Source organism: Manis pentadactyla, chromosome 2 (genome assembly GCF_030020395.1).
Source record: "Manis pentadactyla isolate mManPen7 chromosome 2, mManPen7.hap1, whole genome shotgun sequence".
NCBI lineage: Eukaryota > Metazoa > Chordata > Mammalia > Pholidota > Manidae > Manis > Manis pentadactyla.
In genome coordinates this window covers 157938188-158226545 of record NC_080020.1, presented here as the reverse complement: position 1 = coordinate 158226545, position 288358 = coordinate 157938188, and the positions used below count along the sequence as shown (strand labels likewise).

At 43.4% G+C, this 288358-nt stretch overlaps 8 protein-coding genes and 1 long non-coding RNA gene across 15 annotated transcripts; 4 read left to right on the top strand and 5 right to left on the bottom strand.

Annotated features, from left to right (window-relative positions):
* The first annotated feature begins 16031 nt into the window (after window positions 1-16031).
* Window positions 16032-31197, top strand: IL1A (interleukin 1 alpha). 2 transcript variants are annotated; one of them, XM_057497009.1, is made up of 7 exons: window positions 16032-16053; window positions 21975-22029; window positions 23034-23082; window positions 23947-24169; window positions 26063-26236; window positions 27580-27701; window positions 29859-31197. In XM_057497009.1, the coding sequence occupies exons 2-7, from the start codon at window positions 21983-21985 to the stop codon at window positions 30048-30050; spliced, it is 807 nt and encodes a 268-aa protein (XP_057352992.1). In that variant the 5' UTR covers window positions 16032-16053; window positions 21975-21982; the 3' UTR covers window positions 30051-31197. The 2 variants fall into 2 exon arrangements, with proteins under 2 accessions (XP_057352992.1, XP_036760935.2); XM_036905040.2 differs by lacking the exon at window positions 16032-16053 and adding an exon at window positions 21314-21371.
* Window positions 31198-36457: 5260 nt separating this feature from the next.
* On the top strand, window positions 36458-69681 carry CKAP2L (cytoskeleton associated protein 2 like). Of its 2 annotated transcripts, XM_036905041.2 has the most exons (9): window positions 36494-36598; window positions 38234-38300; window positions 39738-39789; window positions 45634-46877; window positions 50145-50352; window positions 63275-63430; window positions 66161-66224; window positions 67504-67693; window positions 68475-69681. In XM_036905041.2, the coding sequence occupies exons 1-9, from the start codon at window positions 36562-36564 to the stop codon at window positions 68698-68700; spliced, it is 2244 nt and encodes a 747-aa protein (XP_036760936.2). In that variant the 5' UTR covers window positions 36494-36561; the 3' UTR covers window positions 68701-69681. The 2 variants fall into 2 exon arrangements, with proteins under 2 accessions (XP_057352991.1, XP_036760936.2); XM_057497008.1 differs by lacking the exon at window positions 38234-38300 and having other exon boundaries at window positions 36458-36598.
* Window positions 69682-73761: 4080 nt separating this feature from the next.
* NT5DC4 (5'-nucleotidase domain containing 4) lies at window positions 73762-104849 on the bottom strand. The gene is given in 19 exon segments (XM_036905037.2): window positions 73762-74295; window positions 75379-75456; window positions 76718-76894; window positions 78023-78083; window positions 78458-78509; window positions 79189-79359; window positions 79466-79532; window positions 79747-79842; window positions 80452-80484; window positions 80791-80874; window positions 81111-81164; window positions 81359-81452; window positions 81707-81764; window positions 81852-81943; window positions 82111-82206; window positions 82340-82457; window positions 82543-82616; window positions 103077-103316; window positions 104139-104849. Coding segments are annotated over 17 exon segments (1404 nt in total). The 5' UTR covers window positions 82562-82616; window positions 103077-103316; window positions 104139-104849; the 3' UTR covers window positions 73762-74241.
* Window positions 104850-126115: 21266 nt separating this feature from the next.
* Window positions 126116-140221, bottom strand: SLC20A1 (solute carrier family 20 member 1). The gene is made up of 11 exons (XM_036905042.2): window positions 139942-140221; window positions 138952-139558; window positions 138675-138815; window positions 138401-138486; window positions 134149-134245; window positions 131649-131768; window positions 129918-130187; window positions 129241-129799; window positions 128437-128622; window positions 127794-127878; window positions 126116-127055 (listed from the first exon to the last, which is right to left on the bottom strand). Exons 2-11 carry the CDS (start codon window positions 139289-139291, stop codon window positions 126894-126896), a joined length of 2046 nt encoding a protein of 681 aa, XP_036760937.1. The 5' UTR covers window positions 139292-139558; window positions 139942-140221; the 3' UTR covers window positions 126116-126893.
* On the top strand, window positions 139527-187409 carry LOC118922371 (uncharacterized). Its single transcript, XM_057497528.1, has 6 exons — window positions 139527-139551; window positions 139661-140234; window positions 140337-140815; window positions 141067-141242; window positions 143796-143883; window positions 187344-187409. The coding sequence occupies exons 1-5, from the start codon at window positions 139527-139529 to the stop codon at window positions 143820-143822; spliced, it is 1281 nt and encodes a 426-aa protein (XP_057353511.1). The 3' UTR covers window positions 143823-143883; window positions 187344-187409.
* A 6870-nt stretch (window positions 187410-194279) lies between these two features.
* CHCHD5 (coiled-coil-helix-coiled-coil-helix domain containing 5) lies at window positions 194280-198265 on the bottom strand. The gene is made up of 4 exons (XM_036905046.2): window positions 198128-198265; window positions 196933-197073; window positions 196685-196850; window positions 194280-194452 (listed from the first exon to the last, which is right to left on the bottom strand). Coding segments are annotated over exons 1-4 (333 nt in total). The 5' UTR covers window positions 198130-198265; the 3' UTR covers window positions 194280-194428.
* Window positions 196944-201231, top strand: LOC130682544 (uncharacterized). 2 transcript variants are annotated; one of them, XR_008995758.1, is made up of 3 exons: window positions 196944-197075; window positions 198136-198375; window positions 199051-201231. It is a non-coding gene; the product is annotated as an uncharacterized LOC130682544 (long non-coding RNA). The 2 variants fall into 2 exon arrangements; XR_008995757.1 differs by having other exon boundaries at window positions 199031-201231.
* Window positions 201232-216471: 15240 nt separating this feature from the next.
* Window positions 216472-244248, bottom strand: POLR1B (RNA polymerase I subunit B). Its single transcript, XM_036905044.2, has 16 exons — window positions 243647-244248; window positions 240874-241041; window positions 240475-240621; window positions 239197-239329; window positions 238133-238269; window positions 237177-237400; window positions 236205-236376; window positions 232531-232702; window positions 231481-231762; window positions 230500-230633; window positions 226819-226989; window positions 226073-226229; window positions 223357-223553; window positions 222677-222930; window positions 220243-222078; window positions 216472-217596 (listed from the first exon to the last, which is right to left on the bottom strand). Exons 1-15 carry the CDS (start codon window positions 243821-243823, stop codon window positions 221196-221198), a joined length of 3408 nt encoding a protein of 1135 aa, XP_036760939.2. The 5' UTR covers window positions 243824-244248; the 3' UTR covers window positions 216472-217596; window positions 220243-221195.
* Window positions 244249-253579: 9331 nt separating this feature from the next.
* On the bottom strand, window positions 253580-281696 carry TTL (tubulin tyrosine ligase). 4 transcript variants are annotated; one of them, XM_057497007.1, is made up of 7 exons: window positions 279842-280046; window positions 278178-278256; window positions 272106-272338; window positions 266033-266168; window positions 264839-265108; window positions 260334-260477; window positions 253580-257118 (listed from the first exon to the last, which is right to left on the bottom strand). In XM_057497007.1, the coding sequence occupies exons 1-7, from the start codon at window positions 280017-280019 to the stop codon at window positions 257013-257015; spliced, it is 1146 nt and encodes a 381-aa protein (XP_057352990.1). In that variant the 5' UTR covers window positions 280020-280046; the 3' UTR covers window positions 253580-257012. The 4 variants fall into 4 exon arrangements, with proteins under 4 accessions (XP_057352990.1, XP_036760944.1, XP_036760943.1 ...); XM_036905049.2 differs by lacking the exon at window positions 279842-280046 and adding an exon at window positions 281677-281696 and having other exon boundaries at window positions 253732-257186; XM_036905048.2 differs by lacking the exon at window positions 279842-280046 and adding an exon at window positions 280462-280730 and having other exon boundaries at window positions 253732-257186.
* Window positions 281697-288358: the final 6662 nt, after the last annotated feature.

Sequence of the window (288358 nt, the reverse complement as noted above, 5' to 3'; positions counted from 1 at the left end):
GGCCATTGGTTTCTTCAGTGGTAAAGGCCACTGGGGTCCTCAGCAGAGCAGGTCACTAGGAACTGTGGTCACTCCTGCTGCACGGCTGATTCTGGTAGGCCCTGCTCTTCTTCCTTGTCCCTAGACATCTCTATACATCTAGCTTTGCTGGTCTCTGGGATGAAGCCAAATTGGGTCCTTTGTGTGGTGCCCCAAAAGGCTGGGGAAGCTGGCTGCTGACCCTGAAGGGATTGCTTTCTAGCTGAGAAGTTCCCTCTAGGCCCTGAGCAATGCTTGCTGAGGGGATGGGACGATGAAGGCAAAATAAAGCTGTTCTTCCTTCCCTTTTTGTGTAGTTACTCTGTTTTTTGTTCCACTGTGTTGCTGAAGGGTCTTAAAGAGACTCCAGAGCTCTCCCAGACCTGTTTTTTGTTCATGGATAGCTGTATAATTGTTGATCTTTGTTTGGAGATGGGGACTGGGGTCTCCTACTTTGCCATCTTAGTGACATCACCTCAATGGTCCCATTTTTAGATGAGGAAATTGAGGCCCAGAGAGGAAAAACAATGTAATAAAGTTCAGAGATTCATTCAATAATGTTCACTGAACCAACCATAGGACAGACAGTGTTCTGAGTGCTAGAGACACAGCACTTATTGTCTGTCTGGGGAGACAGACAACAAACAAGTGAGAACACAAATTGTTTCAGATAGACGTAAATGCTATGATGGCAATAAAACAGAGCGGTGTGATAGAGTTGAGAATGGGGTTCTTGAATAAGTTCATCAAGGAAGGCCTTTCCTAGGAAGTGATTTAATTAATATCTAAATGACAGGAAGGTACCAGCTTGGAAAGGGAGAACAATCCAGACAGACAGAACTCTAAGTGGAAAGCCCTAAGACAGTAACCAGCTGGATGAGTTCAAGGAAAAGCAAGGCCAGTGACGCTGGAGCCTAATGAGAAAGGGGAGACTCAGTGGTGTGTTAGAAAATGTTTTCACGGCTGGCCCTCTGAGAAAAGACAAGAAGTCTTGGTTTGTAGTATTTGCCAATTTCCAAGCTACCAATGCGATGTCACTAAATACAAAGTTGGGAAGAGATGCACACTGTCAGTTCTCATGGGCATATACGAGCATCTCCAGCCCACCACTAAGAGTGGTATGAGATGAAATTGAGAAACAGATAAGGGCCACCATCACTCAGGTTTTGTAAGCCATAGTGAGGAATTTGGATCTATTACAAGGTTATAGGAAAACCACCAAAAGAATTTAAACAAAAAGGAACATTACCAGGTTTATGTTTCTAAAACATTACTTTAACCACTATGGGAAGAATGGACTATCTAGGAGCAGAAATCATCCACAGGGTGATGGTGGCTTGGACCATCGTGTATCCAAGCTTCTCCAGTGGAAGATGATGACAGAATGAAGACTTCTGTCAATAGTTCTATGTAATGGCCTTCCTAGTGGATTGGTTGTGAGAATGAGGAAAATAAATGAATCAAAGATAACTTCTTAGATTTTTCATAGGAATAACTGGGTAAATCTTGATACCATCGATTGAGGAAGACCATGAGAGGAATGGGTTTAATATAGTGGTTAGTAAAAGTTCTCTTTTGAATGTGTTTAGTATGAGACATCAATTGGATATTCAGGTGAGGGTGTTAAGGAGTCAGATGAATATACAAGTCTGAGGCTCAGAGAAAATATATGGGCTGGAAATATAAACTCAGTACTGGACAGCAATCAAGAGGGCAAATGAAGCCATGGGATGAAATTAGACCACCTGAGAAGAAGGTAGACCCAGAGCTGAGGCCAAGAAATGTCAACATTGAGCAGGATGAGCAGTGGAGCCAGCAACGGTGATGGAGGAAGGCAGCCTGGGCCAGAGGAAAATTAGGGGAATACCAGGGGACGAAGATGTCACAGAAAACAAAGTAAGAAAGCATTGCAAAATGGAAGACGTGGGCTCCTGGGCCAGTGCTGGTGTGAAATTCGGAGGCGAGGACGGAGAAGTGGCCACTAGATGAAGGTCATGGTGGAGTTGGCACCAGAGTCTCAGAGGAATGGGTCTTCTGGACCCACTGGAATAGAGAGAAGGAAGAATTTGGGTGATGCAGATGTGGAGAAGGCAAATAGAAGAACAGCTCTCTGGGAAGGAGCACAAAGAAGTGGGGTCAAAACACAAAGGGACATGGGGTCAAGGGAGGAGTTCTTCCCAAGTGCAGCCTCGGGCATGTTCACAGTCGATGACAGCAGGAGAGGGGGGAGTGCATGATGTAAGAGAGAGAAGGGTGCTGAGCAGGCAGTGGGACAAAGGCCAGAGCCCAAGGCAGGGTGGAGGGTCATCCTCAGGAACAGCGCCTCCACCACCACGGAAGACAAGGCCAGGGGAGGATTCGTAGAGTGGTGGGAAGAGGGAGAGAGATGCCCGATTGCTCCTGTTGCCTCAGTAAAGAGGAAGGCAACCACCATCATCTGTGCCTGCGGGCGGGCGAAGGTGAAGCCACTTCTCCCTCCTCTTCAGCCTTCCCCCTTTCACCCACCAAGTGCAGTCACACTCAGTGCCCTGAGCTTCTCCTCCCTCTGTTGGTACTGGTTATTCTGACCCCCTCTGGCTCATAATGCTCTCTCTCCTAAGTAAGATGTCTACATCTTAAACAAAGAGTCTGGAAATATACATTAGTCACTCCTCTCCTGCCACCAAAATACGTGTCTCTATAACAGAAGCATCTCAGGCTGGCAGGGGAATTTTTTTCCTCCAGAAATTGTAGAAAGGCCCATCCTTGGATCTGATGCCATGCTTGTTAACATGAGCTGTGATGAGTGACATACGAGACTCCAGCATGTAACTCACAGGTGCTCCAGTACAGCCATGTTTCACCACCTACCCTCCTTCTGTAGAAAATGAGCTTTGGGTTATCTGCCCCAAAGATCGGAACACCCCAGAACCATGTACGTTCCTTGCAACTCCTTGGAAGTGGCAGGTTGGAATTCAAATAGTCTGTGGAATGGCTGCCCACTTGACATTCCTCTCTGTTTATTGTGATTAGTGGATGGAACTCAACAGAGACACCCACACATTTCCCTTTCCCAATAATGACCTCAGGGACATTTGTACCTGCCATCCCAGAGAAAGGTAAGACAGGCCTGCAAGCAGACAGTGGGCAGAGGCTTATGTCTGAAAAATGGATTCTTTCCCCCACAGATGTTTTCCTGTCACAGTCGTGCTCAGGGACTGAGTGGGCAGATGGGTGCCTGAGGCACGTGCAGGGAATTCTGGTGCCCGCTGCTGCCTTGGCTGCTGCTACTGAGTAATCACTCTGAGTTCACTTGGGCCCCACCAGAGCTCGGCCTCCGCTCCCCTAGGAATTCCCCAGAGCAGGGAGTTTGCAGTCATCCTGATGGCGTGCTGTTTCCAAGGCTGGAAGCTGAATGTTTGTAGAACTTCCTTTGCGAGAAGAAATGGTGACCTTTAAACTTTCATCAAAAGAGAAGGAAGTAAAATGCCATCATAAGGTCCCTCACTCAACACCATCCAGCAGGGCTAAGAATCTCTCATCTTTGGTGTGATGTCAGCAGAGTCCCTGAGAGACAGTCGGGCAGCGGCTCCATGGTTGCCCGGGACCTAAGCCCCGCCTGCCTTCCCTCCTGTCTTCTGCCCTGCACTCTCAGAAAGCCTTGGATTCCATCTTCTAAGGTTAGGGATCAAAAAGACTCATCAGTAAGAACTCTGTGGTCCCTACCTAAGCCTATTTCCCAAACCTTTCCCAGGGTGTGTCTCCATGCCAACTACCTCATCAGCCACTCAGCCTTCCCTGGGTGAAGAAGGAACTTTCTACCTGGTCACAAAAAAAAGGTCCTCCTTGGACTTCAGGCTGCTCCTTATCAGCAGAGGCCCTGCAGGCTCAGGCCTCCTGCAGGTCTCTTTCTTGGCTCCAGGCCCTGAATCCCTGTGCTCAGAGGCCCATCCTTCACTCCCTCCCTCTCTCCCTCCCCTCCTCCCTGGCAGGAAGGCCATCCCTAACTGATGCCTGGGTGTCCCCACTGACCTTCACATTCTCCAGAATTGAGCTGCAGCATCTCTCATTTATTCTTGCAAGACATCTCCCTTACCTGTGTGCTGGCACATTCTTCTCTGGACACGACAGACTCCCTGAGAAGCTTCCCCACAGTGGCTGCTGAAGGATACAGAGGACAGGAGGGAAGGAGGGAGAGATGGTGGCAGGGAAGAAAGAGGGACAAAGGGAGGGAAGGAGGGGACACTACTTACTGAATACAAAATGTAACCAATATACTGGGCAGTCTGAACTTAGGGAACTGAAGACAATAAATGACTTGATTTTCCTCCAGCAACTGCTTCATCTGTGCCCTGTCAGACCTCTCTGACATCTCCAGACATCTCCAGAACTTTCTGGTGAACAACCTTCATATACGAACAGTTTCAGATTCCAGAAAGAGATGGCAGATATGAGTTTCGCCACCTAATTCTATTCCTTTCCCCAAAGCCTCAGTAAATAGCAGTAAAGGGATCTTAAAGTCACAAACCACAAGGATGGAGAGAACAGGAAAGCAGGCAACAATGATGGCGGGCAGATGAATTTTTTTTTTGATCAGTCAGGCAATTCCCTGGCATGCACTTCACTGAGTTCACATTCACAATAGAAGTTTGAGACAGAAACTCACACAGGAGTTTTTTAAGAAAAAAAATATTTTTTTGTAAGCTGGGAAGCACTTGGACAAGTGGAAGCCGATTCTTGGTGAACAGAAGAAAAGCTGAGAACCAACCAACATCCGTTCCTTTGAGAATAGGAGGGGAGGGTTAAATACAGAAGACTGAAGCTGATAAAGAAATAGAGAGTATAAGAAAAGTACATATTGTATAATTCCACTTCTACAAAACTCCAGAAAATGTAAACTAATCTATATGACAGAAAACTGATTGGTGTTTGGGAATGAAGGACGGAAGGAGAAGGAATTGCAGAGAGGTCTGAGGAACCATAGGAGGTAACGAATATGTCCGGCATTTTGATTGGGATGACGGTGTTTGAAAACACCAATTGTACAATTTGAATATGTGCAATGTATTATATGTCAGTTTCCCTTAATAAAGCTATTTTTAGAAGTGTTGGCAGAGCTGTGAGGAATTCTCATTTGTTGCTGACTGATTCAGTCTTGTTGAAGAACAACATGATAATCATTTAACATGCCGATAATAATAAAAATGACATTAATGGGGGAAAAATAAATAGTTATATCCATAGATCAGTTTTCCCATACTAGCAGAAGAAGCAAGTTAATTCTGTAAGATGTGTGAAATAAAGGGTCTTTATATTAGGGGACACCGGGCACATTTAAGGTTGGGAGAAAAGTAATTGAAAACAGGGTGATTCATGAAAGCATGATGTGTGCTGTTGCAAATCCCAGCCCTTCTCCCCACACCATTTTCAGAAGGATACTTCACTTCAGGAAGGGGCCTCAAAGAAGCTTCTCTGGGCGATCAGGCCAGCGTTAGGCCTTCTCCAGCTCAGTGGCCCTGCAAGTCATGCAGTGATGACGCTCTCAGCCAGCATGCCTCACCCACATCCTCAGACCTCCCAACCAGCTTTGGGTTTGCCCACTCTTACATGCAAGCAGAAAAGCTGGGATTACCAAACATCTGCAGAGAGTTTCTAGCAAAATGGACATAAACCAACAGAAAAAAGTAGGGGAAATAGAGACTATGCAAAGAGAAGGAAACTTAAAAAACAAAATAAGGATTATGAATATGCTCAGAGTAGTAATGGAGTAGAATCATGAAATGATAACAAAATAATGTGGAGGGGAGAGTATGGGGAGTATTCAAAGAACAAAAAAATATAATAAGACAAATGAAAACTTAATAAAAGTTAAGCAAGTCACCCAGAAAGTAAAGCAACAAGATAAAGACTTGGAAAATAGGATCGAATTCGTAAGAATATGAGAGGACAGATCCAAGAGACTCACAAGTTGAATGTAGAGGCTCTAGAGGAAAAAAAGAAGAGGAAAAAGCAGTGAGGAAAGGCATTCAAGTAATCAATGAATAAAGTTTTCAGAACTTGAAGGACATGAGTTTGCAGACTGAAATGGCCCATTGACAGTATGGCAGCGTGAATAAAAATAACCCACACCAGGACATTTCAGAACACCAGGGATAAAGTGATCACCCCACAATATTCCAGACAGAAAACAATAGCCCCAGGGAAATAGTCAGGCATTTGAATGGTGTCAGACTCCTCAGCAGCAGCATTGAAAGCTAGAATAAAATGGAACAATGCCTTCAAAATCAGGGAGAGAATTAATTCCAACGTAGAATTTTATATCCAGCCAGATGTCACAGTAGAATAAAAACATTCTCAGACATGCAAGTTCCTAAAAATTTTTTTACTTCTATGGCATCTTTTCCCAAAAAGCCACAAAAGGGAGCAAAAATCAAGACCGAAGAATACACGGGAAACAAGAGGGAGGTCCAGAGCAGGAGCAGGAAGTAGGGAATCCCAATGGTGAACAGAAGTCCCATCAATAAAGGGAGCCACCAGTCCATACTGGAGTAGGTTGTAAAGCTTTAGGAAATATGCTTTCTCTAAGATAACAGAAATTGCCTAATATGTCTAAAGGTCTTAATACTTAAACAATTAGTGAGAATCTAGAGTTGAATTAATGATAATCGGGTGGATTTACTGTGAAGCTAATCAAGCAGAAATTTCAGGATGCTTCCTTTCCAAGGCCCTGTGCCTGATTTTGTATTTTTATCTTACATTTGTTTTCTTAAAGAGGGCTGCTGATAGACAGCCCTACTGATAAGTCTATTAAAACTAAACAAATGAGAAAAGATAATAAGTATCTCAAGGGAAAATGAAATTTCAGACTGGGAAGGAAGAGTATCTAGTTTACTAAATGGCTCAGCTCTGAATAATATTTACATTTTCATAATAATATCAACACTGACCATCAGTCTAAGAAAATCAGAATGTAACTGTGTTAGTAGAACCAGGAAATGGGTAAGGCGGATGTGTGTGGCAGAGGTTGGGGCAGGACAAAGAACCGACATCTTCATTTTCCAAAGTGGGAAGATAATTGTTCATGACTAAGACTTAAATTTCAAGAATAAAGCAAGCATGTCATTATGAAACAAGGGTTTGTTCTCCAAATGGGAGAGATGGAGCAAGAGGACAGGAATCAGATACTTTCTGTAACAAATTTTGCGCAGCTATTTGACTCCCTACATGTAGATCTTTGATTTTTTTTTTAAAAAAAAACACAATAATAAAACTGCATGATTTTTAAAAAGTAAGTTTAAAAGGAAAACAAAAGCAGTCTAAACCATCTCATTTCTGAATTAAAACTCACTTCCAGGTTGATCCACTCAGTCAAAATCAAAATTTCAGTCTCACATGTGACCATTACACCAATTCCTTACTCTGAAAAGAGTGATTAAAGAGAAAATAATTTAACATTAGCCTGCCTCTGTGCATGTGTGTGTGTGTGTGTGTGTTAAGCAAATATGAAGAGACATCCAGAACTACTGGTTTATGAAAAGGAGTACGCAGGTGCTCACTCTGCCAGTGTTTAAACTTGTCTGTGTGTTTAAAATTTTTCAGGACTGAGAATGGAAGAAGGGGAAGGAAAAACTCCAGTCTCACATCTAATTCAGTGTGTTGCCTTCTGCCCCGCCTGACCTATGGCTCTGGGAAGGGGAACATGTCTGGCCCTTCATTCTTTCCTCCTTCCCCTCCCTTTCTGCCTTTCCCTTGTCCCCTGATTTGGATCATGGAACGAGGCAGGGGGATAGAGGGAAAGTCTTCCACACCTGGGGCTGGCCAGCGAGACCAGCCTCCCCCAGGGCTGGGATGCTTAGCTGAGGCCTAGGTGGTACTGGTGCTTGGCAATACCTAGTCCAAGCAGGTCAGACCAGTGGGTGGGGTGAGCCGCAAGAAGTCATTCATTGCATGAGCTGGTTGGTATGGGGTGGGAAGGTCTGCAGAGGAACAAGCTGTGAGGAAACCCTAAGGCATTCTTCCCCAGTAGATGCCTCTGCTCAGCACAGGAAATCAGAGAGAAAGGGGCTTGGAGGAGTTCGTTCTCCAAGGACTCTGAGAGACACAGATGTAAAAGTACCCAGGACACAGAGGGAGGCGGTAGGGACTCGTTCTTCCACAGATACAGAACAGCCTGGTGCCTGTCCCCAGGCACACATGTCCTCAGAGGACAGGTGCTTTGGGAAAGCCAGGCCTCTGGCATGGACATCAGCCCTCTCTGCTGGTCCCTGGAGCAGGGCCAGTGCTGTGCCCTCACGTGATATCCCAGGAAGCTCTCAGCAACATCAAGGGTGGTCCTAGGTGGGGACTGTAACTGCCAGACTGATTTGTATGTGATGGCCTAAGATGACTCTAAAATAAGCCACGTTGAGAACTGCAGGGTGAGATTGTTGGGCTCTTGGGCAAAAAGGAACAGGAAGCAGGGAAATTGGAATAACATGGTAACTACAATTCCTACCTTCCACACAGCTGTGAAGCCCAGAGAGTCTCTGTTTTGTTTTTGTACAAAGAATCTTTTAACAGCTTTATTGAGATAAACTTACATACAAAATAATCACACAAATTAAAACTATACAATTTGATCATTTTGACATAGTCATACACCAAAGAAACTATCACCACATTCAAGATAATGAACCTATTACTCCCAAAACTTTCCTCATGCCCCTGGGAAACCCCCTCTGGCCCGGCCCCAGCACCAGACAACTCCTGCTGTTTTCTGTCCCATAGATTATTTTGCTTTTTCTATCATTTATGTAAATGAAATCATATAGTGTGTGCTCTTTCATCTGGCTTCTTTCAGCATAATTATTTTGAGATTCATCCACACCACTATATGCATCATCAGCCCGTTCCTTTTTGTTGTTGAGTAGTATTCCATTGTGTGGAGACACCAGAGTTTGATGACCTGTTGATGACACTGAGTTGTCCCCATTTTTAGTAATGACAAATTTGCTATGAATATTCCTATAGAAGCATTTGTATAAACTTATGCTTTTATTTCTCTTGGGTTAATAAAGACCTAGGAGTTGAACGGCTTGGTCATGTGGTAGATATATGTTTAACTTTTAAGAAACTGTCAAATCATCCCACAGTGTGGTTGTACCATTTTGCACTCCCACCAGCAGTGTATGATGTTCCAGCTCTTCTACATCCTCATCAATCATTGGTATGGTCAGTCTTTTTCATTATGGACATTCTTATAGGAGTGTAATGAGTCCCAGAGAGTCTGGAGTGACATTGGTATGTTCTTTGGCACCCAAAAAGGTACCAAACAAAGAGGAATTACTTGCTGCTTGATCAATCAGTCTTTTACAGTAAATGGAATTAGTTACTAACTGGTAGTTCCACTGGGTTAAACTTTGCCAATCAAAGGGCACATACACAAACACAGAGCCAGAGAGGCACAGAAGACAGAACAGGGGATCAGAGAGAGGTGCTTGGCTCTAGTTTAGGCCTATTACCTAGTAATATATTAAGAAGCATGGGCAACTCACTTAACTTCCAGGGGCTCAGTTACCTTATCTGTAAAATAGAGCATTTGAATAAATGATTTGTCAAAATTTGTGGATGATCAAAATTACATAGGTCATGAAGAAGGTCTTGCTATAATGCATAACAGAAATTTCATTTCTGTGAGAGATGCAAATTTCCAAATATTGTAAGGACTGTATCTGATGCAAAGGAAGGGAACTTGAATATTTATGAGTTTTTATTTTTCACCAGGAAATTCACATTTTGTTTGATTTGCACAACTACTTTATGAGGAAAGTGTAGTTACCTCCATTTAAAAGGGTAGAAAACCCGAATCTGTCTGACTCCAAAGTCCAGGTTTTTCTTACTACAGTAAGACTTGAAACAATTAGTTCCCTATGGATGCATTAACCACTCCAGGCCCCTAACATGTGAACTCTGTCACCCAAACTGAACAGAGTTGCCATCTCATAGTAAGTCTCCTCTATCATCTTTACGCAACAGAGACCAAGTTATTTCTGGAGACAAAGTTGCTGAGGGTTTAAAAGAAAAATCTGATTCACCTCTGCTTCCTTGGAGAGCAGCTAGAACCCAGTCCATGAGTAGAGAGGCCAGCCCACACTGTCTTTCACACCCAGTGTTCAGGAGTCAGCCATCCTTCACACATGGAGCCTGCCCTGAGGGAAGTAACCAGCCCAGCGGAGTGAGGGACATTCTCTTGTTAGAGAAGAGTCGGGAGCACAGAAGAGATGCCAGCACATCCCCAAGGGGCCACCTGTCGTGTCAGAACTCCTGTGCATCTTTGGGGGCATGCCTTGGGTAAACAGTTGGGACTCACAGAGGAGCTTACAGATTTGGGTTCACCAGAAGGGAGAACATTCTAAGAACAGAGCTGCCCAGATGTAGAGTGGGCTTCTTTACAAAGTTACAGGTGTCCCATCTCAGATCACCCTCACCTTCGCAGGAATGTGACAGAAGGTACTCACTCCAACCCTGAGGAAGAGATTGGACTAGGAAAACAGCTCCTAAATTCTAGAGGTAAAAGGTATAGCCACATACTAGGAGTTTTCTAAAGCCTTGATTTAATGAAAATGAAGAGTTGAAACAGGAAATGCCAAACTAGACCTACTAGAGATTGCATTAAGACAATGCAAATAGACAGTAATAAAGTAATGGGTTCTAGGCATGGCTCAGTTATAATGGTGAGGCTATATGAGGTCATGGCTATGTAGGAACAGTTCCTTAACAGATATTAAGTAATGCTGAGCATTAGGCCAGCTCAGGGGGAGAACGACAGACTGGAAGGACTTTGTAAACTGGTCTGCTACCTTACAAGCCACCAAGTTGTTCAGTGAAAAGGGAAGGACCCACCCACTTCAAGAGCCCAGGAGGAAACGTTCTCAAGAACTGGGGGTCAGAGGAAGATCTAGTAAAGTTTTCATAGACAACTGGGAGAGGCACTTTTTTAAATGTTTTGAAACATGTTTTAAATATGTCTTAGTTTAACAACAATAATTATACTTGCTGTGGAATTTTTTAAATAAAAATAAAACAAAGCACGAAGAAAAAAATTTAAAACATCTATGATTCCCACCCCCTAATATATTCCTGTTGTTGATATATTGATATATATCCAGACAGTCCTTTGTGTTTTTATAAAATGGAATCATAATATATATACAGCTCAGTAACTGAAACCAGACGGAAATGGAAAACATATACCCACATCATCTGGGTCAGTGAGTTTATATTACTTTTTAAAGAGCTCTTAAAAGCTAACAATAGAAGTTGAACAATAAAAAGTTCAATTAAAAAAGGGTAAAGGTCATTAACAAGAAATGAATGACTTTTTTTTTAAGCAAAAATAACCAGCACTGGTAAGTATGGGAAAGTAGACATTTTCAGACAATGCTAGTGGCAGTAAAAGAGGCACAGCCTTCCTGGTGGGCAATTTGGCAATTGAGTACCATAAACCCTTGGGCCCTGAAATCCACTTGTAGAAATTCATCGTAAGGAAACTTATCCCCCAGTATTATGTAAGTATCTGCCTTTATTTTCTGGTAATTTTATGATTTCATTTTTTTGTGTTTAAGGCTTTAACATATTTAGAGTTTAATTTGTTATGAGGAAAATAATATAATTTTTCATTTTTTATTTTTCCAAGTGGTTTATTGGTTCCCAAATATCGCTTATTAATTAAATGCACACATTGCGCCTCTGATTTTCAATATCGGAAGTTTGGCTTTGAAATACAATCCACTGTCCTGCAGGCCACAGTTGAGGAAATCTTAAACTGAGAGAAGTTCCTGTTTCCTCCCTTAAACCTATGAGACAATGATGATGTCACTGTTCTCACTTAGTTTCTATGAACTCCTTTCCAAACTGTGCAAGGGCACTGGTTCAGTTCTATAGACATTCCCAGGGGGGCACAACTAATGAACATGGGGAAATCTGGGAAACACTTACCTATTTGGCAAAGCCTCCCCTATGTGGTGACTCAAACTGTCTAGAATCGAAATCATCTTTTTCCTACCCAAACCATTTCCCCCTCAAGACTTCTCTATTTCTGTTGCCAGACTCAAGGTCTGGTGTCATCCCAAAACCCTCATTCTGACCCCCCTGCACATGCTGAATCCTTGGCACCCCCTCTTCCACCCCGTGTGGGGCTCTCAAACCCGTTGCCTCCATGTCGGCGCCACCAGAGCTTCCCTCAGCCCAGGGCGCCTTACCTTATACCCTGATGAGCAGACTAATCTCCCAGCTTCACTCACTTCCTGTGCTAATCTGTTGAGTTCATCACTGTCAGAATCTTCGGTGTCACATCATTGCTCTGCTCATACGCTCCAGGGGTTCCTCATTGCTCATAAAAGAAAGTCCAAACATTAAACTCAGGGAGACCCATGGCGGTGTGGTCCCACCCCACCTACCGCTGCGGGATTTTCTCCTTACTCTCACACAGCTGTCTGCCTCTGAAATATTTTGTTAAATAGTTCTCTGCTCTTCTGTTTCTAGTCTGAACTGGCTTTAGGGCTATGAATTCAAGTACTGAATAAAGTCTTATGATGCCCGATCTTAATTTTTAAAATTTTAATTTTTTTGCATCTTAGTAACCATGGATTTACTTTACTCAGTAGTTCAGTAGCCCTTGTAAACACAAAATTCTGCAGCCCAGGATCCCTTAAGGCCTTGTTTTTTCCAAGCTCTTCTTTTCAAAAATATAAATGTCTACAGGTTGCACCACATTAGGTCCTGAAAATTAATTTGGTGTCAAAGGTATTACCAGAACACTTTCCTCTAAGTCAAGAAAGAGCTGGGAGCAGAATAAGACACTGGGTGGCTGCAAAGAAGGCTGGGGGGAGCAGTGAGGGATGCTGGAAGGGAGTCCACGGTGATCTCACCTACACGGAAAGGTGTCGCACGCCAACCCTGCTTCCACATGGTTGGAACAGAGCCACCAGCTCCCGGGTCTCCCGGGCCACCGCACTCCGTGTTTCTTCCCACACTCTGCCTCTGCTCCCGGCCACCTTGCCTGCCCATTCCTGAGCGCCTCCTGGCTGGTGTGCGGGCCTCCCCCTCGCAGCCCCTGGCCCTCTCGCTCACTGCCCAGACATCCCCGGCTCAGCACTCAACTCACCAGCTCAAAGCCCATTGTCTCTTCTGAGCTGGAGACTCAGGCACGCAACCCCCCTGGGTGTGCCCCAGAGGCTCCTCACAACCCCCGCCATTTTCTCCAAATCTGCTGACATTTCCCTCAGGACAGGGTGCTTTGGTACTGCTCACTGCTCCTTCCTTATCCGAGTGGGCACTTTTCTCTGAGCCACTATCTACCTCCTACCCACATCTAACCAAACCCCAAGTTGTGGTGATTCAACCTGCTAATAAGTCAAGTTCATTCCCTTCTCTCCATCTCCATTGCCACCACCCATGTCCAAAGCCAGCCTCATCTCTCACCTGCATGATTCAATAGCCTTCTCCCCACATTTGCTATCCCCCCTTTAGAATCCATACAGATCTTCTAAAAACAGAAACTTAATTTTGCTACTCCCCTGTTTAAAACACCTCAAAGCTTATTTCAGGATAAATTCAGTGTCCTTAACGCATTGACAAGGTTGCTCATGACCAAGCCAGGCCCACCTCTGCAGCCTCATCTCAGGCCACTTTGCCCCCAAAACTGGGCTTCAGCTACATGACCCTCCCGCAGTCTCTCTCCCGCCTGCGGCCCTTCTAGCTTTGGGGCCTATGCGCATGCTGCTCCCACTACCTGAGGCATGACTCTCTTTCCCACATCAGCCTGCACCTTCACCGGGCTAAACCCTACCCTGCCTATCCGTTATGCTGCTTTGTCAGAGAGACTTTCTGTGACCTTTCAGACTAGATAAGGTTCTCTTCTTTCCCCTGCATGTTTCTCCATAACATCCCATAGTTTCTCGACAACCATCATGACTGTGCAAGATATGGCTTCTCCGCTAGCAAGACGTTCCATGCGGTTAAGACCTTATTTGTCTTAATCACCACTCAGTCGAAGCATGTTCCTGGATCAAAGTTCCTCCTCTTCTGTGAATGAATGCGTGAACTGATAACGCTTAATGGTTCTTTCAGCCTGCTATACCCACTGTAGACAAGCTTGCGTTCTACTTAGAATTCCTTTGACTATAACCTGATGTTTGTTTAACCACTTTGAAATTGCCTGCAGCAAACCCATGCTTTCCATTCTCTGCCAAGGAGGAGCCTGGAGCAGCAGAGTAAAGAAAGGTAAACTCCATGGATAGAGGAGGGGGAGTAAGTCCCAAAGAGGGAACAGCCTGAGCGAAGCTCAGAGATGGAGAATGTTGGTCATTTTGGAAAGGGAAGGAAACTAACACTACACTGAACACTCTTCAAACACAATGTCATTTAATCTTTCCAAAACCCTGTGAAGTCACAATTGCCTGGTTTTACAGATGAAGCAGCCAAGCTCTACAAGTTAAGGAATGTACCCAAGGCCACACAGTAGGAGACATAGACATGAAATGTTATGCTCTAGGTCTTTCTTTACCCACCCTATTTCCTCAGCCTGGAATATCCATTCTCCACTCTGCAATCTAACTCTTCAGGACGAGGTATAATGCAGCCTCCATGAAGTCTTCCCTAATTCTCTGTGTTAGTTTCAGTCACTCTCTTCCCATCTGTCGGTTTCTGTCTCTATTACAACACTTCTTTTATTCTGCTTGTACTGTAGTCATCTGCCCAGGTCTACCCACAGCTTATTAGGAGAAGTGGAGTCCTTTACCACCTCTATTCTCATGTAGGAACACCTTCTCTCCTCAGCCCCCCGTCCTGCTCCTGAGCCCAGCACCTCTTGGGTCTACTCTTTCTCTCCCAAGAGCCACAGTGCCTTTGAGTAACCCAGCAAGGGAGATAATGGCCTACTAGGGATAGCACTAAAACCCTATGGAGGGCAGAGTGCAGAAAAGGGAAAACTAAGATCATGATTTTTCCTCGGATGTTCATTTTTTTAATCAAAATGCTCCAAAACATGTCCAGCCTTTCAGACTCAGAGACATTAACTTCCTTTTCTTGAGGCTAAACAAGGGCCCAGATGGTCCTTTGTGTGTGTCAAGCTTTCTAGAAAGCAAGCCTGAGTCATCACCACTTAGATGGAGTAAAATTGCCATTTCCTTCTAATTTATTAACAACTGTATATATTTCTGTACTAAAAAAGGAAATTGTTTCTATTCATACCCAGAGTGACAAATCAAATTTGCCATTGAAGTAATGAGAAAGCATGTGACTCAACTGTATGTGTGACAGAGAAAAGATTCTACAAAAAGGGTAGTAAAGCATGAGTCCAGGCTGGGCCCCACGTAACCAGACACAATGTTTCAAGAGGACAGAGGTACCACGAAGCAGACCATGGTCGTGTTTGGGGTCTGCATGAAATATGCAGTGGACAACCAGGCCTGGGAGAACCCCAGGAGTCATCCAGTCCCATCCCTCCCTTTATCGACAAGGAAAGGCCTGAGATGTGTGGAAATTGTCATAAGCCACACAACTGATGGGGATCAGAGCTGTATCCAAGTCTCCTGCCTCTCCAACCACACTGTGTGCCCCGCCCTGTTCCACAGTTGCCCCACTCAGGAGCCCATCCTCCCAGCAGCCGGGCATTCATACCAAAAGGCAGGAGGAGACAACTTTGCTATGGGCATAAGACCTTGGCTAGTGACTGTGCGCCTGCATAATAAGGCAGCCTCACATGATGTCAGATGCTTGCATTGACGTTTATAAAAAATGTTTTGAAAAACTGTAAAGCACTATATTAATACTTAAGTTTTTTAATGTAATTATCATACAGTTTGTATCTGGGATGTTCACTCAGCCTTATTACTGACCATTTTATTTTCACAGCTAATATATCTTTATATCTGGAATTGGAATTTGGCAAAATGCTGAATGAAAGCAATCTGAGGCGGTCCTGGATTCACCTTGCTAGAAAATTCACCTCCAGAGAGTGGAGAGCATGACAAGAGGAATACTACCCTAGACACCACTCTGCCCACAGAGGAAGTGGTATGTGAAAAAGGAGTTCTGAGATAAAGTGTGTCACCTTGCAGTTTGTAGTAGAGAAAGGAAGGATTATACCTCAGTAACAAACTCTGAAATCTCAGTGACCTAACACAGTGAAAGATATTTTCTCATCCACACAGTCTAATGCACGTTGTTCTAGTCTCATATACTTGCAACCACACCTCGTGCATTTGAAGCTCCACCATCTGGAATATGTGACTTCCAAAATTGCTGCATCAGAGGAAGTGGGAGATGACAGAGGCACACACACATATGGGTTCTCGATTACATCAGCCTGGAAGTGTAACACCTTGCGGACACTTCCTGCTCACAGTGCATTGGCCAGAACAAACCATGCAGGCAATGTAGACCAAGAGATGAAGACAGACATTGATCAAGCAATCCCACTAATAAGCAGATGGGCATTTGGTGAGCACGGTCTACTACACATATGTTTCCTAGATTTCAGGAATGCAAACATTGAAAAGCTCTGAGTATCCCATTTGCATTAAAAAAAACCACGTATGCGTTGAAAAAAGAAAGAATGAAAGAGAAATATGCCAAAATATAACAGTTATTCAATTGTTTCTGGGTTTTATTTTCTTCTTTATGTTTCTTATATTTCCCCAGCAATATTTCATAACCATGTTTTCAAACCCAAAAAAGGAATGGAAGTTATTTTTCTTAACTGAGAAACAAGTTCAGACCAGAGATAACTATGACTCCAATGAGGAAAATGACTCAAAAGAAAAGGGAATTTCTTTAAAATGCACTTGTGATTAGACAATCAGAGTTAGCCATCAAGAAAAGCAAGAGACAGGCCCAGACATGACTATTGCCAAACAGGAAGCTCTCTCAATGAACTCTGATTTTTAAAGGGCATCCGTGAGAGACACAAAGAAATACACAGGGCCAAGGGAGAATGCAAAGGGGTCACTGCCCTGTTAACCACCATCCCAAGAAAAGAAAGGGAATTTATAAACCAAAAGCACATACATTGGGGAACAAATGAGCTGAGGCAGAGAGGAGAATCAGAGCTCACAGGGAATTTGATGGCTCAACATGAAGCTGTCGCTTCCAGCTGCAGGCTTCTGCCAGCTTGAATTTCTCCAAGCCACAGCCATCGTCTGCTCTCTGAGTTCCTGGAACACTTGCTCCCAAAGTGGCCTGGGTAAAGACCTTAGTGGATCTGCACAAGGCCATGGCTGCCTGGCTCTCACCTCACTCCCCACCCTCCTCTCGGTACACCCACGCCCCCACCTTTCTGGGCTCAGCCTGGATCAATGCCCTACTTTCACTTACTTGCCCCTGGCAGCCTTTGCTCAGCCAGAAATGTTCCCTCTTCATTCCCCGTGGTACTTCCCACTCCCAGCCTAAGACTAGCTCCTCTGTTAGATGCTCTTGCCCCACTTACCTCACTTTATACTCATCCACTCAGTTAGGGGATTAGTGACAGATGTGTTCACTGTCAGCTCCCAGGAGAAGAGGAACCTAGCTGGTTTTGCTCGCTGAACGGGGACTCATTGTTTTTAACTGCTTGTTCACCACGGGTGAGACCCCGTGGGGGAGAGGACTCCTTCACCTTACCTCTCTTTACTGAAGAGCCAGCATTGCTAGCGAGTAGGAGGTCTTGAACTAGAAATCAAGAAACAGGGAGTTTTCATTTTTGTTCCCGCTCTCAGATGAACTCTCCATATAACCTTAGGATTTTGACACTTTCCCTCTTTGAGCCGGTTTCCTCTTTTATTAGGTAAGAGTTTAATCTAGACAGTGTCTGGGGTGCATCCTTCTCTAACGTATCATTCGAGGTCCCTCAGTAGACTAACAACAGAAAGCAAAAAAACTTAGCCCTTAAATAGATAAGAGGAAAGGAAGAGTTTGCACTCACTATGGAAAGAAGACACCCGGGGCTGACTGAGGCTGTGCTTTGGTGTCTAAATCTGATTTCAGTTTCTTGGTCGCCCTGCAGCCTTGGACAGTTTGCTTAATCTCCCTGGACTCTGAACTTCCTCTTCTATAAAATGCAATAAGAACCCTTAAAGGTTTCATCGAGGATTAAGTGAGATAATGTATTATGACACCTGTAACATGGAAGATTATGCTCCATGTTAGGTCTTTTCTACCTTCCTACTAACTTTCATGGAATTTAAAAGCAGATTATGACCAAATATGGTATGAGTTGAGAAAAAAGACTCCATTAACTCTGTCTGTGATGGTTTATGCATGCTTTATTCCTCTGAAGAGACTTTCCACCACCTAAAAAGAAATAGTCATATCCCTTGAAAACTCAAGAGTTGTGTTTCTCTCTTCCTTCAAGCAATCCTGTCAGATCTAACTATGTGCAGTAATTTTTCAGGTTGATTCCAAAGACATTTCCAGATGTTTCTTGTCTTCTTGGCACAAGGGAAAGAACAGGCTAAAGTCCACACCCAGAATCCACCACTGACCATGGACTCAACCCCTCAACCCTCTCCCTGTATGCCCCAGAATGAAATGGGATTGCTCCAGAAGAGGAAAGGAGATAGAGGCAGCATATTGCAAGCCATTTCTGGTTCTGTGTTGTTTTTTAACAAGGAATCCTAGAACTGCCGTTGGTCGGGTATTTGAGATGGCGACTATTCAGACCTTTACTGATGCCCTATTTCAACCCTATCACCTGGCAGTGGTGGTGAGAGACTTGAGCATCTCTAGGCAGCAGGAAAAGAAGATTGGACTTGGAATCAGAAACCTGAGTTCAAGTGCTGGCTCTGCCCATTTTGTGACTGTAGGTTAGTCACTTAACCTCTAAGGGTCCTCAGCTATGGAATGGGGTGGCAATTACCACCTCTTGTAGGTAAAGTGAGGAGCCAGTAAGACAATGCAGTCAGAGCCCAATGTGACCGTAAAGCACTTTCTAAATGAAAAGCATCTGTGACTCTGGTCTCAGGACCTCCATGCCCATAAAGCTGATCTATTCACCTACCAAAACAGCACACCTCATCCTGCACACCTAGTTTTGTGAATCATGAAAGTAAGATACTGATGCCTAGCAAAAGTCCTGGCACACAGCAAGGGTACAATAAATGTTTTCTGGATGATTTAGATGAAAATGACTAAAGAAGGCTTTTGAGGCCTCCTCAGAGTCAAAAGGAAGGTGCATGAAGCCACTCAAAGCCCCTGTCACAGGTCAGCCCCCCAGCAGCCTCTGGGCTCCAGTAGAGCCCCCCTAGCATGTTCCTCTCTCCGCTCTTAGAAGCAGGCGGTCTGGGGATGAGGCTCACCCAGCCCTGGTTCACACTCACAGAAAAGTAAGCTCCCCAAAGCAAAACAGGACTTCTTGCTCTCTAAGCCTCGCCCACAGTGTTCTTCCTTTAAAAACCAGTTTCAAAAAAAAAATACCAGTTTCCAAGAAGGTCATGATAAGGAAAACATTGAATTGGCTATCTAGAAAAGATCCAAACTTTCCTCAAGAAATTCAGCATCCCCATCTGGGGAATCCCCTGTGGAGGAGGAGTGACATAGTGCAGGATGGTGTCACCCTAATGCTAGAACCAAGACGTGTTCCCGTATTGCCAAAGAGGTGCTATACATTCCGCCCAGGGCTTCGGTGGAGGCCTTCCCTTGAAGGTGTCCTCCCCATTGAAGTTTCCAAGCCAGTATTTTCATAAGAACTGCATTTTCCTCAGTGAACAGAGGTGGTACCATGATGACTATACAGGATCCCCAGTGACAGAAGCTGTTATTAGTGCTGATATTATTTTTGTTTACCTGCATCTCCATAGCAGTCCATTTTCTCAAAGTGCTTCACAATTCTTTCTTAATAATAGTCTTGACAAGATCTCCTGGAGGCAGAGGGGGTGACCAGGACTAACATTTCTGTTTTTCTGTTTTGCATGAAGGGGAACAGCTTATATAGAGATCTGGCCGCCATCACCCTCATGCAAGGTTCGGTCTAAGACACCCGAATTCGGCCCCAGTCTGGCCCCACGTTTACATTGCCTACATCCAGGATGCCAGTTATTTCTCTGGCTCTTGTTTATAACTATTATAACACCAGGTCTATGACCAAGAGAAACTGTGCTGGGCAACAGAATCAGAATCAGAGATTCTGCACCTAGGATAGACCCGAATGATCAGGTAACCAGCACCATTATTTACAGTTAAACAAGACTGGAGAGAATACTTTGATCAAATCCACTCATGCCGCTTCCCTCCCAGTTCTGAGCTTTTTGGCTTTTTGATGCCATGTTTCATTATGTTGCCTCGCCTTTCCCTCCTCACCTTCTTATGTCTTCCTCTACCTCTTTTTCTATCCATTTCCTGTACTGAAAATTTACGTGGCTTAAATTCCCACCAAAAAACCTGAAACATTTGTCTTCCAAGAAGAACCTGGTGCTCTACAGCCTGCGCTGGGCTAGCCTCAGGATACCTAGAAAGTCTTAGATAACAGCAGCCAGACAGCACCAAGCACTGTGCACGAGTCCCTTTTTCCCCCCTCGGTCCTTTCTCGAACCCAGCTCCTGGCATGTGTCAGGGGCCCATCCCTCCCTGAGTCTGCACTCCTCACACACCTAGGGTTTATCCAAGGGAAGACCCGTCTTCTCTGGTGGCACCGGCAGAGGGCCCTTTGCTGTACATGGCCAGCGCAGTCATTTCTATAGGAAATGGATTGGCAATGTTCCACAGAGAGAAGAAGATCAAGACTTCTGTTACTGAATATCACTTTTTTCTCCTCTGCCCTGCGCAAATCAGGATGTTGTGGTTAAATACTCATAGTGATGTGTGCCTATTCAAGAGATGGATCATCTTCCCGCAAGGGCCCGTGCCTTACCTGCGGGAGCTGCCAAGCATTCCATCAATTCACTCATCCCTGGGGTGCCAAGCACAAATTAAGCCAAAACACAAGGTACAGCTCCTAAGCTCCTCTCCAACTCCAGCCGCCTATAATCCTGATCTCAGTTCTCCCTTCCTCCCTCACTATATATTTATAGAAACTCAAGTTTCCTGCTCTTCTTCCCTTTTTCTAAGACGACAGGTTTATAATTGTTTAGAGCAAAGTCGTAAAGAAATGAACCAAGTCAGAAACTCCCGGAATCTCTGCAGACAAAACTGTTATCAGATTCAACACTATTCACAAGCATATGATCTGTCATTATTTTGGCCAGCATAACACGGGAAGAACATAAGAAATAAGTGTACAGAACAGAATTCTTCCCTGTAAATTCCCCGTGACGCACACGTGGCCACGCCTCCTCCAAACAGGACAAAAGGCGAAGAAGCCTGCGGCGGCTCAGTATCCGAGCAGAGAGGGAGTCATTTCATTGACGCTTGAGACAGCAAAGGTATTGTCCTTATCACGTCATTGGCTTTTAAAATATTTTTTGTATTTCTTCTTTTCTCTCCAACTGCCTTCTCTGAAGCTAAAGCCTCTTCCTTCCTTTCTTGTCTCCGCCTGGTTTAGTGTGTGAGCTAGAATCACAGTCAGATATCAGAAAGTGATTTTTTTTTACTGTTGGGAGCTGACGGGCAGAGGAACTGGTTTTCTATGAGGAAACTGATGGGTGCAGCCGAGCCTTCCCCTGAAGGGAATCTCTATTATCTAACACTATTAGGAGAAAACTGGAAATGTCCACCTCTGTCTCTCTCTTGCATCTGTGTATGGCAAACACATCATTCTCATGAGGGTTTTTTATAACTGTCATTGAATACCTACTATGTGTACTGCGTTGGGTAGAGGACATAAGGGATGCCAAGAATCTAAAAGAAGTTCATAATCTAGTCGAAGAGGCAGATACATTTGTAATTAATTCAAGAAGAATGGGGAAAAGCTGCATGCGGGCTGTCATTCCTTAAGATTCTCAGAAGCACAGAGAAGAGGCATTCCGTTTGCGGGCATCTGCTCAGAGGCAGGCTGGGCTGACAGCCGCTGATGTTCTCTGTTACAGAAGTGAAGATGGCCAAAGTCCCTGACCTCTTTCAAGACCTGAAGCACTGTTACAGGTAGGAAATAGGTTCTTTCTCTTGTGGTTTCATGAGGGGATGAAGGTGCATGAGAACCCAGCTAGGAGTTACAGTGACCAGCATGGGCCCAGATTGGCAGGGGCTTTAGAAGAGTCCTACATCTGGAGTCAGGGCAGGTGCAGCAGACACCCAGGGAAACTAAGCATGCAGCATGTTACACTGAGATGAAGGAACAGGGAGACAACCATGGTAGAAAAAATGGTTGCTAAGGTCTGCTGAGTCCTAGTGAATTTGAGCCTGTTATTTAGACATGGCTTTAGTGGGCTCACATGCTCTGATACAGTAATGGGTTTTAATGGACTGTCAGAGAAAGAAAAACCATTCTTAAGAAAACCTGTTCTCAGTCTGGGATAGAAAACAGCTCTGCAGCAATTTGAGCTTATGAATATACAAACACAGTCAAACCTCATTCAGATGTAGGAGAAAAGTAAATGAATAAGAAGTTCAAATCATACAATACTCCAAACAAACATGGAGTTCCCATTACCTGTTAATATACACTAACACAAACTAGGCTACCAAAGTGTCGCCTGGATATTTTGCCAAGTATATATTATTAATCTTTTTTTAGTGAATACATGAAAGCAATGGGTAACATAGGATATGTTTGGTTAAAATTAAAGTGATCACTTCAGAAGTACTTCTCACTTGAGGAGATCAACCTTTTTTCCGAAATTCAGTTGCAAGTCTTTAACTTATTAGCCAGGCCCAGTCATTATAGATAAAGCACAAGTAAAGTTCAAGCTGTGTCCTGATGATTACTAACTCCAAACTAGTAAGTTAGTAATGACCCAAATGACTGTATGGATGTGTGTGCATAGAAGTCCTTATTTTCCAAGATGACAATAGTGGCCGTGGGTGTGTGTGTGTGAGTGTGTACAGTGTGTGTTACCCAAAGCTAAGGTGGCCATTAAAAATCATGATGCCCAGTGACTGTAGTGACACAACAAACAGAATTACATTCTCATTGTCTTGTTTGATAGTGAAAATGAAGACTACAGTTCCGAAATTGACCATCTCTCTCTAAATCAGGTAAGCAAATGATCCTAATTCTTATGGGATTGCTATTCTGACACAGTCTTTTCTCCACATGAAGAGAAAAGCAATGGTTTGAATCCTAGAGGCTTTTGTGTTACGGTCCCTAGAGGCCCAGAGACATGCTTTTCTTCATTTTAAGTGAGACCCAGTGGCTCCCTGCTCTGCAAGAATGGCATTCTCCATGCTCACCAGATTTTCCCAGAACAGAGCAGAACTGTCCTCAAACCTGGAGTCTCCTGGTGCAGCTTCATCACAATTTGGTTATACTCTCCTGAGACAGCCCCTTCAGGCCAGTTCGCTGGGGTCTGCCTCCTGCAGTGATGTGCTGTGATCACCCTCTCTAACACCAGCTCCAGAGATTAGCATCGCCCTCCAAATGGAACAGCCCCAGAAACGAGGTGGAGGAGGCAGGCAATGGAAAGCTAGAAGTCTGTAGTCACATCAAGCTGGGGTTTTGTGCTAGGAGGCCATAAACAAGTATTATAGTTACTGGCTCTAAAAGTTGTCCCAACAGAGTATTTCTAAAATGTCTGCATGTGTCAAATGGATATTTACCCTTCGGTGGGGGAACTGGAAGGCTACCACACACTAAGATCACTTGAAATCCTGTTTCATTGCAATATCTCAGTTTTGAGTCTGCACATGGTTGACAAAGTCTGTCCTTTCAGGATTTCCCAGGAAGGAAGGAAGGAAGAGAAGGAGGGTGGGAGGGATGAAGGAAAGGAGGGAGGGAAGCAGAGAAAGAGGAAAGGGGAAGGGGGGGTGGTACTGATGAGACCAAAATGGAAATCCTTCTCACTAAGTCTGTTGAATAAAACTCCTGTTGAAAGGGCCTCATTCCATCTTCCTTCCTCACAGAAATCCTTCTATGATGCAAACTATGACCCACTTCATGAGGACTGCAGGGATAAATTTAAGTCTCTGAGTACCTCTGAAACCTCTGCCTCATCCGAAATTACCTTCAGTGAGAGTATGGTGGTGGTGACAGCCAGTGGAAAGGTTCTGAAGAAGAGACGGTTGAGTTTAAATCAGTTCATCACCAACGATGAACTGGAAGCCATTGCCAGTGACACAGAAGAAGGTAAGGGGTCAAGTACAAATAATACCCTTTTCATTCTTACGCAACGGGCACAACAGAGTATCGGGGGTAATGAAACCTAGCATCAGAGTAACAAGAGGGCACCCAGGCATTAGTCTGGTAACTATAAGGAAGGTAAATTAATTTATATCCTTCTTCAGGCCTAGAATACTTGCTCACAGACTCATTTCATGGCCATATCGTAAAGGCTGTATGACTTTTAGCCTTCAGGCAGAAAGTGGTCATATAGTGTTGGTAGGTGACAACTTACAAGCTGTGTTCCTCCTCCTGCTAATCATGGCTCCCTGGGCAAGTCACTTAACCTTTCTTGCTTCAGGTTCCTCTACTGTGAAACAGAGATAATCAGAACCCCTGCTAGTGAGGTTAAATGAGTCAGTACTCACAAGCTTCTGGACTAGAATAATGCCCAACACATAGTAAATACCCAACAAATGTTCACTATTGTTGTTACTTCTGTTATTCCTACCACTACTGCCTCTCTTCATACTACCAGCATGGCTGGTTTCATTCTTGGCTCCATTATCTCTAAACTTGACAACAGCCCTACATTCTCATTTTCCATATGAGGAATCTGAGCTCAGTGAGGTAGTAACCCTGCCGAGTCACACCGGTTTCACTGAAGTGCCTAAGTGGATAAACCTGAAAACAAATACAGTCTGACTATAAAAATCATGATTTTTCTCCCATGCCTCTATTGCTCAAGCCTCTACATGAAACACAAACCCAACATTTTTAATGTAACAGCTTTTTAAGATAATAGCTAATCACTAATACATGTTCACATAGAAAATTGGAAAACACAAGAAAATATAAGAAAGAAAACCCAAGTTGCTCGTACTGCCACTAAGAGCTCCCCACGGCCAGCACAGTGGTTTGCCCCTTAAAGTCCTGCATGCACACACATACTCCTTTGACATTATTAAGACCATACTATATAAAATTTTATATCCAGCCTTTTCACTTAGCAGTATATCAAGGGCATTTTATTTGTCACCTTCACTGCTTTTCATTCACTTTTTCTCATTAAAATAAAATTGATATGAAATATTGGTTTCAGATGTACAACATGGTGATTCGACAATTATATTCATTATGAAATGCTCATCGTGGTAGTTATAGTCTGTCACCATGCAAAGTTATTACAATATTATTGGCTATATTCCCTATGCTGTACTCCTATCCCCATGACTAATCTATGTTATAATTGGAAGTCTGTGCCTCTTTATCCCCTTTATCTACTTCACCCGTCCACCCACCCCCTCTCCTGTGGTGACCCCAGATTGTTTGCTGTGTTCATGAGTCATCAGGCATTTTAGAGTGCCATTTTTTTGCCATCATAACTAATGCAACAATGAACATTCATATCAATAAATGTTCATTCTTGTCACCATTTATTTCCTTAGAATAGATTCCTAAAAGTAGAACTACTACCGATATATACAACTGTGAAGAAGGCGGGGAGACATTTAGAGCCTTCATTCTCCATGATGTATAATTCTTAATGTGTTTGGGTTTTTTTTTCCCAGTGTGCATTCATTTGAAAATATAGGTGGGGGATACTAGGAGTCTTCCTGATTTCTTAGAAACCTCCAAACCAAAACTGAGAAAGTTGCACAAACAATCTTGTTGTTTGGTTTTTTTTCTTTAAATACTACCTAAGGAGTTTAAGTTTAAGAAGAAATAAATAACTACTGGGATAATCCTAGATCCAATACTGCTGCTGACTGGGTGGCTTCACTTCTCTCTCAATTTCCTCACCTGGATCAGAATATTCTTAATGTCCCTTCCTAGCTACTTTCTTTGTTTGCATTGGGGAAGATCTGTCATCTGTGTTTGTACCTAGACATTAATCTGAGATTGTGATAATGGTTTTAGAAATCATCAAGCCAAGATCGGCATCTTACACCTTCCAGAACAACGTGAAATACAACTTTATGAGGGTCATCAAGTCCCAATTCATCCTGAATGATGTCCTCAATCAAAGCATTGTTCGAGTCACATGGGGTCCATACCTCTCAGCGACTGCATTACAAAACATGGAAAATGCAGGTGAGTGGATGTCTCTGTTATTTATTTCTGTATTTCTTTCAAGCTTTCTGATTTCAAAGAATAAGCCTCTCTACATTCCTGGCTTTTCACAATTCTTCTACAATAAGATGAAGCACATCACCCCTGGTTATGAAAAACAATGAAAAACCAGGCAAGAACAGAAACTGCAGCCAAATCTGGAAGCTCCACGAGAAAGGCTTCTGGCCTTGGAAAGCACTGAATGGGGTGTAAAGCTTTCCGAGGCAGAACCTCCTTTGGTTCTCTCATTTGTGCTTATCCTCGGTTTTAAGGATGAGGAGATTGAGTCTCAGAAATATGAATTTACCCAGAAGCTGATGAGGAGCAATCACTGTCCGTGAGAAAGCCTGAGGACCAAACAGAAATAACGCCCAACGAGAAAGAATCATTATCTTTTTTAACGTAATTAGGAGCAAAACAGCCAGTCAGCTGCAACATATTCCGAAGGATGAACTTAGTCTCCCAGAAATTTTGTCACAGAGATCCAGCTGCCATGGTGAACATATTTTAGCCTCAGGCCGTGTCATCAGTATACAAAATTATTTTCAGAGGTCCAAAGAGGCTACTTTGCAATAGACGAACTGGGCCCTTTCTCATTGGAAATAGTTCAACTAACATGCTTTCCACTCTATGACACTTGTACACTGGTTTGTGCTCTATTTTCCTACTTAATATTACTTCATACAGTTTTCCCACACTTTGACATCGCATACATATTTGTCATTTTCTGTGGCACTGGAATATTTCATCATATTGCTATGCTGGTCCCTGTGTTTGCTTTAAAAATCTCTACTGCAAATATCTTTGTACATACAATTTTTCAGCTAGGAGATGATTTCTTTGGAGCATATCCCAGAAGTGGAACTCCTGGGTTCCTAGGCATCAATAATTTTGCAGCATTGTTCTCTAACTTCTTGAGCTACTTTTCATTACCACTAGCAATGTGTAAGCGTATCAGATTCCTGAAAGTCCTGCATATTAGGCCATTATGAACTCAGCCTCACAAATAAGCAGGGTCTTATCCCACCAATGTAATTATAAGGATTCAACAGACACTCGGCCCTGGAGCATTCATTTAACAGAAAGCTCTGAAGAATTAGAGCCAAAAATTCTAAAGAACCAAGTATTTAGCTGCCTAGCCAATGTAGTGGACATTGTGAAGGATACAAAAATGTATCAAATTCTATTCTTGGTACTTACACCATAGCTGGGGACCTAACTACACATGCCCATGCATGCATCCACACCCAAAATATCTGCATAAACACACTTGATTTTAGACAAATACAATGCATTTACTTTTTTTTGGCTTTTCTCTTCACCAGTGAGATTTGACATGGGTGCTTATACATCAGAAGATGATTCTAAACTTCCTGTGACTCTAAGAATCTCAAAAACCCAGCTATTTTTGAGTGCTCAAAATGAAGATGAGCCCGTGCTGCTAAAGGTCAGTTGTTCTTAGTCTCCAACCTACCTTCATGTTACACCCTGTACATTTGTTAGTGATCCCAAAGGGCAGACACCCCAGCAGGGTAGTACAGTCCTATTCTCTTCTTACCACAGCCCTCACCTGCCGACATGACCCCCATCCTTCTCACCTATCCCCAGAGGCAATTCTAGGCAGGGTCTGTGCAAGAGGGAAATGGAGGTGGCAGGAGGTAAAGGTCAACTACCTTCTTCCTTCTTTTTCCTTTCCTTGCCTAATCTTATTCACCTCCCATCCCAGGGCATCCATGTTTGATCAATACTGGCATCAATACTGACAATACTGGCATTAGGACAATGGGGCCTGAGCTGACACTCAAATAAACCAACTGAGATCAAAGAGGATTAGTCACCTGCTAAGGGGCACAAAGCCAAAAGCTGGGTGCCAAGACTCAAAATCCGGCCTTCCAACTCTAGGGCCCCTCCTTCAATGGGGCCAGCAAGATCCCTCATCCCGGCCCATCTCCGCTACCTCTCAAGCATACAGACACACACATGCCCACTACAGCCTTCAGTGCCTTCACCACCGATAAGCAGGTGACTCTCATTCAGTAAATAATCCAAACCCACCCCACCTGAGTAGGATTTATGTGGATGCATGTGTTTCTCTCCTCGAAACAAGGGAGGTGAAAGTGACGTCCACAGAGTAGGGCAGTAGCTTCATTCATGAATTCATTCAACAAGCATTATTCATTAGGAGCCTTCTGTCTTTCAATCAGTGTCAACAGCCATGTGGACAGAGGCGAGCCAAAGTCCCTAACGTTACAGAACTTAGTCCTGTGGGGAACACAGGCAACAGACAAGCCGAACAACCAGCAAAGAGTGCCAGATGCTGTAAAGCAAATGAACAGGCACTAAGATAGAGAAAAAGGGGAGAGTGCTCTTTAGGTAGCGTGGCACAGCAGTGCTCCTGAGAGGTGAGAGCTGCTGATAGGAGGGGGCATACCAGGCAAAGGGGCAGGCTGGGCATTCTACTCGAAGGGATCTGATCGCATCTAGGCCCTGAGCTTCCAGGGTTGAAAGGCCAGCTTCAAGACCAGAAGGAACACTAAGAGGAGGACAGATCAGCAGAGGCTAGTTTGCAGAGCCTTCTATTTGGATTCCATCTGAGGGACAGTGAAAAGCCTTACTTAATTAAAGGGTTCAAACAAGGAAGTGCCATGACTTTATGTATATTTTCTGAAATGGAGAAGAGATCAGCAGGAAGACAATAGAGAAAGCAAAGAACCCAATTTGGAGGTCCTAACAATTGGGGAGAGTGGGGAGGGTGAGACAAGTGGAAAGAAGTATTTCAGAGACAGGACCAACAGGAGGAAGGGGAGAAACTCCATTTACTGAGATGGGAGAGACTAGGAGAGGAGTAGGCTTGGGAAATGAAATCCATGTTGACATTGAAAACCCCAAGGAAACCTCAAAAGGATATTAGTTGCTTTAGATTAAAAAGAGTAGGGAAGCATCCCAAGATGGAATTTGAATCTTACTTTGTGGAAGTGTTTGTTGTTAGATTTTATTCATACTTATGGGAAAGTATAGTCTGAAGAGATCACAATTATCAAAACTTGTATTGAAAGGATTCGACTGCCAATCTACCTACAAAGTCTGTGTGTGTGTTTGGGGTGGGGCGAGGGAGGAGGTTAATTAAATTAACCTTTACTTGCCAGCTTAAACATGGAGATAAACATCTCTAAAATGATAAATTATTTTCCCAAAGGTATGATTTGCACACTTAGAGGTCAAAACGTTTTAGAGGTCATAGAACTGCCAGTACTCAAAAGGCCTTATGGCTACGCTGAAGGCAGGACAAGACCCATGCTTCACCCCACCTGCCAAGTACAGTGAGACACTAGTGCCACTGGCAACCTTCATGACTAATTTGGATTTCTCTCCAGTTAACTAAGGAAATAAACTATGATGTATAGGCTGGGCCAGGCATCTAATTGGCATGTAATAAGTGCTCACTGAGTGAACAAATGAATGAAGAGCTTACCTCATCATATTGCAGAGTCATAGTCCTTAAATGCTATGTTTCTCACAAAGGCCAAATGCAAAGGGATTAAGCTTTAGTTCTTTTTCTATCATCTCCTTGTTCTCTAACAGATCTCTGTTGTCCTTATCATAGGAGATGCCTGAGACACCCAAAACCATCAAAGAGGAGAGCAACCTCCTCTTTTTCTGGGAGAGGTATGGCAAGAAAGACTACTTCACATCAGTGGCACATCCTAAGCTGCTTCTTGCCACAAACGAAGGAAAACTGGTGCACATGGCGAGGGGGCCACCATCCATCACTGACTTGGAGATCATGGAAATGTAGCCTTGACCCCGCAGTCTACTTACTTGGGAAGTGTTGACAGTCTGTATGTACCATGTACATGAAGGAGGCAAATCCTTTCCTCTTAGTCACTGCTGAGCATGTGCTCAGCCTTTGTAATTCTAAATGAATGTTTACTCTCTTTGTAAGAGAGGGAACAAGGGCTAGGAACCAATCCTAGCAAATAATGCTCGTCATGTAAAGAACACCCTATACTTAGCAAAGTTTCTGTTATTTTAATTATTATTCTTCAAAACAATCTTGGGAGGACCAGATCTACTGACTAGAGCCAAAAAGACTCTAGACAAATTACAGAGGAGTTAACTGAGGCTTGAGGAAACTAAGATAGGACCACATTAACAACTGGAATGTGGAGCTGAAGACCCAGGGTTTCATTCCAACTGCTTACCTTCTTTTAAGTTGCTGATGGACCTTTAATCAAATACTGGAAGTTTCTGCGACCTCAGTTTGATCATCTTCAAAATGGAGGGAATGATATTCATATCCCTCCTGCCTCAACAACTGTTCACACTAATCACTGAGATAATTTTAGTAAAATGCTTCTTGAAGCTGAGCCTCAAGAAGGCAAAGCACGAAATGCTATTTTAAGTTATTATTTATATATATATGTATGTATTTATAAACATATTTTTAAGATAATTATAACATATTATTATATTTATTGTAATTCCTTGCAATCTCTGAGTGTGCCTGGACATCCTCAACCAGAGCGGACAGGCTGAGTGAGTTAGATTTAGTTACACTAAAGGCACTGTGGTCCAAGCTGTGCTTTTGTCCACAGCCCTGAAGCTGTATTCCAATAATTATAACAAATTTCTAGTAATACTATGTTCATTTGAGCTGACAATTGGCCAATCTCTCACTCCTCTGCTTTTAAATTTGCTTTGTCATTCTTGTGTCATTCAATTTCACCTGCCATCGAGTCCTACTAGTTAAAATGAGATGAACTTAATTTTGGCAACCATGGGACAACTGTTATCTAAACTTTCTTGTTTGGAATGGAAGCAGTGTTCCTTCCAGGTTCTAAAAGTTGTAATCAAACCACAGTGTCACATTACTATCAACAATAAGGATTGAGACATTTATTATCAATCATAACTGAATAAAACACACAAAAAAATGAATCTGACATAGTTATTTGTTGTCTTAATCAATATTTTACTGCATGGTACTTAGGAACAAATGATCAAAATTTACATAAATAACTATAATTAGTGCTACTTTATAAAACCAGACCAAGATTTTGTGTCTTTTCTTTCCCTTTGACTATCTTGCCAGTATGCATAAATGGCACTGTGATCAGAGTCCCGGGTTCATTTAAAGCTCACATTATACATGTACAACACATGTGCTCATATATCCATGCAAACTCACACATACAGAGCCACATCAAAAACTAATGAATCCATTTGAAAGATAAATTGAGTTGGAAAAAGTTGAAATGAAGGGAACTTGGAAGTAGATGTGGGAAATAATGGGGATGGAGTGGTCCAGATGACTCTCAGTTTCCTGGTACTGGAGAGTGAGTGAGTGGTGGTGTCTTCATCAGTATTTTTGGTAGAAACATGGAGTTCTTCTCAACTTCAGGATGAAGTATAATGAGTACCATTTTAGACATGTAATTTGAGCCACTGGCAGAACACCCAAGTGCAGATGTGTAATGGGCAGATGATAATGTGTCTGGAACTCAGAAGTTAGAACTAGATGTATATTTGGAAGACATCAGCAGGTTGATAGTAGGTAAAATTCCAGAAGTGACACCAGAGAGAGAGAGAAGAGAAGAAAAGCACATGGTAAACCTGTTGGCTGACCATGCAATCTCAAGCTCCCCTTCTTGACTAACAGAACCCTAATTTCATTCACAAGGAAATATGTCTTGACCTAAAGAATGAATCCAGTCGGTCTAAGCCAGTCATGGTTTTCCTATCCTCACATGATTGAATCATGTTGAGTTTGTCCTGTCCAATGAGATGTCAATCTGCTGGGAGCAACTCCTGGGAAAGATTTTCTACCATGGTAAAAGGTAGAGCCATAAGGAAAAGAGTCCTTTTCCTCCTTCCTTCCTGCACAAGACATGTTCTATGAAGATGTGAAGCTTGGAAGTATGGTGACCAACTTGCAACCATTAGGGAGACACAGATACACACTGCGGAAGGCAGAATGGAAGGAGAAAAAGAACCAGCATCTCTGATGACATTGTTGCACTAAGAAACATTATTATGGTTTTAAGCCATTTTCATTTAGATTGCTATTAATTATAGCCAAACTCAGCCAACTGACAGGAAACACCACAGAAAGAACAGAGAGTAAAGGAAGAAATCTGGTCTCTTGTTGGTTTCACCCCATTCTTTCTAGCTGCCATGATTTTCCTAGAGTTTCCATATACCAAGTCAGGCTAGAATAAGACTAAGTATCTTAATATTTTGAGAAAATAATGGAATATAAAACATTGAGCAAGTAATATAAATTCAAGGAAACTTAAAAAGTATAATAGCTGCTCAGTATTTAATAGTGAAATGTTGGATCCTTCAAAACATAGCCTCAAAGTGTTATTCTGACAAGACCAGCTTTGCATATACTCTACTACCCACTTTCCCACTGCCCCAACAATAAGAGGGTCACCACAATGAGGTTCAACAGTTTTAACACTGAAGTTGTTGTCTATTTCTTACAGTTTCTATTAATTACAGTCTCACTCCTAGGTTTCCAAATGGATGTATTGTGGCTTAATGTCACTAAATATTTAAGTCAGATGGATACCTCCCTTTGTTCTGATCTATACTTATCAAGAGAATTTCAGAGAGTATAACCTGTTTTCCTGCATATCCGTGTTACAGAGAATGGGCTAGCTAGAGGATGTATCAAGCATATTCTGCAATTCTAGCCCTGTTGTAAATTGAAATTGGCTTTCTTATAATTCAATCTCTTGTGTCTACAGAGAAAAAGAGAGCAGACTTTGAAATCAGTCCTGGATTCAAATCTTATTTACTTTATAACTCTGGGCTATAACTTTGGACTATAACTTTCTTTTAATGTCTCCATCTCAGTTTCCTTACCTATAAAAATGGAGATAGTAGTAACTACATCAAAGGTTTGTTGTGTTAAACGAGATGAAATACAGAAAGAGCTCAGTATATCAACAGAGATTTAGAATGCTCAGTTCATACATTCATTCACCTAAGAATAGCTGCTATCATTTTTACTTAGTGAATGTGTCCCTGAGAGACTAATCCACAATCAAGATACTAATTAAATCAAGTTCCTGAACCCATAAAGATTCGAATCTAGGTGAAGGGAGACATTCTGCAAACCATCAAGTGAAGCTTCTTGACCAGCCAGTCCACTATCGTTGGTGACTTCAATCTAGACAACTTCTTTCCAACTTCTACATTATATTTCATTTTGATCTCATTCAATATTCAAAGAATGTAGGAGAGTGTGCACAAGTGGCTCTGTTGCTCCAAAGAACAAGGAGCAATGAGCAAGAGGCTTATTTGAGCTCAAATGCTTAAAGATAGAGTTGCCATATGACCTAGTAATAGGTATATACCTAAGGTATATACACAAAAGTGTGGAAAACATATATCCACACAATAACTTGCACAATTGTTCATAGCAGCATTACTCACAATAACCAAAAAGTGGAAAAACCCAAATGTTTATTAACTGATGAATGGGTAAATAAAGTGTGGTGCATTTATACAATGGAATGTTATCCAGTCATAAAAAGGAATGAAGAACTGACACGTGTTACAACATGGTGAATCTCAGAAACAGGCTAAGTGAAAGAAGCCCATCATAGGCCACATATTGGATGATTTCATGTATATGAAATGTCCAGAAGGGACAAATCCACAGAGACAGAAGTAGATTAGAGGTTTCCAAGGACTAAGAAGAGGGAATGGAGAGTGACTGGCTGCTAATGGGTAGGAGGTTTCTTTAGGGTGATGAAAATGTTCTAAAATTGGATTGTACAGTTTAAGAGAATGAATTATATGGTCTGTGAATATCTCAACAGAGATGTTATAATTAACTAGGAAAAAGAGAGAGTGACGATTGAGTTCCCAGAAAGAAGAGTATAGAAAGGAATGAAGAAAAAAACAGCATGACTGACTACAGTGAGCAAGGGGAGAATAGTAGGAGCTGAAGCTAAACAAGCAGACTAGGCCCTGTGGGGATTTGTAGGACATTAGCCTGCAAGCAAGAGAAGCCACTGAAGCCACAGGAGAACTGTGGTGGAGAGTTTGATTGATGAGTTGAGAATTGTGAAGCCTGCCTAGGTTTCTTTCCACTCTTTGTGTTTTACAAAATAGTCCTTCAAATATTCCAAGAATGTAGAAGAGGGTGCAGAAGTGGCTTCTGTTGCTCCAAAGAACTAGGACTAATGAGCAAGAGACTTTTTTGAGCTCATGATCCCTCCTCAGCTAATGAGGTCAAATCAAAAACATAGATTCCATACTGAAAACAGTATGGCAGTTCTTCAAAATATTAAAAATTAAATTATCATATAATCCAACAATACTACTTCTAGATGTATAACCAAAATAATTAAAAGCAGGGACTCCAACAATAGATGTACACTTGCATTCATCTCAGCGTCATTCACAGGAGCCAAAAGACGGAAGCAAACCAACTGTGACAGATGAAGGTATAAACAAAATAGGGCACATAAACATCATGGAATATTTTCAGTCTAGGAAGCTAATCTGAGACATGCTGCAACATGAATGAACCTTGAGGACTCAATGTTAAATGAAGTAAGCCAGCCACAGAAAGACAAATGCTATCCCATTCCACTTCAATGGGATTCCGAGAGTCATCAAAATCCTGGGCAGCAGATGTATGTTCACAAGTCCGATGGCAGGTCCAAGTGGGCCAGTTGGGATGGGAAAGCACATCCACAAGGAAAGACCCAGAGATGCCAGATGAGACAAGAGAGTTTCTTGGGACTCATACAGGAAGACCAGGAGCACCAGCTGGAGGAGACTGCCCATCACTATCACAGACAGGAGAGAACTGCTTACATGGGGTGAGGGGCACTGACTACAGGAGTGCCAGGGGTGAGGGGACAGTGACTACCTGTGTGCCAGGAGCAAGAGGACACAGACTACCTATGTGCCAAGGGGTGAGGGCATTGGGGAGGAACTTGGTTCAGTCACAGGGAAATCAGACAGAGTGAGACATGAAACCAAAGTCAGGAAGGCAAAGTAAATTTTATTTCACTCTGTACAGCTTAACAGAGTGGGCCTAAGATTAGACAGGCAAGCTGTTTACTGTGAAGCTTCTTTTTATGGGGTTTTTGGCAGGGCAGAGACATGCTTGATTGACAATCTGTGGCCTTGGAGGCCTGGTTAATTGGTTAAAAGGAGACATGGGCAGCACTCTGATGTTTGCTGTTCCTGGTCTCTGATGTTTTCTTTATCTGGGGGAGTGTCTGTGCTTGGAAGCTTCTCATCTGGGAAGCTGTTTTTCATCTGGGGAGTGTCTGGACATTCCAAGTCACTCCTGGCCCTTGAAACTTCAACTAATTGACTCTGAGTCCTTTCTGGCTCTCTGGTTAACTCTTTGAGTTCCTTTTAGTGGGCTTTACTGGCTTTATTCTCTTTCCACCTAGCTCATATCTGTCTTTCTGCCTAACAAGGGGACAGCCACTACCTGCATGCTGGGGTGAAGAGGCAGAGACTAGTGTCAACCAGGGGCAAGGAGACAGACCGTGTGCTGTGCGAGCAGAGCCCCAAGGAACAAGACCTTGGTCAGGAGTCTGAGTCCCAAGGAGGTGTTTCTGTGAATAAGGGGCCCAGGCCGTCCACAAACCCGACACTTAGCTCGCAGCTCCAGGGAGGGACTCTGGACCCGCCGCTCCACCGTTACAAGCGGCGGAGCCTGTTCCCATCAGGGACCAGAGGGCGCAGGGCGGGGAGGGAGGCCAGTGAACGGGGATGAAAAGGTTGAGGAGCTGCATGGCGACGGAGTTTGTACACTATGTATTGCTGGATGCGACTGCACCGCACGCCTGAAAAGAGTAAAACGTTCAGTTGTATTTTACACAAAACTCAAAACAGGACCCACAGCGCAGCACTGAAAGCCTGAGGGCGGAGACCGTGACCTGCAGCTCCGCGCTGGCGAGCGCCAGAATTCCCCCGGTCTGGGGACCTTATTCTCCGTAGGTCGGTGGACCTTGGGGGAGAGAGGAATAAGGGTACGGAGGGTGAAGCTTCCCCACGGGGTAGCCCTGGCGCCCTGAGCCTCCGCCCCGCAGGCCCCACCGCCTCTCTTCACCAAGGTGGTGCAGTTCTTCCAATCCACGGGCCCCGGGGGGCGGGCTCCAAGGGGAAGACCAATCGCAAGCGCCCCTTACCTTTGGTCCCGCTCTCCCGCCCCTCTGACTGGCGGGTTTCAAACCCACAGGGGCCAATGAGAGCAGGTGGACGCACACAAGGCTCGGTTTCAGCTGCGAGCGCGACCTTTGAAGAAAAACTGTTGCTGGGGAGCAATGGAGAGGCCGCGGCTAGCCGCCGCCGCCGCTGCGGGTGAGTGAGTCCTCGGGCCCTTGGGTCCAGTCGGCGTCGGAGTGCGGCCGGGAGGGAAGGAGCCGCCGATGGCGCGCTTTCGGCGGAAGTGGCCCCGCCGCCGCGGCGTCTTCAGCCCGAGAGGCGGTCCGCCAGAGCGGGGTCGTGTGCTGTGCCGCTCGCCTCCCGGGCGCCTTCCCTGCGCTTGCGCGGCGGCGTCGCCGAGACCGCCTGTCACCTCTCCGGGTACGCTTGCCCGGCTTCTCCAGAAGGAAGCCAAGCGTTCCTGCGACCCGGATTTGTCTTCAGGCAGAGCCCTGGGTCGCAGGGCTGCGCGCCCCGAGAACTCTGACAGCTGCTCCGGGGCTGGTCTGACCCTAACGCGCGTCGTCTCTCCGGTCCGCCCGCTCCCTGGGGGCTGACGGCTAAGGGTCCTGCGTTCTCTGCCCCTCGGATGCGCCCGGGGCTCTTGCTGCCTGGCATATTCCTCCAGCTCAGATGCAATCTGCCCCGAAATGCACGCGGTGTTTCCACATCTCCAGTGGGAGCCCCTGTGGACTCTGCTCCGGGTCCTGGGCGCTGTCCCGGCACTCACACCGCATCCCTGAAGACCGGCATTGGTGTCCGTTTAGAGGAGCAGCAGTCGCAGGGTTTACTGAGCTTCAGAGGTCACAGGGCTGGGATTCCAACCCTGCCTCAGACCACAACAGCCCCTGGGGCTCACACTGCCTGGCGTGCCCTAAAATGTTATTCTCCCCACGTGCCCTCCTGATGCATCAGAGCTCTTTATCAAAACACAGGGAACTCAGTGTTGATGAGACTAAGAGTAGTCTTACACCCCTATAGTTTTTTTTTTTTAGCCATTAATGAATTTTGGCTTTTCCCAGCCACCTACTCCCCTCACTCAGTCTCTGCCTCCCAATGCCCATAATTCTTTCTGTGATCCTCTCTTATGGCACCTCGATTTTGCCTTATATTGTAATTATTATTGTTGTTTATTTTATCTCCACTACTAGACTAAAAGTACCAGAGGACAGAAATAACTGACTTTTCATCCCCTCGCAAATGCCTTGCTTAGAAAATCCCCACATAGACAGATGTTTGCTGTGAACCCCCTAAACTGGCCTATTTTTCCTCAGTCCCAAAGGAAGCCATGTAAGGGTTTGTGGACAAAAATGATGATCCCTATCAGAAAAAACATAAGACCAGGCCTGGCTCACCAGCCCAGGTGGACCAGTAACAGAATTTCTTTGTGCCAACCAAGCCTTTATTTTGCAGCTGAGAGCAGTGCTGATGAGCAAGGGCTCTGGGCCTGCATGAACCTAGTTTCAATTCCTGGCTTTGCCACGTATTACCTAGTAACTTTGGACACACCATTTACCCTCTTTAGCTTTCCTACTGAAAAGCACCACATGGGACTGTTGTGCAGATTAAAGAAACTGATGTCAATGCGAGGAGCTTAGCAGAATGTGGCATATAAATGATAATATTGATGTTGATACTAACCTGGAAGCAAATTTGTAGGGCTAGGGACTTTATTCCATTATGGTCCAAAGCCAAAATCACTACAGAAAAGTGTCATCTTTTAGAATATAACTGAAGTGGCTAAAACCTCAAGCTAAAGTTCTGTTGTTTGTGTGCTTGCCTGTTTTGCAGAAGAGAGGCAGAGAAGGCTGCAGGAGTACTTGGCAGCCAAGGGCAAACTGAAATGCCACAGCACCAAGTGAGTGTGTCTCCGCGGTCATGCAGGTTTTGTTGCCCTAGTTGCTAATAGCAATTTAAAGCCTTTTCAAAACATAGCTCTTTTGTTTGCGGTCTGCTCAGACTGCCTAAGGGACCCTATGATAATTCAAAAGGGCATTTCAGTCCAGGCATGACAAAAAACTCTGGGCCTTATCTAGTACATTGGCAAAGATTTAAGCATCGTTATTGTGATAGTCTGCAAAGGAAGGAGGAGAGGGTCTACAATATCACCTAAAATGCTGGAAGCTTTTCCTGTTCCTTCTGATTTTCTGGGGAAAGTGATTCTCATGAAGGCATTGTTCAGTAAAGGCGCTGAATGACCCAGACTCTCCTGTTTCTTGCTAAAGCAGAGAGCCGGTTTACCATTCCTCCACGGCTCACATCAGCATGGTCCAGCCTGCCCATGCTGTTTGCACATTCTCTTCGCACTTACTCCTGAGGTGGACAGAATGTGACTGCTTCACATTTATCTTTTGTCGACATCTTGCCATCTTGGTGGTGTTATTTATCCCTCTTGCTTACCATTTATGTATTTTCTCCCCCAACGTATTGCTAAACTTTTATTTGAAAATAAACTTTTACAAAATTACCTTTTGCCCTTTACTTTAGCTTCTTTTTACTTCGGGTTTTTTTTTAACTCAATCTATTTCCTTGATTAAATAAACAATTCATTTATCTGACGAATATTTATTTAACATCTATAGGGTATCAGTCACTCTTTATTCTGGAGCTATGGTGCTTAAGAAGATAGAGATCCCTGCCTTCCTAGGGCATGCATTCCAGATAGGAGAAGCAAACAATTCATGATCAAAATACTATTAGTCTGGCAGTTGTCCTTGGTCCATATCCGAGAGTGAATCCTTATCAATTCTCCTCTATTTAGCTACCCTTTTTTGCATTTTGTCTCACTAGTGAGGTATCATATGTGCCCTTGTTTTTTAGTTATATGGCTTTCTTCACCCCTGAAAATTCACTATGTGAGATACTTAAAAGAAGGACATTTTTTAAAGAAGCATTTATCTTATTTGGCATTCTATCTCTAGTGTCTAGCACATTGCAGTGTTCACAGAATGATGTTTGAAAGAATAGGACTATGTAAATATGGAGAAAACACATATATTTAATATTGATAGAATGCTGTTTATACAAAGGACATCTCTGAAAGAATCACCAAAAATGTGGGTTAGAGTGGTTGTGGTCTCTGAGGAGGAGAATAATGGGACTAAGGAAGACGTGATGAGACTTTTATTGAATATAATTTTGAATTATTTTACCATACACAGAAATTCTAATGATTTAATATTCTAATCGTAAGTCTATTCACAACAAAAAAATCATAAGAATTTTTAATCACTATACTTCCCAAGCCTTGCTGACCCTTCTGTAATGAGAATTAATCTTATGTTGTCTTTTACAGGCCTTATCTAAAAGCCAAGATTAATTGCCCAAATCCTCCACCTTCCAAATTGGTAAGTAGAAATTAGTCTTTTAAAAAATATCTGTTTTGGGTGATTAATAATAAAAATAAAGATGTTAGCAACCTAAAGAACATGTTTTCCAAAGGTATTTCTTATAAAAACAGTTTGGTTTAGTAGGAGACAGAATCATTTTTTTGGAAAGTGTAACATATTATAGTTCAGTTTTGTTACCAAAATAAATCTGTAGGTGCACTTTGGTCCTCTTAACAGCTAGCATTTATTGAATACTCACTATGTGTCTAGTGTTTTTCTGACTTGCATTAACTCTTTGAGTCCTTACAACCTTATGAGGTAGGTACTATTAGTAGCCATATTTTACAGATGGGGAAACTGAGTCACAGGTTAAGTAACTTCCCAAGGTCACATAGTTATTAAGTGACAGAGCTGAGAGCCTGTCTTCTTAACCACTTTGGTATGCTGTCATGAAGTTAAATAGCTCAGTAGTCATTAAAAAGAAAACACCTATGTTGGGTCTTCTAAGTTATTTAACAAGAATATGCTTCCTAATCAGTTCAGTTCAGCTACATTGTGGATAGACTGGTAGGTATATCCTAACATACTTAAGGTTTCAATGGGAGAAATTAGCCTTCTGAAAGTGGCACAAATTCTTTGTTTATAATAAAATAATCACTAAAAGAATCCTAATTTTAATTTTTAAAACCATAGTTTTATCTAAGTTCTATAGAATAACTGAAATAATGTTGTGTAAAGTGAGACATTGGTACCAGTTTTTATAAGTTTCAATGATTCAATCACTAAACACATACATATATATATACACAACAGCTATATGCATAGGCATATATATGTCATATATGGACCATATACTTTATATATACATGTGACATAGTTGGACCCTGGAGGATAGAAAACATATATAAAGCAAAATTGGTACATGATGTGAACAGTTGGGAATCACTGGGTTAGACTTGTGCTTTATGCAGAGTGAACTAGTATAGCAAGTCTTAAAGGAAGAATCTGAAAAAGACCCTTGTTCAAAGCTCCTAGAGGCTTCTATGGAAACTGGCAATACTGATTTCAGTAAATCATCTCTTAAAAGAAGTGATATCTACCTTATCTGTTTTACAAAGTTGTGAAGATAAAAATGTAATGGGTAATGCACTTTAAAAGGCAAATAATAGTCATTAGTGCAATTGCATAATGCTTTACAATTTAAAAAACATTTTTATACCTAACTGTAATAGCTAACATTTAAGCACTCATTTTCTTCAGATAATGGACAAAAAAAAACACTTTACCACAAAAGCATGGCTATATGATTTAATGTCCATATACCTTTGAAAGTAAAAGGAGGTGCTATTAATAATTATGTTGGGCCAACAGGCATGAATCCATACTATCTTACAAAAACCAGGACATTATGGCACTCTTCCTAAAAGGTAGATATCATTATTATTTTGTTATCATTATTAGTATTCCCATTTTACAGATGAGAGGACTCAGGCCCAAAGAGATTAAGTAAGCCAAAATTATACAGCCAGGAAGGGTCAGTCAAACCCAGGACTTGAACAAAGCTTTTCTGGCATACTCTTACTGCAGTGTTACTACTCAAAGGAACAACACAAAGTTTTTCATTTTCTGTTCCTATCCTGGAGTTTTAACATATTGAACCAAGAGTTGAAAAGATTCCTTGAAACCATGCTCTTAACATTTATTGAGAAACAGTAACGAATAATAGTTAAAAATTGCCTAGGTTCAAATCCTAACTCCTTCATTTTCTAGCTAAGTGGCATTAGGTAAGTTATTTGACTTTATCTGGAATAAAACAGGAATAAAAAGCATATCTCATATAGTTGTTTGAAAGAATTGAGTTAGTGCATATTGAAATACATCTTGAAATGTCTGCAGGTTGGGATATATGTTGTTTTAGACATGCATAAAATATCTCCAGTGGGTATGCATGGAATCAATTTCCATATCCTCAACTTCCGTATGTGATTTTGCCTAAAACTGGTCTGTTATAGAATGTGCCTCACATACAGTTTCTCATTTGCCATCTCCCTTGGCACTGTGTTCTTTCTTCCACTTTTCAATTATTTCTTTCTCTGCTTATTTTAGACAAACCACTCACCACCCATCCTATCCCTAATTTTAATATGGTGCTTTGCCCTAATTTTAATACGATGCCTGCCCTCCAAGGCACAAAATCAAGGGACAATTTGAAATAATGGTGTTGATGTGGAGAAAGCCTTTCATAGTTCAGGTGGCTTCTGGTTCTTTGCATTCAACACTGTCATCTGGTAGGACATGAAAAATAATTTTCTGCTTAGAGATCACTGTTATTTTTAATATAAGCTTCTGGATGAGTTCACAGAATTGACTGCTATGCTCTAACAAGACATCTTTTACTCCCTTCTACTTATTAAAGTGAATAAATTTCCTCAGTGTTTTTATTTGAAAAAGAATAAAATTGATGGAAACTTCTGTCTCATTCTAGAAATAAGTAATATAATGTTGCCCAATGATACATGAAGTAATTATGGGGGGAGGGGAGCTCCAACCAACTCATTAAGAGATACATTTCTACTTCTTTATGAAAAAATATTTTAGTTTTTATGTTTTTAATCAAAATTGGTAACATTTATCTTTGCTGAAATACTTATGGTTATGGTAAATACAAATTAAAATGAATTTATATACACATATTTGTTGAGAAGTATGATAGGATAATGAACTATAAACTTCCAAACACAAAAATCTAGGATACAAATTTTGTGGTGAACAGGAATGAAAATAGACGAAGGAGAAAAGGAAAGGTATTATATTTTCAATTGTTAAAGAAGAATGTATAATTTTTTTAATGGGTGTCAAGTTTCATTTTATCTTAAAATGTCAATATTGATAGTGTGCCTGAAATTACATCTTTTGCAGTCATCTAAACTTAATGAAAAATGTTAGATGTTAACTTTAAAACATATGAAAGCGTACAGAGTTCATCAAAATTATTTTGGGAGTACATGAACAAAAACACTCAAAAAACACTGATAAAGATGAGCTCTATAATCTCTCCCAGCTCCATTATAGCCCTTATTTCATCAAATCATAATTTGTTGTGTACATATCTTTTCTGTTAGAGCCTCGGGGCAAGTGTCATCTTGCTTCAGCACAGTGTCTAGCAGGCATTCAGTAAATCTCTCTTGATTTAAGCCCCAGTCATATCCTTTGTGAATTTTTCTCCCTTCTCTGGCTTCGTATGTCCAGAATGAAGGAATCAAATTCAGTGAATCAGTTGTTCCTTCTTATACATTTTGTCTTTGTTTTTTTAATCAAATCAATCCATCAGTTCTGTGGTGAGTTGTCAGAGAGACCAGGAGTCAGAGACTAAAATTCTAACTCCAACTCTGCCTCTAATGCCTTGCCTAAACTTGGGCAGCTCACTTTCCCTCTCAAATGAGGGGTCAGTTTAATGATCTCTAAAATCGCTTCCAGCTCTAATGGTCTCTATTTGCATGTTGATTACAGGTTCTTCTGCTAGCCTGATGACTCTTCTAAGCCTAGTTTTCTCTCTTGATGAAGTGCTTAAAACTACATGGCGAGTCTACCACCTACAATAAGTTAGCAAGGCCAGGCTGAACTAAAAGATATAAAAACACTTCGAGAGAATAATTGCAAATTGTATATATGATAAGATCTAGTATCCAGGATATATACAGAATTCTTATAACACAACAATTAAAAGGCAACCCAAATTTAAAATAGACAAAGGATCTGAATAGACCCTTCTCTGAAGAAGGTGCACAAATGGCCAATAAGGACATAAAAAGATGCTCAACATCATTAGCCATCAGAGAAATGCAAATAAAAACCACAATAAGATCCCAATTCACACCCACTAAGATGGTTATAATCAAAAAGACAGATAGTAAGTGTTGGGGAAGATGTGGAAAAATTAGAAGCCTTATACTTTGCTGGTAGAGATACAAAATAGTGCAGCCACTTTGGAAAACAGTTTGGCAAGTCTTCAAAAGTTAAACACAGAGCTACCATATGGCCCAACAGTTCCACTCCTAATACCCAAGAGAACTGAAAATATGCTCACATAAAAACTTACAGCAAATGTTCATAGCAGTATTATCCATAATAGTTAAAATATAGAAACAACCCAAATGTCCATCAGTTGATGAATGGGTGACCAGAATGTGATATATCCATACAATGGGCTAGTTATTTAGCCATAAAAAGTAGTAAAGTGAGTGTGTGGGAACAAGAAGTATATGGGAACTCCCTGTAATTTCCACTCAGTTTTGCTTTGAATCTAAAACTGCTCTAAGAAATAAAATTTTTCAATTGAAAAATAAAATAATGAAGTACTGATACATGCTACGACATGGGTGAATCTCAGAGACATGCTAAGTGAAAGAAGCCAGACAAAAGGCCACATATTATATGATTCCATTTATATGAGATGTCTAATCTAGGCAAATCTATAGAGACAGAAAGTAGGTTAGTGGTTGCCAGGGTCTGTGGGGAGAGGGAAATGGGGAGTGACTACTGGCAAGTATGGGATTTCTTTCTGGGGCAATAAAAATATTTTGGAATTAGATAGTGGCAATGGTTGTACAGCCTGTGACTATATTAAAACCCACTCAGTTGTACACTTTAAGGTGAATTTTATGGGATGCAAATTATATCTCAACTTATTTAAATGTACAAAAGAAAACAGCTAAGGAAGAGCACATGTTTGGAAACTTTCATATCAACACCTCTGCCTCTTCAGTAAGCAGTAATTGCAAGATGAGAGGTGGATGTAAATGTTAGGGCTCAGGAATAACCCCCTCACTAACCATGTATGTATACCATCATCTCTCTGCCTCCCATTCCAACCCTCCCCAGCCCACCACTACCACCACACACACACACACACACACACACACACCCCATTCCAGGGCAGACATCTTTTGTCCCTGGTGCCAAATGGTTCTGGTTATAGACTTCCTTTACACACTCACAATGCTTATTTAGTAACTCTGAACAGTACTGTTGAATTAAACATAAGAGTGGTAACTAGCATTCCTGAATCTTCCCCTGGAGACATATATTCTGCAAATCTCTACCAAGTTCTCCTGAATAATTTTGCTTGCAGTACAGATGCTCTAGAATCCACACGGCTTGGCCCTATTATTTACCATATCAATTCTAAACTCCCCTCCCTAGTTTTTAAAGTTCTCTGTAACCTAATCCTTCCTTTCTCATCCAAAATTAAATCAGATGACTGAAACATTTTCTTGTTAATAACATAGAATCTAACCTTGAAACCCTTGCCTGACTTCACAAATATGACTGACTTTTCTACTGAGATGTTAGATGCTTATTGAAAGCTATTCCACAGTCTCTCAGGCCTGCCAGCATCTACCACCTATCCCTGAGCCAATTTCCAGGTATGAGACCAAGGTTCTTGAAAGACTCTGACATTTACAAAGGCAGGGTTATTTTTTAAAAAATTAGTGTAGCAATAGAAAGTACTACTAGGAGGAACTTGGTAGGTACAATTTTATTATGTATGTATCTTTCCAGAGTCCCTAGAAGGACACTTCACTGGGGCATAACGGGCATTCGGCAAATACTTATTTGATTAAGGCAAATTTATTTATTAAATGACAGTTTTTGTATGTTCATTGTATCTCTGCTTAATTCTATCAAGCCAAAAGATTCTGATATATTTCAGATAGGAACTCCAGTAATAAATATCATCTATTAGTGAGCCTTTATTTTCTCAGGATTCAACTTTCTTAAATGAAATAACTCATTTTTTTTTTAAACAGTGAGCTGTGATTATAAATTTACTTTTTTTGACATTTTTCTTTGTCATTTTAGGCTGTTAGACCCAAAAAGGATGTTACCAACCATGTTGCTTTGCCCATCAATGCTACGAGACCCATCAGCATTAAACCTCAGCCCAGACCTACCAGCATCACAGGGTCCCAGAAGCCAAAGTTGGAGCCCCCAAAACTTGTGGGCAAGAGGCTGATATCAGGGTGTGTTTCTTCTAACTCAAACTGTAAACCATCCAGCAATAGTCAACACCAGCAAAAAGCTAGATCTTCCACAACTGGAGAACTGTTAAGAAAAACTGTGGGGTCACTTAATATAAAGGAATTGAAAACTAAAAAGCAGCAGATAACAGATCGAGGAAATACTCAGTGTACAGACTCTGTGGACAATGCCCATGTTGAAAATGAATCCTTGAATAGCTTTCTAAAAGAGATGAACAAAGAGAACTTGCCCCAAACCTTTCCAGACTCTGAGAGGAAGCCAGATTCTGAAGTGTGGGCCCTAAGAAAGCCAAAAACTAACTCTTACAATCAAAATAAGAGTAGTCTGGCTCCTAAACAAGCCTTGGGCAAAAGTTCAGAGAATAAGGCTGTTCTGAAAGACAGAGTTAATAAACAATTTGTTAGAGAAACACAAATCAGGATTCCACCAGTAAAGTCCCGGCAACTCCCTAGAGGAACAGATCTTGCAAGACCAGGAGAAAAACCCCCAAAGACAGATCCTTTTCACTCTGTTAATAGAACTCAAACATCGAAGAAACCAGTGGTCAAGGACATAAAGGAATTAAAGGTTAATAGAGGTAAATATGAAAGACCAAATGAAACTAAGTTACAATCGTGCATTGTTACTGAACAGAAAGTAAAAGGTACCAAGCCCCGGACACACCCTGGTATGCTTCAGGGTGGAAAAAACAACAGACATCTGAGCATTAAGCAAGATCAGAAATCCACTCAGACCCGTTTTAGACCGAAGACATCATGTGTACCTCAAAAATCGAAGGCCATAAACCAAAGACCTAATTTGGCAGTTAGCAACTTTAACTCAGTCATTCCAAGCACCCCCAGTGTAAGAGCAAATGGAACAAATGGGAATCAATGCAACAACAGCTGTCAACAAAAGCCGTGGACTTTGGAAGCCAAAGTGAAAAAAGCTCTTCCCCAGAACCATTTTCTAAACCAGACAGCTCCCAAAACTCAAGCTGGTAACACAACCATAAATGGAAGACCAGTCCCAAAGGGGACACAAACTAACCCAAATACTAAAAAGACCACAGCAGAGGATCGAAGGTACTTTGCTTTAATTTCAAACGTTTGTAATTTAAGATGATTAGGCAAATTAGTCATCAGGAATACTCAAGAAATAGGCCATAAACAATGGCACTAAATAATTGTTAGCTACAACCCTGAGAAAATATCTGGAGCAACTATAACAAATATTAAGACTTGACAGAGCTGAGTGGACATACTGTGTTATACATTATTCTCTAAATTTCTTGGTGCTTGAAATAATTAATTTTCTAAAAAGAAATCGAAACAGAATGGTCGAGTAGGAAATAGGGGTTGCTGATGTTGACTATTCATTCAAAAGGTACCCTTCCGGGACTGAACAGCAATAGAAGAGGGCAGGGTAAGAGGAGATAGAAGAGTGAGTTTACATAACTAGTAAGTGGGGAGATGGTAGTCCCTTGACAAGCAGACAAGTGGTTAAATCCAGAAAATGTATCAGGGAAGCAGAAACAGGAAACTTTGATGAGTCTGAGCAGGCCAAGATTTGGAAAGTAAGCTAAAGCAGAGAGGAGCAGTCAGTTTACACAGAATTCAGAAGGTAGAAGTAAGCATCTCAGGTTGCTGGTGGTTAACATTTAACATCTGTGATGCTTGAAACTGAGCCAAAAGATTTCATGTCCTTTCTGCACAGGACCAGACATAATCTCACAATGTAGTGAGCCTCCCAGGAGAGGCACCTATATATACTTGGTTGGAGTAGAAAATAAGGAGATTCCTGAAAAGGATGAAAGGAATGTGTAAAATAAGATGAAAGCTGAAAGGTATAGCAAGGTAGAGTGAGGGCAGGATTGATTCTCCAAGTAAATCCCCCAGCACCACAGATGAGCTCACTGAAGAGACAGAAAACAAACAACTTACTTCAGGGTGATGTGACAGGGAAAGTGAGGCTGGGATGACTTCTTTCTATAGAAGAATAAGGGGAAATTCAACAATGACATCTGGGCTGGGAAAAGGACAGTGACAGGAAGGATGAGCCTTCTGAGCAACAGGAAAGCTTGAGTACAAAGACCCTGAGCTGGTGAATGAGGAAGTCAGGGTCCCTACCCTGAAGTTCACAGTCTAAACCAGATAAGAGATGATGGACTGTAAGGCAGCGTGTGGAGTACTGACCATGTTTGATTACAAAAAAGAAGGAGTCTGGAGAGGGACATATCACTCACTTGTTCCTCAGTGCTCCTTGAAAAACTACAGCAGTGTGCCAGGCACTGGAGGCAGTAGTGGGCACACAGTCCAGCCTCTGCCCCTGGGGCACCTTTTTCCTTGTGTGTACAGAAGTCCTAGAATAATAAAATCATGGTATTGAGATTTTGGGAATAAATTGACTTTAGAAAAAGCAAGTTCCCTCTTCATTTATGATTAGGAGGAAGGCTAAGGAGATGCGAAGAATGCCGGGAACATGGGGGAAACACATCCAGATGTCTCAGCTTCTATCATTGAGCAGGGATGTTAAGTGAAGGTAAAGAGGGAGCAGCAGTTGGGGCTGAAATAAGCACTGAATTGATTGTGCTCTGGAGTAAAGGAGAGAAACAAGAGTTAATCAGTTATTGAAATTCTGGAAAAAGCAAAACTATAATGACAGATAAGAGATCAGTGATTACCAGGAGCTGATGATGAGGGCAGAGTTGACTCCCAAGGAGCATGAGGGAATTTTTGAGAGTTTTGTATCTTGATTGTAGTTACTGTTACATGGCTTCATGCATTTGTCAAAATTCACATAACTATACACTGAAAAAGGGAAATTTTACTGTATGCTGTTGCACACTTGTGTGTGCCAAACACTGTGCTAGGCACAGGAACATCCAAGATATCTGCCTTTATAGAGCTTGCATTCTAGTGGAGAAGACAGAAAATCAAAACATTGATTAAATACATCAGAATAATTACAGATAATTGCCTCTCCAAGCATGTGTCATTTGAGCAGAGAGCTGAAGACTGGTAATACAAGACCATAAGGCAGGAATGCGCTTGGGCTAAGTAGCTGAGATTATGCCAGTGCTCCTGGAGGGTGAGCAAGAGGGACTGCGGTATGACGTGAGGTTGGAGAGGTAAGCGGGTCATGCTGCACCTCAGCCATGGAAGACATTTTGGACTGTATTCCAAGAGCCAAGGAAGTTCCTGACAGTACCTCAATCTGGTTTACATTTTAAAGATCACTCTAGCTACTGTGCATAGGATGAATTTGATGAGGGTTAGAGTGGAAGCAAGGAGATGAGTCTGGAGGCAGCTGCAGTATTTCAGGTGACAGTGATATGGACTAGGAGGGTGGTCGTGCAGGTACAAGGTATACAGACTCCACAGTAATGTTGGATGTTGGGAGGAAAAAGGATTAAAGATAACTCCTGGTTTTAAGCCTCAGCAACTGGTCAGGTTTGGGTACTGTCTACCAATATAGGAAGGCTGTTTGGGAACTGATCTGGAGATGAAAATTAAGAGCTTTGTTTTGGCCAATATTAAATTTGAAATCCCTGCCAAACATCCAAATAAAAGATATCAACTAGGCAGTGGGTTTTACACAGTTTGGGACTGTAGGGAAAGATCTGGGCTGAAATGTGCATTTGTGAGTAATAAACATGTCATTGTACATAAAGAAGCTGAAGCACCTCCATCCAAACACTTGGGTCTGTGTGTCTTAGTGCCCTCCAAACAGTAATCTTTGGACTGCTTAGAAGCACAAGGAGAGAATGTGACAGTGGGAGAGAGTGAGGGTTAGCAGTTGGCACCCTCAGTGACCAACTACTTAAGAAAAGAGCCCTGAAATTATTGAGCCTGTTTAGGACAGTAGGGGGTCATGTGTGGTCTGGAGAGGGCTAAGGAACTGGGCAAAAGGTGTCACTTTGAGTAAGACCCGATTAAGGGCAGAATGCAGGTTTGGTGGGTCTGCTTGAGTGGCAGATATAAAGTTCATAGTGAAGGAATGGAATGCTGAGTTAGAGATCTCAGAGATGGAGGAATGTCTTAAGAAAGCAAGTGTCAGAGGGAGCATACAGGTGAAATGAAATTTTGAGAGGAAAACAATGAAAAATAATCATGAAGTAAGGAGCTTGAGGACTGAGACACCTAGTAATCCCCTGGCATATGCATTCTTAAGGGTGGGGCACTAGTGCTGCCATTACCTGTTTGTACATTGTTTTTTAATTCCATTTGCCTGACTTTGTCTGTAGTTGAAGGTGGCTAGTGATACTCAATCTGCATTAGCATATACTTTAGAAATTTTGTCCAAAAAAAAAAAATGCCTAAAGCCATTCTCCCTCTTTAATTGCATAACAGGAAACAACTGGAAGAATGGCAGAAATCTAAAGGAAAAATCTATAAACGACCTCCTATGGAACTTAAAACAAAAAGAAAAATAATAGAGGAGATGAATATTTCATTCTGGAAGAGTATGGAAAAAGAAGAGGAAGAAAAGAAAGCACTATTTGAACTGTCCAATAAAATTAACAACACTCTGACAGAATGTCTGCAGCTCATCGAAAGGGTAAGTGAATAAGCTCCCAAAGATTTGTCCCAGAGTCTTAAGAGTTTTTAAGCACTTTTCTTAGCTATAGTATAGGGTAGATAACCTCTGTCTACACAGAAATTTAGTTCCTCTTTTTAATGTAGAAGAATAATGCAATAATAATAATGGCATGCACTTAAATAATGGCTCTTGTATGCCAGGCACCATTCTGAGCACTTGACTTACATTATACAATTATCATAATGACCAGTACTCTGCCTACTTTACAAGTGAAAGAGACACAGAGAAGTTGGGAAATAAACCCAAGCAGCTTGGCACCAGAGGGATCCAAAAGGGACTTTTGGCTTCTTCCTGTATCAAGGTCCAAACAGTACACATATGACATTTGAATGCAAAGCTGAAGTCAAAAGGCAGGGTCACATGTAAAACTGGGTTTATCCTAAAGACCTTGGGTAACTGTGAATGTCACCTGTCATCTAAATTCTGCAGATAAGGATAAAGTAGGTGATAGCAAAGAGTATGACCCTTAGGAGATTCCTTGAAAGAAAAAACAATAAAAACAACTGGATCGAGAGTATGGGATTAAAGATGGCAGCATGAGAGGTGAGACAGAAACCTCCCAAAACCACATATAATATGAAAATATACTTAATACAACTAATCCTAAAAGAACCGCAGGAAAGAAGGCTGCGCCAGACTACATACACCTGAAGAAAAGAGCAGACCTTATGGAACAGGGTAACATACCAAAGCTGTGATCTGGCAGGACCCAAGCCTTTCCCCCACCCCAGCTCACCAGTGGGAGGAAGAGAAACGGATCGGGAAGGGGGTGGAAGCCTAGGACTGCTGAACACCCAGCTCTGGAGATCTGCTCTGGGAGCTCAACCTACATTGCATGGTGTTCTGGAGTTTTGTGTGGCTGGAAAGCTAAGACAGGCGGAATACTTGGAGAGACTGACATTCCAGCCACGTGTGGAAAACAGGGATCCACATCCAGCTGCCCTGGGACAAAAGAAAGGCGGGCAATCTGAGAGACTTCCTAACAGTAAGAGGGCTGCTAAAGGGGCAAGGATTGCACTAAGCTTGCGGCTCAGAGAAAGGATAGGTGGATAAAATTGTCAAGGTGCACTCTGCCCAGCAGGTTGAGAATTTACAGGAGCTTCAAGTGCTCCATCCCCTTGGCTGGCTACAGAGCAGCTCTGGGGCCCCCCACTGTGATACACAACCTGCTATGCCTTCTTCCCAACCTGCCAGCACCGGCTCACAAATAGGCAGTCCCTGCCCTGGTGTCAGGCCAGCCAGAGGGAGGCCCTGCCTATGGAAGCTACTAACCCAAAGCACAGAGGCTTACACGTGTGCATTCGGCCCACTGGTTCTGACAGTGGAGACAGGCACATTAGCCGGGAAGCCAAAAACAGCTCTTTCCATCCCCCAGGCACCAGTGCCACTCCCCTGCTACCCCCAACATCACTCCAGGGGCTGAGCAGTTCCAGAGAGTAGAGCTTCTGGGCACTAGAGGGCGCCACAGACAAATATGAAATGTCAAGGTAACCTGGTTCAAACCAAAATCCCACAAACACCAAAAAAAGAACCAAGTGACACTGAACTCATCAATCTTCCTCAAAGAGATTTCAAAATAAAAATCATAAACATGCTCATGGAGGTACAGAAAAATATTCAAGAACTCAGAGGCAAACTTAGGATGCAGATTCAATCATTAAGAAATTTAGTATTTGAAATGAAAAAAGGAGGGATTTAAAAGTTGATTACATGTAGTAGAAGAGACAGTAAATGGAATAGAAATTAGAGAGGAGGAAAACAAAGAAGCTGAGGGACAGAAAGACAAAAGGATCTCTAGGAATGAAAGAATATTGGTGGAACTGTGTGACCAATCAAAATGGAACAATATTCGCATTATAGGAATACCAGAAGAAAACGGATAGAAAGTGTCTTTGAGGAGGTAACTGCTGAAAACTTTCCCAGTCCGGGGAAGGAGATAGTCTCTGAGGCCATGGAGGTGCACAGATCTCCAACACAAGGGACCCAAGGAAGACAGCACCAAGACATATAATAATTAAAATGGCAAAGATCAAGGATAAGGACAGACTTTTAAAAGCAGCCAGAGAGAGAAAAAAGATCACAAAGAAAGGAAAATCCATCAAGCTGTCATCAGACTTCTCAAGAGAAACCTTACAGGTCAGAAGGGAGTGGTACAATATATTTAATGCAATGAAACAAAAGGGCCTCGAACCGAGAATACTCTACTGGCAAGATTATCATTTAAATTTGAAGGAGGGATTAAACAGTTTCCAGATAAGCAAAAGCTGAGAGAATTTACCTCCCACAAACCATCTCTACAGTGCATGTTGGAGGGACTGCTATAGATAGAAGTGTTCCTAAGGCTAAATAGCTGTTAACAGAGGAAATGAAACCGCAGAAAAGTAAGTAGAACAATTAATTACTAAGCAGATGCAAAATTAAATCAGCTACCCACAAAGTCAGGCAAGGAATAGGCTAAGAGTACAGAATATAATACCTTGATACCTAGTATATAAATAATGGAGAAGGAAGAAAAAGACAAAAGAAAAAAAAAGAACCTTTAAATTGTGTTTGTAATAGTAAGTGTTGATTTAGACTGTTAGATAGTAAGGGAATTACCCTTGAACCTTAGGTAACCATGAATCTAAAGCCAGCTATGGCAATAAGTACATACCTATCAATAATCACCCTAAATGTAAATGGTCTAAATGCAACAATCAAAAGACATAGAGCCACTGAATGAATAAAAAACAAGATCTGTCTATATGCTGCCTACAAGAGACTCACTTCAAACCCAGAAACATACACAGACTAAAAGTGAAGGGATAGAAAAAGATATTTCATGCAACTAATAGAAAAAAGCAGGAGTTGCAGTACTTGTATCAGACAAAATAGACTTCAACACAAAGAAAGTCACAAGTGACAAAGTAGGACATTACATAATAATAAAAGGGTCAGTCCAAAAAGAGGATATAACCATTATGAATATCTGTGCACCCAACACAGGAGCATTTACATACGTGAAACAAATACTAACAGAATTAAAGGGAGAAATTGAATGCAATGCATTCATTTTAAGAGACTTCAACACACCACTCCAAAGGACAGATCAACCAGACAGAAAATAAGTAATGACACAGACACTGAACAACACCTTAGACAAGATGGACCTAACAGACATCTACAGAACACTCCACACAAAAGCAGCAGGATACACATTCTTCTCAATTGCACATGAAACATTTTCAAGAATAGATCATATACTAGGCCACAGAAAGAGCCTCAGTAAATTTAAAAAAATTGAAATTGTACCAACCAGCTTCTCAGACCACAAAGGTATGAAACTAGAAATAAATTATGCAAAGAAAATGAAAAATCCCATAAATACATGGAGGCTTAACAACATACTCCTAAATAATCAGTGGATCAGTGACCAAATTAAAACAGATCAAGCAATATATGGAGACAAATAACAATAATAATTCAACACCACAAAATCTGGGATGCAGCGAAGGCTGTGCTAAAAGGGAAGTATATTGCAATACAGGCCTACCTCAGGAAAGAAGAACAATCCCATATAAACAGCCTAAACTCACAATTAACAAAACTAGAAAAAGAAGAACAAATGCCCAAAGTCAATACAAGGAGGGACATAATAAAGCTTAGAGCAGAAATAAATAAAATTGAGAAGAATAAAACAGTAGAAAGAATCAATGAAAGCAGGAGCTGGTTTTTTGAGAAAATAAACAAAATAGATAACCCCATAGCCTGACTTATCAAGAACAAAAGAGTCTACACACATAAACAGAATCAGAAATGAGAAAGGAAAAATCACTATGGACACCACAGAAATACAAAGAATTATTAGAGAATACTATGAAAAAGTATATGCTAACAAACTGGATAACCTAGAAGAAATGCACAACTTTCTAGAAAAATACAACCTTCACAGGCTGACCCAGAAATAAACAGAAAATCTGAACAGACCAAATACTAGCAAAGAAATTGAATTGGTAGTCAAAAAGCTACCTAAAAACAAAACCCCTGGACTGGATGGCTTCACCATTGAATTTTATCAAAGATTTAGTGAAGATCTAATACCCATTCTCCTTAAAATTTTCCAAAAAGTAGAAGAGGAAGGAATACTTCCAAACCCATTCTATGAGGCCAGCATCACCCTAATACCAAAACCAGGCAAAGACACCACAAAAAAAGAAAATTATAGACCAATATCCCTGATGAACATAAATGCAAAAATACTCAACAAAACATTAGCAAACCAAATTCAAAAATACATCAAAAAGATCATCCATCATGATCAAGTAGGATTTATTTCAGGGATGCAAGGAGGATACAATATTAGAAAATCCATCAACATCATCCACCACATCAACAAAAAGAAGGACAAAAACCACATGATCATCTCCATAGATGCCAGAAAAGCAATCAACAAAATTCAACATCCATTCATGATAAAATCTCTCAACAAAATGGGTATAAAGGGCAAGTACCTCAACAAAATAAAGGCTATATATGATAAACCCACAGCCAACATAATACTTAACAGCAAGAAGCTGAAAGCTTTTTCTTTAAGATCGGGAGCAAGACAAGGATGCCCACTCTCCCCACTTTCATTCAACATAGTTCTGGAGGTCCTCACCACGGCTATGAGACAACACAAAGAAATAAAAGGCATTGAGATTGGCAATGAAGAAGTGAAACGGTCCCTGTTTGCAGATGACATGATATTGTACATAAAAAACCCTAAAGAACCCACTCCAAAATTATTAGATCTAATATATGAATTCAGCAAAGTTGCAGGATACAAAACTAATACACAGAAATCTGTTGCATTCCTATACACTAGCAATGAACTAGCAGAAAGAGAAATCAGGAAAACAATTCCATTCACAATTGCATCAAAAAGAATAAAATACCTAGGAATAAACCTAACTGAGGAAGTGAAAGACCTATATTCTGAAAACTACAAGACACTCATGAGAGAAATTAAAAGATACCAATAAATGGAAACACATCCTGTGCTCATGGATAGGAAGAATTAATATTGTCAAAATGCCTATCCTGCCTGAATGTAGATTAAAAATGGCGGCGTGAGAGATGAGACAGTGGCTTTCTCCTAAAACTGCATATAATATGAAAATATAATTAATACAACTAATCCTGAAAGAACAACAGGAAAGGACTGCACCAGACTGCATACACCTAGAGAAAAAAAGCAGGCCTCTTGGAAAAGGGTAACGTACCAAAGCAGTGGCCCGGCGGGACCCAAGCCCTTCCCCCACCTCAGCTCACCAGTGGGAGGAAGAGAAACCAAGCAGGGAGGGAGTGCCGGCCTGGGACTGCTGGATACCTAACTCCAAGATCTTCTCTGGGAGCACAAACCTACATTTCATGGTGCTTTCATGATACTCTCCTGATTATGAGGTTGGAAAGCTAAGACAGACAGACAGAATTCCTGGAGAGACTGAGATTCCAGCCGCTTGTGGAAAGCAGGCATCCATATCCGGCTGCTCTAGGACAAAAGCTTATACCTGTGTGCTCGGCCCACTGGTTCAGGAAGTGGAGACAGACATAGCAGCCGGGAAGTAGGAAATAGCACTTTCCTCCCACCAGGCACCAATACCACTCCCCTGCAACCCCGACATTGCTTCAGGGGCTGAGCAGCTCCAGAGAGTAGAGCTTCTGGACACTAGCGGGTGCCATATACAAATATGAAATGCCACAAGAACCTGGTTCAGAGTAAAATTAATATAACTCCTGAGAAAGATAACATGGACCTCATGACTTCCTGAATGGGAGTTCAAAATAAAAATCATTAACATGCTCATGGAGGTACGGAAAGATATTCAAGAACTCAGGAATGAATTCCGGTCAGAGATCCAATTGTTGAAGAGCACAATGAGGGTATTAAAAGTAGATTGGATATGGTGGAGGAGACAATAAGTGAAATAGAAACTAGAGAAGAGGAATACAAAGAAGCTGAGGCACAGAGAGAAAAAAGGATCTCTAAGAATGAAAGAATATTGAAAGAATTGTGTGACCAATCCAAACAGAACAATATTCACATTGTAGGGGAACCAGAAGAAGAAGAGAGAGAGAAATGGATAGAATGTGTCTTTGAGGAGGTGATTGCTGAAAACTTATCCAATCTGGGGAAGGAGATAGTTTCTCAGGCCATGGAGATGCACAGATCTCCCAACACAAGGGACCCAAGGAGGACAACACCAAGATATATATTAATTAAAATGGCAAAGATCAAGGATAAAGACAGACTATTAAAACCAGCCAGAGAGAGAAATAAGATCACATACAAAGGAAAGTATAACAATGAAGCAAAACTGAAGGAACAAAATAGCAGCAGACTCAGAGACTCCAAGAATGAACTAGTGGTTACCAAAGGGGAGGGGTGTGGGAGGGTGGGTGGGGAGGGAGGGAGAAGGGGATTAAGAGGTATTATGTTTAGTACACATGGTGTGTGGGATCACGGGGAGAACAGTGTAACAGAGAAGGCACATAGTGGATCTGTGCCATTTTGCTGCACTGATGGACAGTGACTGCATTGGGGTATGGGTGGGGACTTGATAATATGGGTAAATGTAGTAACCACATTGTTTTTTCATGTGAAACCTTCATAAGAGTGTATATCAATCATACCTTAATAAAAATTTTTTTAATGGCGATCCTTCCTAAAGCAATCTACAGATTCAATGCAATCCCTATCAAAATACCTACATCATTCTTCAATGAACTAGAGCAAATAGTTATAAAATTCATATGGAACCGCAAAAGACCCCAAATAGCAAAGCAATCCTGAGAAGGGAGAATAAAGTGAGGGGTATTAAGCTCCCTGACTTCAAGATCTACTACAAAGCCACAGTAACCAAGACAATTTGGTACTGGGACAAGAACAGAACCATAGACCAATGGAATAGAGTAGAGAGCCCAGATACAAACCCAAGCATATATGGTCAATTAATATATGATAAAGGAGCCATCGACATACAATGGGGAGATCACAGCCTCTTCAACAACTGGTGTTGGCAAAACTGGACAGCTACATACAAGAGAATGAAACTGGATTATTGTCTAACCCCATACACAAAAGTAAACTCGAAATGGAGCAAAGACCTGAATGTAAGTCATGAAACCATAAATCTCTTTGAAGAAAACATAGGCAAAAATCTCTTGAATATAAACATCAGCAACTTTTTCCTGAACACATCTCCTTGTGCAAGGGAAACAAAAGCAAAAATGAACAAATGGGACTATATCAAGCTAAAAAGCTTCTGTACAGCAAAGGACACTAGCAGAATGAAAAGATATCCTACAGTATGGGAGAATATATTTGTAAATGACATATCCGACAAGGGTTAACATCTAAAATATATAAAGAACTCACACATCTCAACACCCAAAAGACAAATGCCCCTATTAAATAATGGGCAGAGGATATGAACAGACAATTCTCCAAAGAAATCCAGATGGCCAACAGGCACATGAGAAGATGCTCTGCATCGCTAATTATCAGGGAAATGCAAATTAAAACCATAATGAGATATCACCTCACATCAGGTAGAATGGCCAACATTGAAAAGACGAGGAGCAACAAATGTTGGTGAGGATGCAGAGAAAGGGGAACCCTCCTACACTGCTGGTGGGAATGTAAACTATTTCAACCATTGTGGAAAGCAATATGGAGGTTCCTCAAAAAACTAAAAATAAAAATGTCATTTGACCTGGGAATTCCACTCCTAGGAATTTACCCAAAGAAAATAAGTTCTCAGATTCAGAAGGACATATGCTCCCCTATGTTTATTGCAGCACTATTTACAATAGCCAAGATATGGAAGCAACTTAAGTGTCCATCAGTAGATGAATGGATAAAGAAGGGGTGGTACATGTACACAATGGAATACTATTCAGCCATAAAGAAACAAATCCTACCATTTGCAACAACATGGATGGAGCTAGAGGATATTATGCTCAGTGAAATAAGTCAAGCAGAGAAAGAAATACTAAATGATTTCCCTCATTTGTGGAGTATAACAACAAAGCAAAACTGAAGGAAGAAAATAGCAATAGACTCACAGACCCTAAGAAGGGACTATGGGTTACTAAAAGGGAGGGTTGAGGGAGGGTGGGTCTGGAAGGAGGGAGAAGGGGATTGAAGGGTATCATGATTAGGGCACATGGTGTGTGTGAGTTCACGGAGAAGACAGTGTAGCACAGAGAAGACAAGTAGGGACTCTGGCATCTTACTGCACTGATGGACAGTGACTGCAATGGGGTATGGGGAGGGATTCGATAATAAGGGTGAATGTAGTAACCACATTATTTTTCTTGTGAAACCTTCATAAGATTGTGTATCAATGATACCTTAACAAAAAAAACGGTTAAATAAATAAATAATAAATAATAAATAATAATTGGATCGACTTTTATACTAAGGTTCTTGCCTGAAGCAAATCCAGTTCTGTCTTTTGGCTGGTAGTGTTGGACATCAAAACAAAACAAAACAAAAAAATGGAAATCTTTAGTTTTGGTCTATCCCAGCAGTTTTGTTCACAAAATTCAGTTAAACATTAACTATGTCTCCTTCATGGACTTAAACTTAGTTGTTTTTGTCATCATCATTGCTCCTTCTTTTGTTTTCCTTGTATTAAAGAAAATACATTAATACATTTTTATTGTTAAAAACATTTCAGGCAGCACAGCTAAAGGACCAGCCCTCCCATGGAGCAGGTGCATGCACACACAAAGTTATGCATCCCGGGCTTCTCCCTGGAGGTGACCACTATTACCATTACACTTCCAGGCAGTTTTTATGCATGTATATACAAAATAGGTACACAGAGAAACTAGTATGTAGTTTTGTGAGTTGCAGTTATTTTATTTCAGATTTTTATGTGTGTTCTTTGTCTCATGTTTTCCTAGTATTGCTATTATGCTGGCTTTGTCAAATGAGTTGGAGATTTCCCTTTTTTCCTACACTCTGAAAATAGTTCTGTGACATGAGAATTATTTTTTTCTTTGAAGGCTTGGTAAGAACTTACCCATAAAATCATCTGGACTACAAAGGATAGTTTTGTGTGTATCTTTTCTATTTTTTTCCTGGGACATTGATCTATTTAGGTTTTTATTTCTTGAGCCAATTCTAGTAATTTTATGCATTTCATTTAAATGTGACTTGCTAAATATTTCTCTATTAATCTTTTTAAAAAGCTGTCTTTGAGGGTTTATTGATTTTTTTTTTCTGGCATCAATGTGTATGTCTATTTTTATGTTTATTGTTCTTTTTCTAGCCTTTTTAGCTGAAAGCTTAAATCATTTATGTCTGTCTTACATTTAATGCTATAAATTTGCCTCTGAATTTAGCTTTGGTCATATCCTTCAGATTTGACTAGGTTTGGCTCTGTATCAGTTAGATCAAGTCAGAGAAACAAAAACTTCACCAGTTACCTCAATAGAAAGAATGCAATAACATGAAGATTGGCTTCACAATGTCATATGTGAGTCCTCTACAAGTGGACCCTAATAGGAAAATTTGTGTGGAAGTAATTTACTAGGAGGAAGCTCCTAGGGAAAACTAGGAGGGATGTAGGGATGTGGGGCCAGGAACAGAAGGAGGCCAAACAGGCTGTCGTATTGAGCAAAATCCATGGAGAGTGACTGGCACAATCCCACAGGAGATGCCCTGGAGACAGTGTGGGTCAGACCTCTCAGAGTTGTCCTGATCAGGGACAAGGGAGCTGTGGTGTTAATAGTTCCACAGTCATGGATTAATGGCTGCCCTTGGGGTACAAAAATTCCCAAACACTCTGTCTCTCTGAATACTGCAAAGAGTTGCAGGTGCTTTGTTGGGCATGAAAGCCCTTTGTGAGCCTGTGTAGACTAAAATGATCTTCAGAGAAGATATGGGTGCCACACAAAGGGCTGACAGCCAAACAGAACCTGAGGTAACAGTGGCAATAACTTCAGGAAGCAGCTAGCATCCATTGGTCCAGGAGAGCAAAGTGGTTGGGAGTATCAGAACTTAGAAGCTAGGCGAGACAGACCCTGGTGGGAATGGGACGCCAACTCTAAAGAGGGCATACTACCCCACAGATACTGAGACCTTAAGGGCTGCAAGTAGGGCCCCGCAGGGCTGGGGATCTGACCTGGAGAAAGGGATGCTGCCCAATTGGTGCTCTAGCCTCCAAAAGCCCAGTGAGGTGGGATCTGTGAATGCCGGGGGAAAGGAGGCGAGGACTACCCGCTGCTGCCAGAGCGAGGGACCGATGCTGAGGTGATGGAAGCACATGGGAGAGAGGAAGTCCCTGCTCTTCACCAGGCTGCAGTCTCCTCTAGTGCCCCATCTTGGTAGAGCCCAGCAGGGAGCTGTTGGGAAGGCAGAAAGTGATTTACAGAATTCTAGCCCCAGAGTCACAAAGCAGAGAGGTTAAGAATAGGTGGGTCTGGAACCGAGACCATTAGCTTTATAACTAAAGTGTTCTCATCATTGTTCATTGTTGAGATTTCTACTCTAAGTTCTTCTTTAACCCAAAAGTTATATTAGAAGAGTATTTTAACTTCTAGATATGTAGGGTTTTTTTGTTTTTGTTTTTTTCTGTCAATTTCTTATCATACTGCATTGTGGCTGGTGAACATAGCTTGTATGTGTTCTACTTGATGAAATTTTGAACTTTTCTTTCTGGTCTTAATGTCTGATCAGTCTTAATGATGTTCCAAAGTGTTTGAAAAGAATATGTGTTCTCTGTTGAAGAGAAAATTCTACATGGGTATCCGTTACAACAAACTTAGGAATTTTAAATAGCACAATTATTGTTTCCTTATTTAATATATTGCTTTCTGAAAGAAATATGCCAAACACCCACTGGCACTGTGATTCATGATTGATAATCTCTCTCTGTATTTCTGTCAACTTTACATTCTATTTTTCATGACTTGCTTTGATTTCCTTTTGCCTGATGTTAATCTTGCCACACATGCTTTGTTGTTGCAATTTGTCTAATCTTTTTCCATCCCTTTATTTTTAAAAGTATGCCCCATATAAATACATACAGTTGAATTTTTTTAACCAAATCTAGAATTCTCTGCTTTTAAAAAGTGAATTTAGCCCATACACATTTATTGTAATTACACATTTAAATTTATACCTGCCTTTTTTTTTTTTGTAATCCAATTTATTTACACTCTCTTTTGGTTTATTTTCCTTCATTTCTGTGTTTGGTCCCATTTTCTTTATTCCATAAAGAAAGCAATAAATTGAAATCACAAAGGAATGTGCTAAGCTTAAGTTGAAACATGTCATGCAAGTTAGATTCTTCAGGTAGTTACTATTGTCTCAAGTTTTCCACTTGAATTCAAAAGTATATTAACTAGTAACTTTGTGAATTTTGAATGGCAAACTTTCTGAGTTCACTTGACATAAATGTCACTATTTCTTCCTTGTGCTGGAACCATAGTTTGTCTGGGGGAAATGTCTAAATTCAAATTTTCCCATAGAAAATTTGAAGTGCTGTTTTGTTTTCTTCCTTGCATCTGCAGTTGTTGATTTAGTAAACTCTCCTGTCAGTCTAATTCCCATTCGTCTATAGGTAATCCCCACCCACCTCGTCTGAAAATGTTTAAGATTTTCTTTTTATCCTTGGTTTTCTATGCATGGTTCTTTTTTCATTCCTGCTTGGCTTTTTGAGGACATTTCAGTATGAACACTTATTTCTTTGTTCAGTCCTTGGGAATTGTCTTCTATAAGTCTTCAAATGTGTGTTCAACTTTGCTTCCTCTCTCTGTTTTTTCATTCTAGAAATTCTCTTAGAGGCTGTTGGATTTCCTGAGTGATAAGTGCATCCTGCAGAGCTCCTCCTTTCCTTTCATGCTCTTCATTTCTTTGTTCTGTTGCACTGGGTTCTGGGAGAATTCCACAGCTGAATTTTCAGCTCACTGATTTACTATTCAACCATGTCCATGCCTCTCTCCTGCCATTCTATTGATTCTTTTTTATCATAGGTAGTTCTGGTTTTACGATAGCAATATTCTCTTACCACTCTGAAGATACTGACTGAAGTACTCTTAAAATGTGTTACTCTTTGCTCTTCCAACCGTTTGCTCCAGTGTTCATTCCACTAGTTGTTAGGTTTATGCCTCTTTCATGTAGTGTTAGTTTTCTCAAACATTGATGACTCTTAATTGTGAGCTTACCTTTGTGTCTCCGCATCTCAGGAGGAGTAATGCTGCCTGGCTGAATGTGCCAGTTCCCCATAATCCTCCTGGTCCATGTCACCTGCACTGAGTACGAGCCAGAAGGGGACCATCAATGGAGCCACTTTAAAGTTCCTTTTTCTGCAGCTTAACCCTCTTTATATACACCTGCACAGACACACACACACACATATGCACCCCAATGACCCTTGCAAACCTGTGCCATCCTTCATAATTCTGTTAGAGTCATATGGAAATTCTGGTCATTATTTATGTTAATTGTATGTTATTTGAATACACTATGTTTATATTAGTATGAATACGTAAGAAACGTGAATATTGATTACTCTAGGGTTTGGTTTGGTTTTGGTTTTGGTTTTGGTTTTACATAAAAGTACAGACCATATTCATTGCCTTTAGTTATGATAAACATTTTTCTGTTTATTCTCATGTAACTCTTAAAATTTAATTATCAGTGTTAAAAATCATTGAAATCTACTATTTAAAAGGTTGCATTTTATTATATGTACACTGTACATCAGCAAAATTGAAACTTAAAAAAGATTTTTTAAATTATTGATCAGACTGATTTCTCCATACCTGCTATAATAAATATTAGAAGACAGGAGAATAACAGTGAGATGGTAATGATTACCTCTGCATACTTTCTTTCTTCCAGGGTGTACTTTCTAATGAAATATTTACCATATTGTCCAGCATTCCTGAGGCTAAGAAATTTGCTAAATTCTGGATCTGCAAAGCAAAGTTGTTGGCAAGTAAAGGCACCTTTGATGTTATTGGGCTTTACGAAGAGGCCATTAGAAATGGGGCAACAGTGAGTATCTGTCAAGGGTGGGCAACCTCTTGAATATTTTGTGTGGATTTTCTGTTGTTTGCAATATGGCAGTTAGACAATGTATTTTCAACTCCTAAATCACTTCACAAAGTTACATACAGAATATGAAGCACAATATGTCCTTTATGAACATTTTAATTAAAATATTCATTTTGTAGAAAGCAGTATTACATGTAAACCAATAGAGTCAGTTTTCTTGTCAAGTGAGTATGTCTCGGCCTTACATTCATTGTAGAAACATGCATTATGGAAAGGAATAGCATAGAAAATTATCACATCATTTCAATATCCATACAAAGTCACACTTCACCATAAAGAACCTAAAAATATATCAAAGTTAACATCAATATCCTTATCAATATCCATAAATCAATAATGCGAGCTATTGTATGAAATAACTTTTAATTCTTAACCTAGTAAAACCACTGCCTCCCTATGACTTTTTTTTTAACAAAGAATGCATCAAGTAGGTTTATAACTCTTTTCTCCTAGTTGTCACTTTCCATGTTATTTTTCCATGATTGTTCAAAATCGGAGTTGTACATGCACATAGTTAAACAGCCAAATAGTTAAATTAGATTCATTGCATAAGGCCTCAGCTTCCCTTCCTTCCCACTTCCCAAAGGAAAGTGATTATTTTTATCTTTACCTCAATAATTTCCAATGAAGTGATTACTTTGAATACATTTCCCTTTGCTTTGCTTTCTATTTATTACTATACAATTTTCCAATTCTTCTCCAGTTGTCTAAATTTCTTAGTACTTTCAAACCATCAGATATTCTATTGACTTCTTCCTCTTAGAGACTTTTCTCTGAGACCATCCAACGGGTTGCTTTTTACCGGCTGTCATTCTGTCATCTCCTTTCACCATCACCCTTAGATTCTCTTTTCTTCCTAAATTGTCTGTTTCTTCCTCACTGCTCGCTCATTCCCTCTGTCTCTCTCTTCTTTCTCTTGGCTGTTAATTTGTTTTATTTTGTTTTCTTCTCTGTTGTTCATTAAAGGCTTTACTCAGATGCTGGTGAAACAGGGATTTTTGCATATGTAAGAGGAGGATTTGAAAAGCTTATTCAGAGCTCTGGACACATGGATGAGGCTTTACCATAGGGTGATCTGGCTGAGTCAGTTGAAGACCCTTCAACATCAGTGTCTTCAGGTCTTTCCTCTAAGACTGACCATGTTGTCTAAAGAAGGCTCTTCCATCTCCTTCCTGGGGGCTAGAAACCAGCTATGAGAGTCTTGGGGAGAAGAGAGCTGGGAGTCTCAACCTTAAACATGGAAACTTTCATTTATCCCTCTTGTTCAGTAAGCACCCCCACCCTCAGTCTTACATGATATCCTCCAGAGATGTTTATCCTTGGAGAATATATCCTGTTTTCTGTTAGAATGAAGGGCATGGGGCACAGTCACCAAGCTGCATGGAGCTGAGGGCTGCAGGGTAGACTTGGAGGCCGGACTGCTTTTTGAACAGATGCTCAACAGTCCTCCTGATTTTGGCCCCACCATCCACTCCTGAGCCTTTCAGAGGCCCTGGGATTTAGTGGGTTGTTTCTCAGCCACATTGCCAGCTTTGAATTCGACTCCTTCAAGTTGAGCAAATTGATTACCTCTTCATACTACATTCTAGCTTCCAAAATCTTGTTGCTGTTTCTTCAATTCTTTGTAGTTATTGCCTCCTTTTGATCCCTTTGTTATCATTTTAGTAGAGTTTCAAGAGGGATTAGAAATAAATGTGCATTCAATCCATCATATTTAACTAGGAGCCCTAAAAATGTAAAATATACTTGATGAGTATTTTATATAATTCAGACTATTTGTAATATATTCTCTTCATGTATTCCTATTCCCTTAAGCTTAAAGCATCTTAGACTTTGTAAAAGTGTATAGATAACTTTGCTTTTATGTTCTATTGTCAGTTTATATCTATTATTTATTTGATACAGCATCCCAGGTCAGGAAGACCAACCTCTAAATACAATGTTCCTCTGAGAAAGCACAGGTCACTTATGCTTCATGGCAGGGTTTGCATACTTTGAAAAAGGAAAGCTGACTCAGATGATTTTATCAGGAAATTACTTTTCTGTAATGGCTTTTTTTTTTTTCTTGTTATGTTATGTTTAATCTTGTGTTTTCTATGTCATGTTACCAAATAAAAGAAGAAATAAAGGAAAGTCTAAGGGAAAATTGCCAAAAATGCCCACTAAAAGTTTTATTTAGGTAATAGGATTATGGGTGGTTTCCTTTTTTAAGTTTGGCCTATTCAGTTTTTATGTAATGAGCTATATGACTTTTATGATAACAAAAATTCAGTTAAGACAGCACTAAAAATGTGTACCACATTTTCTGTATGGCTAACTTTACATCTTTGGGCCAGAATCTTCACATTTGAACACATCTTTAATGGGATCATATAAGTCGATAAGAAAATTAGTTTGATTTACAGAAATTTCATTATAGACAACTTTCCATAAACACATCTCTTCATTAAAGTCAAGCATGCCAGCATTTAACCAACATTTCCTTTGTTCCTTCATTTTTCTCATAAAGCTATAAATCTGAAACTTTAAAAATATTTATAGTTAGTCAAGAGAGAAAAAATGGAAACATTTTCATGATAAAAAGAAGTCCATTTGATATTAGAGTTCCTTAGGTCATTTTTCCCATAAATGTTTCTAATACTGTTCTTGTATTTTCTGCCTTCCTTCCAGCCAATACAAGAGTTACGGGAAGTTGTTCTTAATATTTTGCAAGACTCCAACAGAACCACAGAAGGTACTGAAGTTTTTGTATTTAAATTCATTCCTTCCATCTGCTCAAGTAAAAGTCACTGAGGGACACATACAGAAAAGAAAATAATTAAAAGTCCCCTGAAATGTCTCTCACTTCTTGGTTTCCATAGCCTGGCCCTTTCAGCCATCAGCAGCAGCTGATTTATTTCTGTTGTTACAAGGAAATACAATACTCAACACTGAAAAAAGGTTGTTTGCGTTAGAGCAGCCTAGACTAGAGTGTCTTGCTTCCTTGCAGTCATTGCTAAGAAGAGACTGAGGTAAAAGGGAGAGAACTTTAATCATAACAAAACCCACCAGCACTTACACATCCAAATCCAAGTTATAACTTTAAAAACAGCCATCTCAGGAATCTTCTCGCATAATTAACCCTTGCTGTCATTGCTCAGAATCTTTAGAGAACCTTCTATGAAAAATGGCATGCTAAATACAGTGAATGGCATATTATAACTGCTTATAACATTTGCTATGTGAATGGAAAGAATAAACAAGCTACCTTGAGAAAAAAATGAATTGGTTTTATGGTCTCAGAAGGAGATAAATCTTTTTCCTTTAAGAGTAGTTTGGACTTTGGGGAACAGTCAAGTCACATGAATTTACAGCTACCTAACCCATTACTTTAGGGAATAAGGCCACAGGGTACATACAGTCGAAGGTGCTTTTACTGGGAATGATGCTGCAATTCAGAATTGTGTTCTTCAAAGAAATAAAAAGAGAAATTGGAATCCATGCCCTTCGTGCTTTTTGCCCCTATTGATCTGTCTTGGGATCTCAGCCTCCAGCCACAGTATCTGCCTGTCTCAGTAGAATTTTTTTTCCCTTCATTTTGGTTGTTGTAGGAGCGGAGATCTAGAGATCAGGCAAGTTAACCATAATGAGTCAATAAAATTGACCACTGGTGTGGTGTAAAGGTAAAAGGCCAATGGTTTGCCCCTAAGGAAGCTCTCTTAAGAGTGAAAGAGAGGTTGGGGGTGTTGAGAATGTTGAAAGGGTTTCAGGGATCCATCCCGACATGGCAAGGAAGCCCAAAGGCTATCGGAGGGCTGGTTAGGAGGGTGACCTGATGTAGCAGGGCATTGCTACAGGGCTTAGCAGGAAAAACTAGTTTTAAGTCTCACTTCAAATCAGTTACTCCCTATTCAGCTTATGGAGTCCATCAGGATCACTGGGAATCATTTCTGTATTTCTTTTTCATTTTACTGATTTTAGCTTCAGTATCAATTTGCTAAACCCTGCTTTCCTTCTTGACCTTGCATACACAGGAATTACCTGTGACTCTTTAGTTGCTGAAACTAATATGACGTCGATAGAAGAGCTGGCCAAGAAGATAGAATCTGGAAAGTCTTGTCTTTCTCCAAAAGCAAGGGAACAGGTTACAGCAACACCCCAAACAACCAGGGCAGAGCGGAGTAACCACCCTGGCATCAAATTACAGATCGCCCCCATCCCTAGGTAAGCACAGCTAAAGCAGGCTTTGTGTCCACAGGCCTGATTCGAGTACAGGTCTCCATTTCTCCTCCATAAATCCAGAATGCCTGTAGTCTACTGACACCTTCTACCTCATGTGGGGACCAGGCAGTGGTGATCCATCTTTGGCCCGAGGGGGAGGAGCTGGGGGGAGGGGAGGTTGGACCATTAACAGGAAGAGCTGGGTCCTTTCTCTGCACACAGACCAGCCCCTTCACGTCACCCCCACGAGACTTGGCCTGCAGTGAGGACAGTGCTGCCAGAGTCAGGAGGGCATGGGAATGGGCTTACTCCCTCCCCTGGAATCCGTCCTAGTGGTTTTGTCCACCAGCTTAAAAGGGTTTTTTTTTTTTTTGGATAATTTATGATCAGATGTCAAAGCTGGAAGAATCTTAGAATTCATTAGTCCATCCCATTTGGTGTTAGGCCCAATTTCCTCAAAACCTGTCAACTCTTTGAAAGTTTTTGGTATAAACAAACACCAACTGCCAAGTATTTGACTTCAAATGAAAAACATACTTACTGCTTCATTCAATAAATCCCTATGTTATATCATCTAAGAGCAGATGGACGCCACCCATTTCATTCTGGCAATCAGGGAAAAGCCATCTTAGGACAAGAGCTGCTCTAGACATATCTCTTACACCAACCTACATTAAAATGTCCATCGTGTTTTATTATATGTAATAAGAAAAAAATAAATAATAATAAGTAGAATTTCAAAAGAAGTTAAAAGGCTTTAAATGCATCTGTTGCTATCTCCCAGAATAAATGGAATGCCAGAAGTGCAAGACATGAAGCTTATCACTCCTATACGGCGTTCAGCAAGGATCGAGCGAGCTGTGTCCCACTATCCGGAAATGCTGCAGGAACACGATTTAGTAGTGTCTTCTCTTAATGAGCTATTAGAAGTGGAAGATACAGAGTGTTTTATATTCCGTAAAAATGAGGCTTTGCCTGTAACATTAGGGTTTCAAATCCTTGACTCATAATTTCCTGATGCTTTTTTATATTTAAAGGTGTTTCAGAGCCTCCATGAGACAAGAAATGCCCTAGTCCAGGGACCTGGAAGAAACTTTATAAAGGAGAGGCATCATAGATGCCGATTATGGGCTCTCAGGACTCAGAAAGCGATTCTCTGGGTTCACTCTCAAATTTTATATCCCCAAAGGAAAGTCTTTGGTTTATTTGTTTAAGGCTATAGTTTGCCACAGTTTTACAATATACATAAATTTCAAACTATTGAATATTAATGTATCCCACAAGTGTGATAAAAATTTATACTTTGTCAATCTAATCCCAGCATAGTTTTTTATATCAGAGGGTTGATGCCTTACTATGATAGACTTTCCTTCCAGCACCCACCTTAGCAGAGAGGGAGGTCCTCCCAGCATGGAAGAACTGAGCTTAGAAACTAACCTCAGCTCGATGGGACAGAGCAGACTATCTGGTCAAATCCCCTCGCTTTACAGATGAGCTTATACTAGCCATGCCTTTGTTCAAAGATTGCAGGTGACTTCTGTGTGAGCTTCGACTTTGGTCACAGTGTCCCTGTGGGTGGCAGGGAATGCGTGGTTTTCCTGTGGTAGGTCTCCTCCAATGAAACACTGCCCTGAATTGGGATGGTCACCTAGTTTTTTATATCCAAACTTAATGTCACACTTGTCATTCAGAAATGCTTCAACTAAAAACGAAAGGGAGTGGGGGGAAAGGGGCAGGGAGGGCACACTTGCTTCTTCACTTCAATTCTTTGCTCTGCTAGGAGACACCTGGCCTGAGAAGACAACAGAAGCCAGAGACTAATAAACGTTGCCTTTCCTTCGTCCTGGGCAAGTGCTTTTGGAAACATACAATCAGAATCATTATGTAAACATAATGTATAGAAAGACCTAGTTGAACATATTTAAAATTTTTGCTTTCTTCATATTAAACTATCATCTAAAGCAAACATTAAATTTTGTCATCCCTTCTCATCCGTTTATCTTATTTATCATAGGAAATAGTGATGATGGCTTAGCCTAGAGAATTAAAGGTTTGTCTGGGGAAACCCCAATAGGCCACCTCAAGAGGCCCCACCGGGAAGATTGATCACCTTGACCAGGGGTCTGGCCAGGACCTGGGTTTGTTCATTGTGAGAGAAGCAGATCCACCTCTCTAGGTCAGATTTATAGTAACAATGTTCATAAAACTGAGCAATAAAACCATATGCTAATAGGATGATTTGGGCTAAGAAATAGAGCATCACCACAACCAAAACACAGGAATCCACACAGCCAGCCCTTTCCTTCCCTTTAGACAGACTCACTTTGCCTGTGAAGCCAAATAATGCCCAGAGGGTTGCTTAGAGATCACAAGATCTGACAGTAGTATTTAGGATTTAGAGAAATCAAATATTCAACCAGACTAAAAGAGTCCCTCCATGCTAGCAATGTCCTTGCCTCAGACTTCGGGTGCTCCGTCTTATGCCCACCGGCCAGGCCCCCTCACTGGACTGCACTGCCGTCCCTCGTGCATTCTCCTCTCCTTTGGCTCTAAAATAGTTCATCCTCACCACCCAATGCCTACCCCCACCCCAGGCCTGGGAGGCAGCTCTCACCATGCCACCCCGGGTATAACAACTACTGGTTGAAATATTGGCTAACCATGTGTATTTTTCCTTTTTTTTCCCCATTTTTAATTATTTCTAATAATATATAGTTCTTAAAGTGACAAATTGGAGGTTTTGAACAGTCTGATTAGACTAAACAGCATCTTCAGGATATAAAAGAATAACAATTATGGATGGTAAGTAGCTGCAGAAAACTGCACCCTAATTCTAGAACTCCTTATAGATCCTCAGTAACCCTCTTGGTTGGTAAACAGCTGTTCCTAAATAGGGTGGAGGGGGGAGGAGAATGATGGAAAGAAGACAGGCCCTTAATCACTTGGGAGGAAGATCCATAGGGAATTGGAATGGAGATATGGGCCTTGGCAGAAACCAAATCTAATATTTAGCAACAACTTCTTAGAGAAGGTGAGAATAAAACACGTCTTAGAAAGAAGGTGGTTACAGACCGGCACCCCTGTGCAGGAGGACCATGGACCAGTAAAGAAGAGGCATGACTACACATTTGCTGTTTACTAGGTACCAGGCACTCATGCTATGAAAGACATCTGTTGTTGCCTGCCTGGCATGCAGTTGTCCTAATAAGAGCACCCTAATTTCCTTAAGACCACCTTTCCCTAGCACGTGGCCCAGGCCTGGCCAACAGGAGCCATGACTAGAGGGTGGGCTCAAGTCTCAAAACCAGCAAAACTCATTTCCCAGACTTTTTGGAAAGAGACTCTTCCTGGTAGAGCAGCTGGAAGAATAAGATGGATATCTGAAAGCCATCTTCTTACCATGCAGGAAAAAGCCTGCCAGAGAATGTTACCAACACAGAATGAACATGAGAGCTGGAGAGGGCGAGGTTTCATCCAGTAACAGTCAGTCCCCTGGCTAAAGCCTGGAGCCGGTCAAGCTGGGCTTTACAATTTGAGACAATAAACTCCCTTTTTCTTAAGCCAGTTTCATTTAGCTTCTTGCTACTTACTAGGGAAAAAGTCCCGACTAGCACACACACTGTTAGCCTAGGAAGCTTACTTAGTGCTTACTCTGCCCATGAGCTATGTGTTTTGCCTCATCACATCTCCCAGCAGCCTCAGGACATTGATATGGAAACAGGAGTTAGTAAATGACAGCTGAAATTTCAAACTCTGTTGTCTGATTCCAATTCCAGAGCTTTTAGCTCATGTCTATTTACAATGGAAAAAGGAGGACTAGGATGGTGAGAAAGAGCAAAGGAGAAATTCTTGAGCTGTTACAGTTTACCAAACAGGAGTCTGTGACAGCCAAAGTACTGTCTTTGTTTAACAAATGAGGTAATGATATCAGTTCCGTGGCTGGAAATGAATCTCTCACATCAGGGGCCCGGGTGAGCTGGTGCAGGGCTCATAATATGCCAGGCCCGAGCTATGGCCACCACGGCTCTGCCATCCCTAGGGTGCAGGCTCGTCCGTATGGCCGAGGACGGCTCCCTACCAAATTCCACACGCCAGCCAGTGGGGAAGGGGAGGAGAGGACGTGGAAGGCGCACCGCCCTCTAAGGCCACAACTTGGAAGTTGGATGCATTATTCCTTCTTGGGATGGAGGGGCCCAAACTTGATCACATGTCATCTTCAAAGAAAGCTGAATGTCTTGGGTGGCCACATGACTCCCAACTGAAAATTTTTCCCGAAATGGTGTATGATTATCAGTGTCTACCAGTCTTGGGAGTAACAGAGTACATATCTAAAAGTACAGAAGTGACATGGAGTTTAAAAAAAAAACTGCTTCAGATGAACAGCCCCAATTACAGATCTCCCACCCTACCCCAGATGAGCTCCTAAGAGTTCAGGAAAGTTCTAATCCAACTTTCCCCACTTCCCTTTGTCTTAAAATATATCTTTTTCCCCACTTCCTCTTGTCTTAAAATATATCTTTTGCCCCACACTTTCCCCTGCAATTCTACAAGCAGACTCAGAATAATAATAAATTGGGTGACATGGTTCCTTTTTCTTAAGCCAGTTTCATTCACTCAGTGAAACACACAGGATGCCATGGATGCCAGAGATACAATGAGCCAAACGACCTGACCCTACAGAGCCAAGAGTCGAGTGGGAACGTGGGTTAAAGAATCACCAATATAAAGCATGATAACCCTGAGAAAGAGAGGCCATGGGAGAGAGACTAAGAGAAGGAAATGTCCCAGCCAGGAGGTGGGGAGCCCCCTGAGATCTAGGGAAGAACAGGTTTAAGGAGAAGGCTGGGGATGCTGGCAGAAGGAAATGCGTGCGAAAGGCCCCCTGGCCCCTCTCCGCTCTCTTCCACAGGATCCCACTGCCCTCCTTGGCCCCTGCCTCTCTTCTTCACAGCCCTAAGGCTCTTCTGCCAGGCGTCTATCCCCAGGCCCTCTCTGCATTCTTTCTACCCAGGAGGGAATTCTAAGTGTTGGTTTTGTAGTGTTAGCTACTGTGCCATATTTCAGCATCTTTCCAGAAAAGCATGAGCCCTAGCATCTACACAATATTCCTAATAAAATAATACCCTCTAGCCCTTCAGAACAGTCTAGTGTTTAAAGACTCAAGGCCAAGAACACCTCCTCCTTGCCTCGGGTATCTGCCTCTGCAGACTGGGGCCCAAAAGTCAGCCCAGGAAGAAGAATGAAAGGCCTTAGCAATGCCACAACCCTGGAAGCTTCTAGAATGTACAAGTGTGAAAAAGCAACTGTGAACTCTGAGCATATGGCCTGTTGTTCCTTATTTATCTTCATATATTCCAAATGTTTCCCTGGTTTATCCACAGAAAATGAAACTAGTAAACTGTGTCACAGATCTATTCCTCCAAGAGTTTGGTCATTTCAAACATGTAGGTACATCAATCTAAGCCTCTGTGTAATGCCAGGTAACACTGCTAACAGACAGAAAGTAAACCAACTGTAGGAGTGAATTCAAGTCAGCAACACCAGAACAAGGAATGGCCAGGGCTTCACACCACAGAGCAGCTCCCACCAACATAAAACAGTCCAGTTTGAAATCAAGTGTGACTTCTTATAGATTTAATGCATGTGTACATCAAGGTCAAAGATGTTTGGGCTATCTCACTGTCCTTCATAGTGACCTGGAAGAAAGAAGGTCATCTACGGCCACTCAGGTATCATTGCTATTACTAGCAACAAACAGAAGTGCACAGAGATCCCATGTTTAAAAAGAAATGTGTATATACACGATGGAATAATATTCAGCCATAAGAAGAAAACAAATCCTACCATTTGCAACAACATGGATGGAGCTAGAGGGTATTATGCTCAGTGAAATAAGCCAGGTGGAGAAAGACAAGTACCAAATGATTTCATTCGTTTCTGGAGTATAACAACAAAGCAAAACTGAAGGAACAAAACAGCAGCACACTCACAGACTCCAAGAAGGGTCTAGTGGTTACCAAAGGGAAAGGGGTTGGGGAGGGTGGGTGGAGAGGGAGGGAGAAGGGGGGATTAAGGGGCATTATGATTAGCACACATAATGTAGGGGGGGTCACAGGGAAGGCAGTGTAGCACAGAGAAGACAAGTAGTAACTCTATAGCTTCTTACTACACTGATGGACAGCGACTGCAGTGGGGTGTGGGGGGGACTCGATAATATGGGTGAATGTAGTAAACACAAGGTTGCTCATGTGAAACCTTCATAAGATTGTATATCAATGATTCCTTAATTTAAAAAATGGTTAAGGTCATCACATGCAAAAAAAAAGGTGTAGAAATAAAATTCGATGTGAAACATGATGTAGCTGGGGGAAGTAAAATCACTCTGCTTATTTTGGGGACAACAGCCATACCCCTTCCTTCTCCCTGGAAGTGTTCTTGGGCTCCAAATCTGTTACATTTATGAGATTTCAACTGGGTCGCTTTTTCTCTCTTCCATACTTTTCCTGTTCTTGGAAAAATGTCTACAATAGAAGCCAGGCCATGTCCAGGATTCAGTCAGCCTCCACGCAGCCCTCCTGGTCCTCATCTCTCTCTTTGCCCTCAACCTTATAAGAAACAAAGAATGCTAGTTAGGGAATCTTACTTCCAGGAGTCACACAGCGACTCCCAAGCAAGGGTAGAAAATGTGTCAGCATGCCCCTGCCTGGGCTGGGATGGAGACGGGGCAGGGGTCCCCAGACCACCCACAGTTGCAGATGGAGCGTGTCTGCCCTTTGGTGGGCTGGGATAGAACAAGAGCTGCAAACCACTGAATAAAGATTATTAATGTACTTGAATTGTGAGCTTCCCACAGGCAGGAGTAAAATAGCTTACAATTCAGTTTCTGTACTGTTGGGCATGCAAGAGGCATCCAACTGGTAAACACTGGTTGGAAGAAGGCACACCAGCTAAAGGAAACCTATGAGATGGCTATTTTAAAAATTGAGCCCTGGAATGCCAGGGTAGAAACAGGAGCCATCATGCCACAAGGTTTGGGGGTGCAGAAGCTCTGCCATGAAAGCTAGAATCTCAGTTCAAAGGGGAGCCAGGCAGTACAAAGTGACAAAGGTGTCGAAGCTTCTACACATTTTGTCTATAAAGGCGGCAGAGGAAGCCTGCTGGGGAAAGCCTGTGCTCAGCAACCTCTCCCAGAGTGGGGATGGATTTGCTGGAAGAATCAGCCAAAAGTGGCCTAGAGAGATGCGAGGCACCCATACAGCTAGGCAACCCCTGCTGAGCAGAACCTGCTGGCCTGGGCCCAGAGCCAGCAGTTCTTGGCCCTATTGGACCCAATGCCTCATTTTAAAAACAAATGTTTTAACTTCCCCTTCTTTATCCTGAATCGAAATTCACAGGTAATATATTGTCTCAATAATTTTTAAAAATCAATACCCTAACTATAACGTTGGAGAAATTAAAAGCAATTTATAATACACGAATATGTATTTCTACATAAATACTCAGGAATAGTTACTGCCGAAGACAAAAAGCTCTTGCAGATCTCCAAAGTGCCGCTAGAGTGGATGCCACCCCACCTGGAATCCCTGCTCCAGCCCACCAGAGCCCAAGTCACGAGTCCTTGGCCACAGCCGGGGCCCCTCCCAGCCCTGCTGTGCAGAGACTCCATCTACCACCTCCCAGCAACTCACTGTGCTGCTGCAGGAGAGGGGGTGGGAGGCGAAACCCGGACTGGAGAGTTCTCGCTCCACGACTGACTCATGGGGCATCTGTATAGGAACAAGTGCAGATGGAGACAGAGTGGTGAGGCCTTCGGGGAATCCTCAGGGCTGCCCACAGCTGCCAGCTTCCTGCCCAGTGATGCTGCGGAGGAGTGAGCCCAGGAGGGTCAACAAGAGAAAAAAAGTCCTGGCAGATGAACCTCAAACTGAATGAATCATCAAACCTCCCCCAACACCCCCCCAAAAAAAGCCAGATGAATCCTCAGAACTTCCAGAACTTCCAAGCCAGCACAGCTGGGGAAAGGTCAGATTTCTTTGATTATTTCTTTCATGTTTGGCTCTTGCCTCTTCTTCACCTGTCTGTTCTCTACTTTAGCAATGACATCTAACAATGTGGGTAACTGGCTTGCCAACAGGGAACCTCTAGCCCTGCTCATCTAAAAACCCAGAGATGATGTGAGGCTGCACAGGGAGAGCTCAGTTCCCCAAGTGTGGTGCAGGGGACAGAACACGTCCCCTGGCGTTCAATAGAACTGGGTTCCAATCCTGCCTCCATGGTCTGCTTGCAGTGTGACAGCACGGTCCTTAGGGTCTCTGCACTGCTGTCTCGCCAAGGGTAAAATGAAGATAAACAAACCTACTTTGCTAGGTTCTATCAAGCATTAAGCAGAATCAGTTTAAAAAAAAAAGGGAAACAAAAAGACCTTCAGAAAATGGATTTTCCCCTCTCAAACATCTGGAAGGCAGCTAAGGGTGGCCAGGAAAGCAGGGAGAAGGCCCCGGAGAAGGTTTCAAGTCCAGATCCTTGAGTTCAGACTCTGCATCTTCTAAGGTGGAAATAATGATGCTTCATTGGGAAACTGCACTGCTCAGTCCCACAGCCACTGCCCTTCCCTGCTCAGGCCCAGGGGAGAGCCAGCAGCAGTGACTGCTCTCACATCCACTGCTTTGGACTCTTCCTCTGAAGATGCTGTATTGTTTACTGAGGGCAGAGACACTGTACCTTCCTTCCTTGCAACTGGTATCATTTCTACTAAAGAAATTATGAGACGGTTTGGTCTCAATGTAAAGTAGGAGTTAAGGCTGGGCAGGAGGAAAACCGCCCCAGCAAAGGCAGCTGCTCTCTGGAGCCAGACTCCTCCCGCGCACTTTGTGCGGTGCGGACAGTTATCTGCGAGGCTTTGACCCACTGTGTCTGCAGGTGCGAGCTTGGGCCTGGTGGCCTTGAAAGCTCCTGGCAGAGCTAGCGAGCACTGGGTCCCTCTGCGGCATAGGGCCAGGTTGCGGGGGAGGCTCTGCAGGGACCCACCAGCTCCGGGGCCGCGCGATACAGCGAGCTGAGCGGGCAGTGCAGGAAGTTGAGGTAGGTGGCGGTGTAGAGGTCAGCGTAGCGCGTCAGCTGGCTGGAGAAGAATGTCTGGCGGAATCCGCACCGGAACAGGCTGCCTGTTGCACTGTAGCACTGGTCCAGCTCCCGGGTGACTCTCTGAGGGCAAGCACACTGAATAGAGGGGGCGCCCCACCCAGACCTGCATCCCACGGGCAGTCCCATCCCACCCTGCTGGGACGGTGCCCAGCTCTGCCCTCCGTGGGTCCATTGCCTGGGGACACTGCGGCCTTCGCCCACCCCAGGGAAGAGCTGCAGCCCTGCCCGGGGTCCGCACGTGTCGGGGGCATGCTGCTTGCGGGGCTGGTGGGGGCAGGGGGGAGGCGGCTCACACTCTGCCACAGGCCCACTCCCTGCCTTCCTCTCAGTGTGCCTGTCCCCGGGGAGTGACCACCCCAGACCAGACGCACAGCATCATGGACTTTCTGATGCCCCCACAGAGGGCTTTGCAGAGGCCCCACACCCTGCCCCCCTAGCAGGCCCCTCCTCTTCACCAGGCCCTCCTTTTAGCATCTAGAGAACTGGTTTGGACATTTACTCCCAGAGTGACCCAGAGCACTCAGTTTCCCTCTCTGAGCATCAGTTTCCTCACCCATAAAATGAAGGTCCACTGTCCAGCCCACTTCTTGGGGCTGTGGACCGATCAAATGGCACATGAGGGCTTTATGGCCCTCAAAATGCCCCACAAGCACCCTCCATTATTGGTCCCAGCTGGCCCTGCAAAGCCAAGTGGCCTGAATCTCACTGACAGCCTGTGGGACCTGCCCAGGTTGGCGGCTACCTACAAAGCCACAAGGGAGGTTTTCCTTTCTTCTTTTCACTGGACCCATCAGCTCACCAGCCATAAATCCCAGCTTCTAGGGCCCCTCGTCTGGCCAAGCCCAAATGCTGACCAGAGCTGGCTAGGCGGTCACAGGAGGACCCAACCTGGCAAGCAGGCACTTCTTAAGGAGAGTTAATGGTGGAGCCTGAGGGACAAAGACCAAGCTCCACAAATCACCACCACCACCACCCCCCCACAGCCCCGGGACCCAGGCTGAGGTCAGCCCTTCCTGCTGTTGTTTGTAATATGGGCCAGCAGAGGGCGCTAGCTGACAAGGACAGGTGGCGCTCCTCGCAGGTTGGCTCCAGGGCCCCGGGGCAGCCCAGATCTAGGCAGGCGCCGGGGCACACTCCGCATCCAGAGCCCCACTGAGCCCCCCTCCTCACTCCACATCCCACTCTTACCTGAATCTCCCTCTTCGTGGAATCGATATCTTTCAGCCCACAACTGCTCCCATCCATGTGCCTGGCCCAAAAAAGGCTACATGACCCAGGAGAAGAGGAGCTGTGCCTCCAAGCTCCAGGCACACCCTCCTAGACCCCATGAGGACGCTCCACAGGCACCCAGTGGGGGCGCTGAGCTGGGGGTGTGCACGTCTATGAGATGGTAGGCGTCCTGACTCCACACTGGGTGGGTTAGCAGGAAGGGCCTAGATGTCACAGTGAGTGGTCCCAAGGAGGTCAGAGGGTCCCAACGTCCACTTTACTAGGAAAGCAGAGGCTGAAACCAATCCTGACGTCCTGACTACCCTGCCCCAGACCTCACTGCCAGGACTGGATGTGGGTTGCCACCCCTCTGCCCTCAGGGCCTCCCCGGCAGGGCCACAGCCAGGCTCTCACTGGTACAGGTCTGCCAGGTGTGTGTCCAGCCTCTTCAGCTCCTCCATCCGCTCTGAAAAATGGACAAGGGACAGTGGCAAAGGTGAGAGCCTTGCCCACCTCTGTCTGGCCACAGGCCCAGCTCAACTGTGTGGTGGCGTAGAAAGGTCACTGGAGGTCTACACCCTGCCAGCTGTGTGCATAATATCCCTGACCCCTTCCATACATCGAGTGAGACTCCCCCCAAAGCAAAGCATAGGCCCCGTCGGACAGGTGAGCAAGCTGGTCAGGGAGCGATGGGACCCACCCAGGGTCACATGCAATGACTCCAACTCAGCTCTTAGAATGAACCACAATTGTTTGGGGTCCTAGCAACTCCTGACCCCAAGGATAGTTTAGCTCATTCCTGGCTAGGAGACTGAATCGTTCACTCACTACAAACCCTAAGGGTAGATGGGGAGGGTGGGGTCAGATGAGGTAGGAGGCCTCAGACTACAGACACACCGCAGGACTGAGTCAGGTGGAGACCTGAGTCTCAGCGTTGCCCTCTGGCCCAGTGACTTGGGGCAAGCTGCCTGACCTCTCTGGGTCTCTGCTTCCTTGTGTATAAAGTAGACCCACTCTCAGGAACCACAGCGTGGACAGTATTATCATGGCCACTAACCCCCAAAGGGAAAGAAGGGAGGATGACAGTGGGGAGGCCTCTGCATCCTGGCCAGTGTCCCTGCCCATTCCTGAGCCCCAAAGCTCACCCTTCTCTCAGGCCCAGATGTACAACTCCCGGCTCAGCTCAGGAACCACCAGGCAGGTCCGCCAGCCCTGCTGCTTCTTTGACTTGAGGATGTCGCCAAAGATGTGGTCCCCGATGTACAGGATATCCTTGCCCCGCACCCCAAGCAGCTCACACACCAGGTCCGAGGAGCCTGTTCCATGGAAGGACAGTCTGCCCACCACCCTGGCCATGCTGGCAGGCAGACAGGGGCTCCAGGTAAAGGGAGGAGGCTGTGGTGGTGCACGGAGAGCTGGTACCTCCAGAGTAGACAGCACAGTGCTGGTGGGTTCCTGTGTAGGTGCCCATGCGGAGGTTGCCTGAGTCCTGGAGAGGGCAGAGGGGCACCCTGGTCAGGGAGGGCAGGGGCTGGCAGCCCCAGGGGTACCCAGGGGCATGCAGGAGGCAGCAGCGGGCCAGGTTCCCTGGCTCTGGGACAGACAACCAGCAGAGCAGCAGCTGCCAGAGGCAGGGCAAGCCTGGGGGGGGGGCTCCCTCCCCAGGCGGTCCTCAGGTCACAGGGTGGGGCTTCGGCCATTACCGTGTTGACCTGTCTCAGCACTGTTCCCTCGGCAAAGAAGCGGGGCTTCTGCGTGTCCACGACAATCAAATCAAAGTAGGACTTCCAGGGCCTGGCCTGCAGGCAGCCATGGGGAGCACACAACACACATGCTCAGTCTGGAAACTGACGCTGACAGCGCTCACAGGTCCTCGGCGGGTCGCCACCCCCAGCCTGCAAGGCGCCAGCCCAGGCTCAGCCAAGCCCTGGACTGGTGAGAGCTCACCGGCCCTGTGCCCAGGCCCTCGCGCGCCCTGGGCCCGCCTCCGGCCAGATGAAAACCACAATGGCTCCCAGATACCTTTCAAAAGACGTCTGCGGAGGCCGGAGTTGGAGGTGTGGGCCTCCAGAGCTCCTCACATGCCCAGAGGCCCAGCAACCCCTGATGGCAGAGCCCTGCTCACCATTCGCCCTCCAGGTGACACCATGTAGTGCACAGGGTGGGTCACGGTTCCCTCCCCTGGGCCTGCCACAGCCTCACCTCAGGCCTTCCACCCCACTGACTCCTCCCCAAACATCTGACAGCCTCTTCATGGCCTTGCCCTCCCCTCCAGGCTCCTCAGGGTCACTGGCCTCCCACCCACTGCGAAGGGAAGGCTGGGCAGAAGAGGGGAGCCCACCTGTATGAAACGACCCCTCCCAAGGGCACCATGCAGGGCCCACCTTAAGCAGGCAGCGGGCACTCACCTCACCAATGCCAAACAGGTAGGTCATGATGGCCTGGCAGGGATGGGGCAAAGGTCAGAGGACCAAGCCGGACTGGGCCAGGGCCACTGCCTGCCTCTGCCCTCACCCCAGAGGACACACCAGGGACCACGGGAGCAAAACGGTAAGAATATCACTCATTCCACTTCAAAAGGCCAAGAAATGGAGTCCCAAATACCCACCAAATGGTGGGAGTGGCAGGGCCTTGGCCCCCTCCCACCCCATCACTGTTTCCTACAGGGCCCCAGCTTCCCCTGGGCCAGCAAGGAGGCGGCTCCCCGGCCGGCAGGCTGAGGGCCCCACACCGCTACACACACTCACATGGGTGTAGTTGTAGCTGCTGTTGGTGGCTAGGAACACTTTGCCAGCCTCCTTCATCCTGCCCAGAAGAACAGGGATCCGTGCCTGGGGCAGAGAGAGGGGCCACTTCCAGCATGGGGCCTCCCAGGGCTGCCTTGGGGTCCCTTTCTCAGTCTCAGCCTCCCAGGCCAGGCAGGAAAGCCCACAAACAAACCAGGCCTCAGAGCTCTGTCCACATCTTGAAGGAGGAGGCCAGGGACGGAGAGCAGCCCCAACGCCACCCCAGGAATGAGGTGACAAAAGGTCGGGCCTGGTCACCACCCTGGTCTGTGGCTACTCACATCCTTCTCCAAATACTTGTCCAAGTCCTGCAGGGTCTTCTCCTTGAGGCAGCCCTGTGGGAGGGAGCGTGCCCATGTGCATGCTCGTGTGCATACCTGCCCACCTGCCTGCACCCCAGGTCGGGGGAGCCCAGACCACAGTCCTCAGCAGAAAGAGGAATAGAAACTCTGAGGGCCTGGGGCTTGGGGGCCGGCCCCAGGGAGCAAGAGCAGGCAGATCGGGGGCCCTGGGGGCCGGGGCCCCTCACCGACTGGTGGATGTTATCCATGGCATCAGCCACGTCCTGAAAGAGGCTTCGGAAGGACATGAAGAGGTCCCCATGCTGGTAGCCAGTGTCACAGCTGAGGCAGACCAAGAGGGGACAGACCGATCAGGGGGCCTGAGGTGATCACCGGCCCAGGAGCCTGTGCCAGGGGAACCCCTGCAGCCCCACAGGACTTGAGCCCCAGCCACCCAGGAGGGGCATTGCCCTGTGCTAAGGGTCACCCTTGGATGGCTGTGCCTCAGGAAGGGCCTGTGCCCCGTGGCAGGGCCCCCACTTCAGAGCCTGGACCCTGGCACTGGGTCACCGGGCTGGGCAGGGAACGGGACGCACTTGGCATAGTGGGAGCAGCCGGAGAAGAAGTCCACTAGGCAGGCGTAGAGGTAGGTTTCTGGGGTGGAGAGGCTGGTCAGTCACTGCCCCCAAGTCAAAGCCAGGCTCCTGAGGACCCCTCCCCACACCCCCATCCAGCCCTTACCTGGCAGGTTGAAGAGTGTGTTGAGGATGTGGAACCGCTGCAGGTCATCCCTCTGGATGAACTTGCTGGGATAGAAGCTCCAGATTTCCGCCCTAGGGAGGCAGCAGGCTGGGTGCAGCCGACCCCTTCACCAGGCCTTGCCATCTCTTCCCACGTCCACCCTGTCCAGCTGGCATTGCAGAGCTTCTGTGGCATTTCTGAGCCTCTCCTGCCTGCCCCCCTTTCCTCCAGCACCCTTGCTCTGCACCCCAGCCCTTACTCCGAGAGGAAGGTGAAGCCATGGGCAGCCAGCAGCACGTTCCCGTGGGCGTCCACCTTCAGCAGGTTCCCATAGAGCACATCAAACACCAGCCCCCTGGGGGAGCGCAGAGGTGGGATTCCTGGGCTGGCCATCAGCCCCAGCAACTGTCCCACCACCATCCCTGTCCGTGCCCCCACCATCTCCACCCATCCCCTCACCTCCATTCCCGCCCCTGCAGGCTCCGCACCTGGTAGGGAAGGTGGGATCATAGGTGTAGCGCAGGATCTCATGCGGGTACCCGATGCACACCAGGCGCTCCAGCAGCAGCCCGAAGGCGAGTGCCTCATAGGCGGGGGACTTGTAGGCTGCAGGGGCCAAGCCCATCCAGGCCGGTTGGTGCACACCCCCTGCTGCCCCAGCTCCAAATACCCACACCCCCTCCCTCTCTACCTGCTAGAGTGTAGTCCATATCGAAGCCAAAGCAGTGAATCTTCCCCAGTGCCAGGCTGCGGTTGACAAAAATCCTGGGGACAGGGAGGGGATGTTGAGATTGGCCCCCAAACTCCAAGACCCAGGACCTCGCTGGGCCCAAGTGTCTGAGCATGTGCATGCATAGGAAGCCTGTGGGAAGCGTTGCTCACTCTCTCCCCATGGGCTGTGTGCCATGAGCACCCCTATGGGCAAGGACGTGTACCTGTCACGGGATCATCACTCTCCTGAGTGGGATCATTGTGCCGGAGCTCAGAGATGATGCGTTTGTCACGAAAGGGCAGCACAGCTGCCCTCTGGGAGGGAAGAGGAGGGCACACCCTCCCCGCCTGGTGCGCACTGTCAGGGTCTCCATCTGACCAGTCACTGCCCCTGTGGCAGGGCCCCTTGCAAGTGTAGGTGCATGTCTGTGTGTGAGTGTCACCATATCTGTGTATTTAAAGGGTCCTTTAATACACCAAGTGTGTTAGACACACATATCTGTGTATTTAAAGGCTGTCGTGTTCTGTGGGGCATGGCAGGAAATGAGACCCCCCAACCCCATCCCATGTGCCATCTCACCGCTGGTGCCAGTCCTGCTTCAGGCCTTGGGAGACCAGGCCCTGTGGCTCCCCTCTGGGCTGCCCGGGCTCCTCCCCACCCACGCTGGCCATCGCCGTCAGGAGCAAGGAGGAGCGATGGCCCCAGCCCCAGCCACCTGCATGCTATCAGTGGGACCCAGCAGCTCCCCTCTGCCTCAGACACCCAGCTGGCCCCACCCTGGGCTCCCATCTCCTCCTCCTTTGGGGGAGGAGTCAGCCATGTCAGTCTCTGGTATTCCCTCCTTTCTTCAAGAAAGTAAACAGTTATGACCAAGAAGAAACCTTCATCTCTATTTTGCCACCTCCATTTCTAGGGCTTCTGCAGCCAAGGACCTCAGCCACCTAGAATGCAGCACAGGGCCCAGGATGAAGCAAACATGGGCTACAAAAGGACTTTAGAAATACAAGATACTCAAAGAACTCAGGACTCTTGCTTTACACACAGTTCTAACACACTTGGTTATCAATTTTCCCAGCCCAAGGCCACTTAAAGAAGTAACTGGGCAGAAGCATGCCGAGAGTTCTGAGTGTGGCAAGTGACTAGAATCTCAGAATCAGAAAACAAGTACAAAACCGAGTATCAAAAAGCAGAATGACTGGGACCAGCTGGTGTAGAACTGTGCACAGCCCCTGAAGGCCCAGTGTTTTTACAGCAAAACACTGTGACTGTACTCAGGGCTTTGTCTGGATCATCCAGAAAGACTTCTGTGCTGTGCTGTGTCCTCTTTTAAAAGGAAGCCGAGTTTACAATGCATGCTAGAACTTTCTCTCCAAAAGGGCTAAACTAAATGAAGTTAGGCACTGGCAAAGGGACAAAATTTCTGGAAAAAAAGGTATTTCAGTGAAGTAGTTCTTCCCTTCACAATGCCAGAGGAGCAACTGTTAGGGTGGGGAGGCGAGAGTCTGCAAGCTAGAGGAGCTGCAGAGATGGGAAGATGCGAGGGCAGCGTGGGGAGCCAATTCCACGGCAGGCGTCAACGTCCGACTGTGTGAAACCGCCTCTACCCCAGGGGCCTCTCAAAAGTCCCTGGAAGACAAGGCGGAGGAAATTTTCCAGATCACAGGAGCTGAAGAGCCATGAGGACTGGGTGCAATGCTTGCCCTTGGACACGGACTCGGAGGGGGAAATGACTCTAAGACAACAAGACAGACAGGGTTGGAAAGTCACTGTCCCAGTGAAAGTCCATGATGTTGACTGAGCTATGGTGATGTGAAAAAAATCTCTATTTTTGGAAAACACTGAAGTATTTAGGTAAAGGTCATGATGTGTGTAACTTACCTCCAAATGTTCTGGAAAAATCTGTGCATATTATATATACACATAAGTATATGCGCACATGTGTGTGTACACACCGGGAGTAGAACAACAGAGAAAGCAAATAGTAACACATTTACAAAGGTTAAATCTTGGTTGAGGATGTAAGGATGTTCTTTGTACAGCTTTAATCTACAACTTTTCATAAACATGACATTATTTCCAGATTAAAACTTTTCAAACTGGAGAGTCTATTACCTGGGTTGTTACCTGGAGCTCTACCTGTGGCCCCGGTCTGATACCTCTCACCCACCGAGGGGAGAAACGGGACCAGCCAGGATTCCACATTCTTACACTCTGACTGTGTCTGTTTAAATAGAGTCCAGGCACAGCACGCAATGGCTCTGTTCCCATGGCTGCCTGACACCCAGAGAGTGGCCAGATGGGGGGTGCCCCATCACCCCCACACTTCACCCTCCACCTGCGACTGGAGGCATTGCTCCAACTATGTTCCTTAGCCACACCAGACCAGCGGCTGAGGCTTGAGGGGCCTTCCATTTCCCTGAGCTTGGAGAAACCCTTTGAGACATTTAGAAACTTCCCTAGACAGGGGATTCTTTGCATAAGGTGGCTGCTACAGGGGGACTGGGGCAGGGACCAAGGCCATACACCAAGCTGGCTTTTTAACTGAGGGGAGTCGTGGATGAGGTCTTCAAGGAAGGGTAAGATTTTAATTAGTTTAGAGGAAAAAGCAATTTCACGTAGCCCAAAAATGGGCCTCGTGCTGAGGGGCAGAAAGGAAACTGGACCGCAGGGGACAGCAGAGGCTGCAAGACCCCATCCCATCCCAGGGAACATGGAGCCCCCTTGCTGGGAAGGGCTGGCGCTGAGTCAGGGCCAGCAGGTACACGACCCAGATACGGTTCTGCCCCCACCCAGGCAAAGGCCTGCCCTCCAAGGGTGGGGACCATGCAGGGACAGATTTGGGGGGAGAAGTTAGGAAATTTCTAAGAACTTGTCTCTCTTCCTGTCAAAATAATGAAAGTTGCTGGGAACTTGTGAGGAGTGTGTGTGTGTGTGTGTGTGTGTGTGTGTGTGCCAGAGTAGAGTGACAGCATGGGAGACTGCTGGTAGCTGGGACGGCGCCAGGCAGAGGGCAGGGCAAGGCACACACTGGCAGGTGGGGACTTTCTCTTGGAGGCAGTGGGTGGCGCCTGAAGTGTTGTAAGACAAGACCAGCCTGGTCCAGTGGGTCCAGGAGTCCATCTGCCTGGCCCAGGCACTGGAGGACATGGGGGGGTCCTGGCCAGGAGGTAGAGCCCAGTTCAAAGGCTGGTGGGGTGACTCGGGCAGGGGATGCTGAGCACCCAAACTAGCCCCTGTGGCAGCGATGCAGACAAGGCAAAGGTTGGAGAGAGTCAGGGAGGAAACCACTTCTCCTGCCCACTTGTCAGGAGGCAGGGGAGCAGGGAGGAGGTGTGCGGCTGGAGTTCCTGGTCTACACTGTGGCTGGCTGCCTCACCCCTGGGGTGGGACAGGGGAGTCAGGGAGGCTGACTTGGGATCCACAGGGCAGGTGGAGGAAGCTGAGAGGCCAGCAGATATACAGGCCTCAAGCCAGGTGGGAGACAAGATGCACGAGCAGTTGGCACACATCTGGCTGAGACGTGGAGGCAGGCTCAGCAGCCATGCTAGCCTCCAGTTGGAGGGACACAGCAATGCCAAGGAGAATGAATTAACCTGGAGCGCTGGGAGCTGTGACAGGAAGAAGTGTGGGGGCAGAAGATGGCACTCCCACAGGGCCTGAGTGAAAAGACACTGAAGAGGAGTTCAGCTTCTTCCAGAATATTCCACCACATGCCAAGGGCTTCAGGAGGAAAATTTAGAAGCAGGACAGCAGGGCAGTGGATTTCACCCAAAACAGGCCTTTGTGGGGAAGGGGCCACTCTTCCTGTTCTCAGCTCCACTGCAGAGATAGCCCCAGTCACCCCAGGGCCGAGCAGCACCTGTGCTGGCTTGCAAGCTTGCCGAGCAAAGCTGGGGCGGCCATCCCCTTGCTGGTGACCTTGGGCTCAGGCGTCCAGGGATGGCTCTTCACTAGATGGCCACATGGGCTGTGGCCACCTTCGTGTGCTCTCCTGGTGGCACTACGGGTGGACTAATGTCATAGCACAACTGAGGCCTGGAAGGAGGCCCCTCGAAGGGCACAGCTGCAGAGCCTCTAACCCCAGGAGGAAGGTACCTGCCAGGTGCCTGATGGACCCTGGAACCTGAATTCCAGCAGGGAAGGACTTTTCACCTGCTTGAGATCTGAATCTCCCAGACCCACAAATGCTTTTACGACAAACTTTAATACCTGTATGAATCACTGGTGGCGGGGAACTGGTTAAAGTCAGCAGATCTGATTCAGCAGGTCTGGGTGGGACCTGAGATTCTGCACCTGTAACAAATGCCCACACCATCCCTGGCACGCTGCAGGTCTGCACCACATCAGTGGCCAGGGTGGAGCACCAGTCTGCAGGTCTGAATCACTTGGGAGCTATAAAACCTTCTAATGAGTGAGAATCAGCCAGGCAAGTACAGGTAGGGGGGCATCAAGCCAGCAAGGGTCATGGCCAGTGTCAAGGGACAATCTTGCCACCAAATCAACAACAAACCAAGCCAATGCTAGATCCACAGGGGTATGTGTGGAGGCTGTGGCCCCCCATCCCAGGCCTTGGGATCTCATCCCTCATGGAAACACCCAGCATTTACTGGGAGCTGACAGCATCCTCACTTCATTTTCTCGTTTGAGTCTCACCCCAGCCCTGTACTGTAATGTTATTTTGAGTATTATTGTCCTCTTCTCTTTCTAGAGAAGGAAAGGAGGCTGAACTGGTGGAACGGGTTGCAGCGGAAACCTCGGTCACTCTGGGGGCCTTCACCTCCCCCCCACTGCTCCTCCCCTTACAGCCCTGCCACCACCACCATCTTTCTGAGACGGTTTGGGGTAAACAGCCCTCTGCTGCTTTCCCTGCAGTCTGCCCTGGAGTTTGGGTCACCACCCCATCCCAGTCTGTGGGGGCAGTGGAGGGAGACAGTCACCTCCCTTCTGGAGTCATTGGTTCCTCTTTCACTTGGTCCAGTGGCCAAACAGAGAGCAGGGATAAGAACAGAAATTCCCAGCTATTGCCAGGAGGTTAGCTCATGCTAGAAACGAGTAGAGACCGGGAGGGAAGGGGTCAGCTTCCGGATGTTTTCATTGGATTTGTAAGTCCTCTTCAAGCCTGGTCAGGTCCCACACCCCTTACTAAATCAGGAAGGACTTTCAGGGAGGATGGGGCCTGGGCCACGTTCCTAGAATGACCACCCCTCCCCACACCCAGGGCCTGCAGTTATCAACCCCTTCCCCGAGGGAGATGAGGCCTCCCTTTGGAAAACCAGCTGGTTCATGCAGACCTATCTGGTCATGCAAATGTCCATTTCCTTTACACCATCCAGTTCCAGTAATCCATCCTTAAAGAAGTAATATAAAAATAAAGAAACCTAATGCAGGAAGATGATTCCTTGGAAAAGCATAGGCCACTTCAACGTCCCACAGGAGAAGAGCATATCTGTTATTTTAAACTATGATACAAACTTCATCTTAAGCTATTATACAAACTATTATTCAAAGATGAACTCCAGAACTGCATAGACACAAAGCCGTGCAGCACGAAAAAGCAAACACAGAACTATGCTTGTACTGGTGCATCTGCTGTTTACAAAACACGTGCACAAAAGGCCTGGAGAAGGTAACTCAAAATGAACAGTGGTTAAAATGTAGGATTATGTTTAATTTCTTGTCTTTCCCATACAAAGCTCCTGACATGGTTCAATAAAATCAAACTATGTAAAATGACACAAAAACTTCAAGAAATGCTTATGCTAAATGAAAATAGCAGAATACAAAATGATATATACACAAATACTCATATTTTTAAGTAAAACGTTCTCTTTTTTTGTATTTCAAGAGTGCTTCCCTGAGCTGGGCACAGGGTCTGAGGGGGAGCCAGTGGGTGCTGATGGTACCACCTGCACATAAGCCAGCAGCCAGCCAGAGGGAATGGGGGGCCGCTCAGCTGTTAGGGGTGAGGGCAGTTCCAGAAGGCAATGCCCATCAGCCCCTTGTGAGAAAGGCCCAGGAGCTGCCTGGCAGGCCCCAGGGAGAATTCCTGGCACAGCAACTGCAGGTATGAAAGGAAGAAGGGGTGTAATGAGCCCACAGCTGTCCCCGGGGGACCTGAAGAGGTGGGGAGGGGAGCACTGCCAGCTCAGGAAAGCTTCCTGTGTCCTGCTAAAGAGCTTGTCCTTGACTCTTGACCTTGACCAACACGGTGGGGAAGCCTGCCAGCATCTTAAGCAGAATGAGGATGTGATCCATCTTGTGTTTAAAGCTGCCTCCGGTGTCAGAGCAGAAAAGGACTGGCCAGCTAGGATAAGGAAGAGCTGCTGAGAAGTTACTGCAATAATTGAGGACCTATTGAGGCCCAAACCAATGGGGAATGGGCAGGGGAGGGCTGGTGGGAGAGTTACTGGGTTCATTGGGACCTGATTAACTGCAGACAATCCTGGAGAAGCAAGAGGTTGGGGTGATGAGGAGCCGGAAGAGTAGGGCGCTGCCAACTAGGGGAGCTGGCAGGAAGAAAAGGTTCTTGTGTGGAGAGCCTGAGCTGGGGAGAGAGTGCTGGTATCCCTGACCTGAAACTCTTGAGCCCGGGTATATTTCACAATTTAAAATTCTCTGAGCTTAAGAAGGTAATACATGACTTCTTATATATATGCATGATCACACCCTTGGTGGGGTCTGGGGCAACAGCCCATAATCAAACATTGACATTCCCATAGCCAGCATTGGAATATTCATTCACACGAAGTGGTCCATAAAGACAATAAACAAGCTCATGTCAGGGCCGATCAAGGCTTGTACACACGAGTCTGGGAAAGCCTTTCCATTCAGGGATCCAGGTTGAGGATGAGGGTATCTGTGGAGCTAAAGACCCAGCAGCGGGAGGGCCCTTCAGAGAGGGGAAGCAGGGGAAAGAATTGAGCACAGAACCCCAGGAACAGCCGCACAGGGACAGAGACAGGACAGGGGCTGGCAGAGCTGGCTGAGAGGGGCAGCGGGGCCTGCAGGAGAGACGTGGAGAGGGAGCCGTCTCTAATCCAGAGAGGGAGCTGTGATCAGGGACCCTGCTGCCTAAGGGCCAAGTCAGAGGACGCCCAAATGCCCCTTCACATGGCAACAGGGAGGTCACAGGAGACCTGGACCAGTGGGACAGCAGTGGCAGGAGGGAGCGGCAGTCAAGTGACAGCAGAGGGTAGGAAGCGGGAGCAGTATGCGAAAGGCTCACCTGACAGGCGTGGTGGCCGCTGGGCTACAGTAGCCAGACTGATGAGCAAGGAAACATGGTGGGGCTGCAAGACCAGTGAGTGACAGACGGCAGAGGAAGGCAAGTGGGCTACAGGGATGGTGTTTGTCCACCAAACGGGGGGGGATGGTAAGAATGTCCTTGGAATCTTTGTTCATAATAATCCCGAACTGGAAACAACCATCAGGAACGAATGGATGAATAAATGGTGACATATCCATCCAGTGGAATTAGCAATGAAGAATAAGCTGTTACCTACAATAACACGGGTGAATCATGCAGACATACTGAGCATAAGGACTCGTGTGCTTTACTGCGTGTACATTGTACCTCCATTAAAAAGATTAAAGATGATGGAAGTAAGGTTTCCAACGTGGAGCCGTCCAGGAGCTGACAAGGCCAAGTGCTGCCGTGTGTGGGGCTGAACCCAGATCCAAGCTGGGCGAATGGAGTTGGGATGGGACGGAGCCCTGTGCTCCACAGACACAGAAGCCACTCAGTAGGTTACACAGACCATTGTAAAACAGCTAAGAAATGATTTTTGCAAGTGGATAGCCCTGTAATAGTTTATTCACAGGCTCTTTTCCAATGAGGCTGCCGATCCTGGCTGTCCTTTCTCTTACTGTCCCAAATTCCACCCCAATCCCACTGCAGCTCCCACACACCCCGCACCACCACTGCTCACACCATTCCACACCCACACCAAGGCCAAACCTGGAGAGGGTTTTCAGAGAAACTGTGTAAGGGGCTTCTTTTTCCCTCAGATTGTGTTCCTGACCAGCAGACTTCCAGCTCTCCTGCAAACGGGACTTCTGAGAAGCCCTCCTTGCCCCATCCACTCACCAGCCACCCCTGCGCCTGCCTATGTGACACAGGACATACCAGGAAGGCCACAGGAGACAATGACCAATAACTGCCTGGTGCAGCAGCTATGATCACCCCAAATTAGTATCAACCCCAAATGGTTAGAACATTGACTTCATGAGTCTTAATTTTCTCTTCTATAACATAGCTAGGTCTACATTAGTTTTTTTTTTAAGCTATGTTAAAGAGGCATGTGTTGGAGGGGTAGGTCTGCCAGGGGGCCAATTCACAAATCCTCCAAACTCAGACTAAGCTAAATCCAGGCAGCAGCCTGCCTGCGAGGCTCAGAGCTCCAGCCGAGGTACAGCTCCTCTGGGGTTCTGGGCAGCACAAGCCAAGCCCAGTGCCAATATCTGGGTCGGCAGGAGAGTGACCTAATTAAAAACACAGGCTTATTCTTGGACAAGGAGCCCCAGTTAAGGCACTTGGGTGGCCACAGCACAAAGGCACATCCCTAGAGGTAACCGGAATAATATTCATGTTCAATAGCAGCAACTTACTTCTGATTATAAAAGTAGTACGTATTCATCACAGGCCATTTGGAAAATGCAAAAAGTACAGAAAAGAAAATCCTACCCAGAGAGCCTGCTCTTTTTGCTTATTTCTTTTTTTTTATTTTTTTAAAATTTAAGACAGCATACCATCTGACTAACATTTTATTTTTTTTATTAAGATATTATTGATAAACACTCTTATGAAGGTTTCACATGAAAAAACAATGTGGTTACTACATTCACCCATATTACCAAGTCCCCCCACACACCCCAATGCAGTCACTGTCCATCAGTGTAGTAAGATGCCACAGAGTCACTATGTCCCTTCTCTGTGCTACACTGCTCTCCCGTGATCCCCCACACCTCGTGTACTAAACATAATACCCCTCAATCCCCTTCTCCCTCCCTCCCCACCCGCCCTCCCACACCCCTCCCTTTGGTAACCACTAGTTCCTTCTTGGAGTCTGTGAGTCTGCTTCTATTTTGTTCCTTCAGTTTTGCTTCATTGTTATACTCCACAAACAAGGGAAATCATTTGGCATTTGTCTTTCTCCACCTGGCTTATTTCACTGAGCATAATATTGTCCTCCAGCTCCATCCATGTTGTTGCAAATGGTAGGATTTGTTTCTTTCTTATGGATGAATAGTATTCCCTTGTGTATATGTACCACCTCTTCTTTATCCATTCATCTACTGATGGACACTTAGGTTGCTTCCATATGTTGACTATTGTAAATAGTGTTGCAATAAACGTAGGGGTGCATATGTCTTTTTGAATCTGAGTTGTATTCTTTGGGTAATTGTAAGGAGTGGGATTCCCAAGTCAAATGGTACTTCTATTTTTAGTTTTTTGAGGAACCTCCATATTGCTTTCCACAATGGTTGAACTAGCTTACATTCCCACCATTTTTGTTTATTTTTTCATGGTCACTTTTTATATATTTACATGTTAGATGCTTTGGGAGAAATGCTTATTCACATAATATAAATGAGAAAATATACAAAATTATAAACAGCACAATCCCAGACTTGTTATATAAATCACAGTTGTCAGATGGATATGGTTCTGTATCCTGTTTATTTCGCTCAGTATTAAGACACAAATATCCCCCCATCTTGTTAAATATTCAGCTACTTAGTTTCTAATGACTGCATAATACCCATTATGTAAGATAATTTATAAATTATTTCCCCATGATGGGACATTTAGGCTGTTTCCAATTTTTCAAATAACTTGACTATGAATTGCCCTGTGTATCTCTGGTTATTTTCTTGACCTAGATTTCTATAAGTTAGAATTACTTTAGGACTTTCTTAGACATTGCCAAAAGGCTTTCTGAACATTGGAGGCAATTGGCACTGGCTCTAAAGAGCATGGGATTTCATCATGCCCGTGGCATACCTTGAGTCCTGTAATAACAACCAGAGCCTCTTCATTAATTGATGGTAAATCAGATCAAACACAGAGGCTGCTGTTAGCAGGTAACCTGTCCTCAGAGCCACCTGGGACCTTGTGCCTGAGCACAGCTCTTGCAGTGTTTCCCAGAGTAAGTCAACTTGTACAAGGTTAGGCTGCCATAACAAACAGTCCTAGTTTTAGGGGCTTCCGACAAGCAAGGTTTATTTCTCACCTGCATTACTCATAAGATGTGGGTCATCTGGGGCCTTATTCCAAATGTCTTCTTGTTCTGGGACCCAGGCTGAAGGGTCAACTCCTGCCTCCATTCTCATGGCCAAGGACAAGGACAAAGGGAAGCCCACCCTGGCTGTGAAGGCTTTGTCTGGCTGTGGCAGGTGTCACTCCCACTCAATTCCACTGGGCCAGGGAGGTCCTGGGGCCAAGCCTGATGCCAATGAGGGGAGGGAGTACACTCCTCCCACATGGACACACCAAAGGTCACTGCAGGGGTGGGGACAGAATCCCCTACTAATGACAATATCTGGGAACAGAATACAATTGACCACAGCCATGAGCTCTCAGAAAGGATGCTCAGTGTTCATCATCACATCTTGGTACTGGGTCTGACATTACGTACTAGTGTCAGACATTGGTACTGGTGTCTGGCAGCCAGAATCCCCCCTCATACTGGAAAGTCCTGTGCCCTAGAAGCCGTCCCCAGTGGCTAATGAAGGGGGTCACCTACATTTGCCTTATGTGCAAATACAAGAAAAAGTGTGTGTGTATATTTAGGTATATACAGGTGACCGTTGAACAACACAGCTCCCAGAAAGCACTGGAAACCTGAAGAAGAACAAGTAGCAACAGTGACAAAGCAAAACAGTGCTCCCACTCCCACAGGTCAGGCCCTGCATATGGCTGTGGCGGTCATGCCCCTCACTGCCTGCCATCAACCCCTGCCAGGGAGGTGGGATCAGAGGATAGGGCTGGACTTCTCTTGCATGAGTCAGGAGTTTTGCTCCTGGGAAGGAGGCAGAAAGACAAGGAGAAAAAGGACCAAGGGAGAGCAGCAACATGAGTGGAGGAAGCCCATGGCACCCCAAGATAGGGCACCCTAAAACAGGGCCACCTTCTGTTCCACTGTCTGCCTCATATCCCCACGTCTGCTCCAAACCCTCAGAAAGCCTCCCACACCTTTGCAGAACCAGCAGGCTCCTTTTCAGAAATCTAAAGGGCTGACATTTACCATCTGGATGCGTGGAACAGGGAAGCAACAGTGGGACCAGAGCTGAAGTCAGAGATAACACAAGAATACAGTTCCAAGGGAGAGGGAAATGGTGGCAGTCTGGAGAGCACTTTGGATTTCTAGAGGGCATGGGGTTTGGGTTCAGCCAAGCTTATGTCTAGATAAGCCTGGAGCCCACAGTGAATACTGAGTTATACGAGCAAAGGTGTTGAGTATAGAATGTCCCTGCACAGGTGGTGGTGGCAAGGGTGGCCTATGCCATCGGGAACCTGCTGCTGGGATTGTCAGGGGAAGCTCACATTGTCAGAGGCCTTCTTCACACCCTGGAAAAACTCAAAAGGCCCCGAAGAAATGCCACATTCACAGTACATTTGCATAGGACACCGTGTCAATGAGTCACTGATCTGGGACGCTTTGCTTGATTACCCACCTGAACTCTGTGCAGAAGTCACATCCAGGTGGACTAGCACAAGCTCCCAGGTCCCCTGGTGTGTCCCAGAAAACCTGATATCAACAAGGGATCACTGGGGCGCCATGGAGCAAAGGTGAGATAATTATATAAATTGGGGAAACACTGGGATAAACAGGATTTGTCATTGCAGGACCTCTCAGAGCTTTAATGTTCTGATATGTATTACGAGCCCCCAAGAGAGGAATATGATAGACAGTGTTTCTCAAACTTCTTTGACCATGGCATCTTTTATTTTAGACCAGTCTCCCAGACCAGGACGCCAAGGAATACATTTTGGGAAATGCAGCCTTAAATACTTCAAGGTCAGTGGGCAGCATCAGGCAGACCCATTGAAAGCAGAATTTTTTGGTATGGGGACACCTTGACTCAGGTATCACATGTCAGCCAGGGCTGGTTTCATCTGGAAATACATTAGCCAGGCTTGCCACACACAACCTGAGCTTTGCCTGACATGCCAAAGGTACCACCAAAGTCTCCACCCCAACCTGTTAACTGTAGAGATTGCAGAGGAGTGGGATTCTGTTAGGGGGAGAACATTCACATCCTACCTTACACACTTCCATTTTGTCCATTTAAAAAAATAACAAATATGTATTTCTTTGTGAATTCATATGCATATAGTGGATTTTACCCCTCAAGTGGACTCAAGGGAGCATGGATCTTATCTGCTTTGTTCAATATTGTCTCTACTGCATCTACAGTGACTGGCACATGGTAGGTGCTCATTAAGTGTTTGTTGAATGAACCAAGCTATGAGAAGGTAGAGACAGTAGCTACAGGAGGAAAGAAGGCAGAGATTGAAAACCTACTGAAGGACAAGGGAAAACTGCGTTCCAGCCTTAAAAAATGAAGTTAAAAATATTTAAAGTGATTAATTAAAAAACAATGTCAAAAGAAAGGCAAAACAAGCCACAAACTAGGAGAAAATCTTTGCAAAAGACACATCTGATAAAGGACTGTCATCCAAAACATACAAATTACTATTAAAATGCAACAGTGAGAAAACAAACAATCCAATGTAAAAATGGGCAAAAGACCTGAACAGACACCTCCTAAAGAAGATATACTGATGATAAATAAGTACATGGAAAGATGCTCCATTTGATATATTATTAGGGGATTAACCCATAAGATAATGAGATACCACTTCACTTCATAGAATGGCCAAAATCCAAAACACCACCAACAAATGTGGACAAGGATGTGGAGCAACAAAAGCTCCAGGACATTATTGATGGAGATACAAAATAGTATAACTGCTCTGGAAGACAGTTTGGCAGTGTCTTACAAAACTGAACATACTCTTACCATATGATCCAGCAATCATGCATGTTGCTATTTACCCAAGTTAACTGATAACTTATTTTCAAGCAAAAACCTTCACACAGGTGTTTGTAACTGCTTAATTCATAACTGCCATAACTTGGAAGCAACCAGGATGTCCTTCAGTAAGTGATGAATAAACTACAGTACATCAGGACAATGGGCTATTATTCAGTGCTAAAAGGAAATGCACCATCAAGCCATGAAAAGACTTGGAGGAAACTTAAATGCATATTATTAAGTGAAAGAAGCCATTCTGAAGTCTTAATTTTGCCAAAGTCATAGAATATTCAACAATATAAAGTATGTGTGTATATATATATGTATGTATGTATGTGTGTATGTATACACACATGTATATATACATATTGTTTCTATATATGTATATAATGTATATAATATAAAGTGAACTCTGAAGTATAGACTTTGGGTGGTTATGATGTGTCAGTGTAGGTTCATCAGTTGTAATAAATGTACTGGTGAGGGATGTTCATAGTGGAGGAGGCTGCGAGTGTCAGGGCAAAGAGTACGTGGGAAACCTGTCTGTAAACCTAGGACCACTCAAAAACATCTAGTTTACTAATTTTTTTAAGCAATTATATTTGTAAAATTTATAAGTGAAATGATACGATGATGATGCCTGGAGTGTGTTTTAAAATACTCCAGGAAAAAAACTCTAGGTGACAGATGGAATAAATGGCAAAATGTTGATAACTGTTAAAGTTGTGTAATAGGAACACAGGATTCTTTACACTATTCTCTGTACTTCAGTGTATTTTTTACATTTCCCATAATATTAAGTTCTTTTTTTAAAAGCAATGACCCAGAGAAAGAAGTTACAAATAAGCAAGAGAAAAAGTGAGAATAAACCTGTAGTGCTGAATTGGCCTTGGAGTTATCAGTATGAACTCATTTGTAGATAGATGATACATAGATAATATATGATAGATAGATAGATAGATAGATAGATGATAGATAGATAGATAGATTACAGTGTATATTATATGGGTCAGTATTTCCTAGTTCCATCCACTGAGAGGGCCTGAAAGCAATGACACCCCAGTAGCTGTGAGCACACCTAGCATCCAGACCTTGGTTTCTAATACCATTCTCCTATAAAAGGAATCAGAAATCCTTAGAGAGTGGTTGATTTCAGGGTGGAGACAGAGATAATACAAATGATCCTGGAGCATACTGTGCCCCTGGAAAGTAAGGAAATACTAAAAAAAATTTTTTTAATAAAAAGATGAGAGCATATTAAAAACAAAAAAACAGGAGCCATCTGAAAGAGCTCCCAATGGCCAACGTTGAAATAATTTGAGAAGCAAAATAAATAATAGCATTGGCTTATAACCCCCAAAATAAAATAAATATCCATGAATTCCTATTGATATAAATGAAATAAACAGGAGAGAAGGGACAGCACTTCTTTACAGAAGATTTTCAATTAATAAGCATAGAAGTACTGAAGGAAATAGAAAATCACCATTAGAATTCACAGTAATCATGAAAGTCCTGTGCGTAGTTTAATGCTCTACTGTCACTATCTTAAAATTCTATAAAAAATTCTTAATAATATTTGCAAGAAGGGGCCCTATATTTTCATTTTTTCCAGGGCCCCATAAATTGTGTAGCTGGTCCTGGCTGCAGACAAGACCCATAGATGAGTGGTAAAATTAGTGGGTGAATGTTTAAGGGAAAACAGAATACTTGCATAGCCTCAAATCATCTCTCCCAAAATGCTTGTTAACTTGGAGGGAGGGAAGGGAAGGAATAGTAACTTTACAATGGAGGGACAAGGCAGACACTCTTTAACAAATGATCAAAGTTAATATCATGTACCCCATATGATGCAATAAGAAAGGCACATCACTTCTATGTTATTCTTCCCTCAAAGCCATAACTTTAATAATGAGAAAACCTTGAACAGACTCAAATTGAGGAACATTCTACAAAATACCTGACCATTTCTGTCAACAATTGTCAAGGTCATCAAAGGCAAGAAATGGACATAGATAGGAGAAAATTAAGAAGATATGACATCTAAGTGAAAAATGGGGTCCTGGACTGGATCTTGGAACAGAAAAAGAACATTAGGTGAAAATTTAAGGATACTCAAATAAAATCTATAGGCTAGATAACAGTGCTCTGTCAGTATTAATTTTCTGGTTTCTGTAATGGTACTATGATTATCAAAGACATTAATATTAGAGGACACTGTGAGGAGGGCACAGGAACTCTGTGCTATCTTTGTAATTCTTAAGTCTAAAATTATTTCAAAAATGTTAAAAATGTGCTTAAAGCAATCACGATAAAAAAAGTACCAATGAAATATACCACATGCGAAGCCAAAAGACATGACAAACTACAGGGAGGAAGCCTGCAACTCATATCACAAAGGCCAGATCTCCCTAATATAGAAATAGCTTCTAAAAGGATATCAGTAATCCAAAAAGGAAAAATAACAAGTAATTCAAAGAAACACAAATGGCTTTTAAATAGATAAGAGATTATCAATCATAATCATAAGAGAAGTGCATATTAAAACCACAAATTATTTCATCCAAAGAAAACAAAAGCACTAACACACAGATACCCTTTTCCTATGCACAAATACATAGACACCGTATATGTGTGTGTGTGTGTATATATATATATATATATATGCATAACATCATGGTGTACATATTATTCAGTAACAAATCATTTGTTAATTTGGACATTCCTTTATGTAAGAACACAGAAATCTACCTCTTTCTGCTTAAGGCCATGATTTTTAGAACCATATTAAAAATGCTTGCCAGTTTTTAAAAATAAAATTAATACACACATCATAACAACAAGTTAAAAAAATAAAACTACAGATACCAATTTTCACCTATCAGACTGGCAAAAATCTAGCAAGTTGGTAATCTGCCCTTTGGTGAGGCTGTGGAGAAAGAGGAACTTTCACACATATACTTTGTGGTAGTGTAAATTGGACAACCCCCTCAGGAAGGCAATATGCCAGCATCTGTCAAAATTAAGAGAAATCCTTTGACCTGAAAGTTCCACATTATACTTCAGGTTGAATTGACAACGTCCAAAACACCACATGTACAAGCAAGCTCCTCGCAACACTGTTTAAAACAGCAAAATAAATGCTCTTCAGTAGAGGTCTGATTAAATGACTTAAGTCCCTCCAGAATAGAATGCCTTATACACACAACTGTGAAAAAGGATGAGGAAGTTCTCCATCTGCTAATAAAGAAAGATCTCCAAGGTATACCAATAACTAGGGAAGGGGGGAAGCTGTAGAACAAAGAGGTTATATGACACTCTGGGTAACAAAGAGGGAATAAGAATCCATATTCATATTTGCTTGTATTTGTATTTTTAAAAACTCTGGAATAACACATCAGAAGCCAAAAACAGGATTATAGAGGATAGGAACCAGAGGTAAGGAGTAAGGGAGAGAGAAACCTTTCATGGCACACGTGCTCATATTTTTGGATTGGGAGTCGTGCAATTGAATAAGTGTTACGTATTCAAAAAATGAAATTAAAAACCACAGGGAAATTATCATAAAGAGAAAACATGATTACAACCAAAAACAAAATTGTACCTTGAGCACAACAGTCGTCCCTTAGAATGAAAGATGTATTTTTAACTTAGCATTGGTGAGACAAAAAGCATGCATCAGACCCAAATGTTCCAACATAATTTAAGCCATATAAACACACAAAATGCTAGTGTAACAAGGTGATGTTACAAAGGAAAATGATGAATAGACCCAGTAGTTGGATGCCAGAGAACCAGCTGAACTACCAAATTATGAGAAACTGTAATGTACATTTTATTTTACTCCTGTTACATGACTATGGGAAAAGTAAAGGTGTTGCTTGTCTGTTAGGTATAAGGAAGAAATAAGAAGGAAGGAAGAAAGGAACAGAGGGAGGGAGGACCAATGTGTCCACTGGCAGGAATGTAAATAGATGCATCCTTTTTGCAGGGCAGTTTTGCAATACCTCTCAGCACTTTTAACACACATGCCCTCTGACCCAGAAATTCCTTTTCTGGGAATTTACACAACAGATAATTAAAATGGCATACAAAGATATTTAGTATGGGGGGGTAGGAGAAAAGGGAGGGCTGTACAACACAGAGAAGGCAAGTAGTGATTCTACAACATTTTGCTATGCTGATGGACAGTGACTGTAAAGGGGTTTATAGGGGGGACCTGGTATAGGGGAGAGCCTAGTAAACATAATATTCGTCATGTAAGTGTAGATTAGTGATACCAAAAAAAAAAAAAGGGGCAGTTCCTGTGTGGTAACCTCCAATGAGTTCTACACAAGAGTATAAAGGACATATAAAAGTGTAAGCAAAGGGTCTGTTTGTGTTTATACAGAGGATCAAAGCCTAATTGGGCTACCTCAAAAATGAACTAAGATACAATATGAAAAAGAACTTCCAACATCAGCACTCTCTGGAAGACTCATGCCAGAAGATGATCATCAAAAAACCCCAACAAAGATCCATGCACTGCTACAGCTGTAGATGCACTCATCCCACCAGTTCCTGGATTGCCATGGGAATGAAGGAGATATCTAAGCTGGCCTGTGCATACAGTAAAACAACAAATTTGACTGGATCTATACTGTTGGAACTCAACCAAGAATTAGGATAAGTGCAAATTGTAGCGCTCCAAAATCTTACAACTACAGACTATTTACTGTTAAAAGAACATAAGGGATGTGAACATTCCCCAGGAATGGGTTGTTTTAATTTGTCTGATTTCTCTCAGACTGTTCAAGTTCAGTTGGACAATATCCACCATATCATAGATAAGTTTTCACAAATGCCTAAGGTGCCTAACTGGTTTTCTTGGTTTCACTGGAGATGGCTGGTAATTACAGGTATGCTTTGGTTATGTAACTATACTCCTATTATGTTAATGTGTGCGCGCAATTTAAGTAGTAGCTTAAAACCTATACATGCTGAAGTTACTCTACAAGAAGATATGTCAAAGAAATAATCAATCTTCCCAGGTTTTCTGCTGCCTGCTACTTCTATAGTTTTTCTTCTTCCTTCCTAATTACAACCCTTAAATAGAATTTGTGCCTCATATCAAATTTACCGAGTATCATAATTCTTCCAAGTGGTAAAGATACCTCAAGACAAATGCTGGGCATAGAAGCCACAGGGCATAAATATGCAAAGAAATAAAAAGCTAACCATTTCAAACAATAAGGCTTCTCTCTCACTTACCAACTTTACATTTCCCTGTATGGCCCCGGAAGATGACTGGTTAGCCAGAGACGGGTAAGATTCCTCAAGGGAGGAACAACCTAAGACAGGCACAGTCGCAGGGGGGTCATCAGGTGAGAAATTGGGGATCAACAGAGGTGAAGCTTAGAACCTCACCCCCTCTGTTTTGAGAGAAATCTTCTGCATACGTGGATGTTTTATTGCCCTTGTCTAGCTTGGATTAACACAGAGTCTACAGGCACACACCTGATCATCTACATTTGCTCTCTTACAACACTAAACTGTGTTTTCTACGTTTATCTTGTATCTACCTACCACTTCAGCATTTTATTAAAAATAATAATAATAAAGAGAGAAATGTGGTATCCACATATAAATCAAGTATAAAAATCAAATGAGTATTCATATTTGAACTGACTGTTTATAGTTCATAATGCATGAGCAAAACCGAAGGTTTCTGTGATGGCTGCCCTTGCACTGTTCACCATGTAAGAACTTATTCACTATGTAAGAATTTGTTCTCCATGTAAGAACTTGTTTGTTATGCCTCAGAAGATTGGAGACTGATGAAAATTAGGCTTGGGGTGGATTAATGATTGTGCATTGAGCATTGACTCCCCTATACAGAATTTTATTGTTGTTAACAACTATTTGATCAATAAATATGAGAGATGCCCTCACAAAAAAAAAAAAAAAAGTACACACTTCCAGTGGTAAAATAATAAGTAACTGGGATGTAATGAATATAGTCAAGATATTGTAACAGCTTAGTATGGTGATAGCTGGTACCTAGAATTGTCATGTATATAAATGTTGAATCACTATGTTGTACACCTGAAACTAATGTAATGTAATACTGTGTGTCAACTACCCTTCAATAAAAAATAATTATCTACAAAAAAAAGAAAAAATATATATTTAGTGCGGCATAGTTTACAGAGCAAAGACAGCTACCAAAATGCTTACCAACAGAAAACTAGTCAAATTATGGTGTATTCTAATATGGCAGTGCTCTGCAGAATGAGGTAGGTGGTCTGAAACAGAAAGATGGCTGTGCTGTTCCCAAGTGACAAAACAAGTCATGGTACAGCCAACAGCACACTTCTATTTGTATAAAGATAAGAAGTGAAAAAGAATAAGCACATCTTGAGAAAATGTCTGGAAGGATCCACTGGTATCTGCTAACAAAGGGTAACTGAGGAGTGAGACCAGGGCTGGGCACTGCAGGGAGGGGCTGGGGAAGGTCAAATGGAAAACATTTACTTTTATTAATATATTATGTTTACCCAGTGCATGTATTACTTTGTTTTTATTGTGGTAAAATAAACTTGACGTAAAATGTACCACATTCACCATTTTTAAGTGTTCAGTTCAGTGGCATTAAGTATATTCACATTGTTGTGCAACCATCGCCACTATCCAGCTCCAGAATGTTTCATCTTTCCAACCTGAAACTCTACACCCACTAAACAATAATCATTTCCTCCATCCCCCAGCCCCTGATAACCTCTATTCTATTTTCTGTCTGTATAAATTTGTCTCTTTTCATGTAAGCAGAATCATACAATAAAATACCTTTTGTATAAGACTTGCTTCCCTTACAACATTTTCAAGACTCTGTGTTATAGCATGTGCCAGAATGTCATTCCTTTTCATGGCTAAATAATATTCCATTGTGTGTATAAGCCACATTTTGTTTATCCATTCATCTGTTGGTGGACACTTGAATGTTTCCACCTTTTGGCTCTTGTGAATAATGATGCTGTGAATGTGGGTGTGCACTTATCTGTCAGTCCCCACTTTCTATTTTTTTGGCTAAATGCCTGGAAGTCGGATTGCTGGGTCCTATGGTAACTCTATGCCTAATTCCACAGCATCTGTACCATTTTACATTTTACATTTTACATTCCTACCAGCAATACACAAAGATTCCAAATTCTGCACACTGTGTTACTGTTATAAAGCTAAAAAAATTTTTAATGTCACTACTTTAATGTAATAAGAAAGTCTAGCTTTTTTCTCTCATTAAAAATATTGTCAGATTATAAATTCCTGGACACAAGGATCTGTTAAGAAACTTTATTGGGTGGAAGCCTTCCTGGGAAGGGAGGAAGGACTATTCCTGATCTCCTGGCCACCACGGCCTGGCAGCTGCTGCCTATCCCGCCTCTCCCCCAGGCCACAGACCCCTCCCACCTCCTCACCCCTTCTCCCCTGCTCACCTTCCTCCAGCCACACCAGCCTCCCGCTGTTGTTCCAGGCCCTGCCTCTCGGCATTCTGCCTTCATCTGTCCCAGAAGGGATGGAGGCCTCCTCTCAGGCAGGCAAGGGTGTGTCTGCGGTCCACCTAAATTCTGAGTAGATGGGGGCCTTCCTAGGCCCTTCCAATCTCAGCGTCACGGCTGTTCCCCCGGTGGGCCTCAGGGCCCATTCACAGCTGGTCCGCGTTGGAAGGCCTTGCACTGGGAAACAAAGAGCACCAAAGAGAGTTTTGGGGGCATCAGACAGACTCCCAAGAAGCCTGTGTCTGTGGCTCTGAACCCAGGGTCTCATCATGGGCTGACAGTCTGAAGGCAGAACCCCATTCTTCTGCCCCAGCCCTGTCTGAACAAGCCTGCCCAGAAAACTCCTTCATCCCACCTTCTGCTCCCCTGCCCACCCAGCCACAAGTCCCAGACTCGGGGCAGTGAGGCCCACGGCACCCACGCCTGCTGAGGACAGGGAGCTTGGGCCTTGTTTCAGGAGAAGGAGCTAAGCTGCTCATAGCCCCGACTCTGGTTTCCTCCCTGCAAGGAGCCCTCAGGGGTAAAGAACAGCCCTGTGCAGTGAGAAGGGTGCCCAGATGCTCAAATGCTGTGTGTAAGGTCACCCCAAAGTGAGTGGGGAGCTGGGCCTCAAATCCAGGCTTTCTGATCTGTTCTTTTTTCTTAAAACACCTGTGTCATCGTTGTGTGCTTAACACTTTGCTAAGTCTTGATATAAACAAATTCATGTGACAGCCTGGATTTCAACAGTTCACAATTCCACTATTTTAATTTTCACAAGGGAGCCAAAGATCCTGTATTAACCCAGGCTGGCAAAAGACTAGCTAAGGAGGGAGAACTGTCTGGGAGCCTCTAAGCGCTGGATCTTGGAATGTGCCTGCTGAGCTCACTTTTGTGTGCTCATTTCCTTCCTTAGGGGCACCCTGCTCTTTCCCCAGTGACTCCCTCTACCTCTCCCTTCCCTCTCTCAGCTGTGCACACCCACTCCCACCCAGCTTTACCCCAGCAGGACCCTCCTACCTGGCCTCAGGGTGACCAGGGGAAAGCCACAGGATTGGGGAGAAATTGAGCCCAATCTCTGGGGCTAGGTGACTCCAGTGTCTGATCTGGGTGAGTGCCAGGGCCTGGCCGTGGAGGGCGCACACAGGCGGGTTCAGGCAGGGGAGATGCAGGAAAAGAGCAAGGCTGGCTCTGGCCACAGGTCCCAGATTCAGTGCAAAAGGGAAGCAGGTATGAGGTGATCAAGCAGACCCTCTGCAGGGAGGAAGAAGCTGTGTTGGAGGGGGCCAGGCAGGAGGCAGAGGTGGAGCACAGACTCTGCTGGACCAAAGCAGGAGAAGCTGGGCAGATATAGGCCCTAAGGAGTTGGGGTGGGGGTAGGGGTTCCTGTGGTTTCTGTTTCTGCCTTACTGCAAAAGCCAGAGGTCAAGTTCAGGCTTGCTGGTTTCTGGCAACAGAGTCAACATGGGTAACCTAAGCCAAAAAAGGCATTGAGAAGAAAGCCACAGAATTGATCACAGAATCAAACAGCGGAAACGAAAGTCAGGAGGAACGGCAGCTATAGAGGCCCAGGGAGCAAGAACTGACCTGCCACACCTCCCACATGAGTCAGCACCAGCGAGCTCTCACTGGTTCTAGCCTCCCTGCATGAGGAAGTCAACATCCAGGAGAGCCGGTCTGGCTGGCCCAGGTGGAGTCACATGCCCTCACACCCTGGCTAGTGAGGGGTGCCTCCCCAGAAACCACCAGACCTTGGATACGAATTTCCTGGAGGGAAAGGGGCTGCTGCATGCAGAAGAGTGAATGCTGAGAGGTCAGGCAACCAGCAACCTTTATTGCACTCTTAAAGTAGAAGGACCAGCCTCCAAATCTATCCCCAATAATGAGGATTTGAATTGCTCAGTGGCTATAAAAACATCCAAGAGATATGGTGCCATGTCGCCAAACAAGTCCCAAACACTTCCTCTAATTTTATGAATTTTTTTAAATTGAAATTTAGTTGATATACAGTATTACATGGTTTCAAGTATACAACACAGTAATTCAACAGTCATCTATGTCATTAAATCCTCACCCCAGCTAGTGCAGTTATTGTCTGTCAACACAGAAAGGTGTTACAGAACCACTGACTATATTGTCTATGCTGCACTTTCATCCCTGTGACTAATTTATATTATGGTTGAGGTTTTGTGCCTCTTTATCCCTTCCACCTACTTCACCCACCCACCCCAGCCCCTCCCCCATGGTAACCACCAGTCACTTCTCAGGGCCTATGAGCCCATTGCCAATTTTGTTCACTTTGCTTTCAGTTGTTAGATTCCCCATGTAAGTGAAATCCTATGGTATTTGTCATTCTCTGCACTTCCTCTAATTTAATCATTTGTAGGTCTTTCATTAAGCCTTGTAGCTCCAGGTAATGGCTGCTGGTCATAGTGGGACGACAAATGTAAAGCTGTGTCTTGAGCTACTGTTGCTGTTCGGGTTGAAACATTTCTCACTGTAGATTTCCTGCCAAGCCTCACTCGTGTTTCTACACCCACCCACAAGGCATATGGAGACCTCTGGAAACAGCCCCTGTGGTCCCACCCAGCCCACCGTAACTTCACACCCAGGGGAGTGGGCAAGGGGCTGGAATGCTTCCCCCACAGCACTAGCAACGTCCCTCTTACAGGAAGTAATACACACGTGCAAGGATGCAGCACTGTTTGAATTTCTAAGGACCTCTCAGCATTAATGTTCATCAGGAGACAACATAGTAAATAAATCATGGTTTGCTCAATATTCAGCCATCAAAAAGGATAAGGCAGTTCTCTATTTGTATTAAAATTGAACAATCTTCAACCTACCTGTAAAAATCAAGGTGCAAAACTATGCGCAAAACTCTTGTGTGAAAAATGCACACCTATTTTGATCCCTCCTATCTGTGTATGTGGCTGGGACAAAATTATTAAAGCATAAGCTTTTGGAGTTCCTTATCGCCACCCAAAGAAGGCCGTAACTCCACAAGGCGGTAGAAATGGGACAAGCAAGATGGAGAGTTAAGGAGACAGGAAGTCTGGAAGAGAGAGAATGGGGCACAGATGAACGCACTGCTAAGGCATTCAGTAGGGTGGGATTGTCAAAGGAAATTTTCATTCTTTTGCGCATCCAGCATCTGCACCTCTTTAGAAGGCAGAATCCCCTTCAGGATAGAAGCTGACGTTCCCCTTGGCTCACTTTTCCCAATTCATTTTGCAGACGTACAGCTCCCCCACTCGGATGGACTCACCCCGTAGTCGAATCATAACGAGACCTTAGGCACTGTGTAAAGCCCACTCAGCCCGCAGGGCAGCCATGTGGCAAAACGTTCACCCTCCAGGGCAGCAGTCTCAGCAACCTGAAGCTGCCAGCACCCACCCTGGTGGCTGTGATACTCCAACCAGACAAATTCTGTGCTGTGATTTGTACGTATGGTCTTGTCTGAAGCAGCCCAGCTGTGAGCTGCCCAGAGCTTATGTGAGCACCTACAACTGTCTAGGAGAAAACAGTGACTTTTCTTGCTTACAACCAAGAATCCTGCCTGAGACACGTGTGTGTGCTTGAACCTCTCTCCTTAGTGCTCTCAAGAGACCTAGACTATTTTCAGACGTGAAGCCAGATCTGTGTTTCTTTTGAACGTATTACTATCCAAGGCATGAACGTGGAGACCTAGTTTTGTCTGGGTTACATACAACCTGCATCCTGGACTTTGTAAATGTTGGCTGTTCTCACCAACCTGTGCTCCGTGGCTCCCCTGAGAAATGAGAAGGACGTGAGGAGGAAGGCTTTCTTCTCATCTGACATTCTTCTGTGCCATTTGAATCCTGTTCTACCATATTCATATATTTTTTAAATGTCCCTGAAGTTTAAAATTGTTTAAAAAGAAATGTGATACATCTACAAATATATGAGTGTCTACATAAGAGAAAAAATATAGTAAAATGCATCCTGGCAACAGGCATAGCCTTTTGAAGAAGCACTTGGTGAGGAGTTGTTAATCTGCTAAAGTCAGCTGAGAATCTTATTCAGTGGGCTGTCAGGACTCGCATATTTTTTAAGCCTTTTATTTGGCATTTCTTGCTGTTACTTTATATTCCATGTACAATAAATGGTTCTTTTTAACATAATCTTGAACAACCAGCTGAAGCATAGCTCTGCCCTGAAACACAGCTAAAGCAAAGGAGGGGCCCCAGGTTAGCAGGAAGATAAAAATCCAGTGCATACAGAAGACATCCAGGGGCCTGGAGAGTCGCCCCCATGGTGATGGGCGAGGGCTCAATAGTCCATCTTTTGCAGAGTCAAAAACAAAAGGGCAATTTAAAAATGTGGTATACTCATACATGGAATATTACTCAGCAATGAAAAGAAAACTACTACTGATATGACAGCAAAGCCCAAGAATCTCAGACATTATGCTGAATGACAGACACAAAAGAATACATATTACTTCATGAAATATGTACAGGAAATTCTAGAAAAGACAAAACTCTGGTGACAGAAAGCAGAAGTGGGAGACATGGACTGCCAGGGGTAAGGGGTTATCTTGGTACAAAGGTAATTCTCTCTTGATTACCCTGATGTTTACACTGGTGCTTACATTTGTAAAAAATCATCCTATCGCACACTTAAGATAGGTACGCTTTACTATGCAAAGTATACCTCAATGAGTAGAAGAAGGAGTCTTGAGTGAGAACCAGATATTCAGGGGTACATGTCCTCATGTATGTGTGCTTGGTTCTTTCTGGATGAATGATGGAAAAGAATGGCTCAGCTGGCGCCCTTGGATTCAGGGCATGACTAGATGGAGGCTCAGAAAGGAGAGCAAACAGCGCCTCTCTCCTCCTCTCCATGTCCTCCACCCAGGCACCGAGGGGTAACAGGCAAAAGTGAGCAGAGGGAGACCCCTTCTTTCCCTGCCCTAAAGAGGCTGGACATTCGCTAGTCATCACTCTGAGCAGGGCCAGCTGGCCAGCCCTGAGCTCAGGACATCTTCATCAAGAAGCTTCCATTTTATTTTCAAGATTTGGTATTCATCCCTATGGGGAAATAGACGAGCAACGTGGGGAAAAGCAGACCCAAGAAAGTAAAAGCCATGACAGCCAGTCAGCTCCATGCTCCGCCCCCAGGACCCCCACCCAGCAAGTGCCCCCACCCAGTGTGGACAGGGGCCCGGGCCACCAGCCTGCCCCGGATCTGTGGTGGGAGGCCAAAAGGGCCCCTGGCCCTGTCCTCAACTCACTCACTCTTCACTCTTGGGCTGGCGTCCTGCACCCAGTACCTGTCCATTCTTGGCCTCCTAGTCCTGGAGTGAGAGACAGGGCAGCCCAACAGGAACTGTCATTAACACCCAATCTCAAAAGGGTGTGATGAACACCTTCCTTACCCTGATTGTAAGAAGGGGAGTGGACAAGATGGAGAGGAGCAGGGAGCTCCAGCCTCAGCCAGCTTGCAGCTCAAGGTGGATTTATAGATGTCAAAATGAGAAGGTGGCCCTGGGGTGAGGGAAAATTCATATATTTATCCAGGGAATTTAAGATTACAAGGGCTTTTTGATGAGAAGAGGTTCAGAGGTTCCAAAGATTAATATCCATTGCAGCTAGGTTAAAAGAAAATTAATAATGATGATAAGCACAGTAACAACCTACATCTATTTGTAGCCTTCGGTTTTACAAAATGCTTTCATTTAAACTATTACACTTCATCTCCTCAGTAACTTTAAAGACAGGAATATATTATCACCCAGGCTCAAGGTCATGCTGTAAAATGTTATATCAGTTCAGGAAAGCACTTGAAAGATGTAACTGACTGGCGATACTGATGCTAGAGAGAACTAGCTGCATTATTACAATTACCCACAGCGTGTTAGATTTGATGGTGCTCCTGGAGACATCTCTGTGGGTCTCTGCAGAACCTCAGGGCAGGCTTGGACCTGGCCCGCACATCAGTGCATTCACAGTCCTCTGTACCCCTTCACTTGCAGCACAGCCTCCTCCTGTGGGACCCCTGCCTGCTCTGCTCTGTCTCCTGGCCTACATTTTTGTCTATAGAGCTGAGAATTAATGTTTGGTATATGGTTGCTTTTATTTTAATAAAGTTTTCATTAGAAAATCACTTAAATTCATGGATCACATCAAATAATCTCTCAAGTGGTCACCCCTAGGCGTTTGGGGGCAGTCCTCCTGAAGGTCAACCAGGGCCTGGGGAAAATGGGGGAGGACTCCAATACAGGGAATACTGTGTAGTGTACCATCCTCCCTCCATGGATGCTGGGGAAATACTGCCACACTTTGCCCTGGGCAGATATTCACACAGCACCATCATCGTATAATATATATGTACCATTGTATCATAAATGCACTCATGTTATCATCATATAATATTATCATCTTTATTTACATGGATGCCTTCCCTTCTCTCCACTGAGCACTTTAAGCCTCTCTGGAGGGGCCAAACTTCACAGGAACACAAAATGTTGTACATGATAAACACCACAGGCCATGGAAGATGGGCAGGTGGGTCTTTGAGAAGGTCACCAGGAATCTGTTCTCTGTTATCAGGGAGACCTGTCTGCCCAAGACCACAGCCCAGGCAATCCTGTTGCTGAGCGACAACTTGACCTGTCTCCTGCAGCCCCCAGGTCCCCTCCCTACTCTGCACCAACCCCGCTGCACTATCTGACAGCCCCTGTGCTAGAATTCAATTGTTTGTCCCCTCCTCCCCCCACCTTCCTGTGAGCTCCAGAGGCCAGGACTGCACCTGGGCCTGTGGAGGAGAGGGGATGGAATGGAAGCCTCAGTCAAGGAGAGGGAAAGGGGGTGTCTGTCCCTGCTCTGCCAGGGACACTGGTAGGCCCTCTGAGCCTCTCTTTGTCCATCTGTAAGAGGGGAAATAAGCCCTGCCCACCTCGGAGGGCTTAGAGCTGTACTGTCCCATCTTGTAGTCACTGGCCACATGGGGCCAACTGAGACCCAAGGTGTGGTGTCCCATTTGAGATGTGCTCTAAGTTTAACACACACACCAGATATCAAAGAATAAATACGAAGTCTTCCAATAATTTTTATATTGATTTCATGTTGAAATAATACTTTTGATCTATTCGGTTAAATCAAATATATTACCAAAATTAATTTCACCTGCTTCTTTGTGCTTTTTAAAATGTGTCTACTAGAAAAATCACATTTACATGTGGGCTCCTGTTATACTTCTATCAGGAAACCGAGAGGGCCCGGTAAACAGCTACTTGGATGAACACACTTAGCATAACACTATTTCTTCTGTTTCCTTTTTCTCCCTGCACTTTGCAGAATATGGGCTTGAAAAATGCTTGTCAAATGTAAAAGTCTTAGCATTTTTCAGCTGATACCATCAGGTCATCCAAACCCCCTCCCCTTTCCCTACTGAGACCTGGAGCAAATTAAGTGATATTCCCTGATGATCAACCAGCAAGATAATCCTTTCCCCAGGAGTTTGGGGACTTCTTTTGTCCTAGAAGCCTCTTTTAAATGAAGACTTTACTTTGATAAAACTGCTTTTGTTCTGCCACTCACAGACTCTCTCCCCTTCAGACTCTGATTCCTCAGTGATCTAATAACAAAGGAGCTCTGGGTGCCTGCACATACAAAGGCCCCAGGGTCAGTAGAGCCCAGTTACTTCCAAGTGACGTCCAGCATCCAAGTGATGTCCTTCTCCTTGGACTTCAGCTTGCCGAGCTCTAGAATGGGCTTGGTCACCTCTCTACTTTATGTTTGAGCAAAAGCCCAAGGAAGGAAGGAACATACATGTAAGCCTTTGGTAGGTAAATTTTCTGTCACAAACTTGTAAGACCCACAGTACAAATTACTAATGAATAAGAAGAATGAGCAAATATTTTGGCATGAAATCCTCACAGCGTTTGTCAGCCTTCAACAGCACCAGCTGTGAACTGTAGGCATCTGAGCATCTAGGATGGTCCCACTCCCATCTTACAAATGAGAAAACTGAGACCACAGAGGAGGAGGGGACGGGCTGGTGCACAGACCAGAGACAAACACTTGGGAGAGCACTCCATGCCTGGCTCACACTCTACAACTTGCTTATAAATTTTTGAATAACGTTTTTATCACAGAGCAGTATCATTTAGAAATGTTTGTAAATACATAGCAAAAATATATACATAATCCAATCCCCCTCAACCAGACATAATCCCATTAGTTGTTTGGTGTCTTTACTTTTAAATAGTGTTTTTTCTATTCATGGGAACATACATGTATTTTTTTTCCTTTTACAAAAGCAATACTTACTACATTTTGTCTTTTCTCCCTCTGGATAAATAAACATTTTTCCAAGTGAACTATCCTTTTACACTCTTGTTACATTATTGTGAATGACTACATGGTATTCCAATGACTGGATGTTTAACTGACTCCTGGTTATTGGGCACTGAGGTTTTCTAGTTTTTAATCTACGGTAACAGTGCTATAGTGAGCAGTCTTGTAGGGATTTTTTTTCACTTTCATGATTACTTTTTTTTTAAGGTTATTGACAATATTGAACACTGCTCCCCAAAATGTAACTTTACATTCCTTCACCAGTACATGAGAGTACCCATTTCTTCAACCCTCCCTAACATGGATGGGGTTTTATCATTTTTTCATCTTTTCCAGTTTGACAAGTAGACACAGTATCTACCTTTAACTTTGCATTTCTCTGCTTATTGCTAAAATTAATATTACTCATGGGTTTATTGACCATATGTATGTCTCTTTTAGATAACTTTCCTAGTCACATGTTTCCTTTGCTCATTTTTCTATTGCAGGCTACTGTCTTTTTCTTAATTATTTCTAAGTGCTCTTTGTATATTAACAATAACACCAAAGCCAAACAAAGACACTGCAAGAAAAGAAAATTACAGGCCAATTTTCTTTGAAGAACATAGATAAGAATTTCTCAAAAAATACTAGCAAACCTCCACTTCTGGGTACTTATCTGAAAAAAACAAAGACATTAACTTGGAAAGATATATGCACCCCCTTGTTCATTGCAGCATTATTTACAATAATCAAGACATGAAAGCAACCTACATACGTGTCCACTGATGGATAAATGGATAAAGAAAATGAATGGTACCTATATATATACACAATGGAAGAGTACTCAGCCATAAAAATAATGAAATCCTGCCATTTGCAACAACATGGAAGGGCATTATGCTAAGTTAAATAAGTCAGACAGAGAAAGGTAAAAACCGTATGATCTCACTTATATGTGTATTAAAAAGAGTTCATACATACAGAGAACAGATTGGTGGTAGCCAGAGATGGGCTGGGGGGTGGGTAAAACAGGTGATGAGAGCCAAAAGGTACAAACTTGTAGTTATAAAATACATAAGTCTGACTGTAATTGGGTATGTGGTAGGGACTTGATGATGGGGGGAGTCTAGTACCATAATGTTGCTCATGTAATTGTAGATTAATGATACCAAAATTTTTTTTAAAAAGGAGAATAAACAAACAAATAAATAAAATACATAAGTCATGGGGATATAATATATAGCATGTTTTTTAAAATTAATTAATTAAATACAAGTTAATTATTAATATATTACTACAAGTTAATTACTAGTTAATAATACTGTATTGAATATTTGAAAGTTGCTAAGAGAGTAAATCTTAGTTCTCATCCCAAGAAAAAAATATTCTAGCAAACCAAATTCAAAAGCACATTAAAAGGATCATCCATATATGCCAATTATATCTCAATAAAGCTCAAGGGGGAAAAGATTATACATCATGCATGATCAAGTGGGATTTATCCCTGGGTTACAAAAATGATTCAACATACACAAATCAGTAAACATGATACACCACATTAAGAGAGTAAAGGATGAAAAACATACATCTCAACAGATGGAGAAAAAGCATATGAGAAAATTCAATATCCTTTCATGATAACTCACAACAAAGTGGGTCTAGAAGGAATATAACTCAACACAATAAAGGCCATATAGGACAAGCCTATAGCTAACATCATATTCAATGACCAAAAACTGAACTTTTCCTTAAGATCAGGAATAAGACAGGATGCCCACTTCTTTTCAACATAGTACTGGAAGTCCTAGCCAGGGCAATTAGCTAAGCAAAAAAAGAAAGAAAGAAATGAAAGGCACCCATATGGAAAGAAAGCAGTAAAGTTGTCTGTAGATGACAAATATATATAAGAAAAACCCAGATTCCACTAAAAATTTTAGAACTAATAAATGAACTCAGTAAAGTTGTAGGAGACAAAATCAGCATAAAAACTCAGTTGTTTCTATATAATAATAACAAACTATCTCAAAGAGAAACTAAGAAAACAGTCCCATTTACAAAAGCAACAAAAAGGAAAAAATAGGAATAAATTTAACATAGAAAGTAAAAGATCTGTATACCAAAAACTTTATAAAAACATAAAACTATAAAACATGAAAGAAATTGAATAAGATACAAATAAATGGAAAGATATCCTGTGTTCATGAATTGGAAGAATTAATATTGTTAAAACATCCAAAGCAGTCTATAGAGTCAATGCAATCCCTATCAAAATTTCAATGAAATGTTGCTCATGTTAATTGTATATCAGTGATACCAAAAAAAAAAATTTTCAATGATATTTCTCACAGAGATAGGAAAAATAATCACAGAATTCATATGGAGCACAAAAGACTCCAAATAGCCAAAGCAACCTTGAAAAGAAGAACAAAGCTAGAGGTGTCATACTTCCTGACTTCAATCTATACTTCAAAGCTATAGTAATCAAAACGGTATGGTACTATACTAAAAACAGACTCATAGACCAATGGACCTGAATAGAGAAACCAAAAATAAACCCAACCATATATAGTCAATTAATTTTTAACAGAGATGCCAAGAATATACAATGGGGAAAGGATAAATGCTATTGGGGAAATTGGACATGCAGAATAATTAAATTATACCTTTATCTTATACTATATATAAAAATATATAAACTCAAAAAATATATAAAAATAAACTTCAGATGGATTAAAGACCTAAAGCTATAAAACTTCCAGAAGAAAATACAGGAAATAAGCTCCTTGTTGTCTTGGTGATGATTTTTCTGATGATACTAAAATCACAGGCAACAAAAGCAAAAATAAACAAGTGGGACTACACCAAAGTACAAAGCTTCTGCACAGCAAAGGAAAACAGTCACCAAAATGAAAGGCAACCTTCTGAATGGGAGAAAATATCTGCAAATGATCCAACTGACCAGGGATTATTATCTAAAATATATAGGAAATTCATGTAACTCAATAGTAATTATAAAAATAATAATAGCCCAGGTAAAAAACGGGCAAAGGAATTAAATAGACATTTCTCTAAAGATATACAAATGGCCAGCAGGTATATATATGAAAAGGTGCTCAACATCACTAATCATCAGGGAAATCCAAGTCAAACCACAAGAGATACCACCTTACACCTGTTAGGAAGGCTACTGTCAAAAAGATAGGATAACAAGTGTTGGCAAGGTCATGGAGAAAATGGAACACTTGTGCACTGTTGGTGGGAATGTAAATTGGTGCAGCCAATACAGTTCCTCAAAAAATTAAAAATAGAACTACCATACAATCCAGCAATTCTATTTCTGGGTATTTATCCAAAGGAAATGAAATCAGGATCTCAAAGACATACCTGCACCGCCAAGTTCACTGCGGCATTAGTCACAATAGCCAAGATTTGGAAACAACCAAAGTGTCTGTTGATAGGTAACTAGATGAGGAATTGTGATATCTATATATTATGCTTATATATATATATATGAATATTATTCATCCACAAAAAAAGAAGGAAATCCTGCCATTTGTGATAACATGGATGAAGCTGGAAACATTATGCTCAGTGAAATAAGCCAGACACAGAAAGACAAATATTGCGTGATAGCACTCACATGTAGAATCTAAAAACATTGAACTCAGAGAAAAAAAACTTTAGAAATGATGTTTTTCAGGGACTGGGTGGTGGGAGATATGGGGAGAATGTTGGTCACAGGGTACAAACTTTCAATTATAAGATGAGTAAGGTCTGGAGAGCTAATGTAGACGATGAACTGTTTAATAATAGATTATATACTTGAAATTTTGCTAAGAGTAGATTTTAAGTGTTCACACCCACCCCCACACACACAGATGTTAATTTAACCATGCGAGGTGATGAATATGTTAATTAGCTTAATTGTAGCAATCATTACAGAACCATTTATATCAAAACTCCACATTGTATGTTATTCAGTACATACTTTTTATTTGTCCATCATACCTCAATAAAGCTGGAAAAAAATCTTTGCAAAATGTTTAATTTTTTTCAATGCTAATAAAATTCCTATATGAAAAAAAAGAATACTGATCTTTCATCACATATGCTGTAAATCTTGTTTATTATATTGTCTTTATGCTGTTTTTTTTTTCAAGATTATGGAGTTAAATCTATTAGTATTTCCTTTACTGTTTCTGATTTTTTGGGTGGTTCAAAAAGTCTTTATACCATGAACTTACCTGTTTTCCTCTAAATTTTATTAAAGGTCTTATTAAATATCCTCCTTGTTAAAATTTATTTTCTATCTAATTTGAAATTATTTTTGTGGTGGTATGACTCAGAATCTAACTTCATTTTTCTCTTCCTGAGTGATTAAGCCACTTGTTCTAATTATTTCATTTATCCCGGGGTCTCTCAACAGTGGCACTACCTGCAGGTGAAGTCGGGTAATTCCTTGTTGTGGGGGTGTCCTGTACATTGTAGGAGGTTTAGCACCACCCTTGACCTCTACTAAATTCCAGTACCATTTCCTCAGTTTTGACACTATAAATGTCTCCAGATATAGCCAAGTGCCCCCTGGGAAACAAAATCACCCCCAGCTGAGAATCACTGAGAATCCTCAGTGATTTGAAATACCACTTTTACCCTACAGTCAATTCTTGTATATCATACACACTTGGCTCTATTTGGGGACTTCCCAGTGATCTGATGTCTGTTCTTGGACTATATGGACCAACTCTTCATTATTGTAGTTCTGCATTACCTTTTAATCAGTTTATGCTCTTGCTCTCCAGCCTCTCTCTTTTACTTCTTCATAGAGGATACTTAATCTTATTGATTGATTGATTAGGTGGGAAAGAAACAAGAGACCTGAGCAGAATCCATGGCAAGGGAGGCTCCACCTTCATGTCAGGGAGCCCCACACTAGGTGGGGCGGGCAGGCACATGGCTGCCTAAGGCTGATAGGAGAAAAGGCACCTGATAGGACAAGGAACCATATCCCCAGGATCATCTGGTGAGACCCAAAGCAAAGGAGCCACAAAAAGCAAAAACAGGGAGGAGGAGCAGTATTTTGAACTGCTGGTATTGCTAAGTGGGGTTAGGGGGAGGATGAGGGAATGGGACATTTATGACTATTGACAGGGTATCCAGACTTCTGTTATGCCAGAGAAGCTGAATATAGATAGCCTACAGGGAATTCACCTTTTAAGCCCAATGAGCCTATCAAATTCTCATAGGCAGGACTATTTGGTACCTCTCACAGGACCAGGAACTTATGCCCCCTCACCCCTGGACTCTGCCCAGACTCCTGGGACAAACAGGTCAGGGTTGCCCCCTTGCTAGAGTCTATGGCCCAGAGGTTCTGGAATTCTCAGAAGGGCCTGGGTTGTGATTGCCAAGTCTTCTCCCTCTATGTCAGGGACAACAGCTCAATTCAAAGTAGTGACTGGTAATTCAAGGATACCAGTTAGGACAGTCTTGGAGGCAAGAAACAGAAAACCCAACTCAAACTGGCTGAAACAATAAAAGAAATTTGTAGAGCCAGCTAACAGGAAGTCTACAGGGAGGCTTCCTCCAGTAGGTCAGTGATCATACAAGGACCTGTTTCTTTGGCTCTGCCCTGTATTTCTCCATGGGAACTACAGGTGGACACCTGGGGCTCACAGCAGATAATTATTTGCCCCCAGGTCCCAGCAAAAGTCCTGAGGTTCACTCTGATTAGACGACAGTTGTTCACACGTTCATCCTAGAGGAGGACAGAACCAGCTTGCCTTGTTTGGCTTAGAGCAGGAACCACTTAAGTCCTCCCCAGAAATCTAGGCTGCTGAGAGGAAAGAGGGAATACAGCTCCAAGATGCACACAAGCATCTCCTGCACCAGGCTTCCTGGAGGAGGTGGAAGGGAAGCTGCTAGGAGCCTGGATCTTGAAATCTGGAGAGAAGTATTTGTGTCATTGGAAGCAATTTGCCTCCTATATCTTAGATGGATTCTTCATTTGTCTTCATAACATCCTTATAATTTCTTCCCACTCTCAGGATTCAAAAGTCCTGTCAGACCTACTATAACGCAAAGAAATGAAGGCTCAGGAAATCTGACTTAAATCCTGACTTAAGACAGGAACTCAGAACCCATGGCTAGGCAAAGCCAGGATCTCACTGCCTGTTTGGCCGACAGACCAGTAAAGGACACACGCAGCTGTAGGTGGCAAGGGCCATGGAACAGCATTTTGTCTGGGAAATAATTTGCCACTATCAGAGCAAAAAGTGCCTGGTGTTGCAGGCTGGCCTGCCATAGCCACAGTCCTTCCTGAGATGCCTGGCTGCTCCTCAGTGCCAGGAAGCCTACTCAGCAAGAACCCACCACGAAGCAAGCCCCGGCCTGGTGTTAGCCCAGCGGCTTTACAAAACCAATGCCCAGAACAGCCTCTCCTGCTTCCCCAAAGCACCTTTCTCATCTGCTTGTCCCAGCAATTCTGCGGCACCTACTCATGTTTCATAGAAAGGACTGTAAGTTAGGATCGGGAGCCCCCTTTTACACAGGGTTGAAGCAAACCCAGCCTTAGGCTGTTTGTTATGAAAGCTTCATGCCTCAAGGCTCCTCCGTGGTCAGGGTAGGCCAAGCTGCCCTAGGCTACGGGGTCGTGCTGGGAATGCCAGAGTTGCATGCCATGCATCCAGAAAATGGCAGTATTTTCATTATAATCATGCTTGCAAATCAGACTACACAATGCTAAACAAAAAAAGTAAATTTGTATAAGAATGCAGATAGCAAGATTATTTACATTTAGCTTGAAAACATGCAAAACAATGTTATGTATTATTTAGGGATAAAATGATAAAATAAAAAGAAATAATAAACACTAAATTCAGTCAGTAGTCAGTCATCCTGAGCAGAATGAGGGGGAAACAATCTAGGCCCTGAAATATTTTAAACTGTGTGGTAGGTACAAGAGTGTTCATTATTTTATTCTTTATATAACCTTTTCTATGTCTGAAATATTTCACATCAAATCTTAAGTTTTAAAGACCTACTTCATATTTGGTATGTAACACAGTACTGGGGATGTGGGAAAGGCTTGTGAAATTAAGTGAAGTTTTGTGGCTCCCCTGGGGGGGGCCATAGGCAAAGGCCTACGCCAGCGAGGCCAATCAGCCAGGCTGGTTCCCCGGGTACAGTGAGGACGCCCTGGTGTGCTGAGGACGCCCTGCAGCCGTTTGCCTGGGCCACAGCACTCACAGCCCTCAGTCCTCACCCCGCACAAGAGAAAAACCACCTGGAATGCTCAAAAGAAGAGAAACTAGTCTGGTCCACAGTGGAACCCTCTAGGGGAGTTATTAGCAATCCTGATCGTTGCTTCCTCTCACACAGGCAAGGCATCAGAATGTTGTCTGCTTTTCTGTGAGAGCACTGTGACGTATTGGTTAGTATAACCTCTTATGTGCCACCCACCTCCTGTTGTAAAAAAGTACGTAAGATGTTCCCAAATGAAGGGCTTTGCAGTTTATCAGAATACACTGATAAACTGACTATCATTTATGGGGGTCATGATTCACAGTAAGACTGAATAAACTTTTCTTAAATGCAACCACTGTGTAGATTTCAGTGGAAGGGCTCAGTACATAGTAGCAACTGCTGTCACTTTTACCAGTTCACCTCTTGTTACTCGGAAATTCTTCCATCCATAAGATAGGAAGAGGTGCTTCCGTTTTTACAGTTCAAATGAGTCTGTGACTAAAGTCCTAAGAAGCACTCTAAGCCTGGTTGCCAGATGAGTCAGCATGGACTTTGGAAGTCTTTTTGGAAGTGAAGGAATCAAATTTACAAACATGCCATGTGGCTGAACATTAACAGCGGGCACATTTTTCAAAGTGCTGATTCAAAAGCAAGATATGCCCATATACCTGGTTGAGCTCCTGCATTCCCACTGACGGTATGTAACTGCCTTACCCGTGACCAGTTTAGACTGCCTGTTGTAGAGTTCTCAACCCTAGAGGCATACAGGAATCCCCAAGATAGTTTTAGAAATCCTGATTCCCAGGTCACTCCTACACCAATAAAACCCCAGCAGCCCTGGGTGAACCCCAGGCCTCAGCTCTCCAGGTGAGCCCGGTGTCCCCCCAGTGATGAGCGCCACTGGCCTTTGTAATCTCAGAAGGGCAACCCTGAAACACCAGACACCACCTGTGAATTCAGGTTGTTCTCCCTCATCCTCTCATGTTCAAAACACTAATTAATCCTCCCTATTCTTCCTCAAGTTTTTACAATTCAAGTAAATCATGGATTCAATTGCAGCAATAAGACTGCTTGGACCTGGGACTGTGGCCCACGCTAGCTGCCTACACAGTACCCATACCACCAGTTCTTAGGAACCCAGCTCCAACTTTCAGCAGGGTGTGTGGTCACCAGCGGCAAAACCACATTTCCTGGCCCAAGTGGTGAGGGAGAAGAAAAAGCTATCCTTTACCAAAGAATGCCAACTAATAAACGCACAAGAAAGGAGACAAATAGAAAACCACCATTTTACAACCACCTTAATAAAGACTGATTAAGGTAAGATTCATCAGTGGCTTCTAAGGCCACAGGGAGAAAGGCTGCTGGGGCACAGGCCATTCAGTCTCAAGCTTTCACCCCACAGATTTAAAATGGAGAAATCGGAAGGACACCCCAGTGTTGGCTGGTAGGCTCTCACATCGCAGCTCGAGCCCAGCCCTCTACCCTAGGTGCTGACGCTGGGGCTGCGACTCCCCAGCCCACTTCTCGCTGGCTGCTTCCCTGTGTGGCCTCCCAAGAGGGGGCACTCAGAGGAGCCTGCAGGCCGGAACGCAGTTCCCTCCTGGTCCCTAAGATTGCTCCCCTCACACTTCAGACAGCAACAGTTTCCTCCTATGGGGCAGTTGCATCCTGTTGGCAGTTTCCACCCTTCACAGAAACGGCCTCTTCGCATACCTACCTCTGGGTAGGTAATCGGCTGTGGGATTTAAAACCTTTCTCTATGCTAGACAACTTCATGTAAGAACACAGTAGAACCATTCTAAGAAAAACCAAAGATTCAAAACAAAAATGTCACACCAACTCTATGCTCACAAGCTGACAGTACTTCCAAAAAGCAAGGCCAGCCACATTTAGGCTGATGGAGAGCTTGCCAGAAGCCACAACCTCAGCTAAAAGAGCATTACCTCCCTTCCAAATTAATAACATGCACACAAAGCCCATCATATGACTGTTCAGCTAATAGGCAATATTGATTAACATTCCCAGAACCTGGCACCCCAAAAATTTTTTAACTGGAATTAAATTTAATAAAGGCAACTAGAAAGAAACATCAGATCAATAGGCACTTGGTCTTATAAACTTAAGTTTGGTTTGATCTCTAATAGTCCCTGTACCAGCACAGGCTCTCCCTGGGATTTCCAGAGGTCCATTATCCTTAGTGCTCAACTAAAAAGTGCAATTTCACTTCAGGAACCAAACTAGCAACTCAGCTGCCAACTATTATTTTGCAAAGCAGGACAGTTAGTTGAAAATTATATTTTTCCAATTAGCACAGTGGGAAACACTGCTGAGGCAGTCAGCTCAAGCCTGCAATTAGAGAACATTTGCTTGCTTCTAGAAATAGAATGAATGGGAAGTAGAAACCTGCCTGCCATCTAGGTCTTCAGCAACAATACAAGGGAGGCGAGGCCTGGCTACAATATCAGCAGTCCCCAGAAAATAACCATCTTGCTCCCCTAATGAGTAGCATTCTGTACTGCACCACCATGTGTCCTGACAAGACGAAGAAATCCAGCATCAGCTCTGAGTGTAACAAAAGGGATTTACACAAGAGCCCTGTCATGAGAAAGACAAGTACTACCAACCAGCAGCTCTAGTGTTTTTAGGGTTTTTTAACTCTATTAATACAGACTCAAAAGTCTCCATCTGTCACAAAAGTACGTTTGGTTTAAGCTGACCTTTCTCAACTTTTCCCCCCCCCACTGGCAATTGATATTTGCAAATCTTATCTATTGCACAAACACAGTGGAAAAAGGGTATTAACAGCCCAGGCATCACCATACCACTAGATTTTATAGGGAATACAACCCAGCTTTTAATGAGCAAGTCAACTTTGTCACCTTTTGTTCTAAGCAGCTTTATGGTGCCTGAAGGTGGAGTGAAGTAAGGTGAGAACAAATCCTTTTATTCCCTGTCAACCAGGAAATGAACTGCCGAAAGTGCTGGTTTAGTCTAAAGCTTAGTGCAGCTTGCAAGGGTTATGGCAACTTGCAAGTAAACACGTGCGTGATTGTGTGACGTGTTTGTGTAATCTAGTTCTCAGCTTCTATAGTAAGTAGGTTAAGCACATGACTCAACGTTGACCTGTTTATTCTGTGAATGATACCATTTAACTTCTAGACACCAAGGGGGCTTTACCAAGCAACAAACAGCTTCATCTCTCAAATAGAAAGATTCTGCGCACGCATGTGTGTGTGTGCGTGCGTGTGCACGTGCGCATGAGTACATACATAAACAAAATGCCTAAGATATGAAAGCTCTTGACAGTTATCTTTGGGTAATGGGACTGGGGAAAAGAGAAAACAAGTGACATTCTTTTCATTCTCTCCCTCTTATGCTTAATTGTTCAAGTATTTTCAGTTTAAGCATTTTCATAACTTTTTTGCTTTAAAAAAAAATTACTGAAACATCAGTCAATAATTGCTAGGTAAAGACAGATTGAAACATTTACCTTTAACTCCCTCGGAAATGCCACCACAATGACAGTAAGGGACTACTGCAGAGACAGAGTCAACAGGCAAGGAGACAAAACCACAGAACTGTGGAACCATAGACCACAGATGTGAACAGACATGGCTTCCCTGAGGAGGCTGAAGCTAAGCTGGCTACTAAACAGCTTGGAAACTGGAGAACAAGGTACCTCTAAGCAGAGACAAAGAAGGGGTTAAAACCAGAAAGCATCCAAGTCTAAAGCAGAGAGGGCTCACTGTGGCTAACATTTAAAAATGGAGGCAAATCACTACCTTTTAGACATATCCTGAAGTGTTTTACAGGTGAGATGTGTATTTGGGATTTGCTTTAAAATAATCCAGTAAAAAATCTTCAGTGTGTGAGGAAGAAATGAAACAGCAGAATGCTGATTATTCTTGGAGCAGGATGATGGGTATAGCAGAGTTCAACAGATTCTTCTATTTTCATGTATACTTGAAAATCCCCATAATTAAAGTTTTTTAAGCAGGCGGCGATAAGCCCTCGGATCCTTTGCCCCATGCTGTGGTCAGGCATCTGTCTTCATGTGTCATTACACTGAAGTTCATTTTATAAAGGGTACAACAGAGGGTCCCCGGGTTGGGACACAGGGGATAGAGGGGTGAGGGTAACATGCAGGCAGCCCTAATGCACAACAGATGTGGGTCCATAAAAATGACCATGCAAGGGGACCTAATAATCAACAGGAAAAACTATGGTTGCCCTGTAACCTCTAAAAATTTTTGTCAAAACATTCAAAAAGTTATAAATGTATATGGAAATGAAAAAAGTAGTGCGACTATTTATTCAGTACACTGTAATCTAAAACACCAGAAAGCCTGGGATTACTGTGATGTTGGACCAGTATCCTGCATGGTACCTTTTTCTCAGTGTTGTGAAAGATGTCGAACAAGCCCTACTGTGAGGTTCTGGCCGGTGTCATTTCCACTGGGGCAGCTGCCTCCTTCACAGCAGTCACTTTCCTCATTTAGGCTGACAAGTTCACCCTAGGTTCCTCTGGCTGCCTATCTACAATCTCCCAGACAGCAGTAGCATCAGCCTTCCCACCATCCAACACAACTCATGCTCCACCTGAATCTTGCAGTTAACTGAGGTTGTAGTAAGTTTCTGCCACGTTCCGTATTCCTGTTAATTTCTGTCACAATGCTTTCAACTTCCTCCAAACCTCAGCTAAAGAAATTGCCATCTCCAGGTGTAGCATCAATTACCTGTTCCAAAGTCTGTTAAAAGTTGAAATAACCTCTTTGTCCACTGACTAGATAGGTGAAAGTTGTTTGATGCTAAGAAGCGAGCTCCACATTTGAGAATGGAGCATAACCCAACAGTAGTGCTCAGGCCCACGGTATCGCTCCACCACAGGGAGGAGGCAGCACCACCCCCAACGCTTGGTCCTGTGAGTGAACTGCAGATGCACAGCAACCCACCACCAGGCCTGGAAAGACGTGACCCAATGGGCCACTGATTGTGAGGCACCTTGGCTCTACAGTAAGATCTGTGCACCAAAGAGCATCGAAGTTTGTGCTTCACACAATTGCTAAGTTAACAGACCACAGCAACTGAAACTTCGTGTTCTTGGATTCTGGTGTTATTTACCTAAAACTGTGGTAATCAATTCACATGTATTGGAGCCACACAAAGCAAGGCCTGCGATACCAGACAGGGAGATGAAAGCTGTGACCTCTCCCCAGGAGAGCCTGGCTTCTACCCTTCTGGGTCTTCTCAGGGATGCCCCCTGGTAGTCTAACCACGTCACCTGAGACCGGGGCTTCTCCACCTCAGGACTTGTGACATTCTAGATCATGGAACTCTTTGTTGTTAGAGGCTTCCGGTTACTGCAGGACATTTACAGCCTCAGCTCTGGCCAGTAACAATCCCTCAAAGGTGACAACCAAAAATGTCTCACTATTCCCACACAGCCCAGGAGAGTGGGGCCAACAACTCGCCTATCATCATAGGTGGGCACAGGCATCAGCTCCAGACTTCCCACAAGCACCAAAAGCAGTACTGGGAAATCATTTGAACCTAGATTCTATACACAAACATAAAGGTGAAGACAGAATATAAAAACAGGTTCAGATGTGCCAGGTCTCAAAAAAAAAATCCTCCCAACACACTTTTCTCAGGAAAAAGCTGCTAGAGGGTATTCTCCACAAAATATGAGGGAACAAACCAAGAAAAATATGAAAACGTGGGCTACAGGAAATAGGGGCTGCAATAAAGGAAGGGTAAGAAATCCCCAGAATGATGGTGGGAAATTTTAGGATTCAGATGTGAGCATGTCCAGACTGGAGCAGATCAGAAGCTGTGAGTGAGGCTTCCCTAATAAATCAAGTTTATTAGGGTTGCTTCTTCAACTTTCCCTAAGAGGAAATCAGACAACTGGTAGAGAGTTTAGGCATGGATTAGTGGTAATATATTCAGGATTCAGCAGCTCAGTATTTTTTAAGCACTCTAACTAATGGTCTTGGCAAAATTAAGACCCAATTACACAGTGAAGGTAGGGAGTTAGGGTCTATGTATGGTGAAAGTCCGAGACAGGTAGATTTAAACATTTCCCACTACGGGAAGTCAAGAGCCAAAAACTCAAAGGGCTTAGTAGTAGTACAAGCATATTATTTAGCTATACAGAGGTCAAATACCAAAATTGAGTGCCTCAGGAAAAGGGGCAATGGTGCTGAGAGGCCCATATTTGCTACAAGGCATGTTGAATCACCCAACTCCTTAATATGCATACATATAACCCAAATAAAAAAATTGGGGGTTAAGATAAGTATCTATGCCCAAGAAAGAAAATAGGCCAAGGTTATCAGTAGCAGGAGCCCATAATCCCTGACAGGTATTTTTATATATGGAAATAAATTCTCTCTGGTCTCTTCCTAGCTCCTGAGGTTCCTCTTCCCCAGATCTAGCTACTCATCCTAGAGAAAGACACAGTTGGTTCAAGTATATTCTCCCTGAGCCAATGGGAAAATACAAAGAGGGTTACTAGTCTCCATTTAGTCACAGGGGAAAGACAGGATCTAGATTTATGTGAGGTCATATAGCATCAGGAAAGGAAGCCGGCACCAAAATTCAGAGGGTCTCCTCTGTTCAGTGACTTAATGCCAGTTTCCCCTTTACCACAACCCCTGCCCTCCCTCCTCAAACAGTTAACAAGGGTACTTGCAGCCTGCCCCACTCTCTGCCAACACACCATACTGCGGAAGATACAGAAGTTCTCCAGGCCTGTTGTTTCATCATCTGTGGAGTAAGGATAAAAGCTACTGCAAAAGGTCTTGAGAATTATATGTATGTAAAAAGCTTAGTACAGTCCCTGAACATTTATTGAGCAACTCTATGGTATATACCCAACCAGTGGTCTCCCAGGCACAGGTCAGGCAGGCACAGCCTTATCCTCATTACTGTGCGGCTTCTAAAAAACATCTTCCTAAAACTAATTCTTGCCACAGGAACCATGAATCTAGTTTTGCAAAGCAATGCACTTTTCATTAACTGTTCTGACCAAGAGTTAATGGGCCAAGATCTAAAAACTCAATGTGGATTTTTAAATGAAGTTGAGCTACACACACACAACCCCATTCATTTCAGCACTGTCATAACAAAGCTAAGACAATCTAAATAAGGGTCTGGTAAAATAAAATAGTCCAAAGAGGAAAACCTTGTGGCTATTAAAGAAATAAATACTAAATATCTATGGGCTAACACGGACACATCTGGGTTGTGCTATCAAAGGAAAAACACCAAACTGTACCAACAGTCCCTATAGATAATGTCACACGTACCCTGGGATCACAAGAAAACTAACAGAGGAGTGGGGAGGGTGGGTAATAGTTCTCATGTAAGATATTCACTCTCCTTGAGAATGGCATAAGGCTGCTGGGAGCCCAAGTGCTTCATATATGAACAAAAACCAGGAGAACAAAATTTTCTAAAAACTGTAGGCTTTTTTATTCAGTTAAGAGGTAGACAGATGAACATGGAAGGCTGTCCCATTTAACTCTTATTCCACTTCATTCATCCATCCCACACTGCCATAAATCTTAAAGAAATGACCAAGACTGCCAGAAGGCTTTTTCTTTCTACTTCTTAGCAATAATAGTCAGTGAACTGCTTGCAAAGAAGTTACTACAAACTTAATTTTCAGTGTCCAAAGAACCTAGTCTCTGTAAGAAGTTCCCACATATGTCAACAGAACCTGCCACTACCAAGAGGAGGGCAGGGTACAAGTGATTATTTCTCTAAGAGACTACAAGGGAAGCTTCAGTTAATGACTTTTGCTGTTAGGTCCCTGTGCGTGTTAGGGCAGAGGCTGGTGAAACCACCAAAAGCAGAGCACGCTGTCAATGGCTCTGAATGGGTCTTAAAAAAAAAAAAAATCACAAGTCTCTTCGGAGACAACATTAAAACAAAATGAAATTGAAGCCTGATACAAAAAGTAGAGAAATATGTACAGGAATTCACAGCCCAGAAGGAAAGGGGACCTGAAAGGGAACCAGTGGAAACCTGGCTATTTTACACAGCTAATTTTGAGACAAGTCATATTTAGCAAGAAAGCAATTATAGCACAAGTAACACTTCCCTCCCACAGCTCCAAAACTTTAAAACCACTTGTCAGTCTTCTGTAACACTGCAATCATTCTTCAAAGGAGTAGGACCATCCAGTGGTACCACACATGGATGCACACTTTAATCTCAAACAGCTTCACACTCTGAGGATGACATATTTGAAGATCGCCATAATAGCAGCACTGATAACGCCAGAAATGGGAACTGTGACAAACCAGGCCATGAAAATGTTACGAAAGAGTCGCCAATCAACAGCCTTTTTGGATCGGAGCCAGCCAACAGACACAACAGAGCCCACCTAGGAGAGAAACAGATCACGGAAACTGGTCACTAAGATGCAGATGGTATTCTGGTAGACACATAATCTTATACATTATGAAGGTAAGGAGCCCCAGATCGCTGACGAGACTGATTCCATGAAAGCTGTTTCGTAACAGGTTCAGAAAATCACTCGTGAGAAGATGAAGGCAAAATAAAAATCCAATTATTAAATCTGTTATTTGTGGTAAAATATAGGAAAAGAACACTTTTACCCTTCTGAGCTACTAGAATTTAATGAACTGCTTTTAATAATGAACCACACTAATAAATAATTACTTTGAGTTTTAGTTTTTCCAAAAATCATTCCAGAGGGAAATGGATATTAGACTCAGTAGCCAAGCACCTGGAGAGAGATCCTGGAAAAGAAAAAGGACGGCTCACAGGCTCCATGAGGAACTAATGTAAGCTGCGTTACAGGAAGCCAGTTTCTTCCTTTTCCTAGTAATACGGTCATCAAGCGACCTCAGAATTTATTAAGTTTCTCAATACTTCACTCCTGAGAGGCTCTAAATACACACTTCCTATGAATAAACTACCCTCCAACAGCCTAGCAAGCCTCACAGACTTGCCAGCTCTATATAAAAGACTTCAGCATCACTGTGAACTCTTCAAGACACCAAGTGCATGAAACTTTATAAATCAAATATCAGAAAAGTAAAAAACAACAAACGCCTACCTATTACTAAAACTATCTAGGAGAGTACATTACACTTACCTTACAATGTGTTGTACTGATGGGAAGGCCAATATTTGATGCAATTACCACAGTGAGTGCAGATGCCAGTTCAATACTGAAGCCACTGTAAACACAAAAAGACTATCAAGAACAGAATTTGATTTTTTAAAAGCTAACACTACCACAAAATTAACACAATCTTATTGTGCTCTATTAAATGACAAAACCTCCACTGACATCTTTAATGTGCTCTAACTCCTGAAATCTACTGTAAATCAGGCCACAGGACTCCTCTTTGCCTGCTGCTCTGTTTGAGGTTTTAAGGTTTTTCAAGAAGCCCACTATTAATGCTTGCATTTCTATTTTGAAGAATTTGGTAAATATGTCTTAGCTCCCAAGTACAGACAAAGACCAAGTATAATACAGCTGTTCACTCAGCACATAGATCTTTCTCAGAAAAATTATGTTATGAGACCACTGGAGCTAGGCAGATAAATATTTGATCGAATCATGTTTAAGGATTAGACAATTAGTAAAATCAAAATTCAAACCAACGAGAATAACAAAGGAACTTATACAAACTTGGTTATTACAAGAGTGATTTATGGGACAGCTCTACACAGCACCATGTATATTAAGAAAATAAGCATTACGTTCTCAAAGACCTGCTTCACCAACTTACCTAGAAGGTGTGATTGGTGTCAGATCTTTCCCCATTGTCTGGATAACTCTCCTTCCCCAAACCCACAGACCAATGCAGATACCAACACCACCATAGAGCAGAAGCCAAATCGGTGTTGCTACTTTTGAAGAAACATCTCCCGTTTCATAAACCAGATACAATGCAACCAGAGGACCGATGGCATTGCTGAAAGGAGAAAGAGGGCAGAGATGACTTTTCATGCACATCTGGAACTTGGCAAGATGTGATATGTCAAGTGACTTACTAGATTGTCTAAAGCAGAGCTTTCAAGCTCGTTTAGCAAGCCAATCTTTCAAAAGAAATAAAAGGAACCCCAATATACACAAGAAAATGACAGGTGTTCTCAGAAGGGAATGCCACGCACCTGGTGGCCTGCCTTCTTACAGGTAGCCTAAAGCAATTCTTGGGTTCCAATGAAATAGTTTATAAACCACAGAACTAAGTCTAATGACCTACAAATCCATTCCAAAGTGCAGTCTTTTGAAGTTTTTCACCTTACACCCCAAAATTCACTACCAAAGAACTGGATTCCATCTCAATAGACAAAAAGACTTCTCTGTGAAAAATGTGTTTACATCTACAGGAGCAAAAGTTAAAAATATTCTTTGTAACCCAAAGAAAAAAATGTACTAAAGTCAACAGCTGCTATTACTTCATTTACCGTGATTATTCATGTCCCATGGGTGGTAAGAGTACAACAGGCCACACACACACACACTTATAAAAAGGGTAAGGTGGTATTCAAAATAGAATAAGCAACACTAAAATTTTAAGTCAACTGACCTGACGTCATTGCCACCGTGGGCGAATGACCCAAAGCAGGCTGTGAGGATCTGCAGGAACTGGAAGAGGAGAGACACTTCCGGCTTATCCTGGTCACACCATTCTTCCAGAGAGCTGCTACTTCCTTTTCTGTCACCCAGACCCACCTCTACCTTGACATTCATGTCCATCTCAGACGTTGAGTGAATGTCAGACACAGCATTACAATAGCTGGTGTAACTGTCCATTCGGATTCGTTTCTTGCTGTCTGCATTGGGCCATGTCAGCTTCTCCATTTCTTCACCTTTCTGTTCACCTTCTTTGGCACGGAATGAATCCAGAGGCATGCCACAAATGGCCATGGTATAGGAAGTATAGCTATTATTACGCCTCAAGGGTTTGTCGCCAGAGTCTCCCATGCAATCCCCCACCTTGGCAAGATGTAATTTATGGAGCAGCTCTTTGTATAAGCCAGAATCCTTATGCACGGTGTGATACTGATAGTGGCCACTGGAGCTCATCTGGTTGCTGACGGCTTGACTGAACTGAACAAGGTTCCCATTAGGCAACTGCACTGCACCTGGCAAAGACCAAAAAGGTGACCTTCAATACAAAGAGCATCAAGTCCAAACAATAAGCCTCCTTGCCAGCCCACATGACAAAGTCAAACTACTCCCACCAGAGGAAATCTCGCTCACCGTTCATGGCACTGTCTACACTGGTTTCCTCTTTCAGGTCCACGCTGGGAAGCCGCTCTCGCTCCGGAGCCTCCTCCAAGTCTCCCAGTTTGAATGAGACTGTCCTCTCCTCCACCACAGCCCGCAGGGGCACAGTGGCAGACCCTCCCTCTGAAACAGGGTTCCTGGTCTCAACATCACTCAGAGACAACTTTGTTTCTTCATGGTCTTCTTTCAAGCTGTTCTTTTTTTCCATTAAGGGACTTTCGGAAGGACTAGACTTTATTTCTCCTAGAAAAAAGGGTTTTTTTAATTTGGTTTTGACCAAACTAACTTGTTGCTCATCTCTCCTTTCCCCTCCTCAAAAAAATAAAAGTAAACTTCAGGGAAAATTCAAGACAATTTCCCCATCTGCTTTATTTGCCCTACCTCCTATCTTTCATGTGGGAGGAAATCAGCACAAATCTTTCCAGTAAAGTGCCAGATAGCAAAGTATTGTAGGCTCTGTGGGCTCTGCTATGTATTCTTGTTATTTACAAATGTAAAAAACATTCTTAGCTCACTGCTAACCCATTGTGTAGTGGAAGGTAGCTCAAGCACGTGGCTGACAGGTGAATGAAAATACACTTTGGACTACATCTAGTTTATGTTCTTTTAAAAAAGGAATGCCCCAAATTTCAATCCATGAGTTCACGCTACAACCCAGTTCAGTACAATCAACAGAAGATGACAACTCTAATTTCCACCTCTACAACACAAGATGGACCTTATAGTTCTAAATGCGATGACCAGGCAGAAGTGAGTATATTCTGCCTATAGTACTAATGCCCTACAGTATGTTTACATATTCACTCAGGCATCAGTCCAGCTACAGACTAGGATATAAAACATTCTTAGCAAGACTTGTCTCCTCTTCTCCCAGACTGAGAGAAAAATGCGGTCAGAAGTCTTGAAAGCCTCATTCCCACTGTACGCTCAGCAGCCCAGAAGCCTGAACAGCCGAGCATCTCAGGGCAACCTCAGTGCAGCTGCATAATGCACCACATTCCACATTACTGCAGTCTGCGCATCCCTCCACTTCCAAAGTGCAGCCTTTAACCAACAAATCACACACATGAAAAGGGTAGAAAGATGATTTCAAGACATCTCAGTCAGTAAGGAAAGGATTATTAAGATTTAAGTAAGCCTGATCCTAACCAAAGTTTATTCTGTATTTAATTACATTGCAATCTAATGTGTAATGACGACGTAAATGACTGACACAAATGACACTTGAAAATGTTTACCTCTAGAATGTGCTGTAATGCTGAAATTAATCAAATCTAAAATCAGATACATACATTAGACTTGGCTGTGCATGTCTGAATCTGAACTTATACACTCAAGTAGTTAATGTCCCCACTGTTAAAATTTTATCCCTATCCCTTTTTTCATTAAGGTATCCTCATACTTTCCAATTAATGTAGGCCACAGCTTCTCTGTATCTACCATGTCGTAGCAACTTCTCGGGGTCCAGTAAAAAAAGAGATTAAACACCCAGCTTGTCTAGCCAGCATGTATCAAATATCCCTTACAACTAGGTCTCAGGTTATTTGAAGTCAGTATGAACATACTTTGGACAACCCATATCCTCAAACTTCCATTTAAGTCTGACTTAGCCAATCTATCCAAATAGTGGTTTTTTACAGGTGTCACACAGAAAGTAACAAGCGCATTATGAGTTAAAACGTTCTGCTACAATTTGTTACTTACGTTCAATTTTTCTCTTCATCCTGGGACATACAAAGAACCAGACGATAAGGGCACAGAAAACTGCACATCCCACCGAGATGAGGATGGTGCCCCACAGAGGAAGTTTGTCAAAGCCCAGCACTAGGAGATAAAATGGTGCATCTTGAAAACCCCAGGGCAACAGCCCCCTGCAATAATGTGTAAACCCTCCTCTGGGGACTCGGAGGTTCCCCAGGCCAGCCCATCACCCTTTACAGCTGTGCAAGCCTTAGGGCCACGGAGTTTACTGTACTAATGGCTATGCAAATCTGAAAGAAAAATCCAAAGGTCATCTGAAACCCACACCAGCCTGGCCCACTTTAAACACCTGCTAGATTGAAGTTTCCCAAGCTTCTTCACAAATTAGCTTTTCCCTTTGCTTTAAAAAATAGTACGGATTACTCTACTTGGAAGATCTGCAACTAGCTATGAAAAAATGGAAGTGTTCCACTCAGAGCCTCTAGCTAGTAGCTGCCACTTTACATTTGCAGCTACGGGTTGTAATGTTAAAAAAGGTAGGTGCCCCCATAGTCACCTCTGTCGTACTGATAAAATTCTCTGTGGAAGTTATCACAGCCACTGAACCAGCCTCCAGTAAAATTCTTTGACAAGATTCTCTCTTAGGAGGCACTGTCAAACTAAGAAACAGGAAACAGGGATGTTATCTACCAAAAGATAAGAATAGTTCAAAGGGCTGTCTTTCACAAAAAGAAAACAGGTTAGTGGTAATTTCACTAACAAGTCCTTCCTTGAAGAGACTTGACTACTTTTCACAGGGCTCAGGGACCATTATTAGTCATCATTTGCTTGTCACTTAAATGCCAGCAGGCTCCAAGCCACTAGAGCCTATATTAGTAACAGAAGAGAGGTACTACAGAGGACTGTAAGCCTGAAAGATGTTATCATCATCTACTTTATCCAACAATAGCCTAGTTACTTGGGTTGTTTTGCTTTTGTTTATTAGGACTTAAATTACATATTAAGTGGAAATTCTATTGCCCCCCAAAATAATTAGTATTTTAAATTGAGGTCCCTTCAAAACAAAAGTTCTACAGTGACTGTTAAGTCTTTCATTTTAATTTCTATTTTAATCATGTAATTAGTCACACAAACTAAAATATACGTTAAATTTAATCAATATCACAATTTAAATTTGCCCGTTCCAAGTCAAAAAGGGGAAATAACACTGGTTTTTCTTATAAACGATCCACAAAACTGAACAAAAATAACGAAGTTCCCTTTTCAAAAATGATTGAAAATTTAAGTTTCTAATTCCACTGAACTATGAGCTTTGCTGCTACCACATAAAACATTGGTGGCTTAAAGCCTCATGGGAGACTTTAGCACAGCATGAAAAACCCAATTTAAAACAGAATGGAAATGCAGCATGAAGCATTTCTTCACCTGCACCATTTGGTAGAGTCTGGGATCCCCTAAGGAAGATCAACAGTCTCATGAAGTGGTCTATTTTCTTTCCTGATTATTCCAAGAATAAAAACAAGGCTAAAAAAATACTTCACTAACTCCATTTTTGGCCTTACTCACTGAGGTTTAAGAAGCAAGTTACAATCCATTAGTCAGATATGAAATCAATTTAACAGGCCACAATGAAAAAAAGCTATATAAGTAGCTTCAAGATACTCCTCCAGCTATCTCTCCCTCTCTCCTTTCTAGGTGCATGTGTATTCTGGGCAGCATGTGTACACAGTCAATCAACAATGTACTTCCCTCCAGTGGGTCACAGTCAAAAGGCTGAAAGCCACCAACTTGGTGATCCACAATCACTAAGCCCAATGAACCTAGACAGCAATACTGATCAAGGCCTGTACCGCCCTGCCTGGCAACATACAAGTTACCCGTGTTTCTCAGTTGCTAAGTTAACGTGCCATAATTTAATCCATGCTTGGCCTTAGTCCCGACATAAAAGGAATCAGCATTCCCATCTTTACATTCTCACAAATTATTTTCCTCTTAGCTGCATGAGTTCTTCTTCCAAGTGCACTCAGACCAGGTGTTAAAAATCCCAACTCTTCTCATTCAACTGGATTCAGGGGATTAAGTTTAGTACTTAAAACAGAAGTCCACCGTTTCGGAGAGAAAATTGAGAATAACCAGTCCTACATGACTGCTTATTGAAGACAAATATAACTAATGACTCTTCAGCAGTCAGTAGTTGAGGTATCAATTCCAGTATTTTTAGCATAAATAGGAGAAAGGGAGGGAGATCATATTAACGGTGGATCCTGTGAAGACTAAAGAGTAAAGGTCGGTAGTGATTTAGAATCTGAGCAGGCCTCTTTGGTTGAAAAACTATCTAGGTTAACTCAGCATACACTAGCCTGCAGCCTTCTGAAATGGGCGCAGGCCAGCCACCTTCTAGGAGATTTCAGCCCTGTAAAGCAAAAAGGGGTAAATTGGGCATTTAATGCAAGTTTAATAAGCAACTTTATATTAACATTTAAATATTTTGATATAGACTTACACGGTGCTCCACTATACATGATGGAAAAGAGGTTTATTCCAATTGTGCAGGCATAGAACACTGGCAAAGCTCGCAAACCATTGGGAACTGGATCTGCCTGTAAAACATCATTAAAACCAGAACCTTAGAAGCTGCTGAAGGAACCCATCTCCGTAGAACCTTGTCAAAGGACAGGTTCATGAATTACAGTGTGAAGTAACTATCTCCACAGTAGTTCCGAAGGCCCTTTCCTAGATTTGCTCCTAGAACTCTCCCTACCAAAGCTGATCTCGTTTTCCACATCTACCTGAATTCAAGTTGTGTTTGGCTTTGCTATTGTTCGGCTACTTGTAACAAGGCTTCCTATGCCAGTGACCAGTGACATCCCCAAGTCTTTTTCAGCGCCTGTGTTTTTCTAAGGGACCTGGTACATCCAGGTGTAAATCTGAGCATACACCTGAAAATGTAATAAACATTTACAAAAGGTACCAAGGAACAGACCGTGAGATGTTAGAACATTTTCTTAGCTGACATTATACCTGCAAAGATTTCTTAAAAATAAAAACATACAACAGAATGCAACTGCAACTGTCTTATCTAGACATCTGATAAACATGCCATAATCAGGTACTTACCAAAGTGCTAAGATAAAAATCAACTGTACACTAGGTCACCCACTCATCCCAAGGACTGTGCCAACACTATTCTGGCCACTGAAATATGGGAGTGAATGAAACCAAGTTCCTACCCTCACAGAACTATTTGCATTTTAGTACAAAATAATGCCAAGTAGTGAATGCTTTGAAAAAAAATAAAGAGTAAGAGAGCAGTGATAGAAGGAAGGACATCTTAGTTTGCAGTGGGAGGGAGAGGCGGTTGTGAGTAAATTGGAGCAAAGACACAAATGTGGGTGAGTCAACAAGCCATGTATATATACCTCAGGGTAGAGAAGGAGCAAGCCACCTGGCTAGCTGATGGGCAGAATCTTCAAGATAGAGCAGTCAAGAAAGGTAAAGACCCCCAAGGCAAAAATTTCCAGAATGGAAACAAGAAGAGTTCCACTTACAACAAATGTATATTAATCTACAGGAAAACACTGAACTCAGAAACACTTAGGGGAACACAGATACAAATATACAGAAAGGTTAAACTTTAGAGATGTTAGCCTAAACGTTAAATGCTATCTTGAGTACAATCCGATGGAAACTGTTAGGGAAGAAGAGACAGAAGCAAAGGCCCAAGTGATTCTAAAGCTTCTGACAAGAAAATCAATTCATCAGGAAGAGTGAGGTAGTGGTTTCAGATCAATGCAACAGAAGAGCGGGTAAGGGTGCCATTCCAAATCAGGAGAGACAGGCCCTCATTGAAAACCACTCTCAATTTTAGTTCTACCAGTTAAAAAAAAAAAACTACAGATAAATAACCAAAGTAGAAATAGCCTACAGAATCTTGGATCTGTTAAGCATCCCTGAGTAACTCAACATGGATCACATGCCAAAGGCAGTCAGTAAGGTTATAAACCTGAGCTATACATGCATTTTTCTTCTAATAACTATCCACGATTAAAAAAAAAAATTTCCAAGGAACCTAAAAACAACTCCCCCAAACAGAACCAAACCAAAATCCTTTAGGGTTCCACAGACATTATGGGGGACTTCCCATATAACAGATTAATGTGTATTAATCTACAGGAAAACACTGAACTCAAAAACTCAAATACTATTTGGTAATACAGTATCAAATCAAACTGTAATTGGTTGGTTAGAACTGCGTTAGTAGCCTACATATTTTTCTGTATAGCCCAATTATATATTCCCTGAGGTAGGCTGGGAATAGGGTAGGGAATGAACAGTAATAATTTATTACAAACACAGACTCAGGTTTAAAAGGAGTCAAAGTTCATAGACATCTAGGAAAAGGTAAAACACCAACATGAACAGTCTCTCCCTCCAGATCCCTTAGTCACTCCCAAGAGGTAAACAAGACTAACAATCTCAAGAAATTTTAATACTAGTTATGACCCATCTAACACATAGATGCTTAAAACTTAAGTAATGTAAATATCTCATCACCCAGTTATGTGGAATGGGAAAGCAGGTCTTCACACTTCCTATTTGCAACAGAATAGCTCATGTTTTTTACATATTGGATGTTCAGTAAGATTTTGCCTCGAGAAAGATTCCTCTGAGTTTGAAAAGATGTCCTAGATAGATTCAGTTTTATTCCCAACAGAAGGGAGAATGCTGAACGACCCATTTTCTCTGACTAGAATTTAAGTCTCAACAGGAAAACTCCTATTCCTTGTTTACTGCCCCAGTCCTTTACAGAAGTACCTCACCCTCCATTCTGCTTTTTCCTCCTAGACTACCCAACACCCTTGGAACAGTCAAAAAGAAAAAATTTTAAAGCAACTTTAATGTTAATTTCCAAAACAGAATCTTAAGTTAGAAAGTGTTTCTTTTTTCAATGGTTAAATAATTGGATTTTGGATTCTAACAGCCAAGGACCCCCAAAGGTTACCAGTCTAAGGATGTTTTCTTGATATTTAAAACCTAACAACCACCAGAAATTTATTCACTCATCACCTAAGAATTCATCTGTTACTGACAGATTGAACAAAGGAGTATGTGTGTCAGGGAAGGAGGCGAGCGGGGTTCGGAGGTAAGGGAAGACCTTCAAAGTCAATATGGCTTTCAACATGATTCCCATCATTCTTGACCATGCCCACCTCATACCCACATAAGGAACATACTGTTAAGAAGTTAATATATATCTAACTTAAGCTCTCAGTAACTGGGGGTAAAATTACCTACCCATGCACTCCTCAAATGAAAGGTTCTGGAAACCAGAACATCCTTCTTTGTACCTCAGAACACCATCATTCTGAGGAAGAAGACTAGTTTTGTCCTGAGACACACAATGCCTCTCCAGAATCAGAACAATGTGTTTCCCCATAATCAACAAAGCCCCAGTGCAAACCTTTATAAAGCAGGCATCCATAACAGGGGCTCCTATCAACTCAACTCTCCTGGTTCTCTGGTAAGGAGAAAGCTATATGGGCCTAATAAGAACACTAAAACCTCGTCTCTAACTACACGTAAGACTCACATTTAAGCAACATATTATCATGTGATACAGTCGTGAAAAGAGTAGATGCTCATGACATACGCTTACTAGGAAAACATCAAACTTTTAGTTTGTGTCAATGAACTATTTACTGTCAAATTATACCAAGCTATAGATGTTTCAAGTTTTCAAAGTATTAAACTGCTGTATTTTTCCAGACTAAGTACATGGGAAACAGTGGTTAGTAACTCACTTTTATCAGTAACAGAATATAGAGAAAAGGCATGAACAGTCCCCAGTGAAACTTAGAACCAGGCTAAAGCTACCCATCTCCCTCCTTGAGGTTAAGCTACCCATCTATCTCCCTCCATTCAGATTTTTAGTTGAGGAGCACTTTTAAGAAATTACAATGGACCATCAAGAGCCATTCACCTTAGAAAAAGGACAACTTTGTTTCCTGAGAAAAATGCATGTATTCTTACGGTAATTCAATCCAATGACAACATCCTGTATCATCTACATTTGTTCTGGAGCCAGGATCAGACTTCTTGATTAAAAAAAGGCTGTCAGGCCCCCTCAAATGGATTTTCAAATGGTCAGTAAATTAAATGGCTGTCTGGAATGTTTTTTCTTTTTCACCAAGAAAAACAACAAAACAAAAACTACCATGCTCAGTTCTTTTACCCTATTCTAAGAAGTAAGAGTCAAGTCACTGTAAGAGAGGTACAGCCCCCACCTAGAAGCTTATAAAATGGTTATGATGATCAGCACTATAGAAGTAACTATGTAGGAACCCAAACTACTCCATTTAACTGGCAGCTAAGAAAAAGCTACAGGGGGCACTGACCTGTTGAACCCCAAGCTTACAATTCAAACTGATCTGCCTATGCTTGTGATTTTGATAAAGTAATCCACATACAACTAGACAAAGCCAACCTAAATAAATTTCCTTATTTTTCACTCCCGTTCTCTTCTGTTTCTTGGTACTCATTCAATGTTTTCTTCCTGAATGCTTTCTTGGGTATTGGGAACTTGCTTCTTTCAAAGAACTCAACAACATACTAGAGTTATACAGAACATGAGTAATTTTTTTAACTTTCCAAGGACACATACCTACACATCAGTCCCACTGGCAAGAATGCTATTGACTTAGATAACAATGAGTGTGACCCATTAAGGGTCATAAATGTGGGGAGAGAGAGATTACCTTGCGGAGAATGAATGCACGAACAAGGAAGAACAAAATTCCAGACATAATACCAGAAAGCAGCGGAGAGACGAACCAAGACATCACTGGAATAGAACACATTAAGAAAAATGTTAACTAGTGAAAATGAGGAACCAAGACACTTTAAATTTTAGTATTCTATCTTCAAAACTTTCATCTGACCCTCCATTTCACATCTCTTCTCCCATATATATAACACCATGGATACAATGACAAGAATAAAAATTAATAAGCCATTTAGGATTAAACATACCGATTTTTATCAGTTCAGACCACATGACACCCTCCTGCCCCTTTGCCACAAGGCAGAAGCCAATGGTTGCACCAACAATGCAGTGGGTTCCAGAAATGGGAAGCTTCAAAAATGAAGCCACTAGTTGCCACACAGCAGAGCCTGAAAAACAGTCAAGTTTCATTAAGTGAATGGCAAGATTCCATTATGTACACAGCTCAAACTGGACAGCAGGTCCCAAGAATGGACTGCCCGCGAAGGAACTTGCTCACCCACAGCTAAGAGGCAAAGCACTTACCAAACATCGCACTGACGGAGCCGGCCATCAACTCCTGGGTAGAGTTGTACATGTCCACGTCAATCAAGCCCTTCCTGATGGTTTCGCTCACTTTGGCCCCGAGCAGGACAGAACCCACGGTCTCAAAGATGCTGGCGAGGATGCAGGCTTGCTTCAGGGTCACTACGCCAGAGCCCACAGCCGTGCCGAACGAATTGGCCACGTCATTGGCCCCCACAGAGAAGGCCAGGACGAAGGCAATGACGAAGCCCAGCACCAGCATCCACAGGTAATCCGCCGGTGAGGGGGTGGGGGCAGTGCTCAGGGCACTGCTCAGCAGCGTCGCCACGGTGGTCGCCATCCTCCGAAGCAGTGGTCTGTAACTTTAAGGGGCTTACTGGGAGCTTTCAAGGTGTGTAAACAGAGAATGAGGTATCGAGCACGCTATAATAAATAATATATATTACGTAAAATTAAATACTGTAAACTAGGGCGGAGAAACCAAGCTGGTGAGTTAATGCTATACGCTGTGTAGGGGCGTCTGCGGTCTGGGGTCCCTCTGGCTCTGGGGGTCTAAAGGCGTGGGACAGAATTCCATGGCGTGGAAGAGCAAGGACGCCGGTTCATCCTGACGGGAGAGAGAACAACAATGGCAACGCGCTCCGGGCCCACCGCCAGCGGTCCCTATCCTGAGCTGACGAGGCCCGGATCCCCGCCCGCCGCCCGCCAGGGCTGCCGCTGCCCCCGGCCTCTGCCCCCGCCCCGAGCGGGACCGCAAGGCAGCACGGCACGTGGCGCGGGGCCCTCCCAGGCCGCGCGCCCTCGCGCGGAAACCGGAAATGGGCTGCTCCCGCGCGCGCCGCCAGAGGACCGCCAAAAAGGCCCGCGCGCGGGGCCGGGCGGGGCGGGCGGGAGACCGACACAACCAGGGCCCTGCCGCGCCGCCTGCTCCGGCCAGCCCGGCCGCGCCTAGCCCAAGGAGAAAGCCTTTCCACGGCGACGCCCACTCACCAGAGGAAACGAGGAGCCGGACGGCAGTCTGGAGGTCCCGGCTGCGCCACTGACGCACACGCCTGGAGCCGGCGAGCAGGCGGCCCGGGGCGGAGGTTCCCGGGAAGGCTCAGCGGGGCTGTGCCTCAGCAGCCGAAGGAATGCTGGCAGCGCACGCCGGCAGCCATCACTTTGGCGGTGCACGCCCGGCCGCTACTTATAGCCCGTCGCGACCCTCGTGACCCGCCGCGCCTCGCGTCGGCCCCGGAGTTCCGCCCCGCTGACGCAACCCGCCCGCCCGCGCGCCCAGCCTGGTGAGCCGGGCCGCGGCGCTAATTGGCCCCGCGGCCAGTGGCCACTCCCCCAGCAGGGCGCGCGTCCACGTGGGGACGACCGGCCCCCCCCCCCCCTCCTAGCAGCTGGCGCTCATCCCGCAGCCCGGCCCACTCCCCACAGCCCGCCTCCTCCCCGCTACACGGCCCCCTCCCTGCAATCCGCCCTTCCGCACAACCCGGTCCCCTCTCCGCAGCCAGCGCGCTCCCCTCAGCCCTTCCGCTCCTCGTAGCCCACCCTCCTCTCAGCCCGGTGCCCTCCCCGCACCCCGGCGAGCTCCTCGCGACCCGCCCCCTCTTCCTCTCCGCAGCCCGGTGCCCTGCCCGCAGCCCGGAGCGCTCCTCGCGACCCGCCACCTCTCCCTCTCCGCAGCCCGGTCCCCTCTTCCGCAGCCGGCGCGCTTCCCCTCAGCCCGCCCCCTCCCCCCCAGCCCAGCCCCCTCCTCGCAGCCGCGCCCGGGGTCTTTGCGCCCTCGGGGACCGCCACCCGGTTGCCGCAGGCGGCGGAGGACCCTTTCTGCCGCCGGAGATGGCCACGCTGGGTCACAGAGGCCGCGACCAAGGTCACCCCCTGTCCGTCCCTCGCGGGCCGCGTTTCGCGTTGCAGGCGCGTCTCAAGCCTCGCTCCAGCGCTCTGGTACCTACCGCGTCCTGAGGGCCCTCCCGCTCTAGCCCCCGTGGACGCCTAGGGCGGCTGTCACTCGCGACTCCAGGCCCAGCCGGCCGCTGTCGAGCCTGAGACTTGCTGTGGGCCAGACGGACACCTTCTCTCGCGGGGGAGGGAGTGGCCTCACGTGGTCGCTTTGCTCCGCAGTCGTGCCCTTGGGTGAAGACGGGCTGGGGAGTCACGAGCACCAGGTTGTGGTGCAGAGCCACTGGACGATTGCAGGCCCTTCGCGAGACTGTGGCGCGGGAGACACTGACCCCCACTTGCCGCAGTGTGTCACCATGAGCAAGTCCCACTGCGTCCGGGCTCCGAGCTCACGGAAGGTGAGATGCTAACAGCACCCACCATGCGGCGGGAATTACACGAGTAACCGTCTGTGAGGATGACTAGAAGGCAGATGTGGCGTGAACGCCAATTTCCGTTTTGCTCTTTCCGTAAATACGCCCGTTTTGGGGTGTAAAAATGTGTGTAAGGGGATGTTCTCTTTGCATCCCAGAAGCTTTCCAATTATTTTGAGGTAAAGATTGATTTCCGGCCCCTTACACTGTATGTAATGTAGCTTTGGCATTATTGAGATTTGCCCTCTGTATTAGGGGCATTTCATTTTGCAGCTTAAGATCAAAACTAGCCAATCATGCCTCGGGAGACTAAGGTCATGGTCATTGACGGGCCTAAAGTGAGATTGAAGAACTTCAACCAGAAGTATTTACCAGGCTTAGAATGTTCTGGAGCCCTCCTAACTCTCTTCCGTCTCTTGCAGGGGGCACTGAATAGCATAAACAAATGGTAAATCACTGCTATGTCTAGGACATCTATGGAGGCTTAACCTCCCCAAGTATCCTCTGACCTACCTAGAACATCAGTTGGAGTTCTGTGAGTAATTTACAAAGCTTCGGGTCCCAAGGTCAGGTCTGAAAGAGAAAGGGCACGTCCTGGAGCACTGACCCCTAGTGCAATTCTGATGTAATTCTGGCATCTTAAAATGTACTTCTCCCTCCCACCTTTACTCCATTTCAAGGTTACAAAAATACTGAGTGAAAGATCCGTTAAAGGGTCTTAGTGTTCTGCCATTTAAAATAGTAATTTTCAAAGCAGTTATTTGTAAGGAAATTGGTTAGAACTTTTTCCTGTAAGTGTTTTTCTCATTCTGTCCCAGGGCATACTTTTGCTGGTCTGGGGTATTGGCCTTTTAAGTTAGCAGACATTTGCTGGACAGACTGGGAGGTGCTGGGGCAGTCCTGGTGAATAGCCACCAAGGGGAGAGGGCATAGTCCAGGCCCACTGCGGTGGGTTTACCGGGTGTGACAGTGCTGAGATGGGATTCAAAGGGAATTCCCTGTGCGTTGAAATAAATTCTGGCAACGTCTTCCGGCTCTAGAATGGTCCCATTCTTCGTGAGACAACTCTCAAGCTCCCTCTGCCACACAGGCTGTAAGTGTGAGGTGGGAACTGGGGTGGGTCCTGGCTGCCACACCTAGGGAGAGAGGACTAGTGTGGCGCAGCCCTTACAGATCAGTACTTGACCGTGGTGGGCAGCCTTAATCCTCCCATAGAGGAGGAGGCAGGGCTCTGTGGAGGGAAGTTATAATGCCTTGGAAATGGAGAGAAAGGGCACAGGAGAACATCCAGTTCATACGCAGATGGCATGGGGTCGCTGAATGTGGGAAAGAGGACAGAGCCTAAAGGAGAACGTTTCTCTGTAAGTCAGGTGTTGGTACACACGATTTAGGATCTTTGTGAAGCATTTGGTCTGGTGGTTACATACCGACCGTAAAGCAAGACTCCCTTCTCTGCTGCTTATTAGTCTTGGAACCATGGACAGGAAATTCTCTGTCTTGAATAACTCATCTGTAAAGGGGAGATGGAGAGGCCCTATTCAAGAGGGCTGTTGTGGGGACTCAGTGTAGGTAAAGCCCTCTAAAGGGTGTAACAACTGCTGTCGCTATCTCAGTGCTCTTACCTCCTTTATCCAGCTACTGGCTGAAAGCTGGCTGTGCATCACCCATGTTTCAGATCAAAGGTGTGCCAGGTGTCAGAGCTGCCATCTGGACTACATGGTCTCAGACTTCTCCCACTGCTCAGAGAAAACAAGGGGCCACACAAAATGGGCCTGCTGCCAGAGGGGGAGGGGCATGTGGCACAGGGCATGGGATGAGCTCACTGGCCTAGGAGTAAGAGGCCTGGGCCTGGCCAGACCCCAGCTGCCCACTGGACCTGTGATGAGTCCCTGCCACAGAGCCCATGAGCCCGAAGTTACTCACCTCACCCCAGAGGAGATGGAAGAAGACCACCTGGTGCAGTCTGCGAGCCCAGTCCTGGGCTTTGGAGATTTCCTAGAGATGACCATCTCCACTCACTCAGTGGGGGGAGGTCAGCTGCTGAGAAAGCAGAACCACCAGCCCCTGCAGACCTGCAAACATGAAACAAGTTGGAGACGGTACCGGTTCTGCCCTTTTGAGCACAGGGAGGCTTGCAGTCAAGACGTTGCAACCAAGGTCACTGTTCCAAGAGTAAGGGGTTAGCGTCTTGGAAATAGTCTGCTTTGAGGAGGGGACACTGCCCAGGGTATGGACACAGTGTGGAGCCATAGCAGGACAGGTGATTTCAGAGGCTGGCCAGTAGGACACAGATGGCAGCAGGGGTACAAACATCCCGGGAAGAGAAGGTACTCTCCTTTGAGTAAAGGAGAGCCGCCTCCTGGCTACCCACCCCTCCCCTCCACTTGGCCACCGTCAGGTAGACAAGGAAGACAATCAACCTGCCATGCAGTTGGATGTTGCCTGTGTGCTCGGCACCATGTCAGGCGTACTGCATGCATTATCTCATGGGATGCTCTCAATAAACCTCTCTTGACATACTTTTACCTTATTTTACAGGTGAAGAAGATGAGGCACAGGGAATGAAGTAACAAACCAATGAAGAACCTAACAAACTTCAGCTTTGTGGGCACTTTCCCGGCTGTCAGTAAGTGCAGAGGCAAATTGGTGCCCTTATTTGCACTTAACACATTTACTTCCCCCTGCTTTCCTCTTATTTTTATTAATTCTGTTGCTTTGACAGCCTGTATTTTAAGCCACCTAAAATCCTGTTGGAATAGAAAAGAGCATTTCCAAGAGACTCCAAGATTGTCCCCTGTTTCCCCAGTATAAGAAGAGGCAGGAAATCAGAGCACTGTTCTACCCAGAAATAGAGTTGATACAGTGGCCTGACCGTGCCTTAGAGTTACTGAAAGCTCTTAAGACTGCTCAGTAAAGGAAATCTGGCTTGCACCCACCTGCAGTCAATTCTTACAGACAATAGGTTTAAAATAATGTTTGCCAATGAAAAATTCATTTAAAACACCTTGAAATACAGGCAGAGTTTTATTTGAGCCTGGCTGAGGACTTAACAAGCCTGGAAACATTACCTCCCATGCATAGGAGAAATATTTCAAGGAGTCCAAGTCATACAAAGATTTTTATATCCTTAGGGAGACAGGCAAGAAAGACAGAATTTCAAAAGGGGTACACATTTACATAAATATGCAATGTTAAAAAAGGGTGGATGGGGTCAGTATGCATCTTGGTACCAAAGGGTATGAAGGGGAAGGGCAAACATTCTTGCTTATCTTCTCATGTCCTTGAGCAGGAGTTTGGACAGCAAAGAACAGATGTGGTGATATATATGTTTTTAGCTTTTAATTTGGTTTTAATTAATAGATGGCACAGAGTTAGAAAGGGTCCAAAGGTGACTGTTTTGAGTCTCCCAGAGTCAATGAAACCGTCAATACTCTGTCCTTTTGGTGGGCCCTAGTATGCCACCTAGCTTTCCTCTATTCACATGTTCCAAGTTAGGACTACTCGTCACCATGACCACCACCACTTTCCCACCTGTTCTGGGTGTGGCTGGCCTCTGTCTTCAAACATTTCCTCACTCCCCATCAAACAAGACTGAGCACCCACTGCCTGTGGCTCTGCCCCTACAAGATCCAGGGAAAGTTTGAGCAGAAAGGGGGGCACTTTTCAGCACCCAGAGAGCCAAGCTCTGATGTGCAGACTAAGCTGGCTGAAGGTGGTCTCAGTCTAGTGTCCCACGGCAGTGAAGAGCTAGATTTGGGTTGTGCCAGGCAGTTGGGTTGGTCCATTCCTCTGCCAACAGAGGAGTGGGGAACTGGTGCACCCTCTCCAGATTTCTGTGCCTCCTCCCTGACTGCCCATCGTCGGGTCTCTTCCCTTTGGTTTTGTGTTCACACACTGGGGCATGATGTGGCAAAGGGCCCAGGCAGGGGGCAGAAGCTCTTAAGACAGTCCCACTTGAAACCAATCTCTAGTTCTCCTTTGAGCCAGCTTCAGGACAGCCCTGAACAGTTCTGAATCAGTTCCTGAATACTTCTTCAGAAAGACCTCTCTGGAGACCTGCACTGGGACTCCATTTTCTCCAAGACCCAGATTTCTCAGTTCTTATCCTAGGAAACAAGGGCAGGCCTCCCCAGGATGTGCCATTGTGTCATGCAGATTATTTCAGAGCTGAAAACAATTAAGGCCCAGAAGACTCTGGAAGATACTTTAACCCCACACACACACTGCCCCCCATATCTGCATAAAAAGAATTTAGTTGGAGGAACTGCTGCAGGAGGGTTGAGAACTACATTGTAATGTGAATCATTAAAATGTATGGTAGACAGGGAGGGATATGGCTAAGTGTATTCAAATTCCTCTCCATGCCCCATTGTTTCTGTGTGGCCCAGCAAGCATTTGTTTACCATTTACTCCTATCCTTTTCCTTTGAAATCTCAGACCCCTATCCTTTCTCCTTAGTTCAGAATCACATAGACCTCATTTTCTCTGACTGCCTGATTAGTCCACCAGCTAAAAGAATCTTGAGGCATCAAGGAAAATACTTCCTCCCCAACATTATCAAGAAAGCAGAGGAGAAAGACCACTTGCTCAAAGCTCAGAACTGTGTGTAATCCTGTGGCAGAAAAGGGAAGGGTCAACTCACACCACCACACCCCAGGACATGTAGTCTAGGCTGAGAAAGTCAGTGGGTAGCAGGATGTGAGTCACTGCTCAGCCATCTCCAGGGCAAGGTAAACGGTAATGGCTTCAGGGCTCCTTCTCCATGCTTTTCCTAGTTTTCCCTTCATGCATGCAAGCGTTCAACAAATAGCTATGGAGCTAGTGGGTCAACAAGATAGACTAAGTCAACCTTCCACCCTCAACCCGACCTCCCACTCCTGTACCTGGCCCCACGGCTCATCTTCAGGATAGCTTATGGTCCTTCTCTCAGCAGACATTTCCAGAGCACAAGAGGCTGCTGGCAACTGGTCCCCCTACCTACCCCCACTATAGGGCCTCCTGCTCTCTCCATAGGATCCTCCCACTGGCTCAGGGCCCCTCACTCTTATCCCTTAGCAAGAGAAAGCTCTCCAAGAGGAGTGCCACCAGACTTAGTGGGTGAAGCTGTAGAAAAAGCTCATTTGGGGGAGTGATCAGAGCCTGGGCCTGCACCTCAGCTTTGTAGGCCCAGACATTCAGATGTGTGGGGTTTCAGCTGTAGGAAATTGCCACAGGGGAGACTTGAGGTTCTGAACAATATCCAATTGCTTCACTTTCAGAGAGAAAATCCATTTTCATTTCCCATGGCAGGGACATGAAAATGGGTTTTCTTCTTACCCATGCTCCCCAGAGTGTGGTCTGCCGACCAGCAGGGGGAAAGCTTGCATAGTTTCAGGCCCCCCCAGACCTAGTGAGTCAATCTGCATTTTAACAAGGTCCCCATGTGATTCATATGCACATTACAGTTTGAGAAGCAATTATGGAAGAATAATGATTCTTGTTACCAGGTAATTTTAGAAACAGTATATGAACACATTCTTTTTTAGTGGGAGGCTGAGAAACCACCACCTTTCTCTCTATTAAATCCTGTTTTCCTGGACAGACACTCCTGCCTTTTTAGCTAAGAGTAGTTCAGCACATGGCTGTGGGATCAGACCATCTGAAATTGGAATCCTGGCTCTACTACCACTTAAGTGCCAGGACCTTGGGCAAATTACTTCTCTGTTCCTCCCAGTCTTCCTCTGTAAAGTAGACACCATAAAGTTGCTGTGAGGAGTAAGTAAAGGGTTTAGCCCTGTACCTGGCATTAGCAGGCACACAGTGCATTTGGATATTAACTGGATTTGGGTTTCCCCCAATTTTTTCTACACTACATTAACCAACTTTTTGGAAGACATTCGGCAGTTGGTGGTCTCATCCTTTATGCACCGGTTCATCCCACTTTTCCAAAAGTGATTTTATTCCCAGGACCAACTTACAAATACCCCAAAATATATCTTTTGAGAAAGATTGTCCATTTAATTTACTCCATACCTGCTGTATGCAAGGAACTGAACTCTGTGACCTTGGATAAAGCCTCTGACAATGATTTATAACACCTTAAATTTGTATATAGGGTTCCTCCCCTCCTCATCACAGATACCTTCAAAGGCACTGTTTCATTTCATCTTCATATCTGTGTGATGAGGCAAAGCAAGTATTGCTACCCTGTCTTACAGGCGAACAAAAGTCTCAAAGCCCATAGTAAGTAAGAGTGGGGCCCAGAATGGTGGCTCAGTAGGCCCTGGCTGGCATTCCAAGAGCCAGTGACTCTAGGTGCAGTGTTCTTGCCACACCCTGTGTTGCCTCTAGATTTAAACCAGAGAGGCAATTTACAGGGCTGGGGCTGTCAGGCCAGATAAGGGAGACAGAAGGAAAGGATTGAGTGCTTCATTTTCTGAGATGACCTCAATTGCAAATATTCTGTTCCATTGTCCCCATGAGAATACATATTCCTCAAACTTGTGTTCTGTTTAGTTTACAAAATGTCACCAAAACCATCAGGCTAAGTAATATGTGCTCATGTGAAAAACTATACCATACAGATGTTAAAAAGAAAACCAAAATCGAGTCACTTCTGCTAGGCCAAGTCTTCAAACCCAGGCTTAATACCTCACCTAACTGCGGTTTCAACCTCCCCCAGAAACAGAGTCTTAACCAGCCAGTTGGGAATTTTCTGGTCAGAACCTATGAAGTAATCTGTCACATGGGCCCTTTCCTTTGCAAATTATCTTACCCTGTTTCTGCCTATAAAATTCATCTGATTTATACAGCTCCTCAGAACCCCGCTCTGCTTCCTGGACGGGATGCTGCCTGATTTCATGCATCATTGAAGAAAGCAAATTTGATCGTTAAATTTACTCGGAGAATGAATTTTGGTTTTTAACATCTAGGAGTATCAAGTTAAAAGTATCCCTCCTTAGAACCCCAGTTTTCTGATCTAAGCCCCAAATAACTACTATCAACAGCTCCTATAAAGTCACTAGTTTGCATTTACGTACCGCTCATTTGTCCATGATACCTCAATAAAGTGTTTTTCTAATTTCTTGTGATACACAGGCCAACATATAAGGTGTTTGCATTTTTCTGTAATATATAATACATATATTTTTTAAATGAGAGCCTACCATGCAGTTATGCAGCCTGTTTTTTCCCTTAACATGGTCCTAGATACTTTTGTATGCCATTGCATAAAGAGCAACCTGATTCTTTTCTTTTAAAATCTGATTAATAGTCCATGACAAGGTATGTGTGTGTGCACACCCATGTGTCCGTGTCTGAATGTCCTGGTATAAGTAGAGTAGCTGTATCATAGGCATTGTGAATATTTTCATTTTAAATGATGCTGTCAAACTGTACCAGTTAGACACTCATCCAAATAAGCATACAAGAGCAAATGCAAGTTTCACGGCACAAGGGATGTTTTAGACCTCCTTCAGATCACCCGAGGTTTGTGGCCTAATGGTGGCCTACATTGCCTTCATTGAGGTCACCCACCCTCCTTAGCTTGTCAACTCAGTCAGAATACAGCCTTCTGGTTCTCACTCCCAGCAGGAGGCTTTTTCCCTTTCTCTTCCAGCTCTTTCCCTTCTCTGTCCCCCCAGTGCAATCAAGTCCTCTTTCCCTACTAGGTTCTGCTCTGCAGGACTCTCCAGAACAGCCTCCCGCTGGCTGGGAGCCAGTACCTTCTTGCCTTCGGGCTGTTTGCTTTTCTAGGGAGGTCATCCTGCCAGTGGCCTCCTGGCTTGTTGATGTTCCTACTTCCGCAGAGCTTGTTGGCACGGTGGTTGCCATGGGGTCAGCATGGGTAGCCAGACCTTGGAGAGACCCAAACTTTGCCCCCAAGAATTTAAATCTGTGTTTACTCACCGCTTAGCAAAGTCTGGATGACTGCTTGATTCCAAGAACTCTGATGATTAACTTAGTCCTAGCCCCCATCCTTGTGGTTACCCACTTTCACTTCCCATCTGCCTGCTTGTACCTAGGGCCAATCTGAGGGTTTCACTGCAGCTTACAGGCCTCCAGACGGTGTCTAGCTCCCAGTTCTGATGAAGCCCTATGATAAGTCCAGGAGTCCAAGGCAGAAGGGAGCAGGGAAGACTGCTGCTGCTCCAGGTCCCAATCCTGAGCTAAGAATTCCCTCGCTGGTTCCAGAGAGTCCCAGTCTGGCCAGTCGCCTGACGGCCCACTGCTGCCTAACTGCCAAAGTAGAGACAGGACAGTGTGGGACCCAAGGCCCTGGTGCAAGACTGAGGGATGAGGAACTGCAGCCTGGTGTGAAATCCAGGATTAGCATTTCCATCTACCCCCTCTTCTCACCTGGATCCTGTCTTTGTTCTGTCCTTTCTTCTCCCACCACTGCCTCCTCTCCTTCCACCCTCAAACTTCCACGAGTTTTCTTTTGTTGCTCCTGTCACATCTACCTGTTGCACGCTCCTTGAGGTAATGGTCTATACCTACTACCTTGAGTCTGGAACATGTTGCCCCTTTCTCCACACCTGTCTAAATTCCTGGCACCTCCTAACTCTAAACCCCAGCCTTTGCTTGGTTCTTCCTAAATTCTCTGCAGTTGATAATGCTAATAGACCTCTTCCTTAAGGTTGTCTGCTCTGCTCACAGGTGTGTGCTGTCCACCTGGCCAAGTCCACATTGGTGATCATCCTGGTTCATCTTCCTCTCTCACCCCCAGAGTGGTGTCTGTCTCATGCTGTCCTCTCCCCACATCTCCCTGTGGGGCAGGGTTTCATCTAATCCACTGCTTTCCGAAATCTCTACCTCCATCTCCAGGTCCACGGTTCTAAAGGCCAGGTGCCTATTTCTTCCATTGAATCTAACACATTTAACCCACAATTTCTCAACTTCTCACTCCCATCCCAGGCTGCCCCCTCAGACTCCCTGTCTCAGTGACTAGAGCTGCAGCTCTCAGATGCTCTGAGGCTTCAAGCCTGGCACTCTTTGGGTCCTTCACTCCCACGCTGCACCAGTCTTTACATCCTTCTAAATTTCTTCCAAATCAGTGCCTCTTTTCAGCTCCCACCCCCACTGCCTTTCTGGATTGTTTGTGCCTTCATCATCACACAGAGGCCCGAGCTGCAGGCAGACCTTCTCCAGGCTGGTTCTCTCCACCCCAGCCTTCCTCTCCCAGTTGGTATCTCACCTTTGCATGCCCTTTTATCATGGCCTTGGTGGGAGAAGATCTCCTACCTAAGCTCAGCTCCACAGTGCGGTGTGAGCTCATGCCCTGGGTCTGGCATGCTCAGCCATTTCTGCCTGTGTGTCATTTTCCCAGCAACGTCAGATTCTCCTGAGGCATCTTTGCATTTCTTTGTGCCCTGCCAAGATGAGGGTGTTAAATTCATAAGCTCAGGGGCAAGACCAGGAAAGCGAAGGTATGAGGTAGAAAGGGAACAAGGGAGTTGCGTAATATAATAGACAGTGGGAGGGCTTGTGTGGGCCAAGCAAAATCCATCTGCAGGGTGCATGGACCTCTGGGTCACGGGCTTGAGATCCTTGTCCAGGTGCCTGGCCCTGGCAGCTGTGCCATGAATACTTACGGATGATGCCCCAGAGCCAGCAGTCTGGCCTGTCTGACAGAGTGAATAGGGGCAGGGTGACCTAATTTCGGTGGCCTGGAGTAGTAATTACCAGCCTCAGCAGCCCTGAGGCGTCACCTCCTCTTGTCACCCGGCCGGCTATGCCACCTGCCATCAGGTGCTGCCACTTGTCTCTGGCTTCCTGTGAGGTCTAACTAGCAGCAGCTTTTCTCACATACTAAAGAAAGAGCAGCCCAGCCCCTCCCCATCATGCCCCAGTCGAGGCCAGACAGACCAAGTCTGTCCCAGGAGGGCCTGGGCACCACCTCATCATCCGAAGCATTTGCTAAGCCTCATTTACACCCAGACTCAGGTGGTAGAAGGACACTTGGCTGATATGGAGGTTGGGGGAGAGGGTGGAGACAGAAGGACATGGAGGAGGAAGGCAACAACAGAAAGACAAGGGGGGCAGTTACATAGAAGCATCTGGAAACCCAATTTTGACTCCAGCCTGCCTCTCTGCTTGCCCCTTGCTTCACTTTTCCCCAGCCTCCAGTCTCACCCCACTTCCAACCAACCTACATGATGGACAGTCTACACTGCTAAGCCATTTCTGACGTGAGGCTTTCCCCCACTGCCGTTGCCTGTGGGACAAATGCAGACGGTTCTGTCTGCCTGGGGCTTTCCACGTTGGGCCTCCTCTGACCATCCAGGTTTATTTTCCACTGATTCACACCAGAAAAGTCTCCCTGCCCACTCTGGCCTGCCACCTCCATCTCCTCTGTGCACTGAAGCCAGTGACCTTGCATGGTCACCTCAAAAAGTTACCAGCTTCCTTAGGAATACTTGCTGCCCCCTTGTCGGTGCCCTCCTCCTCCTCGGTGTCCTCCTAGTCCTCCTCCTCCTCCTCCTCCTCCTCCTCCTCCTCCTCCTCCTCCTCCTCCTCCTCCTCCTCCTCCTCCTCCTCGCAGCATGCCTGCAAAGCAGGAGGGCCCATCCTTCCGCAAGGCCACAGGCTTGCAAATAGCTGAGCCGCCTGGGCACAGGCCTTGTATCCATAGGTCAAGGCCTTCTCCCTCTCTCTAAATGACAAAGGTGAGCTCCTGGGGAACAAGGACCAGGCTCTCCTTGTTTGTGTGACAAACAGTGCTCACAATGGGTTACACTAGCAGAAAGTAGTAACAGAAAGCAGAGCTACGTAAACAAGGGGAATTCATTTTCTACTTATTTTTACTTTATGGAGTTGCTCAAATTCATTTAAAAAGTTAAATTTCTTCCCCCTTCACAGATAGCACAATGCTGTCCTAGAAAGCATTCAGTAAGGCTGACAGAACAAAGACACCGAGCATATATGGAGCCCAGGTGCAGGCGGAAACCAGCTGGAATGTTCTCATCTGGGCTCCTTTCTGAAGTGGCCGGCCCAGAATGGAGCTCTCGGTGTTTGTTGTTTCTTTCTTTGTGAAAGATGTTTCCCACTATCACAGGACAAACGGAACCATGACTATGTTTCCCACTGTAAAAGTAACATGATTTACGTATTATTTATGTTTCACAGTCTGCGTAATTTCTGCCAGTTACAAAAAGTTTCCTACCTGAACTGGTATATGGAATAGGAGGTTGGGGCACAGCACTGACCGCCTCCTCTACTACCTTGTACCACGTGCTCAAGCTGGGGTGCAGGAAGACACGAGGAAGCTCTGAAGGCTGTAGGGTTGGGGTAACTAGGAGGGAGTGACTTGGGTCACATTTGGGTTCTCAGTGCTGGGCCCTGAGTGAGTTGCCACCTGCCATTCTAACTAGTTCTTCAGCAACCCCAGTTCTAGAGTCTGCTTCTGCGGGCCATAGTTCACCCCAAAGCCCATGTTTATAGTCTTAATTTCTTAAATCGTGGGGTTTCTATACAAAGTGAAGAGATAACTGTATTTTGTCAATTCATTCACAAATACCAGTCCCTGCTCCCAAGCAGCTTGCCCTGGTCTACCTCTCCCTGCTGCAGCCCCAGGAACCCCTGTTCAGGTACTCAGGAAGAGATGGGCACCTGCAGACCCCGACAGTACAGCCATTTGTCTCTTCTTAGTCACACCACAAACTTGTTCATTGGCTTTCCCACACCAGGCTCCCTCCAGGAGCAACCAGCCATGTAACAAAGAATTGTGCCACACTCCAATGTGATAAGGGCAGTCATGGAGGTCTGTGCAAAATACAGCTTGGGGGCCAGAAAGCGGAATGTGAAGAATTTTTTGTGAGATGGAAATGGCTGTATTAGGGAAATTAAGGCACTGAACAGGAAAAACTGCAAAGGGCAAGCCCAAGGCCATTATTGCCTGGAGGATGAAGTCCATCACACAGTTAGGAAGGGCCACCTAGACCTCTGCTTCATAATGAGGGTGAGACTCTTGTGACCTGTGCAGCAGAACTGGCTGAAGCCCCCATTTGTTTACAGCTTAATCCTAAAGTGATCCTGGTTTGGAAGGGAAGCTCTTCCCACTTTAGCCATGACTGTTTCTCTTTATACTTAGGATTGGAGCTTTCCATCTGCAAGTCTAAATAAGCACTTAAAAAAAAATGATATAGAAGAGAAAATATCAGAGTACATGCAGCATAGAAAATACTATATATTTTTGCTCAAGATGTCAAACATTTTCACTAATTTCTCCCCCTTCACCTCTGTCACCCATCCCTCCACCCCACTGCTCTCCATATTTCTTGAGACTTTCAGTTACGTATGTGTGTGTATGGATCTATGTAAAGCAGGTCTTACTGAGGGTGTGGTTTTAAATAGTTAAAGACACATGGCTTTAAGGGAAAACATTGATTCATCAAATATTAAATACATAGTGTCAAACCTGTTTCTTGCTCTAGGATAAAGAGAGGAGCAAGGCTTGGCTCCTGTACCTAAGAAGCTCTGTATCTGGGGGCGGAAAGACAAACAACCACCCCGACAGGATGTGAAGGCCATGCAGACAGAGGGCTGTGCACAGTGCCTGGGAGCTTGGAGGAGGGAGCCACCGTCTCGCCCCACATCCCACTGCTCTTGGAAGTGGGATGTGGTCAGCCCTCAAGCATGGCTGCGGCAGGAAAGGGGAAGTAGTGTTCCGGGTTGGGGGTATGAATACAGAGCTTCAGGGGGGCTGTGTGGCTGGCCCTGGGCCAGGGGCTGCTAGGCAAGGCTCGGGTTTGGGTGCTGAGGAAAGACACAGGGGCAGTGGTGACAGACAAAAAGGAAAAGATCAGAAGGGCCAGATGAAGACTTTATTCCTGGGATACGTGGAATTATTTCTATTGTTTAAAAGGGGGTGACATGGAGGGCAATAACTTTGTCCCTGGTTCAAGGAGTTCTCAGGTTTGCCAGAACATTGGTCCTGATGCAGCTTTGGGTTCAGCTAGCCATTAGTCTGATGTGATTATCTCTATTTGATTTTGTTCTGCTTCTGCCTTGCCATCCAGGTAGACCCACTAGGTTCAGACTGCTTCCCCTCAAGCACATCACAGAGCCTCCTTGCTTTTTCATTTCCCTCTTATCCCTGCTGAGCACCAAACCTTGTATCTGGGGAGAGGCTGAGAAAGGGGAGAAGTGCATTCCTTAACACCTGTCCTCACAAACCTTAGGAGCTGCCCGCAGATAGCTTCAGACAGATAAAACAGATACAACAGAGCTGATGGTCTGATTTCCAGCTTGTCAAACAGGGAGCACCGTCTTCCTGCTTGGAAATCTCCACTGAGAAAGTCAAGATGGAAGAGAAAAAAGCAAGAGCACTAAAGGAGCTGGCATTTTATTTTCCCTTTATGCAAAAACAGTTTTATCTGTAGATCCAGAATATAGTGCCAGCATTTTCCTAGTAATCTCTTTAAGGCCATTAATAGGAAAGGGACTAAGCAAATAGCAAATACAGTATGCAGCTACCAAAAGACTAACATTGAGAGGCTGGGAGTTCACCGATCTAATTCAGTCTCATCGTGGGTTGACCTTGACTCTGAACTCTAAGAGGTAGGAACTCAAGAGAGTTAGATATGTGCCCTTCTGTGTTGCCCATTCTTCTGCAAAGGCTGGTCCTCCTTGGCTCCCTGCACATCAAGTCCCTTGCTACAGCTGTGCTCCCAGTGGGTCCAGCTGCTTGGAATTACTTCACCCCTTTTCTATGCCTCCCTGAAAAATCCTCACCTACCAGGTTTTTCATTCAAATTCCGTATCCTCCAGAAAACCAACCCATAAGGAGTGCTCAGAATTCCTAAAATCTTTATGGCCTTAAATCTCTATAAATGATAAGGAATTATTTCCCTATTTTTATGGCCTCGTGGCATTAAATGTTTATCACTAAGATGGTAGATTCCTGGAACTCAGTGACACTTAAACTTCTGTCCTAACACAGAGCCAAGATATATAATAGGAACTCAGAACTGAGATCTTAATATAAATCCGATACAAAATCTGCGTTCAGGTTCCCTAGGATTTGGGGAGCTTCCTTAATCCCAAGGAGGCATGACATCCTCTCCTAAAACAGGATGTGCCTACCCTTTAGAAATTGCAGGAAAATGTTACACACATAATAAAGAATGGATTATTTTTACTATAAAGTGGTAAAATAGAAGGCAAAGGGCACTCTTACTTATTTCTATGTATATTCAGTGTTAGGCTTTTCCCCATTTTTGTGAGCTTTATTTTATTTTTATTTATTTTTAAAGTGAAAAACATTAAAATGGTTCCAAAAGTCAAGTCAGAACAAAAACATATTTCAGAGAAGTGCCACTGCCCCTCATTGCCTTTATCCTCCCCATTCTGTCCCCACCATGCCCTGCAGGTTACTAATCTCATTAGCCTTGCTTTTTTTCTTTTTCTGTTTCTTTTTCCTGAATAAGTAGGTAAATGTCTTTACTTCCTCCTCTCAAATGATATTCTTGAGGCCATGTTCTTTTAAGACTGGATTTTCAGGAGCCGAGTCATCTTTTGCACAACTGCTTGGAAGATGCTGCAAATAGGAGCTCCAGGACAATGGGGCCAGTTGTTGCTAAGCCTCAGATTAGTCATGGTGAGAATTAGCCAGCATTCTTCACGTGACTGGCTCTGCGGTAAATACTTGCCCCAGGTCCCCTAGGTGTCCTGTGACTGGTAATGGGGCCACAGTCCCAGTCCTGCTACTCAGGAAACTGAAGCTAGAGCTTTGTGTTCTGCCCAGGCATCCCCGCCAAGCCCCTTAGGGCCTGCTGATCTTCCAGAAAGGCTGGCAATGCCAGATTGCCTGCATAGAGTATAAGACTGTTTTTAAAAACCCGCACAGTATTTGCAAAGCCCTGTAGGCACATACCACATCCATGTGACCATCACACATTATGGGAAAACAGCACTCCATGCTTCTAATTAGTATTTTTTGGTGAGATCTGAGAAGTCGAGATTGAAAGGCTCCTGGGTGCTTCTCAGTAGGACCCCATTTCAAGGAGGAAAAAACCTGAGTAAATAAAAGTTCCCAGCCAGGGGAGGTGGCCAGAGGAAGTGGGGCACCACAGCTGGAGGGATTCATTGGAAAAAGCAGTGGGAGTGAAGGATCCTGTCTCAGAGTCAAGCTGTCCACAAGTCAGCTCAGAGGCTGTGACTCACTGTGAGGAAAAGAAATGTCCTGTATTCTGGGGAATGCTGCCTTCTCCAAACAGCAGCTCAGTAGTCAAGGAAGGAAATGAAGCAATCTAAGACTAAGCCGTTGCAGGCCAGGCAGATCTGAGTGTCCAAGTCATCCCCAACTACTGCAGTGAGATATTTACCCTGTGCCCCCAAGGTGTACACACCAAAGAAACCAGATTCTGGTGAGAAAGGGGGCTGAGCCCTACCCCTCATAAGCAGCGTCCCCTCTGGTCCTTAGTTTCTCACTAAATGATGAACAGGGAGTCTCAGCAGCCAGTGTCCAAACCTGGCCCAAGGCCATATTTTATTGTCACGGTTAAAAACAACTGCATTTAGGAGCTTTGGCACTAGGCTCTTCTCCAGTTCACCATGGCCACTCCCCACCATCTCTCCCCACAGTTGGCTCCACAAATTCAGGCTCCCTGCCTGCCTATGAAGAATTTGAAATGGCAACTCATAGAAAGGCAGCTCCCACGTCTCTCCCAGCCCTGGGGCTCTAGGCTTCTATGCCTCAGAAAAACGGATTTTGAATAGTGAATAGAAACATGGCGAGCAGCCTGCATGGGGATGAGAAGGAAATTATCTTTCTCATCCCAGGATCTTAGGGTGAGCATGGCAGAGTGCCAAGGCTGAGCATCTGCCAGGCAGAACCAACACAGAGAGATTCAAAACAGCCTCCTTTACAGCCTCCTGGTGCATCCTGTTTGTCTAGGGCTGCCGCCGCCAGCAAATGGGAATCATCCCCAACCTTCAGTGGGCAGTGAGGGGGCTAGATACCCATATGTCCTGTTTCCTAAGCAGGTGGCTAGGAAATATGCCCGCGCTCAGGCTGCCCTCTGCTGGGCAAGCCCAGAAGCTGCTGTGGGGTCGAGGAAACATCCCAAGGGGAAAGAGGTACCCACCCCAACCCCGGGCGCGGAGTCTCCTCTGTGAAGTGGGAAAGGCATCATGTGGTCTTCCACTCTTCGGTCACCTTCCCAGGAAGGCTTGAGGTCTCCTTGTGGCATCAGTGCCTCCTAAAAGGTCTCAGGTCACTTAAGTCTTCTGCATTTAGTCAAAATGGTTTTCCTGATGTAGGGTCTGACTTAAGATGTGCTCAATAGTTATTGAACAAGTAACTAGATCAACAGTTTCTACAGTAGAAACCGCTCCCAGCTCTGTTCAGGAGAATAATCACCGTGTATTGTCCCTTTCTGAAATTCCTGTATTACAGACACAGGACCTTCAGTCAGGTTGTCCCAGTTCCAAGTGCTTCTCCTGGTGATCCAACTTGGGTTTCTTCCTTGGGCTCCCTGAGGCATCTCTTCCCATTCTTCAGCCTAACTCCTAGCTCCAGCTGAGATGCTTAAAGATTACATCAGATCTTGTTGACAGCTTCTCCCCTCCCTCTCCCTCTTTAAGTATTTCCTTCTGTCTCCCTTTGGACACCTGGATTCTCATTTGGCCTTTAGTTCATTGGACTTAGAGATATTCTTTCCTCCCAGAAACAGCCACAGGCATGTCTCTCTTTTTCCCACAAACTATTGACTGTTGTTACTTGACACTTGTAAAGTAGGTGGGCTAGTAGGAAGAACTGGAAACTTCTGGTTTCTAGAAGGGACTTAAGGGACACACATCCAACCACCACCACCCCCAGTCTGGGGCAGGGTCAGACTCCGGTAGGGTCTGGGTGGGGTCTCAGGTCCCAGCTACATGGCAGGATGCTCAGCAAACAGTAAACACTTCTTGAAGCTGGTCTCAGGTGCTCTCACACAGCCCCGTGTAATGACCTAACTAACACACTTTAGGTGTGTGTTTTCCTATTGTGTCTGTTTCTCTTACAACTTGTTTTTCCTTATCAATAATAAGGATATAACTTATTGTTATTAGCTAGGTAAAATACAAAGTATTAAATGATAAACTGAAGCATATTAAATATTGAGTCTATTTGAGCAAAAATCTATTTGAATTGAGCAGCATTCAATCCAGCAGATAAAAAGGAGCTCCAAGGAGCTGTACAAAATAAAAGACTTTCCTAGGCAGAAGGCAGTGGGATCAAGAAAGTCATGTTAGGCAACAAAGCCAGCTGGTTATTGCCAGGTCACTTTACTTTAAGGGATGACAGGGTCTCTCTCTGAGGCAGATTACCTCACTGATGCTGATCAGGCGATTCCTGATTGACTGGCTTAAAATTCCTTTTCTGTCACCTCACACCAAACAGAATGGCTAATATCAACAAGACAAGAAATACCAAGTGTTGGTGAGGCTGTGGAGAAAAGGGAATCCTCCTACACTGTTGGTGGGAATGTAAATTGGTGCAGCCACTATGGAAAACAGTATGCAGGTTCCTCAAAAAATTGAAAATAGAAATACCATGGTAATTCCACTCCTGGGAAATTACCCAAAGCCAAAATCTCTACTTGGAAAAATATGTGTACCCCTATGTTTATTGCCACATTATTTACAATAGCCAAGATGTGGAAGCAACCTAAGTGTTCATCAGTGGATGGGTAAAGAAGCTGTAGTACATGTACACAGTGGAATATCACTCAGTACCATATGATTTCACTTATTTATATCAAGACAAACAAACAACAGAAATAAACTGTCTTGCCTGAGGGTTTCAGCCCTGGGCAAGTTCATTATGGATTTAGTAAGACTGAGAAATGACAATGAAAAGTTCTTGGGGTAAAAGGGTTTATACCCAGTTTTCTTCGCCTGCTGGTAGGTCGAGCACTGAATCACATCTGCATCCAGCAGTCTGCAGGTCTGTACTCCACCTCAGTCTCTCCCTCTGCCCAGAGCACTAGGCAGAGCTCTTTATATAGTGACTCAGTCAATAACAGCTTATTGCCTATGGGTGTGGCAGCAGTAGCCTAGCAGTTGGCCAATTAAATCATCAAGTGGTTTAGGGCCAGGTGAGGTTCCTGGCCATAGAAACTTCCATTTTCCCCACATAGACCCATAAGCACAGAGAAGAGACTTGTGGTTGCCATAGAGGAGAGAGAGGCTGGGTGAATGGGATAAAGAGGAGCAAACATTGAATTATGAAATAAATTATGGGGATGAAGGTATAGTATAGGAAATAGAGTCAATGTACTGTCTTTGTATGTTGACAGATGGTAACTGCACTTGTCGAGAGCATTTAGTAATGTATATACTTGTCTAAGTACCATGTCATATACCTGAAACCAATATAATATAGCATATCAACTATATTTCAATTTAAAAAAAGATTTCCTTTCTGGGAGAGCTGAAACTGTAAGTCTCGGTTTGGTGATGTGGGGCTCAGCATAAGCGACTCCATTTTGGGCCTGGTGACTTACTATTAACAACTGGTAGGAAAAATTCAATTGGAATCAGCAAAAAGTTATGCTCACTCTCACTCCCTTCCCCATTTCCCAGCCCACAGAAAGTCTACTGCTGTTTTCTTGAGGATCCTTATAAAAATTGTATGTAAACATACAGACACATGTAGTCATTCATCCAATCAATACTTATTGATCACCTGCTGTGATCCAAGCACTGTTCTTGCACGAAACACACAAAAATCCTTGCTCTAGAAAACTTACCTTCTGACAAGGCTGAAGGAGTCAGGCAATAAATGAAATACATCGGTCAAATCTATGATGTGTTAGATGTTGATAGATGCAATGGAGAAACAAGTAGGGTGGGAGCTGGCATGGTCCCAAATGCCCTTCCCCTCTGCTGCCTCAGCCACACCCTGAGAACCGGGGCTGCCGGGTGAGCCATGTCTTCACTGTGTCTGCTGGTCCCAGGGTCTTGCCCTGCAGGAGGCAACGAGGCTGAGCAGGCCTTGGGGGTCAGCTGGAGAACCTCCATTGCAGGTGTTGAAGTGGGCGCTTCCCATCTTCATTTATCCTGGATCAAAGTTTGTGCATGTTTTTCTGGCTTTAATGATGAGTTCCCAGGATACTCCACATCAGTCGTTGTCTGAGTGTGGTCCAGGGACCAGCAGCAAGAGCAGCAGCATCTGGAAACTTGTCAGAAATGCAAATTCCTTGGCCCCACCCCAATCCTACTGGAGCATAAACTCTACGGTTGGAGTCCAGAAATCTGTGTATTCACAAGCCTCAACATCTGCCCTACAGGAATGCCTTACCAATTCACATTCCTACCAGCTCTGGTCAGCCCATATTTTCTACAGTCTACGAACTTGTAAGAAAATTTTTCAAATTAAATCCTGGGCTAGGGGTATAGATTAGATATTAAGAAGTAAAAGATAAATCTTACAGCTCAACTCTTTGGAAATAAGGATCAAGTCACTTGATTCTCACTCAGCCTTACTGTCCAATCTGTTATGTAAGAATATTCATTCAGCCTATGACTGAGCTGGTCCTAAAGTCCCACACTTAAATCCCATGTTATTAACAAAAAAAAAGTTGGAAATAAATGAGGAATAATTAAAAACAGTAAAGTGAGTTATTAAAATACTGATAAATGGTAATACACATTTCTGTTCTTCTTTACCCAGTCCAGAAAGGGAAGCAAATGGTACTGATGGTCATCAGGCTGTACTCTAGGCAGTGTGTAAAAGCATTTGGTGTGTAATCTTATCGAATCAGCACAAACATAAACAGTCAGGGGAATTTTTTTTAGCTTTAATTTACACATGAGCAAATAGGCTCTGGGAGCATACAGTCTTGCCTGACAAAGGCCTAGCAAAAAGAGGGGCCAGAATTGTGTTCTTTAACCTCAGTCTCTGCTCACTTCATTGAAGCCTGTAGATTCTGGTGCTTATCTGAATATAATCCCTAGAGGGCTGTGCTTCAATGGAGACAAAGGGGCCAAGGGAGGGCAAGAAAGAATTAAGTTTTGGCCAGAGTCCATCTCAGAGGGCCAAGTGGGATCCCAGACACACTGTATAGCTATTTTGTGAGTCTTGCTTCCCTTACCAGAGGAATAAGGTCTACTATGGTAAGAATGGCCAATTGGAGTCCTTGAAAGTCGACCTGCTAGGGTATTAACTGCTAATGGTTCACAGCTGAGTCCCCTCCAAGAATCTTGGCCCATGAGAACAGTTTTGCCCATGTTTGTGCACTCTCCACAGTGTGGGGACACACAGCTCTTTCAAGGACATGTAGTGCTTCTCTGGATGGTGGGGGACGTTCCCATGGGGGAAATGCTACAATGAGGACAGTGGCAGTGGGTCAGGCACACATTTGGGACCCACCCAGTGCCCCCAGCCCCTCCTTGTGGTGTGGGTGAGGAAGTGGGTGAAGGATGAGTGGGGAAGAGAGCCCTGCACTGATAAAAGAGCCTGCACAGGCAGGTGTGTTAAGGACACACCCACAGGCTGTGCAGACTGCCCTCGCCACAGACCGGTTAGTCCTGGTGAGCCTTTTAAGCTACAAAAGTCAATGGCTAAGTACCCTGCAGACCAGAGCCACCAGATATCAAAGGTGTCATGTTGCTGTTTAAAAACATGGTCTGACATCCCCAGATGCATAATCCCAGGGGAAGCGTGTGCCAGCACCTCTAGCTTCTCGGGGCATTGGTGCACCAAGTCTCAGGATGCCTGGGCCTGGGTCACAGATGGATCAGCTAAGTTAAAGCCAGTGAAATGTGTGGGCCTCCTGCAGCTGTGAAGCCACAGGAAAACAACTGCTTAAAATTTTGCACTAAAAAGAAAATTCTCTTCAGAGGGCAGAGTTGCAGACACCTGTGCTTGCCCTGAAAAAACCCTCCAAAAACACCTTGCTACATTTTTTCTGATTCATAGACAGTAAGGAGCCAATGGCTGGCAGTGCGGTCTGGTGCTTGGCAGCAGAGTGACTAAATGATCAAGTCCCCACCCCTACCATGGCAAATAGGATAGTACCACCTCTCATAAGACTCATGCCCTCAGTTTGCAACAGATGTGGACAACCATAAATAAGCATCAATAAGTGGAACTGACGACCTGAGAGGCCTGGGTCACCTGGGTAAGGACAAGTGGGTACATGGTCACACAGCCCATCTACAACCCAGGGCTGGGCCCCAAACAAAGCCTGGTAATTACAGCACATGAAACCACAAAAGGCTAGCAACTGTGCCTGTCAGTTGAGTGGCAAAGAAAAATCCCGGGCACATAAACCTGGGACACCGATTCTGGCCAGTCCTAGCAAATAGTCTACCTGCCCTACTCCACCTCCTCTCGGGAATACCACCAGGTGCTGCCGACAAATGACACCTTTTCTGGTGTAGCATAGCAATTTGTGTCCATGGCAGATATGAGCCCTACTGGTTAAGGATTCAGAGATGGACAGTGTTACATGTCTGGTTCCCTGAATACATCTAACCAGACCACTTACACCCAAGAATACCTAGCACTGAGCAACCACCTTGGACATTCACAGAACATTTCAGACCCTTATCACCCTGAGGAGAGACACTGTTGAAGGATGGATTGGATATTTAAAGAAGAAAGGAGAAAAGATACATGAACAAGCAAAAGCTCAACTAGTGGAATACATACACACTTAGGACAGGCAATATGGTTCTAAAAGTGCCAAACCTCTTATTTCAATACAATGTTTTATTTTGACTCTGGGCAGTGAGAGGAGGCCCAGGCTGGCTGGAAGAGACCCAAACTACAAAATTTACTCTTTTCACTCTTCTTTTTCTCCCCATGCTTACCCCTGGGTTAATCAGACTGCTGATACTTGCTAGTGGTCAAAAGAAAGGGGGTGGGGAGCTCTAACCTGGTACTTTACGGTCCAGTTCTGCTTATTGGATCTGAGCATTTATGGATATTGATAAGGATCCTTGGCATGAGATGACAACTCCCAGAGTGGTCCTAGCATGGCCTGTCATGTCAGGGGGTGGGAGATGTTCTAGGATGGTGCAGGCGTACAAGAGAAGAAATGCTGAACCTCTTAGGAGTGAATTCAGCCATATGGTGTGTGTTAGACTTGATAAGGATTGCAGGGAGTGGGTCTACCAGCCACATGCCCATGAAAGGAGGGCAAGGCCATGGGCTAGTGGCGGGAACACCTTAGACCTCTCTTGGCTCTTGCTGGAGAACACCTGGCTTGGCCTGTCATTTCAGAACAGTTTGGTAATCTTGTCCCAGACTATCACTGTTGCCCTTAACATAACCACATGACACCCATCCCGGTGGAGACCTTAAATCAAAAACTTTAGAAGTGAAGAATCTCTACCCAAGATATTGAAAAATTTAATTTTCTGGATGCTTATGGTTCTCCTTAGCCTTACCTTATTATTTATGGTATTCTGCAGTCTCCCTCTCCCATGAAAAAAACATGCAAACTCCCTTGGTTTGCTGAATCTGATTGCCCCTTTTGTCCCTGCTGACAAAGCTTCAATTGTTCCTCCTTTAAATACTTTGGAAGAATTCTTCTAGGAAGAATTCCCTCTTACAGGTTCTTTCTGGTATTTAAATTCCCTCACATGGTTAATCCCAGCTTCCAGTCTTGCAAGAACTGGATCTTGACCTCACATCAGCAAAATGTTGCTGCTGAGGTAACTCACACCTATTAGCAGCATCTAATTTACCCCAAACAGGCTGCAACAATGAGGCAGGGCTGAGCTATGACAGCTGGATGAGGTATACTTCTAATGTAGCTTTGCCCCAGATGAACTTTATGGTGGACGTCAGGTAGGTGATTGCCTGATACACATAAATCAGCCTGAAGCATCTAGAGTGAGGGGTGGTGGGTGATCGCATTGCCCTCAAATTTCTGCTGGCCAGTCGAGGCAGGATATGTGTACTTACCAACACCTCATTTGGCACCTAAATTAATGACATATTTAACTGGCTTGGCTGCTAAGCCTGGTTGCAGTCTGTCTCTTTCCAAGTGGGCCTGGTTATCCAGTCAGAGTTATAGTCACACACTCTCATTCAGTGTGACCTAAGAAAAGGAAAAAGGATTTGGTCTAAGCCCCTATTAGTACAACTAACTAGAGTATCTGATGGGGTTTTCTATACGTCTGGAAAGAATTGTTAGCAGGAGATGTGGAGGGCCAGGGATGGTGGGGTAAAACATCTCCACCATGGTGCCCTGACAACCTGGCACATCTCCACATAGGTCATGTAGGCAAGGCTCATCTGAAGTCTGAACCATGTCTTAGAGGAACCCCCCGCTGACCTCCTGAAACATGGTAAGATAGGCTGTCTTATGAGGAACTGTCATGAGCCAGTTCATCACCTGCCTCCCTGGTTCCAGAGGGGCTTTAAGCCTCACACTCTCTGAGTCCAGATGCAGACTATGAAATGCTGGTGATGGTTTAGATTTGGCACCCACACTCAAGGGGAGGGTTATACAGGGTGTGTATAGCAGGGAGTAGGAATCTTGGGGATCACCTCAGAAGTGCCTTGCCTGGCACTTCACGGCGGAAGCCACCATGCTACTGCTTAGGGATTGCTTGGTCACTTGACAGGAAGATGCTGGACCTGCTAAGGAGGGTGGACTGTACACCAGAGGAGCTGCAGGACATGGCCTGTGGCCCATAGGAGCACATTCTATTAACCCAAGTGATGAGGAATGTGCTGTGAAGGGGCTGCCAGCATCAGTGAGAAACTCAGTGGTGGTTGCCTCTCCAGGCCAGGGCTATGGTGGTAGGTGCTGTTACAGGACCATGCTCCCAAATCCTGAAATAATAGAGGCCAGGTGACAGTGCTCTTCTCAGAAGTAAGTTGGGTGAGGTACCTGTAATACATGACAAGGACAGATGTGATAGATGGTAGGCAGAGGCATCTGTTCCCACAAAGAATTATAGAGATGGTGATCAAACATAGTACTCCTAGGAGCAAGATACAACTTAGTTTGTACAACCACAGAGAATTGGAATGGGTGATAAAGGCTCAAGGCACCATCCCAGTAAAAAATTAGGAGCCCTTACCCAGTTTCCAGACCTTTGAAAGGGAGGCTGGGATTGTGGCAGATGTAGATGGCAATGGTTCCCCTGGTTTTTCTCCAGAGGAATTTCCAAAGACCTCATGAGGAAAGGGGAATAACCAAATGTTTCAAAGACCGGTGGACACAGATTTGAGTTAACATAAAACCAGAGACTTGAAGCATCCTCATTACAGGGTCCAGGTAATAAATGGAGTCATGGGCCAGGCCAAGTCCCCAGTGGGCCCGCTGCATCCATAGATATGCCTGCTGGTCATTTCCCCATCCAAATGTGTCATTGGAATATACAATGGACATGATTGGCAGTTGGGCCTTAGCCAATGGAGAAGAGCCATAGTAGGAAAGACCAAGTGGAAACCGCTGATTACACTGCTTCCTCTGACCAAAATAATACATCAAAACCAGCACCACAGGCCAGAAGGGATTGGCACAGATCAGTGCCACCCATGAATATGGGAAAATGTAGAGGTGCTATCATAGCCCGGTTAAATGACACCTGGTCCCTGCACAAACCAATGTATTCTAGCAGAAGAAAAGTAGACAACTGCAACACAGCCAGAGAGTACATAGGCCCAATGATTACAGCTGCCTCCTCTGAACAGGTATTCAGAGGTCTTGGGGTGGGGTTGAAGGGGACAGGATATCCAGGATGCACATGCAATCATCAGGCAAATGACTGTTTTGCATCCCTTTCAGGAACCACTTACAGGCCCCATAGTTGCCACAGGGGCTAATTCTCCTACCTTCTGGTTGTGGTCAAAGGCCCCTGAGAGCAAGTCTGGTTTAAGTGAGTAAAACTTACAGTGTCACCAGCATGAGCAGACCAAATAAACGCATTTACAGAGAACTGCACTGATACATCATAGAACCAGCATTGAACTCCCTTTCAGAGCACACACTCTGGGAATCTGTATTTGCTTCTGCCCCACCACCCACCCACCCAACCCACAGGATGAACTGAGGCAGAGATCCTAAAAGCAATCAAAGGAGCTACTTCTGTAAGATTATCAAGCCTCCTTCCCAAGATCCGGCTTCCTCCCCTGCCCTGGGTCCTGGGCCCATCCTGCAAATTTTGCAGTGAATATTAAACTTCCTCCCCAGTCATTCCAAATGGGAAATCAGTCCCTTCTCACTTAAAACTAAGAAGGGGCCTCCAGCCTCTTCCTGTCCTCACATTTGTTGGCCCTTAAACTCCCCTTCCCCCTGGACCAGTATATCAGGAGCCCTTGACCTTCAGCCTCTCAGGCTCTTGCCTGTGCCACCCACATTTCACCTGCTGTAATTAGTGTGACTCCCACAGACTCAGCAGGTGCCTCAGATCTGCCCAACTTTCTCTAAAAGAATATTTTAACCTTTCTTCCTGGAAGCAACTTCTTGTTCATTTTTGGGTCTGAATAATCCCGGGTCACGAGTTACAATGAGCAGGAAAGTGTCTGGTTATTTAACAACCTAAGGTCTTTTCTTCCTTTTTATTCCCTTCTCCATTTTTGGACCTTGTGCTAATCACTGTCTTTGTACTGAGACCGTAAGACATCTAGACCCACAGCTAACTTTTCGCCAGCAAGACTGGAAGCCAGATGATAGAATATATCCAGTGGTCTGAGATAAAATGACTGTGTCCCGGCTCCTCAAGATCATCTCCAACAATTCACTAGGAGGACCGTAGGATCCAGCATGCAGTCATATTTCCCACTGTGATTTATTACAGGAAAGGGATACAGAGCAAAATCAACAAAGGAAAATGGTGTGATAAGGAAAAATTATGAGATGTCCTAAACTTAAGTGACTTAAGGGCCAGAGAATGGAGAGAGACAAGGGAAGGTCATCAGTCAATAGCCACAGGCCATAGCTAACCAGAAAGCCCATATTCCTGGATGAACTCAGTTCAACAATCATCTAGAAGGTCCCCAGAACCACCTCATCTCTCTTGTGCATGATCAGTGCCTGACCATCATCACCAGCCAAACCACAAGCCTTCTCTGTGGGCTAACCACCAATCCCCGGTCACCCCCACCATTTGCCTTAGCCCAGCTTCTTTATCTGCAGCCAATGTGAATTTAAAGCACTTTCTTTCCTTGAGACGCCTCATAAATGTTCCATTTCTTGAGTCTGGTGGACAAGTTCTGTTAACTGGCCTTGCTGCGGGTGAAGCAGAAACTGCCTGTCTCAAGACTCACTCTTTTCTCTGGCTGCATCTGTAAAGGCTCAATAAACCCTTCTATTTCTGAGCTCTCTCAGCCTCTTGAGTTTTTGATTTGTTAGGTTCATGGAGTTAAGTCCAGAGGAAACTAAGGGCAAGCTTCTGAGAGTTCTTTCCCAGTACAGTCACACAGGACACACCTAATTCCTCCCTCCAGCAATGAGTTGTGACAACATGTGTGAAATGTTTTCTATCAGGAAAGCTCATCAGAGACTCAGTGTGTAAGATTTTTATTTGTAATTTATCAGCTACCACTGTCTAGCATGTGTCAAAATTCCAGACTCCCAGCAGGAAAGCAAATGTTCAGCCTAAACCATATTGTACAGTTAAGCCACTCTTATCAGTCAGGGAGTGATGGGAACCCCCCTGAAATCCCAGAGACCAGCCAAGAGCGAGCCTTGCAAGTCTTGGGCCTGCTATGTTAACTCATTTTTGTACAGCCTGTCAACCTGGAATTCTATATTCAACAACAAAAAACTTCAAGAATGAGAGCAAATAAAGACATATTCAGGTGAACAAAGTAGAGGATTCACCCCCAACAAAGCTTCAGTAAGTTCTAAAAGATGTACTTTAGACAGAAGGAAAGCAATCCAGAAAAAATATCAGAGACATCTGATGGTGCAAAGCATAATAAAAATGTCTGCTGGGCTTAAAAAATTAAGATGAACATCTCTAAGAATTTACTCAAAGAAAACAAAATCCCTGATTCGAAAAGATTGATGCACCTCTTTGTTTATTGCCTCATTACTTACAATAGCCAAGATATGGAAGCAACCAAAGTGTCCATCAGAAGAATGGATAAAGATGTGGTACATATACATAATAGAATATTATTCAGCCATAAAAAAAAGAAATCCTGCCATTTGCAACAACATGCATGGACCTAGAGGGTATTATGCTAAGTGAAATAAGCCAGGCAGTGAAAGACAAATATTATATGATTTCACTTGTTTGTGGAATATAAAAACAAAACAAAATGAACAAAACAGCAGTACACATGCACACACTGAGAAGTGACTGGTGTATCATGGGAGAGGGGTTGGGTGGGTAGGTGGGGAGAGTGAGGGGAATAAAAGGGCACAAAAATTCTCAATTATAATACAAGTTGGTCATGCGGACAGTCGTACAGCATGAAGAATATAGTCAATGATTCTGTAACATCTTCCTACGTTGACAGATAGTAACCACACTCGTCGGGTGAGGATTTAATAATATGGATAACTGTTGAACCACTGTGTCGTACACTTGAAACCAATGGATGTGAGGTTAATGAATTAAAATGTCTTTTATGACTTGAAGGACAGATACAATACACATAAATGAAGTCTTTCACTTAAAAGCTGTATGGTAAAGGAATGAAAAATGCTACTTTTAGACAAGGAAAAGAAAGATTTGGCCATGTTATTATCACACAAAACAGAATTTAGGGCAAAAGCGTTACTAGAGATAAAGAGGATCATTCCATTATGATAAAAGGTTTAATTCACCGGGAACATAAAATACAAGTCTGTATGAACCTAATTAAATAGCATAAATGACTATATAAATAAAAAATGGACAAAACTACAAGCAGAAATTCACAATGATATTATCCATGGGATATTTCACACATCACTTTCTGTAATATTTAGATCAAGATGTGACTGTATTGACTAAACTCTGTAGCCAGCAAGGTTACTTTTGGGCAGAAATAGAACAACAGTTATGGAACACACATTGTTTTGAATCTCACATAGAACTTTCATGAAAAAAGATCCCTCAGAACATATTTCACCAAATCTCAAAGGATTGATGTCACTCTCAGACCACAATTCAATTAAATTAGAAAGTATTAGCCAAGGGGAAATTAGAACAACATTGCATTTGGAAATTTGTGAAATAACTTCTAAATAATTCATGTGTCAAAGAAGAAACCATAGTGGAAATCGCTTAGTGTGTAGAAATGAAAAATAATGACAACACTCCCACATCATGAACTCTCGCCAAGTATTACAGCCTTAAATGCTCATGTTAGAGAAAAATAAAGGCTAAAAGTTAAAGATCCATGTACGTATACAACTTAAGAAGTTGCAGAAAGGACAAACTAAATCCAAGGAAACCAAGACCTTACTTCATCCCCCGGCATGAGCATTCCCTCTCCGTGACTTCCCTCTCCAAACCCCAGGATTAAGTGGAGCCGCAGGCTGCGAGGACGGGAAGTCCCAAGTTGGCACTGGCTCATTGCGAGGGAGGACGAGAAAAGGTCCTCTTCCTTCCACTCCCAGATCCCAGGAACTGTGTATTCTGGCTCCTGGAGCAATGCACAGACTGCACTCCTGGAGGATGGCGAGTGCCAGACATTCTCAAGAAGGTGCCATGGCTGAGGTTTTGGTGGGTCAAGTGTCATCTGGCTAGCTGCTGCTTCTAAATGGTGTGGCGTGTGGTAGAACCAGGGGATCCCATTATCAGGTACCCATTGTTATGTTTCACTCCACTCAAATGTCCCGTGTTCTGAGGTGGTATCAGCAAAATGCTGTGTTGGAAAACCAGGCCTCATGGAGCCTTTACACAGTGGTGCTGGCAGGGACTCTGCAGGCAGTGAATCACAACCACGTATGGATCAGGAGTCAGTTTTACCAGGAATGAATCGCTGTCCCCTCCAGAATAGAAGAGGCCTGAGGTAACCATTTGCCACCAAGAAGCTGACTAGTATCTTCCAATGGATGATACAGTATCACATGGTGCCAGTCTCAGTTGGTGACAGGGTAGAGGCAGAGCTACATCAGCCCTGGGGAGAGGCAGCCCAAGTTGTTCTTTCATGTGTCAACCAAGCTAGCACTGGAGTTATAAACAACAGAAGCCAGCTGATTTGCAACAGAAGTCATTCTGTCCACATGGCTGTGGAGGGCATCTCCTGAGATGGACGCACACTGGCAGGGACTGACTTTAAACGCAAAGATCCACACACCTCGGGCCCACGTGCATGGGTTCATCCAAAGGTGTCTCCCTCAGACCCCCTTGTCTCTTATCTTCCTGCCTAGCTCCTTCTAGGTCCCTGACCAACAAACCAAGCCGTTCACCACAGCTCAGGAGCACACACACACACACCCAATCAGGCATCTTCTGAATCCTCTGTACAAAGTTTGCTACTCACAGCTCTGGTCGCTGGGAAGATCTCACTTCACTGCTATTTTTAGGGCCCACTTGAGTAGCTCACACCAACAGGATCCAAGAGTTTCTTCCATCAACTGATCATACAGATCCCCTTGAGGTACAGACATGAGCTGAGAAAATGGTATCAGAGCAGCTGAAGTGGATGACATGGGTGTCTGGGCCATTTAGTCACACACCATTCTTGTGTTCTTGGACCTGCTCCTGAATTACCATTTCCATCATATCATGAATTGTGACTAGTACTTGCAAGGCAGTTCTAGTTGCAAAGTCATTTGATGCCCTATAGTTAATTTCAGAGCCTCTCTTAGGGCCCAGTGGCATGGCAGGAGCTGCTTTACAAATGAATGGCAGATAGTTTTCTGTTACAGAAGGCTTGACCTTACTCCAGGTCCCTAGGGGTATATGCTACCACTCTCTTACCAGACCTTCCTGAGACTCCACATGGCATCTTCACCTATTGCAGATATACTGACACCATAGAAACTGCTGAGCCCCAGAGGCCAAGGAGTAGGGCACTTTGCCCCACACCCTGGATCAAATCTCCTCTTGCTCTTGGTATTATTTGAACTAGGAAACAAATGAATCAATATTATGTTGCCAATGTGATAAATGATACCTCAAAATCCAAAGTGCCAACAAATACTATGCCTCTGTGTTAATGATGGGGATGCTTGAGGTGCAGCATCTTCTCAGACCAGGGGACCCCTAAACATTTCACCAATATGGCAAAGCCTCTTAGTTTTAGCAGAGGAGGGTCTTATTTGCCACCAGCTGGCATCTGGGCATCCAGAGTACTTACCATATTTCATATTTTTTCAAGTCTAATTAGCATCATGTTCTGTAGAATGTCAAGATGATCGAGGTCCCTGAAAATTATACTGTGAGAGAGAAGAGGAAAATTAGCATAGCACTGGTCATAGACAGTCAATGTATTTTGCTATCCTTTCTCCATATAAACAAAACACCTTTGAGCCTCTTTACTGATGAGGATTGAAAAGAATGTATTTGCCAGTTCAGAAGCTGAATACCAGGCGCTGAAGTCTGTATTGATCTGTCCAGGCAAATATCCAGCTCAGCAGCTACAGCTGGGACCATCATTTAGTTAATTTGCTGCAAGTCCACAGTCATCCACCACAGCCCATCTGGCTTTTTATACATGACAACAAAATGGGGATGACATAGGAACTACCATCCTCACAGCTTAAGTCTGTGAGGTGCTAATCTCTGCAATTCCACCCCAGTGTGATATTCCTCTCTATTTACTGTCTTCACACTCCACACGTGGCTCTTCCTAACACAACCGGTGAGAGAACCAATATGAGAATTCTGCTGGCTGTTAAGTACATTCTAATTAGGACATTGGGAAATAACTGCAAGATGGATCTAGACCCACAGTGAGACAAACGTGTGACAGGACTTCTTTACCATAGCTTTGCCTCCATAAGCCCCATTCTATCCAGGGGAACACGCTGGCATTTCAGACCCCCTGCTATCAGTGTCACCACAGAACAAGTATCCCACAGCCCTTGAGAAATCTAGGTAGCCCCCTTTCTGTGCTGGATAGCTACTCTAGAGAAGGGTCATAGGTCCCTTTAAGGAAGAAGTAGAGGAATGTTATATAGATTTGCAGTGGCATTTCTGGGTCGTTCCTCAAAGAACTACTGGGCTGCATTCCATTGTCTTGAGACCTGGCTCAGATCAAGACACTGAATGAGGACTTGTGATTTTCCATTCAGGTGAATGATGTCAAGCTTCTGCTCCCAGGTCTTCATGTGTTCCAGTTATGCAATCAAATAGTACTCTATTCAGATGTCTTTGCATCTCTCCCCCAAAGACACTATGGCTGTCGTTAGCCATTGCCACAGATCTCCGTACATAGAGAAACTTTGGTTGCTACATCAGGCTTGCTGCCCACTCCAGTAATGACACCCACCTTACCTCCGATGCTTAAGTGCCCACACCTGTGTCTGCTGTTTCAGGATCTTGTCATTCCCAGTAACCCGGGAGTCTGGCTCTGTGGCACCATATCTTACTATTACCCCTGGAGTAAGTCTCTGGAGGACTTAGCCACTGAATTTCTCCTTGATGCCAGAAGCTCCCTTACTAGTGCACTTTGTATGCATCCAGAGTAAAGGGCTATGATGTTTGCAAGTTATTCTCAAATTGTTCTTGGATATAGATATAGATAGATATATAGATATGGATATAGATATAGATTAGATATAGATATAGAACAAGCAATAAAAACAAATGCAACAAAATGTTAGCAATAGGTAAATCTGCATAAAGGGAACACAAGGTATTTTTTGTACCATTCTTTGATCACTTCTTCAAACTTTTCTACAGTGACTGGGATACTCATGTTTTTACCTCTTGTATCAATTCTGATCCTTAAAGGTTCAGTAGGAAACATCTGTAATAAGAGTGACACAGAGTCCACAGTATTTCTACTTAGATTTCCTTCTGATTTTTAAATGCTTTTTTTATAACCTTTTACTTCCTGAGGAAGCAATTTAGGATTAATCCTTTTATCTATTTCTTGCTTTGTTTGCATTTCCTGTCTCATTAACATCAGGTTTTCATTTTACTAATTCCTTCTTTCTGCTTTTTGTATTGCAGGAGCTCAGACTTCGGGCCAATCAAAATCTTTTTTCCATTATTCACTGTCATCACTATTCTGTGCATGGCCTGCTTTTATGTTTTTTAAAAAAATAATAAAATAAACTCTTGCGTAGTCCATGTTCAACCCAAGAACAAGAAAGAATAAACTATATCTCTATACCTTTAAAATACAGGGATATGGACTTAAATGCACAAATGCACATAAGGCCTGTTTGATTAATAACTAAAGGTTGCCACTCTTTGCAGTGACTCCCTTTTCTTAGTATTATGACTTTGCCCAAAAAACGCACTAAATAGATATTCATTAAGAAGTGATGGCCTTAGGGTTTAAGGCAAAGACACACAAATATTCTCCATGCTGCAGTTTCCAGCCAGAGGCCCCACAAGGAGAGGCATCTTCCTGTCTCCATGGGACAGCACTGCCTCTTGCAAAGGCAGAAGAGCCAAGACACTATAAACTTCTACCACACTTCCATGTTGGGAAACACCCTCAGTCAGCTTTCACTTGGCTCCAAAAAAAGCAAACAAGCTTATTGGAGTGCAACAAGTTTATTTCATGTACAGTTTAATGCAAGTTAATCAGGAGCTCCCAAAACGACTGAAAAATTGGTGAGGAAAATGATGCAAAATGCAGAATGCATCTCCCACCAACTGCCACCCACAGTCGAGTCCTGTCTCCCTCTTTTGGCAAGGGTAACATCTGCATTACCTAAAGTTTTATGTACAAACTATATTTGCCCATATTAAAATTGCTGTTCATTACTTACAAAGACATGTGTTCTTTGGCTGATTTTTTTTCTCTCAATGGAAATTGTTCAAGCATCTTGGGTTGGGATAAATGATAACTTTCCCCACCAAAATGAATGAACGTGCTTTTCATGCATGGGCTTGTCCCTTAGCAGCAAGATTTTCAGGAATGAGTTAGTCATTAAGGGAAACACAAGTGTCAATTTAAAAGAAAGATACAAATATCTAGCTGAATGGCAAAAAAAGGAAGAAATAATACTAAAATGCCAATCACTCCAAGACTAAACATAAGTAAACCAAAAAGTGTAAAGAGTTTTAAAGAACACACAAACCAACCATGAGGCAAACTAATTAGGAATAAATAATAATGAAAGCCAGGTAATTACAGATATGCTTTGGTTATGTAACTATACTCCTATTATGTTAATGTGTGTGCGCAATTTAAGTGGTAGCTTAAAACCTATACATGCTGAAGTTACTCTACAAGAAGATATGTCAAAGAAATAATCAATCTTCCCAGGTTTTCTTCCGCCTGCTACTTCTATAGCTTTTCTTCTTCCTTCCTAATTACAACCCTTAAATAGAATTCGTGCCTCATATCAAATTTACCGAGTATCATAATTCTTCCAAGTGGTAAAGATACCTCAAGACAAATGCTGGGCATAGAAGCCACAGGGCATAAATATGCAAAGAAATAAAAAGCTAACCATTTCAAACAATAAGGCTTCTCTCTCACTTACCAACTTCACATTTCCCTGTATGGCCCCGGAAGATGACTGGTTAGCCAGAGACGGGTAAGATTCCTCAAGGAAGGAACAACCTAAGACAGGCACAGTCGCAGGGGGGTCATCAGGTGAGAAACTGGGGATCAACAGAGGTGAGGCTTAGAACCTCACCCCCCCGTTCTGAGAGAAATCTTCTGCATACGTGGATGTTTTATTGCCCTTGTGTAGCTTGGATTAACACATAGTCTACAGGCACACACCTGATCATCTACATTTGCTCTCTTACAACACTAAACTATGTTTTCTACCTTTATCTTGTATCTACCTACCACTTCAGCATTTTATTAAAAATAATAATAATAAAGAGAGAAATGTGGTATCCACATATAAATCAAGTATAAAAACCAAATGAGTATTCATATTTGAACTGACTGTTTATAGTTCATAATGCATGAGCAAAACCGAAAGTTTCTGTGATGACTGCCCTTGTAATGTTCACTATGTAACTTATTCATTATGTAAGAATTTGTTCTCCATGTAAGAACTTGTTTGTTATGCCTCAGAAGATTGGAGACTGACGAAAATTAGGCTTGGGGTGGATTAATGATTGTGCATTGAGCATTGACTCCCCTATACAGAATTTTATTGTTGTTAACAACCATTTGATCAATAAATATGAGAGATGTCCTCACAAAAAAAAAAAAAAAAAAGGACAGACTTACAATGGTAAAATAAATAAGTAACCGGGATGTAATGTATAGCATAAGGAATATAGTCAAGATATTGTAATAGCTTGGTAGGGTGATAGCTGGAACCTAGAATTATGTATATAAATGTTTTATCACTGTGTTGTACACTTGAAACTAATGTAATGTAATACTGTGCATCAACTACCCTTCAATAAAAAATAATTATCTAAAAAAAGATAATAATAATAATAATGAAAGCCAAAAACATAAGAACTTATCAACTTGGACCTCAAGACCCTTAAATTACCTAAAGCTAAGTTTATTACTAATTTTTGAAGCAATACATAAAATGTCACAAAAATATTCAAACAATACAAAAGGAGCATAAGAGCCCTTTGGGTATTCTTCTCCTGATCCAGATTTCTGTCTCACTCTTAAGTGGATGGGCTGGGGTACAGAGATAAGCAGTTTAGAGTTTATCACCAATTTTTCCTCCAAAATGAGCATACCATGAACACCTCAAACATAGTGTATGAGGAACCCACTTCCACGTCTTTGCCAACATTAGATATTTTCAGACTTTTTATTTTTGCCATTTTGAAGGACCAAAAGTCCTAACTGGAACTTACATATCTGTGATGGCAAGGGAGGTTGCAAACTTTTTCGAAAAACCTGTTCCTAACCATATCACGGAAGTTTTGCATCTGTAACAAATAGTGGATATGTCAGTCGCTTACAACAAGAATAATTTTGTTGTTGATCATTTGGGACTTAGAAACTAGTAAGGAGATTATTTGGTACTAAACTGTCTCACTTTCCTATTGAGTCCTTTGCCCTTTTATTCTTGATTTGTAGGATAGCTCTATATAAATAATCTATATAGATTTATTCTTTTGTCTCATGTGTAGTAAATAAGTTTTCTTCCAGTGTCCTGTCTTATAAGCTTGCTGATGGCTTATTTGCTATGAAAAATTTTTTAATTTTAATGCAAACAAGTTTACCCATGTTTTTCTGGTTGCATTTTATGCCTTTATTAAAGTAGATTTTCTTGCCTTGATGAAATAAAAATAATTATCCTATTCTTTCTTACAATACACTTGTTTTGTATTTAGCTCTTTAATCTATCTGGATCATTCTTTTCAAAAAAAATATTTGATTCTTGCAACACTATCATGGAACAGTTAGTTCCTTTGCTGACTTAAAATGCCTCCTTCTATCATAAGTTAAATTTGCATGTATAAATGGTGCCCATTCCCCCAGCCGAGGTTATCCATTCTGTTCTGTTCCATTGGTCTGTTCCTGGTCCTATGCTAATACCACCTTATTCTAATGGCCATGCTCCACAACCTGTTCTGATATCGGAATGGCAGATGCCCCTTCGTTGTTCTTCTTTGTCAAAAGTGTTTTGGCTATTCTTGCACATTTTTAAGCTAAATGAAATTAAGGAGAGTTGTATTACATCACTAAATAATATACTGTTAACATCTTTTCATTGTAATGACTATTGTAGTCTACTAAATAAGTGTACCAGAATTTATTGAACCAATCTTTATATTTTAAAATAATTACATCATTCCTTTTCTGCAATTACAAACCACAACGTGATGAAACCTTTGTAGCTTAAATTTTGCTGGTTTTTTAAATTATTTTCTTCTGATGAATTTCTAGATGATGAATTGCTGGGCTAATGTTATTGATATTTTTTCCTGGTCTTATTAAGTCTTGCAGATATGTTTTCCCAATTTACTCTCCTAGTATCTATGCTTGGAACACAATTTCCTACACTTTCACTGACATTTAAAATAAACAATTTGCTAAGTTAAGTACTAAGTGGGTACAAATACATGTTTTAAATATAGCTTAAATTGTATAGCTTGTTATTTGAAAATAAGGGGCAAATTATCTGTATTCTCTGGGTCTTGGTATCCAAAATCTCAAATGGGAATTTGTACCAGCTCAACTTACTTAGAAGAAATGTTATGAATAATTAAATTATGTAAAATACTTGAAAGTAAATTAGAAAAATAAAAACACTATGGAATGTAAGTTATTAAAATTCTGATGAAGGAATGGTAATGACTGAAGTTCATATTCTCATTCCAAAAGAAGTAAATGGTATTTATGGTTGTTAGACTGTATTCCAGGCAACATTTGAGATACTTGATATGTATAGTATTGCCATATCCTTACAACAATCAGATGAGTATTTTTGACTCCATTTTACCGATGAGCAAACAAGGCTCAGAAAGCTTAAAGAACTTGCCTCTCTGCCTCCTCCACTAAAAAACTGGAAAAAAGTGAGGGCAAGAATCAGGTTGTGGTCTTTTTCAAAGCCTGTGCTCATTCCACTAGAGGCTACATCCCTGATATTGGCTCTTATCCGACCCTAATCTCTGGAGTGTCCTGTGGTCCATTGGAGAGGGAGCAGCTAATGGAGGTCCGCAGAGTTTTGACCAGAGTCCATCTCACTGTGGGTGAGGGGAGACCCTGAACTAAGCTGGTGGTTATTTCACACCAGATATATTTCCCAACTGATGGAATCTCCACATTTCTTCCCTGACCAAAGAATAAGGGCTATTATGATGGGACAGGCCAAGTTGAAGCTCCTGGAACTGCTCTTTCCCAGCCTCTACCTTAGATACTCAACCACAGAGCCACTCCCTGTCTCCAGGGATGCCCATCCCTTGGTGCCACCTCTGGGACTCAAAAGATGCAGACAAGGTGATTCCCACATCTTCATTTAACTCATGTGTTTGACCTATACAAAATCCAGATGCTAAGTTTTTACAAATTTAATCAGATGTTGCTGCCTATGTTCATTGGGCCTAGATACAGGTGGGAATAGTGTGCATGGAGTTGGCCATGTGTGCGATGGCCTGCCATTGTGAGAAATACAGAGGCCATGCACGGGCTCAACAAAGGCTTTCCCCTCACCAAGCCTGCTGTGGCTGTGACCCTGATGAATGCCCAAACTGCCATCAGTGGAGGCCAACCCTGAGCTGTGAGAATTCTGGGAAGTGTAGTTCAGTCTGGCCAAGTCAACACATTACAAAAACATCATAGTGACCAGCCACCTTACTCAGGTGTTTGGAGGCATTGAGAGGGGTAGGGTCTGAAATCTTTGTGAGTGGACATTTGGGGAGGGCATTTTAAAGCTCACCAGTCCCAGGTGCCTGTGGATGACAGGGAGCATGGCCATCCACTGAATCCTTTGATTCTCAATCCATTCTTGGGGGACTTTACAGGCTTTGTCACAAAAGGTGCACCACTGTCAAACTGAAGTCATCCAGATGCAGGACAGTTTGGTTTCAAAGGCCACAGTGGTGTGCCCAGAGCCAGCTAATCACACTAAACCAGCAACACCATGATCTAAAAAAACGCCAGCATGCTGATGCATCCTTGGGAACCAAAAGGGGGAGAGTCAGAGGTCTGGTAGGCAATCTATCAGGAGTGGCTGGAATCAGTGCCCAATCATGTGGTTTCCTTCACTGTGAGATAAGGAGAAACTTTCGGCAGAAGGCCTGCATCTGGCCTGCAGTGGAGGCTTCTGCATCAGGAACAGGGTCCTGGACTTTGTGCCCAGCATATGATGGTGGATGCAGAGCCATCCGTGTTCAGCATGGGAGTGGCTCAGGGGCCACCCGGACAGCATAGGTGTGGGCAGCAGCTTGGCTCCATTCCATCTCCTCAGAGGAGGGGCCTGTCCACGGGCCCAGTATGTTGGATCATCAACCACAATTTGTTTTCACAGTTTGCAGCCCAAAGAGGAGTGTCTCTAATTTGCCATTCTGTAGTCTTCCAGCTAACAAACCAGATGGCTAGTCCACTGGGGACAGTCCAAGAGTCAGTAAAAATATAACGTGACTGATTCCTAGAATATCATCTAAGGTAATAGTTCTTAACCAAGAATAATTTTTGTCCTCCAGCAGACTTTTGACAATGTCCGGAGACATTTTTGATTATTATAACTGTGCTTTGGGGTGCTACTGGCATCTAGCGGGTTGATGCCAGAGATACTACTGAATATATTATGATGCCCAGGGCAGCCCCATACCCTCCTGAAGAATTATCCAGCCTGAAGTGTCAACAGTGCTAAGACAGAGAAACCCCGTGTAAGGTGACCAGCTTCCTGTGCTGACCCGCCTGCTGCAGATGGCTGTCCAGAACTGCCCCTGGGGCTAAACAGTTGTTCATCATTCTAGTTTATTTTGTATTCATTTTAAATTGTCCATAAGAAAAGTGTAATTAAATGCAGCGACCTACGGGAGCTAGGGTACTGGGCAACTTTCACTCCTATTCAGACCTCCCAGCGATTCTCACACTTCTGGACACTGAGCTCATAGACACCCACAACTGCCAGGAGTCCAGGTGGGGCTTTTCTGGGCCCACAGAGACTGTGTTACAGAATTCCCAGCCAGTGTTTGTCAATACACTCACTTGTAACCATTTTACTTCTTGAAGATCCTTTTTCTAGCTTTAGTGAAGCATTTCTCCTTGTTCTCTTTTCTAATCTGTTACCTGCACAAATGCAGGGATTTTTTTTTTGTCTGCCTTGTTCACTGATGCATGTAATCCCAGCCCTTGAAACAGGGCCTAGCACACTGTAGATACTCAGTAATGTGTGACTGACTGAATGAATACGCCAAGTTTTTTACTTGTGGGTTTTTTGTAGCAATCTAATACACACACCACACAATTCAACCTTTTAAAGTATACTACTCATTGGTTTACAGTATATTCACAGAGTTGTACAACCATCACAACTAATTTCAGAACATTTTCATCACCCCAAAAAGAAACCCTGGACTCATGAGCAGTCATTCCCCATTCCTCTCTCTCCCTAGTCCCTGTCACAAATCTACTTTTCTGTCTCTGGATTTGCCCATTCTGGCCATTTCACATAAACGGAATCATACATTATGTGGCCCTTTGTGACTGCCTTCCTTTACTTAACATAGTGTACCCAAGGTTCATCCTTGTAGGAACATGACCAGCACTTCACCCTTTCTTATGTCTGAATACTACCTCCTTGCATAGAGATGCCACATTTTATCTGTTCATCAGTTGATGAATATTTGGGTTTCCACTTTGGGGAGATTATGAATAGTGTTGCTATGCACATTTTGTACAAGTTTTTCTGTGAATATGTTTTCACCTCTCTCGGTTGGAATACACCTAAGAGTAGAATTGCTGTGTCCTTTTTGAGGAACTGCCAGACTGTTTTCCACAGCTGCGTACCATTTTACATTCCCACCATAAATATGATATCATGAATGCCACAGATTCCTGTATAATGTTGTATTTCCTAACAGTGCTGAGCACCAACTTTCTCGCTTAATCAAATTAAGTAAACATGTTGATTTTAACAAGTTAATGGTTTTGATGAAATGAAGGCAAAAAAAATTCAATGAAATAAATATTCTACTTATATTTACTACTCATCCAGCCATCACCCAGACATAAGCAATAAATATTAAATGTAGTCACCTTTGATATGTTGTCAACTTTTAACATGGATAGCCATAGCTTTAGATGTTTTTTAAATTTTGTTAATATAAATGTGTATTTATCATACGAAGAGGTAAGACATAGTGTTAGCTTGACTTGTTACTTTTAAATGCTGGATATACACTGTTGTAAGCACCTCCACTGACTGCTTGCTGGGGCTGCAAATGTTGGGGCCAGCTGGGGCTGTTGCCTGTCTCTTTATGGTGTAGGCAATTAATCTTTTTTTTCCTTGCCAAATCTGGTAGGTAGAAAATGCTGGATAAGGATCTACCACTTTAAAGGGGAGATAAGAGAACAGCTCTCCCAAATGAAGTTAATGAAACCAAGTCACTATTTGATCAAGTCAAGGTGGACTTTTAGCCTCCTTGACTACAGGACTGAGAACAATGCCAGGAAAATGAATTTAACAGGTCTGGAAACAATAGGCAAACTTACTCTTCTGGAATTTGACCCCTCTGTGTAAAAATGTGGTTGGAAAGAGACAATGTTGCTCTAGAAAGCCAGCACAGCCCTGTTTCAAGGTGACTGCACCTGGGAATGTTATTCTCCTCCGTGAATCCAAGTTAGAAGGTGTCCTCTCCATGAACTGAAATTCTTTCATGGGCTCTAAGCAAATGTAGACAAGTGGGAGGAAAACGTGGTCTGGCTGATGCTTCCACCTCTGGTATTTCTCCTTACCAAGGTGGCCTTGATACCTAAGACAGCTCCATGCAAATACAGCCTTTGGGAAAGGCATCTCCCCACCAGGAGGACATCCACCTAACTTTCCTGTGCCCGCTGTGAGTTCATAAATTCCTGAGATAGGAAAAAACACACTCTAGTGAGAAATGTGAACTTAGAGGACATTACTAGAAACCCACACAGTGTTTTCATCAAATTCCCAAATTCTCAAGGAAGACTTGAAAGTCAAATCAAGATCCGCAAAATGTGCATTGCTCACCATTGAGAAGATAGGAGTCTGATCAGAAAAAGGAGAATATGTACAATTTCAGTTTGGTGGGAGGAAAGCCTTGATCTTTCTTTTCTCTTTTCATTATACCTTCCCCTTTCTCACCTTGTTGCAAGACAAGGTCGAGTTCTCCACTTAAGACTATGGAGTTAAGGGATGGGGGTGTAATTCCTTCACAATAAAGATAAAAAGAAAACCTACACTCGAAAAACCCCGGGAGACGGCAGCGGCGCGCTCCCGACAGGCACTGCGGTGGGGCAGAAGCGGCCGCGCGCGGTGCCGCCCCTGGGGCCTCCTGGGCACGCGGCCCCCGCTCCCGCCACTGCTCGGCGCCAGGGGCCGGAGCCGACAGCCTGGAAGCGGGCCCCGCCACGGGGGCGAAGCCGCCGGGCCTCCGGTCTCCGCGCTGGCGGCTCCGCGGAGCCATCCATCCTCCAGCCCAGGCCTAGCGGCAGATACTCGGACAGGGAGCTCCTTCACAGTTTTAACACCCGGCCCCCATTGGGACTTCACTCTGAAAACGAAGAGAGAAAGACGGTGATGTTGTATGCCTTAGCAGCCTTGATCCGAAGAGTGAAGACCTGTCAAAGATTTAATTTTCGTAGCAATGAGTGAGCCAACAGAATGATGAAGCTGTTCAAAAGTGGAAAAGCCGAAGTATTCCAGTCACTGAAGAGTGATGGAATAAAGCTCATCAACGGCCTCATCTACATCTCTACCTACAAAATGTATTCGCATCGCTTACAGACGTAACTCTCATAGCTGTAAAAAACAAACAATAACAAACAGTGAATCATCAAATAAAAGGTACATGGTCCTAGTTTAAAAAAAACAAAACCTACTCTTCACATGCTATGGTTCAGGAAACCGCAGCTGTAACATGACCCACAAGGAATTAAAAGCCTGAAGGATGTGGCCGTGGGAGAGCTCACGCAGGCCATGCGATGTAAGTTGCAGGATCTGCAGCTGAATAAATGATTGCATGTGTAGGAAATAGGAACAGTGTGAGGGATCACAGCAAGGGCAAAGATTCGCCGCACCCAAGACAAATTACAGCAAAATTAATGGAGTCCTTCTTGTTTTAGCTTTAAAATGAACAAAAGAATTGTATACACAGCCAAGGCTTAAAACATAGAGCAGCAACAATAAAACCCCTAAACGTTTTCCTTTTAATTTCTCTTTGAAATATGCATGTGTGAGTGGCACTTGGCCAAGGAGAGAATGTGATTTAAAAAATTAAAACTAGATGTTATCAATGGTTTTTAAGGGTACTGGATTGAAATTTTATCTTGAGCCATTTTAATTAAGGTTATCAATTTGGTTGTTCTTTAAATCATTAAATTGTCTCAGTTCTGATTTTTTTAAAGAAGAGTCAATCTTTCTGGACTGTAGGTGAAAATAAGAGGATGATAAAGGCCTGAATGACAGTTTGATAACAGCCTGAATGACAGTTATCAAGAAGTTCTCCAGTTTTTTTTTATGGTATCATTAATATACAATCATATGAGCAACATTGTAGTTACTAGATTCCCCCCATTATCAAGTCCCCAACACATACCCCATTATAGTCACTGTCCATCAACATAGTAAGATGCTATACAGTCATTACTTGTCTTCTCTGTGCTATATGGCCTTCCCCGTGCCCCCACCCCCTACGTTGTGTGTGCTAATCGTAATGCCCCTTATTCCCCTTCTTTCCCTTCTTCCTCCCTTCCCACCCACCCTCCCCAGTCCCTTTCCCTTTGGTAACTGTTAGTCCATTCTTGGGTTCTGTGAGTCTGCTGCTGTTTTATTCCTTCAGTTTTTGCTTTGTTCTTATACTCCACAGATGAGTGAAATAATTTGATACTTATCTTGCTCCGCCTGCCTTATTTCACTGAGCATAATACCCTCTAGCTCCATCCATGTTGCTGCAAATGGTAGGATTTGTTTTCTTCTTATGGCTGAATAATATTCCATTGTGTATATGTACCACATCTTCTTTATCCATTCATCTACTGATAGACACTTAGGTTGCCTCCATTTCTTGGCTATTGTAAGTAGTGCTGCGATAAACATAGGGGTGCATATGTCTTTTTCAAACTGGGCTGCTGCATTCTTATGATAAATTCCTAGGACTGAAATTCTTGGGTCAAATGGTATTTCTATTTTTAGTTTTTTGAGGAACTTCCATATTGCTTACCACAATGGTTGAACTAGTTTACATTCCCACCAGCAGTGTAGGAGGGTTCCCTTTCTCCACATCCTCCCCGACATTTGTCGTTGTTTGTCTTTTGGATGTTGGCCATCCTAACTTGTGTGAGGTGATATTTCATTGTGATTTTAATTTGCATTTCTCTGATGATTAGTGATGTGGAGCATCCTTTCATGTGCCTGTTGACCATCTGAATTTCTTCTTTGGAGAAGTGTCTGTTGAGATCCTCTGCCCATTTTTTAATCAGATTATTTGCTTTTTGTTTGTTGAGGTGCATGAGCTCTTATTTTGGATGTCAACCCCTTATCAAATATGTCATTTGTGAATATATTCTTCCATACTGTAGGATGCCTTTTTGTTCTACTGATGTAGTCCTTTTCTGTACAGAAGCTTTTTAGCTTGATGTAGTCCCACTTGTTCATTTGTGCTTTTGTTTCCCTTGCCCGGGAAGATATGCTCATGAAAAAGTTGCTAATGTTTGTATTCAAGAGAGTTTTGCCTATGTTTTCTTCTAAGAGTTTAATGGTTTCATGACTTACATTCAGGTCTTTGATCCGTTTCAAGCTTACTTTTGTGTATAGAGTTAGACAGTAATCCAGTTTCATTCTCTTACATGTAGCTGTCCAGTTTTGCCAACACCAGCTGTTGATGAGGCTGTCATTTCCCCATTGTATATCCATGGCTCCTTCATCATATATTAATTGACTATATATGCTTGGGTTTCTCCAAAGCTTTTTATACTTTATGTGTTCATTCATTTTCCTCCCAACTCTTTACTTTGGAAAATTTCAAACCTACAGAATGCAAGACTTAGTACAACATACCCTTCACCGAATGGTTAGCCTTTTTCAATATTTGCTCTCTCCAGATAGAAATATTTATATATAGGCTGAGTATATACATGTACATATATACATGCATATGTGTAAATATACATATTTGTGAATGAATAGGCATAGATACATGTCTATAGTTAGATATAGGTATAGACACATACACACACATTCTTTTCCTGAACTGTTTGAGAGTAAGTTATATTAGGAGACTTCAACCCTAGACTCTTCAATGTGTATCTCCTAAAATGGACATTCTTCTATATTAACTCAGTATCATTATGAAAACCAAGTCATTTAACATTTGTAGGGCACTCTTATCTATATACAGTTCATATTCAAATATCCGCACCTATCCCAATAATAGCTTTTAAAGATGGTCCAGACAAGGGCAATGTCTCGTCTCTTTTAATCAAGTCCTGTTCCCTGGACTTTTTCTGTCTTTCATGACACTGACCTTATTTTAAGAGTCCAGGAAAGCTATTTTGCAGAACATCTCTCAATTTGGATCTGCCTGATGTTTCCTCATTAGTGGGAACACAGGTGAGACATTTACGGTGCTGCAATGAGAACACACAGAAGTGGAATCTGGCTCTCTGAGGAAGGCAGGAACAGGGAAGACTCCAAGGGACCCTGGACTGAGCTGAGGTCTGAGTGATGAGGAGGAATTAACTAAGCCCACCGGGCCATGGAGCACAAGAACACTCCAGGCCCAGGGTGCAATGATATGGCCATGAGAGAGCATGGTGGCCGGAGGAAATGACAGGCAGGAAAAGCTGATGCCTTCAGTTCTGGACACCTTGGGACTGAATGTTTCCTTTGAAAAATCTAGGTAAAGCTCTATGTATTCAGGTGGAAGCCCAAGGCGGAGGCTTCCGTGTGGGAGCCAATGGCTTGTTTAACATTGTTAGGAATGAGATCACTTCTGAGAGTAGACAATAGAGGAAATGTGGTTTAAGCCCTGAAGAATATCACCATGTAGAGCCTGGGTGGGAGAAGGTGGAGGGCCAGCCAGAGCAGGAGGAGGGACCTGCAGAGCATGAGAAGGAAGGATGTGGAAGAGGAAATGAGGAGGGGCATTAAAGTCATTCAGTAAGGGAGCCTTTCTTCAGGACTGGGCACTGGTAGTATTGCCATAGGGGAGAGAGATTCAGCTCCACTCCAAATACAAGTGGGGATTTATAGCCAACAAGCCAAGTGAGGGTGCTGGTGAACGGAAACTACTAAGAGGAGACACCAAGGTAAGGGGATTCTCGTTTAACTGACGCAGCTAAGTAGGATTCTTTGCTAAGACTGGATGCTGCTAAACATAAGACGGAGGCCAAGGCTGAGGCCTAGTCAAAAACATGGCCTAAAGGAACCTGACTAAAGTTTGATCAAGGAGTCTTTGTCAGGGGTCAACCCTCCAGAGCTGCAGAGATGAGAACAGGAAAGTGTAGTCACATGGAGGCCACTGGCGGCCTTTGCAGGATTCATGAAAAGCTTGAGGACCTTTTCATATGTTCTATGTATATACTGAAAACACTTAATTTTAAATATAATTCCTTTTGTATATCCATATATGGAAACATTACATAGCCATAAAAAGGAGAGAATTATTTATGTACTGATATGGAATGATTCCCAAGTTAAATTTATAGGTGAAAAAAAGAAAGGGCAGAGTAACACATATAGTACATTAACATTTGTATAAAAAGAGGGGATACACTTATGTACATTGGGAGTGTGCCCACATCTATATGCATTTGCTGGTGTATGCAAAGGATGCTTCCAGAAGTAGATACAAGAAACAGGTAGCATTGGTTGCCTGTAAGGTGACACAGAGCAGGGGTGAAAGGGAGACTTTTCAGCCTTTTGTACCTTTTGAATTTTGTACCATGTTGCAAGTATTTATTTTAAAAATTAGTACATAAATATTCTTGAGGTAATTTTCATCTTATGTTCAAGTAACAAAATAAGATCTGTATTCATTTTCAAACTGCTATATGCATCCTATTTTATAAACAAACCATTATTTGTCCAATGTTTCCAATTACTCGTTACTGCAAACTATAACTGCAGGGTGCATTCTGTACATTCACATTTGAACACACATTTCTGTAGCATAAATTCTTACGGATGGAACAAGGTACTTCCATACTGCCTTTCAGAATGGCTCTTCCAGGCCACACACCTCCCCCATCCACACTAGTGTGTGCCTGGGGCTCCACGTGGTCTACAACACTGAGTGTTCTCCCCAAATTGTGCATGGTGTCTGGTGTGGCAGAGATGAGGCTGAATGCTCACTTGCTTTTTCTCTGGAGAACATAAATGTGCCATATTCCCCAGCATCCCTTGCAGTTCTGGTTGGCAGCAGTAGTGATGTACACTGGTACTTCTAGAACTACCCCCCAAAAAACCTCCCCATGGTTCTTAAGCTCTCTCTCTTTCATCTGTTTGGCAGGTCAACTGGAGAACTCTGAGCCCTAGAGCATTTACTGAGTTGAACAGAGAAATAAACTTTTGCCATATCTATTGCTGCCCCATTCTTCCGTCTTACCTGGAATTTGATCCCATACACAGGACCTGGCACCAAGTCTTGGCTCAAATGTATCTCCTCTAAGGGTGTTCCCTACCATCTTACATCTTACTTAGCACAACCTCCTGCCACCACCCCACTAATTTGAGCACCTTTGAGGGATGGAGTTTTCTGAAGTTACCTGATACTTGTATCTCCTATGAACCATCTTCCCCAGACAATGATGCAAACTTGATCTGGCTAGAGGAAGAGGTGAGAGAGAGAGAGAGAGAGAGAGAGAGAGAGAGAGAGAGAAAATGCGGCGGTTGACCAGAAGGCCCAAGACCTCAGCCTACCACTCCACCACCACCGTGGGGCCCTGTATCTTGCTGTAGTTACAGCCACACTTCCCAGATTATGACCTGAACACAGAATGGTGACCATCTCCTACATTCATTCAGATATTTATTGAACACCTACTGTGTAGCAGACACTATTCTAAATGGTTTAGATACATCAGTGAACAAATGAGACAAAGGTTCTTGCCCCTGTGGAGCCCCCATTCTGGTGGGAGAAACAGAACAAGATAATTAAGTGCATATGAAGAGGTGAGAAGAGAAAAGGGCAGGTTATCAGAAATGCAAGACAAGGGGTAGGGTGGTAGGAAGGTGACATTTGAGAAAAGACTTAGAGGTGACAGTCACATGTTTATCTGGGGGAAGTTTCCCAGCAGAGCACTTATGCAAAGGCCCTGAGGGCGGCCAAGCCTGAAATGTTCAAAGGGCAGGAAGGAGGCCATATGGCTGGAAACATGGAATGGAATGAGGTCAGTGCAGTAATAGTGAGGTGGGTGCCCACATAGCCCAGGGCTTTGAAGGGTACTGCAAGGACTTTGGCTCTGAGATGATGTGCCTTTGCCCACTCAGTTTTAGACAGAGAAGTAACATATATGTTGACTTGTGTATTTAAAAGGATCCCTCTGACTGTTGTACTAAGGACACAATCAGGTGGGAGCAATGAGGGCAGGGAGGTGTCTGCTTCAGGAATCCAGGGAAGTGATGGCAGCTTGTGCTGCATTTGGTAATGGGAGGTGGTGAGGGGCAGCTGGATTATGGATATGTTTTGAAGATGAGTCCATACTATTTCCTAATGCACTGGATACTGAGTGTGAGAAAAGAGGGGCCAAGGAGGCTCTAAGGTCTTTGGCTTGAGCATCTGGAAGAATGGAACAGCCTGAGTTGGGGAGGGCTGAAGGTGGAGCAGTTTTAGGACAAGAGTAGGAGCTCAGCTCTGAACGTGGGAAGATAGATGTTTTAACACACCATTATAGAGATTTCAGGTAGACAATGACATGCAAGTCTGGAAGAGAAGTCTGGAGATTGAATTCCAGAAGTTGAGTACTCTCCATAGTAGCTGTTGCTATTTTTCCAGATCTGTGACTCACAATGAATCATCCACTGCTGTCTCACTCACTCTGAATGATGTCTTAAACGTGTAACTTAAGTACTTTGTAGTTCTGTTAAGTCTGTCTTTGTGGATTAACAGTGTGCTTTGTATTGAAAGAGTGCTAGTTTAATTTTTAACATTGTACCTTGACTGTTTCCTAGGAGTTCAGATAATGAAAATGAGAATGCTTAAGATATTGATGGCAGCATGACCCAGACATCACTGAAAACCCAGACTAGATGATTATGTTATTTTAATGACAAACGGGAGGACACGTATAACTGAATTAGGAAAGTTAGTAACCAGAACAGAACATAGTATGTATATAATAAGCAAAAAAGAATTTGGGGTTGTGCATGATGCAAAGGTATATATGAAAGTGCATATGGAGGCTGAATCTCACAAGTTCAGGATAAGAGAGGCAAGTACTTCTAAATCTATCAAAAGTGGAGGGTTTTTGTTGTTTTCTTGTCTCCTCCAAAGACACCCAATGCACAGTTGAACACTGCAGCCACTCACTTAGCCTGGGCACAACACCCGAACAGGCATGCACCATTGAAGCGTATACTGCTCCCCTAATGCACTATGAAAATAACCATCCTTACATTTCCTGATTCAGATTGCAACTAAACTGTCCTGTGGGCTAACAAGAGGGGGATTTATAATAACAGATGTGTTGACTCGCTACAATGCACAGCCAATTCTGTCAGGTCTCACCAATGGTTGTGATCTCTACAATTATTTAGCTGTAGCACAGCAGCCACGACAAATGGTCCCCACAGCTCTTAGGTTCTTTGACTGGCAAAATGGAGCTTCAGATCATCGTAATTCCTATGAAAACTGTACTGCAGAAAACAAGATTGCTTATCTCTTATACAAATACAAACTAGACTTTGCTTATTTATCTGCATGTTTGGCAGACAATGCAAAGTACCTTTTTGGCAAATCCCATTCAGCCTTTAAGTTTCTTACCAAGGAAAATGCCATCATCTTACTTCTGATTATGTCCTGGACATCTGGTGTCCAACACTACAAAAAAGGGATGTAATTTTCTTACCTGTGCCGCTAAAGTGTCCATAATGTGCATTCTGGTCACTCTTCCATTGTGTTAAAATGTACAGATGAATTTAAAGAGATCTTTCACTTTTGTCACTTTTATTACACAAAGTTCACTTTGACTTGCAGCTTTACTCCCGGCAAGCCCTTATCATGCTGATTCCTGGTGTCAGTCCTATGTGATGACATCCAGCCCAATAGCCTCATAACAAAAGCACTGAATGTGGAATAATTAGGATATTCAGTTTTATTACTAAATAAACGAACAACATCCTAAAGATAGCAGGCAGTTTAGCAAATTATTACTGGAAAAAGAAACAAAAAGCAAAACCATTTCACTGTATCAACAGAAATTTTTTTCATATAAGAAGTATCCACTTTAATTAGTACTAATGTATGTACGTTCTTCTTTTTTAAAGTCTTTATGTAGCTTAAGAATATACATACTTCCCTGGCCTATGGACTTGTGTCCTGCTGGTCATAGGTTCTTTGGGGTTGTTCTGTTTCTCCGTTTTTTGGATGTGCATCTCCCCCTTCTCCTCAGCACCTCCTGCAGTGGCGTCATGGTCATCGAGGGGTACCTTCGGTGGCGCATCCTGGGGAGCAGAGGATTTGCTCTGGGACTATCCAGCCATGCGCTGCGAGGGCAGCTCCACTGGCAGTGCCCAGGCCTTGCCCTTGGAGGGCAAGTGCCCTTATTTTAGAAACTTTCCAAATCCCTGGCATTTTTGCTGCTGCTTAACACTTGTCAGTGACATTCTTTCCTTTGTCCAGCTGATCTGACACATCATACACCCCATAATTTTTGGGCCATCAAAGAATTTGACTTATATGGATCTGACCTTGTTTCATAGGTCACTAGCCCACTGGCAAATATTTATGGGTTTAAAAAGAAACAGTATTATGACATTCACATGCTTCCCAGACTCTGAAAACTGTATCATCAGGGGCTTTAGCATAGGTTCAACAGTTTCAGAACTTTATTTCCAAGCAGATTAATATTATAACACAGTCAACCAAAATTGAGGAATTCCACCAGAGCAGTAGTTTCTAACCCTTGGCTGCATATTGAAGTAGATTTTAAAATCAGTATTCAAATATCAAAACACCAGGGTCTGGGTCTCACCCCGGAGATTCTGGTTTAATTGGCCCAGGGTGTAGCATCAGGACTTTTAAAGCCGCATACTTCATGGTAGAACCCAGCTTATTCAAGATAATTCATTTCTTTAGAGAATCTGACTTCTATTTGTGCGTTTTTGACAGTATGCTGAAGGTACTGACTGAAATGAAATATTTATCATTAGAGTGATTATCCCTATCAACAAAGTCAGTATGTTCAATGGCAAGCCCCAAATCCTCAATTCAACCATCGAAGGTGAAGTGGAGACATGCTCTTCCCTGGTTACCAGACCCCACCTCCTCGCCACCCCACTCCTCTGACTGGCACATTCTGCCTCCTCAGAATCCTGAGTGGTGTCAGCTCACTGAACCTCTCCGGCATCTGCACGCATTGCCCAGCACTGCCTCCTAGTCCCCACCCCCACCAATACTTCCCCAGCCTCGAGGCACACCACTTCCAGTTGTTGTAGGTAACCTTTCTTTGTGAACTGAGTCAAGCATTTTGAAAGCATCCTTGTTATCACACTACCTGTGCAAGTGGTGGCTGTGGTAGGATGCAGTGATGGGTGGGAACCGTGACAGGTAGCCAAGTGGTCAGGATGATGGTGGCAGCTGAGGCCACAGTGGATGTGACAGCAGGTGGTGGCCACTGAAGTGAATAGCCACAGGGTGGCTACCAATGAAGTGAACCCCATGGGTGACAACAGCTGAGGCAGCTTCCTCTCCACAAAGCCCACTCTGCCTGTGTGTCTGGCAAACAAGAAGTGGCAGGAAATTGAAACCCCAGGCCCCTAAGTAGCCCTCCACCAAATGACTGACAGAAGTGTATATAAAAACCCTCAGCTCTTGAGGAGGAAGCATGTTCTCCACTGCTTCCCAGCGTCACCAGAGAATGAAGCCTGCCCACAGTGACAACTGGCCAGATGGTGTACCTTGGATGCTCCACTTTCCCTGTCCCATCACATTTCCCTCTGCCCTACAAATGCTTTTGGGGATTATCTCCCAAACCCTTGTCTTAAAGTCTATTTCTGGGGGAACCCAAGCTAAGATCATACATCATAAACTAAGGATTATGACTCAAGCACATGAGGCACAGAAACTGACCACAGGCCGATCCATTAAGTCTCAACCACCTATTTCAGAAGATTGAAATCATTGATGTTCTTAACCCAACTGCAATTAGGCAAGGTAATTAGAAAAATCCCCATACGTCTAGAAATTAAGAAATACAATTTTAAACTTCTAAAGAATCCAAGATCCATGAAAAAAAGCAGTAACAAAGTTATGCTTTGTGGGAAATTAAAATACATAAATTAGAAAAGAAAAAAGGCTGAAAATCAGAGAGCTAGATCCATTTCAAAAAGGTAGAAAACAGATTAAATCCAAAGAAACTATAAAGAAGAGAATTAAAGACAAATATAGAGAGCACTGACAAAACCACAGCAGTTTCTGTGATTAACAAAACTGATAAGCCCATCAAGACTCATCAAGAGAAAAAGGAAGAGGACACAAATAACCAATGTCAGAAATGAAAAAGGGGTTTTCACTACAGTCCATAGGTCTTAAAAGACAATGAGGATATTATAAACAAATTTATGGCAACTTGAAGATCCAGATCATGTGAAAAATTCCTTGGAAAATACAATTTGCGAAAACAAAGGGATTGAAACTACTGTTTTTATGGTAGTTTAAATATGAGCAAAAATTCTTTGCAGCCAAATGCCATCAAGAGGTTGAGTCTCCCTACCATTTGATCTGGGTTGGCCCCATGACTTGCTGTCACAATAAAACATGGTAAAAACAATGACACTGAAGTTACCATTTTTGCTCTCTTAAACCCGAGACCACCACATAAGAAAGCTGGTCTAGCTTGGTGAAGAGGCCACTCAGTGATGTTCTAAAACAGTCTCACCTGTTTTGTGTTATCACACTTTTTTTTTTACAACTAGAACCTCACTCAAGTTCACTCAAGCAAAGAGGGGTTGGCTGAAAACAGTAATCAATCCACAACCCAAGGAGAGTGGAGCTGGACACAGAAAGCCCCGACCCCAGCAAACCTTTCTGGCACTGGAGGATCTGACCACTACCTGGTTTCCTCCTGGTTTTGGCCACATGGCATATGAGGCTCCTGCAATCCTGAATGCACAAAACTTCCACTTTAGCTCCCAAATGACAACTTCCTTTGTCCTCAAGATCAAATCTCCAGGAGAGACTGTCTCATTCCTCCAAGCCAAAGCACAAGCCCTAGGTTTTAAATGGCCAGTCCAGTCAGCACTGCCCACCTCCTGGAGGCATGGAGGAGCCACCTGTCTGGAAATCCAGAGTGGAAACAGACCACGGGCATGCTCAGCTCAGCCCTCTGGGACCCCTCTCCTGCATGCCTGCCTGTCCACCTTCTCACTTTTTAAGACGTGGCCCTACTGGGGCCTGTGATCGACCAGTTGTGCCCAGGGAAAGGGAAGCAGCCACTGTTGGGCCCCACCCAGATCGAAGCAGCACTCTCTTCCAGGTGATCACTGCTGACTTGATGGTTGCTTAGGACTGTCTTCTCACAGCAGGAGGGCACTTGACACACAGGGCAGGCAGAAGTGCTTGACCATCAATGCCAGTGAAAAGCTCTCAATGACGGGTGGGGGGACCATAACCCCAACTTCATTGCTCCCTGGATAGCGAAACTGAGGTATGTGGCAGAAGTCCCCAGTGGGACTGAGTCCCAGCTGCTCAGTGGTAACTGGCTTGATAACGTGCCTTTTATTGATGGCCCTCCTGTCTCCTCTCTCCACTGCCCTCTCAATGTTTCTGGAATCACATTTCAAATATACTTTCTGCACTCAAATTCTCAAGGTTGCATTCTGGAAGAATGCAAACCAAGACAGAAGTGCAGTGAGATGCTAAATCACATCTTTCAATGCAGCTGCTTTCAATAATGAAGACAGTATTCTCATCTCCATTGCCTCCTGCCCGTCTACTGTCCTCCAGCTCTAAGCTCAGGAGGAAAAGAGGTGTTATTTATTGCCCCCTAAGCCTCACGCAAACCCTTAACAAAGACTTGGTAAATGCTAGAGTAGAAGGCGAAAAGCCATTCCCCACATCCCTGCAGCAAGAGACAGGAAATTGCTATTGGCAGGGTTCACAAGGGAAGAGGGTCACCTTAGCCCTGGTGATCAGGCCTTTCCTTGGCACAGCAGGTGAAGCAGGGAACAAAGGAATAGGGTTTCTGACCCAGGTGCCCCCCCCAGGTGCTGAAGGCAGGAATCAAAGCCTGGTATACACTCTTTATTAATGTTGAGTCCTGATGTCCAGAGAAGCAAGGCTCACATTCAGGGCCCTCAGGACTCCATGTGTCCACATGGAGGTGCAGGCATCAAGTGGCCAGTCGCTTGTGTCCAGTTTCCTATGCTCCAGAGTCCTCAAGAGGCAGGAAGTGGCTGTGCCTGTGGAAAAAACCCATCAATACCTACAAGCCCCTCTTCTGTGCCCGGCCCTGGGACCACTGCTGGGGAGACCATGCAGACACAGCAGAGGCTGCCCTCACAGAGCTGATAGTCTTGGGGGAGAGGGGGTCAGGTGATGATCTTGGTCATCTGCCATGTGAACACATGGGATGCAGTGCACTGCCACTGGGAGCAGGGCAGGCAGCATTTGCTGTATTTACAGAGTACCTGCTGTGTGCCCAGCACTGTTACAGGCACTGGGGAACCAGAATGGGACACAGCAGGCTCAAATCTATGGCTCGAGGGAGGAACAGACAACAAATAGACAAAAATATATCAAAGGATAAATTTTATGAAAAAAAAATAAATCAGGGTAAAGAGCAGAGGTGTGTGTGTAGGGGGAAGTACAAGTATCACTTTAAATCGTTAGCTATGTTAACACGTCTTTATACTGTTTTATGAGATGAAACTGTGGGTATGCTATTTTGTATAACAGAGAACAGAGGAGGCCAGGCCTGACTCTCCCCCAGTCAGGGAGGGAATGTTTCAACTGGGATGCCATCACCAGGAAGGAGGAGGCTGGTAAGGAGCTGGGTGTGCCGTTAATTACTCAGCACACTCAGGAGCTGTAACATGGTTTTAAAGGGGAGAGATGTGACCTACTTCCATTTTTAAAAGCTCCTTTGGCTGCCAGGAGAGAGCAGACTTGGGGGGACAGGGGTGGCCACAGGAAGACCAGGGAGAGGCTGGTTACTTGTTCAGGGAGGGAAGGAGCAACTGGCCCCTAGATGGGCCAGTTTACTGTGTAGATGCCCAAAACTTAAAACATGTAACTAAAAAACAACCTAACAGTATGCAGTCATTAGTGAGGATTTTCTGAGAATCAAAAGTCCTTCCTGCTGGCCTCAACTCCTGCGGCCTGAACATTTCACTTAGCCTTGCCTTGGATTTTTTTTTTTTAACCAATCACTCTAGGCCTGGTGGAAGGTCATCTCCCCAATCTCCTCTGAAACAGACAATGACGGGGGGCAGTTAAGATGCACACCACGATGGAGGGAGCCCAGGGACCCTGGGAGCCTGAAGATGGGGATGGGCCATCAGGTGGGCTTTTCTGAGGGAGGTGGCATCTAAGCTGGAATAGGAATTAGCCAGATGTACTAGGAAGGGCAGTCTAGGCAAGAGGAAAACAGCTGGACAACAGCCTGGGAGCAGGAGAGACAAACAGTTGAGTATCTGCATGTTCATTAGGACTGGAACACAGAATTTGAAGTGGGAAGTAGGGTGTGGTGGGACCAGAGGCCCCATCCTGCAGGATCCTATAGGCTGTGCCAGAATTCAGAGTTGGCCTGCTTAAGGCAAGGAGCCATGGAAAGGTTTAAGTAAAACAATATGGTCAGATTTCCTTTGGAATCACTCTAGGACCATCAAAGAGAATGGACTGAAAGGGGTTAGGATAGAGCACAGAGGCCCAAGAGGAGGCTTTTTGTCTGGGTGCAAGAAGGGAAATGGGGCCATACAGACAGAAGGACAAATGAGAGAGTGTACAGAAGGAGCTAGTGAAATATGTGACTTTTGCCTGTGGAGCTCACAGTCCAGTCGGGAAGACAGGAAACATCTAAACCAGCATTTCTCAACCTTTTTTCATTAATGACCCCTCTCAAGGAGTTTTTTGAGACATTTTTTTTTAATTATGCCCATCCGTGAAAATTTAATACCAGTCATACTGTTTATCTGTTTACATACTGTATGCACTAAAAAGAGTAAGACTTTTTGCCCCATCCTCACCTGTTCTGCCACTAGTTGAGGGGCAGTGAGGAAGGGAAAGAGGGAGTGGGTAAGGGAGATGGGAGAGGTCAGCTTGGGGAGAACCGAGAACCCAGCAAGGATCAGGGATTTTGTTCTCAGTGAGAATGGGAAGCTCCTGAAAAGCTTTAAGCAAAGGTGTACTGTGACTTGTTTTCGGTTCTTAAATCTCTTGTCGCTGTATGGACACAAGGTAAGAGGGGATTTAGGAAGACCAGGAACAAGTATCAGGGAGGTGAAGGGACAAGGGAGGTGGCTGGACTGTAGTGGCTGCGGAAGGAGCAAGAGGTGATCCCATCCTGAATTCTGGATGCAGGGTGAAGGCCTGCATGCCTGCATGGGGGAAGGTGGGGCTGAGGAGTCAAAGTTCCTCAGTGAGCCACCAGAACGATTGAGGGCTAAGGTGAACTGGTGAGCACCCCCACTTACCTCCACAGTTGAGGGTGAGCGTGGCAGCTGCACTTGCTCAGCACACTGCAGGAAGCGGTGCACGTGCTCTGCACAGTTGCCCACTGCTGCCTCATTCTGTCGGAGACACTCCTCAAAGGCCTCAAAAGGCTCAGCACAGGCCTGGCGGATCTGACGGATGACTGGGCTGTGGGGGGGAGGGCACTGCAGGCATTCAGACCCCCCACTCAACTCTCCACCCCGACAGTCCCGAACTTGCCCACACTCACTGGGAGGACGTGCACTGTGCAATGCTCATCTTAAGGTGGTGACAGTCCCGCTGCCATGACTCAGGCTTGGCTGCCACACACTGGCCATACTGCTCCAGCTCCCGGCCACAGTAGCGAGCAGTGATCTCCAGGGCTGCCTGCCTGTGAGACATGACAGACTAAGGATAGTTTCAGGCAGCAGACAAGAAAGGGGGTTCTGATGGAGATCTGGGGAAGGGGAACTAGGGATCTTGGGCAGACCTGGGTCTCTGAAGGATCCTGGAACAGGACTAGGGAGGTGTAAAGGTAAGACATGAGCCCTGGGGGTTATGGAGCAGGCTGGGGCTTCTGGGGAGACAACATAAGTTCTTAAAAAAAAAGAATAATTCTAAGGCAGAATTATTGGGAGTCCTGGTAAGAAGGGTCTTAGTGTCCAGGCATATCCCAGTAGGGCATTAGAAATAAGATGTGGAATTCTAGGAAAGAACATGGGGGCGCTAAATGGGCTTAGAGGTCCTAAAAGTGAAGTTTAAAAGTCCAAGAAGTGGGGTTTTGGGTACAGTGGAAGTGTGTCATGACTAGAAAGTCTTAGACATAAGGCCTGAGGACCTGAGGCCCTAGGTTGGGTTTGGTGGGTCTCGGAGTCCTAGGGACATGATCCGGGTGTCCTGGGTGAGGCTGGATGGAGCTCTGGAGGCGTGAGGGTGGCAGGAGGGGGTCTTGTAAGTAAGCTCTCGGGAATAATGTCTGGAAATCCGGAGTGGAATCAGAACAAATCTGCGGCCCTACTGGAGAGGTCTTGGGGTACTGAGCAAACCTGAAAGGCTCAAAAGGTAAGGTTAGGTGAACCTGGGAGAGGAACCTGGAGCTATCAGGACAGGGCGGTTCTAGAAGTCCTAACGGTCCTGCGACCAGTCTAGAGTCTTAGGGTTGCAGGGTGCGGGCCCGGGCCAGGTGTCCTGCGGGCAGGGCCGGGGCGTTGAGAAAGCGGACCTGGAAGTCCACGGTTACGAGACGAGGGGCGGAGTGTGAACGCTCAGAGGGCGGGCCTGGAAGCGCGGAGGAGTGTGCCTTGTGAGGACAGCGCTGAATCCTAAAGAACCGGCTCTCCGAGGAGCAGGAAGGCCAATTCTTCCCGGAGTCCTAACTAGGTCCAGGTCCCTGGGGGGAGATGGCGCGGGGCAGCAGGCACGGGGTAGGCGCTCCCGCTACTCACATCTCGAGGCCGGCGCCGGTGGGGCTCAGACACAAAGGGGCGCTCCGCCTCTTCCAGTGTCAGGTTGGCCCGGGAGCGTTTCTGCCGACGGCAGAGCAGACCGGCAGCCCCATTCCTGTCAGGCTCAACCTGTCATGGCGGCGCCCTGCCTCACCTTCCGGCCGCGTCCAGCAATGGCGGCGCCCTCGTAACCAGCCCGGCCCCAGTCCGCTATTTCCGGTTTCCGGCACGTCCGGAACTCACCGGAAGTAAGTCAGAGGAAGTACGGTGGTGGCGCGACCTTAAAGTGAGTGTACCGCTGAGGCGCGCGGCAACGCCTGCGGCTGGGCCCCAGCACGAGCGCTCCTGCCCACCCGCCTGGAGCTGGCAGGAGCGGCCGCTGGGGCCCTCAACGTGCCATCGGCCGCAGCTCGGTTGGGCGTTGTAGGTGCGGGTGTCCGGGCGTGGGGCCTGAGCGCCAGCCCGGGGAAGCGAGGTGCCGCCCTAGTCGCGCATGCGCTCACTGTCCTCCGGGGAAACTGGTCCGTGCGTGCGCAGCCGGCAGGGGGCGATGTCGCCCCAGGAGCGGATCCTATCGGGCCTCTGGCCGAGCTACTCCACCTGGCCCAAGCTCTGATGCCAGCTTTAATCTCGGCCCCATGCTCGCGGGCCGATGCAGCTCTTTGCAATCGTGCCAGAGTGCTGTTTGCACCTAGACCTGGGGACGGGGGCGGTTCCGTCGCGAGGCTGCCGGTTAGAAAGCCGAGCATCAGTCCTGCCGTCCAGTGTGCGGAGCGCGTCTCACACTCAAAACCGTAGCGTTTAGAGGAACGAGTTATTTGTGAATGAGTGACAACTGCTTAGAGTCTCTGCGCGTCTGTGAAACGAGGACGATAACAGTCACATCCTTGTACTTGTGAACAGTTTGCTATCCGACCCCTCAGGAGTTCGGGTGAGAGTGTCCCGGGAGGCTGTCACCAACACCTGCCCTGGTTGGCTCTCGACGTCTGATGATTGCACCCCAGCCATCTGCACCGACCTCCGATGACGCGAGGAAGTTTGAAGCCATGAGCACTGAAGGAAAGCTTTTCACCCCAAGGCTTCTTGTGTCCTTCCTGCAAAAATCTTTAAGAGTGGTTTTGGTGGGAGAAGAGGGGAAGGGACCATCAACAAGGACAGAGGACTCTGGCTTGAAATGTGGGCTGATCCTCACATTTTCTTCTGGGAAAGTGAAATCTCAACCTGTCCCATGCCTTCTACTCGAGTCTTAACTCAAAGTCTCTGTGATGGACCTCCTTAAGAGAAGGGGTTCTAACCTCTGGATTTGTAAGTAGGTACAATGAAGGCCCCGGCAGGGACACTTTGCTGGGAATGTGAGAGCCATGCCCCCCAACTTCTAGTTGCCTTTTGGCCTGTGGCTCAGAAGTGTAACTAACTTCCTCTCTAGGGACTGAATGTTAGAGAGATTTAAGGGATCATGGGGTTTGGAGTGAAACAGACCTGGGTTTGGATGGGAGATTTTGGGCAGCCTACTTCGGCTGTCTGGGTTTCGGTGTCCTCTGTGACAGCTGCTTCAGGACACTCTTGAGAGAAGAAACTGGGATGACATGCCGAGCACCTGGTGTGGAGCACTTTGTGCTTTCCCTTTCTGTCCTTAGCAGAGCTTGTTACTTGTGTGTGTGTGTGCTTATTTTCTTCTTACTTCAAAACCCCGGAACCTCCTGAGGGAAGGGGTCTTGTACCTATCTCACAGACACTGCTGGATCCCCCCAGCACAGTGTGGGGCCTGGCAGAGTCCTGATGGGATGAACCAAACAGTATTGTGTGAGGGTCAGATGAGATCCAGTCATTCACTGGCATGATACTTACTAAGTGCCAGGAGCTTTTTTAGCTGCTGGGGAAGCAGCAGCTGAGAATGAAACAGACAAAAAATTAAACTGTTAATAAAATGATGAAAGAAGACAATTTAGGTGATACTTTATTTAACACTACATGAAGAGACAGAGAATGGCAGAAACTCTGGGGCGGAAGGCAGGAAGCTTTTATAGGCCAAAGAATAAAGACCAAGGAAGAGAAAAATAGAAAATATCTGATGGGCTAGGGCCATACCGTCAGCTTTTGGGGTGAGAAGAAGCCCAGGTTGGCTTGGCATTTGGGAATTGTCTGGCTGGATATCCTGCGCTCCTGGTCAAGGGGAAGGTCACAGGCGTGAGAGTGACCTGGGTTTGGTCGCCTTCCTTGGCACCCAGGCAGGGTGGCGCCGCATAACACTTGTGGGAGAGGCAGGCAATATCAAAGTAAACAAGCACTGAATTAGTGGTGAGTGCTGAAGACAGCGTGCAACCTGGGAAGGAAATAGGAAGCGTCAAGAGAGTGGCAATATTTGGTAGTGTCCAGGGAAAGTGTGAAATTATGATTGCAATAAGCAATACATTTGGTCTTCATCCCCATTTCTGGCACAGAGCTCCCCAAACCCTTGGAATTCAGAATGAGAGCTGAGAGTGACAAAAGGGTCTTGTTAGGTGAGGTACCTTTTGGATCCACCTAAGGATGGGGGCTGGTTGCCAGGAGAAGCAACTGTTACCAGCAGACACTTAGAACAGGGTCCTCAGTCCTTGTCTTTATTAAAATAATTTAACACCAGGACTTAGGAGTATTCAAGCAAGCCATGCACTTTATTACAGAAGTAAGGAAACAAACACCTTAACAGACCAAGGTGAGCTGCTCAAGAGAGTCAGCCCCGAGAAGAATCAGGGTGGCTCCCATTATGGGAGCGAAAATGTTTATTCATTAGTTATTAAGTCACCTAGCACGAGTAGGGAGGGTTTCAGTTAGCACACGTCCAGTCAGATTACATACATACATGTATGTGGCAGTGTTATCTCACGTAGTGTTAGCATTATAAAGTCTTTATGGAGGCAGGGGGTACATATAGTAGTATAATGAGGGAGAAGCAACTGTAGACGCCAGATATACCTTACGTGCATGTCACATAAGTTGTGTTTTGGTCCATTGATTATCTGGCCAAGGGGTCTCTAAATTTAGGACACAGTGGCTATAAAACTTGTTAAGACAGTAGGTTCACATGAAAAGATGTATCGGGGCCTTACAGAGCCAGTGGTGCATGGAACAGGCTAAGTATATATACAGTGGGTGATGGTAGAATCACAGGAGGTGAGAATCCTGGCCATAAAACTTCCAAATTTCCCTATGGTACTCCAAGCAGGGAATATCAGATTTGATGAGGAGCAGGGAGTGTGTGTGTGATGGGGTGGGTGGGAGGGAGGAGACACTTGTGGAATGTGACAGACCTGGATGGAGATGCTGTGCAGTGCTTCCATCCCTGGCCAGACAGGGCCTCTTATCTGGCAGCACAGAAACGACTCTGATCAGGTGATCTGAGTCCTGGCCTTCCATCCCCTGAAGAGGCTGTGTGGTGGATGTGCTTTCCTCCTGAGGGTATGAGATGGGCACTGTAGACTAGGAGGGTCTCTTGGACTCCCAGGGGCTCCTTTCCCCTCAGGTGGCTTCACCTGCCACCTTCAACTCCTGGGTTGTTCCTTCCTACCTTTTCTGGGAGCTCCACTCTCCAGATCTTAGGTTTATAGGGCATGCTGGGGTAGGAGGCAAATCCTGAGGAGCCCAATACCTGTAATCTCAAGTATGAGGTCAGCAGCTACGTTCTCTTTTTCTCACTAGCCAGGTGGCAACTGACAGAACTTCAGGACCACCCTCCCCTGCAAGTAATGGCACAGGAAGTTATTAGAGGAAACCAGATGCTTTGAGGGCATCTCCTGGCCCCCCTTAACTTAAAAAAGGAAAAATGAACAATTTCCTTTAAGTTTAGCCTCCATTTTTCTCACCAGTATCTCCTGGGACCGCCTCCCAGGTTTATTCTTTTTTTTTTTTTTTTTCTCATTCAATGTTTATTATAGCCAATTGTAATCATTACTTAGATCTGTTTTATCAGTAGAGGTTTCAAAATGGTGAGTTTTCTAATTCTACATTTTTATTCCTTCTGCATTTAACAGTTGGGATTTTTATATAACAAAATTTTCTTTATTTAACTATTCGGTTATCCTGAAATGCAATTCTTTTGGGAGAGACAGAATAACTCCTTGATTCTTTCCTTTTTGTCAAGTTTTTGAATGATGAGTTGGTGTTCTAGCAACTTCCAAAGATAGTTCCAAAGGTAACCAGTGAAGTCCTAAAAAAATTTCTGTATCACTATGAACTTGTACACTGTACTTGAAGCTTTGCAGTCCATCATATCATTACTGTCTTTGGTGCTCAAATTCTACCATCACTGGCCAGTATGAGCACCTTTAGGTCGGTTCTTGTACCCTTTTAACATGATCCCAATAGTCTCTTATATTTCTGTTGTTTTTTGGCACATGAGGTGCTCCATGCTCATCTTGTATTTTTTCTATCCTAGGCATGGCATTGACCATTTTTTTTTTTGAGAATATTATTTTTTATTGAAGGGTAGTTGACACACAGTATTACATTACATTAGTTTCAGGTGTACAACATACTGATTCAACATTTATATACATGATAATTCTAGGTACCAGCTATCACTATACCAAGTTGTTACAATATTTTGACTATATTCCTTATGCTATACATTACATCCTGGTTACTTATTTATTTTACCATTGGAAGTGTGTACTTTTTTTTTTTTTGAGGGCATCTCTCATATTTATTGATCAAATGGTTGTTAACAACAATAAAATTCTGTATACGGGAGTCAATGCTCAATGCACAATCATTAATCCACCCCAAGCCTAATTTTCGTCAGTCTCCAATCTTCTGAGGCATAACAAACAAGTTCTTACATGGAGAACAAATTCTTACATAGTGAATAAGTTCTTACATGGTGAACAGTACAAGGGCAGCCATCACAGAAACTTTCAGTTTTGCTCATGCATTATGAACTATAAACAGTTCAAATATGAATACTCATTTGATTTTTATACTTCATTTATATGTGGTTACCACATTTCTCTCTTTATTTATTATTATTTTTAATAAAATGCTGAAGTGGTAGGTAGATACAAAATAAAGGTAGAAAACATAGTTTAGTGTTGTAAGAGAGCAAATGTAGATGATCAGGTGTGTGCCTGTAGACTATGTGTTAATCCAAGCTACACAAGGGCAATAAAACATCCATGTACGCAGAAGATTTCTCTCAGAACAGGGGGGTTGAGGTTCTAAGCCTCAACTCTGTTGATCCCCAATTTCTCACCTGATGACCCCCCTGCGACTGTGCCTGTCTTAGGTTGTTCCTCCCTTGAGGAATCTTACCCGTCTCTGGCTAACGAGTCATCTTCCGGAGCCATACAGGGAAATGTAAAGTTGGTAAGTGAGAGAGAAGCCTTATTGTTTCAAATGGTTAGCTTTTTATTTCTTTGCATATTTATGCCCTGTGGCTTCTATGCCCAGCATTTGTCTTGAGGTATCTTTACCACTTGGAAGAATTATGATACTCGGTAAATTTGATATGAGGCACGAATTCTATTTAAGGGTTGTAATTAGGAAGGAAGAAGAAAAGCTATAGAAGTAGCAGGCGGAAGAAAACCTGGGAAGATTGATTATTTCTTTGACATATCTTCTTGTAGAGTAACTTCAGCATGTATAGGTTTTAAGCTACTACTTAAATTGCACACACACATTAACATAATAGGAGTATAGTTACATAACCAAAGCATACCTGTAATTACCAGCCATCTCCAGTGAAACCAAGAAAACCAGTTAGGCACCTTAGGCATTTGTGAAAACTTATCTATGATATGGTGGATATTGTCCAACTGAACTTGAACAGTCTGAGAGAAATCAGACAAATTAAAACAACCCATTCCTGGGGAATGTTCACATCCCTTATGTTCTTCTAACAGTAAATAGTCTGTAGTTGTAAGATTTTGGAGCGCTACAATTTGCACTTCTCCTAATTCTTGGTTGAGTTCCAACAGTATAGATCCAGTCAAATTTGTTGTTTTACTGCATGCACAGGCCAGCTTAGATATCTCCTTCCTCATTCCCATGGCAAGTCCAGGAACTGGTGGGATGAGTGCATCTACAGCTGTAGCAGTGCGTGGATCTTTGTTGGGGTTTTTTGATGATCATCTTCTGGCATGAGTCTTCCAGAGGGTGCAGATGTTGGAAGTTCTCTTTCATATCGTATCTTAGTTCATTTTCGGGGTAGCCCAATTAGGCTTTGATCCTCTGTATAAACACAAACAGACCCTTTGCCTACACTTTTATATGCCCTTTATACCCTTGTGTAGAACTCATTGGAGGTCACCACACAGGAACTGCCTTTTTTTTTTTTTTGGTATCACTAATCTACACTTACATGACAAATACTAGGCTTTCCCCTATACCAGGTCCCCCCTTTAAACCCCTTTACAGTCACTGTCCATCAGTATAGCAAAATGTTGTAGAATCACTACTTGCCTTCTCTGTGTTGTACAGCCCTCCCTTTTCTCCTACCCCCCCATGCATGCTAATCTTAGTAACCCCCTACTTCTCCCCCCCACCTTATTCCTCCCTACCCACCCATCCTCCGCAGTCCCTTTCCCTTTGGTACCTGTTAGTCCATTCTTGAGTTCTGTGATTCTGCTGCTGTTTTGTTCCTTCAGTTTTGCCTTTGTTCTTATATTCCACAGATAAGTGAAATCATTTGGTATTTCTCTTTCTCCGCTTGGCTTGTTTCACTGAGCATAATACCCTCCAGCTCCATCCATGTTGCTGCAAATGGTTGGATTTGCCCTTTTCTTATGGCTGAGTAGTATTCCATTGTGTATATGTACCACATCTTCTTTATCCATTCATCTATCGATGGACATTTAGGTTGCTTCCAATTCTTGGCTATTGTAAATAGTGCTGCAATAAACATAGGGGTGCACTGATCTTTCTCATACTTGATTGCTGCGTTCTTAGGGTAAATTCCTAGGAGTGGAATTCCTGGGTCAAATGGTAAGTCTGTTTTGAGCATTTTGATGTACCTCCATACTGCTTTCCACAGTGGTTGAACTAACTTACATTCCCGCCAGCAGTGTAGGAGGGTTCCCCTTTCTCCACAGCCTCGCCAACATTTGTTGTTCTCTGTCTTTTGGATGGCAGCCGTCCTTACTGGTGTGAGGTGATACCTCATTGTAGTTTTAATTTGCATTTCTCTGATAATTAGCGATGTGGAGCATCTTTTCATGTGTCTGTTGGCCATCTGTATTTCTTTTTTGGAGAACTGTCTGTTCAGTTCCTCTGCCCATTTCTTAATTGGGTTATTTGTTTTTTGTTTGTTGAGGCATGTGAGCTCTTTATATATTCTGGACATCAAGCCTTTATCGGATGTGTCATTTTCAAATATATTCTCCCATACTGTAGGGTTCCTTTTTGTTCTATTGATGGTGTCTTTTGCTGTACAGAAGCTTTTCAGCTTAAACAGTCCCACTTATTCATTTTTGCTGTTGTTTTCCTTGCCCGGGGAGATATGTTCAAGAAGAGGTCACTCATGTTTATGTCTAAGAGGTTTTTGCCTATGTTTTCTTCCAAGAGTTTAATGGATTCATGACTTACATTCAGGTCTTTGATCCATTTTGAGTTTACTTTTGTATATGGTGTTAGACAATGGTCCAGTTTCATTCTCCTACATGTAACTGTCCAGTTTTGCCAGCACCATCTGTTGAAGAGACTGTCATTTCGCCATTGTATGTCCATGGCTCCTTTATCAAATATTAATTGACCATATATGTCTGGGTTAATGTCTGGATTCTCTAGTCTGTTCCATTGGTCTGTGGCTCTGCTCTTGTGCCAGTACCAAATTGTCTTGATTACTATGGCTTTATAGTAGAGCTTGAAGTTGGGGAGTGAGATCCCCCCTACTTTATTCTTCTTTCTCAGGATTGCTTTGGCTATTCGGGGTCTTTGGTGTTTCCATATGAATTTTTGAATTATTTGTTCCAGTTCATTGAAGAATGTTGCTGGTAGTTTCATAGGGATTGCATCAAATCTGTATATTGCTTTGGGCAGGATGGCCATTTTGACAATATTAATTCTTCCTAGCCACGAGCATGGGATGAGTTTCCATCTGTTAGTGTCCCCTTTAATTTCTCTTAAGAGTGACTTGTAGTTTTCACAGTATAAGTCTTTCACTTCTTTGGTTAGGTTTGTTCCTAGGTATTTTATTTTTTTTGATGCAATTGTGAATGGAGTTGTTTTCCTGATTTCTCTTTCTGTTGGTTCATTGTTAGTGTATAGGAAAGCCACAGATTTCTGTGTGTTGATTTTGTATCCTGCAGCTTTGCTGTTTTCTGATATCAGTTCTAGTAGTTTTGGGGTGGAGTCGTTAGGGTTTTTTATGTACAGTATCATGTCATCTGCAAATAGTGCCAGTTTAACTTCTTCTTTACCAATCTGGATTCCTTGTATTTCTTTGTTTTGTCTGATTGCCGTGGCTAGGACCTCCAGTACTATGTTAAATAACAGTGGAGAGAGTGGGCATCCCTGTCTAGTTCCCAATCTCAGAGGAAATGCTTTCAGCTTCTTGCTGTTCAATATAATGTTGGCTGTGGGTTTATCATAGATGGCCTTTATTATGTTGAGGTACTTGCCCTCTATTCCCATTTTGCTGAGAGTTTTTATCATGAATGGATGTTGAACTTTGTCAAATGCTTTTTCAGCATCTGTGGAGATGATCATGTGGTTTTTGTCTTTCTTTTTGTTGATGTGGTGGATGATATTGATGGACTTTTGAATGTTGTACCATCCTTGCATCCCTGGGATGAATCCCACTTGGTCATGGTGTATGATTCTTTTGATGTATTTTTGAATTCGGTTTGCTAATATTTTGTTGACTATTTTTGCATCTACGTTCATCAGGGATATTGGTCTGTAGTTTTCTTTTTTGGTGGGGTCTTTGCCTGGTTTTGGTATTAGGGTGATGTTAGCTTCATAGAATGAGTTTGGGAGTATCCCCTCCTCCTCTATCTTTTGGAAAACTTTAAGGAGAATGGGTATTATGTCTTCCCTGTATGTCTGATAAAATTCCGAGGTAAATCCATCTGGCCCGGGGGTTTTGTTCTTTGGTAGTTTTTTGATTACCGCTTCAATTTCGTTGCTGGTAATTGGTCTGTTTAGATTTTCTGTTTCATTCTGGGTCAGTCTTGGAAGGTTGTATTTTTCTAGGAAGTTGTCCATTTCTCCTAGGTTTCCCAGCTTGTTAGCATGTAGGTTTTCATAGTATTCTGTAATAATTCTTTGTATTTCTGTGGGGTCCATCGTGATTTTTCCTTTCTCATTTCTGATACTGTTGATTTGTGTTGACTCTCTTTTCTTCTTAATAAGTCTGGCTAGAGGCTTATCTATTTTGTTTATTTTCTCGAAGAACCAGCTCTTTGTTTCATTGATTTTTGCCATTGTTTTATTCTTCTCAATTTTATTTATTTCTTCTCTGATCTTTATTATGTCCCTCCTTCTGCTGACCTTAGGCCTCATCTGTTCTTCTTTTTCCAATTTCGATAATTGTGACATTAGACCATTCATTTGGGATTGCTCTTTCTTTTTTAAATATGCTTGGATTGCTATATACTTTCCTCTTAAGACTGCTTTTGCTGCGTCCCACAGAAGTTGGGGCTTAGTGTTGTTGTTGTCATTTGTTTCCATATATTGCTGGATCTCCATTTTGATTTGGTCATTGATCCATTGATTATTTAGGAGCGTGTTGTTAAGCCTCCATGTGTTCGTGAGCCTCTTTGCTTTCTTTGTACAGTTTATTTCTAGTTTTATGCCTTTGTGGTCTGAAAAGTTGGTTGGTAGGATTTCAATCTTTTGGAATTTTCTGAGGCTCATTTTGTGGCCTAGTATGTGGTCTATTCTGGAGAATGTTCCATGTGCACTTGAGAATAATGTATATCCCGCTGCTTTTGGATGTAGAGTTCTATAGATGTCCATTAGGTCCATCTGCTCTACTATGTTGTTCAGTGCTTCCGTGTCCTTACTTATTTTCTGCCCGGTGGATCTATCCTTTGAGGTGAGTGGTGTGTTGAAGTCTCCTAGAATGAATGCATTGCAGTCTATTTCCCCCTTTAGTTCTGTTAGTATTTGTTTCCCATATGCTGGTGCTCCTGTGTTGGGTTCATATATATTTAGAAAGGGTATATCCTCTTGTTGGACTGAGCCCTTTATCATTTTGTAGTGTCCTTCTTTATCTCTTGTTACTTTCTTTGTTTTGAAGTCTATTTTGTCTGATATTAGTACTGCAACCCCTGCTTTCTTCTCGCTGTTGTTTGCTTGAAATATGTTTTTCCATCCCTTGACTTTTAGTCTGTACATGTCTTTGGGTTTGAGGTGAGTTTCTTGTAAGCAGCATATAGATGGATCTTGCTTTTTTATCCATTCTATTACTCTGTGTCTTTTGATTGGTGCATTCAGCCCATTAACATTTAGGGTGACTATTGAAAGATATGTACTTATTGCCATTGCAGGCTTTAAATTCGTGGTTACCAAAGGTTCAAGGTTAGCCTCTTTAGTATCTTACTGCCTAACTTAGCTCGCTTATTGAGCTGTTATATACACTGTCTGGAGATTCTTTTCTTCTCTCCCTTCTTATTCCTCCTCCTCAATTCTTCATATGTTGGGTGTTTTGTGCTGTGCTCTTTCTAGGAGTGCTCCCATCTAGAGCAGTCCCTGTAAGATGTTCTGTAGAGGTGGTTTGTGGGAAGCAAATTCCCTCAGCTTTTGTTTTTCTGGGACTTGTTTAATCCCACCGTCATATTTGAATGATAGTCGTGCTGGATACAGTATCCTTGGTTCAAGGCCCTTCTGTTTCTTTGTATTAAATATATCATGCCATTCTCTTCTGGCCTGTAGGGTTTCTGTCGAGAAGTCTGATGTTAGCCTGATGGATTTTCCTTTATAGGTGACCTTTTTCTCTCTAGCTGCCTTTAAAACTCTTTCCTTGTCCTTGATCTTTGCCATTTTAATTATTATGTGTCTTGGTGTTGTCCTCCTTGGATCCTTTCTGTTGGGGGTTCTGTGTATTTCTGTGGTCTGTTCGATTATTTCCTTCCCCAGTTTGGGGAAGTTTTCAGCAATTATTTCTTCTAAGATACTTTCCATCTCTTTTCCTCTCTCTTCTTCTTCTGGAACCCCTATAATATGGATATTGTTCCTTTTGGATTGGTCACACAGTTCTCTTAACATTGTTTCATTCCTGGAGATCCTTTTATCTCTCTCTATGTCAGCTTCTATGCGTTCCTGTTCTCTGGTTTCAATTCCATCAATGGCCTCTTGCATCCTATCCATTCTGCTTATAAACCCTTCCAGAGTTTGTTTCATTTCTGCGATCTCCTTTCTGGCATCTGTGATCTCCCTCCGGACTTCATCCCATATCTCTTGCGTATTTCTCTGCATCTCTGTCAGCATGTTTATGATTCTTATTTTGAATTCTTTGTCAGGAAAACTGGTTAGGTCTGTCTCCTTCTCTGGTGTTGTCTCTGTGATCTTTGTCTGCCTGTAGCTTTGCCTTTTCATGGTGATAGGAATAGTTTGCAGAGCTGGGACTAGTGACAGCTGGAAGGACTTCCCTTCTTGTTGGTTTGTGGCCCTCCTCTCCTGGGAGAACAGCAGCCTCTAGTGGCTTGTGCTGCGCAGCTGCGCGCAGACAGGGTTTCTGCTTCCTGCCCGGCTGCTATGGAGTTTATCTCCGCTGTTGCTGTGGGCGTGGCCTGGCTCAGGCAGCTGCTCCAAAGTGGTGGAGTCGCGTTGGAGGGGGAGCAGCCTGGAGGCTATTTATCTCTGTAAGGGGTCTCCCTGCTCCCTGCAGCCCAGGAGTTGGGGTGCCCAGAGATCCCCGGATTCCCTACTTCTGGATTAAGTGTCCCGCCCTGTCTCTTTAAGACTTCCAAAAAGCACCCGCCAAAACAAGACAATGACCACAAAAATAAATAAATAAATAAATTTAAATTAAAAAAAAAAAAAAAAAAAGGTGGCCGCTCGTTTTTGTTTATTCTCCGGCGCCAGCCTCAGGCATCTGCTCACCGGTCTTGCTGCTCTGTTTCCCTAGTATTGGGGTCCCTATCCCTTTAAGACTTCCAAAAAGCGCTCGCCAAAACAAAACATCAAAAATAAATAAATAAATAATGGTCGCTCGCTTTTCTGGTGTCCTCCGGCGCCAGGCCTCCGGTGCCCGCTCACTGTTCTTGCTGCCCTGTTTCCCTAGCATCCAGGGCCCCCTGGGCACGTACTGTGTCTGCACTCTGGCCCGGATGGCTGGGGCTGGGTGTTTGGCAGTCCTGGGCTCCGTCTCCCTCCCGCTCTGCCTATTCTTCTCCCGCCGGGAGCTGGGGGGATGGGCGCTCGGCTCCCGCCGGGCCGGGGCTTGTATCTTACCCCCTTTGCGAGGCGCTGGGTTCTCTCAGGTGCGGATGTGGTCTGGATATTGTCCTGTGTCCTCTGGTCTTTATTCTAGGAAGGGTTGTCTTTGTTATATTTTCATAGATACATGTTGTTTTGGGAGGAGATTTCCGCTGCTCTACTCACGCCGCCATCTTCTGATCCCTCCCAGGTTTATTCTTACAGTTGAAAGTCTTAAGATTCCTGGAAACAGCAGCAAATTCCATCCATGGCCCCAGCTTCAGGATTCCAGCCAGTTGTCTAGGGACGGTCTGGTGAGCTTGGGAAGCGTTTGCCCTGCAAAGAGGGAGGGTGTGGGAAAGCAGGGGAAGCCAGTGGCCTGGGGAGGCTGGCAGGTGCTACCACAGGGGCCCTCCTGAGCACCGGTGGTTATGCCACAGGTGGAAGGAAGCTGCCACCCTGCTGGCGTGCTCAGCCCCAGAGTATGGTGCATGGAGCAGCTGCCTCCTGGGAAGCGGCCTCCAACCCAGGGCAGCTCCCTTCCTCCTGCCCTGGGGTGCGCGCTCGGCGGCTCTGGGCCAGCCCCCTCAGGCGGGGCGGCCATGGGTTCAGCCTTAGGAGCAGACGCAGATTCAGAAGCTGTAGCTGAGGAGCAGGTCCCTTTGCCCACCCTCTCCAGCTCCATGGAACTGTGGGCCACAGAGGGTGCTGCCCTCGATTCTCAGCTCTTCCTTCAAGAAGGGGCATTTCATGTTAACAGCAAACAGTGTCACACCTCTTGCGAAGGAAGACCAAGTGTGAGAAAGTGTGGGTAAAATTGCAGTATTTCCAGAATCTCTCAATATCAATAGGTGTTTCCAAGGGGTGGAGAGTAGTCATCTCCATATCAATAGGTGATTACAAGGATGGGGGGAGTGAGGGCATATCTGCACCAGAGAAGTTTTGTGGGGCCTTTTTGCAGCAGGTTCAGGAGAGACATGGGTGAGCAGTAGACAACTGCTTGTAAGCAATGAATGGATTTCTCCCATTTTATTTCTCCTTTTGACCGATTTCGACCTCAAAGTTATTTGCCCCCGACTGGGAACATATTTCCCACCCCCCGAGTTGCAGAAGGTGAGGAGCATCAGCCCTCCCACAGCAGGCCGCAGGTCCGTGCCCCTGCCATCTGTTAGCATTCTGCCCCAGCGGCGGTGGTCCAGCTTTGGGGCCCACACCATCTCACGGAGCCCAAGACAGAGGTTTGGAACAAGAGGAGGATTCCCTCTCAGGTTGAGAGGCTGGGAGTCCAGTCAGGGTGCTGGCAGGGCGATACGTCCCATGCCCGGTTGCCAGCAGTCCTGGGCTAGGGAACACACCGCTCCAGCGTCGTCTCTGTTCACACACCGTCTGTGTCTGCACACTCTCCTCCTCAAGTCCATGGCCCCAGAGGGCACTTTTGCCAGCACCCTCTTGTCGCAATCAACACTTGGAATTAAAAGGCTTATTAGGACTAACTGATATGCCAGGAGGGCAGACAACACAGCCTGCCTCTCTGCGGGCTCTTTCATCTGTGGAGTCTCCTCCCCACCCACCCTGCACCCACACACACACTGTGTGGATGGGCTGGGGGCCCCAGGTGGGCCCCTCATGTGTGCCCGTCCCACCTCCGCTGTCCTCACTTTAGCATTTCTCTGGGAATGTCTCCCACCATCCAGAGCACTACACGTACCTGAACACTTACTTCATAATATGTCTTGCAGGACCACTTACAGCCACTTGAGTGTATGGAGTGTCCATTAAGTAAAAACAGTTAAAGGGCCACAGTGGGGTGGGCAGAGTTGATGGACAGGATTGTTAAAGCAACACTATAACCTGAAAACGTGTTAATAGCCCACAACAACTGTGGGTGTGAGCAGGGAAAGTCAAAGGACACGTGTCCATCTTACAGGAACAGGTGGGGCCAGTGCTCTGCATGTGAGGTGGCCTCTTACATAAGACAAATGGGAAGGAGTCACAAATAGCACACAGCAGTGGCTTCTCACTGAAAACGGAGTCCTGTACCTGACAGAAGTGTTCTGACTGCCAGAGCAACTGAGGGCCATGACTCTTCCACCCAGTCCACGGGCCCATCACTTTAGCAACTGCTTCGGTTTGTGTTTCCACAACACTCCGTGATGGGAATCACAACCAGTCACTTGTCTGTGTACACTGCAGTCCTTCGTGCATGTTGTTCCCTCATTCCATTCATGGATGTAGCTGCTATTCAATCTTATCTATGCCTTTTTCCATATGTAGCATAATACTGTTTTCCGTAACTGCCGGTATCTCCCAGACTTCATTTGTAAGGTGGAGTCCATTTCTCCATGTCCTTCAATCTGGACAGACCTTGTGACTGCTTCGACCAACAGGTTACAACAGAAGCGACCCTGTGCCAATTTCAGGTGAAACCTTTACCTGGCCTTGCAGCTTCTGCTTCCTGTTTTTTGGAAGACAGCCAATATATAAGAAATGCAAAGACACTGATCAGTGTTGTTTCAGCTGTATCTCTTTGGTAGATCTTTTGTGTTACACCAACAAGCAGGACATCTTAAGTGGTAAAATTTAATTCAGTTAACACGCACACACATAATGTGTGTACATATATACAAATTAAATGTTGTCTCTGCAAATGCCATGTGTGTTTACCTTTAAACTACAATCTTAGAGATAAGTGATCAATCATTTGTGTATGTCTGGGTCACCACTTTCACTGGAGACAGTAAGCTGTGTTCTACCAACACTATATTCATAGACATAACCAACAAAATTTAATCTTGTATTGACCATACACAGGTCATTCCTTTCAGTAGATACACCTATTCATGTTAAAACAAACTCCATTTATATTTCAGTAAGTAACAACATTTCAGTCCTTTTTTATTGCAGACATGAATTGGGATCATACCAACACCTCATTCATAGAGATGACTTATTCCATCTTGTATACAGACCTTTTTTTAGTGGAAATATTCCTTGTCATATTGATACTGTTGAAAGAGTGACACCCTCCAACCTTGTTTGTAGTTCCAACCTTGATTTGCAAATAATTCTTGTTATATCAACACTGCATTCATAGAGCTAAGTATCTTCAATCTTGTATCCAACTTTGTTATTTCAGAAGGTGATTATGCAGACACTCAATTTATAAACAGCATTTAATCTTGACTACAGGACTATCTTTTCAATAGATATAATCATTTGTTTTGCAACCTTCCATTCAGAGATATATAGAAGTAATTCCATCTTGTGTACGCCACTGGCCTTTCAGGAGATAGACACTGACTTCTTTTACATGTTCCACCCATGGATGTAAACACCATACTAAAATCTTGTCTATAAAAAAAGTCTGTAGAGCTATCCTCTCAACTAGATACATTCATTTTGTTATATTAACACTCTAATTGAAAAGTAATGTATTCAACCTTGTGTACAGCTTTTCATTAGAAAACTCATTTTAATTGTTCAGAAATGACATATAACCCTTCTTGCAGTTATAATTTGTTTACCATTTATAGAAAATTAACTATCATTAAATTTTGTACTTTCATTTAAAATATTAATAATTTGTTATGCAATACTCTATTCATCTATATATGTAATATTCAGTTTATGTAAAGCTCCATCCTTTCATTGGAGACATTTTCTACCAAAATTCCACTCATAGAAATAATATCTTATCTGTACCTTTATCCTTTTTCTGCATATGCTGGTTTATGTTAAGGCAATACAATGTATCAGAGATACATATCGTGTAATCTGTATTCCTTTAGCCCAGGGTTGGCAAACCTTTTCTGTAAAGGGTCAGTGTCAATCTGTTCAAGCTGCTGTAACAAAATATCACAGATGAGTAGCTTATAAGTCAGAAATCTATTTCTTACACAGTTCTGGAGGTTGGAAGTGCAAGATCAAGGCACTGACATGGTCAGGTTCTGGTGAGGTCCCTCCTGTTTGATAGCCAGTGCCTTCTTGCTGTGTCTCCACATAGAAGGGGCAAGTGATCTCCATGAGGTCTCTTATAGAATACTAACACTCATGAAGGCTTCACCCTTGTGACCCAAGCACCTCCCAAGGGCTCCCCCTCCTAAGACCCTCATCTTTGGAGGTTAGAATTTCAACATGTGAATCTGAGACACACACATTCGGATAATAATCAGACATTAACCACTTTAGGCTTTATGGGCCCATTCTATCTGTCACAAATACTCCTCTGTGCCGCTGTGGCCATAAGCAGCTGTAGACAAATACATACATGCATAGCAAAGCTGTATTCCAGGAAAACTTTATGACACAGAAATTGATTTTATCACTGTGTGTCATGAATTGATTTTTTTTAACAATAAAAAAATATGAAAACCATTCTTGGTTTGCATGGCATGCATATAAAAACATGGGGAGGCCAAGGCAGCTAGAATTCTAAGGCAGGTACTGGGTATTTTATAAAGTTACATGGGATAAGTGCAGAGATTTGCAGAGGGTCCACTTAAGTCCAGCTCTTGTATGTATAGTCCAGAATATAGTATTCTATAGCACGCCTCAAACTACTGGAGGCCACGACAGAACCACCAGGAAGGTGCAGGCAGAACCGGCCCCAGAGCTCCCAGCTACTGAGTTCCCATCAGCAGGAGTGGAAAACCTCACTGGACATGGATTAAAGGAATGAGAGGTGTGCTGCTGCAGTGAGACACACTTAGCCCTGCTGGCTGCTCTCGTCTTGCCTAAGAAAGCTTAAGGACACTATTAGAAACACGGAGGCAAGACCTCTGGGTTAAGGGGAATGATGCAAGGTAGAAATCCAGGATACAAAGTACGATCACCAGATATAAATATGCTAAAAATTAAATAACCTGTTTCATAAATCTCTTTGAAAGGTAACTGCTTAAAGCAAAAGTAGTAATATGTTGTGGGGTTCACCATGTATGTATAAGCAAAATGTATGACAAAAATAGCACAAAGGCCAAGGAGGAGACAGTATACTGTTGCAAAGCTCTTACACTATGTGTGGAGTGGTGTAATAGTACATGAAAGTAAAGTGTGATAAGTCCAAAGATGTACACTAGAAACAAAAGGAAACAACTAAAAATGAAAATGTAGAGGTAGGGTCAATAAGCCAACAAAGGAGATAAAATGAAATAACTAAGCTGGTTCCATGCAAGCACAGCCAACTCATTTTTGACAAAGATGCAAAAGGAATTCAATAGTGGAAGGAGAGTCTTCAAATAATCATGCCTAAACAAATGGATATACATAGGCAAAAAAGTGGATCTTGAGCTAAACACCACACGTTGTACAAAAATTATAATAGATAAATGATCATAAATTTAAATGTAAGTCATAAAACTATGAAGTCTTTAGAAGAGAACATTTAAGAAAATCTTTGGACTTGGTTAAGAGTTCTTAAACGTGACACCCTAAAGCATGATCCATTAGAACCTGAAAAAACAATAAACTGGGCTTCATCAAAATTATTTTGCTCTGCAAAAGACCTGTAAATAAGATGAAAAGATAAGCTATAAACTAGGAGAAAATATTTGCAGAACACTTAGGTGACAGAGTTCTTATATCTAGAATATAAAATGAAGTCTCAAAAATTCTACAGTAAGAAGATAATCCAATGAGAAAATGAGCAAAAGACATGAACAGACATTTCACTGAGGACATACAGAAGGCAAATAAACATGAGATGATGTTCAATATCGTTAGGCAGTCGAGTAGTGCAAGTTAAAAACCACAGTGAGATATCACTACACACCCATCAGAACAGCTAAAATAAAATAAAGTACAGTAAAATCAAAAGCAGTAACACCATCAAAGGCTGGTCAGGATGTGGAGGAAATGGATCACTCACAATCCTGGTGGGAATGTAAAATGGTATGGCCACTTTGGAAAACTGGCAACTTCCACTAAAACTTACAAATATGCTAATCACCATTCAACCCAGCAAACTTACTTGGACATCTGTCCCAGAGAAATGAAAACTGTGTGCACACAATAACTACGTGATTATTTAGAGCAGCTTTATTTGTAAACACGAAAACCTGGAAGCAAGAGAAATGTCCTTCAACAGGTGAATGGTTGGACTGTGTCACAGTCATACCATGTATTATGTAGCAATAAAAAGGAGTAAATTATTGATACATGCAACAACTTGGATGGAGCTCAAGGGAATTAAGATGAGTAGAAAAGGCCAATCTCAAAAGGTCATAAGAGACTCCATTTACATACTATTCTTGAAATAAAATGACAGTGATAGGGAACAGATTAGTGGTTGCCAGAGGTTAGAGATGGGGATGGGGACAGCTATAAAGGGATAGCATGGCAGAGTCCAGGGATAGAACAGTTCTGCGTCTTGACTATGTTGGTGCTTAGATCAACCTACATGTGATAAAACTGAAGAGAATTATACACACATATACAAATGAGTGCATGTGAAATTGAAATGTCAATTGTCCCAATGTCAGTCTATTGTGAATCTATAATTTACAACAAAAAGGAAAAAAATTTTTCCCATTTTTTAGCACTGTTAAAAAAATAGTCCAGAAACTTGAACAGAACTCAGCTACGGGACTGTGAGGTAGACAGAGACTGGAATGGGGTGGGAAAGTCTAGGTGGGATTCTAACAGTAGGGAGACATATCAGCCAGTATGTTCAAGATATTTTTTGCCTTTTTTTTTTTCCCAACAGTTTAATGACAAAGCCAGGATATACCTTAAATAGATAAATTTTTCTTAGTCCAGCCCTATTTGACATATACTCATAGACACCTACCTAAAGATGGTCTCAGGAAAGAATTACTTCAGGTAAGTTTTTAACAAAAGGCACCTTATTCTTCCACAAGCATATACAAGGTTATCTACTGCTAAACTGTTTATAATACAGCCAAGGAATGGAACAGCCCAAATATCCACCAGAGGGACAGTATATCCATACAATGAAATATATACAGAAATGACTGAAAAAAAGCCACTGTATTTTAGAGATTTAGTATGAAGAAAGAACATAAAATACCTCAACCAATTTTTAATATTTATTACATGCTGAATGGCATTGGACTATATTAATATAGTATTAACATTATTTCTGAGATATGGAAACAACCTATATATCAAGAAATAAATGCCTCCTACACTGCTGGTGGGAATGTAAGTTAGTTCAACCATTGTGGAAAGCAGTATGGAGGTACATCAAAATGCTCAAAACAGACTTACCATTTGACCCAGGAATTCCACTCCTAGGAATTTACCCTAAGAACGCAGCAATCAAGTTTGAGAAAGACAGATGCACCCCTATGTTTATTGCAGCACTATTTACAATAGCCAAGAATTGGAAGCAACCTAAATGTCCATCAATAGATGAATGGATAAAGAAGATGTGGTACATATACACAATGGAATACTACTCAGCCATAAGAAAAGGGCAAATCCAATCATTTGCAGCAACATGGATGGAGCTGGAGGGTATTATGCTCAGTGAAACAAGCCAAGCGGAGAAAGAGAAATACCAAATGATTTCACTTATCTGTGGAATATAAGAACAAAGGCAAAACTGAAGGAACAAAACAGCAGCAGAATCACAGAACTCAAGAATGGACTAACAGGTACCAAAGGGAAAGGGACTGGGGAGGATGGGTGTGTAGGGAGGGATAATGGGGGGAGAAGTAGGGGGGTATTAAGATTAACATGCATGGGGGGGTAGGAGAAAAGGGAGGGCTGTACAACACAGAGAAGGCAAGCAGTGATTCTACAACATTTTGCTATGCTGATGGACAGTGACTGTAAAGGGGTTTATAGGGGAGACCTGGTATAGGGGAGAGCCTAGTAAACATAATATTCGTCATGTAAGTGTAGATTAGTGATACCAAAAACAAAGCAAAAAAAAAAAAAGGGCAGTTCCTGTGTGGTAACCTCCAATGAGTTCTACACAAGGGTATACAGGGCATATAAAAGTGTAGGCAAAGGGTCTGTTTGTGTTTATACAGAGGATCAAAGCCTAATTGGGCTACCCCGAAAATGAACTAAGATACGATATGAAAAAGAACTTCCAACATCAGCACTCTCTGGAAGACTCATGCCAGAAGATGATCATCAAAAAACCCCAACAAAGATCCACGCACTGCTACAGCTGTAGATGCACTCATCCCACCAGTTCCTGGACTTGCCATGGGAATGAGGAAGGAGATATCTAAGCTGGCCTGTGCATACAGTAAAACAACAAATTTGACTGGATGTATCCTGTTGGATCTCAATCAAGAATTAGGAGAAGTGCAAATTGTAGCGCTCCAAAATCTTACAACTACAGACTATTTACTGTTAAAAGAACATAAGGGATGTGAACATTCCCCAGGAATGTGTTGTTTTAATTTGTCTGATTTCTCTCAGACTGTTCAAGTTCAGTTGGACAATATCCACCATATCATAGATAAGTTTTCACAAATGCCTAAGGTGCCTAACTGGTTTTCTTGGTTTCACTGGAGATGGCTGGTAATTACAGGTATGCTTTGGTTATGTAACTATACTCCTATTATGTTAATGTGTGTGCGCAATTTAAGTAGTAGCTTAAAACCTATATATGCTGAAGTTACTCTACAAGAAGATATGTCAAAGAAATAATCAATCTTCCCAGGTTTTCTTCCGCCTGCTACTTCTATAGCTTTTCTTCTTCCTTCCTAATTACAACCCTTAAATAGAATTCGTGCCTCATATCAAATTTACCGAGTATCATAATTCTTCCAAGTGGTAAAGATACCTCAAGACAAATGCTGGGCATAGAAGCCACAGGGCATAAATATGCAAAGAAGTAAAAAGCTAACCTTTTCAAACAATAAGGCTTCCCTCTCACTTACCAACTTCACATTTCCCTGTATGGCCCCGGAAGATGACTGGTTAGCCAGAGACGGGTAAGATTCCTCAAGGGAGGAACAACCTAAGACAGGCACAGTCGCAGGGGGGCCATCAGGTGAGAAATTGGGGATCAACAGAGGTGAGGCTTAGAACCTCACCCCCCCTGTTCTGAGAGAAATCTTCTGCATCCGTGGATGTTTCATTGCCCTTGTCTAGCTTGGATTAACACATAGTCTACAGGCACACACCTGATCATCTACATGTGCTCTCTTACAACACTAAACTATGTTTTCTACCTTTATCTTGTATCTACCTACCACTTCAGCATTTTATTAAAAATAATAATAATAAAGAGAGAAATGTGGTATCCACATATAAATCAAGTATAAAAACCAAATGAGTATTCATATTTGAATTGACTGTTTATAGTTCATAATGCATGAGCAAAACCGAAAGTTTCTGTGATGACTGCCCTTGTTCTGTTCACTATGTAACTTATTCACTATGTAAGAAATTGTTCTACATGTAAGAACTTGTTTGTTATGCCTCAGAAGATTGGAGACTGACGAAAATTAGGCTTGGGGTGGATCAATGATTGCGCATTGAGCATTGACTCCCCTATACAGAATTTTATTGTCGTTAACAACCATTTGATCAATAAATATGAGAGATGCCCTCACAAAAAAGAAAAAAAAGGACAGACTTCCAATGGTAAAATAAATAAGTAACCGGGATGTAATGTATAGTATAAGGAATACAGTCAAAATATTGTAACAGCTTGGTAGGGTGATAGCTGGAACCTAGAATTATGTATATAAATGTTTTATCACTGTGTTGTACACTTGAAACTAATGTAATGCTGTGCATCAGCTACCCTTCAATAAAAAATAATTATTTAAAAAAAAAAAAAAAAGAAATAAATGAACAGAGAAAATGTGCTATACACACACAATGGAACATTATTCAGCCTTAAAAGAGAATGAACTTCTGTCATATTCAACAGCATGGATGAACTTGGAAGACACTGCCCTAGACTAGAAGGACAAATCTACATGACCTCATTCACCTGAGGCATCTGACGTAGCCATGGCGAGAGAGGAGAATGGCGGTTACCCGGGGCTGGTGGGAGAGGGAAATGGGGAGCTGCTGTTCAGAGGGTATAAAATCTCACTTACACAAGATGAGTCAATTCTAGAGATCTGCTGTACAATACTGTGCCTACAGTTAATAGGGGAATATTGTACCGTACAATTAAAATTTTTGTTAGGGTAAATGTCAAGTTGTGTTCTAACCCAAAACAAACATACAACCCAGAAGGACACAAGGTAACTATTCGAGGTGAGGTTTACTACCTCTCTTGTAACCTTTTCATAGTGTGTGCGTATGTTCAAACCCACTAAACTGTACAGAAGTATGTGCAGTTATTTGCGTAACAGTTACACTTCAATAAAGGTGTTAAAATATTTCTTTTGTTTTTATTTTAATGTGGATATAAGAAAATAGAAAATGACATACATGGTTTGCACTGTATTTGTGTTGCACCCTCTGCTCTAGATGGACAAATGTATGTGGGACAGTCACTGCTTGTTGAAAGCAAGATACAGAGCACCTGGGGTTGGAAAGGCTTTTTTTCCCCATACATTCTATTTATCAATGTTTTTTTAAGAAAATACTTGTGGCATTGGTGAACAAATGTACCAAAAATCAACATCAATAGTTACCAAAACAGACTTAGAAACCAGAATTCTGAGCTGCCAGGTCTTGACTGAGAGTTCTAACACCCTTGACAAAAGAAAAGAATAACCTTGTATTACCTTCACTGAACTCAAGTTACATTTTGTTTTAATCTGGTAATTCCCCTAACTCAAGTTCCATCAAGTTAAATGACATCCAGTTTCACTTTAATGTTCATAGCTGCCAACTCAGCTACAAAATACCTAAAAACGTAAGGCACAGAAACTGTATCAATAGTGTCACTGCGATTACAGAGAGTGCAGTTGTATTTTCTATTGCGCATGGCAGACCAAGAAGGGGGTGGCTTCTCCAATAGCGGAGAGAGCAGACTACCACACTTCACACACACATGGGCTACCGACCTATCAGAACAGTTGAAGAGCCGGTCATGAAGGAGAAAAGATGTACCATGAGCTAGAAGAGCATCCCGTTCCATTTCGCCGAAACGGATTCCACCCTGGACATTTCTTCCCCCAATAGGCTGGTTAGTAATTTTGTCTCTGGCTCCTGTTGTTCTAACCTGGAATTTGTCTGAGACCATGTGGCGCAGGCGTTGATAGTAAACCACGCCTATGAAAATGTCTGCTTCCAGTTCTAGCCCACTGATGCCACTGTACAACCTCTCAGTACCGAAGAAGTTGTAGCCGGCAGCCTTTAACATCTCACCAAAGTACGCTAAGGCCGAGTTCTCCTCTGAAAAGGTGAAGGGAGTAGCATCATGGCAGAGACCATGCAAAGCTGCAGACTTCCCAGCCATACTCTCAATTAACATACCAATGGTCATGCGTGATGGAAAGCCATGAGGATTGAACAGAATGTCAGGGACCATCCCACTCTCAGTAAATGGCATGTCTTCAACGGGCCACAGTCTGCTCAAGATGCCCTTCTGCCCGTGACGACTAGCAAACTTATCTCCAACAGTTGGGTTTCGCGGGACTCTCATTGTGATGCAAACACACTTGAATTTCCCACTTCCAGTGTCATTACTACACACTTTGATGTTATCCACAATGCAGTTTTCTTTACTCCTAGGAAAAAATAAAACAACAAAAAGTCAAAGTATTTCTTTACAGAGACACTCAAGTTTTACTGATAATTATTGCTTCATAAGGGTTATTTGCAAAACTAATTCTTACTTCTATTCTCCAATTCAAACAGAGTTGATGGCCCTATAAGTACTTAAGAATAGGGCTACTGAATATGTTCACTACAGAACTGTGTTCCTCTGAAATACTAGCAACACAGGAAACTGAAAAACTATTATGAACACCTATATTGAAAGAATTCTATAGATGGGAAATAAGCTAATTTATATTTTTAAAGGCAAAATGAACTCAGCATTTTTGCTAGGAAACATTCCTAACATGTAGAGAGGACTGAGTTTAAATAATACAGTTTTAAGATAAATCACAGGTAACTCTCTATTGTAACAGACTGAGAAGTAGAAAAATGAAGGCAGAACAGCAGGCAGTCTCAAAAATGCCAACCCAGGCAGGACCGTGTCAGTCACCAAGGGACCACTTACACTTTCCCCCAAATTCTCCTGTTAGAAGGTAACTTTCACTGGCCTCCAGTAATTTCACTGAGAACAGCCTTAAAAAAAGAGCACTGGGCACCCACACTTACTTGTAGTACACCACAGAGCTTTCCCCAGTATTGAGGTTTAGGTAACTGTAATACGGGTCTCCGTACTGCAGTTGTGCACCAATGAATGGCAATCCATCGTCGTCTAACTTCTGCAAAACCCGTGGGTCACCAGGTTTGACTCCAAACACCAGACTATCATCTCCAAGTTTAATTTTCTCTAAGAGATCTATGAACTCAGACTTGTAGACACTTCCATGGGCAAAGCCACGTTCCCAAGAAGCCTTGTTCACAATCTAAGAGGTCAAAGAGTCACTAATGTAAGGAACTGAGGCCAAATAAGGATTTTCAAAATAAAATTGGCTAGAATCAATACTTGATTTAGAATAACTGCCATTCCATTTTAACTCTATTCACATTTTCCAAGTCACCTACACTATTAAAACCCAGACACTTATAAATAAAACCTAGTCAGTCACACATAAATATAAAAGGTAGATCCAAGACTACCTTAAATTCATTCAACATCTACTCATACTAGGTACTTAATATACATGATATATGCTTATCTGAATATTTAGTGAGTATTTCTCAAGGCTTGCCACTTTCAACTGAAACCAGGAATTAACCATTTAACATAAATTTTCCCTGCATGATCTTAGCTTTTTTTTTTTTTTTTAAAGGTAAAAATTAACATGTCTGTACCTCCCAGTAAAGCTTACCATGGCATCTTCCATGTCATAGCCAGTGTAAGAAATGACAGCAACGATGGCATTTGTCCCAATGGGATAGTTATCCATGTCATAATAATCATACATGTATGGTCTCACCAAAGGGCTTTGTGGAGTCTGAAGACGGTACAGCTTATTGTCTGATCGGTCTTGGTAAGTGAGAAGTGGAAAACCCATGGTTTGCTTACCTAAAAAAGGAAAAAACACTTTAGCATCTTATTTTTCCCTTTGATTATAAAGGTTAAATATAAATGGGAAACAACTAAGTATTTATCACAATCATGGTGGTTATGCTTACTGCAGACTAATACACAGTGTGAAGTAGTCCTATGTAGAGCAACATGATCAGATCAGCATGAAAGCAATACCTAATGGGAACAGTACAGATGGGCATTTGCTATGACACCATGTATGTGCATTTATAACACACCACAAACAATACTATGCCTAGTTTATGGACATGTGTAGTGTAATGGAAGCATTAAAAGGAGAAGCAGTAACTACGGTCTAATCAGATTACCTTCCTGCACCCAAACAAAATGTCAGTACTTGCTAATTCTGGTAGTGGGGCACAGTGGGTAGGTAAGAAAGACTCTGTACTACTTTACAGCACAGATAATTCAAAACAAAATGATTTTTAAGACTAAATACACACAGTAGAATTATAAATACAGAAAAGGAGACTGTCAGCTTCCAGGAATACAGGGCTGTACTCCTATAAGACCATCCTCAATACATAAGTATGGGACCCAGAGGGAAAAAAACCACATGTATACATGCACATTACCTGAAAGCAGAAGCAGTCAGAAACTAAAGAGGAATATACATTCGGATAAAACCCAACTGGGTGAATTTCCAGCTTTTTCAGTTTTTAATGTTTTTGTTTCTGCTTGATGACTCAGTCAATGTAGTGGCTACAACTTAGAAACTCAGTCTCACTGGCTTGAAGAACAAAAGAATAAAGTTCAGAGCACAAGAGCAACCAGAAAGTAAGGGACGAAACTGCACAAAGAACCACAAAGGGAGAGCTTTAAATTCCACATATAAATTGAGCCCCATCTTTGGTGGACTCCTGGACTATGCACAAATGGGACAGACTCAAGCAGTCCACCTACAGCTAAAATAACCTAATCTGACTGTTGTGTTCAGCTACCTAAAAGCTAATTCTCTTCAGAGAAACATAATAGAATCCAGTTTTTGAAATGTATTACTCACCGTGTCCATGAGACAACCCAGTATTACTAGACATACAAAGGAACAAGAAGTCATGACCCATGACCCAATGGAGACTGATCCTGAGATGACCCCAGATGGTGGAGTTAGCAATGATTTTTAAATACCTGTTCTAATTGTTAAAAAAATATAAAGGAAAATATGTTTACAAAAAAGATAAACAATCTCAGAGAAAATAAAAGCTATAAAAAAAGAAATGGAAATTGTAGGCTGAAAAATGAAACATCTGAAATAGAATGGAAAGTCAGTAAATGTGATGAAAAATCAATAAAAAGTATCCAATCTGAAAAGAAAGAAAAAAGATGGAAAAAAGAAAACAAACCTGATGGCTTATGGGACAATATCCAAAGGTTTAACATGATGTATAACTGAAATCTCAGGAAAGGAGAGGATGGGGTGGACTCAGAATTTTTAGAAATAAAGGCAGACATTAGAAATCTGATTTAAAAATTATTTTTACAGGTTTATGAAGATTAGCAAACCCCAAGCAAGACAAACACAGAGAACACACACATAGTAGAATTACAAACCAAAAGTAGAGAAAACCCTAAGGGAAGAAGGAAAAAAAAAAAAGTGCAGGCAAACAATACATATAACCAAAGACTTTTACTTGGAAGCTTTTCAGGCTGAAGGGATATTACACTCAATGGAAACCTGAGTCACCAGGCAAGAATGAAGAGCACAGGAAGTGACAAATGCTGTGGGTGACTAATGGCTTGTACTCTTCACAAATGGAATAACAAGCTCTCAAACTCAAATCAAGGAACATTCTACAAAATAAATGTCAAGGATGACAAAGGCTAGAGATCTGTTCTAACTTAAAGGAGACTGGAGAGAAATGACACCTAAATTCAATGTGTGATCTTGGACTAGGTGCTACACAGAAAAAAATATTTGCCATAAACCATATTTTTGGGGCAATTAGTTTGAATAAGGACTGTAAAATAGTATAATATCATCAATGTTATATTTCTTGATTTTAATAATTATCCTTGATTATGTAAGTGAACACCCTTGTTGTTAGGACATACACATTGAAATATTTGGGGGTAAAAGGGCATCCTGTCTGCAACTTACCTTCAAATGGAAGCCTGTACAAATGGAGTAAAATATTAACAGAAACTAGGCAAAGGGTTTAAGGGAGTTCTTCATCACATTCTTTCACCTTTTTTGAGTTTGAAATTACTTCAGAAAAGTTACATGTGCTGTTAAAGTGTTACAAGTGCTACTAAAAAGGTTGCAAATGCTATTCCTCTATAATTGGAATTAGGCAAAGAAGAGCTGCTTGGAACTATGGAACAAGTAGGTGGAGTACTGTGGTCGGTGCATGTGCTTGTGTGGTGAGCAGCTTTCACACACTTAGGAGCTGTTGCTTTCTAAAGTGTTACCATTGTTTGATGACAACAACTAGGCATTTGAAAGAAGGTCTTTCCTGCCTCCTCTGTGACCAGCCCCGTCCTCCACTCCATCTTACCCATCTGGCACTGGTACATGTTACGCGGACTCTGGTTGTGATCGGAGAAAGGAATGAAGTTGGCGATCACACTCAGCAGGCTGTGAGGGAAGAGCTCCTGGTGGGTGGTAACTCCAGGCAAAACCTCATCTTCAGAGATAGCAATGTTCATGAAGAGCTGGAGAAGAGGAAAGATGTGGAAGTTCCAGGCACAAAATAACTGACAGACAACATATTAACTCTCACTACCTCTCAGAGTTTGGTACTTAAAGACTTGAAAGAAAGCTTTCCCCACCCAGCACCATGAACACTGAAGGGATCCTGAAGCACAGGGAAGCACCTGGTTAGAAATACCTCTTGCCTTACATTCATTCTACATCTACCCTGGTCCAATTGCAAGGGAGGAAAAGAAGGAAATTTTTAGGTAGCACAAGGTCCACCGTTTTGCAAATGCCAAGATGTAGGCAAGTACTATGAGTGAATCTGGAAGGTTTCAATGTCACCAGCCAAAGCCAGGTGCAAAGCAGCTCTGGGAGCTGGCAGAAGGGGAAAGGCAGGTAGTATGACCACCACCCACTCCTAAGTTCCATGTGCAAGTGCAGGGAAGTAATGCAAACTGCTTCATGCTGGTCAGAGAAGGCAGGAAAGACCTTTCAAATGCCTAGTTGGCATTAAACAATGGTAACACTTAAGAAAGCAACAGCTCCTAAGTGTGTGAAAGCTGCTCACCACACAAGCACATGCACCCAGCACCGTACTCCACATACTTGTTCCATAGTTCCAATCAGCTCTTCTTTGCCTAATTCCAAGTTCTGCACAGGCCGGACCAATCTACACAGAGTGGTGAAAAGAAACAATCCTGGGTACAGACTTGGTTTTCCTGTCATGGGGATAAGGGCCACCTCCATCCAGGGAGGAATTCTTTTTTCTCTCAATACCTGTTCCCAACAAAAAGCATTATGAAGAAATTAGTTACACTGGTAATGAATGCCACTCACACCATATCAAGAGTTGGCAAAAGCCCTACTTTCTGGAGGTGCAGTCCCCCATCAAGCAAACTAGTAAGGATTAATAGGGTGGGAGGGGAAGGGCTAAGAATGTGCATATAAACTTACTAAGTGAAATTCTGTTCTCTGATGTCTAAAACCAGTAGGTTACTGGCTTTACTTTAAAATGTAATCAGTGAAAGGGCCCTTGCACCTGGGGATTAAAAAAACGAAACCAAAAACTTCGATTAGTAACTCCTGAGTAAAAGAAGAAATATAAACCAGAACTACAGAAGTTTAAAGAAGTAACAGAATCTATGTATAAGTTATGGGAATTGACAGTTAAGCATGTTATCAATAAAAATTAGTGAATGAAAATAAATGAATTAAATTCAGAAGCTAAAAAAAGCAAAGTTGAGAAATTATAATAAAGATAAAACCTGAAATTAATGAGGTAGAGTATGGAAACAATGTTTAAATAAATCAAAATTCTTGATTCTTAAATAAATTTAAGAAATACTCTACTTTAAATAAGAAAAACGGGGGCTGAAGGGAGCCAACAAAATATATTCAGGAAGAAATGACAATGGAGAAAAAAACATGGAAACTAAATTTTAAAATCCTGTGTCTACTTTGTATACCGCTAGGAACCCAAGATGAAATAGGAAAATGCAGGTTGTGGACCTCCAGAGACAGAAAGCTTAGAGACCAATTTCCAAATAAACAGTATCCAGAAACTACCCCCAAAGAAAGCGCTAGAGCCAGATGGTTTCACAGGGGAATTTTAGCAGACCCAAGACCAGATAACCCAATGTTCCCCAAACTGTTCCAGAACATTACAAGCTAAGGAAAACTTTCTAATTCTTTTCATAAAGCAGAAACTTTTGAATGTCAATTTTAAAAACATAGATGAAGATTTATCAGTATTTCTTAAATATCAAGAATACACCATGACCAAGTAGGATTTATTCTAGCAATTTCAGATTCATTATTCATCACTGTTATTAGAGAATGATCATTATTAAAGAATTAATGATACACCTAGTATGTCTAATGGAAATGTAATTCTTTCCTCAAAGATGCCAGAAAAATGAAACAGAATTACCATGTAATCCAGCAATTCCACTTCTAGATATAGTCCCCAAAGTACTTGAACAGGTATTTGTACATCCATGTTCACAGCAGTATTATTCACAATAGCCAAAAGGTTTCAACAACCCAAAGGTCTACTGACAGATGAATGGACAAACAAGGATAAACAAAACATGGTACACACACACAAACACACTCACAGACACAGGAATATCATTCAGTCTTTAAAAGAAATGAAATTCTGACACCTGCTACACCATGGATGAACCATGAAAACTCTATACAAAGTGAAATAAGCCAGACACAGAAGGACAAATATTCTATGATTAAATGAGGTACATAGCAGCTAAGTCAAATTTATGCAGAAAGAATGGTGGTTACAGGAATTTGGAAAGGGAGAAATACTGTTGAACAGGTAGAGAGTTTTGGTTTGGAATGATGAAAAAGTCTGGAAGATGGATAGGGTGAGCAAAGCACAATATGAATGTACTAAATGCCACTGAACCGTATGCTTATCAATGGTTAAATGGTAAATTTAGTTATGTGTATTTACAAAAAACAAACCAAAACAAAACCAGACGTGTATAATTAAACCCAACAAGACATCTAGGAAGTTCATACCCGTATCAGTGAGCAGATGTAGTTTGCTTATTTGTAGCATGTTTCTTTTTGAAAAATTAGTGGTGGACACATTTGGATCACATTTATACAGTTATAAAAATAAAGGCTTGATTTTGGTCAAAAAAACCCCACAGGGACTAGTTCAGAGAGTCAAATCTGATACAACTTGAGCATCAAAATAAACAGCAGTAACAGAACATTCACAAAATAAAACAAGCATCTATGTATCTATGCTGATGCAAATAAGCAAACAAGGAAATGGAGGAGAAAGGAAAACTCTACCTTACAAAATAGCAACTAATAAACAGAACAAGTGATGGAATCAGGATATAACCATTTGGCAACCACAATAATAATTAACTCAGCAAAAAATCGCCAGTGGACTAGTAGTAATTCTGTAAGAACCCATCAACTAGAAGGTGAAAATCTGATGAGGAAAACAGCTTTCAGGTAACTTCCAAATCTCTCTCCATCAATTCCTTATTACCAAGAAAGTCAGGAATGTACAGTGGATTAACCTAAAGTGAGGAGAGTCACATCACTAGGCATCAGGCACAAGACAGGCCCACACCAAGTGCCGCCTGAAATGATATCCTGAACCTCACCATAGGAAAGCTACACACAAGCATCAATGAAAGGACACTCGACGTAGTAGGGACTGGCCTATACTCAGGAAGTCAGATGGGACAGGCTGACGAACTGTTTCAGATTAAAGGAGACGAGGAACAGGCAGACTGCATGTGACACATGATTCTGGACTGGGTCCCAGACCAGGAAGAAAAAAAATGCTACAAGGGACATTACTGAGATAACTGGTATACTCTGAGTATCAGCCACGGGTTCTACCAACCTGGCCTTCGCTGATTTTGATGAGCGTACTGTGGTTATTGGAAACAAATAGTTCTTGTTCTTAGAATACACTGAAAACTTTATGGAAAAGGAGATATGTCAGTACACTATCCTCAACTGTTTCAGAAGAAAATAATATGCACATGTTTATAAAGATCATAGAACGATAAAGCACATAGGGCAAATATAACAACTGGTGGATCTGGGTAATGGGCATATGAGTTTTCCATACTGGTTAAACATCTTTAAGTGTGAAATTATATCAAACTAAAACAATTTTAAAAACTTGAAAAAAAAAAAAAACTGAACAAGAGAGAACAGATCACTCTTGTTAGGAAGGAATTCCAAATATAAGTTATTCAGAGGATGTCATGCTTGACTTTCTGTTTGTATTTTTTTAATTTTACTTATTTTTTTACCAGCAAAAATGGGTTTATTCAGGAATAGCAGAGGATTATAACTTGGGACATGCAAGCTATAGCAAAACCATGGCAAGTACCTTGACTTTTTAAAAATATATTTTCAAGACCTAGAAGGCAACAGGGTATGACTACTATCTTGCATATCTTAACTATTACTTGAAAAATAAAGTCCCTGTTTTAAAGATTCCTATATGCCACTAGTATTTACACAGAAAGTTAAAATTTGTTAAACAAGCAGACTGGGGCCTCAGTGAAATTACCCAAAATAATGCATGCAGAGTAAATATGTATCACTGACCCAATCTGTGAGGACAGTACAAGGCAAGACTGTGCCACCAGAAGGAATGCAGGCACTTCTGGATGAGCTTCTGGCCTCCAGACCCCTTGAGCACTCTGCCCTGGGGCTATCTCAACAAGTAGAAAAGGACCCAAAACCTGACACCAAGGGAGAGAAGAATTCACAAAGATTCACAATCACCTTACAATGTCGGAGAGCATCTGCAATGCTGGGAGCGAGCTCCTTCTCCACCCAGCCAACCATGACACCATCCAGCAGGACGGGGTAGCACTCGCTGTATGGCCGGTGTGGTGCTCCGTCCACTGGGGTAACCCCTGGGGAAGTGAACAGCACATGCACATCAGAGTGATTCTTCCAGGATAAAAGTTCCCTCCAGGTCAGCTCGGCTGCTGTACAATGTTAGGTATCTGGTTATCATGTCTCTAAACCAGAATGTTTTTTGTATTGCTTAAGTTTCTCAATCATTTCTGCAAGGACGCACAAGAAATTAGTGGGACTGACTGCCTATGGGGAGAGTAGTCAGGGCACAGGGGTAAAGGGGGGCTTTCCACTGAATATCTTTTCTATTTTGATTTCTGAGCCATGTAAATGATATATACCCGCCCCCTTGATCTTCATTATTTGTGAATTTCACATCTATGATTTTGCCTTCTTGTTGTAATTTATTTGGAACCCCAATACCAATGTGGGTGGTGCTTTTGCAGTCATTCTAGGACATCCAGTGAAAGCAGAGAGAGCAGCTGCAAGGTCCTCAGGAACAAGGCTATGCTTCCTGATGACAGCAGACTGGACATCCTCCTTTTTAACTGTCTTCCTGCAAACCAACACTGCTTCCTACTTAAGAGATGCAGTGGCCAACCCACCAGATGTGAGAAGAGTGATCCAAAATATTACTTCCAGTATCAAATGCTGCTGTTTCAAATGTTTTGACATCTTTTTTTGGAAAGAAAAGAACAGAACTACATTTAACTTCACCTTCAGTCATTTTCAAAAATTGCATCTGACCTTCTCTAGCAGAGCCCAAAAAGCAAGCAGCCCAACTCCTGCACTGAAGAGTAAGCAGAATTCTTGCAGGAATTCCCTGCCCAGCCTCCAAGCAGCACAGCCTGACAGACTGCACCTGCAGAAACCCATGACTGTTCATCACTGTACACCACATACCCAAGTTGCAGAGCAAGGCTGGGACAGATGCGGTATACACAGGCTGCGTGACAACCTCGCATATGGCAGTCAAGTGGTTCATCAGACCACAAGGCTCCCCATCTGGGGTGTGCACGGGACAAAGGAAGCCCCAGGACTCTGGCAGCAGCCTGCGTACTGTGGTGGTCCTCATCTTGGCAAAAGCAGCCCCTCTGTGCACGCAGCGGAAATGGGAGAGATAGCGAATGAAGTTCAGCTTATCGGCCACAACACAAAGTCCAGAATCTTGCAGGAAGCCAAGACCTTAATAAAACCAAAGTCATTCAAAAATGAGCTAAACTTAGAAAAACAAACATACAAACAAAATACTTATTTTTATTTGAGGTTCAGACAACAAACCCCCCAAGCACACTATAAATCACAGAGTAAATTATCATAAAATTTACTCTCTTAACTCTGGATGAGTGGGAGGAGTCTGAAAAACTGGTGGTAAAAAAATTAGTAAAAATCCCCAGCTTTTACAAATTGTACCAGCCTCAATTGTTCCCCTATCTCCTCTTCCTCTACCTCCTTTGTGGGAAAACATTAAATGAGTGATAAAACAGCAAGTAACTAAATGGGATACATCAGAGAAGGCTGCTAAGTGTAAGCACTTGATAGTCCCCAAAGAATCTGCATCAATCCATCTGTTGGGGGAAAAAAGAGGATTCCTAAGGCCTCAATTACCACTTTTTAAAGTTTTCCACGCCATTCTGATGCAGCTGGTTTAGGAATGGGCATGTATAACCACCCTTGCAGACTATCTATTGTGCTGACCTTTCTTCAGAGACCTAACCTATCTTGAGTTTTGCAGAACAAGGCACAGGCAATACATTTAATCATTAGAACTGCAGCTAAGCTATACAGATATGTCTTCAGACTGACGTACATTTGTCAAAATGTACAACATTAAATCCATCCTCAGTGATGGAGAAGTTCACTTTTAAATAGAACCTCTCTCAGCAGTACCTAAATTTTTATTAAACAAAGAATTTAAAAAACATAACTAAAATGAAACCTATCTAATTTCACCTGTTTTAGAACGCAGATTCCCAGTAGCAAGAAGATATTCAAATGGTTTTGTAAGGTCAGTTCCCAGAGTAAAAATCTTCATCAGATGTTCAGTGTTGATGGACACATTGGTCTTCTGAGCCTTCTTATCTATTGCTATTTTAATAGACACCAACCAAGCTTCCATTTTCTCCTGAAATTAGAAAATATTTAAATTATGTTTTATTAAAAGCTTCACATTTCCTCCCACATGATCTGTCCATCCATAATTTATACATTTGACATGGTAAATACCTGAACTATAAACCTGAAAAACAGCCTTTCAATGTACTATTACAATAGGTCAGGTACTTCTTAGAACAGAAAACACAAATGCTGTACACAAGGGTGTTAAGCTGGAGAAAGGAAAAACAAGGACATTCAAACAGAACAGAGAGATGCCATAGGGGGAGAACAGACCAGACCCCAAAGTCCGTGCCGTATATTGGAAGGGGACAGCTCTTCCTGAATTCCATCCTGATGTGCCAACTAAGACCCAGATGTCAGCCTCCTCCCTCTTGGAAGAAAAAAGAGTTTCTAGTTGTCTATTATGTCACCTTTAGCCAATCATACCTCTCCACACCCCCTAAGATAGCTTGCCCACTCCTCCCCCTCCTAATCCCTTATAAGCCCCCCACCTCCCCAACCGGGTGTGACTTCTCTGGCCTGTGACAAGAAGGCCACAGAACCTCACTGGGGGGTATTTAAATAAATTACCTGGCCCTTTGTTGCCTCTCTTTGCCTGCTTATTTTGGCTAGAATTTATCTCACAAAGGGTTTCTTCACCTCATCTTGAAAGACGTTTCGGATGGATAGTTACGGGTGGTGAGGGGCTGTCCTGTGCACGCGGGATGGTCTGTGGCATCCCGAGCCCTCAGCAGGATCACTGCCAACCCAGATGATCCACACAAATGGAGAGAAGCAAAGCTGGATTGCTTTGGCCTTAGAAAGTTTTTAATTAAAATGCTCTTATCGGGCAGTCAGAACAGCTTCAGTCCCAGAAGCTGGTAGCAAAAACAAAGCTTCAAGACCAAGTAGCAGCCCGTTGTCCCAAGGACAAAGACAACCTAGAATTCAAGGTCCCCAAATGACACCCAACATACAAGCCAGCTGACAAACTAGTAGAAAGACACGTTCCTCTCCTACAAATCTGACCCACAATGGAAAAGGAACAGAAAGAGAAGAGCCAGAACAGAGGACAGAAAGGCACAGAGATGAGGAACGGAGACATGGTGACAGCTCTGTAAGCCCAGAGAGAAGGAGGCTGGAAGAACAAGGAGCTGAGCTTTCTCTCGCTGTTGGAGTCTACCTATCATCTCTGCAGTTAACTTGCTACAGCAAGGAGCTGGCATTTACATACTGGAAACTGGCACTTTTCTTCAAGCCTCACAAAAAACCTTTCTTCAGGAGGCAGTGCACAACAGCATCACTGAAAACCCTTGGGCCAGATGTATTTCAGTCTTAAGAATTTTTCAGACTGTAGCTAGGTAAACAGCTATGTTAACCTAGCTAACACCTATGTTACCTAACACTTATGATGCAGACAGAGGCACTGGCTTGATCAAACACATTTTTATAGAGCACACACAAATTGTCACACTAAATAGAATAAATGAATTACAGACAGGCCCTGTCGGTGCAGATCAGGTTCTGCTGCCAGCTCACGTGTTTTTGGTTCTAGCATTGTTTGAATTTTGAATTGTAGATGAGTGACTGGGGACTCATATTAATGCCTGCATGTGACAGAACAAGCAGAAGCAAGCCTTCCAATGAGGTCCACTGGCCTTTCTCCTAAAAGATGTATGTAATACAGCTGAGCTAACTGGAGAGATGAACAGACAACACCTATGACAGAGTGGAGACACCACAGAAAACCAACCGTAAGGGTTCAGAAAGGCACCTCTTCCATGTCTCTCATGCCCTCTCCTTTTAGCAGCCCTCACACCCAGCCAGATGGACACCTCCATCGCTGCCACAACTCTCTGTGAAATGGGCAAAGTCTGTACTCATACCATGCCACTGTCATACTATAAACAAGGGTCTGTTTAATTCAGTGCCATGTTTTTCACATTTTCTTGCTTTGTTGGTGATTTTGCTTTTAAAGTGGCCCTCAAACAGTGCTAATACCTCTCTGATGTTCCTTAGTGCAGGAAGGTTGTGATGTGCTTTGTGAAGGAAATACTTGAATTAGATAAACTTTGTTCAGGATGAGTCATAGAGCTATTGGCTGTGAGTTCTGATTGCTCTTGTGTACCAAAGTCAGAAGGTTAGAAGCTTAACTATCGCTGGTGTAAAGCTAAGGAAATCAGGCACTTTTAAGCAACAAATTCTTTGAAAAAGTCCAGCTTTCTGTTTCCCCACTGACGAAATAGGTCACCTTAGTAATGCCTTGCCACTTGAAATACATTTCTAACACTGCAGGTCCAATGAGCCCACCATGTTTAAGTAGAAGAGAAATGTTAACTAGCCTTTACCTGGCAGGCAACTGTGACAACCAAAAACAGAAAACCTCTGCCCGATTTCAATTTTTATTGGGAAAATTCTAGGCTAATGACATTTTTTGGTCTAATTTTATAGATACAGCAGATAGAAACAAAAATGACTACCTTTAAATAAAAATTTAAATAATCTAAGAGATAACTCCAGTTTTCTCTTGGATTAAATTTTTTGAGGGATAATATCCAAAATATTAAAATTCTACCAAATCAACTTTATGAAATCACTTTTGTGCAATGCCATACTCTTTTCACAGACAGACACACACACAGAGTTCTCAACATTTACAGTAATTAAGTTCCATCACATCTCTGTGAACATTGAATTATCTACCAATCCACTGCTTCTAGGGAATATCAGGGTTAGATTCTAGCAAGTCTCTGGTCACTGCCAATGTTTTTGTCAAATGATCAAAATATAAACTTATTTTACACGTTTATGTTGAAAGGTGCTGTATTTTATATGTGACCCATTATTGTTGAACTCACAGCCAATAGCTCTATGACTCATCCTGAACAAAGTTTATCTAATTCAAGTATTTCCTTCACAAAGCACATCACAACCTCCTGCACTTAGGAACATCAGAGAGGTATCAGCACTGTTTGGGGGCCACTTTAAAAGCAAAATCACCAATAAAAAGCAAGAAAATGTGAAAAACATAGCACTGAATTAAACAGACCCTTGTTTACAGTATGACAGCTGAACAAGACAGTGGAGCGTCACCTTGTCAGACCTTAGCTGGGAATGTGTGCATCAGGAGTCACCGATCTTTTACAGCTCTGTGTATGTCTACCAATGCCATGACAGCATTGAATACTGACGCCGTCAGGGCTACAGATAAATTTTAGTTGTAGGTGAATTCCTAAATACAGAATCTGAGACTATGAGGATTGACTGTATGTATGTATGTAGGCCATTTACATGTAATCATTAATGTTATGACCAAGATTTGGTATGTCTTTACTTAGCCCACATAAAAATAGTAGATATTTGAGCTTGGGACTTAAAGGTTAAATAAACAAACAAAAAATAGAAAAAAGAGACTATGTAAAATGCCCAAACTAGGGATTATGAACATGCAAAAAGTAATACTGCAAGACACTGTCACATGATTCCACAAGATATACAACAGGCCCAGGGTGAAAGCCGCATGCATTTACCTTCAGAAACATGAGGAAGAGCTGACCAGGCGTAAGGACTTCCTGATTCACTAAACTATCAGGATTCTCCTCCATGCACTCCCCTATGGCTAAAGCAAAGAGCTTCCGGGTCATGAGACAAAGGATGTAAAACTTTTCAGTATCGGATTTTAAGTGGATACAGATGCACTGGCTGTCAAAACAGAAAGGAAAAGCTTGAAACAATTAAGCTAATACTACCTGATGTCCTACTAACCAAGGTCCCCAAATCATGTTTACATAAAAGTTCTCACTCATTTTTTGAAAAACTGCTCTTCACTTCTACTGGCAACATTAGCAGAACAGGATATAATCACAAGGTATACAGCTGTGCTGGCCAACAGGGTAGTGACAAGCCACGCATGGCTATCTAAATTTAAGTGAATTAAAATTCAATAAAATTCAGTTTCTCACTTGCACTGGCCATTCAAGTGTGGCTTATGGCTACACATAGGCTGCACTGGTCTAGAGCTGGGCTCTTTTAGTAATTATATTTGTATTAAATATAAGTCTAGTAATTATATATACATAATTATATATAGTAATTAAATTTACATAAGCAAAATCTTTGCCTTGGGGGAAAAAAGGGATAAGATACATGCAATTTTCAAATGGTGCAGAAAGAAAAATGTTTACGTGCAGAGAAAATAATAAAACAAATATAGTTTAAATGTTAACAACTAGTGAATATAAGTGTCTAAGTACTATTTTTACAGCAATTCTGAAAGTTTGAAGTTATTTTAAAATAAAAGTTTAAAAGTACAGTAACACTACCATAAAAAGGAAGGTGAGGATGGCCACAGAAACAAAGTTAAAGAAAGTCTACTTTGCTACACCTGAATTCTAGCCCCGCGTCCACTGATTCCCAGATAATGACCGGCCCTAACTACAACCAATGCAAAGAACCAGACAACTCCCACCCCCAAAAATCAGTTTAGGCAAAAGCACACATACTTAAAAAGAAACTCTGCAGCCTGTCTGTTGGAATACCAGTCAGGAAGATTGAGTTTTACTCTGAAGCGTTCCCCTACATAGTTAAGGACCTGCTTTTGTGTGGAACAACCCTCTTCCATTACAATCCTTAACATCTGAGAAACAGAGTTCCGAAAGAAAGAGTCATCCTCCTTGCCTTTGATGAGCTCCTGAAAAATCTGATAATCGGAGAAGTTGACAAGTGCCTAGAATAGAAAAAAAGGTTTTCTTTACAATCAGTAATAAAAACTAAGCCATTTTACTCTTTTAATAACAATTCTCCATTTTTCTAATACCCAAGAAAAATTAGCACTCCACTATTGCTGAATCAAAATGAAGTCTCCCAGATAAAGCACTGCTTGTCTGGTACTCAACCAGCAAGATGGCTTCCACCTCCTTATTATTCACAACCTCGTATGTACAGTTTCCTCCCACATTGACCAGAGCTGACCAGCATCTCCCCAAAGTGAAAGCCCATGTGCCTCAAGGACAGGTCATAAAAGGCACCATGGCTTCCACCTTGTTGTCCTGGCTAACTCCCTGGGAGAAGACAGCTGCTTCAGGCGGCCTGTGGGAGGGCCCACGTGGAGAGGAACTAAGACCGCCCGCCGATAGCCCACACTGACTGGCCAGGCATGACTGAACCATCTTAGAAATGGATCCTTTAGCTCTGGTCAAGCCTCCTCAAGGACTAGGGCCTTCCTGACATCTCACTGCAGCCTCCTGAGACCCCACGCCAGAACTGCCCAATTCCTGACCACAGAAACTGTGACAGTGATATGTTTACAGAGATTTCAAGCCACTGAATTTTGGAGTAATCTGTTATGGAGCAGCAGGTAACTAGTACAGCTTGAACACTGATAAGGAGAACCTATGCATTGTAGAGGATATGACCTCCAATGAATCTCCTCATAACAAATATATTCAGTAAGTCTCACCTTAAGTACAAATCCCAAAGGAAGAAAAAACAGTTCTTTCCTGTAAATAAAGTTTAACATAACTGTGCCATTTTCCAAATAGTGAAGGTTCATATTGACAGCGGAATGTTCTTCCCTCACACAGTGCATGGAAACACCTATCAAAAAAGAGCATAAAGTAAAAAACTCAGTAATACTATAATTGCTTCATTTTTTTTTTTCTGAATTGCTTTTACTTTCTTAGGAATAATTAGAACCCAAATCACTAAGGTTAGCCGAGACTGGCAACCAAAAACGGCTCTAGACCTTGCCAAATGTGTCAGAGTGCAAAATCTGCCCAGGTTGGGAAGCACTCACAGTAACTGAGGCTCTGAATTTAACAAAACTTCCAAGTTGCCTTCCAGAGCAGGGTCAGTGTCTTAGAGCACTTTCTATCCCTCCTACAGTGTCTGATCATGTAGTACTTTAACCCGGGCACCCTGTGGAGTCTGGTTAAGAGATGGTGGTTTGGTCTGAGAGTTCAAATGGAGAAAAGTAGCATTTTAGATTTTAAGTTTATTTCAACTTTAGACAGACTGCTAAGACATACTGCAACAAGAGATGCAAATGAATAAATGACTAGACATTCTGAGTTGTTGAGATATTATTAATCTAGGTATATGTATGGCTACAACTAGAAACTGATTTTTAGCTCAATTATAATAAAATATTTAATTGTAGAGGTTGCCCAAGAATACAAAATGAGGTCTTGTGAAACCAGGCATCTCAAGGGAGTGCCATGGTAGCCTGTGCCAGAAGATTCCTGAGGCCTACCCACCACTGGTGAAATCAGGCCAGCCTTCATCTTCATAAGCTGTAACATAAATTAGTGTGTCCTTTCAGTTGGAAAAAAATGGTACATAACAGAATGTAGGCTCCCACTATGAAAACTTAACACAGAAATGTTTAACAGAAAAAACAAAAATGTGTATATATATATATATATATATATAGGAGAAAAATATCAAAGACTCTAGATTATCTATTGTTTTAAAAAATAGCCTTTAACTCCTCTAAAAGAACATTCCAAACTCACTACAACTCACCATACTGAGTATATCCAGGCCCTCTGCTTTTCCACTTTGGTCTTATCATTGCAATGGGAAAATTTCTCCGAGGCATAATCAACATTCGGATGACTTTTTCAATGCCATTGATTATAAAATAGCCTCCCATTTCCTGTCAGAGATGAATTATAATTTGGTAAAGATATATAACTAACTGTAAGCATGAAATTATTTGCAAACATCAACCTCAGTTCTAGCCAGACATAGTACATCGTGTGGAAGAAGTGAACACAGGCACAGAGGGACTACAGTTCCCTTGGAAATGGTCAGTGTGTGAATTAACAGTCTTCTCAAGTATATTAAAAAGGTTCTAGGGACCTAAGAGAAAAGTATGGAAGGAAACTAGGGTACCTTCTCTTCAGGCTTAAGCTAATTTGCCTTTCTGTCCCCTAAAATGACTTCAGTGTTCAAATGACAAAAAAAAATTACTCCAAAGTCTACAGGTGAAAATGGTGCCCATTTTGCTTCCAGAAGTATGATTTCCCAAATAAACTAAAAAAACTCTTCACTGTATGACAGCTCTGGAGATCGGAAATTCGGATTAGCTAAAGAGGAAAATATTTTTAATAGCTTTTGTCAATATTACATTTCAGTGATAAAGGGCTACTATATAATGACTGCCTATTATGAGGCAGGCCTATCATGCTATTTAATCTTCCTAATGGCTGGGACAGTAATGCCCATTTTCAGTAGAGGAAACGCAGGCTCAGACATTAAATGTCCCAAAGCCACATAAGTGGTCAGGGGAGCAGCTGGGTCTGAAACCCAGATATGACACCAAAACTTTCATCCCACCACAAAACATAGCTCCTATTGTAGACAATACGTCTTGATTACTTCAACTCAACGCTGAAGGGAAGGTATATGAAGCATTTAATATGTCACAGAATCCTACTGTCAGTAAACATTTTAGGCAACAGTTTTATGGGTTAAGACAGCTATACAAAAAAATACACCTCTAAATAAGAATCATTTAGAAAATTAGGGAAAAATCTACCAAATCTTACCAATAATATCTAATTGTAAAGCCATGCTTTCATACATTATCTAATTTGGGACTCATTCTGACCCTGCACAACATGTGGACAAGATATTACTGTCCCCTTTTACCTATCTAGAAACTGAAACACAGAAAGAAAAATTGATTCCCACTGACAACTCCTCACGTGAGCCCACAAGCTCCATGTCTCCTCAATCCCAGGTCCAGCTTTTTCTGCTGTTACCTGGCCTTTCAGTGCCCTGGACACCTGCAATTACCTCGGGTTCCTCATGGTGCTCAATGAGGGCTTTTGGAGGAAGGTTGTGTAAGTTGCAAAGATTAGACTTCACCATGATGGGAACATAGCCAAGAAACTGTTTAATGATTCCTTTTGAGATTCCATTCACTGCCCAGCTGATATCGGCCTAAATGAAAATGAGAGAAGAAAATTACTTAACAAAAAAGAATATCTAGACCTGCAAGAACAAGTAACTATTTTAAAAGAGTAAGGAAGAAGACCATAAAGTAAATGATTCTGTGTTTTAGATTTAAGACAGGTTGTCTCAGATGGTAGCTATTTCAAAAAAAAGTAAAATTTTGGTATAAACTTTATTAGGCACCAGTTTTATTCTCAAAAATGTCCTGTGTGAGAGTCACACACCATTACTTGTACTCACTGTCAACTTTCCCCTGTAGGTACTCCTTCGGCCCCGGCATTCTGCTGGATAAATGTTGAGCTCTTTGCAGATGGTCCCTTTTGGAACTGTGGGTGGACTGATGACAGCATCCACAATAGTAAGGGAGATCTGTTCATCTTTCAAAGCAAATTCAAAGGGAGGTATAGCCTGAAAGGTAATTCACAGTATTAATTGCTTGCATTTCCAAGGCACTTTGCCTCTCAGATTCTTCCAAATTCTTTGTGTTTTGTAAGCACTGATGCCTATAATGCCAATGGTACATATCTAAAATGATGGTTAAAGCTACACCCAGTCTCTTCATTCCCTCAAACCATAAGGCATTAACTCAAGATTTTTTAGTTACTATGTGTCTACTATGTGTCAGATTCTGCAGTAGACTCTAGGATGCAGGTATGTGCAAAGGAAGGAAGGTTCTCTGAACCAAGTGCCTGCCTTCTCTATTCTTACCTGGCGCCCTGTGTGCACAAGACAAACAGGACTGCTGCTAACAGGACAAGGATATGGCAACATCCTCCTGATTTAGGACTGGGCACTCTAATGCCATTCTTTAGGCTGATGTGCACATTTCATTCCACTGTAGCTTCCTACTGAAGGCAAAGCCATGCAATGGGGAAGGTGGTGGCCCCAGTGGTTCCTCCCATTCGGTAGCAGTTGCACCTCTGCACCACTCTCTGGGGGAAGCTTTGCTGTTCTGAAGAAGTGGCATCACTGAGCTCTCCTGCATATCAATTATGAACGATCTCCTCCCTCACCTTAGTGTTAGAACAATAAGAATGCCAAAAAGAGCCAGGACTATAAATGAGGTTATCCACCCTCATGTGAGTTCAACTGACTTTTTCTAAATTTTTAAATTTTATCTAAAGCTGTTATTGTTTTACAATTGTTTTTATTCTAAAATAAAATTTTAATATATTTCCTATTTTAAAATGGTGCGTTAAAAAAAAGATTTGCTTTCTCAAGCCACAACTACACTATCTCAATACAGTTGATTCTCATAATTTAACATGGTTATGGTTTATAAAGGTGCCACAAACATTGAATTAGTGAACACTGAACCATTGTTCTTAGGGGAAATACAATGTTAGGTTCCTGTGAGTCTCTGGTCACATTTTATCAAATCATCAATACAAAGCCTTGTTTTATGTGCATTTCTATTTAAGGATACCTTATTTTATATATATTGTCAAGTCATATATTGCCAATCACACTGAACTCAGAGATTGAATACAAAAGCAAATATGAGAATCCAGCTATCTTCTAATAATCCAGACCTTTAAAAGAGATGCAAAAATTCCATTCATCTATTCATTATTGATAAACAAAAGCTTTTGGGATCCCTCAAGAGTTTTAAAAGTGGAAAGGGGTCCCCAGGAACAGTAAGTTTGAGAACTGCTAGTCTATATATTACTCCTTCATAAAAACTCCATGTACATGTGCACCTTTATTGTAGAGCAAGCCTTCCTTGATCATCTCAATCTTGGACTCCTTTTTCATTATTTAAAGAAACCCCTGTGTCAATTAACTTCTAATTATACATAATTTTTCTTATAGACACTACACAGTAAGAGTCCAGGCATGATACAATTATTGCCCATCAATAATTAGTTCACTTGTCTTTTGCAAAAAGGTGAAGGATTTTTAATCCCCAAAGAAACCTCCATGGCTCCCATACACTTGCAGAACGGAGCTCAAGTATCAGAGACTGGCAAAACTCCCTACATCATTTCTATCCCTATCTCTCACAACAAAAAACTCACCCCACCAACCCACAGGGTAAGGTATGGCCCCTTAACTCTGTTCCTTCACTACCCCGGAGGGAGTCCACTCTCTCCTTCCCTTCAATTCACGTAATCCCCCTCCTTTCTCAAACACCTTGATTCGCCGTATCGTCTATGCGCTCCCCAAGTGTCCTACAGTCCCCAAGTCCTGGGCAGAACAGTTCTCCTGGGTATTGAGTATTGGCCCTGACCGCTTTCACGTCTCCTACACCTCCACCCCAAAACATGATAGGAAGCACTCAATAGCCAAAACTGTCTTACACAGGGCTGCCACTTGCGCACACTGAGCCCCTAGTGTCTTAGAGACACGGGAACACCCCTACATGTGATGAGGCTTTCCTTTGAGCTCTGCTACCATTACCTTCTAGACCCGATCACTTAATGTTGAGCAAATGTTCCCTAAGTGTGCTATTACACTTTCCTACTGAATCTCGCTCTTACGCCTGATTTATATTTTCTTAATTCAGGAAACGTGTTTCTCCTTTTAAAGCTCTGAGAGAAGAAACCTGTGCAGGGTGACCTTACACAAGTCAATGTTCGAATAGGTTCAGAACCCTTGAAGCAAGTTTTGGAGAGGTTCAATCTTCACGTGTTAGAAGCGTGTGCATTGTGAACGCTTGGGAAGCACACCTCGCATGGGACATTTCAGAAACTGTCCTACAAAGCAATACGGCTTACCATCAATAAATGCAGAGATCACAAATGCACCTTCCCTGAGTCGATACGACTGCAAATGCCACGAGGCCATTCCCCGCGCTCAGCTGGCGCGGTCACGGAATGAGTATACTGAGCCTCCTTGCCGCCTCTCAGGGACCCCCGCCCGCGCGCGGCCGGCGCGCACTCCGTCCAAGCCCCCCTCCACCGCCTCCTGGGAGCCCTCCCACTCCAGGCGCCTCTCCCACGCGCCCCTCCTCCGCCTCGCAGCGGCCAGCGAGCGCAGAGCTGAAGGGAGCATGGCGAGACGCCGCGCTCACCTGAACCGCGAGGCTGAGCCCCTCGCGCACCGCGAAGTTGAAGGACTCGACGTGCGCCCGCGTCAGCTCCTGCAGCGCTGGCTTCTGCTGCTCCCGCGGGATCCCGTAAGACGGGTCGGTCAAGTGCTTCAGCCCAGGCCCGCTGGGCAGATTCCGCCACCGTCCGCAGGGATCCATGAGTCCGCCTGCGCGCTGGGTAGAAAGGCGGCGCCGGAGCCCTTGGCCTGGAAGAAAACGTAGGTCCTCCGGTTCCGCTGCGCCCGCCCGCTCGCCCTGGCCTGTAGGTGGTACACGGTGGACTTGGAACCAATAGCGTGCTACGAACCAGGGGGTCTGACTCTGCGCTGAGCCTGCAAGCGACGTCCCGCCCCTTCGCCTCTGCAGCCGTCCTACGTACTTCCGCCGGAAACACTGGGAGGCCGGAAGCCGCCGCCTCCCCGGCTGGGAGTGATACTCTGGCGCTTTCCCGGGTGGTCGGTTAGGATGAGGAGCGCGGGATGCTCCGTGACCTCTGCTAGCCGGGTCGCCTTCGAACCCGATGCTGCAGACCTGGGACACACCAAGGCGAGTCCTAGCTTCCGGAGACGAGCAGACGTCGGGTATCAGGCCGCTCCGTCCCAGCTCTGAAGCACTGGGACGGCCCAATAGCGGCCCGCCGCCTGCCCGCTACTGGACCGGAGTCCTGGGGTCGATCTAAGGGGGTCCCTGCCTCAGAGCCTTGCGCCTCCGAGTCCTAAGAAGCACTTTTCTCCCCAGAATACGGATTTATCAGGAACTCCCCGCAAATACCTTCCAGATTCGTGTGTGTGTGTGTGTGTGTGATCCATCCCTCTCACAAGTCCGCCTTCACCTAGTTCAGCTGGTAACTTTAATTCCTGTGTCACTTTTAAAAAGTTTTGTTTACGTGTTATGTGCATGTCATCACATGAACCAAGATGTGTGCAGTTGTAACCTGTTCTGCCTTCTCTCCTTCCTTCCAATTGCTCTGTCTAGAGCCTTTAGTACAATGTCGAATAGAAGTGCCAAGAATAGACATCTTTATTTTTTGCCTGATATTGGAGAGAAAACTTTCAGCCTTTCACCATTAAGGACGATGTAGGCTGTGGGTTTTTCCAAAGATGCCTTTTATCAAGTAAATTGCCATTTTATTACTGTTTTTTAAAAATGTTTTTACAAAAAGAATGTTTTCCCAAACGCTTTTTCTCTGTATATTGCTATATGACCATGTGGTTTGTGTCCTTTGTCTTCTAAAAATGATTATATTGATTGAATTTTATGTTAAACATTTGTTTATGTGTGAAACTTTGTAGTCTTAGGATAAATCCTACTTGGTCATTGTGATATAATGAATTATAGAAATACATGTATTTGGTCATTCACAGGAGCAAATATATATATTTCCCAGGTACATTTGGTCTTAATCCAGTTCCTGAAAATACTGCAGTCTTAAAGATGAACCGGGTGCTTTGTCATGTTAATGACAGACTTTGGACCCCAGGTGGGGCTGGAGGTTGAGTCAGCCAATGGCCAATAATTTAATCAATAATAACTGCAATGAAGTTCTCACGAAAAAACTTTAGAAGAGCTTTTCTCTTTCTGTTCAGCTCAGTTGGATCCTGCTTCTCAGTAGGGGGGAACTTTCTCATTGGAGAACCAGAATGCCTCCACATGCCCCAAGTTCGATGTAAGTCCGGGGAGAGGAAATCCTGGGGCAAAATACCTCTAAAAACTGAATTCAGTCACAGGGAGAAATAGCTTAAAACCCGTTTATTACTTACATACTGCAATCCAGGGCCTTCTCTCTCCTCCACTCCGGAAGAAGCAAACCAGCAAGCCAGCCAGCCCCACCCCTTAAACACTCAGGTTCAGACGCGCCCTTGGTTGCCCAGGTAAGTACTCATTGACACAGAGATGAACTTCTATCCTCGCCTGAGGCTTTGCAAATGCGCTAAAACCAGGGGAGATATTCTGGAAATGTTACGATTTTACCCACAGGCCACCCCTCCAGAAATCGCCTTACAATCTACTCGTTCCCCTACTGCAATGGTCGGGGTGAGAAAACTGGAGCATTGTGACCAGACTAATGACATAAGAATAGCAACAGCAATACACTTATGACAATCCTCAAGCCAGAGGATTCAGCGAGGTTCAAAGTCTTATGCAGGTTAACTCCATAGCTCATCCATTCCATAGGCAGACAGTAGCTGAGGGTTCAGAGCAATCATAATGCAGCAGCTGCAGCCAGGGGCACATTCAGGCCATAAGGACTGTAGGAGAAAATAACAAGGGCGATAAGATACATGTTGTAATGACACCAGCATAGCCAAATCAGGTAGGATACATGCAAGGGAGTGGTCTTGGGATAAAACAGTGGCAGGAACTGGATCTTGTCCTGGTCTAGTATACCAGACTTTCACCCCTCTCCCTGTGGGAATTACAGATGAGTCAATATATGGGGCTATGGGAGATACATGCACTGGCCATAGAGATAAAACAACACTTCCCCGCGAGATGCTCTTACCTCCGGGATGTTTTGGGTACACTACCGTGACCTTTGGGGGCCATTCAGCTGTTATTCCAGGAATATATATGAGGCCAGCTTCCAGGCCTTTCCCCCAAGGTGCCAGAAAGGCCAGCCATCACTGGTCCATGTGTCGAAATGTCCAGGGCCAGGTCCATTCAACAGTGTCTCCAGGGCTTAATGCAGTAGGGGCTGGCAGCAGGATGTTGCTCTGCTGGCCATATCCTGGCTTCAATAACTCTTCTTTGGTTTGGACGTACAATTGTATAGGAGAGGCAGCAAGGTGTGTGAGCATATCCACAGGGCGCAAAGCTCCTTTACATGGTTTCTCATTCAAATGCCACAGCACTGTCCATAGGTGAACTGACCAACCCCATAAACTATTAGTGTCCAACTTCAGGCCAGATTTCAACAAACTGTTGTACCTCTCTATCATGCCTGCCCTGGTAGGATTATATGGTACATGAAATTTCCACTTTATTCCTAATTGCTGCACCCATTCTTGTAATGCATGTCCAGTAAAGTGGGTGCTTTGATGGCTGTCAATCACCTGCAGCTAGCCACAGGCTGCAAAGAGACGCTCCCGGCCCCTCTTGGTGGTTTGCTGATCTGCACGATGTGCAGGAAAAGCAACCAATAGTCCAGTAGCTGTGTCAGCACAAGTCATGGCATACTGATACACTTCTGATATGGGCAGAGGCCCAGTATAGTCTATTTGCCACCTGACAAGGAGTATTGCCCCCCTTACTATTGTCCCATGTTGCTGTGGGACTCGGTGTAAGTCCCTCTTAGAGCACACAAGGCACTCCTTTCAGGCACTGCTGACTTCATCAAAGGTCAATGGCAAGCCGCACCGATAAGCTACAGCCTACATTGTCTTCTGCCCCGTGTGCAACAAATACTGGTGTGGCCACTGAGCCACATCAGAGGCAGGCTTTCCTTCTAGCCAGCGCACCTGGGCCAGTGTGTCTGCTTCATCATTCCCTGGGGATGCCAAAGGCAAATGGCCAATCACATGACATACAGTAACAGTCTGACCAGAGGCCCGTAGGTCTTGCCACAACTCTTGCCCCCAAAGGGGCCGGTGATCGACCATCCAATTGGCATGGCACTATGTCAGCAGCCACAGGGTCAAGCCCTGATAAATGGCCCAGATGTCAGTGTAGACAACATGGGGGAAGGCTCCTGGGTGATCATGAGCGATACTGCCTGCAATTCAGCCCATTGACTGCTCTTCCCCTCTCCATCCTCCATCCATATTGTTTCAGTCTTAGGATGGAAAGCCACAGCCCTCCACTTCGGGGGCTGCCTACGACTGGAGCCATCTGTGTACCAAGTATAGGGGCTTCAGGTATAGGGGCTTTTCCCTCCTGATAAGGAGTCTTGGCTACCAAGGACTGAAAAGCAAGTTCTTCCTGCTTTCCACTGGCATAGGTCACTGGCCCCAATAAGTGTTGGAGTTCTCCACTTAAGGGGCTAGTAGAGAGGGCGCTGGGCTGCTGTAAATATGTGCCCCATTTGGTCAGTGTAGGTGTCTGTGTCATGCCACTCCATGGCCTTTGGGTCCAGTCTCATACCCAGCCTGCAATGGGATAGGTGGTTATTACCTTAGTCGGAGCTGTTCCAGCAATGTGTTCCATAGCCAGCAAGGTATGGTACACAGCAGCCAGTTGCTTCTCTCTCAAGGTGTACCAGACATCTGCTCTTTTTCACAGTTGTGACCAGAATCCAATAGGTTGGTGTGTCCATTTAAGCTGCTGCCAAAGGCCCCATCCATAACCATCTTCGGTTACATGAACATCTAGTTCACAGGGCCTTGATGAGTCCATTACACTCAAGGCCTGCATGGCCTTGACTGCTGTCTTAGCAACAATAAAAACAGCTGCACATGTCTCATCCCAGTCCCACCTGATGCCCTTTTGTACCAACCAGTATAAGGGCTTCGGAATTTGTGCCAAGTACAGGATAAACACTTTCCAGTAGCCCAAAAGACCCAAAAACTCTTGTAATACTGCCACAATGGTAGGGGTGGGGAAAGCTTGGACCTTGTCTATAACTGCTTCAGGAACAACTTTAGTTTTACCCGACCAGACAACTCCCAAGAATTTCACAGACAAACCAGGTCCCTGAACCTTGGTGCTGTTCACAGCCCATTCTTTTTCCTATAGATGTTGCAACAGTCTAGGAACTGCCCCTTCTAAATCTGAAAGAGAATCAGACGTGAGCATAATATCATCAATGTAGTGATACAACCACACTGTTTGCGGTTTCTTCCATGAGGCCAAGTCCTGGGCTACAAGTCCATGACAGACGGTGGGACTGTGGAGGTATCCCTGTGGAAGGATGGTGAAAGTCCATTGCCAGCCTTCCCACTTGAAGGCAAACTGTTCCTGGCTTTCCTGTGCTATGTCAATAGAGAAAAATAGAGAAGAAAGCATTAGCAAGATCTACAACATAATGATACGTTCCCAGTTCATGGCTGAGGGTGTCCAGAATGGCTTCTATAGAGGGGACAGCAGCATGCAAAGGAGGTGTGATTTTATTCAATTCCCTGTAGTCCACAGTCATACATCAGGAGCTGTCTGGCTTTCTCACTGGCCACACTGGGGAATTAAAAGGACTATGAGTGGGCTTTATGATGCCCGCCCTCTCCAACTCCTGCAGAGTTTCTCCTATTTCCTTGTGTACCCCAGGCAATTTATATTGCTTAGTATTTGTCACCCGTCGAGGTACAGGCAGAGCTGCAGGTGGGTGCTTAGCATGCCCCCAGAACTGCCTTTACCCCAGATACCCTCAGTCTGAACTCACCCACAGTGGTCTGTAACCACAAGCCCTGCAGGATATCTACCCCCAAAATATATTCAGGGATGGGAGAAATGTATACTCCTTGGGGGTAAATGTCCTATCCCCAATGAGATTTGGGCTTTCTTCACTCTAATTGCCTTACCCCCATAGCCATCTATCACAGCAGGGGTCCCAGGAAAATGCTCAGGGTTGCCATGAATCAGAGAACATTCAGCTCCTGTGTCCACCAGCACCAGGACATGTTGTACATTCACAGGGGACCAATGAATTGCTAATTCTACATATGGCGTCTGGTCCCCACCATGTCCTCTAAGGTAGGGACTTTGACGCCCACCCCTCAGTTGAACTGCAATGTGTAAAACATCGTTATTGTTATACATATATAACATACACTCTTGCATTTGGTGTTGGAGGAGAGGGAATAGCAGTCATGATATCCTTTTCACATGTTACTGTATTTGGCTTGATAGTGTAATGATTTTTATTTACAGTCCTAAGAGATACTGGTCTGTTGTTTTTCTTGTGATGTCTTTGGTTTTGGTATCAGAGTACTAATAGTGACCTCATAGAATGAGTTGGAAGGTGTTCCCTCCTGTATTTTGGAAGAGGTTGTGAAGGTATGGTGTTAATTCCTTTAACATTTGGTAGAATTCACCAGTGAAGCTATCTGGACCTGGACTTTTCCCTGTGGGAAGTTGTTTTATTTGTTAATTCAATCTCCTGTTAGACCTGTTCAGATTTTCTTTATCTTCTTGAGTGACCTTCATTGGTTTTGTGTCTTTCTAAGACTGTGCTCATCATATAGGCTATCTAGTCTGTTGGCATACTGTTGTCCATAGGATTCCCATATAATCCTTTTTATTTCTGCTATAGTAATTTCCCCTTTTTCATTTTGTATTTCACTAATGTTTTTTTTTTTTCTTGGTCAATCTAGCTAAAGGCTTGTCAATTTTCTTAATCTTTCAAAGCACCATTTTTGGTCTCATTGATTTTCTCCATTGTTTTTCTGTTTTCCATTTCTTTTCACTCTAATCTTTATTATTTCTGTTTATGTTGGACTCAATTTACTCTTCTTTTTCTAGTTTCTAAAGGTAGAAGATAAGTTATTGATTTCAGATCTTTTTTTAATGTAGTCTTTTACAGTTACACATTTTTCTCTAGGCTTGGCTTTAGCTGCATTCTATAACTTTTGGTATGTTGTGTCTTCATTTCATTTATCTCAAAGTACTTCCTAATTTCCATTGTGACTTCTTTCTTTGATCTATTGGTTATTAGAACTGTGTTTTTAATTTCCACATATTTGTGATTTTCCAAATTTCTTTAATAATTCCTAATATATTCCATTGTGGTCAGAGACTTATGTACTATGATTTAAATCATTATTAATTTATGGAGGCTTTATGGTCCAGCATATCGTTTATTCCAGAGAATGTTCCATGTGCACTTGAGAAGAATGTGCATTTTGCTATTGCTGGGTGAAGTATTCTATAGATTTTTGTTAGATCTAGTTGGTTTATAGTGTTTGCTATTTCCATTATGATCTTCTGACTAGTTGTTCTATCCATTACTGAAAATGGAGGATGGAAAATTTAGACTATATTGCTGAATTGTCTCTTTCTCTTATCAGTTCTGCCAGGTCTTATTTCATGTATCTTGGGGCTCTGTTACTAGGTGCATACATTTATAACCATTATATCTTCCTGATGAATCAATCCTTTATCATTAAAACAAGTCTTTCTTTGCCTCTCTTTTTTTTCTTAGAGCCTATTTTGTCTAATATTATTTTGGCCACTTAAACTCTCTTTCAGTTATTATTTGCATGGTATATCTTTCTCCTTTTTACTTTCATTTATTTGCATCTTTGAATCTACAGTGTGTCTCTTGTAGGTGGCACAGTTGGGTCATGGTGGTTTTTTTTTTTATTTTTCCAACCTCTGCCTTTTGATTGGAGTGTTTAACCAAATGAAATTACTGATAAGGTAGGATTTATGTCTGTCATTTTGCTATTTACTATGTGCCGTATACCTCCCCCATTCTTTCATTACTGCCTTTTCTTTTGTTAAAGATATTTCTAGTGTAACACTTTAATTCCTTTATCTTTTTTACTGTATGTTTATTATCTTAGTAGTGGATGTGTTGGTATAGATCTCTGTGAGTCTACCCTTAGAATGTTTTTAACCTTTTGGACACATTTTAATTTTTTCATCAAAGTTGGGATGTGTCTGGCCACTATTTTTTCCAATGTTTTCTGCCCCTTTCTCTACTCTCTTCTAGGACTCCTGTTAATGTATATGCTGGTATACATATATGTCTCTGGAGCACTGCTCATTTTTCATTTTTTTCTTTCTGTTCTTCAGACTGGAAGATCTCAGTTTACTTCAGAGTCAATAATTCCTTCATTTGCCAGATCAAACCTGTTTTGAACACCTCTGCTGAAATTTTCATTTGCATTTTTGCACTTTTCAATGCCAAAATTTCAACTTGGTTCTATTTAAAAAATAATTTCTCTGTAATGATATTCTCTCTCTGTGGTGACATCACTCTTATCATTCTTTTGGTTCTTTAAACATATTTTAAATAGATGATTTAAAGTCTTTATGTAATAGGGCTTCCTTGAGGATGGTTTCTTCTGCCTTTTCCCTCTAAAGGCTATATATATATATATATATATATTTTTTTTGCATGGCCCATAATTTGTGTTGAAAATTGGAACATCTTAATAATATAGTGAGGCCACTTTGGAAACAAGATACTCTGCCCTCTCTTGTGTTTATTGTTGTTGCTTTTTATATGTAGTGACTTTGCTGAACTAATTCTGTAAAGCCTGTTTTCTTTGATGTGTGTGGTCACTGAAGTCTCTGCTCAGTTATTTTAGTGGTCAACTAATGACTGAACAGTGATTCCTTAAAGGTTTGGAAGCAGTTATCTCCCAGTCTTTGCCAAGAGGCTGTGTGTGTGTGTTTGTGCATGCAGATGTGTGTGCATGCAGATATGCATGTTGGGTGTGCCTTCATGCTCAGGCAAGCAGTTTACAGCTTTGCCCTAGCCTTCATTTCCTGCTTGTGCAGATCCTCCTGGTCAGACAGGTGAAAGCTGAGAGAACTCAGGTCTCCCCTGGCCATACAGCCCTATGTATGTGTGTGGCCTTCTGTATTCTTAGGAATATGTTGAAGCTTTTCAAAACTTCCTATGGACATCTCATTCCACATCTTCTAAGATTTTTGGTCAGCTTTTTGTTCTACTAGAGCCATCTCAGGAAGTTGAGATGTTAAACAATTACTGCTGATTGTTTTTAACAAATGCAACTGGGGAAAAGACTGTTCACACTGGACATATGCTGAAAAACATCAAGTAAAGACAAGCCTTACAATGAGGACTTACATGGCGCTGCCAGATGGGTCAAATAATTCACTTGGGAATGGGGCTTTGGAGGAGCTTCCACCCATTCTGTACTCCAACAGCTGCTATGCTTCACCATGATTGTTGGGCTTTGGGGATAAAAGTTTCCTGGATTGTTGCAGCCTTTGGTTAATTTCCAGACCATTTTTGCCAGTGTTCTCATGATTTTTAAGGAAGACAGTATTCTCGGTTTTTATTCTACTATCCCCATTGATCTCCTCTCATGCTAATTTTGAAAAGGAATTTTGCTTGCAGCACTCTTCAAGTTGTGCCACCAAGTGTACCATGGAATAGGGGCTCATTTTCTTTTGCTTTTAGGGGTGCTTTGGGGAAAACCTCATTAAAATATCACTGGACCTCTGGGGCCATGGGAGAACTTTGTGTTCCTTAGGGAGAAGGGGTAGCTACTAACAGTAAATGGAACTAGCCTCTAAGAGAAGTCTCCCAATGGCTTTGAACCTGTCCACTCTCAGCATTCTAAGTAGCTGCCTGCCCGGGTCCATGTCTGCCCTGCACCCTGCCTATGCAATCTCCACTGAGTCTGGTGGGTGTGTGTCAGGTCACATCAGAAACTTGTTTGGGTTGGGGTGCCTAAGCAAGAGTTTCTATTTCTTCTCTGTGCCAGATGTTTATGGAGTGAAGACAGCCATAGAAAGCAGGCCAGCTGTTCATGGGAAAGAGCCCAACACATTCAGTCTCATCACACAAGAAGTTACAAGTTAATTACAGTTTACATAAATGAAGCCCTTTCTATCCGCAAGACTAAATGCCTGAGGTCTGTGAGACTTACGGTACTTAAATACCTGGTTTTTGTGAAGTTTTAGTAAGGGCTTTTTGGCCTTTTGGCCAATTGTAGAAGTAGACTCATTTCAGAAGCCCCTCTACCTTCACTCCATGTTTAAAGCATACATTAACTGCCCTTCACAACCATGGGTCTCACCTCACAATTTGCATCGATTCAGAAAATGCACAAGATGTGAGAAATGATGGACTGGATTTTAGCAGCTGAAATTGTTTCAACGCTTCACCTTGGAGCAGCTCATCACAATTTTAAAGGACAATCTGTTGGCTTATGTATTGAGTAAATGCTGGGGCCAGCAAACAGTGCGTAGATCTGGCTTGTTTTTGTTTGACCTATAAGGTTTGTTTTTTTAAAAACATTTTTTAAAAGGAAGAAAAGAACAAGAAAATGCAACAGAGAACCTATATGGTTTGCAAATTCTAGAATATTTACTATCTGGCCCTTTACATAAAAAGTCTGTCTACCTCCAGATAACAGAATCATGGTCAAATAACCAGTGAGATTCTTGGACAGTCGATACCTGAAATAAGATGATAGAACCAAAGGGGACACAAACACTTGAAATATCATTACTTTAATGCTCCAGGCATTTTAAACATTCATAAATTGTCTCATTTCAGAATTCATTTCCTCTTAGGTACAGATTTGATGTCCAGGATCAGACACACACACATCCCTGACTTCTCTACAGTCCTCACATGCTGTAGGGGACATCCTATGGTACCTTGTCCTCTCTAGTAGAGCCCCCAGCACACCCACAACAGGACTGGCCCACCCCTAGTTGACTCCACCTCTACTGTTCATGAAAACACACTCAGGCTTCACTGCTGCTTGTGGTTCTGTGGATCCTGTAGGTTTCCAGCATGACTAGACAATCCAAGTCTGTGATAAACATCCTGAGGTCTTGCTAGTGGAATGTCACATCCTGTCAGCTGGTAAGTATGCCAGCACCGGCTGCACTGTATCACACAGATGCTGAGCCACTTCAACCTTCTGGGTCAAACGGCCTTGACAATTACCACAGGAGTTAGGTGTGGGGGAAGGGGCTTTTCTTTCAATAATTAGTGACTTCTGCACATATTTAGCAGATGGATAAATCCTGCTTACATTTGCCATCAAGGCTTTATCAGCCACTTAGGTACACAAAAGCACTTCTGAGTTTCCATGTGCTGTGATAAGCAAGGAGAGAACCTAACCTGCTCAGAATTTGCCACACTATGGACGCACTCCCAACATCTGGTCGTGCTTCAGTGCCTGTCCTTGCAAATGGAAGTCTTTAGAAAGTGCTGGCCTTTGCGTGATTCTTCTAAGGTAATAATGTGTCTGTCCTTCTTCCTCAAGCAGTGGTTCAAGGCATCTCAAAGCATACTGATGCCTGAGATTCTAACGTAATCAGTCAGGGGCAGGGGAGAGGTGGAAGGTGGGGACATCATCACATTTTTACAGCTTCCCAAGTGATTCCAGCATATGGTCAGCTGGAATCCTTGGTACTAAAGGGTCTTGAATCTTCCTAATTTCATCTGCCCTCACTAAAAGCCCTTGAGGTAGTCCCTGGGTCAGGCAACCATGTCGTCCATGAGATTAGAAACTAAGGCACAGAGAGGTTAGCGGGCTTGTTTAACACTGCAGCCAAATGAGAGCCAAAACTGGATAAGCACCATCTCCAAATAGGTAACTCCTTCTCCCCCAGCAACTGGTGACATGTACACAGACTACATGTAGGACAACTGACTGCCGAGTGAGGCATGACCATCTGTGCCAAGGACATCATGGAAGGGTATGGAGCAGTTCAGAGCCAGCCACCCACCTGATCAGAAATAAATGCCTAAGACTTGCTTGAAATGATGTGCAGAATGAAGCATCACTCTCTTTTTAAAGCCTTACTTCCCTCATACATGCTGTTGACTCAGTTTTCTTAGAAACTCCATCGAGATCCAGACTTCCTGACATCTGAATTCTTAGTTCTGCCACTATAAGAACTGAAACACTATCTGATGTCCCTGTAATTTAATTCCAAACATTTGTGACAAATCTGCATTCACATAACAATACAGAAGCTTCCCTGCTTTCCCCATCACCAGACCACACAGACTTCCCAAGGACCCAGCACCTTACCTTTCTTAACGGGTGTGCACCTTGCCATGATATTCTCAGAAGTTTCCAAACGCTAACCCAGCAGCTGCCTTGGGCCTCCAGGATTGATTTTTACCACTGACTTTTTTTATTTTGCTCTGGATACAAACTTCATTATCTGTATTTTGGGTACCCACCAGGTCTTCTGTTTTGTAATTCCAAATTCCCACAAAAGCCAACCCTGCTGGGCCTTTCTCCACCCCAACAACCCGACAAAATGCCTGCTCACCCAACACCCATTGCTGCACCTACTAAACAGTTTTTGTACTATTCCTTTTTTCACTGTGAGCGCCCATCTCATGCTTGACGGCATGCTGGCTGCTGCGTCTCTTAAAGTCTCCCGACTACAGGACTCATTTTCTTGTGCCAAACAGAAATGACTAATGGAGCACACACAGGCAGGAAGGAACACCACACCACGCCTGGAGGAGGGTACCTTCTCAAGGGGTCTGCTGTGAACCCAGGTACACCTGAGGACCTGTTCACTCAGCTCACACTGAACAGAAATTCCCTGCTTAGTGACGTGACCTCCTGAAAAGTCTACAGTATATTCTTCAATCCAGTAAGTGGCAACTACACCTCAGGACACATTTATTGGCTTACAAGATGCTGTGTGGAGCTCTGAAACCACTTCTTTCCCACTTTAGGAGACTGTCCCAGGCAAGACATACACTCATTCAGAGCCTCTCCCTGATGTCAAAGCACAAGCAGGCAGAGAATCCTCCCTGGAACAAACCTGCAGAAGGTGCCTGGAGAGCAAGGGAACAAAATGGGGGAGAGCCATCTGTGTCTGGGCCAGTGCCACCTGAAGCCAGGGGAAGCCTGCCTCTCCTGACCCCTACAGGCATTTTTACAAAGATTAAAACAAAAAAAGGGGGTGGGGATGGGGGACAAAGGGAACTTTGCAAAAGTGCATGTAGAATTCTGATTAAAACAAAGATAAGAGAATCATCTAATTTCAGTGACCCACCACACCCAACTATTAAGTAAAGAAGACACGTTTTTTCCTCTCTCATGCTTATTTGATGCTTACAGGTTTGCGGCCAACTTGCTGCTTGGTTCCTAAAACATGCAGAGAGCAGCGTTAGCTATCTGGTGCCCAGCCCACACCAACCCTGACAGCTGACTGGCTGGACGCCATCAGGAGCAGGATGAGAAGAACCCCCCCTTTGCTGCGAGGCATTATACAGCCCCAAACCGAGGACTGCTGGTGCGTGCTCGTCCAGGTTTCATGGGCAGAGCGTCGTGGAGGGGGCAAGCAGGGAACACATCAGCGACCTCCCAAATGCTATGACACCCCATGCCTGTCTCGGACAGAAGGGTTTCAGCTGGGCATGGGGCTAAGGCACTAAGGCTGCAGCAGGGGGACAGCCACCAACCAGAGGCCCAGCGGTCTGCAATCCCCGGGCAGGAGAGGCACTGCACACGAGGCTGCCTTAGGATAAAAGTCAGATTTCTTTAAGCGTGGGAACTTAAAATCATCAGATCGCTGTCTCTTCGCCTTAGAAGAATATTTTGCTCTCTGCTCAGAGCAACTGGCTGCATTTCCAAGTCTCAACAGCAGCCCTGAGAGCTCTGCCTGGGATCCCCAGAGCAGCCACTCCACACGGAAACTGCTTTTCATCTCATACTGCCTCTTCCATCACGTCTTTGCCAGCTGCCTCTCTTTCTGCCACTGTGGCTTTATACTGAGCAATCCAGACGTCTCACCGACCCCCGGAGCAGGGCCCCGTGCTTCCTCCGGCAGCTCTGGGCACCTCCCTCGTCACAGCTTGGTGAATGCAGCTGGCTGGGTCTGCTGCTGGTCTGCGTCTGGGGGCGGAAAGACACTGCAGATGGCTATGTCCACAATGCCCTGGCACAGTTCTGCATAAAGCTTCCTGAAATAGGTAAAAAAAATAGCATTGAAGATGATCATCAAAGTGCAAGCAAAGAATAAAAGTTCTTTCCACCAGAATATGCCCTAGATATTTCATCTCCTGACCACATTTGTAAAACTGGTTTTCACTGTACATACAAATGCTGCAGGAGGCCCTATATGAGGATAAAGCAAACCCGTAACAAACATTTCTGGAAGATGTGAGAGGTGAACACACAGACAGCTTCTGCTCTGGCAGGAAGGACAGGCCATTACAGTGGAGTCTAAGAGCCATCCTGTCTGTCTGTGGTGGGTGCACATGGAGGGGAAGCATCCACTCGGTGTGGTCCAGATGTTAGGAAATGCCCAGGACTGACAGCAAAGCTGAGTCCTGGAGAATGAGTGAAGCCAGGGAGTGGATGACAGGGTGGAAGAAGAGGGGAGACAGATCCAGGAACAGAGAGGGGTGGCGGGGAGGGCAGTGCAGACGGAAGGCATAGCATGCGCCTTGTGCCAAGGAGAAAGAGCTCAGGGTTTCTGTGGCAGTGGGTCACTGCAGTGAGGCTGGAGACAAGGCCAGGGCTGGGCACTGTAGGGCCCTGATGCTGTCCAGTTGGTCTGGACTCCGTCCAGAGCCCATGGAACCACCGAAGAAGAAAAGTTAAGGAACAAAACCTCCTGTCCAGTCTCCAGAGCAGCTGTGTGGCCCTTCATCTCCCATGGCCACTTACCCCTACAGGACTTCTGCCCATTTCATGGGGCAGCACATGAGTCCCCAGAACCGGCTCTCTCAGGACCAACTCTAACCTGAAAATCCAGAGATGGGGTCCGAAGAGGAAACCCACATCTGAGATGATGCTCTGGGCTAGATGTGCCCCCACCAACTCACTCAAGACACATCTGGAATCCGGGAAGCTGGAGCCAAGGGCAAGAGGCAGGCCAGCCAGGCCTAGAGGAACAGAGGTCTTCATGTACTGACCGACTCCTGGAGGCTATATGCCAATCTCCACTCAACATCTAATACAATGGCAAACCCCAGTCAGCATCCTCCCCATCACAGAACCTTCTCTCCCACCGTCCCTTTTTGCCACCCTTGAAGCTGGTACTTCTGTGTCCCAGCCTCTTGTAAGGCCCCCTGGGAGGAAAGCTCTTGAAAAGCCCTGCTTCCGTGATCACTGCGGGAAAGCTGCACCTGCGGGCTAACTTTCGTCTGTCCTGCCAGATGCCTGCTCTTCCTGTTTTCCCCCCTCTCCCCAGTTCCCCAGCCCCACCCCTCTGTCTACTCATATCAAGTCCTGTTTTCAACTGTTCAGCGTGGCCAAGCCACGCAGCCTCCCACTTCTGAAGGGACCATGACAAAGAGGCCTGTGGCGGGGTGTCAGGGCAAGAGCAGAGAACCCAGTTAGAAGGCTCTTTGCAAAAGCCTCCACAGCGATGGAGGCCACATGGGAGGGCAGGGCAGCAGGAGCAGAAGGTAGACGCAGAACAGGCAAGGCCCCGAGGGACAGGACCGAGGAGGCCAGGGAGGGGGCACGGGGTCTCTGCCAGGATGCCGGCTGTTGCTCCCGGTAGAGGGAGAGGGACATGCACTGAGGTGGGCGAGCCTGGGGGGAGGTGCCCCTGCGGATGTCACACATCCACACACAGCCTTGCAGGAGCCTGGGGGGGCAGGTGCAGACACCAGTCTGAACACCCAGCGGCGATGTAAGTCGGAGGATCTAAAATCGTGACACTGAATTTCATCCGTGCAGAGGAGGTGTGACTGAGAGAGCGCTGAGGCACTGGCTCGGGCTGGCAGTGAGGAGCAGGAGCCCGTCTGGCCCATGCCTCCTCAGGTCCTCTGGGTACAGGGTGTGCCAGAAGCCCTGCACAAGAGCGGCCCAGCCGAGCGGGGTCAGCTGCCTCCAGTGCCACTGACAGGTCCAGGGAGGGAAGGACAGAAAGGGCCACTGGACACATCAGTGTGGACTTAGCTGGAGTCCCGCCCAGGACAATGCCTGTGGGGTGGCCGGGATGGAAGCCAGCCAGAAGCAGACCAGAGCAGGACCGGGAGCAGAGGAAGAGAAAACCGCTTTCCACGGCATGGCTGTGCATAGAGAGGCAATCTGGCAATCTGCTGTGCGCACATCCTGATGGGAACTATGGCAAAGAGGGAGAAAGGAGGACTCTAATGGAGGAGGCAAGGGTGGGGGGCAGGGGACAGCGGGTCTAGAGCCCAGTGCAGGGCTGAGCCTCAGCTCTCGAGGACGGGAGGAAATGGACCTGTGGAGGCAGGCACGGCCATTTGCTCTCCTCCACCCTTTAGACCATGTCCTCCTTCAGAGCTCAGTTCAAACGTCACCTGCCAATAGGGACCTTTGCTCAATTATATTACCCTTACCATCCCTTATAAAAGGTTGTCCCAGTCTGCAATCTCTGTTCGCCTAGTCCTCCCCCTGCCCAAGGCATCCTTCACAATGGTGACCCAGGGCCCAGCGTGGGGACTGGTGGGCTGGGGATGGCTGAGGAGTCCCAGTTAGCTGCGGGGACGGGCATATGGCTTCACAGGGCAGTCCCAACTTGCCTTTCCACCTTCCTCTGTCCTTGGTCCAGGACACTCACACTACACTGTGGCCAGGCTCCTCCCAGGGGCACAGAGGCTCTCCAGAACGGATTCTGTTCATCTGTGCATCTCCCAGAGAGCCTGGCACCAAGCAAGGGCCCCGAGCACTGTGGCCCCTTTCTGTAGGCTCTGCACCCTCTTGGCACCAGTGACACTTGCCTTACCTCCCAGCCCTGCACCATGGGTTCTGTGGTGCTCTCTCGGACACTTCCTGACCAGGAGGCCCCTGACCTCTGGCTCATCACTGTCTCTCTGACCCACAAGACCTGCTCACTCAACTGGTCATAAAAGAGGGTCTCCTCTGGCAGTTACAAGCTTTGTTTGAAACCCTCATAGCAGCTACCACAGACCTGAGCTCAGACAACTGCTGAACCCACATGGGGAAACGGGAAAGGAGGTGGCTCAGCAAAGCCCCTCTGCTGGCCAGGGTCCTGCCAAAGGTCTCTAGCAGCAGTCGAGGGACCCACGGTCCAACACTTTGGTAAGAGGAGTGCCCCACCTTGCCCACCAGGCAATCCCCACTGCGGACCACCTTCCTGCTTGTCAAACACTGGTGTTCAGGCTTACTGAGCACAAGCAGGGGCTCCGTTGACCTCAATGAGCCAGACCTTCAGCTCCTCATCCACCATGAAGTCGAAGCCAAAGAGCTGGAAGCTCTGGTAGGGGAGATGCCTGGTGCTGATGGCGGGCTCCACGCTCATGAGGCAGCTTCTGCGGGCAGAGCAAAGGAGCTCGCTGAGGATGGGGGAATGGGAGATGTGGGGAGATGACTTTATAGCAAATGTGCCAGCAACGGCTTTGCTTTAATTGTCTCTTAAATATATTACCAATAGCTCATTCAAGACAATGCTACTCCTCAAGCTATTTGTTAGAAAACTCCACAACCAGTCATGTTCTTCCAGGTAGAGCCTGGTTTCCCAACACAGTGCTGAGTGGCTGGGGCCCCTGTAAAAGTGGAGTCCTCTGACAGGAGGGCTGCTGCCACATTTGTTCATAATAAACAAAACACTTCCGTGTATTTTTCTGTATTAAAGAAATGGACTCCCATTTGGTAAAGAGCAGAATTTGCAATATATTTAGCCTCATTCATTTATTTCACTATTTCCAGTTTTAATGCCAAATCATTATTAATGGAAAGACTTAAGAATTGTGTACATTGAAACTAAAAATGCAAATGCAGAACAGAATTAGTATTAATATCAACCACTGTTTGAAAAAACTGGAAAAACCTCAGAAAAAATGAAACACAGAAGAAATTTGGAAGCAAATCTCAGAAACAAACTGAGTAAGCACGCGAGGTCCAGGGTCAGGCTGCCGAGGCCAGAATCTTGAAGTTTTTTAGCCTCTTTGAGCCAAACGTTGATTTCCTTATCCATAAAGTCAGGGGTAAAAATAATGGCTACTCCCATTGCTGAGGTGGTTCTATGAGATAATTACACAGGGAACTTATGAATAATAAATATTATCTAGTACCACCATCCTAGAAAACCTATGCCATTTCTGTTTTATGAAGATTTTCTCTGATTTTTCCCTCCACTAAATGTTGGGGCAAAATACCTATTTTAGCATAAAGTCTGCTATGCTGACTCTCAGATTACCAGAGATAGCTGTCCTCCTACACAACTGTATATTTAGAAGGAAAAAGTGCTGGGAACTGGCTTCTATGTGACTAACTCTGAGATGTATCCATACAGGCAGGTTTGGGCTCATGATTTTAAAGATTTGAAGCCTCCTAGAGCCAGGGTCTCGCTCCCCTCACAACCTTCTACCATTTTACCCACCCTGGCATCAATTTTCTTTTCTTTCTTTTCCCCCAAAAAGCAAAGTATTTCTATAATGTTTAACCCTTTCAAAACAATTTAGGGCAGTTAGCCATTTAAGAATCAATTGGAATCAGAATTTCTTCTCCTATTTATCTTTGACCTGCACTGGCAAACCACATATCATGTTTTGTTTTTTGTTTTGTTTCTGTATCTTACCTCTATCTCTGAGAAAATACCCTTAATTTTGTTTTAATTGAAACACCTTTTAAAATATAATTAAGAAAAAATGTTCAATTGAATAGAAGCTCATGGTAAAAAAAAGAAAAAGGAAAAAAGAGAGGAAAAGACCCAACAATGCTAAAGAAAAAAAGCAAAAGAAGTATTATGCTCCATCGCATAAAAGAAAAGTAGAGATCCAGGATGAAATCAAAATTAAATATTATTTTTTTCATCTGCCGGAAGCTCAAGATTAATAATAACTCACCTTAAAATAATGTTTTTAATCATTGGAGATTTTAAAATGCTCCTATTTTTTCAGCTGGAGTGGGAGGTTAGGAGGAGGCCGGCTGGGAATAAAAACCCATGAAGGCAGTTAAGAGTATTTATAGCACCAAAGCGGCAACTCTCTTGGACCTGAACAGAACAATGAGGAGGAGGGGATGTAGCAAATATCTAATAATCTTTTGCCTAAGGAATTCTTCCTTAGCATACTTGATTTATTTGGTGTCAGAATCTAACCTCCTATAATCCCTGAAGACCTGGGACCCTGAGCCCTATAATTGTTCTGCTAGATTCTATGTAAAAATGTATTAAGGAAAAAGCCTCAGTCATTGTGACAGAACGGTAACGATAGGGCAGATAATAAACTAACAGAACAGAATGGAGATCCCAGAGCAGACGCTCACATAAACAGCTACCTGATTTTATAACAAAGGCATATCAAAATGCAGTGGGAGAAGCACAGCCTTATGCACAAATGGTCCTGGGTCAATGGGATAGCCATGAAACCTGACACAGAACAATTCAGGTAGATTACAGGGCTAAGATATTACAGATACAACTATGATGTCCATCAGCTATACAGCAGTAAAAAAGGCTGCGTTACTGCTATGAGCAACAATATGGATGATACTCATAGAAACAATAGTGAAAAAAGTTGAACACGAACAGTAAATGCAGTATACTTCCATTTACAGAAAGTATAAGAACGAGCAAAAGGAATCAATGATGAAAGTTAGAAGAGTGGCTTTGTCTGGGAGTTTAGGGAGTCTTCTGGGGTGCTATCCTGATTCCGTTACAAGTAGGTGAGTGTATGCATAAGGAAAAATTCACAATGCTGTATACTTAAGATTTGCGGACTTTATGCATGCTATACCTCAATTTTAAAAAATCTCTACTGGATTTAGTAAACTATAATAAATGAATAATAGCACTAAAAAATTATTTCCAGCCATAGTAAGAAACAGGACTGAGGGAAAAGCAGAAATAAGACCTATAAGCCAGGGATGGCAAACTTTTCTACGTAGGGTCAGATAGGAATTATTTTAGTTTTGCAGGCTATATAAGGTCTCTGTTACAGTCTATTTCTTCTAAACCTTTTAAAAATGTAAAAACTATTTTTACCTCATGGGCTACACAAAAACAAGCTGTAGGGTGGATTTGGCCCCTGTGGCATAGTTTGCTAACCTCTGCTATAAGTAATGCAGATCTTAGAGTAATCTGATAAGGAACAGTCATTAATATGTTCAAGAAAATATAAAACAAGTGGGAGAATTCCACAAGAGAACTGTAATCTAAAAAAAAAGAGAGAGAGTCAAATGGAAATTCTAGAAATGAAAAGTACAATAGCTAAAATAACTCGATAGCTGAATTTAACAGCAGACCTTAACAGTTTTTAACTTTTTAAAATAGGTTTCAATAGTTGAAGGAAGAGATAAAATGATACATTAAAAACCATAGGAGAAATGTGAGACACAATGAAAAGGATTACTATCCATGTAATTAGACCCAGAAGGAAAGAAGACTGGCACAAAAGCCATAATTGAAAAGATAATGGCCATGAAAATTCCAAAACAGATAAAATATCTGAAGCCACAGATTTAAGAAGCACTGTGACACCTATGCAAGAATAAGTATGAAGGAAACTATACACATTTCACAGTGTTTTATAAAAGTCAATAAAAATTTCTCTTAAAAACAGAGAAAAGATACATTAAGAGCAAAACTAAGATTTTGGCTCAACAGAAAAGACAGAAACCAGAAGACAATGATATTCCACCTTCAAAGTGCTAAAAAAAACCCTGCTGATCTAGAAATTACATAATGAAATCATTAATTCCCCAAAAAAGAGATAATAACTCTAAATGCATATATATCTAACAACAAATCTTCAAAATATATAAAGCAAAAACTAACAAAACTAAAAGAAGACAAATTGATAAGTATAATTGGAGACTTCAGTGATTCTCCCCTCAATAGTGGATAGACCACAAAGAACAGAAAAGCAGCAAGGATATACAAGATTTGCACAACACTACAACCACCTTCGCCTAATTCACATTTACAGAACAGTTTGCCCAATAATAGCAGAATAAACATGCATTATTTTTAATGTACATAAAACATTCACTAAAATGGACCATATTCTGGGCCATAAAACAAACTTTAACAAATTTTAAAGACATGAAACCATGTTTTCTGACCATAATGGAATTAAAGCAGATATCAGCAACAGGAGCCATGTCTGCAAAATCCCCAAATATTTGGAAGGTAAGCAAAATTTCTAAACACCACTTAAGTCAAAGATGAGGTCACAAGGAAAACTAGAAAATATTTTAATAAAATGAAAATGAAAACAATGTATGCAGCTAATGAGTACTTAGAGGAAAATGGATAATATTAAATACTTATATTTAAAAAAAATGAAAGCTCTCAAATCAGTGATCTAAACTTTCACCTTAAGGAAATGAGGAAAAAAAACAAAGGAAAGTGTAATAAAGAACATAAATCATAGACAGAAAACAAAAATAGTAGGGAAAATCAATAATCAAAAGCTGACTTTTAAAAAATATTAATTGATAAACCTTTAGAAAATCTGTCCAAGTAAAACTGATGATGTAAATTACTAATATAAGGAATGAAAGCAGTGACATATTACAGATACTACAGATATTGAAAGGATAATATACATCTATTACAAATATTTCTGTCCCTCAATTAGACAACTTAACTAGAATCACTTCTTGAAAGGCACAAGCTTCCAAAACTTCTTCAAGGTACATATAACCAAAAAAGAGACAATTAAGGTACCTTATTATATGTTTGATTTGTTGTAAGATGCTACTTTCCAGGGTAATGTTCAAAGCACTTGTTAAGTACTGATTGAACTCCTCAAAGAACATTTCGTTCCCTTCCTCATACTTCCCGTAGTTCTTTGAGTACTCCTTTTGAATGCAGTGATTGGTCAAATGGCAGGTTTTGTCTTGAAAATTATCAACGTGATATGGCTCTGAAGCAGTCCGAAGAACACCCTCTCTGTAGAGGTAGATATTATACTGATGATCCACTAAGACCCAGCTTCTGCAAGAAAATAAAAGCACTGCTTTACTCAAGTTATCCAAAGTTTCTCCGTATCATATATATCATCCCCACACCTTGACTTTTTTGGAGTGAAGCAGAGGAAGGAAGCAATTATATGAGGCAAGCCATGACAATTAGTTAAGAGAGTGGATTACACTATAATGAGGAAAACAAAACTTTTCATCATAAGTGACAAGGAGACTTTAATCTGTTCAAAAGAGGCAGCTTTTTGAAGAGATCTAGCTGTTTTTTTAAGGTTTATCTATGAAGCCTTCATTTGTCATGTTTGATCTTTCAGTCATCTTAAGAAGAAGACTGTTCATTCCGAAGCCAATCTGACATAGGATTCAAGAAGCAGCAAGTCATTGTGAAGGAATCAGGTAGACTGTGTCCTTGATGAGATTGGGGCCAAGGGCAAGCTGGGGACAGGCCTGTTTTCTTTGGAAAGCACCATACAACATCTTTCTCTACTCCAGGCCCTTTGCTCATGAAGTTAAAATCCGAAAACCTAGGTGTGTTCATGAAATCCTTAAAAAGTGGGACACAAATAATGTAGTAAGGACAGATTATTTGGCTGGATCACATGATCTGTTGTATCTGATTATGTGTTTTATGTGCATCTCTCAGCCTCTTCCATGAGCAAGTCCCATATATACACTTCTCTATGGATCCATGAGTCATTTTCATTAAATAGAATTTAAAAATATAAAATCCATAATCTTAATAACTTTTTCTAGAAAGAACAGAAAAATATTAAAAGAAAAACAGAAGATTAGGTAGAGAAGCTCAGTTCCAATCAGCTGTGCTCAATTTTAGTAAGATATTAAGCATGGTGAAATACTTCCTCACATTCCATGTTACCATCCTCATTACACACCACTGCATTTTTTCAGACAAATAAAACTCCAGACTCTGATGTGTTACCGAATGTCAAACTTGCGATGACCCGGCTCCAGGAGCAGAGGGCGCTCAAGGTATTTCTGGATCACGTGCACCTGGCCCTGGTTGTCTATGAAATCCAGGAGCTCTGCAGCCTCTGAGGAGATGAGGATGCCTTCCCCTACGGGGCAAAATCCAAACAGAAACCAGTCCAGTTCATTTCAAGGGGAAAAGCTCTCGAAAAGTCAGAAAGGAAGTACTGACAGCAGGAGAAAACTGACAGGAAGCTTGTATTAGCCTGTTCCTCTTTTCTTTCTCCATCTCTTCATTCCTCCAAACCATTACACTCCCTGTGTCATAAGAGCACCAGGGTTATCTTTCCAACACTTTCTAAACAGAGGACTGCAATCACTATCTCAGCAGGTTCCAACCATGACATTCCATTGTCACAGACATTCAAAATATCTGAGCACCCTAACTAAATGCCACACGACTATTGGTCACTGGCTACCACAATAAAGACTATGTACCTCCTATGACCAATAAACCCATTTCTAACACTACATCTTATAGAAATATCAGGGGGTTAGGGCATACACACAAATGTACAGGTAGATTGACTGCAGCATCATAACAGAAAAAAATTGGATATACTGAAGGTATCCATCAATATTAAATAAATGGTATAATATTCTTAATAGCTTTATTGAGAAATAGTCTACAAACTGGGAAATGAACCCTTTCAAAGTGTACAATCCGATGATTTTTCATACATCCTAGAGTTTTACAACCATCACTACAATCTAATTTCAGAACATCTTCATCACTTCCCCCAAAAACCCAATCCATTAACAGTTACTCCCCATTCCTTCCTCACCCTAGTCCCTGATGACCACTAATCTACTTTCTGTCTTTATGGATTTGCCTGTTCTGGATGGTTCATATAAATGGAATCCTACAGTGTGTGGCCTTCTTGTGTCTGGCTTATTTTATTTAGCATAATGTTTTCAAGGTTCATCCATGTTGCAGCATGTATCAGTACTTTGTTCCTCCTTCCTATGACAATAATATATGGATATTCCACCTTTGGTTCATCCATTCAACAACTGATGGACATTTGAGTTGTTTCCACAGTTGTTTGGCTCCTATAAATAATGCTGCTGTGAAGATTTGCAGAGAAGTTGCTGTGTAGACATGTTTTCAGTTCTTTCAGGAATATACCTGCCATTGGAATTGTTAGGTCATATGGTATCTCTGTCTAACTTTCTGAAGAACTAACAAACTGTTCTCCAAAATGGTTGTGCCATTTTACATTCCTGCCAGTACTGTATGAGTGATCTAGTTTCTCCTGATCCTTGCCAGCATTTGATGTCATGACTATTTCTTAATTTAAATAAAAACTAGTAAATTAAATTAAAATTAACATGGGTGTAGTTATGGTTTTATGGTTTTAATTTGAATTTCCTTAATGGTTAATGATATTGGAAATCTTCTCAATTGCTTATTTTTCATCTGTAGAGTCTTTTCAGTGGAATGCATTCTCATGTCTTTTGCCTGCTAACTGGATTACTTCTTTAACTGTTGTCTTGAAAGTTGTTTATATATCATAGATATGAGTTCTTTGTCAGGTAATGTGGTTTGACAGACTTTTGCCAAGTCTGTAGCTTGTGTTTTCATCCTCCTTAGTAGGGTCTCTTACAGAGCAAAAGCTTTTTATTTTATGAGGTTCAATTTATCAACTTTTGCTGTTATGGATCATATCTTTGGAATCAAGTTTAAGAGTTTTTTGTCCTATTTCCTTTTTATTTTCTGAAAACTTTTATAGTTTCATAATTTATATTTATGTCCACAATCCATTTTGATTTAGTTTTTGCACAAGGTGTGAGGCTAGGTTGTGGCTCATGTTTCTGTCCATGGATATCCACCTGCTCCAGCATTTGTTGAAAAGTCTCTCCTCTCTCTATTGCATTGCTTTTGTACCTTTGTTAAAAATCAGGTAGGCATATATAGGGGCCTGTTTCTGACTTCTCTGTTCCACTGATTTATGTTACCATCCCCCCACAAACACTACACTATATTGAATACTGAAGCTACGTAGTACGCTTTAATATTAGGTACAGTGATTCCTCCCGCTTCATTCTTTTTCAAGATAGTTTAAGCTATTCTAGGGCCTGTGCTTTTCCATATGAATTCCAGAAACAGCTTTATGTTTACACAAAAACCTGGTTGAGGTCTTGATAGCAATCACATTAAACCTATAGATCGATTTGGGGTGCAATGACATCTTTACATTTGTTGAGTTTTACAATCCATGAACATGGTATGCATGTTCACTTATTTAGGTTCTTTTTTACTTCTTTCACTGTTGTTTTATAATTTTTAGCACACAGATCCTGTACAGGTTTTGTTAAGTTTATACTGAGGCATTAAATTTTCTTTAAGGTGATTTGTAAGTGGTATCATGTTTCTAATTTTGGTTCCCACATGCTGTTAGTATACAGAAATGCACTTCATTTTTGTGTTGATCTCATATCCTGCAACCTTGTTGAACTGAATTTTTAGTTATAGGACCTCCCACCCATGCTTCATATTTATAGCTTGTCTCTACTCAGGTCTCATGGTTTCAGTACAAATTAATTTAATTTAGTTCATTAACTTGATGATTCATCTTTCCTAAAAGCCAACCCTTTTCCAACTACCCTGTTTCTGTCACTTGCTCCACCATTTGGTTAGCCTCTTAAAAGAAACTGCTAAACAACTTGGAAAAGCTCCCTTCCTCTCTTTTTGTAAGAACATGACTCATTCTGTTTCATCTTCCTCAGAAACCACACTCAGGTATCCTGGTTCCTCTTTATTTCCATTTGCCAATTTTTCTGTCGACCTTAGTCTTTCCTCCTCTACTACACTACTTCTAGAATAACCACCCTAAAACACCACTTTCTGACTAAACTAATGCCCTGAAACTATCTCTGTCACTTACTGATGTCTTGTCTCCATAACCTGGCTGTTCTTCTCATACACTCTAACCTCATTTTCCTTATGTAAAATATTTCCCACTGAAAAGTAGTATACCTATGGCTGGTAGGTGGGAAAAATAATGGGAAAGTGAAAGGATACATTTTTATAACTTTAAAAAACTATTATCATTGAAAAAAGATGACACTAAAGTGAAATAGAAAAGTTACCCATAGTCTTATTTCCTAATATAATTGTTTTTCTTTTCATTACCTTCCAAAGATGGGCTCAATAACAGTGAACTCATTTCATATTATTGTTTTTACTTTATATTGTCAATATTTTCATTGTTTCTAGATTAATTTCACAATTATGTTAGCAGCTGAAAAAAATCCCATTGTGTGGATACAAAAAATTATATATTTGTTTACTCAGTGCTGGAGAATGGATTGTTTCCAAATAATATTTTGCTATTACAGGTAACATAGTAGTAAATGTCTCTGCTATAGATCACTCTTGTTTCTTTTAAAATATTTCCCTGAAGTTTTCAGGAATGAGATTAGTGGGCCAAAGCACACAGACTCTTTATGGCTCTTGCTCTGTGTTCTCCTATTGTTTTTCCAAAGGGTCGTGTATCACCACTAAAAAGGAAATAGTTTACAACCAACTTACAGCAACAGTATCACTGAAGGTTTTTTCTTATTTTATAGGTATAAAATGATAAATAAAATTCACATTTATTTTATACATTTTGGATACTAGTATAGCATGTTTCCATGTGTTTGTTAACTGTATTTTTAATATTGTTTATGCATATCCTTACTAACTAAACCTGGTGAAATTGTCAAGGAACTCTGGAATTCTTCAAGGAGCTTCAAGGTCACAGTATTTTGTTGTCATTGTTGCTGTTCTCAACTATTTATCCGGAAATAGATGCACAGTTAGCATCTGACTGGATTGGGTCCATGAGGGCATGAGACCCAAGTCTATGTTATTTATCTCTGTATCTCCAAATACTCATTACTTCATGCATCGACTCATTCACTCACTCAGTACATAGACTGAATCTTTGCTGGGTACCTGGTGCCGCTGCCCTGGCCCCAGGGAGACAGCAGTGAACACAGACATGACATGGTCTGACTGCACTCTGACAGGCTGTCTGCTGTATTGTGTGTAGACTCAAGAAAATGGCCAAGGGCAGGAGTGCAGAAGGCAGTGCTCCAGCTGAAGGGAAGGGCAGCTCAGACCCAAGATGGGTGGTGGGGATGGTGCACAGGGGGTCTTGGTACTGGATATAGTGTGAAGGTTGAGCCAACTCTACTCAGCAGGTAACAGGTACTAAATATTTGTTTAACAAAAATAAAGTCATTCATTGACTCTACTGGCTTCATTTTGTAGTTCCCAAACAAAACAAATGCACACCACTTAACTCCTAAAGCACAATTTCTTCTTTTTCTGGTATTTTGTTCTCTTTTTACTGCTCCCTGGTGCTGAGCGTCACCTTGTGTACTGTCTTGGTAAGGGTCCAGGGGGTGTCCAGGGGGGATAGCTGCTGCGACCTGACATGTCCTTCCACCAAGAGCCCTGCCTCGCTCCCAGTTACTACTCCAGTCAAGGCTCCATGACACAAGGTGTCCTTACAGTGGCCTTCCTGCCTCAGGCCCAAATCCACAGGAGTAATCTAGAATACGGTGAATGTCTATTTCGTCTTCCGATTCCCCCATTTTCCGTTAGAACCAAGCTAAGGGACAGTACTTGACAAGAGGTCAGAAGAGGGGAGAGAGAAGTAGGTGAGGTACCTGGCTCATGGCAAGAGTCCAACTCTCCCACTTTCAGGAGATTCCAGTGACGCCCTCCTGTCTCATGGTTGGATGGAAAAGAAGGGGAGGCCCACTGGACTGGGGACAGAAATGAGTACCAATGCCCAGATGGTCTTCCAAGGCAATAAAAGAAGTAAGTTCAAAATGGATTGATTTTTAAAAGAGCATATGATGGTAGTTACAGAGAGAGAGACTGTGTTTATGTGTTCATTACATTGAACTGCCTATATTTTAGCCTCAGTTAATATTATAAACCTTATTCCTTCTATGTATTCACTCAGAACACATTTACTGAGTGCCTATGGGGAGGGTACAAAGATGAATAAGAAAGTCTGTGTTATATGGAGCTCACAATATGACAGGGGAGATGGACAGGTAAGCAGATATGTGATAAAGCGCTAGGAAGATGTTAGTGCAAGGAGGAAAAAGAATAGGGTAGGATAGAAAGCAACAGGCATAAAAGCTATTTTAGATCATAAAAGCCTCCTCTGGTAAGGCAACACTGAAGCTGAGAGAAAAGCCCATAATCCATGTAAGTGTGCTCCTGGTGCAGGGACCAATTTTGGGCTTTTCCAGGAAACTAGACAGGCGTGGCTACAGTACGGTGAGCAAGGCCGGGAATAGGAGATGAGATCAGAGGTAGGAGCAAATGTCAGATGGTGTATGCTATCACCGGGAATCTGGAGTTCATTCTAATTGCATTGGGAAGCCAGCTGGTGAGTCTGGAGCAGGGAGATCATCTGACATGATCAGATTTATGTTTTTAAAACATCATTGTGTCTCCGAGGAGAATTGGCTATGAGCAGACCCTGCAATTACATAGACCAGAGAGGCAAGTGGCTTTGACTTCAAGTGAGAGCAATGGAAATGGCAAGAAAAAGTCTAGTTCAGAACCCAGGAGGAAGGTAGAGCTAGCAAGACCTGCCGCCACATCAGGTCCAGTTGTAAAGAAAAGAGCGGCCCAGGATGACTCCACAGCTTTGGGCTTCAGAGATTGGTGAACAGTGGGATGAGACCCTAAGTGGGAAAATGGAAAGAGAGGCGGGCTGGGGTGGATAAAGGTGGGAAGGGAATGGAGAGCTCTGGAACAGACTGGTCAAGTTTAAAATGCCCCCACACTGCATGCCAAGCTAAGGGGAAACACCTGGGCCAGATATGTATCATTCTTTACAAGTTATCAGTAGTTAGATACCTAAAACTATGTAACTAGATGTGACCTCTACCCTTGAGGACTCAGATTAGAATAGTCAGTCATCTGAAGACATCATTAAAATCTAACAAAGGATTGAACAAAGCACATGGGGAGCATGCAGGAAAGGGAGAAGGGGGCAATGCCAACTCACCTTTGGCACCGGCTGATGACTTTGCAATCCATACGTTGCCCTCTCCATCTTCTTTCTTTCTGTTATAAGAAGCCAGGAAGAATTCCCTTTCATCTGTCCTTGAGCTATTGACAGGAGGGTAGATTCCATTCTGTGCTGGAGCAACTGGGGTCTTGAGATTAGTTGGATAAATCACATAGGACTCTGGGAACCATGTGCAGGACTCAGCCAGGTCTGGGCTTGTCTTGATTAGCCTGGCAGATGACAGAGGGTCAGTCTCCCTTTTTACTATACCCTGTCACTTTATTCAGAAAAGATGGCACTTTCCCCTGCAGCTGAGGCAGAGCAATATCAGGGCCAGGATCTGATCTCCTTCTTACCTCCCTCTTTGCTCTTGGCCTTCCTGGGCGGACCTCTAACACAGGAGTTGGCAGCACATAGCTACTACATGCAAGTTTAAAAGCATGTTCCAGTCGATTCAAAAGGGGCTTAATGTCTAGAAAATGCATCTTTTAAAATGCATCTCTAAAGAAACTTGAAATAATCCTGGTCCAACAACTTCTCAAGAAATACACTGTGGCTGAACTAGATCTATACTAAAAAAAAAAAAAAGTGGAGAACTAGGTAAAGTATTTGGCTTGCTAGCAGAAATACTATCTTGGCCCAACCCTCTGGACAGAATAGGCTACTACTTAGGAATCTGAATTATCTACAGACTTATTATAATTCTTCATTCCTTGCTTTTTAGCCCAGCCTGGCTTCAATGACAGAATAAAGGAGGAGTCTTTCTAATGGACAAGGACTCCAGTGGTCATAACCAAACATACTTCTTGCCCCCCAAATAACATAACACAAGGGAAGATAAAGTCAGCCCCCAGGAAGACAATAAATATAAGGGCTTACAAAGGGCTTCCCACTGCATTTACTCTCCTGGGACCCCTGGAGTGGGGGGCACAAGAATCACATGTCAGAGATTAGGCAGTGGGTCACAGAGAAGTAAATTTCCCAAGATCACACAGGTAGTAAGAAACAGTCATCATGCAAGCCCCAAACTCCCAAGTCCTAACTAACTCTAAACCTGCCCTTATTCCCAGGAATCAGAGGCAGGGAGGAGCACACCCAAGACCTTTGCAGGCTTTCCCTATGCTGTGCTCTTTAGTCCGTCTAGAACAGAACCATCAATGTTAAGCCTGGATAAGGTGTAAAACCCACTCTCAGCAAATGGCAGAAATTGAGATTTAAAATAAGGTTATTTTTAAGTCAACAGCAACAGATTTGAAAAGTTACTTGAACTCAAAAGAACACTAAATAAGTAAATTTCTAACTCACTGAATGTTCAACTCTATCTGCATCGTCCACTATGGCAGCCACTAGTCACAAGGGGCTTCGGAACACTTCGGATGTGGCCAATGCAACTCCGGAACAGAATATTCAATTTTGTTTATTTTCAATTTAGAAATGGAGACATTAAAAAATTTCCCACTAAGTATAACTTCACTGTTTTGGTAGGATGCCCTTTCACTTTAACCACTGCATGACCTAAGACATTTCTGTTGTATTGCAGTGTGCATGTCAGGCACACGTGTTGTTTCCTAGTATTACACATCAGCACATCACTATTCTACTCAGGAACAATGGATTGATTCAGTCCAAGCGATGGTTTTCCCCCATGCACTATAATGTGTTTACTATGCAGACAGCGTGAGTTACAATGGCAGTTATGTAAAACAAAATTTGTAACCAAAATAAAATGTAATTATTTTTCTAGTCCAAAAATAAGTATGACAGATTTTTAAATTTAAAACAAAGGCATATGCCTGATATAGAACTGAGTGGGGATGTGGAGCTAGAACCATGACCAGAACAGTAAAGGGAAAAAAACAAAAAGAAAGATGTCCCAAATTTCATGAGCAGCACTTGCAGTTTGCTGTGGCAGAATCAAACAAAAAAGCAGTTTATTTGCTGTATAAAGGAGACATTTTCAGTAGACACATAATGAATTTCAAGAGCAGTTTCCTCTCAACAGTCGAAAAGAAAAATCAATTTCCTCTCAACAGTCGAAAAGTGACATTAGTGGCTAAAATCAGAATTCAATACCCAACAAAAATTTTTTTTAACACATTTTTAATAGGCTCTGAACTTTAACTTCAGTCACTTTTAAAATGGCTTGGTCTCTTACACACACACACACACACACACACACACACACACACACACACAGTTTTAGAGGTGGAAATAAGCCTAAAGGAAATATTTTGAGGAAAAGACTAAAAATATATTCTATAAAAAGTGAACAATTTTTAGTTAAGTCACGAATATTGCCCATAGAATTCAAAATGTTTCTGATAACATCAAAGATTGATCCAAACTTTGAAAAATCTTAAATATTTTTCTTTAGCTTTAGTTGAGCTGTATGACATGAGACATTGTCCAATTAATACTTTGAATATGTTTGGCCTCAAAGAATTTCCAAATAAATGAAAAAATATTGTCAAATTGCAGCCTAAAAATATCAACTTCATAGTGTAGATATTCTTGAGTCTTTTATATCTGTCAAAGAGGAATTTCACCCACATGTGAAAAATCAGTTTCTATAATGACAGACAGTACTTCAGCTAGCTTGGGTTAAAATCTGACTTACTGGGATTTTAATAGACTGATGCTTCCTTCACTGCTTCATTCCACTCTATGATACATAGTGGAAACATTTACTTCATTGCAATGATACATATTGAAAACATTTGCACTCAGATTTCTGAAGCCTTCTGCAGGAAAAGTATCATGGATACAGTTGCTAAAATGAGTTATTATATCCCTGCAAATGCTACAATGATTCCCAGTATGGAATTGTTGAAAGAAACAGAAGACAATGAATTTAATGATGCTGTGCTCTTTGCCAGTGCTCACTGACTGAGAAGGGAGTTTTACAAAGATTTACTGTATTGTTAACTCCAATTCAGATTTTTTTGGCAATAAAAGGAATGCTTGCCAAATCACTGTTTCCATTCAATAATTAGAGGTAAAAAACGGCAGTGTGATTTAGGTTTTCTCACCTATACCTACCTTGATATAAATAAGCTCAACTTAAAAGCTCCAGGGAAGGGAAAAGATCTTATTTATGACCTAACAACACAGGTGTGAGAATTCATGTTCCAACCTCATAATACAAATCAATAGTAATGTTTTACATGTTTTTATAACATGATTCAATATGCAGAAGATTTCAATGGTAATAGCACTATGCAAATTAGCTGCAAAAATTAAAGACAAATTTGAAGAACATTTTGTTGATACTGTTACGTTTAGAGTTTCTTTTCAATTTATTCAGTACTTCCTTTGAATTCAACTATTAATACTGAGTTGACACAAGAGTTGGTGAATTTATTTCACTTGGACATAGTTCGGAAAGTCAAATCAACTCATCTAAAAATAGGAACCAGTTTTGTCAGTGTGTGTGCAACTATTAAAGAAAAATGATTTTGGTATCTGACTCAGTAACTGAAAAACTTAAGTATGTGGGACAACTTGGGTATGTAAAGCTACTTTTTCAACCATAAATTTTTATGAAATCTCAATACAGATCAAGGGTTTCAGATGAAAATTTAGTGTCTGAATTAAGCCATCCCATAAATGTAAAATGCGCCCAGATTTTGAAGACTGAATTAAAAATTTCATATGTAGAACATCTCATTATTTTTTATATTAATTACACATCAAAATTATATTTTAGATTAATTTAATTAAGTAAAATACATTATTAAAATAAATTGCACCTGTTTCTTTGTACTTACTTTAATGCGCTTCTAGGAAATTTAAAATTACACATGTGGCTAGCATTCTATTCCTGTCCTTAGCATTTGTTCCATTTCCTTGTAAGCCCATGTGGAAAGAAATCACAAACAGAGGGTTTTTTTTTTTACATGTACAAGAAAACGCTCAGAAAAGGAAAAGAGCCTCAAAGCTGGACCAGAAGAAAAACCATTCAGGGCTCTGAGACTGTGGCCTCTGAAGCTCCCTGAACTGGCACCTGCTGTACAGGGTCCCACGTAGGGCCCCACCGAAGCTCTGGGAAGCCCTCTGAGGCATATCCAGCACGCTGCCCATGGGCCCCATCTGTACAGATTAGAACTGTCTGGGCTCCACACTAACTGCTACGGCCAAGGGAGGCCCAGCTGTCCTCTATGAGCTGCCATTTTGTCCTACAAAAATGAAGGCAGTTACATTTTTAACTCTCTGGGGTCCTTTCAAGCCATACAAGTTATGAGAGAGAAACTAAATGACAAATGAAAGCATCACCTCCTGGAATTACCACTGTCCTTGCAGGACAACTGAGAGAGCAAAGGTAGCTTACGAGGATGTTGACAAACCCCAGCCTGTGAAAATCATTCACCGTCTAAAGGTGCCATCACAGACCATGTCACGTGCCACAAACAGGCAAAAAGCAGGTATGACCAAGCAGACTGGCGCTGTCCAAGGTCACAGATCTAGATACCTACTCAGACCTGGTCAGGACTCCAGCCCTGTACTCACTCCACCTCATTACAGCTGAAAAGTATGAAGATACGTAAGACATTATATATAATGTTCTACATATATGTATATATATATATTTACAGCATCCTCTGTTCCTACATATGAAAGCAAAATTCTACCTTTATCTTTAGACTTAAAAAAACCATAGTAGAAAAAATACTGAATAAATATAATATAGAGATTTCTAAATGAATAATCTGGATAAACAATCATAACCCACTTCTGGTGAAGCAATCTCTTGCATTCTGAATATATAATAAAAAGACTTCAAAAAGCCTTGCTCTCCTTTAGGAACAGCTGGCGAATCATAAAAACCCATTACAGAGGGAGATGGATATGTAATTTACTGGGGCCAGTGTGCGTGAACGGAAAGAAATGGGAGTGTAGAAAAGAGCATTTGCATTGAGTCATATCTTCCAGGTCGTCCTACCCACATGCTTTGTTTGGCTGCACATGCAATTCACTACTCATCATGGAAGGAATCCTGGAGACCTGCTACAGCCCTGATTTTAAGGGCCATATTCAGTGCTTCTCTACTGAAATACTGACAAATCAGCAATGGCAGCCACAATAATAGTTCTAAGAAGAGCTTGCACTTAAATAGTTTGAACTATGAAACAGACATTACTCAAAGTCTGTATATAAATTAACTCAATCCTCACAACAACCCTGAGGTACCTCCTATTATTATCCCCATTTTAGAGGGAAGGAAACTAAGGCACAGAGTTGAACACTCACGGTGCACCACTGTGCTACATACTTTACATGTGTCACCTTATTTAATCTTCACAACTGCCTATGTGGGAGCTTCTCAGGCTTAGAGGGATGAGGAAATTTGTCCAAGCTAGTTAAGGGGAAGAGCTGGGATTAAAATTTAAGCTGCTGATCTTAATCACTGTATAATACTGCTTCCTTCTGCTTTAGACAGCCGGCCATACCCAACTGCTCAGAGATGGGCAGTGTAGCAGATGCTGTTATACCCTGCCCAGGTGTCCTTTCTGAGGGCTCATGCATACCCTCTCTCCAGGGTCCAACCCCTGCTCAGAAATACTGGGAGCTATGTCCTCCACTTCTCCCTGTAGCCAGTGCCTGATGGATACTGGAGTACAGAAGCATGGTCCCTTGCCTCAAGCTGCAGTGACTCTGAGGTGCCATTCACTCCAAGCTCCATGGAGCTAGGCTGAGGCAAGACTTCAGTTGGAACTACCTCTTTGCTTGCCTCCTTCCCGGGCTGTTCCACTCCCCTTCCTTCTGGATAAGTTTCTCCTGAGAGCCACCGCCCACCCCCACCCCATTGCAAAATCACACAAGAAACTCTGACTCCCGCTCTGCTTCTAGGAGACTCACCTAAGAGACAGGCAGGCTTTAACAAGCACAAACAGCAAAGTTTTGGACTGCAATCAAAGGAACAGAGGGCGCTCCAGAACTAATACTGTTGGCTTTTAAAATAAAAGTATTTCGCCCTGTATAAGAAATCTCGCATTTTTGCTTAAGTGCTTCAGGATGAAAGCCAATGACATTTATGCAAAGAAGTGAAAACAGGTCTTAAAAAACACTTACTTCACTAAAGAAGCTTTTCGGCACAGTTTGTCAGCCCCCCTGTAGTAATTTACCAGCTGCATAAGCCCCGGCTCGTGACCTATGAAGGAAAGAGGAGGCTCAGAACGGAAATAGGACCGGTGGGAAATGGCAATGTCAGCACCAGCACACAGGGGAGGATATGGCTTGTCATGCCCAGCTCCTCTTTTTCCCATTTCAGGACTAGTGGCTGGAAGTGGAACAATCCTATAGCCTGGCACCCGTGCTCCCCCTTTCCTTAGCAGCTCACCCTTCTGGGAGAGGATATGATAATATGGACATTGTAGGTGTGCCAAGGGCTACTGCTTCATTTTTGCTTCTTAGGATGAAGAAGTATTTTCTACTTCACCTCTCCCTCATCCCAACCACACTCAACTCTTACCACACGTGGATTTAGTAATCTTTGTACAGTAAGGACTTTAACAGTCACATTTTGGCACCCCTAACCTTGCTTTCTATAGCCATCAAAGGCAGTAGAACGATGACAGCACTGTTCTCACAAATGTCTACTTCTGTGCGCTTCCAGGAGAGCCACAGAAGGTACTGGAGAGGCCATGGCTATGATATCAGAAGCCCAGACTTCTGTGCATCTCCCCACAGGGAAACTCATTTTCAACAGACCTTCCTGCATGTCCCCTCTTCTATAAAATTAGAGCAGAAAGGATATAAATAAAACTCAATTTTTGTTTAAAATCCTAATGCATTGAATTTCCAGCAACAAAAATAAAAGTTAAGCCAAACAAAGGAAGGTTGAAGATGACAGAGGTAAGAATAATTCCTCCAAGAACAGCATACCGTCAAAAAGTTTCAGGAAACTAACTGGCTCTCCCCGTCTCCTTGAGGCAGATGAACCTGGCTCATACCTGAACTGCCTACCTTCTCCTCCCCCGTGACACTGGCATTCCTGAGCCTCTGCCTGACGCTGTAAGCCACCTCCTGGGGTGTCACACAATGCACTTTAAGCAAAAGCTAAATATTCCTAACAGTGAAGGCATACAACCATTTTGGTTGTAGGGTGCCATTTTCTGTCCCATAAATACCAAATGTTTACTGATCATCTGCTGACTTTGCGGGACCAGTTCAGAATTTGGTGCCTCAAGGTTTCTGCTCCTTCTACCTAGTCCCGAGCACCACAGCAACGTGAACCACCCCTGCTTGGGTCCCAGCACAGCAATTTTGCCTTATTTTTAGTATTAGGATACCACATAAGCTTTTAGAGCCAGGCTTTACCCAGTCCAAAGAAGAAGGTAAGCAAGTCAAACAGGGAAGCACATAGAGCAGGGAAGAAACAAATGTTCTCAACTATAAGCAGTTTTTCTTCTCTCAAGTAAAGTATTTTCGTTGCTGAGGATTTCCTGGGAGGACAGTTTAACAAAAGGGACTCTCCAGGCACACTTCCTGAATTCCAAGATTTCTGGGGGCCGTACACACTATTTCCATGGTGTCCCCATCATACATCTTTAACTTGTATAATAAAAAAGTTGTGCATGGCACTATTCCAAAGAAAAAAATTCCCTAAATCTATGCTGCAATAACCCTCATTCCTCCAACCATCATGACTGTACCCATTCCCGCAAGGGGTCTGTGGGAGCTCCCAGCAGCCAGTCAGCCTTTGCCCATTCAACCTCTCCACCCTGTGACCGCACCTATTTCTAAAAACTTGCCTCCTCCCCTGGACACAGAACACTGCTCTCTCTGGGTTGCCCTCCAAGGAAGAGGCCCTTTCCTCCTTGATTCTCCCCTTGGGTCTTTGATAGGAAGCCTGGCCATCCGGAGAGGGGCTGCGCTCCGCATTCTCGGATGACTGTGCAGAGGAGATGCCATGAGACCACGCGCAGGTCAACGGCGCGTGGGCCGAAGTGGCCTGCACGCGTTCTGAGCCACCTCCTCTAGGAGCCGCTGGGCCTCCTCTGCTCCGCCCCTTTGCGCGCGCACGCGGGTGGGAGGTGTGCTCCGGCCCCGCCCCGCGGAGCCCACCCCCGACCCCCGACCCCGCCCCGCGCTCTGCCCGGCCCGGCTGGGCGCGTCGGGCCCGGGGCTGCGGGAACGCGCGGCCGGCGCCCCAGGCTGCAGGAACCAGCTGTCGTCAAGCAGCTGCAGCCCAGTCCGACTTTGGAAACCAGAGGCAAGGAAAGGAAGGGTGCAGGCCTTTATGCATCCTTCTTTTTCCTTCCCGAGGAAGGACAGAGGGGGAGCTTCGTGACCTTAACAACAAAAGCGCTCGTTCCAGGGGGCCGTGGAGGGCGGGAATCGGGGACGCACTCACCCAGTCTCCCGAAGGGCAGCCTGTTCCTCTCCCCCAGCATCAGGTTGAACCTGGGGTTGTCGCGCCGTAGCCTCCTCCAGTGGCCGGTGGCGAGCAGCAGCCGGGAGACCTCAGCGTAGACGCTGCTGTTCTCGTCCCGCACCACGAAGGTGTACATGGCGAAGGAGGAGCCCGGGAGCCGCCGCACGGACAGCCGGCTGGAAAGCGGCTCAGCGCGGGGCTCGCCCGGGCGCGCGCCCCCGGGCCCCACCGCGCCCCCGCGTCAGCAGGAGCAGGAGCCCCGCCTCCGCCCCGAGATGCCGCGCGGCCTGCGCGCGGGTCCCGCCCCTCTGCGCGCTCTTCCCAGCTGTGCGGTGTGGGGGTGCTTATCGGGGCGCGGGGCTGGGGGCTGGCGGGGGCCCAGGGGCCTCGGGGCTGGGGGCTGGAGGGAGCCGGGGGGCGCGACGCTGGGGCCTGGCGGGGGCCCGGGGGCGCCGCAGCTGGATTGCGACCTGGAGAGAGAGCAGGGCTGCGGCTCGTGCTCCCAAGCCCAGGGTCGCTGCCTGGGGGCGGTGCCCGCGGAAGGTCCCTTTCTGATCTGCCACCTGCTATTTCGAGGATGTTTCGTGGATAAGAACGCAAAGTTCTAAGGTACCATCCTACCCCAAGATGCGTGTCCTTTCTTTTCCTGCTTAAGGGCCACAGAGAACCCGGAGCGTCCAGGGCGCCTGCTTGTCTTTTCTGGGTCAAGTGCTCCCTTCGCCCGGGACCTCCTGGGTGGCGCACGGCCAGGGGTCGACTTTAGACTCCGCGTGGAAACAATCCCCTCCAGGCCCTGAGCCCTCGACTGCGCCGCCTGCCCTACGGATTACCGGCGTTGTGACTCTGGCCGTTCTCTTCTCCGGACCTCGAACGCCCCTTCCGACCCGGGGAAGGAGGCTTTAAAGTCCCTTCGGTTCTGATATCCCACCCTGACTTCCTTTTGGAAAACAACTTTTGGGGCATTTGAGGGACAGAGAGAGGACTGTAACTATCAGATTTCCCGCAGACTTCCTGCATTCCCCCGAAAATGACCCGCATCAGCCCTGCGCCTCACATCTTTTACGCTTTAGAGAAACAGCATTCTGGGACTCTCCCGATACTGTGCTCCCGGTGCTCACGCTCTCTAACCTAGCATACTGTAAAAACTCCCTCCTTTTTACCACTTTTGCCCATGTTCCTGGGAAGGGCACTCACCCATTTTGTGCGCAAATGGCCACCACGTGGAGGCGTCACTGGCTGTGGAAAGCTTGCTCGGTGGAGAAATGGAGCATGCCCAGAACTGCTGGGGTGCTTACAGCCCCCTCACCCTCAGCAGTCCTCCATCCATTAGGAATAAACGTCGGTAGGTAGTGCCCTGGCTTCCTCGCCCATCCAAAGAATCTGAGAGAGAGGTAAATCCTACACTGTGTTTCAGTAGTTGTCTGCAGAATTGAGTCCCAGTTGCCGACAGCTGCAACCGGCTATTTAATGCACCTTCTCTTGCTGGATTCCTTCCTTTCCCCGGCTTCTATCCGCCTCTTCTACAGGTGTTTCTTGGGATCACTTCCCAAACCAGCTACTTGCTCTCCAGTCTTTGTCCCAGGTCCACCTTTGGGGGGAATCTTAAGCCAAAACTTTGTAGCTGCTGCTCTTCACAGCCAGTCATCTTGAAAGTGACACCCACTTTCACCATGATCCACTCCTCCCCATTTAACCCTGCACCACCCACTCACCTCTGCCAGTTGGCTTTGCTTTGCCACTCTACAGCCACGGGTCTCATTAGGAACACCAGTGCCTCTGAATCCAAATCCAGTGATTACTTTTCTCCTTTTTCTCACATTTTGTAGTGAATATCGTTTTTGTCTGTTTTTAGTTTTTGTACAGCACCCCTTGCCCCCTTTACTTGATAATAGAATTCACTTTTCCCCTTGGAACCCATTTTATGTGATTCTGGAGGTATTATTAACACTGTCCATTGTGGGCACAGGAAAATGAACATCCAGTCTGGGCCGTCCGTTTTGCCTTAGTGATTGATAAAACCTAGGAAAGTGATCCAAACTTGGTATTTTTCTACCAGAGCTACAGAGAATGCGGTGGGCGGGGGGAGGTCTCTACCTCCATAAGCCCCCAAATGGAGTTGCTTAGCTGGAAGGTTGTGTAGGACACCGTGCAGCTTTCTTGCTATTTTACAGAGGGAGGACCCTGTCTGAGAATTCAGCTTCCCAGCTCCCTTTGCATTAGGCCTGGCCATGTGGACATGTGAACATGGTTTTGCCAACATAATACAAATGAAACAATGTGCATATCTTCCTAGTCTGGACTGTAGAATATGGGCATACCTTCTCCTTCCTCTGGAGGCAGGATACACAGTCAATAACAATAGTGGAACAAAAAGATGTAAGAAATGTACCAAGACTCATTATTAGCTGGGTTATAAGGCAAGCCTCAACAAATTTCAAAGGATGAAATAATTCTGTGTGCTTTCTCTGACTTCAGTGGAATTAAGCTGCTAGGAAATTAAGTTACACATTTCTAAATAGCCTATGAGTCAATGAAGAAATCACAACAGAATGAAAAAATATTTTTTAATGGGGTGATAAAGATACAGTATATCAAAACTGGTAGAAACAGCTAAAACAGTGCTTATATGGAAATTTACAGTCTAAATTTCATGTGTTAGAACAAGAAGAAAGACTAGAAATTAATTATTTAAGCTTCCATCTCATGAAACCAGAAAAAAAATAAATCAAACCCAAAGTAAGTAATGAAAAGAAATAATAAGAAATAAGCTTTAAGAAAGGAAATGAACAATAAAGAAATCAACAAAGCCAAAAGGTTTTTTTTTCAAAAAGAGATGATGTAAACTGTTAAGCATTGAAGACTGATAAAGAAAAATGAAAGGAAGCACAAATAACCAATATTAAAATGAAAAGGGAACATTGCTAGAGATCCTGAAGACATTAAAGAGAGTAAGATACAACAATTGTTGCGAATGAATACGACAAGCTGGATCAGAACACTCAAATTCCTAGAAAAATCCAGTTTACCAAAACTGATACAAAGATACAAAACCTGAATAATCCCAGATCAATGAAAGAGATTTAATTCTGGAAAAAGGAAAACTACAGAAAACAGTACTTGCCAGGATCTGAGGGGAGAAGGGGCTGAATACAAAAGGGAAGGAGGAAATTTGGGGACGGGGGATTGATGGAACTGTTCTGTATCTTCATTATGGTGGTAGTTACATAACTATGCATTTGTCAAAACTAGTAGAACTCGTAAAATGGATGGATTTTACTGTGTGTTAATTATAATTTTTGAATCTGACTGAAATATGTGTGTGTATGTACAGGGGTGGATTTTTTTTACTAAAATTGTTCCCACAATGAAAGGTACAGGATCAAATAGCTTTACTGGTAAATTCTTCAAAACATTTTTTAGAAAGTCATACAGAAACCCTTCCAGATAATAGAATAGGGGAGAACATGTCCTACTTCATTAGATTAGGCCAGTATAACCTTGATTTAAAAACCTGACAAGGGCATTGCAAGGAAGGAAAATTATAAATCAGTCCTTTTTATGAACATAGATGTAAAATTCTAGATAAATGTAAAAATTCTAAAGAAAATATTAGCAAATATAACCCTACAATTTATAGCTATAAAGGATAATGCTTCATAACAAGTGGTGTTCTTTGCAAGGGTGGTTTAATATTAAAAATTAATGTGAAGGAATAAAATTATCTTTGTTCACAGATGACATGCTCTTTCATGTAGAAAACCCTAAAGATTAAACACACACACATACACATTTAGAACTAATAAATTGAGCAAAGTTGCAGACACAAAATAAACACACAAAAATCAGTTGGATTTCTATACAGTAATTATGAACAATCCATAAAGGAAATTAAGGAAAGAATTCCATTTACAATAGCATTAAAGACCCAGTTTAGTAAAGCAAGATTTTAAAAAAGAACTGTTATTTTTTAAAATGACATAGTTGTATACATAGTAAATACTAAGGAATCTGTAATTAGATGAATAATTGAATATAGCAAAGTTACTAGATACAATGCAAATACAGAAAACACCAACTGTACTTCTATATATCAACAAAGAAAGTAAAATTTTAAGAAAATACAATTTACAATAGCATCAAGAAATGTCAAGTACATGCAACTATCTAATGAAAATTGTGTACCTCTATACTGAAAACTACAAATGGTATTTAGAGAATTTTTTAAAGCACTTAATAAAAGGAAGAATATACCATGCTCATGATTGGAAAACTAAAAGTTGTTCAGCTGTCGATTCTTGCTAAATTTACGTTACAGATTCACTGCAATCCCAAACAAAATATCTGCAGAACTTTTCGTGGAAATTCATGAGGCAATTCTAAAATTTATACAGAAATGCAAAGGACCAAAAATAGCAAAAGCAACCTTGAAGAAGAAAGTTGGAGGACTTATACTACCAGATACTAAGACCTATAAAAGTTGTAGTATTTAAGCTATATTAATTAAGAAAGTATGGTTTTGGCACAAGAGACAAATAGGCTGATGGAAAGAGACTCATACACACATAGTCATTTGGTTCATAACAAAGGTGACATGGCAGATCAATAGGAGAAAGGATGCACTTTTGATAAAGAGAGGTGTGTCAATGGGTATCCATTTAGAAAAGAACAAAATTCATCTTGATCTTTACCAACCACAAAAGTCAGTTGCAGATTCATTGTGCTCTTATGCATTTAAATGTGAAAGGTAAAGCAATAAAGTTTTTAAAAGAAAACAGGAGAAAAATCTTCATGATCTTACACTAGGTGAAGATTTCCTAAAGAGGACAACAATCTCTAGGAATTGGAGAAGGAACAAAATGATGAATTGGCAACCTTAAAATTAAGAACTATCACTCATCAAAAGACACTATCGAGAATAAAAAGGAAAGCTATGGAGTAAGATACGATGCCTGATGTATATATGTGGTTGTGTGTATGTGTGTACATACACACATATATCTGACAAATGACTTATATTTGCTATTTTAGGGAATTACAAATTAATAACTGGCAAGCCAATTAACAAAGAACTGATCTAGATATTTTAAGGGACAATCCAAGAGACAAACCCTCAGCAAAGAGAAGATCTGGAGAAGAGTCACCCTGAGAAACTAAATAAGGAATATGTTTGGCTAAAAAAAGCAGACCTACATCTCATAGCTGAAGGGCAAGAGTACAAATGGAAGCTGTATGTCTAAATGTCTACTATGTATCTAAATATTTTTAAGTTTTAAGCCAAGCTAATAAGCTGCTAAATAAAATGTCTATCTTCATACATTACAAATATACATTTATAAGGATGAACTGGAAGGTCAGGATTTTTAGAAATTGCAGACTCACTGGAGTTCCATGCCAGAACTTGGTAGTACTGGAAGAGATGCCCCGGGCCTCTGCCTGCCTGGTTTCTCCTCACCCCTGCCCCATCCTGCCCTGTGAGGGGTCATGCTTACAGGCACAGGGACAGCAGCCAAGACATCCAAGCTCCATCCACTCTCCCAGCACCCCACAATCAGCTGCCTTTTGGCCACTTCCCAGGCCTAGGGGTGCACACACCAGCCATGCCATTGACCCTTGGGAACGTGTGCCCAGCGAAGAAGCCTGTGTAGGCCCAGGACATGAGCTGGGCTATTTGCACAGTGAGTTCTGGGTCTCAGGTACCCTAGCCAGCATGCGGAGGGGAGGGTTACAGCTTTTGGATGGCCATATTGCCTTGGCCTCACAAATGCCTCATTCCACAGGGAGAGACATGGCTAGAGTGGGGCCAGCCTGGGAGCCTGTGAAGCAAAGACTTTTCTTACATGAGCCTAAGGGTCATGCTCCTAAGAAGCAAGCTTCAAAATCCCCATCTACCTTTTCCTCTCTTCTGCTCTTTGTGTCCTCTACTTGGACTCCCAAACAGCTCACAATTGTTTTTCTTTCGTTGTTGGTGACTGCATCTGCTTTCTAGCTGTTCTTGTTTTAGCCCCTTTACCTCTCCAGTCTCCGATGAACATCATTACCAAATTAATCTTTCTAAAACACAGCATTCATCACAAGTATCTGTACATCAAAAACTGCAATGGCTCGCTGAAACCAGCATCCTCAAATTTCAAATTCAGTCTTTTACTAAGTCTTCCCATTTTATCTTCCCTGCCGCATTTACCACAGTCCTTCAGCCAATATCTCTGAAGTATCTCTATCATCATCAAGGCCCAGTGAAAGTGGGTCAGATGGACTTTAATGTGGAATGTCTATTAACCCTTCCAAAGCTGGTGAACCATGTACCTGATGGATCATAAAGGTCCTATTAATCAAGCCTTTAATGAGCCAGCATTTTCTACCTCACAATCATGCTGAATTAAAGACTTACTATTTCTTCAGCCTGAGCTCTTGGCTGCCCTTAAACACAGAACTGCCTCATCTGCAATGGAGCCTTTTGACCCCCTGGCCCCCAGGAAGAATGCCCACCCACCTCTCCTACCCCCAGAGAACCTCAGTGCGGTTCTCATGACTTCGTTACATTCGCTGAATCACAAGGTCAAGGCCAGTGTTGTTTCACCTTACTGGTCACCATTTCCCTGGCCTGTCCCATGGCAGGTAAGAAATATCTTTGGAAGAAAAAGAAAATGTTATAGTCGTGAACAAGTGACAAAAAATGTGTTTTTACAATCCAGAAGTTAAACAATAAGATGATGATCTCTCACATAAAGGAAGAGTTTAAACAAAAATGCCCCTTCAGTTTTTCTTCAGCAAGCTGATTTCAGCAGACTCTTCTTGCATATCATGCTGGACTAGTGTTTATGGGCAATATAGGTCTTTTTTATATCAGGTTTCTCCATGAGCTCTCCCTATGCAGTCTGTGCTGCCCACTCCTACCCTTTCTTCCACATGAGGCTGTTTGGCTTGTCCAGCTCAGTGAAGCCACCCCTATATCTGGGTCTTTGGCCTATAGCTCTGGTGAGCTGCGGATCTCATTGGATCGTGACCAGCAGATGGTCCGTGAGAACAGATTCAAGGTAAGGCTATATTTCTCTGTTCTTTTCTGCATAATTAATGGCTATTTTGATCTTCCCATTTCCTGACTCACTTAGTTAATTAATGGGCCCATTATAGGAGAGAATGCCATATTTTTACAATTTATTTCAGTGTCCTCACACACAGTGTAGAGTCCCTATGTTTTCCTGAAATCCATGGTTGATCACATGTCAGCTTCATGGTATCCATTAATAAACTGTTCATAAAAGTTCTGTGGCTGATGCTATCTCCCTTCTCCTGAGGGAGAGACTTCAGTAAAGTGACCCCGATACAGATATAGTTTATTTGCATGTTTTTCATTAGATCTTCACATACTCCTAAAAAAATTGAAGGGCAGATATGATTTCTATTTTACAGATGTAGAAACTGAAGTTAAGAAGGTGAAGTGAGTTTTCTTAAGTCTTGACAAATCAGGAATTTAATCAAGTTCTTTAGATGCCAAATCACATATCCTTTCTTCTGTGCCAAACCTTAAGAGGACATGGTGAGTAAATAGAGTCTTACAATGCTCCTTTGTTTAAAACTTCTACTAGTAATTACAATTCTATTATTATCATTCAGCAGATATGTGCCAGGCATTTTACAAACACTTTTTCAATTAATCCTAATAATGTTCATAATGAATCCAGTTAGTTGTAAGATTCCATTATTGTCAACGCATTTTACAAAGGAGACAATGATGAGGCTCCAGAGGTCAAGCGGCTTGCTCGGGGATTGGTCCCACATCTTCTGATTCTAAAGCCTGTGCTCTTACCCACTCCAGCGGTGCTAGGGCAACAGTGGCAAAGAACACGATCGCAGAACCCAAGCAATTTGCACTTCA

Bases quoted from the DNA above. Each gene is read 5' to 3' on its own strand.
- CHCHD5 (XM_036905046.2), bottom strand. The intron at 196,851-196,932 runs GTGAGTGTGGGC...TCCCCCCCACAG, and splicing joins GCACAGTGCACGTCCTCCCA to CCCAGTCATCCGTCAGATCC. The intron at 194,453-196,684 runs GTAAGTGGGGGT...TTTTTTCCACAG, and splicing joins GCTCACCCTCAACTGTGGAG to GCACAGCCACTTCCTGCCTC.
- TTL (XM_036905047.2), bottom strand. From the start codon at position 280,019: ATGGCATCTCCTCTGCACAGTCATCCGAGAATGCGGAGCGCAGCCCCT. The intron at 278,257-279,841 runs GTGCGGTCACAG...TTTCCTTCATAG, and splicing joins AGGCAAGTTTTTAGAAATAG to GTCACGAGCCGGGGCTTATG. The intron at 260,478-264,838 runs GTACCTTAATTG...CTCTGCCCGCAG, and splicing joins CAAATCAAACATATAATAAG to AAGCTGCCTCATGAGCGTGG.
- CKAP2L (XM_057497008.1), top strand. From the start codon at position 36,483: ATGAGAGCAGGTGGACGCACACAAGGCTCGGTTTCAGCTGCGAGCGCG. The intron at 63,431-66,160 runs GTGAGTATCTGT...CCTTCCTTCCAG, and splicing joins CCATTAGAAATGGGGCAACA to CCAATACAAGAGTTACGGGA. The intron at 67,694-68,474 runs GTAAGCACAGCT...GCTATCTCCCAG, and splicing joins CAGATCGCCCCCATCCCTAG to AATAAATGGAATGCCAGAAG.
- IL1A (XM_057497009.1), top strand. From the start codon at position 21,983: ATGGCCAAAGTCCCTGACCTCTTTCAAGACCTGAAGCACTGTTACAG. The intron at 22,030-23,033 runs GTAGGAAATAGG...CTTGTTTGATAG, and splicing joins GACCTGAAGCACTGTTACAG to TGAAAATGAAGACTACAGTT. The intron at 26,237-27,579 runs GTGAGTGGATGT...TCTCTTCACCAG, and splicing joins ACAAAACATGGAAAATGCAG to TGAGATTTGACATGGGTGCT.
- SLC20A1 (XM_036905042.2), bottom strand. From the start codon at position 139,291: ATGGCGACCACCGTGGCGACGCTGCTGAGCAGTGCCCTGAGCACTGCC. The intron at 134,246-138,400 runs GTAATCTCTCTC...GATGTTTTACAG, and splicing joins GTGCATTCATTCTCCGCAAG to GCAGATCCAGTTCCCAATGG. The intron at 131,769-134,148 runs GTAAGTCTATAT...TTTATCTCCTAG, and splicing joins CATGTATAGTGGAGCACCGT to TGCTGGGCTTTGACAAACTT.
- LOC118922371 (XM_057497528.1), top strand. From the start codon at position 139,527: ATGGCGTGGAAGAGCAAGGACGCCG. The intron at 140,816-141,066 runs GTCACCCCCTGT...TTTGCTCCGCAG, and splicing joins TCACAGAGGCCGCGACCAAG to TCGTGCCCTTGGGTGAAGAC. The intron at 141,243-143,795 runs GTGAGATGCTAA...CTTATTTTACAG, and splicing joins GGGCTCCGAGCTCACGGAAG to GTGAAGAAGATGAGGCACAG.
- POLR1B (XM_036905044.2), bottom strand. From the start codon at position 243,823: ATGGATCCCTGCGGACGGTGGCGGAATCTGCCCAGCGGGCCTGGGCTG. The intron at 223,554-226,072 runs GTAAGATGGAGT...TTCCTTTTTTAG, and splicing joins CATGTACCAGTGCCAGATGG to GTAAGCAAACCATGGGTTTT. The intron at 222,079-222,676 runs GTAAGTGTGGGT...ATTTTTTCCTAG, and splicing joins AGCTCTGTGGTGTACTACAA to GAGTAAAGAAAACTGCATTG.